The 223,519-nt window shown below is 45.0% G+C and overlaps 4 protein-coding genes and 1 long non-coding RNA gene across 11 annotated transcripts; 4 read left to right on the top strand and 1 right to left on the bottom strand.

Annotated features, from left to right (window-relative positions):
* Positions 1-5,732: 5,732 nt before the first annotated feature.
* Positions 5,733-168,620, bottom strand: CCDC9B (coiled-coil domain containing 9B). Of its 3 annotated transcripts, none has more exons than XM_037900487.2 (13): positions 168,531-168,620; positions 90,444-90,557; positions 86,700-86,804; positions 85,131-85,292; positions 74,259-74,411; positions 57,219-57,293; positions 44,186-44,370; positions 41,569-41,630; positions 40,906-40,959; positions 40,166-40,271; positions 24,243-24,300; positions 23,101-23,909; positions 5,733-8,380 (listed from the first exon to the last, which is right to left on the bottom strand). In XM_037900487.2, exons 3-12 carry the CDS (start codon positions 86,763-86,765, stop codon positions 23,103-23,105), a joined length of 1,728 nt encoding a protein of 575 aa, XP_037756415.1. In that variant the 5' UTR covers positions 86,766-86,804; positions 90,444-90,557; positions 168,531-168,620; the 3' UTR covers positions 5,733-8,380; positions 23,101-23,102. The 3 variants fall into 3 exon arrangements, with proteins under 3 accessions (XP_037756415.1, XP_037756414.1, XP_027687334.1); XM_037900486.2 differs by lacking the exon at positions 168,531-168,620 and adding an exon at positions 114,840-114,940; XM_027831533.3 differs by lacking the exon at positions 168,531-168,620 and adding an exon at positions 109,560-109,794.
* DISP2 (dispatched RND transporter family member 2) lies at positions 145,349-181,896 on the top strand. Its single transcript, XM_037901441.2, has 8 exons — positions 145,349-145,412; positions 161,881-162,333; positions 165,489-165,518; positions 169,013-169,136; positions 171,293-171,408; positions 172,300-172,418; positions 173,579-173,676; positions 177,464-181,896. Exons 2-8 carry the CDS (start codon positions 162,050-162,052, stop codon positions 180,887-180,889), a joined length of 4,197 nt encoding a protein of 1,398 aa, XP_037757369.2. The 5' UTR covers positions 145,349-145,412; positions 161,881-162,049; the 3' UTR covers positions 180,890-181,896.
* Positions 181,897-185,497: 3,601 nt separating this feature from the next.
* On the top strand, positions 185,498-194,465 carry KNSTRN (kinetochore localized astrin (SPAG5) binding protein). Its single transcript, XM_037900485.1, has 9 exons — positions 185,498-185,621; positions 186,057-186,182; positions 188,840-188,972; positions 189,153-189,215; positions 189,536-189,635; positions 191,688-191,802; positions 192,210-192,268; positions 192,393-192,464; positions 193,895-194,465. Exons 1-9 carry the CDS (start codon positions 185,513-185,515, stop codon positions 194,024-194,026), a joined length of 909 nt encoding a protein of 302 aa, XP_037756413.1. The 5' UTR covers positions 185,498-185,512; the 3' UTR covers positions 194,027-194,465.
* A 282-nt stretch (positions 194,466-194,747) lies between these two features.
* IVD (isovaleryl-CoA dehydrogenase) lies at positions 194,748-221,704 on the top strand. Of its 5 annotated transcripts, none has more exons than XM_037900483.2 (12): positions 194,748-195,026; positions 200,027-200,116; positions 201,406-201,457; positions 204,634-204,803; positions 207,388-207,481; positions 208,760-208,896; positions 210,012-210,108; positions 213,485-213,578; positions 216,212-216,293; positions 217,164-217,268; positions 218,419-218,491; positions 218,740-221,704. In XM_037900483.2, exons 1-12 carry the CDS (start codon positions 194,892-194,894, stop codon positions 218,871-218,873), a joined length of 1,263 nt encoding a protein of 420 aa, XP_037756411.1. In that variant the 5' UTR covers positions 194,748-194,891; the 3' UTR covers positions 218,874-221,704. The 5 variants fall into 5 exon arrangements, 4 of the variants coding, with proteins under 4 accessions (XP_037756411.1, XP_043404468.1, XP_043404470.1 ...); XR_006291498.1 differs by having other exon boundaries at positions 194,788-195,026; positions 218,205-218,491; positions 218,740-218,816; XM_043548533.1 differs by having other exon boundaries at positions 194,784-195,026; positions 218,419-221,704.
* LOC122466178 lies at positions 210,115-212,913 on the top strand. Its single transcript, XR_006291499.1, has 2 exons — positions 210,115-210,256; positions 211,744-212,913. It is a non-coding gene; the product is annotated as an uncharacterized LOC122466178 (long non-coding RNA).
* Positions 221,705-223,519: the final 1,815 nt, after the last annotated feature.

The raw sequence follows: 223,519 nt of genomic DNA, 5'->3' as shown, positions 1-223,519 counted from the left end.
GAACCACTTGACCCATACCTGGACATGAAGTTTGTGTTCTCCATTTCCTGCAGGCAAACCCAGAGATGTAAGCTCCAAATCCTGGGGAGGGAGACGCTTGTAATTCTTCCCAGTTATAGTTTTCATTAACCAGGGGCCTCTGTTAGAGATTACAGCTCTGCATGGGGTTGGAGAAGGATGATTATTTGAAATGCTGCCTGTGTGCTGGTTTGATCTGGGATTTGCCTTCAGTATTCTAAGGGAGATGGGTGTGGAAGAGAAAAAACAGACTCTTTCCATGGTGCCAGTAGAGTTTAGACTGTTCCTGGGATTTGGCACTAAAAGTGGGCCAGTAGGGCAAGGTTGGTGTAAGGGAATTTGCTTTTTTAATTAAAAACCAACCCCCTCCCCCCAAAAAACAAAACAATCTTTCAGAGACAAAAAACAAGGACTAGATGGAAATCTACATAGATCAGAACTTCACTAATAGGAAGTGTCTGGCTGCTGCTCTGATCAGAAATTGCGGGGGCAGTCTCAAGTGAAACAAGGAATATATTTTGGAGATACATACTTAGTATTTTCCTCTTTAAAAACCATTGCTCTCTGAAGATTAATAAAGCGCTGTTCAGTAAAGCAGACAGCCCATTTAATTCAATTCACTTCCCCTCCTTTGTGGCCACTTTCCAACTTGTCCTGTTACTGTGGAGAGATGCCCTGTACTCAGTGTTGACAACTTAAAGCTCTTCATCTGTTCAGAGGCATTTACAGAAAAGTGTCTAGAGTATAGTACAATAGTAATTTGCTCTATGAAATCAACCCATTGCTGACAATTGAGCTCCCCTGAACTGGTACTAAATATGGTTGAATTGCTATCGTACTAAACAGGACAAAACCATCTTCAGCGTCCTTGCATGAAGCGTGAATGAAATTTGTTCTTGTACAAAGAGTTTGTTCCAGTGATGTCCTGCTTGCTGATGGAATAAGGCTGAGGCAAAGCAGAGACATTTATCTCTGAAGCTGTTACAAATGGTTATTAGAGCATTCCATTAACTTTACTGCTATGCTACCAAATGTACAAAGAGAAAATGTGGCGTTTAAAGCTTCCAAAGCAGCTTCTCAGTTTCAGCCTTGTCATAGATGATTTCCAAGACACTGGTCGTGATTGTCAGAGCAATTTTAGTAGCTTTAATACATTCATTTGGCTTTTTGAAAAGCCTTATAGATGTTTGAAAAACCTTCAGACAGGAGCAAGGAATCCGGATACCAGATTTAGAAGTTATCAGGTGGTACCCAGGATGCAATGGTTTCTTCATCTGGGAATGCAATGCAGGAATGAGCAAGTTCATAAGTCTGTTTGTCCTCTTACTGCTTTTGGTCTCTTGAGAGTTAAGAAATAAGACACTTTTCTGACTAGGTACCCTTAAGAATACTTAATTACTGAAATGACTAGTCAGAATTGGTTTCTATGTGCAAGCTAACATTTTCATCCAGAATTTTATGGATTTCTTAAGAAATGGGCTTACTGCACAAGGTGTAATAGCTGGATTGCTAATATATTGGGTCATGAATCTGGATTTACAGCTGTGCTGTGCTGTCTTTGGGCTGAAGCTGAGACATCTGTGTCTAGAATTTCCTATTTTAATTCCTTAACTACATAGCATATGCACTAGCTTGTTCAATTTGACAGTTTTTTTTTTAAATCCATGCTACATTGTGAAATGATCTGCACAGTACTGACTCTGGCCCGTTATAATGCATTTCAACCTTTCCCATGCCACTATAAAGGGGGAAAAAAAAATTAGTTGCGCAAATTAGAAAAGAACCGTGCTGGTTAAGAGAACACTAGCAGGTCAGATTTGGCCTCAGACTTGTTTACATCTGAGGGGGAAAATATTACAAATTCTAAATTCCTGAGAAATTGTTCCTTGAAAATTTTTTTTAGAAATTTCAGTGGAATCAGTTTCTTTAGACAGCCATTTCTCTGCACTATTCCTAGCCCAAACACTGAAGTGGTATTATAGTAAAGGTTAAGGCCAGCTTTCTGTTTAAATTCTAATGAATGCAAACCCAAGAGTGGAAGTAAGTAGTCTTATCTTCATTGCCCAAACTGAATTCCAGAGAGTAAACATTTCACCCATTCTGCTAAGTTAAATCTTTAAATGCTTTGTTTTAATAATCAAATGTGGTGTAGCTAACACTAATCTTCCAAATTAGCCTTTTACCTTGCAGTGTTCCTTTTAAAAAATGTGGTGGTTATAAGAATGGGACTGCTGTTATCTCCTGACAAATCCTGTTGTGACTTTTAATTTACTGAGTGTTGGTTACTGACACATTCAACATGGTAGTGTGAAAAACAGCTCGGGAGGAAACTAAACAGTTTTGTGTCCAAAGTTACAGCGTGTTCTTATCATACGTTGGCTTGATTTTTTGATCTCAAATTAGGAGATGCTTAGATAATCCCACAGAGTCTGTCTTCCCCCAGTTGAGAACAAGATGACTGCAGTGGTGGTGTCATGTCCAGTGTGCAGAAGAAGGTATGCTTATTCAGAAGGTAGACAGAGCTGAGGTTGAAGAAAATAGAGCATGAGGTCAACTATGAATGAGGTTGAAAGATGCAATTTTGAGGCATTTAAAAAGCCTAAATCCATCCATATTGACACTTGCTGCAGGAAGAAGACTTGCAAGGAACCATTCAAGATGAAAGTCCATTCTGTGCACTACCACAGCTACAGCATAGCCATCTGACTTTGCTGATGCTGTTGGTTACTGACAGTCCTGCAATACTAATACAGCTATAGAGATTAAAGCTTTATTTTAGTCCTCCTCTTGTTTTAAGAACCTGTCAACTTTGTTCTGATCAAAGAATGTTTTATTATTGTATGGAACAGAAAACAGATTTTTTTATTATATCAAGTCTAGCTTGGTGCTGAAAGATGCATTTATAAACAGTAAATTTGATATGGTGACTGCTAGGGAGAATAAACAAATACCACGTTGCCTCTAAATTGCTCTTCTAGACCATATTAACACTTTTTTTTCTTTTCAGGGACAACATCAGGCCACGTTGCTTTAGCCCCTAATTCTGAATGTATTGTGTTTTGTGGACTAGAGCCTTGATCCTTTTCTATTGAGAAAATTCTGAAAGAGCAGTCACTTATTACTACTGTCATGGTTCTCTTCCAGGGAAAGAAATGGAGCCACCAGGACACAACTCTGTCAATGCCTGACATAGCCTACAGCATGGTCAGCTGTATGAAAAGCAGCTGGCAAAACTAAAATAATCAATATGGTCACTAGGTGAAATTCACAGGCAAATACAAGCCTTCACTGCAGAGGTGGAGGGAGTTCCACATCAGAATATCCCATAACCTGGTGGCTAGAGCACTCACCTGAGAGGTGGCAGACCCTAGTTCAAATCCCTTCTTCCCCTCAGGTGGAGCGGGGACACTCAAATGGGGTGTCTCCCACATCGCTGGGGGGTAGCCTAAGCAGTGGGCTAAAAGTTACGAGCTGTGGTGGTTGCTGCGCCTCACTTATAGGGGCCAGATTTAGTGGGTAAGGTTTGGACACGCTTAGTAGATTGGGTCCTGCAGGTGAGTTAGGCACATACTGCAGTTGGGGGCAGCAGAGTGGAGGTCAGGGTTGTGAATCCCAGTAGGGGCTGATTCTGGGATTTAGGTGCCAAAAGTGTCAGGCATCTGAATCCTCTTGTGAATCTAACCTCACCTGCTTGTTACAGTAACCTAGTGTAACAGCTGTAGAAATCCCTATTTGAAGTCGATGATGGGTTTGTATGCAGCAACTGCGTGAGAGGAGTTATCTCCATAGGTGAATTGTTTAAACCATCATTGGTGTGCAGAGTCTGTTAAAGAAGACTATTGGCAGTTTTTTAAACAGTACAGTATTTCCATAATCAACACTAGCGCTGTGCCTGCGATTAGCTGTACATAGCTCCCCTACTGTATAACTAAATAAAACATTGTTAGTGCTTACATTTTGTACTTTAAATATAAAAATGTTTTTCACTGAAAGGCATTTTAGGTTCAGCCTCATAAACCACTTGCAGCCAACTTGTCCAGGGCAGAGAACTGGTGTGGAAAATCAGTAATGCTCCTTTTTACTATATGAAATAACTTCTCCTTTTAAATAATACTCAGCATGTGTCTGGGGCATTGTTCTAACTAATCTGTGCAGTATCCCTCTGAAATGGGTATTAACATCGTCATAGCTGGGGCTACTGAGCTTGAGCTGAGGTCTAGCATTCTCATTTGCTTCCCCTGAACTAACAGACCCGCAGAGGTTTATAGAATGACCGCCTGACCATTCCAGGTGAGCTGTGTAGGGGGGTGTCTCTCTGTGGACTGTTTTCTTTGTCAGCAGATCTCGGAGGCAAGACTTCAGTACGTCGAAGCCTGAGAGATAGTTTTCAGTACTGGTTTTAACTGCAGTGCTTAGCTCACCAGGCTGGTGCTGAATCTTTCAAACTGTGGAAGTAACTATCCACGAACAAGCTGTTCTCTTGGTAGCAAGACTGTACTCCATCTGAAAGAGTCCCTGCTGCTTTCCCTCTAACTGGAAGTCCCAAAGTACACTGTGAAAGAATCACAGGGCTGTCAGCCAGTGGTGAGAGAAAACAAATACCTCTGTAAGCAGATGACTTAGAGCAGTGGTTCCCAAACTTTAACAGACCCTGAATCCCTTTCACTAAATTGTGAAATCTCATGAACCCCCTCCTAAAAATGAATATTTCTAGGGATTTAAGTTTAAATTTCCTCCACGCTCCGTAGGGCTCCTGCTGCTGGACTCCGTTGACTGCCCTGGTCAACTGAGCTCCGGCTGCAGGTCCCGCTGACTGCTGGGGCTCGGGCTGCCAGTCCCAACTGCCCAGCCCTGCTCTCCTTGGGGCTTGGGCTGCTAGCCCTGTGCGGAGCGCTGGGGTTCAGGCGGCTGGCTCCCCCACTCACGGGGGCAGGACTCGGGCTGCCAGCTGCAACTGCCCTGCCCCGCTCTCCCTGGGGCTTGGGCTGTCTGCGTTGCAACCGGGTCCCACCTGCTGCCTCCAATGCCCAGGGTCCCGTGGCTGCCATTAGTGAAATTTTTCTGGCGAACCCCCTGTAACGTTCTGCGAACTCCCAGCGGTTTGCAAACCCCAGTTTGGGAACCACTGACTTAGAGTGACTGACTGCCCTTCACTGGCTTCTATAATATTTGTGTTACTATTCTTGCAAGCAGAAATGAATGGCCTTTGTCATCAGCATGAAGGGATCCAACCTCGGTTTACTAAGTAGGTATTAGGCTATGTAATCCCTGCAAACTTCCCATGAGCCTAGTTAGCCAAGTCAGAGCACAGAGGAGTGTGGTGGCTCATATATTTCCTTAAAATAATATGTAAGTTTTTTGTTGTTAAATAGTCTTGACTTGCAAGGCAAGGTACAGGATAGAACTTGTGGACATGGGTCAAATTCTTAATAGTGATTCACAGTGAGGTTGATGAGTCTGTTAAATGAGCTAGTGTTAACATTCCTACCAAGAGTAGGATGGATTTGGGAAGACTAATGTGGAGGGCAAGAAATAAAATTCCTACCCAGCTCCGCTGCTGCTCTTGGTAGAGAAGCCAAAGATTACTACTCCCTTTCAAAGACCTTTCCAGCCATCCTCAAGAGAGAGAAATGGTAACAAATTGGAACTTTCTTTTCCTCCTTACAACTTTTATTTAACAAAAATAATCCTTACACTTCAATTTTTCAATCACCTCCACCTTCCCCTATATATATAACCCTTGTACAGAAGAAATAAATAGTAGTCATGATTCTCCAACAGTTGGAACAAATTGGTTTCAGACAGAATGAACATCCTGTACTTAATTAAGGAAACTTAATGTTAATAGCATGGACCATCGGACAGTACCTTCCATGAAGCCCATTATCATGTTCCTCTGTATGCACTACTTATTACATGCTAAATTATGTGAGCTTGGGGGAAAGAGAGGAAGAGGGGGAATTAAACAGCAGTTTTTCCTGATGCTGAATTTAGCCTAGCACAAGATGCTAAGTGTACCACAACTGAAAGTGAACTCCTCTCTTTAGCTGTAGAAGTGGGGTCACGAGGCTGTGAAACTTTTGCATACTACCCCACCCATGGTGCCTTAATTCTGACTTGGAGGAACAAGCTCCAGGAAGAAGGGAATATTTTGGTTGTGAACCTTCTGGGAATTGGACTGAGATTACCATCTCCTTTTTACATAGGCTACCAAGCTATATACTGCTAATTACTTTAAAATTCCAATCTGCTTCAGAGTGAGGTCAGGGTGCTAGATATAAATGAGTTTATAACCAATTACTGGTCCCCTGATCCAGCTGCTCCTCCAACCCAGTATCTCATGGGATGTGGAAATTCACCCTTTAATGAGCTAGAAGAACTTCCAGGAATTGAAGCAGTTTTATAACCCACTTTATCTGTAACTTTAGCTCTAAACTGCAGGAAAATTGTTTCTAATAAAACATGATTATAGCATGCGATCTTCTGCTCCTTCTCTAGCTAACAGCCTCAGGATGGGTCAGTGAACTATCACAAATTTGGCACACAGAAGAGATTGCCTAACTCTGTCTTCTTGAGTGAAAGCCAGCTGAATGCATTGGCTCTGAATTTCGGGGAAAACCAGAACATCTCTCTGTGAAAATATTAGTTTATTAAAACAGCATTCCAGTGCACTCATGCCAACCTCATCAGTAAAGCAGTCTGTCATTTGGGTTAGCAACACTTCTTGCGGGGAAACCAAATAAATCTCCATGCACACATCCACACACACATTCACATCTCCCTTCAATGGAAAGGATGAAACTGCTTCACGTCTCAGGGCCAGGTTTGAAAATGAGGACAGTCCCCCTTCTCTGTAAGTCATCAGCCTGAAAGTATGTAATGTAATCTCTCAAGCCCACGTCCCATCTTTTCTTTAATTGGATGACATTTTTGAGCCAGGCCCTTAATGTAAATTAGAATGTTTCTGTTGAAATCAATGAAGCTATTCTGATTTACCCTAGTAGAGGATTAGTCAACTTCTTATGAAAGGTGTCTTGTCTTAAGGCTAAAACAAAAGAACCTAATGTGGCAGATTCCTGGGAAGTCACTACTGTACCTTCTTATGCAAGCAGAAGGCTTTGGAAGGTTAAGAGAACAGAGGGCGTTGTTCGGAAAGTGAAAGGATCTCAGAGGAAACCTGGATGTTCAACCCTAACTAGCCCAGAAGTCTTTACACAAATGTCCTCACATGTGCTAGCAAATTCTTGGTGGGTTAGGTAGACGAGGACGATTACCATGTTTGAATGCCCCTCCTAACCTTGCCTGGTGCATGTGATTTTAGGTGCCATTAGCTCACTTGACCAAGTAGGTGCCAGTTGCTACTGGGTCTTAAGAAGCAGACCTGGCACTTTGCCAGAATCCCTTCAAGTGGCACTCATATCCATTCAATCCAGTATCTTACTCGGGAAAGCCGAATCTCCACAGAGTTAACTTGCTGCCTGCCACTTGTGCCTGCTAAATCCAAAAGGAGGAAATGGTGACCTCCTTAATAACACAGTGGCACCAATGAGTCATTCTGAGCCTTTCAAAATTATCCATGAACCACAGCGTAACTCCTTAACACTCTACCTCCTCAATGCCCCATTGTCTACCAGATGACAGTACGACAGTATGTCCTTGCATCCTTGCCAACTCTTCAGCCATTTTGAGGCTCTAGGATAATCCACCTTACCCAACACCCTTCAATTTCTCAGCCACCTACAAAACTACACTTTAACACCACCCCATAAAACCTCTCTCTTCCATCACCCTTTCTCATGAGGAGACAGGAACCCCCTCCCTAATACCTTCTAATTTGGCAGTTGCCCATATTAACTACAAAGCTACAAGATAAGCACTCCCCATAAACCCTTAAACACTTCTATCATGCTTTCCTGGAGGGTGCAGAATCCTGTCAGCCCTTAAGCAGGAGCGGGGTGCTGAAAACCAAACCTCAGTTTTAAATAGAACTGGTTATTAAATAAAATAAAGTGCATACAGTATATAAGTCATGGCTTGCCACACACTCACAATGTAAGAAAAACAAATACAAAATAAAAGTGACAGTGTTTCATCTTCTCTTCCCTCTGGCAACTTGATTTGTAGATTTCTCTGTCATTTGGCACAGAGACAGGTACTGAGAGGTGATGCCAAAATTGTGAACAGTCAGTTTCAGGGAGGTGAATGGCTACTGACCAGTGAGATCTAGTTTGTGGTGAATGTTGATACTGGATGATGAAAGGTGAAGGCCTGGTGCCCAAAGTTGATTTCATACAAGCTCTGAGAGTGAGGAGAAGATTGTGCTCAGCTTCCTTTCTCATCAGCCACCCCTTAGCACTTTGTCCTGGAAAATCAAAACAAAAAAAGCCAGAATTATCAGCCTGCAGAGAACTGCTGAGCAGCAAATTAAAGTGTCTACCTAGTGCTAATGTGATCTTCCTGCATAGATAGGATGTCCACAGGATTCCAGCATAATTAGGCTGGGAAGGATTAGAGTTTATTGGGAAATGTCAGGAAATGTCAATTTCACTGTACATACACAAACCAATGAAAAAATATTTCCATCAATAATAAAAATTTACAAATAGGCAAAGTATGAAAAATGCTGCTTGAGAACTTATCAGAGTCTGATTTAAGGATGTTTACTTTGTATATTTTGGCATTTGATGTTGACAGTTTGTGTTTTAATGGTTATAAAGTTTTAACTTTTTGAATCTGTTTATTATCATTAAATAGTTATTGTCTGACCTCTGCATAATTTCCCACAACTGTGAAAACTGAAATAGAAAAAAATAGAAAAAATGCTTATAAATAAATGTCAAAAAATTATGTGTCAAAATTATATATATATAAAAATATGTAATCCTGTCAAGCCTAAGCCTCATCTACCTGGAGGCTTAGCTTCCAGATCTAATGGCAGCAGCAGACACCAGGGGGATAAATGTGGTGTAAATATCTAGCTAAAACAAAGAGACTGAATCCTCCTTTTTCCGATAAGAATACTCCACCTTTCTGTCTTGATCAGCAAGAGCTAAATATCTTCACTACAGGGACTATGTCTTTGTATGTACTTGTACAGTACCTAGTAGAATGGGGATTGGAGCCTCTGGGCACTACTGTAATATAAATAGTAGATAATAATAAAAAAATCAATCCCATGAGGTTCATGTGGTTTGGTGTTGAAGCAACAAGTGTAGATGAGGAGGGGTATATCAGCTCTTTTCTTTACTGAACTTAGAATTGTGTATCCCATGTGCTGGACCCCTTGGCCTCTAGCAGCCTCCAGACCTAGATACACTGATTTTAACAAGGAAAGACAATTTTTCTTTTCCTTCGCTGGCTGCTCCAGTGCCTATCAGAGTTACTGAATTAGCATTTTCAGGCAACTGTGTTTAAATCCACGGACCTGCATTTTTCTGACGCAGATTTCAACATCCAATGTGCACAGGAAAGAGTGGGGATGACAGAAGGAGGGATATAAAAGGAGACAGGCATGTGAACTCCCATAAAAGGAGAGAAATAGTAACCTTTGGACAAAAAAAGGAAAGACACTGAGAAGCATTTAAGAACATAGTAATGCACATTGGATAAGAGGCTACACATCAGTGATTTGTAATGATACCTTAGATACTGAAATAAACAGTTACTAAATCTAATCAGAATTTTCAAAACAGTTCTTGCAAACACTTGTCACTGTTCCCGTATCTACATTCAGTGAGTTGTGTTGGTCTCTCTCTCTCTCTTTCTCACAATGGGGATGCCACTTTAAATGATGCAGCAGTGTGCTTCCCAGCAGGGGCCAGACATAAGGGTGGAAAACTTGGATCCTATTGGAAAGGGTTGGAAATTGGAGATTTTCATAGTTGTGTTTGTGATACTGTAAGTGCTAGCTCTCTCTTTCTTTTGACAATTTTTAGTAATTTAATAGATGATTGTATCCAATTAGTCAGTTACAAACAAACAAAACCCAGCCATTTTGAAAGCCCCTTGATTTCCAGTGCTTTCAAGTAGGATCTGAATTCTCTCTTCTGTTCTGCATCAGCCTTTCAAAATGGCCACGTTCCTACCATTTGTTAACTATTCTTTTTTACTAAAACACTGACTTTTTAAAAGTTAGTTATTCATCTTTGTAATTCAACATAGTAATTAGTAGAGACATGCAAATCTGCTGTTATCCGTGGATATCCACGGACCATGTTTGCAGATCGGATGCACAGACAAATTTTGTATTTGCACAGGGCTCTAGTGATTAGGGTGAAATGAGGGAGTGATTAAAATCACTCAGTTTCCCAATCTGTAAAATGGGGAACATGTTATTGGCTTCCTTTGTAAAGTGCTTTGAGATATAGGGATAAAAAGCACTACATAAGAGTTGGGCATTATTACATTACAGTGCATCTTATCTTGCTTGCATAACTCAACACCTGGCTGGTAGATGCAGCAGGTCCTGTACTGGCACAACATGCTCCCGACAGGTTCTCTCTTTGGCATGAGCAGAGGCTCAGGAAGGAGATATGGCTGTGAGCTGTCTCTTTCTTTTTTCTAGGGATGCAAGTGTCAGAGGTGCTAAATATGACAAATTTGTGTGCATCAGCCTCAGGTGAGTCTTGGTATTGGATTATATTTGGATTTATGGCTGTGTATAGCATTCATGCACTTCAGATTTTCCAACCCAGTTGAGTTTGGTTTTGTGTTGAGAGTCACTGAGGCTTTTGGTCGCGGGAGACTTTGACAGCCATGCCAATAAGAGATTGACTCAGAACCTCATGGTTGACTACGATAAAAATTCTAATGCTATCACAGGTAGTTTCTGGCTAAGCACACAAAGGTGCCTGGCTTCTTTTGAACTGGGACTGAAAATAGACAATGTGGTGATATTACCCTTGTCACAGTTAGGCCATTACCTCCTTTGGGCTGAGATCAGGGCGTATCCTTTATTTGATCAGGTTAGAGGACTTATTTTATTGACACATCCTTGGCGATAGTTGGACCTACAAGGTTCCTGAATCCCTAGGTGAAAATTCTGTTCTGACAGTGAACCACTCAGCTGATTGGTTTTGTGAAACATCATACAGTAAAACTCAGAAGTAATGTCTAAGAAGTGTAAGTTGGATACTCAGATTTCCTCCCTTAGATATACGCATTTTAACAGTAGGTAAAAGTGTCTAAGGTAGTGTAACTTACACACCAGGGAGTCAGAAGACGGTGTAAGTTAATGTATGATAGTGGCTTTTTATACCTTCTGGCTCCTTGGCATCTAAATCACACTTAAGACACTTATCCATCAGTAAGTAGATCTAAGGATACCAAAGAGGGTGTAAGGTGGTCCAGTTTACATATCCTTATCATCTGAATGTAACCCTATGTCTGTCACTAATAATTCAGTAGCTCCTAGATGTTTCTTCTCTATACTCTGCCTTCATAAGTTATCATGATGTATCAAAGAAGCAATAGGGGCAGATTTTCAAAAGTGCTGAAGATATGTAGGAGCACAAGTCCCACTGAAAGACCTGTGCTCCTAAATCTCTTAAGCACTTTTGAAAACCTTCTCTTAAATGACTTGTCTGCTCTGTATTTGATTGCTGCACTACCTAATTCTGCTGCAGTACTAAATCCTCCCACTCTGCTGTGCAGCACACTGTGCAGGGTGTGTTCTGGAATCTGCAGTACTCCATAATACACTGCATGCGAGTGCAGGTGAATTATCAGGGCCCAGCCCTGAAGCCAGCATTACAGCAGGCAGGGAGGAGAGCTTCATGCAGGTTGTCTGGAACATGGGTAGATGGCAAGGGCTACAAAGCCCAGGAGAGTTCTGCAATGGGCACTGCTCAAGCCAGTTACTTAGGCACCCCCAATTTATCACACCTCTGAAGGCTAATGGCAGTTGGTCTCCTTTATTTCCTATGGGTCCACAGAAAACCAAAGCCCTCTCTCTGCTAATGTTTCTCTGAATTTATTGGGAAGAAGTGTCAGTTTCTGCATACATTGCTTGAGGCTGTAACTTTTAGCATTGATTTGCATCAGAAAAGTGACCACCTATGTCCTTTTCAATCCTGCAGCATACAGGGCTTTGGCTGCACAGCTCCCGTTTACGTCAATGAGAGCTGCGAGGTCAGATCCCTGTCGCTGCTTTGGAAACTCACCCCCAGCTGCATTTACTCTAAAAGGCTAAGCTTAATTTTCTCAAGAGAATTGAAGGAAAGTTTCTGTGAGCGTTTTTTGCATCATTTATTTCTCTGGGACTTTTCAGGGGATTCCAGGCCTGCACTTTGGGTAAATATTTATTTCTTGTTCCTTGATGCAGAGGACGAAAGGGCGCTCTGTACAGCCTCTCCCCCTGAGCCGGGGTTATGGTTTGAAGGTGGGGGATATTTTTTGTACTATGCAGGAAATTAAACAGACATTAACAGCTGACACTGTGAGATCCCAGTGGCTAGCCTTGTGCCTGAAGGTGAGTGCTGCATGGAGCTGGTGTTCTGTCAGGATGTACAGATTGTTTATGCTATGGGAAGTTGTATGTTGGTGTTAAAGTTAATGCCACTCCAACAAAGGGTGTGTTAAGGGACAGATGGAAGCCCCCTCCAGAGTATCTAGTGTCACTCATACTGCTAATGTCTAAAGGATGGTGGGTGGAATGGGGCCTCCATTCAATGGCCTAGAGTTTTTCAGAAAGAAGTTTATCCTTCAGGGAATCTTCCTTGGAGTTTTAGATCCCCGATGATCTCATTTATGCCAACTCTGCATTCTTCCTCTGGCCTAAGCTCCACACAACAGCCACCATCCTTCTGCTGAATGGGACCAGCTGGGGCTCCTTTCAGAGTCATCAATCAGTGTCATTCCTTTAGCCATGGAAGGGGTCACTAAGAGCTCACAGGACTAGTTCTGGGTGGGAACCAGATTTTCTATTTTGCTGGGAATTCAGTGAGTTTAACATTTTTTCCATTCCAAAATGGAACAGAAACAGAACATATGAAATTAAATTCTGAAGAAGAGTTCACTTTGGGTCAATTGGAATGTTTCATTTCAATGCAGTCAAAATATTATGTTCTGATTTTGACTTTTAAAAATTTTTATATCAGATTATATTAAAAACATTGAAATGAAAAGTCATTTCGAAGTAGAAAATCAAAATGTTCCACTCTGAAGAGGTTGAACTGTTCTATTTTGACCTGATATGGAATGGAGCATTCCATTTTTTTTCCTAAATGAAATTCTCTCAAAATAAATGTTTTACTTTTGATGAATCAGCATTCTGACAGAAAAGATATTCCACTGGAAAATTTCTGACCAAGTCTAAGCAGGACCTTGCCTCTTCAACTTCTGAGCACAATACCTCTGCAGTGTTCCCAGTCAGAGGGGTGAGAGACTGGTAACAAAAAGAATTTGAGTCTGCAGTATAGCAGTTTAGAGAATTATCATTAGTCCACAGGATTTCGCCCTATACAGATTGCCCTCTTTAATGAAGATCATACCCCATACAGCCTTCCCTGTTACACTGGTTACCTCCCACTTCACTACTGCACTCCTCCTCTTCTGCTACATTCTAGGATCCCCCCCATCCCTTGCTCATACCCCCTTTAGTATCCTGAGTATTGCAGCACTCAGAATTTCTGACAGTTTTTCTAATAGCACATTCCTTTTCCAGTGTTGCCTTATGCTTATAATCTAGTCCCCCTCAGCACAGTATTCAAACCCATGTGTGACTCTGGGTGCATTATCAAATCAACCTGACTAAATTCCCTAGTGCCAGCACCTGTGTTTCCTGGTGCTAAACACTGATGTAGAACATAATAGAAGCTTCCTGCTGGGCCATGTTGGAGTCACCGAGACCGTCTGACTGCCTTCCCAAGGAGACAGTTACTTGTAGAATTGCAGCCCATTTAGCCCATTATAGGAATAAAATCTTTTGTGTTAAAAAGTACTCACTCTACTGCTGTTGTTATACCAGACGGTGAAAAACACCCCATCTCCCTGTGATAAAGGGATAATCTTGTAATTGTGTTGGCCTGATGTAGGATCAATAAAATTATGTATTGATCTCAGCAAGTCAATGTAAACATAAACTGTTCAAAACTATTCACAAGGCACCAGCCTTCAGCCCCTGGAAAGCGTTAGGGCTGCCAATTCTTCAAATAGTAAGAGGAAGCAAATAACCAAGGCAGTTTTGGCATCAGGATTTATGGTCTACAAACTGGAGAAATAACTGGATGTCACGGGATATATAGACCACAGCTTAGCTATCTCCTCAGCTGCTGCTAATTGCTGGCTCAGTAACAACTGGGGCATTAGAAGTCTGCAGATGAGGAGAGAGGGGCAGCTGCTCCAGAGACTACCACGAGGAGAGTCTTTCAATAGCAGACTGGTAGGAAGCCTCCCAGGACTTCCAGAGAAAGAGACTCAGTGAGGGTGAGTCTAGGAAAAGGGCTGCTAGAGAGGCAAGGGAGAAGTTGTAGGGAAGCAGCCAGGGATTGGGACAAACCAGTTCTAGCTGCTTCACACAGGGTCCCTGGGCTGGAACCCAGAAGAGTGGGTGGGTGGGCCTGGGATTGTTGCCTTTTTGCTAGGGTCGTAGGAATCCTGGTCTAATGGACCCTTTATTGCCCTGGAAAGAGAGAGGCTCTTAACAACCTGGCTGGAGTCCTAAGAAGCAACAGCAGCCATCTCACAGATAGACAAAAGACTGTTGGGGGGAACTGAGGCAGAGTTACCACAACACCATGTGTGGCCATGAGAAAGCAGTGGCTGGTAAAGGTGCTCCTGGATGCTGGACCTTTATTTTTACATCCTAATAAATGAATGGGAAATGCCACTCTTTGTTTGATGTAACAGCTGAGGTGATTATCACTCTTTTGGTTGCTTGAACAATTCTCTGATCCTGGCTCTTGCAGAAACCCATGTCTGAGAGGTAATGCTGGATCTTTTAGTAGAGTAATAGTGAGAGAGGCAAATTCACTAGTAATCCACACCTGGCTCGTTTCGTTATAGATTATGTAGTGTTTTTTTTTTTTGGTGGGAGGGTGTTGGGGGAGAAAAGGGGAGGGGGGGTTGCCTTTCTCTGAACTAGCTACTGCTAGAGGCAGGATATCAGCCTTTCCAGGACAAGCTCTGAGTCAATAGGGCAGATTCTTTGGCCTAAATTTTCAAAATCAGCTATTGAGTTTTGGTGCCCTACCAGAGACAACCTTAAAGAGGGCTGATTGTTTTTCAGAGGGTGGCTCCTTAGCACTTTCAGAAAATCAGTCCCCTTTAAAGGTGTGTCAAACTGAGCATCCAGAATCACTAGTCAGTCTTGAAAATCTTGGTCCATGCTCCTGTGTAAAAGCAGCCACATTATCTTGGCATCTCTGTTCAATAGCATTTTAAACATCACTGACCAAGGTACCAATGATATGAAGTCCCTAGAAGGGAGGGAAGTCACAGAAACTGAAGGTTTTATTGCTGAGTACCCATGGTAATAACATTTTGTAATTGCCTGTGTATGTGAAATGATAAAATGCAAAAATCCTTGGGGTTTTTGCATTTGGTTACAAATTGGAAATGGGCCCACTTCTGCAGGAAATTTGGATGAGGCGTGTGATTGTTGGAGCAAAAGCAGGCCCATTTTCCAACAAAAAAAGGGTCTGTTTTCAAGCAAAACTGGGCCAGCTTCTGAGCAAAACCTGACCAGTTTGTTCACTGCACAAGGCTTTCTACTGAAAACATGCAAAATGTCTCCCCCCCCCGCCGGCCCCACCGAGGCAAAAATAATCCTGTTGTGCCACCTGCTAATCAGTGAAAGCCTGGAGCATGGTGCTTGTGTGAAACAACAGAACTTTGCCCAAACTCCGGTGGAAATAAAATTGACTTTTGCAGAGCTTTGTGCATTGTGGTCTAGCAAATAATTTGTGTGCAGGCCACAGGAAAACTGTGACTGGGGGGAGGAGTGAAACTACAGCAACCAGCCCATGATTGTTCTAGGGATGCCAGCCAGGGCTGTCGTTCCTCTGCACACCATGTTGATATAGGGACTTCAAAGCAACAAGAGGCATAGACCCGAAACCACCTTGCTCCAAATGCACTGACGGCTGACCATTTGCGTTAAGACTTGTTTTTAAACTCCTAGCAGCATCTGTAGCATGATATGCCAAGAAGCAATTCTGATTCTGCTGAGTTAGACGGTAGAAATACACACTGGCTGGTTCGTTACATCTCTCTCCCTGCAAGATTTGTTACTCGTAATTCAGAGCTGGGGAACAGAGTTAAAGCAGAACTCTCTCTTTCTCTGGCTTCTGTGCTTTCCCCACCCTAAATAAACCAGGGCAAAACATTACGCTGCCTGAAAATGGGATATCTATCACTGACAGGGGAACTACATTCATGGATGCTGGGGCAAAGACAGAGCGATGTGTGCTGAGTCTTACTGGTGACACGTGACTAGTCTGAAGTGTCACGATCACAGGTCTCCTACTAAGTTGCTAAAAAAGTACAGTCAAACAATTGTCAATTACAAGCAATTAAAAATCATGTTGTTAGTTAAACACTATTTTAATTTAAAAGATAAAAACAAATAACCGGTGCTAAGGAACATTGGGATTTCCATACTGGCTCAGACCTGTGCCCCCTCCAGTCAGGCATCCTGTCTCTGACCGCACCCAGTGCTGGATGCTCTGGGATAGGGGAAAGAAACTCCATACTGGACAACTATTGAATAATTTGCAAAGAGGAGAAGTTTCTTCATGACTCTGCAGTGAGTTAGTGATAGGCTCATGCCCTGAAATGTGAGGGGTTTTGCTCCTGATTTTAAGACATTGTATTTCCATCTTGTCGGAGGTGACTGCGGGTGTTCCTGTTATGCATATAAATGTCTGATCCTTTTCTGAGCCCTACTTGGCTCTTGCCGTCGAGAGTTCCAGAGCTAATTATGTACTGCATAAAAATGTCCCTTTACCCCTTTTAAATATGCAGGGTGAAATCCTGGCCCTCCTGAAGTCTGTGGCAGGTTTGCGATTGACTTCAGTGGAGCCAAGATTTCATCTGTTGCCTTTTGAAAGTCCCCTTGTTCTCTCTACTATCCAGGCTCTTCATTCCTAGTACTGGGCATTCCCTCTATTCTGCAGTTGAGGAGGTGGGACTAGACCTCTCAGTCACCAAACAAGGGGTTTAATTCCCCATCAGGAAAACCAGCCCCGTTCTTCCTGCCCACTGAAGTTGCACAGTTTCCACACCTGCTACTTCCTCCTCTACAGAGCACAGGAAAAGCCTATTTAAAACGCTTGTGCTGGCTGTCCACAGAGCTGTTGAGATCTATCCAGTGAGAATTCAAGCATGTAGAAAGTCAGATGCTCAGCTTGTCCTGCATCATTCAGCAGGAATTGGTTAAAATATTGTGTTTTAAAGAAGCAAAAGAGACAAAAGATTAAACTCCTGCAGGACAAATAAACTCATCCAACTAAGACTAGATTGACCTCTCAGGCTGAGAAATTGTCTGGGTCCTATAAGGAAGTGCGCAATGTCCCACTTACACGTTAGCCAGTCATTACAAGCTACGTGAATGGACCCTGGTGGAGTCGGCGTTTGGGAGGAGAGAACTGCGTGCTGTGAAACCTCAACAAGCCATTAAACAAAATGGCCTTCCAAAATCTAAACAGTTATGTAAGGCCAACCCCTTGGGGTATCACTGATGTTCAAGTCCCAATAGTAGAAATGGCAAGCCTGGATGAGAGAAAGATATATTGTAACTTGACACATGATCTCTCTTCTTAGGGTGTCCAAGCTCACCATTCCAATCTGGCAATTAATTAGATTTATGGAGCTCAATGACAAATTGTCTTTATACTTGTCAGGTGGCTCTGATTCAGAGGAAGTGAGTTTAGTATTCTCGATTAAAGTCACACCTCTGATTTGTATAATGGCAATATGTTGTTTTCAGTGTTGTTTTCTGTCACGTTCATTATCATCCAAATGTTTTGCTTGCTTTTCTGGCTGCATTGAAGAGAGGTTTTTATAGAGCTACATGCAATGGTACTTGGGTTTTTTTCCTGAATGGTCACAGTTAGCTTAGAACCTAGCAATGGGCAGTTGTACTTCAAATTGTTACTTCAAATGTGCATTACCTTGAATTTGTCAACACTGAATGTCTCCTGCCATTGTGCTGCCCAGTCTCCTATCTTTGTTAGGCCCTTCTGAAATTACGTAGTCTGCCTAAGCCTTGAATAACCAAAATAACTTTGGGTCATGTACAAATATTGCCACATCACTACGTTTGCATGAGCTCTAGCTCACGAAAGCTCATGCTCAAATAAACTTGTTCGTCTCTAAGGTGCCACAAGTCCTCCTTTTCTTTTTGCGAATACAGACTAACATGGCCGCTACTCTGAAACCATAAACATATTATGTATATCAAACAATACTTTTCTTATGTCCCAGTTCAGCAAAGCATGTAAGTATGTGATTAAATATTTGCATAAGTCCCAATGACTTCCCATTGACTTCAGTGGGACTTAATGAGGTGCTTAACTTTAAACATGTGCTTAAGTACTTTGCAGAGGAGGGATGGCATCAAGGATGTGTTTAAGTGAATCTATTGCTAACCAGTTGCCTTGAAAAAAATAGCTATTTCCCACTCTTTGTTTCTTCTTTGCCAGTGTCTAATCCATGAATGTACTTTTTCTCATCCCATGGCAACTTAGTTTCCTTAATAACCTCTTGTGTGGGACTTTGTGCAAGGCTTCTGAAAGGCTAAATGAAGTATGTCAGCTGCTTCCCCTTTATCTACTAAGCCATGCTGGTTTATGTTTCTCATGTCATGTACATTTAGATGTTGTCTATTTTTAATGATTTGTGTCAACCAATTTGCCTTTCATATGGATTCATGGATTCCAAAGCCAGAAGGGACCATTGTGATCATCTACTCTGACTTTGTGTATAACACAGACTGCAGAACTAAATATTTCCTTTTGAACTAGCGCATATCTGTTTTAAAAAAAAAATCTAATCTTGACTTAAAATTTGCCAGTGATGGAGAATCCACCATGACCCTGGGTAAATTGTTCCAAAGGTTAATTACCCTCACTGTTTGAAAATAAGCTATATATTTTGTATAAACTGAATTTGTCTAACTTCAACATCCAGCCATTGGAAGTTGTTTATACACCTCTACCCCGATATAATGCTGTCCTCGGGAGCCAAAAAATCTTACCGTGTTATAGGTGAAACCGCGTTATATCCAAGTTGCTTTGATCCACCGGACCGTGCAGCCCCACCCCCCCAGAGCGCTGCTTTACTGCGTTATATCCGAATTCGTGTTATATCGGGTTTCGTTATATTGGGGTAGAAGTGTACTTCTGTCTGCTAGCCCATTATCAAATATTTGTTCCCCATGTAGGTGCTCAGAGGCTGACCAATTCACCCCTTAACCTTCACTTTGTCAAGCTAAATAGATTGAGCAACTTGTGTCTATGACTATAAGTAAGGCTATGTTTTTGTCATGGATATTTTTAGTAAAAGTGATGGACAGGTCACAGGCAATAATGAAAAATTAATGGAAGCATGTGACCTGTCCTTGACTTTTACTAAAAATACCCATGACAAAATGGGGGTAGCCTGGGCAGCCTGGTGCTCCAGGGTCCCCCCCACACTGCAGCTGGGAGCTGCTGGGGGTCTCCCCTGCTGCCTGCAGCAGCCAGGAGCTCCAGGGCTCCCTCTTGCTGCTCAGGGCATCAAAGATCCAAGTGTCGGGGGTCTCTCTTGCCATCCGCAGCGGTCAGGAGCTTGTTGGATCCCCCTGCCACCTGCGGTGCATGGGAGCAACGGGGATTCCCCGTGCTACTGGGTCCTCCTGCTGCCCACCACTGTGGGGAGCGGCATGCGTCCCCCCTGCCTCCTGGGGCAGCAGTAAGCAGCGTGGATTCCCCCCGCCAGCGGGTCCCCCCTGCCACCTGAGGTGGCAGGGACCAGTGCAGGTCGCCCCTGCTGTCCGCAGTGGCCATGAGCAACGAGGATTCCCCCTGGTGCCTGCGGTTGGGAGCGGCTGATTTCCCCCCCTGCCATCCCTGGTGGCCAGGAGCAGCGGGGGAGCTGCAGGGGTCCCCCCGCCACCTGTGGTGGCCAGGAGCTTCGGGGCTCCCCCACAGCTCCCTGCCTCCGCAGTCAGCAGGGGATCCTGCAGCTCCCAGCCAGTGCTGTCTGAAGTCACGGCGGTCTTTGGAAGTCATAGATTCCGTGACCTCTGTGACTAAATCACAGCCTTAACTATAAGGCATGTTTTCCAATCCTTTGATCAGTCTTGTGGCCTTCTCTCAGCCCTCTCCAATTTATTGACATCCATCTTAAATTGTGGACACAAGAACTGGACATAATATTCAAGCAGTGGTTGCCTAACTTCAGTAAGTTTCAATTACAATTACTGTGTAATTTCCAGGACCCCCTGCCTGGAAGTGGGGGACTTGAAGTGGGGGGTCTCCCACATGCCAAGTGAATACCCTAACCAATAGGCTAAAACAGGGGTGGGCAAACTTTTTGGCCTGAGGGCCACATCTGGGAATAGAAATTGTATCATGGGCCAGGAATGCTCACAAAATTGGGGTTGGGGTGTGGGAGGGGGTGAGGGCTTTGGTTGGGGGTGCAGGCTTCGGGGTGAGGCCAGAAATCAGGAGTTCAGGGTGTGGGAGGGGCCTCTGGGCTGGGGCAGGGGGTTGGGATGCAGGAAGAGATGCAGGCTCCAGCTGGGGGTATGGGCTCTGCGGTGGAGCTGGGAATGAGGGGTTGGGGTTCAGCGGTATGTCCCTTCTCCGGCTCCTATGCGGAGGCATGGCCAGATGGCTCAGCACACTGCCCCGTCCACGGGCACCGCCCCTGCAGCTCCCATTGGAGCATGGGAGGGGGCTATTGGAGTGTGTAGGAGCCGGAGTGGGGCCATGCCGTGGCTTCCGGGAGCTGCATGGAGCGGCCTCCAACCCTGTGCCCCAGCTGGAACAAGGCAAGCCCCAGATCCTGCACCCCAGTGGGAGCTTGCAGGCCGGATCTGGCCCACGGGCCGTAGTTTGCCCACCCCTGGGCTAAAAGTTATAAGGTAAGTCCTCTTCCTCCCACCCCCAGAGGTTTTGTGTGGCATTAGGCACCCTCTAAGCATGACTACCGATCAAGCCCTAACGTGACTTAGGTGGCCCCAGTTCGTAAATGACAAGTAGAGATAGGCACCTCCCTGAAGTCTGGAGTTAGGTGCAGAATGCTGAGAGCGGGATGGGACTTGGTATGCACCCCCGTCATCCACAGGCCCCAACTTTTGTTGGTGCCGGTGGGTGCTCGTAGCCACCCCTCCCAACTCCGCCCCTCCCTGCCCCATTGGATCCCTCCCCAAATTCCCACCCCGGCCCCGCCTCCTCCCCCAAGTGTGCTGCATTCCCCGCCCGCCCTCCCTCCCAGGCTTGCCGTGCGAAACAGCTGGGAGGGAGGGGGGAGAAGTAGGACACAGTGGTGTGCTCAGGGGAGGAGCGGAGGCAGAGGTGAGCTAGGGTCGGGGGGGCGGGCGGGGAGCTGCCGGTGGGTGCAGAGCACCCACCAATTTTTCCCTGTGGGTGCTCCAGCCCCGGAGCACCCACGAAGTCGGCGCTTATGCCCTCATCTGCATCGTCTGTTGGCTAGCTTAGGCGTCCCCCTGTCTAACATGCTGGCTTTGTGGGTCTCACTGTAAGGCATCTATCTCTCCCCAGGCATTATATAGGGAGCCTAAGTGCTTAACTCAAGCTTTGTGGGTCGCACTGTTGTTCAAAAAAACAACAACGAGGAGTCCTTGTGGCATCTTAGAGACTAACAAATGTATTTGGGCATAAGCTTTCGTGGGATATAACCCACTTCATCAGATGCATTCCAGTGACTTTCCAGACACATAAAAGTTGGGTGTTGTGGATGGGGCTTTAGGATCAGGCCCTAATTTATCAGTTTGTTCTAGCACCTTCTCTGTTGACACACCAATCTATGATAATGCCTCATCCTTATTATCTGAAAAGAGCAGATCTCCCCTGACGGCCTCAGTGGTGAACACTGATGCAAAGAAATAATTTTGCTTCTATGCAACGTCCTTATCTTCTCTATCTGCTCTCTTCACTCCCTGGTAGTCCTGGGGACCCACCAAATCTCTCACAGGCTTCCTGCTTCTGAGCTACTGAAGGAATTTCTTCTTATTTTGTTTTATGTCTTTAGCCATTTGCTCTTCAAATTCCCTCTAAGCCCTTCCTCCTAATTTCCATCTTGTTTTTGCCTGCCATAGTTTATATTCTTTTCTACTGTCGTCACTTGGGTGGGATTTCAATTTTTTTGGGAAGATGCATAGTTGGCTTGAATAATATCTTGAGCTTTGCAATTTAACCAGAGTTGATTTTTTCTGCCTTCTGCTTTGATTAAAAGGTCTCTGGAGAAGGAACCTTGTCATCCTTTATGTTTGTAAAGTGCCATATACATTAGTGTTGCCAAATAAATATTACCCTTTTGTTTGCATTTCATGCACTGGGGAGAGAATCATGTGATCCTCATGATCTTCTAGCTTGATGTTCAAACTATTGCAGACGAGAGGGGCCTATAATACGAAGAAAGATGTTGTTGGAATGGCACTCAATAGGCCACTAATTATTCTACCTGTGATCACTGCACAGTCCAAAGGAAAGGTCCATGCAACAGGTTGCTACTTCTTCCTGGAATTTCAGAGACTATCTGAAACAAGTATCCAATTTCAAAGTCTGAGCCCCCTGGATTGTTGAGTACTACGAATGTCACCAGCAGGATACAACCATGGGGAAGCCTTCTAAGGTTTCTCTCTTTACTATATTCCAGGGGAAGGTAATTGTGATGTGGAGATTTAGATTTTCACAGTTGATTCATGTAATTTGGAACCATGGGGATGGAACAAGTTGGGTGCAGTTACTGTCTACTCAGTGTTAAAATTCATGAGCATATTTGGGCAAATATTTAGTAAATTGCCCTGCTGACCCCAAAAAAGCTGAGCTGTGGACCTGTCTCACGTCTACGCTCAATTAAGTGCACCTGGGATTATTAAAATACCTCCAAGTGAGCTATGGACCATGTACTCACCTTCAATCTCTTGCAATCCAGTGTATTCTCCTTGAGTTCTGACTGTCCCCACTGTTCTTGTAACTGCACTTCTCAGGGTGGTCACCTTTCCTGTTCTGTGCTTTTGCCCCATCCTGCTGAGAGACCCCAATCTTGTCTGAGATGTCTTTCCTTGGGGATGCAGGATCCCCTCTATGTTCAAGGCATGTGGCTACCTCGCCTCCTTTTATTGTGATGTTTTGCCCCTCAGAACCAGTGTATTGGGTCACCTCATCCACTCTCCTCAGTGACAGTCCTTTGGCTCCATCACATCTACCACGTGCTGCCTCTTCCACCTTTCCGCTGAGGCTTTCTGAAGAGTCCTCAATGGGCTCTCTTTCTGACAGAGCATTTTTCTCTAAGCCATTTCCCAGGGGTGTTGACGTGCTTCCTTTTCTGCCAGGGCCAGCAGCTTGCATAGTGCTTGTAGTGATGCTTTGGGAAATGCTGCTGTTCATGCAGCTGCCCTGCTGGGAGAGATTGATTGTGCTAGGCTTCCCAGTGTTAGCTTCCAGAATTCCTTCCTGACTTAGCTTGGATTCTGGCTCGGAGTCACCCACACTGGACACTGCCATTTCCTTGCTGAGGCACTTCCCTGCCTGCTGTTTCTCCCTCTGATTGTCCTGAGCAGGCAGAACCTTCCCACCTCTCTCCTCTTGTGATGAGAAGAAACCAGGGTCTTGGGGCCTTTGCTGCTCCATGTTCTCTTCCTGGTCTGCTGTGCAATTCTGTTCCATCACCTCCCTGCCCGCTGGAACTTTGCTCTTCAGCGTGTCAGCACTGGTGGATCTCTGGAATGAGAAAAGAGAGAACGAGAACCATTTAGTTCAGTTTATTTAAAATATCAATATGCAATTATATCGTACTTTTCCTCTGAAGACATACGTTTCCCAAAGCTAAATAAGTATTATCCTGATTTTCAGAGCGGGAAATTGAACCATAGAGAAGTCTAAGGACTTATCCTAGGTCAAAGGGTGGGAGGGTCTGTGACTGAGTCAGATGTACGTCCCAGGTCTCCTGTCTCTCAAGTCTGTGCTCTAACCAATAGATCCCAAATTACCTGAGATTGCAAGTTTTTATTCAGGACTAACTGCAAGAATTGAGCAGATTTTCTTTAAACTCACCTGGTTATCAGGGTCATCCTTTAGAAAGGGCATGTCTTCACCTTCCTTTGCATCCCATCTGTCAAAATAAAACATAGAACTTGGGCTGTCAGCTCTTCAAGTGACAAAGCACCTCTTCCATCCTGAGGCATAGACAGGAATCCCTACAGAGGCAATAAGTGGACAAAGGGGAACTGCTGGGTGATACAAAGTGCTCCTGAGCCAGGGAATAAGACACACAAACTGGAAGCTGAATGAACTTAGCTCTATGGCAGGGCAGAGCAATAGCCACTCATCCAGTGGATTTGTTTACTAATAAAATACCACAAAGTATAACTTTACAGTGCTTCCTGGTTACCTTTGCTGAGTCAATACGGGAGGTGTTTCAGAACCTTTCTAGGGGATTGAGATGCTGACTTCCTTCTGTTTGATGGCTCACCTCTAGATTCATAGCACAGGAGACAACTGACTCACAAGACTTTGCTTCCAAGGAAATAGTAGGGGTGGGCCTTGACTATCTACAGTTCCTGTCGATCTTTAGTCCTCATAATTCCTGATCACACACCAAGTATGTGATACGTGACCAGGCAGCTCTTCAACCCCTACTGCTCGCACACACAAGTGGTTTTGTTTTTTTTTGTTATGGCAAGGGAAGGAGGACATTCCTCCCCTTCCTTTCTATCATGGAGGCCCCACCACACACACACACACACACACACACTTTCTGTCTGTGTTCCCCCTCCCAAACGCTTCTTGCTATACTGGTGCTTTGGCAGGCTTGGACAAAGATCCAAGGCCCATTAGGTCTTGGAGTTTATTATGCTGATTGGTGCACACACTTTTTCCTGCCTTAACATTCCTACCTGCCACCCATCCAGTCCCTCCGTCTTGATAAGACTATGTAGATACTCCATCAGGTGTGATCCCAGTCCTCCCAGGAGTCATTGCGCCATCCTATTGCACCTGGTCTATCATGTCTCCTTACCCTGCTTCTACTCCTTCAACAGCAATGGTTCAAATCGCTAATCTGGATTTGTGTGATGGGGCATACAGGCTCCAAGCTGGCAAGGAGAAGGTTAATTGAGGGCCTTTGGACCAAATTGACCCCATCCTGCTCACATACAACAGATGTCAGAAGGGGAGAGGGGAGCCTGAGGCTAGCCAGGAAGGAGAGCGGAGCTCTGCTTCTCCCTCAGTGAGGGAAGCCTGGTTTCAGCCGGGAGTGGACAAGTCTCCCAGTGGTGGGATCACTGGGCCCAAGGAGACTGACAAAAAGCACTAGCTGCATGAAGACAGGCCCTGAGTAGGCAGGTGGGGTCTTGACTGAAGATTCATTGGATGACCTTGTTTTGAGCTTGTAGCATTCCTTTATTTTTGGACTTTAATACCCCTGAAGCCTGGGACTCAAGTGTGTCTTAGCCAGGGGACTAAAGCACCATTGCACTAGACCTGTGAGAGACGGCAACCGACCGAGACTCCATTACAGGGTGAGTAGTGCCCTGTTGGGCGACAAGAGGGCACCATGGAGGTGAACCTTGTCACAACCTGCAAATCTTATGTCTACACAATACCTGAGTCCAGCTGGCCTGAGGAACAGAACACTGCATTTGGGACTCAGACTCTCATTCCATCCAAACACCGCATCCCCACCCCAGATATACTAAGTAACTCAGAGGTCTGGTCCAGGCCACTAGGCCATACCCTTGAGAATAACTAGTAGGAAAGGAAGATGTGACTGGTCATCTGGCAAGGATGCAGACTGGCTATGGTACAAATCACTGTGGGAAAGCATCTTGATAAAGGAGATGATGATGAATGGTGCGATGGTGAAATACTGATTTGGGGGGTGGGGAACCTGCCATCTTCTGAAGTCACTAGCCCTTCTAGCAATTTTTCTTCTAAATATGCTCAGATTCACCTGACTTGCTCCCATACTTGCTTTTATACTGATGACCCCTACAAAGCACTTCTCCTGATAAGGTGGAACTCTTCTGAGGCCACTAAATCTAAACATTCTAATCTAATGAAATCATACAATCCAGTTTCTAGTACAGACACCTGTCATTAGACTAGGCTAATCACATTACCAGTTGTTTCTTCTGATGTCTGCCACTGTCTCCGCTTAACTGTACTAGTACTGATAGGGCCCATAAGTTTAAGAACTCTGCCAGCTACTACATATATGCAAGGAGAAGGTGAAAGCCTGGATTACTCAGGGCTAGACCAACGAATAAGGAGATATGCTTATGAAATAAGTGACATTGACCTCTAGCATTCAAAAATAGGTAACATTAGTGAGTGGTGAAAAGTCGAATTCTGTATTTCTAGAGAGCAAGTACGTACCCCCTTAATGAATCATTTCAGACTAGACTGTGTGAAGCCCTACATATATATCAGAGGGAATTTATAGAGTAATTATCCTGCATCAGTTGGGGATGGACTAGAAGACCTACCATGTGGCCTTGGCTTTTATTTTCTAAGGTTTTCTGCTAGAGAGTAGCACAGCTTGGTATTTGGATAGTCTAGGCTTTCGATAACTGCAGACATTAGTAATTATTGCTGGAATTATTTGTTAATTTAGTTTCAATTTTTAATAGAAATGCAGGGTCTGCTGCCCCCTCCCCCATTTAGAAAAAAGAGGGGAAGTATGTACACTGGCTTCATTCATCCCTGATGTAACTCTACTGGGGTCAATAAAGCCTCTAGCTGCTTGGTCTCTCTTGATAAATTTAGGCCAAACTTTGAAAACTTAAAAGGCATTTTTTGAGGACATGCAGAGTCCCAAATTTTCAAAAGTGTGTGTGCACAATTATAGTGACTGTGTGTGCAGTCATGATAATTGTGTGAACAAATAATGCTCAGGGATCCTGACCCTACAGTTAAACTAAAGCCACTTTACAGTATTCTGGCAGTGTGAAGCAGTAAAAAAAACAGCATGGGATATTTGGGTGGGCCCTGACTTTGGATGGGCTGGCAATTAAGGTGGGTGGGGGGCAGCTGGAGGGCAGGAGGGATGTGGGCCCGCCTCCCCCACCCCCTGCAGTTGGCCTTGCAGGGGGTGATGGATGGACCCTCTGGTCAGGGGCTCCCCGAGGCCCCGCATGTGCACCCAGCTCTGGGAGGAGATGCTGCTCTCCTGCGCTCCTGGCTCCCTTCCAGGTCCCACCGCCCCACACCAGGCCTGGCTCCCCCAGGCAGTGGGTCTGTCTTTTTTGAAGATCTCCTCTACGACTGCCTGTTTGCTCGCCCTCCTCCCAGTTGCGGATTTGGTGGGAGCGTGGGGGCTTGCTCCACTTTGCCCACCTGCCTGGCGCTCTATCTTGGGAATGGGATCTGGACACAGGGGCTTGTACCACTCCGCCCGCCCGGTTCTCCAGCTGGGGCGTGGGATCGGGGCAAGCCCCTGCACCTTGACCCCGCTCCCTGGCTGGAGCACCAGGCAGGCAGAGCGGGGCAAGCCCCCGTGCCCCAACCCCACTCCCCAGCAGGAGTGCTGGGCAGTTGTGGCATTGGAACACTTTTAATAGTGGGGGTGCTGAAAGCCAGCCCTCTTTCCCCTTCCCCCCCAGAGCTGGGGCTGGGAGCAGGGCTGTGTCTCCAGGAGGGGGGACCTGGACAGGGGTAAGGGGGCAGATGCTGGGGCCACAGCTGGAGGCAGGTGCAGGGCTGGGAGTAGAGCTCCGTGTAAAACCTGGGGGTGCTGCAGCACCCCCCACACCCTTAGTTCCCGTGCCTATGCCGCGCAGGTGGGTGGAGTGGGGCAAGTGCTGGGGCCAGAGCAGAGCCAGGGCTGGGGGGTGGGCTTGGATGCTAAGTGGGTGGGCCATGGTGTGAAGAGGCCTTAAAGTGGAAGTCAATTGTATTTATACCCACTTTAAGGCATTCTTACAGAACTAGAGTAGTATTAAGTGGCCTTAATGTAAACGAGGACCAGAACTAAGCAGTCTCACAAGTTTGAGCCTAAAATGGTAGTTAAATTTCTCTCTTAGGGAGACCACAGCAGTAAAAACAATGACAAATAAAATTTGTATCAGTTATGTGAACCATGCCTGTCGCTGGATGTAAGCTTTCACTGACTACTTTTCTCTCATGTGTTTGCTATGCATAGCACCTACTTGTCATAATATTAGTGAAATGGTGATAAAGTTACCTTGATACAACCATAAAGGGTGGTGTCTCAGCAGCAACTGAGTTACTGTCCCACTGTGGATTTCACTGAGATTAAGGCCTTGTCTACAATGCCACTTTACAACGCTGCAACTCTCTCCTTTAAATACTTGATTGTAAATTGAATCATCCAGTACAACAATGAGAGACCATCTGATCTGGTATTTAGCACGCAGGCCAGGGAATGCTAAGTACTGGATTCTAGTACTAGCTCTTCCACTGGCTTGCTGTGTGGCCACACATAAGTCCCTAAGGCCCACATTTTAAAAAACGACCTCTAATTTGGAAGCAGCTGTGTAGGTAGCTGTTATCCCCATTTTATATATGGGGAAATTGAGGCAGTGAGGTTAAAGACCAAATTTTCAAGTGTGACCTCTAGTTTTTGGTGGCCATCTTTGGACACCTGTGATCTGATTGTCAGAGGTAAACCCACAGTGTCCTCAGCATCTCTGAAAATCTGGCTTTAAGTTCTAAAGATGGCCACCAAAAACTGTAGGTAACCCTTGGAAACTTTGGTCTGTAACCTCTCTGCCTCAGTTTCCTGATCTATCAAACAGGGATAACAGCTCCTTACATAGCTGCCTCAAAGGGGTATTTGTGCAGATTCGGCCCTGTTTGTAAGCACTCCGTGCATTTAAAGCATGATGTAGACATTCTATTTTTTCAGGCAAGCTGTAGCCCCCAACACTTCACAGAATAAGATAAGTTACAAGGGCTAATGCTGCTCTTAGTTGCACCCATGCAACCGTTGTGGCTTCATCAGGATGCTATGGGCATAATAGAGACTAGAGTTTGCCCCTGCTCGCTAGTGGTAAATACTGAAAAATAGCAGCAAAATAAATAAATAAAATAAAAAAGAAAGAAAAACAGAGAGGACTAGTCAAAGGAAAAAAGGCGTTTTTCAGCTGTGTTTTGGAATGAGATGAGACACTCAGGAACAGCTGGCTGGTCCTGAAGAAAGGCAATGCAGAGGAGAAGGCTCGTGCACCACCAGAGCCATGAGTGTTTGGAGAGACAGAGAACAGGTCACTATGAGGTGAACAGAGAGCTGCAGGAGCAGTGAAGAGAGGATTGGAACTAGACAAGGTCCATGAGGTAGGATGAAGGGCTAAAAACAAGGAGCACAATTCTGAACTGCTCCTGAAATGAATAGAGAGCCAGCGGAGCTAGCTGGGGTTGTGGGATTGTGATGATGTTTCAACAGACAAATCCTTTCATTCCACATCTTTAACGTTCCCAGCTGGCAGGGCCAGACTGAGGTTACGAGGGGCCTAAGGCTAATGGGAGGGAAGGGCCTAAGTATGAATTACAGATTGCAAAAAAAATGATGAAATCATCAAACATTTCGCTACATACATATTTACTTATTATTTATTTATGTAAAATTCACAAGTTTATTCTACTCTCAGGACACTCAATTCTTCAAACAGATACTTCTGAGTCAGAGGTAGCCCGAGGGATGCTATGCTGTCCTTCTCTTAGGCCTCCTTTCTCCTAGGTAGTGGAGTGATCATCTGTATGAGGATGAACACTGCAACATTCTCCATCCTGCTCACCTCTTCCAACCTTGTGCTTCTACCCTCAGCTCTCCACATGGCACAGTGCAAAGCCAAGCCCTGCGTGTGTTTTCCCCAAGCTATGGACTCTACACCACATACCCTATCTCACTCTGGCTGCAGTCTAGGAGACAGCCAGCTTTTATTATGGAAAAGAAAACCACTCAGGTGTAAAATCCACTGAAGTAGAGGAAGTAGTAGTGGGAAAATTACATTGGGTGGCATCGTATTTAGGCTGTCTTGCTCTGAAAGCTGCCTCCCAGTGTTGCACTGGCTGAGGATAATGAGTGAGTGTTTTCACATTGAACCCAAATATTATTTGTGAGATGATACTCAGTTTGTGTACTTAATCTCCAGTGATTCACCACATCAGGCCAGTCTGTCACCAAGCTCTTCCACAATTAGAATAATAAAATAGAATCATTGGACTGGAAGGGACCCTGAGAGGTCATCTAGTCCAGTCCCCTGCACTCATGGCAGGACTATTATCTTTTCTAGAATCTGTAATCAGCAGCTCTGACATGATGTTTTTTAAGCATGAGTTCTGTGTGCACCAGCCCCCTACGGTTTGCATTTGTTTGCTTTACGCTTTCTGTAAGAAAAAGGTAACAGCTAGAAGTGACGCAGACCTTTAGACCATTGTCCAGTCATCTTATTTAGCACTTCTGTACTATGTTAGCTCTTCAAAATCACTGTCCAAACATTAAATAAACTTTATCTAAAGCCTTTCAGCTTTTGAATGACTAGGAGTTGACAAAACAGAGCTATTCCCTGTTGTGTTCTCCCCCCCGCCCCCCCCAAAAGACTTCATGAAAATCAGCATCTTAAAAGAATCATTAAGAATCTTTCAAAAGAACAGGCCAACCAAGGCTGCTGTAGTGACACCCTTGTTACATCGGGTCTGGTGTTTGTTTAAAGCCTAATGCAGAACGAAAGGAGAGCTTCCTGTTTCATTTGCATGTGTAAATCAAGCAGACCTTGCTTATTTTTTTTTCCCTTAAAGTGCTCAGAGTTTAGGGGAGGAAAGTGAATGAGATTCTGCTTATACCAGGTGTGAAAAAACAGAAGGGACCAAAATCTACTCTTATGCAAAAATCTGTTCTCCTTGAAGTCAATAAGGCTAGGTTTCAGAGGAGCAGCCGTGTTAGTCTGTATCCGCAAAAAGAACAGGAGGACTTGTGGCACCTTAGAGACTTACGCTCTAATAAATTTGTTAGTCTTTAAGGTGCCACAAGTACTCCTGTTCTTTTTTCAATAAGGCTACCCAGGTGTAACTGTCAGCAGGAATTGGCCTGTGTTCTCATTCCCTTCTCGCATTGTATTCTATGCTTACCCAACGTTTTCCACTTGGGAAGGAAGTTAGTTTGAGTTGGGGCAGAAAAATGAGGACTAACTTCAGGTTTATTAAGCTTTAAGTTTTTTGAATGAAACGCAAAAGAAATCAAATGTGAGGTACTTTTATGACAGATTGAACTGCCAGAGAACCAGCAAATGGATGGAACTTGCCTTTCCCCTATTCAGTAAGTCTTTCTATCATAGCCTGCTAAGAAGTGAATTTAAAATCCTTGAGGGAGCGGGGAGGGAGAAACCTACAACATTGTGTGTTGAGCTTCCTCCAGTGCTTTTGCAACCCCTTAAAAGTACAAATCTGTGTTGGCCTGTGGAACTAGGCTGAGCAAAAGGTAAGAACTTGGTTGCCTCTGCATTCCAGTACAGAAAAATACATCAAAGAAAAAAATGGGATTTTTTTTATTTTTAGTACAGTTCAATACAGTATTGAACACTGTGCATCATAAATCTGAAGCCCCTCGATGGAAGGTACTGTAAAAGTTAAAGTACTGGCATCCAGAATAGGATGTTTTGTTTTGTTTTTTGTTTTTCCTACAAATGTGTGGGAATTTGTTCTTTATACATGGGAGGGGCAATGGATAGAGTGTCTGCAGGTTCTGTGCAAGTTTCCCACCCTACCACTCTGGTACTGCCTCTTCCCCCCATGTCCCCTTGCCCTACCCTCCCACAGGCACTCACCAGTTGTCCAGAAATGAGACCCAGCACACATAGAAGATGAAAAGGATGGGCACTAGGGCCCAGGAGGTAGTGTCCTGAAGCTGCCTGTCAGCCTCAGCGAAGGAGAGGGACAGAGGGAGCCTCTTCCCTCCCTGACAGCTAAGCAAAGCTCTGGAGAAATAGGGGATGCAGGGCGCTGGGGCGGGGAGAGACAATGCCTGCTCAAACTACACCCACAGCTGGCATGGGTTCCCCTGGTAACTGGATTTTTAGTGTCCGGTCACCAGTGTTAACAGGATACCTGCCAGTGTGTTCCTGCAGCGTGGGGAGATGCAGATGGGAGGGAGTGGAAGCAGCAGGCTGCCAGCTGAGCTCCTTCCAACCCACAGGGGGCTGCTTTGCCTTTCCTGCTGGCAGGAGCGCCCCAGCAGGACAGTGTGAGCAAGCTCGCTCCCCGCCACCGCCCCGCCCGCGCCCCCTGCCTGACTAGTAGGGCCTAAAAAATAGGAAGGCCTAAGGCTATAGCCTTATTAGCCTAATGGTTAATCCGGCCCTGCCAGCCGGAGCATAGGGAATTGGTATCTACACTACACGCTCCTGCTAGGTGTTGCAGTGGTCCCGTTTTTTAGCTTAAAACAAACCTCATTTTCTCTCCCTTGTAGCTGATAAGCAAGATGAGGAGTCCAGATTTATTGGAGCATTAAGTGAAAATGAAGAGATGGCGGGGAGGGAGAAGAGCTGCAATGGGACAATAAGGATGGGGGGAAAAAAAGGAAAAACAAACATAGTGATGTATTTGTGGGGATAATATCATGTAGGATCCAAATGCCTTAAATGGCCTGGAATGAGATCCTGATATACCTACAGGAGCCCTAAGTTCCTCTCTGAGATGCACTAGAATGCCTGAGTCAGAAAAATGCACTGAGAAACGTACTTCTCCTCAGACTTGTTGTGAGAACAGGAACGAGCTGTTAGAGGCTATGAAGCTTTTTGGGACAGGGACTGTCACTACGTTCTATGTCTGGATGGCACCTACCACAATGGTGTCCTGCCCCATGACTAGGGGTCCTAGCTTCTCTGGTAACACAAAAAAGGAATAATAATGACAGGCCAAATATACCTTGTTGAAGCATCTGCTTTGAACCCTTCATCAGAGGGTTCTCAAACCTGTGCTGCATAAGCTGATTAGCTGAGGGTTGGAGGCCCAAAAAGGAGGGTGGGTCAGAGAAACGAAGAAGGGCTTATGGGGAATACTGTCTCCACAGGGAAGATCTTTTTGCTTTAAAACCTTCCCACAGAACAGGCTTGTTTTGACTCTGCCACTGATTGAGCTGAGTCTGTGTGAATGTGCAAGCTGGTTGCAGCCCAAAGCTCAGGAACGACAAACTGCCATTTCAATGCTCAGAGGGCCTGGGCTGCCGCGAAAGCAAGGCCCAGCAGGGTGCAGGCGTTACACACCCACCAGTGACGGCGTTGGGTATAGCAGGTTGCATCCCATAAGGCTTTATGGGAATATGCTTATGAATATATATATGACATAACTGGAATATGTTTTAGGCTACAGATGCCATGTAACATATCTCTGTAAAGGTTCTGATCTGCTGAATCTATTCATCCTATTTGTATGCATGTATCATTTTTGTATTCGAAGTTATGAATATTGGCTGTGTACTGGTTTGATTTTAAGTAGCCTTAGTAAGGCATTTGGGCAGCTTCTTTAGAAGGGAATTTGCAAGTTAAGTGCCCAATCAAGAAACACTTAACAAAAAATGGATCTTGGAAGGCTCCAATCCACATATGAAGTCTACTTGAGAACGTTCAAGGTAGCATGTGAACCATGGCTGCTACCTGTAAATTCTGAGTCGTGCATGGACATGTGACTTGCCCATGTGACTCCAAAACTCCATCTTGTAGCTGGAATTCTACCCAGGGGGAGGGAGGGGTGTCCACCCACAAGAGAGAGTCTATTTAAACCCCTGGGAGACCCCTCCATTTTGTCTTCAGCTGGCTCAAGAGATAGCCTCTCCACCCCCAAAGGATACCTGAAAAAAACTGGAACAAAGGACAGTAACCACGAGGGTGTGAGTGATTGCTGGACCCAGACTAGAAGGAGCCTAGTCTGTAAAAGAAGCTTAATGGAACATCTCTGAGGGTGAGGTTTCATCTGTAATCACTTTCTTACTGTATTAGGCATAGACTTGCATGTTTTATTTAATTTTGTTTGGTAATTTACTTTGTTCTGTCTGTCATTACTTGGAACCACTTAAATCCTACTTTTTGTATTTAATAAAATCACTTTTTACTTATTAATTAACACAGAGTATGTATTAATACCGGGGGGAAGGGGAACAGCTGTGCATATCTCTCTATCAGTGCTATAGAGGGCGAACAATTTATGAGTTTACCCTGAATAAGCTTTAAACAGGGTAAAAAGGATTTATTTGGGGTTTGGATCCCATTGGGAGTTGTGTTCCTTTCTCTAACACTCAGATGCCCTCTTAAGCTGCTTTCAATTAAGCTTGCAGTTTGTGGGACGTGGTTCAGACCTGGGTCTGTGTTTGTGGCCGGCAAGCATGTCTGGCACAACCAGGCAGGGCTCTGGAGTCCCAAGCTGGCAGGGAAAGCAGGGGCAGAAGTAGTCTTAGCACATCAGTTGGCAGCCCCAAGGGGGTTTCTGTGATCCAACCCATCATTGCAGGAATAATTATTTCCTTAAGACCAAAACAGTGGTGGTCGACTTCTTAAAAGCACAGCCAGACCATCATAGGAGATGTCCAAGCTTGTTTGGACCGTTGTTCATAAGTGGGGCTCTTGTAAAAAGATAACCTTAACTTGTGCTACCAGTCTTTATAAGGTCCTTGTCACCTGGTACAACTTTACATAGTTAAGAATGGTACCACTCATCATGTCCCCAAAGCACAGAGCATGTTCTCTGCAAAAACTGACCCACCTTCCTTGGGAGCATCAGAAGAGGCAAAAAACCAGCTCTGGTATGAGGAGATTCCTAGGCCTGCTGTTGGTGGCAAGCCAGAACAAAGATGTTCGGCAGCTCACTCTAGAACTGGCCAGTTTCAGGCTCAGCTGTATATGCACCAGGATAAGATTCCAGAGATAAGGACCTGACACTGGGAACACCCTTGCTTCTGTGAACTTTAGCCTTGTGACAGATAGAAGGAATGCTGTGGCTGAGCACAGTCCTGATTGTATGGCAAGCAAAAGACACTCTCTCTAAACTAAATGGTCCAGGAACCAGTTAAAGCTTTATGGTTACTAACCAGCAGCTTGAATTTCAAACCTCATGCTTTAGGGCTAAAGCCAGTATCCTCCAACTATCAGAGGTCAAGAGGAGATCTACAGCGGGGTGGGGGGCAGATTATCCCACCTGTGCCTACTGAAGTATGGCAATTGCTATGTTCCAGTCAGCACGGAGCATTGTGTAACATGCTGTTGTCAGTCTGCCCTATCTTGAAGGGAAACAAACAACTCTCCTTGTTAATTCCAATAAGCAGCTCAAGAACTTGGACTGCTTTTTAGTGCATAGCATTTTAATGATAATTACACACAAAACTAATTATACAGAGCCTAATTTTATAGCTAAAATATCTATAAGCCAAGAATACATCAACTACTTAGCTCACTGCCTAGGAACCAACCAGAATTAGGCTTTATTAAAGATGAAACATCTGGAGGGGATGAGGCCTAATGTGGTTAGGTTTTTCTAACATCGTCATTCTTCCTAAACCAGCTCCTTACATCCTACTGATTAGGAGTAGGGAGAGAGCACAGAGAGGGCATGGACCAGAATCAGAGCAGTCAACTCTTGGCAGATAGACCACTTGCTGATGAATTTACTTCATGGTTCCCATCATCTTGGCTGCATTTGCCTTTCCCAGAATGGCCCAGAGGCATGTCCTTGCCTTCTCTCCAGGGGAAAAGAGGTGCATAGCCAAAGATGTGAGAGCGAGCGTTGACCAAAATAACCCACCCTTCCCTGTGTATGAAGCTGTGTAGGAAGCCATTCTGCCCCTCTGTATCTCCAGGCCCGTAGGAGCAGCAGCAATACAGCTGTCAGTCACCACACAGCATTTTATTCATGAGGAATTAGACAGTTTCAAAAGCCAAAGTGCACCTGAAATTGAGCCCTCCCGGCCAAGCATCCAGAATCTGAGCTCCAGAGCAGTTATCAGGGGTCTTTTATGTGACTCTCTGAGGCACTTATCCCAAGCAGATGTGATTCCTAAGCAAGAACCCCAAGCCCACTCCCCTCCCAGCACCTCTTAGTGGACATCATTCGAGGGAATAGGGTGGGTGGCCCAGGCTGAAGGAGAATTCACAGCTACTGCAGGCTCGGCAACCTTAACCTACCCACCTCCAACCCCGTCCTCCCCAAAAGTCATGAAAACTAGCAGACTCCAAAGGGAAGGACGAATACAAGAAGACAGAAGAAAGAAAATCATCTTTATAATGATTCAGCTCGCATTCCCAGGGCAGCCTGGCTATGGAAAACACAATTTGTTTGTTCTGTTCGGTTTCCTAGAGTAGCTGCTCTTGGGGGATTTATGTGCATCTCCCTTAGCAAGACACAGCTTGTTCTTGGAACAAGTTGTCCAGCAAACTCTCCAGAGGTGGGCACTGTTAGTGTGTTTATTTTCAAGGAATAGATCACGGTCCATTATAAAACAAGTCTTGGACTCTGAGTTCCTCAGCTTGGTGCGCAGAGATACTAACTCAACTGCTGGAGGAACCAGTGATGGTGATTCTGGAGGTGGTAGTCTTTTCTCTGATTAAGGGCTGAACCAACAACCCAGTTAGGGTGACCACCTTTTCAAAATGCAAAAGCAGGACACATACAGGAGCCCTATCCCCTCCATGGCCCTGCCCCTGCCACTCCTCTCCTCGTCCCCTGAGGCCCCCACCCCTTGGCCAGACTGGAAGCCGGAGCCAGAGCTGGGCCGTGGTAAAAGCCACCCAGGGAGCCCAGGCTGCTGTGAGGAGCACCAGCCCCTCCACCTGCCCTGGGCAGGGAGTCAGGGGGCCTGAAAGCCCCCCCAGGGCATGCTGCCCAGGACAGGTGGAGAGTCCAGGGCTCCCCACAGCAGCCTAGGCTCCCTGGGCACCTCTTACCATGACCCAGCTCCGGCTTCCGACCTGGCCAGGGGACATGGTTGGGGGGGGGGAAGGAGGAGCAGGGGTGGGGCTTCATGGTGAGGGGGGAAAATGCCCACCTCACCCCCCCACAAACACTGGGAAGAGGCTGGTGCCGTCCCTGAGCCTCAGGCAGGTGCGGAGCGCACCCCAGGGAATCCAGGACACATGCTGTCCTGGAGTCATACAATCCGGGACCGGGACTTTGAACTCTGCATTTCTAGACTGTCCCACCCATCAGGATGGGTGGTCACCCTAACCCCAGTAGGGTGTTGGGGACACTGTGCTGTGAAAGTGCTGTCTTTCAGAAGAGATGGAAAACTAAGGTCCTGATCACCTGTGTTTATAAGTCCATAGTACTTTCATTCTCACAACAGCAGGGGCGCTAGCCCCAGTGCCCTTGTCAGTTGGGTAACTACATTTGACCTCTCTAAATTTCCCCAGTAGTTTCAGATGGATACAGTATTCGCCTTTGCTTCCTGTTATACAGTGTTGGGTAGTCCACCCCAGAGGTGGCTGCAGTTCACTGGTTGAAGTAATTGCTGTGTGTATATTACAGATGGTCCTAAATCACAAACTTCAAGTTTGGAGTTGTTCAGATCTGGGAATCTGGTTTGCGCCTGTGGGGGCTAGAGTATTAGCAACTGGGGTGACCTTTTGTAGTTACTTTACCTTTTGAGGTCAAGAACTGTCTGTGTGGCAGAATTACGTGGCATCTTTTCTTTTGGAAACAGCTGCTACTGTGGCTGACCGGAGGTGGAACCTCAGAATGAAGTGGGACTTAATGTAGCTTATAAACAAAGACTGTGATAACTTGATTATTTTTTGCTGTTGATGATATTCTTACCCAATTAATGTTTTGTAATTAACTTAAGATTGGATTTGAGGAGACATAATAGGTCCCATCTCTCTGTTCTAAATGTATTCCAACGCAAAACGTAATTAACTTAGAGTTAAGGTTGCTCAAATGTCTTTCCTCACAATGCAGAGACTAAAAAGCAAGGAAATTGTAAGTTAAAACAGCCATATACAAGACAGTGCCAGTCCCACTACCATCATGACATGTCACCATACTTCACATGATCACCCTGTCTAACGAATTCAATTTCAATTCAAGAGTGCTATCATCTTCAGTGCACATATCAAGAAATTAATACTACACAGCAAAGTACCAGCTTACCAGTGTTCTGTAACATATTATAGCTGTACATAGGAAACATATCTGTTTATACATCAGTGTAGCTGTGTTTGTTTCATAACTGACCTGATTATTTTAAAAACACACTGTAAACATATAGTAGAATTTTGTTTGTGGTCTTGATGTGTTAAATTTTGGGTATATAATCCACTTAGACTTCTCTTGTTGGCTGGTACACAGTATGATTGTAGTTTGAAGATTAGAATTGTTATTAAGCCGTTAGGTAGCGTAGCACGGGAAGGCTGGAGTTTGCCCTGAAGTGTGCCAAATTTGGAAGCTAAACTGAATCATTAAAGTATAAAACAGAAGTGGCTAGCTGGATTCTCCTCTCCCTTACACCAGTCTAATCAACAGATGTTTCACTGAAGTCAGTGGAATTAGACCAGAGTAAAACTATTGTCATAGGAAAATAAGGCCCAGGGATTTTAGTTCTGTTTATCTCAATGCGATCTTAGCTCTGCGGTTACTAGCAATGCCTTCTTAATGGGTATCATTTTGTGCTGTACCTCTAAGAAGCTCAGGACAAAACTTGCAACCCAGTGGAAGTAGGGGCTAAGATAGCTGTAAGCACCTTCATGCCCTTTTTGATTCTGAGGATTTCTGGGGCGTTGGGAAGTGCCCTGTGAGGTGTTTATGGGTAGCAGCACTACCTGAAATCTTTACAGTGCTACGTAGTATGGCCCTGCCTCTTCCCAACATGCCTTTCACACAGCTGGGCTCCCTGACCTTAGAACACCCTGGCTGGTTTTACTGACAGGTTGTTTCAAACAGCAGTCTGTCAAAGCACACTATGGAACCTGTAGTGCACTGTAGCAGGGCCCCAGGGCAACATAGTATGAGGCATGCTAGTGCACTGTAGATTTACACCCTGCTGGCTGTGCACTAAGTCTCCTTGTAGACAAGCCTACTGTGCCTGTGCTGGAGAATTCTGCCCTGGCTCAATCAGGGCTTGTATGGTTCCTTTACACCAGTGGTTCTCAAAGCCGGTCCGCCGCTTGTTCAAGGAAAGCCCCTGGCAGGCCGGACCGGTTTCTTTACCTTCCGCATCCACAGGTTCGGCCGATCGCGGCTCCCACTGGCTGCGGTTTGCCACTCCAGGCCAATGGGGGCTGCGGGAAGGGCGGCCAGCATGTCCCTTGGCCTGCACTGCTTCCCGCAGCCCCCATTGGCCTAGAGCGGCGAACCGCAGCCACTGGAAGCCGCGATCGGCCAAACCTGAGGACGCGGCAGGTAAACAAACCAGTCCGGCCCTCCAGGGGCTTTTCTTGAACAAGCGGCGGACCAGCTTTGAGAACCACTGCTTTACACCACTCCAGTCACATACAGGGGGTGGGGCTGAGCTGAGGGGAGAGGCCCTCTCAATATTTTTACGTACGATATGTATATATATATACACACGTTCATAAAAGTTGCTGAGTGCTAGAGGGAAGGTCTCTTGAAGGAGTCAGTGATTCTAATTACTAGCTACCCTTGTGAACAATCTCAGGAGGCCTGCTCCCTGGGCCAGCAAAGCCTGAAAACAGAAGAAGACATGCTCAGCAGGCTGGGGGTTGGGAGTGGGCAAGTATCGCCCAGTCTGTCAGGACTCGTTTGTCTGATCCATCAGTTATTTGTGCCCCATCAATGAAGATTGTGCAGTTGGCATGTGAGGGGTTCACAATCCTTCCATAGGATTGTCTCTGACTGGATGTCCCACCAGGCTCTGTCATAAAAATGGGGATACAATTCTAATGATGTAATCCCTGGCCTGAAGCACTCCCCATGGATCATAGCAGCTCAGTCATTCCAAATGAAGCAAGGAACTGCACAGCAAGACCTCTAGCCGTGGTTACAAAATGGTTTCCATAATGTCCTGCTTACTGTCCTCCTACCTTCTGGCTCTGCCAGTCAGTCTATCCTTTCCTCTGGCTTTACTGCTCACAGCTGGTACTGTTTTGGAAGCAGGCTCACTTGTGTTCGTAGTGCTTTGTCCTCCACCTGAAAGACAGGATGTACAAGGAGCTTGGAGCTAGTATATCCAGCAGTTGGCTAGTGCTGGAAACTGGTGCTGTCATAGCGCCTCTCCTACAGCTCTGCCACATGGCATTGAGCTAAGAGACGTCAGAAAGTCATAGCAATAAGGTCTGTCTGGTGGTTTTATGCTTTGTACTCATGCAGGTGGGGGCCAGACTCATTTTATCGCTAGAGTTTGTGAATGTATTTCCTACAGAAGGGGGCTGTGTGGGAGGGGAGGAAAATATAAAGCTGCAAAGCCAAAACTCCCCCTGACCACAACCCCCCATTATCTCTGTTTCAGTTCAGTGTCATTTAGCTACCACGCTGCCCCCCAGGATCCTTCTGCAGGTGTCAGTCCCATTCTTGAGAGGGGTAGGGAACATGGCTAAAGGAGGCAGCCACTAGGAAAATGCAACCTGAAGCATGCATGGACCTTATATTCCCAGGTCTCCCTATATCCAACGTGTCCACTATTGAGACGGTACTCCAGCCCCAACTCCCACCTGCATAGAACTCCCTCACTGGTCAGTGTATGTGAGACCCCAGACCGCAGCATGGTGTAATGAGAGCGAATGCCCAGTAGTTCAATTTAAGGCCATTCACAGGCACTACTCACCTCTCCCTTCAAAAGGAAAGGACCTGTGCTGGAATTTCCTGGCGTTTCTTCCCCCTGAATGGGCACAGAATGCACAAAAAAGCAGTAGGGTTATATAGTGAAAGCACAATGGAGAACATGTTGTTCATGTGATGTGTTCTAGCAGCAAAGCCTCACTACCTCGGTACATCTCCTGAGAATGGGAACTGTGGTGGATTTATCCTAATTAAGAACCTGGCATGTGCCCCTGGGAGCACAGATGATGAGCTGCAGGAGAGTTTTGCAATCTGACTCCTTGTGAAACCAGCGCTTGGGAAAGGAGCCAGTTCTAAGCTTCTCTAAATACTATAACATCATAAAGAGCAGAGAGTTCAAGGCTTAGATCCTCAAAGGCATTTCGGTGCTCAACTCCCATTGAGGATCTGGGCCCAAGTTATTGAATTAGTCACGGCTGCACTCTGGGAATGGAGAGTAGTGACACTACACACACAATTCAGATCCACTGAGCACTCTGCAAAACAGAGAGTGCTGAGATCTATATGCTGATTTTAGAGCCATTTCTGTGCAGGCCTGATGGAAAGCAAAGTATCCCACGACTGGATCTTTCACACCTGACATGGACCAGTGAGCCACATGTTCATGGCTAACAAATGTCAAAATAGGACCGGTGTGTCCCTTCCTCACCTTTCTTACTGCTGAGATTATCCAAGACTGGCTCCCCATCCTTATTAAAGTCCTCCTCAAACCTGCAAGAAAAAACAGGGCATTGTCAGATACAAACCCACTCACTTCAATAAGCAGCAGGCAGGTCTACGCTCAAAAGTGAAGTCAACCCAGCTGTGTTGCTCAGAGGTATGAAAAATCCACACCTGAGTGGCATAATTAAGATGACCTCTCCCCCTAATTCTTCTGTTGACCTAGCTTCCCTCTCTTGCGAAGGTAGATTAACTATGCTGACAGACCTTAAAGTCTATGAGCCTCTGAGAACCCTGCCCATCACTGTAGTGAGTGGCTACACTGAAGTACTGAAATGCTTCAGCAGCTCAGCTGCAAGTGTAGAGTAGCTCCTAGGGAAGCCATATCCACCAGTCACATATACTTTCACCACAAAGGAGACCTTCTAAAGGCACATTTTACTGCGCACGTTACTTACGCCAAAGGAGACTTTCTAAAGCTTTTATACCAGAACAGACCATCTTGTATTCTGTATATGCCACAGGGAAACTATTTTAGGAATCTTTTGAATTTTTTAATCAGGATTATTTTTTGTATCCACCTGTAAAGCCAGGTGCCCTTGTTACCATGAGTCCAATTATGCAAGGTGCAGGGGGGAGCCACGCAAACTACTAAAAATGACCTAAAATTGTTTTTCTCTAGGAACACAGGATTTGTCATACTAGAGAAGTGGCCCATCTAGTTCAATAGTCTGTCTCTGACAATAAACTTAAAAGGTCACAATATCGTGGACTCCTCTTGGTGGTGCCTCCAGTTAGGAAGTTGGGAATTTCCCCTTTCCATTGGTATAAAGTACCCAATTCTATGCCCATATAGCTGCGAGATACTGGACATTAAAGCTGTGATATCTTTATGTATAAAAAAACTATTATTGACCTGTCTGAATATTAATTGGGCCCAAGCCAGGGTAATTTTTGGGGTGGAAGTTCCACATCTGGGGGGAGACAGAGGAAACAAATCTATGGCAGATTGAGGGGTTTGTTTTTAATTGTTTCATTTTAAAGACCTCCATCTTACCTAGGCAAGTATTGCACCATGACTCCAATAACATGACAGTGTCACAAGACAACTGAAATAATATAACGACTTAAATCTTAGAGGTAAAAAGAGCCCTCCAACTCATCCAGGGGTTAAAATGTAACACATGTACTACCCATCTCTTTAATCCTGGCAGGGAGACTTTTATTTTAAAAAAGTGGGAGCCTACTGGAAGCTGTTTGGTGATTTGGAACATTACAGCAAGTCCCAGGGAGATGGATCAGTGAGCAGAGTACAGGTGAAATTGTCACAGGTGCATGATAAATTAATTTATCATATGGTTTTCTACAGCGTATATAGGGCAACTGCTGAAATAGTGAATGGTAAAAATTTATCAAAACTTCTCTGTGGGAGCTTTCTTGCCAAAAGCTTTCTGCCCTGTGCACACAGTTCCACCCCCAGAAGCTCTCCACCTACTACATATAATAAATAAAGTAATAAGTATTAACTTTATGCACTTTCATAGCACCTTCTGTTTGAGAATCTCTAAGTACTTTACCAATGTTAATAAATGGAGCCTCACCAACCAGCTGTGAGCTAGGTGAGTATTATCCCTGTTTTACAAATGGGTAAACTGAGGTACAGAAAGGTTAAGAGCCATAATTTCAGAGGTGCTATAAACCCACAACTCCCAATGCCTCTCTAAAAAAGCAGGCTTTAAGTGACTTTCTCAAGATCACATGGGAAGTTTGTGGTAGAGCTGGGCACAGAACTGAGATCTTCCAGCTGACAGTTCTAGCATGTAACCAAAGGACCATCCCGCATACCTGTCTCGTAAAAGCGCTCTGTACAGTACACGATATGAGTCTGGTACCAGCAAACCCCTCTGTCTAGAACATATAATGATACGAACCTTCAATCCAGTGCATGTAACGAGCCCTATTCCAAAGCCCTTGGGTCAGTGTGTGCAGTGTGTTCCACTCCCAAAAGCCACCTGGCCAGTGCATTTCAGCTGGGTTGCTAAAGAGGCAGAATGTAAATGAAGGGAAGCTACCTCATTACTCTGCAATACCATGATGAGAGTCATCCCACAGTACTGTACACCGTGCTAGTCATTGAACTGACACAGGATGGCCCTCCCCTTAACAGAGAGCACGCTAGAATGTCTGAAGGAGGTTACTTTATAAGGTACGGGTGATGTAGCTGGGCTGGCTTTTTATGGAAATGAAAAGGAGAAATCATGACGACTGGATGACAAGGTTTGAAATATCAAAGCGGATTTGCCCAACTATCCCTTCTGGAACAGCCCCAGCTTCTTCCTGCCTCCATCAGTCCCATATGCCTGAAGTTGTGGAGGACCAGTGGAATTAGCTGGGGGTCAACCCCTCTATAGAGGTAGTGAGAATGGGATGTGATTCAACTCCCTCTTCAGCTCTCAGAGTCCCTGTAGAACCCATGCTGATCAGCCCCTGGGATTTAGTGTTTCACAGTTTACCAGCTCACAATGTCCCATCAGAATATAGAACTTATCATTCACCGTAATAGGGCCTGTAGCATGCTAGGCACCACAGGGGTGTAGATGACCTACATGTGCTCTGACTTTTCTACATCCCAAGCCCGTCGCCATTCGCCCTTTGCGTTCTTGTGGCGCGCTAGCCTCTCAAGGTCGATCTGATCTCGTTCTTTTTTCCATCGCACGTATTCTGAGCGTTCCCGTCCAGTCATGGTGAAACCCATGTCTCCTGGACTCTTCTGGAGAGGTTTCCCTCCCTCCTAGTGGAAGCAAATGAGCAACTCATTAATACAACGCCATCAACCAGAAACTATGTCCAATAAGGTTTCCGGACTAGGCTGGTGGGAATTCTATTAGAAACCTTGTAAACAGCTTGCTTTTAGAAACTGGTAACAGCTGCTCTGAAATGTGACTTTTCTGTCTAAATATTCCCTGTCTAGATATATGCCTTGAGTTGTAACCCTTTTGAAAACATGTTACTATGCTTGTGTGTGCAAATGGCCAACGTTACCTGATTCCCATTTTCAATTTACCTGATTTCTGTATTCAGTCCTAGTAATTAGATGCATAAATTAGGCAGCAGTCATTCATGCACCATGTCTCGGCAACTTCACACTTCGCTTAATAGGTTAAAAAAATCACATCCATGTTGTTATTCCTGAAAAAGGCACTCACCCAAAGCAGCCCAGTGTTGTCTAGTGTATTTAGCTAGTCCTAGAAGTGCTTGGAACAGAGCTCTCCCATGGTTTTTCTGTAGAGAACAATTTCTGAGTAACTAAATTCTTATGTGAATTCAGAAGGCCAGGGAATAAGAATTCCAAAAGACCCTGGAACTCTTTACTGATCCAAGGTAACAGGCACAATCTCTTCCCCCAACCCTTTCACCCTCCAACATTGGGGCGTAGGGAAGAGAGTCACTTTGCAACCATTGGTGAGTGCTCTGTAGCTCAAGATGCACTGGCTGATGCTGACTCCTGGTTCAGAGTGCACTGTATAATGAGCATCACATGCATAAGTCAGAACAATATCCTTTGAGCAGGGGATTGTTTACTTTCACCACTTGTGCCCTCTCTCTCCCTCATGTTGTAAGAGCTGAGAGCTGTTGCTGTTCCAAGTATTTAAAATCTCAACAAAGAGACAGTGCAAAACAAAGCTGAGTGTATCAGAGGGAGATGTGTGTAACACAGTGACAGATTAATAGACTCCACTGAAGGAGGAGGCTGAAGTTGGTTCCTTTTCCCAGTTCCTTATTTGTGGTACCAGCTCTTTACTCAGAGTTCCCTGTTCCTTATTCAAAGGATTTATTCAAATTATATTTTTTTAAATCAATGAAATTTCTAAAAATTGAATCTTACAGTAAGTTAATGTGATAAAAATTAAATGGCTAATTCCTTAATTACTTATTAACTAAATAATCAGATGAGGAGCTGGGATCTGAGTGGCTGTATGTGATTAAATAAGTCTCGGTCTCCTCAAATGACACATCCCTGCGCACATCAGACTGCTCTGAAGGACTGCGTCATGCCACTTATTGACCAAAGCTTTGTTTATGAGCAATATGCTGTCACCTGTTATGCCACCACCCGACTTCCATATTGTAAATGGTGACTGAACTGGGTTTTGACTGGCTGTATGTGATAAATTAAGTCTCAGGTCAGCACAACCATTGAACTGTTCTGCTGTAGCTGAGACATTGGAACTCCCTTATTTGGAACTTCTTTGCAAAAAATTGTGGCCCATGTCACCAGCCCTCCTCCCCCTAACCTCAAACACATACACACCCGTTAGCTAGGCAACAGGCACAGTAAACAGGGGAGTCGGAGGATGAAGCTGTGGCTCCTAGGCTTGCAGGTAGAGGGACTTGGTGCATGTTGTATTTGTTCCATCCGTTGGTTGGTTGTTCTTTGGGAGGGTGGTGTGGCTGGGCTAGGGGTACTGAACTGGCCTAGTGAGATGGGTCTGTTTGTGTCTCAGTGAGGGCCTTGTTGCTGTGATTTGTGGGGCTTTGAACAGAACCAGTTTTTGAAATTTGAGTGGTTATTCCCTCCCTGTTTGTGAGGGAAGGAGCTGAGAAGTGAGGTTTGGTATATGTAAGTTGCCAGGCGAATGGGTATGGTATCCTGGATGAGTTTTGGTGGAAGCGTAGAGAGGAGTGGGATTCCTGTTTTAGGTTTGGCTCTACACCAGAGAGCAGATATGGCTTAGAAGAGAGCAACTGCTGTGATCCACCTTGGATGTGCTATGTTTTACTTTCCGTAAGAAGACGGAAGAGATTTCTGGTGTTTGAAATGCAAGCTGGTGGCTGTAGTGGAGGAGAAAATACGTCGTCTGGAAGCATAATTTGAAATATTGTACAGCATCTGAGACAGTGAAGACTTCTTGGACAATCAGATTGGGAAATCACTGTCAGATGCCACAAGGGGATGGCTCAGCAATAAGGCAACTGGAGAGAGCAGAAACCAAAGTGGACAAGTGATTTGTAACAAGAGAGAAAGAGAGCCAAGAGTCATTTCAACTTCTCTAGAAGTATCAAAGCTCAGCAGTCAGCTACAGAAGAACCTGTCTCTAGAGGAATGGAAAAAGCTACCAGGGACATACCTGATGGGTGTTCTTGTGGTATGAAATGAGCAGCAACCAAGTGAGGTTCATCAACCATCATAAGAATACAAACAATCATCATTGATAACTCAATATTAAGAAGAAAGGACAGAATTCAGCAAGGGACACAGGGACAATAAGACAGTGTGCTGTATCCCTGGCATGAAAATATGAGAGGTAACTGAAGGACTAGACAAGATCATGAAGTTGTCTGTCCACTTATGATGATACACATTGGAGCCAATGACACAGCATCACATGGAACTGTTCAAATTAGAGAAGACCTCAGGCACCTTGGAAGGGAGTGGAAGAAAAGGAAAGTCCAAGTGATCTCATCAGAGATCCTTCCAATCCAATGAGCAAGAGAAGGCAGAAAATACAGGAGGTAAACTGTTGGCTGCACAGCTGGCGTGAGGCTGAAGGTGTAGGTTTTGTGGAACATTGGGCCACATTCCAGTGGGAGTGGGGGCTGTACATATGGGATGGCTGGCATCTCACAGATTGGGGGCTAACCTTCTGTGTAGGAGACTAGTTGGAGCAGCTAGGAGGGCATTGAGCTACCAACACAAGAGGAGGTGCTAGGGAGACAAATGCTGTACAAAACTAAAACTCAAGACATCACAAACAAATTGAACTGATGTGACAAAACATGTGAGGAGAAGACATTTTTCAGTTGCTTATATACCAACGCTAGGAGTCTGGTTAACAACTAAGAGGAATAAGAAATTCTCATTGATGAGAAAAATATATACAATTGGCAATACTGAAACCTGGTGGGACATTTCACATGATAGGTTATCACCTCTTCAGGAGGAATAGAGTGGGTAAAAGGTGTGTGTGTCGGGGGGGGGGCACTCTACATTAGTCATTGTTGCTTGTTTTACAATTATTGATAATCAGGGATCCTAGAAATCCGTTTGCCCTGGAAAAACACAGAATTTGCATTTTTTAAGAGAATCTTTAGTTTTTGCATTTTGTGAAAAAATAAAAACAGGTACAATAGAACCCTATTGTCCGAGCTTCTGACCTGTATAGCAGAACAGGTAATATTTAGATTTGATAGATCCTGAAATTTGTCTCAGCACAAAGATGTTTTTGTGTCCATAAGTGAAACACAGACTTCATGAAGGAGGCAGAGAGACCGATTTGTTGAAGAATGTCTGGTTTGCTGAGACCTCCACTGGCTCTGGCTAATCTAACCTAGGATGTGAGATTTTGTCACACACATTCCCCCTCCCCCATGTGTCCTTTTCCTTCCCCACCTTTTCTTTCCTATCCTTCTCCTTTTCCCTTCTGTCTAATAAGAGCCTGGCTTAGTTGGCCAAGGCTGCTTATTTTGCAACACTGCTGTAAATTCATGACCAGAGAGTCAGATAAAAGCAATTCCCTAAACAACGCAGTGCTGGTACAAGTTTCCCAGGTTTTGGAGTGGCTAATAAGACTGTGTGCCAAGTCTGTATTTCTCTAACAGTGAGGTTGCAAGTGAGAATCAACACCAGAGACAGAAGCTGCATACTTTATCTTTGCTGTTCTTTTCTTTCCCCTTTTGTGTGTGTTTTGTCTGAGCTTTTAGAAAATGAGGTCAGGCTACAGAAATAACGACAGCTCTAGTCCATTTCAACTAACTTATTCCCTGTTTCCCAAAAACGACAATTATCACCATCGTTAATCCCATCCAAGAGACTGTCAAATGCTTTAACTGGTTTTCCTTCTTTTTCTTTAAATAAAGGAAAAAAAGGTTTTAATGGTGTGTTTCAGAGTAGCAGCCATGTTAGTCTGTATTCGCAAAAAGAAAAGGAGGACTTGTGGCACCTTAGAGACTAACCAATTTAGCTTTCGTGAGCTACAGAATGCATCCGATGAAGTGAGTTGTAGCTCACGAAAGCTTATGCTCAAATAAATTTGTTAGTCTCTAAGGTGCCACAAGTACTCCTTTTTTTTAATGGTGTGTTTCTCATGGCACTAAGCTGACTGAGGTCTCTGTGTACCAACCCTCAACCTTGTTTATAACTGCTTAATGTTGGATAGAGAGAGGGACACGTTAACACTTTGACTCTCTGGGCCCATATATTCCATCTAAATTAATACAACAGGATTGTATTCCTTGCTGATGCTAAGCTCTCACATAGCAGAAGCCAAGAGTAATGCTTCCTGCTATCTCTGGTTGGCTATGATACTTTCTCCTACCCTGATGGACGATAACCTGGCCTAAATTATTCACACCTTCGTTACCTCTCGGTCGGCTGAAAGCACTGTGCTGCACCTGGGCATGAAACCATCAGCATTTAGTAAACTTCATCTAGTACAGACTGCTAGAGCACATCTCCTCAGCAACATAGGTTGCCACGAACACGTCACACCTGTCCTCTGCTCTCTATACTGGCTTCACACAGAATTTCAAATAAAGTTCAAAGTATCATCCTTATCTTCAAAGCATGGAATGGCCCGAGCCCAGGCTCTTGTAAAGGTTTCTTAAATTCCGGAACAAAGACGTGGTCGACAACTCCACTCCTCAGGCACAGTGGCACTCTCTACAATAAAGGTAAAGTTTGTCTGGGCAGTAGACAGAGCTTTCTGGGGGGCTGGTCCCATACTGTGCAATAAACTCCCCCAGGAAGTAAGGACAATCACAAACCTCACCACCTTCTGCTCCAAGTGCAAGGCTCACTTCTTTGACCGTGCCTTCTCTAACACACACACAGCAATATGCATATTTAAATAGTTAAGATAAAGCTAAAACCCTGCCAAAACAAGATACTCCACTACACATGCTTCTATCCCTGGGTAGAGGATGAGAGAACAAGCACCATATAACAGCTGTGTAGTCACACTGCTTAATGCACTACTGGAAGGTGCATTAATGCTCAGAAGGTGCTCAGATACGGATAAGCTCAGCATAAGAACCTCTACAGAATAGATATAAAATACTTAGGGTTTTGTAAGGCATTTGACTTAATACCACATGACATTCTGGTTTAAAAAGTTAGAACAGTATAATATCAACAAAGCACATGTTAAATGGATTAAGAAATGGGTAAGTGAGAGGTCTCAAAAAGCAGTTGCCAGTGGGGAGTTATCATTGAGCATATGTGTTTCTAGTGGGGTCTGAAAGAATCAATACTAGGCCCAATGTTATTCAACATTTTCACCAACAACCAGGAAATAAATATAAAATCACTGCTGATCAAATCTGTGGCTGGCACAAGGATTGGAGGAGTGGTAAATAATGATGAGGACAAAGCAGTCCTTCAAAGTGATCTGCATTCAAATAAAGTATGTTTTAACACATCTGGGAACAAGGAATGCAGGCCATACCGGCCGAAGGAGGGACTGTCCTGAGAAGCACTGACTCTGAAAAGGATTTAGCATCACAGCAATGTAGGCCTGGAAGGGACCTCCAGAGTCGTCTTCTCCATCTCCCTGAGCTGAGGCAGCACCAAGTATACCTAGACAAGTGTTTGTCTACCTGGTTTTAAAAACCTCCAATGATGGGGATTCCACACCCTCTCTTGTTAGTCTCTTCAAGAGCTTAACTACCTTATACTAAGGAAGTTATTCCCTAATATCTAACCGAAACCTCCTTTGCTTCAGATTATGCCCATTACTACTACTCCTACGTTTGGTGGACATGGAGAACAACAGATCAAGCATCTTAAAGATTATAATGAAGATGGTGAAGTCTTTATCAAGTCCCCCCCAATCTTCTTTTCACAAGACTAAACATGCCTGTTTTTTAAAACCTTTCCTCTTAGGTCAGGCTTTCTCAACCTTATATCATTTTTATTGCTTTCCTCTAAATTCTCTCCAATTTGTCCACATCTTCTTAAAATGTGGTGCCCAAAACCGGACACAGTACTCCAGTTGAGATCACGCCAGTGCCGAGCAGAGCAGAACAATTATGTCTTGCATACGACATTACTTGTTAATATCTCTCAGAAAGATTCTAGTCTTTTTTGCAACTGCATCACATTGACTCATATTCAGTCTGTGATCCACTGTAACCCTGAGATTGTTTTCTGTAGTACTACTGCCTACCCAGTTATTCCCCATTTGTGGGTCTGATTTTTCCTTCCCAAGCATAGTATGTTTCTCTTTTCTTTACTGAATTTCATCTTGCTGATTTCAAACCAATTCTCCACTTTGTCAAGGTCATTTTGAATTCTAATCCTGGCCTCCAAAGTGTTTGCAAACCCTTCCAGCTCGGTGTCATCTGCAAATTTTATAAGCATACACTCCATTCCATTATCCAAATCATTAATGAAGGAGACAAGCAACTGAACAAGAGCTCTCAGCGCAAAACTGTGGCAAAAAGGGCGAATGTGATCCTTGGATGTATAAATGGAAGTAAGGAGTAGGAGCAGGATGTGATTTTTACCTCTGTTTATAGCCTTGGTGAGATCGACACTAGACTATTGCATCCAGTTCTGGCATCCATATCTTAAAAGGGTGTTGAAAAATTGTAAAGGGCAAAGAAAAGAGCCACAAAAATGATGTGAGGGCTGCAGAAAAGGCCTTGCATGAGAGAGTGAAAGAGCTCAATCTGCTTAGCTTTTCCAAAAAAAAAAAAAAGTTGAGACATGACTTGATTACAGCGTATAGTAGTTTTCAGTGGACAAAATATTGGGTACTGAAAGGCTCATAAATCTAGCAGAGAATGGCTGTGTCAAGGCTGTCGCTCCAAGTGCAGAAGTGGGGCCTGCAAGGATTTTAAAAATTAATACTGGCCACTCCAGGCTTGTATTAAACTCCCAAGGATACAGCTTTTCTCTGACCTTGGCTTGGTAAACGCTGCCACCACCCAAATACAAAAAAAAAAACCCTTGGACCCAGGAAGGAGCACTTGGGAATTCCTCCCTGTGGGGTACCCTCAAGTCCTTTCACCTCCCCTCCAGGGAAGAGGTGAGAAAGGAAACAAGCTGTGGCTACCAGCTAATCAAACAACATGCACAAACCTCTTAGGACACCAAAAATCCAATCCTGTTCTTAAGAAAGGTAAATTTTATTAAAAACAAAAAGAAAGGAAATATATCTGGAACTTAGGCTTTTGCTAGATTTTAAAAGAGCAATTCCAAAAATCAAGCACCCAAAATAGCTTTCTTGGGAGTTCAGCTTAAAGGTTGCAAGCAAACAAAAGCATCTGGGTTTAGCACAGAGCGGTCCACAAGCCAATAAGAAATAACTCTAATCGCGTCTAGCTAAACATTCTGATCTACTTGCACATTTGCAGTTCAGCTAAGTAGTTCTAGGCATGATCTGATGATTTATGATCATGTCTGGCTCAAACTTTACACAGCATTCCTGCTGCCCTGTCTCTTCAGTCCAGGGAGCAACAGATAAAGGGAAAGTTTCTTTCCCAGTTTTAAAAAGTTCTACCTTCCCATTGGCTCTTTCGTTCAGGTGCCCATTTTTTTTTCTTTACCTTGGGGACTTTTTAACCCTTTACAGGTAAAGCAAGTAAAGAACAGCTACCGAGAGGGATTTTACAGTAACTGGCTGGCTGGGTGTCCATCAAAGGGAGCTACCCCCCTTTATTTATCACAGGCTGGAAGCTGAAGCCAGACAAATTGACATTAGAATTAGGCACAAAATTTTAACAGTGTGGGTGATCAACCAATGGAACAAATGATCACAGGAAGTGACGGATTTTCCAGCTTTTGATGTTTCCAAATCAAGCGTGGATGCCATTCCAGAAAACATCATTTTAGTCCAACACAAATTGTTACTTGGCTCAATACCAGGGTAGCTGGATGAAATTCCGTGGTGATATACAGGAGATCAGACTAGATGACCTAATGGCCCCTCTGGCTTGAAAATCTCTGAATCTATGAAACGCTGCTACTGGCCCTTTGGCACATGCACCTTTATCAAAGTTTCCCCTCCAGGTGGATGTTGGATGCAGTAGTTAGTTGTGTCAGGATTACAGACCATAAAAACCCCTTAAGGAGAGGCATAATTTGGTGATGGCTGCAGCAATTTTATGCAGAAATTAATGAAGAAACTTCCTATCTGTGCAAAACAGGGCCTTAGCATACAGATCCTTAGGAATGCTTAAATGCAGGGGTCACCAGTGATCAGCACTAGCAGCAGCACCAATTGCTCAAGTAAAGTATTTTTATTATAATACATTGCAATTTCTTTACTCATTTTACAGTTTTAGCATCAAAGCGAGCAAGTACTATGTCAACTGAGTACACATCATTTCTTTAATGGTGAACCATGCATCTTATTATTTACATTTGCGATTAAGTCTAATCGCAGAAATAATCAAAAATTTGACACTCGTCTATTTCCACCAGAGATTTCTGCGTCTGATAGTAAATAAGTTGAAAAAAAACAAGATGTATTTTTGTGGCTCCATCTCAAAATAGTGACTCATGTCTTCTCTAATACCATTCGCAGCAAAAAAGGAAATGTCCCTACCACAGAAAAATCCTTCATCGGCTTCTCTATAGTACTTTTCCATGTAACTTGAATATAACAATATTTAAAACAACGTTCAAATATTGATCAGTTCAACAGAAGTCAGCAACATTATTTGCATAACCAATAGAGTTTATTTAAACAAAGGTGTTACCATTATAGGTACGAAGTTGCTGTTATACAACATTTTATATGTTTCCACAAACTTGGACAGAGGTCTGGCATTTCTAGTCTGGAATTTTGGAATTAAAAAGGAAAGGAAGTGTGGATATTCTAGCCACAGATAGAGTTCTCCAAATTCTTCTAAAGTGTACCAAGCCACATTACTCTTGTAGTACAAGTCCCATAGCAACACTTAAGACTGGATCAGCTAATTGTAGTGTATAGGAATAGGGCAGTATTCCTTTAAGTCATTTGTGAGCACTCTAATGGTTTTCACAGTTTTCTATATTTTAAAAGCTATCAGAAACCGCTCAGAACAGCAGTATGCATTAAGCTAGGCCTTGCATGTTTGCATGTAGTTAATAAACAAGATTATTTGGGAGCTCACTGAGCTCAAGCCTTGTGTTCATTTTATATTTGTTTTGTAATGAGCAAAACAATAACAAATGCTTTTATATCTGTAACACAGTTAAACAAATGTTGATAAATTTAGCCATTTTTCCTCCTCTTAATTAATCTAACAACAAACCAATGTTCCTATACACGTCTTCATTTTTAACTATCGTATAATTTCTGTGAAAACATTATAGCTGGATTTGCAACAAACTGGTTGCATATGGCTTTTTGTTGATTTGTACATGCATTTCCTATGTTAACTAACAAAATAAAAACTGGGGTAATATATTTATCAGACAAGAAAGGAAATGGCATAACATCTCTTCATGAAATAATGGTCACAGGGGATGGGATGGCACATGGGGTGACCTGAGATGCGTTATGTCATGTACAGTCTGTCAAAACCCTCTTCCTTATTTAAGCTCTATGTACAATATGGAAATGGGACAGGACCTAACAGATGGCAGCATGTGCAGGAACAAAGCTTCAGATCGGCAAGTAGTATGTCCCAGATCCTTCAGAACAGTCTGTTGGCTGTGGGGATGTGTCATCTGGGGTGACCCAAGACCTATTTTCTCATGTACAGACACTCAAATCCGAGCTCCTTATCTGATTATTTAATTAATAAATAATTAAGTAATTAGTATTTTAATTCTTTATAACATTCAAACACATTAATTTGATGACATTTCTAAAAAATGAGTCTTACATGAATATATTTTGAATAGATTTGGCCTTTGAATAAGGAACTGGGACCCATGAAAAAGAAGCTGGTACCACACCTAAGGAACTGGGAATAAGGAACCAAATTCAGCCTTGTACTGGAAGTGAGAACCAACTCACCATGGCCTGCTATCAAGTAGAGTCGTATAATAGCTGAATAGCTAATAGAGTGAATAGCTTAGCACAAAACGAGTCCTGGGATGTTAATTTTTGGTGGATAATTCACTACTCCACATTTCCCACCTTCAAAGCCCACCCTCTCCTTCCACCCTTCTCCAAAACAGGAATTAATCTCCCTAGCATTTCACTGCAGATCAAAATAGACTGGAGGGAAAGGAGTGACTGAAAAACCTGTTGCCAAGGAGACCCACCTGTGTGTGCAAGGAGACTGGGGGGAGGGAGCAAGCAACAGCTCATTAGTTCTTTACCAAAGGGAGTCAGGGACTCGGCAAGCCCGTGCAGGAGCAAGAGGGGAGGAAAGATGCTCAGCCCTCCATTCTTGGGCAAAGGAATGCCAGGCTGTGGTCCTAGAAGCCCTGTTCTTAGACTGACAAGAAGGTCATTCTGAAACACTCCCTGCAGCTTCCAGCCCCTCCCCTAACTGCTTAATGCACATCCCGAGGGGCATGCCATGGCCGGTGAGTGGGTTTAGTGCTCAGGAGAGCAGGGAACAGCAGCAGCAGTGTGAGGCATACATGGTGCAGGCGGGCTCTGTGCAAGCTTCCCCAGCTGCCAATGCACCTCTCAGACCTGACCTATGATGACCCCGACACCTCTCCTGAGCAGAGACTGACAGCCCTGCCACCTGACACACACACAGATGAAGATTAGGCAAGATCTGGGAAATTAATTTCTATGGGAGACCTAAGATAAGACTTGATCCCGGCTGTGCACAGGTGAAAGGCCAGAGCCTTCATCCATCTTCTCACCGGATCCCCTAGCAAAATTGCTGGCGGCTCCAAACCAGTGAATGACAGAGGTGTTGCAGCTGTCAGATGGCGTGTTTCTCACCGAGTATCTGTGCTGTTTATCGGGTAAATAAAGAGAAGATGTACATCTGCTGCCTGTCAAGTGCAAGGGTGAGGAGCTGTTTACCAGACTAGGGCTCTGCTCAGCTTGGACGCAGCTGTGTCTGCTGGACCTAGTGGGAGTCCAATCAGGCAGCCCTCTGCCCCTCTGCTGGGTGCAATTGGGATTGATGCTTCGGAGCCCATCTGTGTTCTCCTAATGAATCGCATGGGAACGGGAGCTATTCAATTTGTGCTCCATTAATTAAGAGTGTCTGATATCAGGGGAGCCAGTGCTTCCTCCAGGGTTTGCATTAAACAGCCAGCAGGAAGGCACAAACTTTAATTTACTGCAACCCTGGCCAGCTCCTGCTAAAGCAACGGACTGTGGCTAATGCAGCCTGAATCTTTCAACCCACAAGCAAATGATAGCCACAGAGAAAACAGCTAATGCAATGGCACTCGTCCTGTGGCTGGGCAAGCATTCTGGCAGCAGCGTTGGCATGCTGGCCTGGACAGCCACCTCTGCCTTTTGTTCCCTGCCTCTGTGAAAAGATGCTGTTCACCTGTTTATGCTCATGCTGTTCTTAGAGTACCCTCTGCTGGCCCTTCTATTGAACAGCACCGAGATAGGATTCAACCCTCACTGGATTTCCATTTCACACAGTCTGAGGTGAGTGCGAATGTGATCACAAAGAAAAGACCATGGGGAGAAGGGGGAGGGCCAGAGGCATCCCAGAATGAAGACGTGGCAAAAGGACCTTCCAACTCACCAGAAGGAAAATTAGGAAATGTTGCTTTATTTCCAGGTACAACTCTCTTCGGAGGAATCTCGGGTCATAGAGCTGAAGTCAAACTGGCTGATACAGTAAAAATGCGTGGTCTGGCTTATCACTAAGGAAAAGAACTTCCGCACGATTTGGAGATTCTTTGTAGAAATCCACCTTATGTCACTCTGGAGCCAATCTCTACTGGGGCAGCCATCACAAAGCTGCGTGCTTCAGGACCTTTCTATCAGTCTACAGGTTTCAGGCATTTATACTTTGCCCATCGTCACAGAGAACTCAGCACAGCAGAGGGACAAAGGCAAGGGAAACCTTTGGTGACTGGAGAGAAGGTACACTGGGCCCTGCATAGCAGGCTAACACTGCTCCAGCACTAATGCTCCCAAACAACCCATACAGTTAAAAGGCATGTTAGTTCTTCAGTAGTTCGCATTTTCCTCATGATCACATAATTTAAAGCCAGCTGGGACAAAGCTCTGGATAATACTCTGGAGCACAATCCTGCATCAATGGGGGGATGGGCCAGGTGACTCAATCCATCTTTTCCATCTCTAATTTTTGAACAAGCTTGTCCATTCCTTTGGCATGGGGCTGTTCCCATTGTTTCATGTTCTCTATGTATATAAATCTCCCCACTGTATTTTCCACTGAATGCATCCGATGAAGTGAGCTGTAGCTCACGAAAGCTTATGCTGAAATAAATTTGTTAGTCTCTAAGGTGCCACAAGTCCTCCTTTTCTTTTTACAATGGGGTGGGTGGTGAAAGAGGCAGTCAAGGAGAGGACTCCCTGTTCCACTCCGTACTCAAGGCAACCTGAGCAGTCACTACTGCGATGAAGACAGGCACTACCAAGAATGCCATGAGGGCTGATTGCCAGCTAGGCTGAGCACTCAAAGCTCCCATTAACTTCAAGGGCAGCTGTGGATGGTCAGTCCCTCTGACAATCAGGACCTACAGTTCACTACATCACCACCCCCTTCGCATGAACACCAGTCAGAACCAAGGACCCCTCTCACCTTTATGTTGTGCTCACTCTCTGGATACTTGTCAGTGTCTGATCGCCTCCTCTCCACTGTTCTTCTTTCATCTACCTATAGGGATACAGAAGAGACACGATTCACGATTGTGCATGGACTCTAGAGTGAGGAATTAGTGCCAGGCCTTTGAGCAACTGTGCAAAACCAAAAGGGATTTCTCAGGAGACAAAAGGCGAACAGAAGAGACAAAGTTGGCTCCTGCTGCACTGAGTCAAACCGGCACCAGCAAGGGAAAATGGGGCACCAAGACGCAAGAAGGACAGCAGCAAAAGGGGACACATTCCCGTTGATCTCTCTACTCCACCATGCTGCCAAAGAGGAAAGCTGATCTAGAGAAAGCTTAAAGCACCAAAAACCAGTTCCTCAAAGGTATTTCAGTCGGGGTTAGGTGCCTAAATAGCCTTGAGGCTCTGTAGTGGAGTCAGGGTACCAATTGCAATCTGGTTAAATGTTGCTATGGTAAAGTTGGGATGTGTTGGAGGGCTTTTCCTTTACTCTTTCCCCTGGTTCTTGTTAGGCAGACAGAAAGCAGAAGACCAGAAGTTCTAAGTGCAGGCAATGTGATGTTTATTGGGATTAGTTTTCAGCAAACGTGTCCCATAACTTTGATGCCGCAGAGCCTTATTTTCCAGTGTTTCCTACTTCCCTCTTCTTAGCAGCCAAAATTATACTTGTAATGCACACCCACAGTTCCACCCCTTACAACTTATGGTCATGTTCTGTTTTGTGGGGTCGTAGGTCTAGGGTCTTTATTCCACCCCTTTTGTACCCCACGGGAGGGGTAAGGAGTGAGGTTGTGCTACAGTCAGGGGCAGGCATTTTTTTGGTCTTTTAGCGTTTTACCTTTCCCCCCAACCCTCCCTTGCCCCTTCTGACTGGTTGCTTGACCTTGCCTTGAGATAAGGAGTTGAGGCAGTTTTTAAGTGTGCGTTTATATATTACACTTCCACCATGCCCAGTAGCACTTTCACTGCTTTTATTTGTTCCCATTATACTAACAAACCCATTTGGCTTAGGCAAAAGCAAGATATACAGTGTCTGTCTCTGTCCTTAGTAAGGATCCCTTTGTTCACACATATTAGTAAGAATGTATGTATATTAAAAATCAAACAGGCAAGCCAAACTTAAAATACTATTTTAGGCAAAACTACAGGTCTGGATCCTACATTGGCACTAGCACTCCTAACAGGATGTGCCCATGTCCCTGTATCCAGGCTAAAGTCTTGACAGTCCAGCTCTCTAACACGCTTAGAGGGACACAATTAGGTCCCATCTCACTACCTTGAATTGTATTGTAACAGATCCCCAGATCGTTGCAGCAGAGATGGTGCCTTGGAGTTACCCTCCCGACTCTTAGTGAACCATGGACAAAACATTAAGCAAATGAAACAGACAGTTTTCTGGCCCACTGCAAGTACGTGTTCTGACAAATACAGTCAGCTATGGACAAGGCTGGCAAAGATCACAGGGGATCCCCCATGAACACTGATACAGGAGCCCTGGCACCCCTCCTTCGATCATGAAAACTCCACCCAGTTTAAGCCCTTCTTCCATGAAGGACCTGAAGTCAGCTCAACCCGTGGGATCCCTTTGGTGTTAAACTGATTTACTGCAACGAGCGCTATTCTCTGCTGCATTGCTTCCACTGCCTGTTACCCTTTTGTTGCCATCTTGGGTGATTACAGATCACATCTATAGGGCCTTCAATGACAGGGTGTCAAAGTGCTTTGTGGGTAAATAAGACTAGCTTTGCAGTCTCCCTGTGAGATCACTGATCATTGTCATCAGAAACCAGGGGTCTGAAGCAGGGATAGGTTAAATGACTTGCCAAAGGGCACAAAGGAAGTCTGTGGCAGAGCTAGAATTGAATTCATGGCTCCTGACTCTCAGACTGTCCTTCTGAGGAGGCAGTTCCTGCTGGTTCCTTTCAGTGTGACATTTTGTTTTTGTGGTGCCCTTCCACCCCCACCCTTTTCTCTTTGATCACTGGTTGTTACTTGCTCCATCTAGCCCCAGCGCAGTCCTGAAGCTCCTCTGCCTCTTTCCTTCCCTGTACACTCTTCCCTCTCACTTGTGGACTGCAGTACTTGTGCTTTATTTTTAACTAGGAAGGCAGAAACGTGCCCTTCTCCAAGGCAAATTGCAGTGTCACTTGGTGCAGTGTTACTTGCAAGAGACACCAATGGAGCAGCTGGTAACCTCCGATAGGAGCGCAAGCTTTTCCACATTGCTCCTTCACAACTCTAGTTTGCAAGTGAGACCCAGTGCTGTTTCCTGAAACCTACTCCAGGGACAATCAGAGCCTGGAAACGTCATGAAGTAGTACCACTTAGAGAGTACATTCGGTGGGGAGGCAGTAGGGTAGGGAATTGCATGACTTTCTTAATGCCTCCAGGCAGCAGCAGGGACATACAGGATGGGGCGGGGGAGGGGGGAAGACTTTAAGAAAAAACTCAGGTCACAGAATCATAGAGTGTACAGCTGTGCGTGTGTGTCATGCTCACGGAAGCTCATGACGGGAGCACAGTATACAGCAGAGGGAGGCTAGCACCCACTTGCAAGAGTAGCAGCAAGTGTGAAAACCATTAGCCCTCCTGTGTCAATTTCTTTCAATGTTAATCTCTTGCGCCTGTCAAATAAAACAGGAAGGGCAGGCAGGAAAGAGAGGGCGCTTGTTGGATGCGCCTCTCCTATTCTCCCTACCCTTCAACTCCTCAGACTCCACTATTATAAACAGCAATCACGTGAATGGCTGGGACAGGTTTAGGGCTTGTCTACACAGGGGGTTATTCCAGAATAAGTTAAGGTGTGAATTTAAAGCACTGGAGCTATTCCAGAGCAAGAGTGGCCACATGGGGAGCTACTCTGGAACAGCTCTACTGCCTTAAATCCACCCCTTGCCTTATTCCAGAATAACTTCCCCATGTAGACAAGCCCTGAACCTCTCTGTCTCAGGAAGGTAAAGGTTCCTCACTTGTATCTGTTCTTTGCTATGAGACCCTGCTGCCTAACTGGGAATGATCCTGCATCTCCTCACTGGAGAATCACACAAACTGTGGGATCCCTGGATCACTGCCTCATTCTTACCAACCAGCATTTGGAATCGAGATCTGCCAGTGAGAAGAAAAAACAGCTCCAGTAGGTGAACCACCAGCTGAAGAAACTTCAGCAAACCCCACTGGCCTGATGACGATGACACAGCCGTAACATCCTGCTCTGTGTACTGCCCCCAGCTGCATCCCTACTCGAGCTGCCTCGGCTGCCCACTGCTTGCTGCTGCATCACATGATCTTTGGCACATTTTGCTGCCAAATGACACAGCATTTATCACTGCGGTCACCCCCAGTTTTGGCCGCATAGGGGCTGACTGCACAAATTCCATGTGGATCTAGCAACTTGTTATTTTGCAGCAGGGAGACCAACAACCCCCTCGGGAGTGGCACGGCATCGGAAAGGCAAAATCATAGCCAAGGGATTTCCAAAATTGCACCCAATCCTCTATGGGAGTGTTACTGGAAAGTCATGTGTGGCCCCAAGGCCATCAGCTCGCCTGAGTTTTGCACATGAAAGGAAAACAAAAATATAAAGAGCAAATTCACAGCACAAACAGCTTGGAAATGATAACTCTGTGAAGTCATGTCTGAGCTGAAAACAGGAATCCTATTCTGGCTAGTTGCTTAGTGCGATTTTTAGACAACAAACAAAACTCTTAGATGCCATAAAGGATATTACTGAAACAAGGCAAAGGGTGATGAGGAATTAATTAAAATGCTGAAACTATAGGGCCTGATTCTGCTTTCATTATGCTGATGAAAATCAAGTGGCATTCCAGTGAAACTTTCCAGACAAGTTTCTATAGCACATAGCATTCGGAGCACCTTAACTGAAATTGCTTGGAGTTACACAGCACAATCAGGGCGAGTGGATCAGAATTGGCTAATAGAGTTTGAAAGGACGCTCAGAAATAAAATTAGGAAGGTGTTGCGTGTGCTGTTGTGGAAAAGACTCTGCTCCCAGAGGAGCCATCCCAGGGGGCAGTACAGTGAGAGAGGACATTAGCTAGTTAGAGAACTGTGTGAATACTCACTCAGTGCTGACATGATCAATAAAGCTCAGAGTTATTTCAGTATCTGGGCTCTGATTCAAGAAGCCCTGAGCATCTGGGGACACATCAGTGATCTGCAGTCTACATTTCAGGTGTTGCACAGAATCCACCACCTATGGCCAGATTAAGGCATAGGCACCCCATTGGCCTTACACTTAGCACACCAGTTCCCAAACTTACATGACGAGATCAGAATCTCCACTTTCAAGTTTTTAAAATGATGTTTCTATCTCTCAGGGGTGCAAGGAGAAGCTTGAAAATGTGCCCCAAGTGTAACTGATGCCTGCCTGAGTCTGCAGACAGCTTGAACCTATTGCTCCAAGAGATGTGAACGGCCCCACTAATCTTAACTGAACCTGCTGCCAACCCAAGGAGGGGCAGCGCTACAACACTGTGGGGGAGGGGCATGAGGGGCCCATATGGGTTGTGCCTAAAGCCCCAGACTGCCTTAATTCAACCCTGCCACCATCACCATCACAGCCTCTGTCTGACCACTCTAGCATGAAAGCTTCCCACGCTGCCAAGCCTCTCCCTTTGACTTAGCGCCAGACATGATCATGCAAGTCCAGCCACAGAGAGGGCATTTTCATGTTCCTTGGACGCAATAAAAACTCCGGCCAGCATCTTCTGTGTGCTACCGACACTCACTGCTGTCGCAGCACTTTATTTGAAAAGCACTGTACGAACCTTAACTCCCTGTTCCACACAATGCCCATGTGCGGTGAATAATGTTATTGCCCTTCTACACATGGGGAAACTGAGGCACAGAAAGGTTAACACCCAACTGTGAGACAGTCACTGCACCAGGATCAAGAACCCTGAGCTCAAGCCGCCATCTGTGCTCCCAGCCCTTTGCTCCGGTCACCAGATCATGCTGCCTCTCAAGCCTATGCCCCAAGTAGGAATTGTCACATAGATGTTGATGGCAGCATTGGTGTTTCTGAGGGTGGGCTTTCAGAAGAAATGCTGTTCTCTGGAGGAAGGGAGAGGAGAGAGGGTCATGTGTCTGCTCCTTTCTAGGAGCCCAGTTCTGCCAAAAGATCTGCATGCTTGAACTTCACTCCTTCACAGAGTCCAATTGACTTCAGTGGGACCCCTCTTGCAGGAGGAAGAGGATGGGCAGCTGAAGGACCACACCTTAGGTTTGTTTGGGATCTTTCAAGCTAGTGTTACTCTAGAAGGCTTGTTTTTAAATGCTGCCACTGACACAGTACATGCAAATCCCGCCCTTGGTAAGATCCCCACAGGTAGGAAAGATTAAATGAGTTCATTTTGGGGTCTAGACCATCTCATTGAATTTTTATTTTCAAAATGAAGATGATAAATCATATGACTCAATCAAGCAGATGCCATCTGCAGATCCTGGTCGGAGGAGATACATTAGTATGGTTTCTTAAGCTCTTTAGGGTCAGATTTGCTACCCTTACTCCATGGGTAGTCCCACTGAAATGGAGTAACTGCAGAGGAAGGTGCTAGTCCATGTGAGCAAAAGCAGCAGATCCTAGTTATGTGGGGCTAGATTTTCAAAGCAGCTCGGAGCCAGATTTCCAAGTGCTCAGAACCCACAACTGGGCCAGATTTTCAAAAAAGCTCAGCACATTGGGTGGATTATTTTTTCTGACCACCTATTGTGATGCCCATGTGGGAGCTGAGTTCTTTGGAAAACCACATCCGCAGTGTCAAATGGAACACTTTCTCTCTTTCGCTTTTTGGCAGTGGGTTTCTCTCTGTTGTGGGGAGGGGTGACATATTCTGACATGTATAGCTGAGCCGGTGAGGGCGATTCGTCCATCTCCAGACTGGAAATGGCTTCACTTGTGATGTATCACCTAGGGAAATGCTGTTAATAAAAAGGCAATGTAAAATACCCAGAAGCCACATACCTATCTGTCTATTTGCAAGATGTAACGTGTTAATTAACAGGTATGCTCCAGTGGTGCGGGTGTGCCGGCTCACAGCTCTAATGCATAAAGTGATTCTCCTGAAATGTAGCCATGAAAAATGCTAGAGCGTGGAGGGCCCTCTTAGGAAAACTGCTACCAAACACACAGCCAGTGAGACTTGCCTTAAGCCCTACTGACAAAAATCAGAATCCTGCAACCAGGGGAAAGTTGTGGATACAGACAGCAAGGGGAGGGGAGAACACGGTTGCTCTTTACAAAACTTGGGGGAATTGATTTTATCAGTTTCTGTGGGAGTGGAAGCCATGTTTGATGTCAGTTCTGTCTCTGCACACAGGGTGAAGCACAGTTGGATTCTCAGAGTTTCCAGGGACAAAGGGATCCACTCCCCCAAACAGGCCAGATCATGTCCCATTGTGGAAACACCTGCACAGGGGCCAGGAACTCTGATGTCCACACTGAGCTCAGGCATATGCTTGATGCACAGGGCCAGCTGCATGGAGTCCCTGTGCTTCTTCATGGGCTCCCCAGTGCTCCAGCTCAGAGGAACAGAGAATGTTCTGTAGGAACAGGACTATGGCTTCTGGCTCTAATTTTTTTCTGTTTCTGCTGGATGCAGGAAATGAAGGTGTGGGAAATGTGGGTCCTCCACAGCCAGTTCTCAAGCCCTCACCACTTGTATATTCCCAGACACCATAGAGAGCTTTCTGTGAGGGCTAATGGAACATAGGACTGCTGCTATGGAGGCAGCTGATTTCTCCTTCTGTATGGTGGGGAGAATTGCATGCAGCATCCGTTCCATGCACAGATCCTGAGGGTGGGATCCAGCCCTATACATTTTCTAAGCTGTGGGCTCTTAGGCAGTTGCTATGGTAAAGCCACTTAACCCACCACCAGAAATATTGCACTTCAGCTCCAGATTACATTTGATGAAAAATCGTGGGAGCCATGTCCAACTCCAGACAACAGCTGGGCACTGGCATGCTCAGCCTTCCCATGCTGCTGCCCCATTCTCAAGCTGACAGGCACAGTACCACCTCACTCATCACCCATGAGGGAAGAGCATATTAGTGTCCAATTGGCTTTTGGTGGGTTCCCTGGCTGCAAAGCAATCGGCAAGGAGTTTTGTGGGGAGGTCAACCTGTCAGTGAGAGCAGCAGCATGGGGAGTCCAAGATGGAGAGCCTGTGGTCTGTCATGGCAACAGTGAGTGGGAGTGAAAGGTTTATGAATGTGGCTTCTCAATTTTATGCCATCGCTTCTGAGTTGGAGCCTGTGGTCTAGTTTGCTCTGTAAGTGTTCTGCCTTTGCTTTATGTGTGCTGCACCTTTAAATCTCTAAGAACTCGACTGTCTGCAGAGCCAGGCAGACATTTTGAGTGGCAGAGTTGGTGCAGCCTACTAGGGAGGAGACATGGTCACACCGTGCTCTCTCATGGAGACTTGACTTTAGCAAACCACAAAAGTACAATTCTAAAAGACAACATGATTCTGCCTGAAAGGTGCTGTTTGGTCTTTGTTTAAGGGAAAGCTTACAAGAGATGAAGATTTCTGCTGTGCTATATGTGGCCCAGAGGGGTTGTTGGTTGACAACCCCACGGCTCTCTGGGAGGAGAGACAAGGTAAGCACTTTACCCATTTTGATTCTTAAAATGTAGGATACACCCCTGTGGTAGGTTGGGTAAGCTTCTAGTCACTTGCTCAATCCAGCAAAATGTCAACAGGCTCCATGCAAACTCATTTCTAAAAGAGAGCCTGGAGATCTGAAAGCAACTTCCACACCACAGCCACCAGAGAGAGGAAAAGGACCAAGTGTCTGGATAGCCCAAGACTGGGTGTCAGAGCTGTTGAGCCATCCGCAGGGCATTCTAGACAATCCAAGCCACCCCACACAGTGCTGCATCTGTCTGAGGGAGGGAGACTCTGGGTGTTAAAGAGTCAGCAAGGAATGGATTGATCTGAGAGTGTGCAAGAGAGTGAAGGAGGAGAGCATGTGTAGCTGGGGCTGAGTGAATGTGGGCATTGTTAGCCTGGACAGACTGGATGTCTCAGGACAAGGGGATATGGAAGAGAAGGGAAGGGCCTTTTGCTTATAGGTCATCACTCTCAATCTAGATGAGGCTGGTAACTGCTGGCAGTAATCACCATCTGTTCAGCTGCCTGTATATTGAGACTGAGACTCAGTTCAGTTCCTTGTGGACAGGCATTCATACCACAAAAACCACCATCACAATTGGTGTGGATTAGCACCCTTGCTAGTAATCTCAGTAAAAAGCCCTGGACTGAATGGGAATAGAGAATTACCCTCTTGTCACTTGGGGTGGTCCATCCCCAGGTTGAGACACAGTGGTAGGAAGGTTTCAGAGTAGCCGCCGTGTTAGTCTGTATTCGCAAAAAGAAAAGGAGGACTTGTGGCACCTTAGAGACTAACAAATTTATTTGAGCATAAGCTTTCGTGAGCTACAGCTCACTTCATCAGAATGCATCCGATGAAGGGAGCTGTAGCTCACGAAAGCTTATGCTCTAATAAATTTGTTAGTCTCTAAGGTGCCACAAGTCCTCCTTTTCTTAGTGGTAGGAAGCTTCCTGTGAAGAGACTGAGCATCTGCAGAAGCATCTGGAAATGAAATGGAAGAGCCAACTTAGTTGCCTCCACTGCTGATTGCTTCTGCATAGGAGAAAAAGGGGCAAAGGAAACAGTCTACTCCTCAAGGACTAGAGCCAGCAACGGGTGTGGTGGTACCAGCCTCCCCCCAGAAGCTGCCAGTGGAACAGAAGAGAAGGGAACCAAGGACAAGACTGTCCTACAGGATGTGCCAGGGAGCAGGGAGACCACATGGCAGGCCAACATGGGCAAGAACATAGAAGCAAGGGACCAGGGCTGTGGCAGCCGGTGCAGGGGAATAGGAAGACCAGGCAGAAGGGAAGCATGTACAAGGGAAGAAGAGGAGAGACAGGAATATAATAGGTGGGAGGGGGTGATGGCATGTATGATATTTTTCAAAAAGCACAAATCACATAATCATAGGCTCTTAGAAATGTAGGGAATGCACGGCAGACAGTTACAAATACCTACATGCACTGGTGGTACAGAGTTCAATGAGATCGCCACTGCAGCACGAGCCACAGAGATGGCGTGCATTCATGAGTGGGATTCAAACTGGCAAGTCTGGCATGGAGGTGGGTGCGTGTGATTGCCAGTAAGCAGGCAGGTAGTTCTGCCTTATTGCCAGTCGCGGGAAGATGGGTCCAGGGGACGTAAATGGGACAGAAGAGGGGGTCCACGTGATTGTGAGTGGAAGAGAAGGTGCGCCTCACCATGGGGCAGAAGGTTGTCTAGATGGGACAAGAGGTGTCTGTAAAACAATCTCTCTGTTAATGTGTGACAGATCGAGTACACCTGCCGCATCAGAAATTGTGCGGCTTTGGGCTAAGAAGTCTTTTATAGATTCATAGATATTAAGGTCAGAAGGGACCATTATGATCATCTAGTCCGACCCGACCCCCCCCCCCCCCCCCCCCGCACAACACAGGCCACAGAATCTCACCTACCCACTCCTGCGAAAAACCTCTCACTTATGTCTGAGCTATTGAAGTCCTCAGATCGTGGTTTATTTGAAGTCAATGTGAAAAAGCAACCACTCCCTAGATGGGAATAAGATCAGACCACTGACTCCATCTGATCTGGTATCTGACCACCAGCAATGGCCAAAACTGGTTTCTTCAAGACAAGGCCCCTTAAATGCACCCCAATCAATTGTGCTATGCTGTGCATTTTATAGAGTGTTTCGTATCAAAGAATCCTCTCAGTAATTCAGTTTAACATATTTCTTTCCCACTTTTGCTAGGGCAATACTATCCAGGGACAGAAATGCTGCCCAAAGTGAGCTTAGGAATGCCAGAAGCTCCCAGATATCATCTCAGTGCAAACCTTGCATTGACGTCAGTAGGAGCGGGATTAGGCCCTAAATAGAAAGGGCCCCTCCTTCTTTACCACCCTCTAGCTCTGGCCATCCCCCTCTTTTAATGTGAACAATTCTCCCTTGTGTGAGGAGCAGGGAAAGTTGGGAGCTCTGTCACACTCAAACAAAAACAAAAGGCTCTTTACAGCAAAAAGCATTGTTTAAAAAGCTTCAGCAATCCCAATATCTATTTCATGCTGTGAGGCGGAGCGGCTCCTGGGCTCGAGGACAAATGGCATGATGTTATGGAAACTCAAAGGCAGGCACTGCCCGTGAGAGCCAAGCGATTCTGCCAGCCGTGCTTACCAACTCTCCCAGCGTGATTTACAATCTCCATTTCATTGTCTCTTTGTGCTCCCTGCTGTCCTGTCAACCATTCTACACTTCGAGCTGTGCAGGCAAAAAGGAACAGACCTGCCCATCTTACCATGTAAAACCCTCCCATGCCCCCACTCATGGCATGCACCATAGTGTTGACAGCACAGAGACAAGTTTTCTTCCTGCGGATACCATGCTGAGAAGAGGGCAGAGTGCAAGAGCAGCTGCTGAATCAGTGCCTCCTGAAAAGGCGGATTGAATTGTGCTGTGCTTGAATTAATTGCCCCCCTGCATCAGCAGAATGTAGCCAAGACTCTGTCAATCTCAGTCTGCTAGAGCTCAGCTCAAAGGTACATTTAATCTCCACTGGAGAACACAAATAATGCAGCTGCCCCTTCAAGCACAGAGCCAGCCCTGTGCCTCCCGCCTGGGCTGTGTGGTACAGGAGGAAGCAGTGTTTCTAAAGGCTAGAAACAGGGACTGCCAATCAGGATTCTCTTCTCTTCTCTCTCTCTCTGAGGTAGTTAAACCATCCCCATTAGTATAGGATCTGAGCACCTCACAGTCTGTGATGTATTTATCATCACAATGCTCCTGTGAGGAAGGGAAGTGCTATTATCCCCAACTTACTGACAGAGACTAGGACAGGGAGAGAAAATAACTTGCCTGGGATCACCCAGGAAGTCTGTGGGGGAGCAGGGAATTGAAGGCAAATCTCCTGAGTCCCAGACTAGCACCCTAGTCATCGGACCCTGATTTCCTTCCTCTGTGGCTTTGGACAAGTCACTGAACCTTTCTGTGCTTCAGTTTCCCCATCTGTAAAATGGGTTAATGTACTTATTCACTGCTCTGAGATTGTCAAACCAAAACATATGAATGAATCTATTCCTATGTTCTTACTATTAGTTAGCCTGATGCCCACCAGCTCTCAGGAGGGAGATTAATCGGCGGCAGAGTGGGAGAGACAGATGTATCTGTCTTCGGCTTTTCGGAGTCCTGCCAGCACCAGTAAATGGATGCATTGCTGACAATGCTCCCTCCCAAATCTGTATCGGAAATGACTGAAGTGGCAGTGTAGGCTGGACAAAGCCATTTCAGAAAATGTTTCTAGGTGCAACGGGTGCAAGCTGAACTGAAGGCGGACAAGGGGCAGCTGTCGTTTTAGGCTCCATCTGCACTGCATCGCTAACTGATTCTAGTTACCACATGTTTAAAATCTGTAGCATAGTGAGGAACCTATGCATATGCCACAGATTGGGCTTGGTGAGGTCCCATCGACGCTATACACTTTAATCATGCTGACAGGTTTCAGAGTAGCAGCCGTGTTAGTCTGTATTCGCAAAAAGAAAAGGAGTACTTGTGGCATCTTAGAGACTAACCAATTTATTTGAGCATAAGCTTTTGTGAGTCTCTAAGGTGCCACAAGTCCTCCTTTTCTTTTTAATCATGCTGTATCCAAGTCCCGTGACTCACTGGTTGTAGGCTGCTTGTGGCTGAGTACTGCTTATCATGCAGTTGTCTCAGTAGTAACTTGTGTTCCCTCTGGGTATGTCTACACTGCAATTAGACACCCATAGCTGGCCTGTGCCAGCTGACTTGTGGTCTGTGGGGCTGTTTAACTGTAGTGTAGACCTCTGGGCTTGGACTCGAGCCTGGGCTCTAGGACCCTGCGAAGCGGGAGAGTCCCAGAACTCTACACTGCAATTAAACAGCCCTGCAGCCCGAGTCAACTGGCACGGGCCAGCTGCGGGTTTTTAATTGCAGCGTAGACACACCCTCTGTCCATTTGTCATACCAATCCGTTGTCTCTCATCTCATACTTAGGGTTTGTCTACATGGCCCTGCAATTTGGACTACTACAGGGATTAGAATTGCTGCACCTAAAAGGTTTCAGAGTAGCAACCTTGCTGTAACCGCCCCGGGGGGATGCTGCTGGTGTGAACTAATAGGTACTCAGTTCATGTTAACACAGTCTGGTTTGAAGAGGACTACATTAATGCAAACTAGGTACCTTTTAGTTCATACTAGCGGCATCCATACAGGGCAGTTGCAGCACAACACTTTGGTGCGTGCTGCAAGTCACACGCCCATAGTCTACACACCATGCTGCAGTACACGCATAGCCTTAGATTCTAAGCTCTCTGCGACAGGACCCATCTCTTTGTGATATGTCAGTATAGCACCCAGCACACTGGGGCTTGGCCTCCAGGTGCTACCACGTTCAAATCAAATAACAATAATTAACAAGGTAGGGGAGACAGCGTTGTATTTCCCAATAGGTGGGCGAATCTCATGAGGCTGATTGGAACGTAGAATATTGAGGTATAACGAATAAGTGTTGGAAATTAGGGTTTCAGAGATCAGCTCAATCACCTTTTTTATATTATGGCTGATTTAAAAAACTAGTTAATCTACAAAAAACATTTTAAAAAACCTACTTAACTAAAATGAGCACAAGGGGGCTGAGAATCTAGTGTCCAGTGGTTTCTGTTAGGACCTTCGTTTTCTCAGTTCCACTCTGCCTTCTCTGAGGGTCAGAATGGTAGCTCCTTGTTTGCTTGCTGGCTGAGGTGTTTTTTAGCACATCCACAGACATCTCCTAAAGAGCATGGCTCTTTGTACAGGGGCAGGGTGTCTGTCTCAGGAAGTAGCTGCCTCTGTACTCTCTGCCAATACTAAATAGAGGTGGCTCTGTTGTTAAAGTGAGCTCATACCAGTGTCATTAGTCCAGGACTCAGCCTGGCTGCACTAACCCACCAATAAGGAGACAGTGAAATCATACAACAGTCTTAATTCTTTCTTTTCATTGCCTTCAGACCCTTAAACGCAGCTTAGTAATCTACTTCTTGCTTCTGTACACTAGGGTGCAGTATTTAGACTCTTTTATTTTAAGCTCCAGTTTGGTTTTTCCTGCACCCATCCTATGCATTTGACACTTTGCTGCTGCACAGCGAAGCTGTGAATGCGACCAAATGACTTTGTGGAATTCTTCTCAGAGTGGATAATGGCACCCACTTTGTCATTTCTCATGGCCACCCCTTCGCGCGCACGTGTCCTCCAGAATGCAGGAATGAAAGTTCTCTCTCCTTCCCTACCCAGACCACTTGCTTCAATTTCAAAATCCAAACATGAACACTGGTGTCGGAGGAGGACAGCACAGCCTGAGGGTTTGCAGAGAAGCATTAATTGGGGGTTATCTGGATTAAATTTTGACAAAGTCCAATGAGTACACTGTGGCCATTTGCAAATGCGTAATAGGAGGCAGTGACAGGGAAATGTTGGCTCCTCTCCCTGGGATACCCAGTTAGCTAAATTAATTGGGAACATTGTCTTTAAAGTGTGGTAGAACAGTGTGATCAGAAAGTTATTTGAGGGGAGGGAAAGCCAAGCCTTTTGGACTGTTATGGACTTCCTACTGAGTCTTCCTGAAAACTGAGTTGCAGCATATATTTACATTTTGGAGGAGGCGAATTTGATAGGCAAGCTCCCTTTCTAAAGCAGCAATGATCCCTAATGAGCATGCCCCAAAACATTTCCTATTAATTTTCTAAGTGTCCTCTGTTTAGCTTTAACTATGGCAAAGTGTAGCTTGGAGGTAGGGCACTGAATGGGGAGGAGATAGGGTGTTGTGAATGCAGCTCCCTTTTCTCACACTTTAGGGCTCTGATTATTAGATCTGCAGGAGATACAATTCGGGCAGGAATGGGGGGAGAGGAAAGATAGCTTTTATCAATCCCGTGCCACAAGACAGAGCAACCTCAAGGCTGCTCTAATATATACATTGGGTTTTCAATGACTCCAAGGGCTGTTTGAGCAGGCAAGAATAGCCACAGCACACCGGTGCACAGACTACATCCTCTATCCCCCAAACATGCCCTGACAATTCCCCTTCGGCAGTGGCTGTGTTGTAGAACGATTACACTAGGTCTGTGCTACCATGGAAACCCCCTGCGCTGCTGAGTATTCAATGGTAGCTCAATCTGCTGACTTATCTGCTTCTTTATGACGCTCAGTGTAAAGCAACCAGAGAGAAACAGATAGTAGGGTCCCATATCTCTAGTCAAACTCTCAGTGGGGAGAAGAAAAAGCAGGAAAATAACTGAGGCAATTAGCAGCACACTTTGGCTGCAGTCCCATTGAGGGAAATTGCATTAGTCCTTTGATCTTTATGTACAACCTTGTTTTGTGTATTTAGCTTTATGTTTTCTCTTGTTATCTTTCATGATCCTGAGCACTGGGTGTCAGAGGCACACTCTTGCTTGGCTGTGGATTCTCTTGTATTGAAATACATCATTTTTGCGAGGAAGGAGTTTGCAATAGAGTATTTGGTCCGCGTTTCCAAAATCTAAAAAGTTCAACAAAATTGTCAAATGGGCTGCCCCATGGGTGACATCAGTTTGTTTTGGACATGGATATTGCCCACCCCAATTAACTTTTAAGTTGTACTGACTGTTTGTTTGGGATAGGGCTCTTTGACTACATTCTGCTCCTTGGCCCTGAGTGGAAAGCTGGCTTTAGGTGTCCATAAGGCCTAAATGATGGTAACTTTTGCATTCTTTCCTCCTTAAATGCAAGGCAAGTACATGGCAATGCCTGCCCTTCCCCTTGTTCCCCTCAAAGAAGCATCATATGAGATTCCTTTGGGGAGCATGTTGAAGAATCTGCTGAAGTCAGAACTGAACAAGTCTGGAGATAGCTAGAGCTAGGATCGCAGATAAGGGAACGTGGATCAAGGCCTATGGCCTTGTCTTCTTCTGAGCTAGGATAGCCAGACAGCTTTAGCCCTGATAACTCCCACGCTACTAAAAAACACGACTGACTTCCTAAGGAAACTACAATCCATCTGTGATCTTCCTGAAGATACTATCCTGGCCACTATGGATGTAGAAGCCCTCTACACCAACATTCCACACAAAGATGTACTACAAGCCATCAGGAACACTATCCCTGATAATGTCACGGCAAACCTGGTGGCTGAACTTTGTGACTTTGACCTAACCCATAACTATTTCACATTTGGAGACAATGTATACCTTCAAATCAGCGGCACTGCTATGGGTACCCGCATGGCCCCACAGTATGCCAACATTTTTATGGCTGACTTAGAACAACGCTTCCTCAGCTCTCGTCCCCTAATACCCCTACTCTACTTGCGCTATATTGATGACATCTTCATCATCTGGACCCACGGAAAAGAAGCCCTTGAGGAATTCCACCATGATTTCAACAATTTCCATCCCACCATCAACCTCAGCCTGGACCAGTCCACACAAGAGATCCACTTCCTGGACACTACGGTGCTAATAAGTGATGGTCACATAAACACCACCCTATACCGGAAACCTACTGACCGCTATTCCTACCTACATGCCTCCAGCTTTCACCCAGACCACACCACACGGTCCATTGTCTACAGCCAAGCTCTGAGATACAACCACATTTGCTCCAACCCCTCAGACAGAGACAAACACCTACAAGATCTCTATCAAGCGTTCTTACAACTACAATACCCACCTGCTGAAGTGAAGAAACAGATTGACAGAGCCAGAAGAGTACCCAGAAGTCACCTACTACAGGACAGGCCTAACAAAGAAAATAACAGAACGCCACTAGCCTTCACCTTCAGCCCTCAACTAAAACCTCTCCAACGCATTATCAAGGATCTACAACCTATCCTGAAGGACGACCCATCATTCTCACAAATCTTGGGAGACAGCCCAGTCCTTGCTTACAGACAGCCCCCTGAAGCAAATACTCACCAGCAACTACATACCACACAACAGAACCACTAACCCAGGAACCTATCCTTGCAACAAAGCCCGTTGCCAACTGTGCCCACATATCTATTCAAGGGACACCATCACAGGGCCTAATAACGGCCACACTATCAGAGGCTCGTTCACCTGCACATCTACCAATGTGATATATGCCATCATGTGCAAGCAATGCCCCTCTGCCATGTACATTGGTCAAACTGGACAGTCTCTACGTAAAAGAATAAATGGACACAAATCAGATGTCAAGAATTATAACGTTCATAAACCAGTCGGAGAACACTTCAATCTCTCTGGTCACGCGATTACAGACATGAAAGTTGCAATATTACAACAGAAAAACTTCAAAACCAGACTCCAGCGAGAGACTGCTGAATTGGAATTCATTTGCAAATTGGATACAATTAACTTAGCCACTCCCGGTCTCTATTCAAGCCTAAGTCATTATTGCAAGGTAACCTATTTCCCCTTGTTTTTTCCTACAACCCTTCCCCCTCCCCCGTTCCTCAGACGTTCTTGTTAAACCCTGAATTTGTGCTGGAAATGGCCCACCTTGATTATCATACACATTGTAAGAAGAGTGATCACTTTAGATAAGCTATTACCAGCAGGAGAGTGGGGTGGGGGGAGAGAAAACTTTTTGAAGTGATAAACACCCATTTTTTCATGATCTGTGTGTATAAAAACATCCTCACTGCATTTTCCACTTTTATGCATCCGATGAAGTGAGCTGTAGCTCACGAAAACTTATGCTCAAATAAATTGGTTAGTCTCTAAGGTGCCACAAGTACTCCTTTTCTTTTTGCGAATACAGACTAACATGGCTGCTACTCTGAAACCTACTAAAAAACACTATCTCCAACTGACTGGCTGCCAGAACCTTTCCCCCTCTGCTCCTCCAGCCCAATAGCAATTGGTGGAGTACCGGTCCTTATGACACAGACTTTTGGAATGCACTCACTTTTTCCTTGTTGTCCATGGTGATGGCGATCTGCATCCGTCTCCCTCTGCGGAAAGCTACCAGGTGGTCCACCTCTTCCTCACTCAGGTCTGGGTCCCCTCCTTGGCTCAGGAGGCCATCTGAACTCCGTTTCTCACTGACAATCCGCTTCCCCTGGAAACAACAGAGCAAGTGCAACATACACATATAGTGACACAAAATTTATACGCATCCCCCTCCTTGTACCAGCCTCTCACTATGATGATAAACACAGAGGGGCTGGTGGTGAATTTAGGAATTGGCATAACAGAATAGATCAAAGGTCCATCCAGTCCAGTCCAGCCTCCAAGCTCTGAAAGCGGCAAATACTGGGAACTTCAGAGGAAAATGTAAAGTTCACATAAATCCACTTGGCTTATTGTGTACAACTATCCAATGAGGAACATTTCTTCTTGTCTTCATTTCTCCAAAACTTGAGTATTGATTGACAGCCTTTATCATTTTTATTTTATAGTGAATTATAGTCAGGTGTTGCTATTTGTATTCTCTTTTTACTCTTACTAAGATATTTGCCTCCATAAAATCCAAGGGTTAAAATGGGGGAGGCGGAGTAGTGATACTCCCCTAAGTACCATGCACAAACCATGTCCTTGTCACCTGAGACTCTGTGATCTTCATAATATCATTGTCCCTCTCCTTTCTTGAATGATTTGATCAACAGTAGAACAATTGAACTACTGATCAAATCGTGAAATAGTTGAGTGTTGACATTTTAACTCTTGTCATGAGCTTGAGATGACATGGGCATCGTACTGATAAGCTAACGAGCATTCCTGTACTCCAGCAGTGCCAGTTAGGTGCACCTGCAGAACGTGCTCCGCCTGGAGAAGTGGAGTTTAAAAGGGTAAGACTGGCCACAAGACTAGAGGGTTGGGTTTGTTTTCCTCCTAGGAGCAGAGAGGCTGCCAGGGACTGCTAGCGAGCTCTGCTAGCAAGGGGCGCTCAGTCTGAGGCAGTTGCTAGCCCATCCTTCTCCCCCTCCTTGTTTGGGGCAGACTGGCACTATGAGCCTGATATGGATAAAGGATGCTGGAGGGATCTTTGCATCCAGTGAACTGTGGTGTGACCTGGGGAGTGCTGCCAGGGACAAGAGGCAAGTGAACATAACTAGACTCAAGAGTCAGAAAGGACCCTGAGAGTGAGCTGAACTCCTGCTGGAAACAGTCAGATTGCCCAGCAGTGGGTGTATGTAGGGGACCCAAGGGTAACAGATTCAGAGAGACTACAGCTGAACCCAGGTTAAGAGTCAGCTGACTACAGCTATTACAATTGGAAAGTAAGGACATTCTTCTTTAGTTAAAGGGCAAGAAGCCTGTGTGTTTGAAGCAGAAGGAACAGGGGCCTAGGCCTAGCACTGTGCGTGCGATTAATAATTTTGCCAGTTGTCTACAGCACATGGGTTTTTTACAGTAGTGACCAGCCAGGTAGTGCAGATCAGGATCCAGATTCATAGATTTCAAGGCCAGAAGGGACCATTGTGATCATCTAGTCTGACCTCCTGTATAGCACAGACCAGATAACTTCCCTCAAAATAATTCCTACAGCAAAGCTTTTAGAAAAACATCCAATCTTGATTTTAAAATTGTCAGTGATGGAGAATCCACCACAACCCATGGTAATTTGTTCCAATGGTTAATTACTATCACTGTAAAAACTTATGCCTTATTTCCATTCTGAATTTGTCTAGCTTCAACTTCCAGCCATTGGATTGTGTTATACCTTTCTCTGCTAGACTGAGAGCCCATTATCAAATATTTGTTCCCCATGTAGGTACTTATAGACTGTGATCAAGCCTCCCTTTAACTGTCTCTTTGTTAAACCAAATAGATGGAGCTCCTTGAGTCTGACTGTTTTCATCATTCTTATGGCTCTTCTCTGAACTCCAATTTATCAGCATCCTTCTTGGATTGTGGACACCAGAACTGGGCACAGTATTCTGGCAGTGGCTGCACCACAGTATAGAGGTAAAATAACTTCTCTAATCCAATTTGAGATTTCCTCTGTTTACGCATCCAAGAATTGCATTAACCCTTTTGGACACAGCATTGCACTGGGAACTCATGTTCCGCTGATTATTCACCATGACCCCAAATCTTTTTTAGAGTCAACCATTCAAACATCTACAAAGTTAAGGGGTTATTAGATTCTGGCTTTGATTAACACCCCATTTCTCATTTATTGAATCATGTCATGAGTAATATCAATAACCCTCCATGAACACACACAACTGGCAGTCAAAATACAGGATGTGTGAATGGGATGTTATGAATTGTACCCAACTGAATGATTTTAAGGGATACTATCAAGATAAAAACATGTATTTATTTTTAGTTCCTTTTTTCTACTCTCCTCTAATCATGTTCTTATAATGTGATATATACTTGTAATACTTTGGATTTTATAACTAAACAAATCTTTGAAATCTGGCTTACTTTTCACCATTTATGTGTTTACTTTCTCAATTTTACTCAAATTGTAGAGTGCAATTAGAGTCTACATTTGTTGAGTGACGTGAGCTTTCCTGTTTATAGTCAGTGGGACTGATTCTTCTCTCACTTAAGCAACGAGGAGTCCAGTAGCACCTTAAAGACTAACAGATTTATTTGGGCATAGGCTTTCGTGGGTAAAAAAACCCAGTTCAGATGCATGGAGTGAAAATTACAGATACAGGCATAAATATATTGGCACATGAAGAGAAGGGAGTTACCTTACAAGTGGAGAACCAGTGTTGACAAGGCCAATTCAATCAGGGTGGATGTGGTCCTCTCCCAATAATTGATGAGGAGCTGTCAATACCCAGAGAGGGAAAATTGCTTTTGTAGTGAGCCAGCAACTCCCAGTCCCTATTCAAGCCCAAATTAATGGTGTTAAGTTTGCAAATGAATTGTAGCTCTGCAGTTTCTCTCTGAAGTCTGTTTTTGAAGGTTTTTTGTTTAAGAATGGCTACTTTAAAATCTGTTATTGAATGTCCAGGGAGATTGAAGTGTTCTCCTACTGGCTTTTGTATGTTAACGTTCCTGATGTCTGATTTGTGTCCATTTATTCTTTTGCGTAGAGACTGTTCAGTTTTGCCAATGTACATGGCAGAGGGGCATTGCTGGCACAGGATGGCATATCACATTAGTAGATGTGCAGGTGAATGAGCCCCTGATGGTGTGGCTGATGTTGTTGGGTCCTCTGATGGTGTCGCTAGAGTAGATATGGGGGCAGAGTAGGCAGCGGGGTTTGTTACAGACATCAGGAATGGTAACATACAAAAGCCAGTAGGAGAACACTTCAATCTCCCTGGATTTGCAGCAGATACAGCACATCTAGACAATTTATCATTAGAATTAAATGTACCATTAGGAGGGTATAGAGCAAAAGTGAGGCAATTAGGCACAGCACAGATTATCTGGGGTGGGGGGTAGTGATGCTTTTATTAAGGAAGAACGCAGGAGACAGATCTACTTAGTAGGATTATGACTAGTTTGAAAAAAAGTCAGATGTGGAGATTACAGAAAATTGACTGGATTTTATGGAAATTTTTCCCACCCAGCATCCTTTCCAGCAAACTAATTCACAATATCCTCCTTCCAGCCACTTGATTTAATGTTCATGTGTTTTCTTTAATTCCTTTTGCTGGCATAATAATATCGGTTACTTCATTAGTCTCTTGTTTCTAATCTCGAGTGTCTAGAGGCGTCCTTTAATCACAATAAGAGAGTGCCCAGTGGGGCATACTGACACTTCCCAGGGGTTTCTGCTCTCCGTCTCTGGCTGAACAATACACCCAGGCCATGATATGCACTCTGGCATGACATACCCCCAGTTGTCTTTTCCTGCTTAAATATAGCAGTGCCCCTGCAGAGCTGCAGCTCGCTCAGAAAATCTCTGCAGGCTGTGGAGAGCCAGTTGGGGTCTGCTGTGTTTCAACTGCTTTGAGCCTCGCAGGAGTTAGCCACCAATACTTTCACTTATTCACAAATGTTGTTGATACAGGGCCTGATCCAAAGCCCGTTGAAGTCAATGGAAGGGCACCTGTTGACTTCAATGGGTGGTGAATCAAGTGTTGTTGTAAATTTAGCATTTGCAGTGACAAATCACTAAACAAATGAGCATGAATTGGGGTATTATCTACTTGGCCATATCTGATACTCTTGAATGTCTGTGGTCGAAGGCCTCATACCTGCAAGCCCTCCATGTGCAGAGTTCTCATTGACTTCAATGGAAATCTCCCCCACAGCTGACCCTGCATGGACTCTCACAGTGAAGAGGTTTCAGAGTGGTAGCCGTCTTAGTCTATATCCGCAAAAACAATGAGAAGTCCTTGTGGCACCTCTAAGGTGCCACAAGGACTCCTCATGTTTTTACAGTGAAGAGGCTGTCACAGCAAGAAGAAAGGCAGCTGAAGCTCCAACTGGAATTATGAACCAATAATAAATGCCAGTTATGCCTTTGCAGAGTTCTTCTACTGGCCCTATCTGCCCTTTTTTTGGCTTCACATCTTTCTCTGTGGCTAAAACTGACAACGTTAAGTATCCTCACACCTTCTGGTCAACTGTCTAAATGGGCCATCTTGATTATCACTACAAAAGTTTTTTTCTCCTGCTGATAATAGCTCATCTTAATTAATTAGCCTCTTACAGTTTGTACGGCAACTTCCACCTTTTCTGTATGTGTGTATATATATATATATATATATATATATATATCTTCTTACTATATGTTCCATTCTATGCATCCGATGAAGTGGGCTGTAGCCCACGAAAGCTTATGCTCCAATACGTCTGTTAATCTATAAGGTGCCACAGGACTCTTTGCCGCTTTCACAGATCCAGACTAACACAGCTACCCTTCTGATACTTGACAACATGTGATTAGAGGCTCTGACGTTAGATGTTTAGATGTAGTCAGAGAAGCTGCAGTCGCATCATTTATACTGATTAACTGCTATAGTGTAACTTGTGATGTACACACTACACGGCAACCTGTGTATTGTAATATGTCAACAAAAATCCAAGGTTAAAAACTGTCGGTTTAGGAGGAAGTTTCATAGTGAAGTAAGCTTGGAGAAACACAAACAGAACTGAGCATTGTATAGTTTATGTACTTTGCTCAGTCAGTCTTTCCTTGTGCTCTCTCTTTATAAAAAGAAAAGGCGTACTTGTGGCACCTTAGAGACGAACAAATTTATCTGAGCATAAGATTTCGTGAGCTACAGCTCACTCACGAAAGCTTATGCTCAAATAAATTTGTTCGTCTCTAAGGTGCCACAAGTACTCCTTTTCTTTTTGCGGATACAGACTAACACGGCTGCTACTCTGAAATCTCTCTTTATAGTTACTTTAGATATTTATGTTTGAATGAAAATATTCTCCCTTGCAAGGACCCTGGCATTTGCCATGGGAAGGAAGGTGATTTAATAAAGTGATTTAATTTAATAACTGGTTTATATTTCAGTGCCACTGTCCAAGACACAATAGGGTTTTCCAGTCCACATTTGATTCCTAGGCAGTGGAGCCTAATTGCCACCTGGCAACTTCTCGGGCCTTCTGCTGTCCTGTCAAGATATTTATTGGAACTCTGAAGTAGATAAGTCAACAGCCGATCTGAAATAATATACAACTTAGCCCAAGATTCTACACAATTGCTTTCTCCTCCTCCACTACACGTGCTCCCTCACTTACACACATGCTCCTCCAATTCCCATTTTAATAATTACACTGAATGTAACTAAATGAGGGTTCTGCAGTGACAGCATTGAAATACATAAAACAAACTGATTTTCCTCCGGCACCAATCCAGGCTAACGGTCACTGCTTTACACTAACATGTGGGAGACCGGGATGAAAACTTGGATTTTATGCTGTAGGTCATGTTCTGAGCTCCAAGGGTTAGAGCCTATGTGGGAGAGCCATATACAAAGAAAATGTTATTAATCCACATCTAAGACAACAGGCAGAAGTATGTAGCCAAAAGAGGCATCAATGGAGGATTAAATATTTCATTTGTAATGTTCAGTAAATAATGGATGTAGAGATTTAGATATAGATACTGCATAGTCCAAGACCAGAAGCATCTCTTTTTTTCATCTCATGAGGGGCTTTGGTTGTAGTGGAATGTGATTTCATTTGAAGGGGAGAAACATATTTAATGCAACTGTCAATCTATTTGGAAAGAATGAAATGAGGGGCCTGAATCCTTTCCAATGCATCTGAAAAATAATTTTGAAAGCAATCTTATTTCCTAAATGATTTGGTTCCTTTAGGGTAACATTTAATGGCTCTACAATCGCATAGTGATTGCAGCCACATCTCCTTCGTGGAGAAGGGCAAACAAAACAGGGAGAGATGGAATTCAAAGAGCACCAGAGGCACAAAACCAGGAGAGCTTTTCCAAACCACCTCATAAAGGAGAAGTGACTCTATGTGCATTTAGGCTACCCGCAAGGTTTTCTTCATCTCTGTGTAGTGGGAGTTGTGGGGTATTAGCTTCATATACTTGGAAAATGTTTTTGGCTTTAAGCTAAGTCATGTAAATGCACCCAGATACTATGAGCCAAATTCATCCCTGAACCTGAGCTTGGGGCCAGGCACCAGGAAGTTCCAATGAGGCAAAACTTTGTCACCTGTGTGCCTCCATCATGCTGGGTTGTCTGGCACAGGCTGGAACAGCCAGATGGGCTGCCCTAACTTGCACTTGGCTGCCCATAGCCCTGATGGGCCACTCCCTCAGCCAGTAATAGCTGAGGTGTAGCCTGGCCATGGCTCCTTTGTTCTGGCATGCCCCCCTACACTACAAGGTCTCAGCAGGAGCCTCGCACAGGGTCAGCTTTGCCAATTCCATGCCATCCTGGGACTCCTCATATGCTCGGGGCACTTCTTGGGGTCCATTAGTGCAGCTTTGACTCTGCCAGCATGGAAGAGTCCTAATGTAAAGGCTGTGTCATTCACTGGTGAGTCAAGCTTTATGTGCTAGTTGTCTAATAAATGTTTCATTATTATTAATAATCAATACTATGACACTCACATTCTGAGTGAATTAAGTGCCCATCTTCACTGGAAAAACATACCTCTCTGTTCTAAAGCTTTTAAAGGTGAAAAGGTAGCTTTTTAAGAACTCAATTCAAGTTATTATTTAGTGAGTCCCTTCAGGGGGTTTACTCTTGCTCTCACTGAAGTCAATGGCAAAATCACTGACTTCAATTAGAACAGGATCAGACCCACAGGGTACATCAGACCCTCACGTAACTGAGCACCGAGGCTTGTATCCTTACAATACTAACTGCCAGATCTTTATCAAGCCCTTCTTGGCAAATAACTTCTGACAGAGCAGAAGATGCAGCTGGGATTCTTTTTATCTTTGCACATGGAGACACAGACTTCACAAGTGTTTAGAAGTGAAGAGGTAACTTTTTGGATGACTTCTGCCTTTTCTAACAGTCTCTGATCAAGCTTGTAGACATAATACTTTTCACGGTGGATGTCTCAGAGACAGCATTTGGGGACCAGGGCCGTCTCTAGGTTTTTTGCCACCCCAAGCAAAAAATCTGCCGCCCCAAGTTCCAAGCGCAACTGCCCAAACAAAACAAAACAAAAAAAGGGTGGCCGGAACGCCGTCCCTGGCATTGTGCCGCCCCAAGCATGTGCTTGCTTTGCTGGTGCCTAGAGCCGGTCCTGTTGGGGACGAAGAGGGCATTTCAGAGCCCTGCATCTGGGGTTAGCCAATTAGTTCTGTATACCCTGCTCTTCAGGGCCAGTTGGGAGCCACCAGGATGGCCCAGCATCATATTTTTGTTACCAGTTTTAGTTCTTTACACGAAGGAGAGTTTGTCAGGAATGCTTAGGCTATTTGAAATGTCCATCTGTTATGAATTTACTGCTCTGGAAGTTGGCTACTGATACAAACAAGCAGACGAATGGAAATCTCCATCTGCTTACAATCATCTGGTGAGCTTGTTGGTGAGGAGACTAATTCCCAAGAAGAATTCTAGTTCTGCTTAACTTACCATCTTTAACAATATGTATCCCTGGGACACAAAACACCAGTATAGCATTCTTGCTGCCCACATGACTAGACTTAGCATCTCCTTCATTCCTGGAAAGCATCTTGATCCCTGATATAGATGGTATTCTAGAGCAGCTGTATTGTCCATCTATATCATCCTATGAACATCTAGTTTTGTTTTGTTTTGAGAGCTACCAAAATAAACCAGTTAATTCCAGAATAAAGTGCCAGAACCTGAGGTCCTTGCTCTGTTTTTATTCAGTCTTTGCTCAGGCAGACGCCCACTGATTTCAGTGGCAACTGTAGCCACTTTAATGTTTTACTTCCGTGCGAGCTTGCTTGAGTAAGAAACTAGTACAATCTGAGTAAGGACATAGGGATTTCTGCCCAGAAACAGGATCCCTTCTCTCACAATAATATCATTTACTCCCAGGTAGGGTGTAAAAATTTCCTCTAAAGTCTCATCACCCTAAAGGTTTGGCATCTGCCCTCAGGTTTACCCTTCCAGAGTCCCAAAGCATTGTGCCTGCTTCATTGGTCTCCTCTTTCGGCCGCCATGATAAAATGAACTCAGCATTCATTGGAGGAAGACATTTCTGGCCTAGAGTACTTTTTTGTGAGTCCAGTGTCAGTCCATAAACAGGTCTTGTGTGGTTATTGTCCCAAGGAATCAGTGGCATGTAGGATATGACCAGCCCATCAGTTGATCCCTTTCGCTGTGATTGCATATCTATAGCCCTTCACTGAGGTTTAGTTCATTTTCGGCTGAAGAAAAGCCATTTACTGCCTTTGTGGTCAGTAGTACACCCAAATGATTAATGATCTGAGTTTGCCATGGTTATGCGTGATTGATGATCGGGGGTTTGTAGAGAAACCCCATCTCAACCTTAACTCTAATGTCACAATAGCAATGCTGTAATATGGAGAAAGTTGTGGAAAAGATGAGGGTCCCACTTCGTCAACTTTGACATTGGGTGACCGTCACACTTTCAAGTGCTCGGTATGCAATGGACATCCAGGTATCTACTTTTCTCTTTATGTTTAGAACTTTGTGGAACTGAATAAGGGTCTGCTTTCCCTCTAAGCTGTGCACGTGCACACAGATCTTAAACCCCGCGCACACGGCGAAACACCGCACGCACTCCGGCTTTGGCACGCAGGCTTTTTTTTTTTTTGCTTCAGCAGCGGCACAGAAGAAATTTTTTGCACACATGGCCTGTTAAAAATTAGAGGGAACATTGAATGAGAAGTGTTACCACTTTCATCTATTGGATATAACTATCTGCCTGGAGAGCACAGAATAGTTTCATCACAGCTGGTGGACTGGTGTCCTCATTTTATTTACAGTGTTTCTTTTTCATTTCCATAGCAAATGTATTGAATTTAGCAACTCTGGTTTTGACTCTTCTCAGCAGAAGGGGCACTGCTGTGACTGATCGGTTCAGAGGCAGAGGAAAGGGACTGACTCTATGCAGCTGGAGGCAGCTGTTGGACCTCCTGAGGGCACAGAAAGTTCAGGATTGGTGACTTCTGCCTGTTAATCAGACATGGAAAGGAAAACCCATAGTGCCTGGCTTGGCGGCAACCTGAAACATAGAATAAGCATTCACTGCAGGATCAAATAACAAGAGAAGGTGGATTGGGAAGGGGCAATTCTTTTAAAAACACAAATATCTTCAATAATTAGCAAAGGTAGGAAGACGTACTGTGAAAAACACATTAATGGTGAATGTGATTCAAATTTAATGTAAATTGTTTCTCTTGCTTTTAGTTATATTTTAGTGCTGAGAGAAAGTGTTGAATTGACAGCCATAGGCACAGAAAGGGCTGTGAAGGTGTAACAACCCTCCTCATGTGTCTCAACCATGATTTGGAGGGACTATACCTAAAATTGAAACAAATGATCAGTCTCCATGCCCGGTCAATCTGCAGAGATTGCTAGCAAGGGTGCCAGCTGTGATGGTGACTAGTGATGTGGACACCTGTCCATTGGGAACTGGATTGAGATTGCCAGCTGTTGTTGTTATGGTTTGAATGTATGTCTAGAGGATGCAATGAGTGCATTTTATAAACAAAATATATATAGCCGAAAACCCAGTCATCAGATGCAAAAATTTCTGGTTCCACCTGGGTTGGATTCTAACTAGAAATGGGCCCAAGCTGTGAATTTCAGATCCACAATCAAATTGGAACTTCCCTAAAGTGTGAGGTTCAGGTCCATTTCTAGTTCAAGCCGGTGACCTAAAAGCAAAAGTCTAAGTCTGACACACTTTAAAAGTTTCCCTTTTTAAGGCACCAACCTGTGCTTCAAGTTAGCATCTGAATGTTTTTCAAGTCCAGTTTAACTCGCATCTGTAACTGACTACTGATGACAGATTTCAGAGTAGCAGCCGTGTTAGTCTGTATCCGCAAAAAGAAAAGGAGTACTTGTGGCACCTTAGAGACTAACCAATTTATTTGAGCATAAGTACTCCTTTTCTTTAAGTGACTACTGAAGGTATCTCATCTCTGAGAGTAAGCCACAAGTGTAAAATGGGGAAAGGTACAGAAATTACTGTCAGCTTTACTAGGCTTGGAAATGGGATGCCTTTGGCAGGAGGAATCCAGAGTATCACCATGTACGCACAGATCACAGGAGTGTATTTAAATAGGGAGTCCTTTTGTATTAATCCTGGACTTGGCAGCAATACAAACATCAAGGAAGTAATTGCAAGCATCAGCGCAGTAAGGAACAGGAAGACATTGAACAAATCTCCAAGCTGAGAGAATGAGAACTGGGACCCCTTACAGCTCGAAGAAAGCAATGTGTTAAGTCTCGAGTGATGCATCATTTTAAAGACTCACCTTGGCTTTGTTGTCCATAGTAACAGCCAGCTGCATCCTCTTCCCCATCCTGAATGTAAACATATGATCTGCTTCCTCCTCATCTTCCTCCTCGCTGCCGACTCCAAACCCTGGGCTGGTGGGGCAGCTGCTTCCCCATTTTTCACTCACCACCCTTTTCTCCTGAAAAGCCAATTGGTCTGGTTAGAAAACAGGTCCTTTTGGGGTTACCAGTGTGTTTCCATTTTAGGAACAGCTCTGCCTCAACAGCTGGGAGAGGGCAGCTGTGGAAATGTTAGGACTTGCTCCATGAGATGCTTTTCGCTCCCATGACAATACCATAACATTCTTCCAAAGACTGAAACAACAGGCACTTTGTCCGATTAGAAGTGAAACCCACAAATCTAAGTGGGTCTGGAAAACCCATTGCACTTACAAATCTGACATTTGAGACTAAAATGTCAAAGATTTAGGAAACAGATGTCGTCACTTTCTTGTTAACGCTTACAGCTAGATTGTGCAACCCTAACTCCTGGTGCTGATCACTTATTGTTGACACCAGCAGACTGCTGGTGTGAGTAAGTGCTCACCATTATAAGGGTTGGACAATCTAGTCCACAAAATGTTCAGTTTCTGGTTAATAACATCTTTCATCTCCTGTATGAAAGGGAAAAAATGGTGCAACAGTGCAAGCCTACAGTAAAGCAAGGGCCAGTGGGTTGCTGGAAAGAGGGGAAGGCAGTCTACAAAGAACCTAATAAAGTAATTGTGTGAACAATCCAACATCAGAGAAAAGAGACCAGGGTATGTTTGGGCTACTTACTCCATGAGCTCTGCTGTCATTGCGTTCACTTTAACACAGGGCTGCATGCTTGTGATGTGTTGGGCCTAAAGTGCTGGGAGGGGTGGCTCAGGCCATGAATTGCCTCCTCTCTAATCCTGCTGCTAGTGAATGGGAGGACTGTCTTTTGGTGATTTGTTTAATCCCCCTCTAGACCCAGAGATATAAAAAAAGACTGAGACAGCCCATGAGTTGCAGAGTTTGCATGGGAAACCCTATCAGAAACCATGCATGGCAATCCTTAAGGGCCACTTTATTTGCTTGTTCTTAAGGCTGACCCTTGTTTAAGGGAAGGAGGGAGAATGCCCTGACCTATGATATTTTCTTCTTGTGTGTGTTCTGCAGGTAAATCCATACCTTGATGCACATTTGGAACTCCTGATTTTCACCCTACAGCAGAGATAAAGCATGTTTATTTTGGATATATGTCTGTGACTATGTTTGCATTAATGTCTGGGAGTTCATATACATGTGAGTGTGCATATGTACAGGTACACATATCTGCTTGCTTGTATTTGTGTACATGCTTGCATCTGTGGGAACAGGTTTATGTATGCAGGCTAATGTAGATCTGTGCATGAATCTATTCGGAACACTTAAGCCTTTTGGGGAGTGGTTAGGTTCTGATTCCTGATACTCTGAATGCCTGTTGTACATGCTGCCTATTCCAGAGATAGTAGCTCTGAGTTCATAAGGAAGGGATTCTTTAGTGAGACGTTCACTGGTACTAAAAGGGAAGCAAGACTTACATTATGGGCCTTGGTGATAGTAATAGTCAGACCATCCTGCTTGGGTCTCCTGGAAGTGACAGCCATCCCCTCTTGCTCTGCTCGCTTTCTGTCCTCTTCTATTTCCTGAAACAGTCAAGTCCACATCCAACATCAGATCTTCCAAAGGCCTGTGACAAATCAAACCCACTCAGGCAGGGAGAGGAAAGGGCCATGAGCTTTGCATGTACAACAGCAGGGGGCCAGAGCCATCATAATGAACCACAGAAGCAAAGGCCAGGTGATTTCTGTGCTCACTGGGACCTCAGGCTAGGTACAGTCATGGCCCATTTTCCTAATTTGCATTCCTCCTGGGGAATACAGGGCCTAACACAACATTTTGAAAGAAAGTCAACTTGCTGTGCGTCTCTTGTCAATGCACTCTCAGCACAGCTTGTTCTCCAAGAAAGCTGTACCAGAGTGCTGTTCCTTGAGTGCACGTGCTCCCTGGTCATCTGTTATCAGCCCCAGGCCTTTAGAACTGGGAACTGTAGTCCCAGGGTATATGACAAGTAACAAGCATGTGATCTATAGGATACAAGGCTTCCTGCCTCTCCGCATCATAGGTGCTGGAACTAAGAGTTCAGGGGATGCTACCGCATCCCCTGGCTTGAAGTGTTTTCCATTATATACATGGTTTACAGCAGGGGTCTCAAAGTCCCTGCCCGCAGGCCATCTGCGACCCGAGAACCTCCCGCAGGCCATCTGTGGCCGGTGGAGGAGAGACGCATGCAGATGTGCTGCCGGCAGTGTCTGCTGCAGGTACCGCCCCCCGCAGCTCCCTCTGGCTGCGGGAGAGGGACAGAGATACCATCACTAGTCGCCGGGCAGAGTCAGTCATGGAGGCAGTGTCACTTTTTTCCACAGTGAATAGAAACAAGTCAAAATACCGAACACAACTATCTGATGCACCCCTTGCTGCAATCCTGAAGGTTTCAACTGCTCAGTCACTGAGGCCAAACATCAACAAACTGACAGGACTGAAGTGTTGCCAGGTGTCTGGCGAACACTAAAATCTCTCTGGCAGGCGAAGAATTGTATAAAGTTGTATGACAGTTTTATTATGTCTAAGAAATTCAAAATAAAAACTGCAATATAAACGTTTTCTTTTCTGAACACCCTCTTCAGTGACATTATTGGCCCGCTGGGAGGATTTGAGGACTGGCACTGGCCCTAAGGTAAATTGAGTTTGCGACCCCTGGTTTACAGTTTGGTTCAATGGCTCTCAGCACCCCCACTATAAAAATTGTTCCAGCACCCCTGCTCCCGATACATCTACACTGCAGCTGGGAGCATGCTTCCCAGCTCAGGTAGACAGATGAGTCAGCTCACTAAAAATAGCAGTGTAGCAGGGCGGTTTAGGCTAGCTGCCTGCCAGGGTATATACACAGAGGGTCCAGGCAGTTTCGTACTCAGGCAGCTAGCCCAATCTGCCACCTGTGCTACCCCTGACTACACGGTTATTTTTAGTGCACTAGCTTGAGCACAGCTAGCGTGTGTCTGTTCACCCAAGCTGGGAAGCATGCTCCCAGCTCTAGCGTAGAGGAACCCTCAGGCAGGAACAGCAGAGAGGAAAGTTCCAGAGTTGGGCAATGACCTGGGAGGGGGCTTACCACAAGGACCAGGTGGATAGCCTGGGAGAGAGACCTGGGCCTGTGGAAGTATAGGGCTCTCCATAGCAGCCAGGCAGAGAGGCTTATGGATTAGAAAACTGAGAGGGGGCTGAGCTGCAGAGCACCCCGCACTAGAGAATGAGGCTATGAGCCAAGCAGAGAGCGGATTGCTTATGGAGCCTGGAGGAGGCTCTGAGACCTGGCTCCAGGGGAAGAGAAAGGGAACTGTTTATGTTTAATGGGTTGCACTATCTCCAAGGCCAAGGGGGCAGAAAGGACTATGCCCAGTTTGTGAACTCCTGCTGCGCAGGGGAGGAACTACTTTTACTAATGGCATTGTGTCTATGAACCAGGTCCCAAGGGTGGGAATGTTACTTGAACCACATGGCGAATAGGAGGGGGCATTTTCTGTGAGCCTAGAGAGGAAAACTGAGGCCTGGATTCCTATTCCACAAGCCAAGTGATGGAGGTTAGGGAGTTGATTGACAAAGGGCTGTCAATTCCTTTCCCCGACCACGTGTGACATTTAAGCCTTCCTATAACCTTTTGTTATGCCCATTTTCCTTGCAATCTGCAGGAAGGGGGAATCCATGCAGGCTTTATATGGAAAGGAGGTAAAGTGTGGATGTCTGCTGAGGAAAGGCATGGCATTTAATCAGTCTTAATTATTCAAATCTGGATCCAAATTTCAAACATTCCAACATTTAATCTTGGGTTTTGGTTCAGCCGATTGCTGAACCAGAGGCTACTTGCCAAATTTGGATTTGGGTCCAGGTTAAATTTGAAATACTCCCAAGCTCTAAGGTATTTGGACCTTGGTTGCTGACCATCTCTAGTGCTGGGAGAACATCTTTAGCCAAGAAGAGGAGGCTCCTGCCACGTGAGCAATACTCCTTTTTCAGACTTTCTCAGCACACAAGATATTTATCCAGGGAGAAAAATAAGACATGGCTGGAAGTTCTTTCTCCTACCCTAGGTGACTAGGGCTGAAATAACCAACGGGCTAGTGAAGCCTATGTTTAGTATATGGCCTGGCATAGCGCCCCAGCCAGTCCGCAGTAATCTTAGCAGATGTTGACTGCACCACAAACGGAGCTGATTTTTAAAGATCTATCCCAGTACAGGAACCAGCACACAGAGACTGCCCCATCCCAGTTGTGCTCTTTGACAAAGCCAACACCTCTTTCCTACCTTGCCTCCTGGCACTTCCGCTTAATGTGTCAGTGCTCTGCATGAATACTTGGATCATTTAATGCAGGGCATGGTAATGGAGAGCAAGAATGCAAGGAGAGAGACAACAAAATATGGAGTTAGCCTGTTGGCCCATCCAGCAGCAATGGAAAGGATAAGGGATCCCCTGTGATCAAGGGCAGGGGAGATTGCAAAAGATTTGTTTTGGAGGGTGATGGAGGGTTCAAAAGAGTCTAGAACCTCCTAGATACACAAGAAAATGAGATTGGGGCAATAGGAAAGATAGGGGGCAAAAAGGGAGAAGCCAAGATAGATGGGAGAAGGAGGGGGAATAGAAAGCCAGAGAGAAACCCCAAGTGGGGGTGAATGGAGAAAGCAAGTTATGTAGGTGGACATGGTATAAGAAAGGGTAAAGCCAGAAAGGGGCAGAGAAGGATAGGAAAGAAATAAAAGGAGATGGCAAGAAAGATGTGAGGGTGAAGGCGAGAGAGAGAGATGGGGGATTGAGGAAGAAAAGGTCTGCCTGGTAATGTAAACCCAACTCCAATAAACAGACGGAGCTTAAACTGCTGTACATTGGCAAAGCTCTTCTGCAGTCAATGGAGCTAGGTTCATTCATGGCAACTGAGGATCTGATCCAATGAGCTCATACATATTTCTAAATGTTGTCTTCCTAAACTCATGCCCTTGGATGGTCATGCATAACTCCTTCTGAAGTCAATTGCCATTAAGCAGCCATACCCAAGGGCAGAACCTGAACACTTTTCTATGTGATGGATCTTATCTAGCTAGGTTCCACATCCCTGCCAGGATTTATTAAAATGAGCAACATTCAGCAGACACATTGGTTAGTGTTAGTGGAGATGGCTCTGACATGGGGCTGAAGAAGATAAAATTCAGGCAGGCAGTGGGGCAGACTTACCTGGTACCTTCGTATGAGAGCTTCATTCTTTTTCCGCAAAGCCAGGATTTTCTTATCCAGTTCAACATCTTTCTGCTCTTTTTTCCTCAGCACGGCATCATCCACCGAGGCAGCCTGATGGTACAAGGACAGTTTCTCTGACTCCACCTACAGCCCACAATGCACATGCCCCTACACTCTGTTTGTTTCAACGAGAGGTAGGGGGCCACACTGGGCAGAAAAAAGGAGTGGTCCTGTACCAAGTTCTGCCCACAACCAAGCTCTGTCTACTTGAAACACCAAAACGAGAAACTACTCAGAGTAGGCTGAATTCATCATAACAGAGTCGTCTCTCTCTTTTCTTATATGCTTTGATCAGCAATGAAGTAGTTAACTATGTTGATATTTAAATCATCATTGTTAGGTTTCAGCGCCAACACCCTATTCAGTAGTTCACAATTCTTTGAATTATTATGTCAGTCTTTCTCAGGCATGCTCCCCATCCAGTTTGCATTTTGATGGGTATCTTGGCAACCACAGGGCTTACAGATGTACATTTCAAAAATTCTGGAGTACCAGATAGCAACCTCTGGAACAAAGTGCTGACTTTCAGTGAGCCAGCAACAGCTAGTCCAATTTGACTGTTATGGGTACATATCAGTATAACATATTGGCCCATTTTTCTAGACTCTGCTCTAGCCTGTGTCTGAGTGAAGCAGCCAGATGAAATTGCTTAGATTTCTGAAGTGCTACATCTGTGTTTGCTTTTTTAAAAGGTGTTTTTATAATGCTTATCAGTCACTGGAGTATCTGAATGCTTCAGAGATCATGGCGAATTCACTGTTCTGCTCTGTTCACACACACAACCAAGTAACAAGGGCTGGGGGCAAAGGGGAGGGAAGTGAATGCTGGATTTGTGGGTACAGCAAGTTGACTGTGTTGGGTTTGTGGGCACTGCAAGCTTGAGAGTCCAGTGCCACCACTTTACTGCCTTGGTATCAACCTGCTTTTTAAGGCTGGACTCTATTCCCTTTGATCATATTCTGTAGATCTGCCTTGTAAGTCATCAGATATGTTATCTGCATTCTGTTATGTGTAACAGTAATAAATAACCGATAGAATAAGAAAAGATTCAAGGGACTTAGAAATGCATTTAATGAAACTATCACCAACCTCTCAATAAGAAGGGGTTAGCTTAGGGCAATATTTCACAGCTGCTGTTCTATAATAAAAGAAAGCCAGGTTGTAGCAAGACCAACACTCATCATTCCTTATGCCTTGAGCTGATGAAGGTTTCACATTTAACACATTCACTGCAGAGAAGGCGTAGAACTAAACTCCTACTTCCTGTGGTCACAACCTCTCCGTTCCCTACCCCGGGTCATAGAAAGGGTCCTCGGAACTGCAGACCACAATGTGGTTGGTTTTCCCAGCCCATAAGCTGCAAATCACTGCCTTGGCTCACTATCAGCCCTCAGTGTAGAGTGCCCTATAGGACGATAACAGTCATCCCCAGGCTGACAGCACCTCCTGCACTAACACTAGAGCATTTTGTGTTAGTTCTGGCAATGCTGCCCCTCAGAATCACACTAGTTTAGATAAGTGTTGAAAGTGCTTTCTGTGAGCCATGTCTGTGCACGTCCCCTTGAGGAGACCCTCCAAAAGCTCGAGGCATGAGGCATCAGCACAAAATCTCTCAGCAGAAAAAGTAAAATTTAAGGATCTGATCTAAAGCTGGTTTGCTTTATAGCTACAGGAATATAATTACACTAGTGGCACCTATCTGACTAATGGCCACAGAAACAGTCTAAGGCTTGGGTTTGAAATACCCAGGCCCTTTGGAAAAACAGATTCACCTCTCAGCTGGGTAGACTCAGCCCTGTATCCTTCAGAAGTAAATAAGATGAGTTCTCTATATTTTACTGTGCAGGAGTCTTTCAAAAAAGGCCTTCAAACCTCAGGTCCTGTCTGTTCTAAATAGACATTACCAGTCCCGTGACAGTTTTTGCAAGAGTCAGGGTTTATCTCAGTGTTCTTAGCCAAAAATGGCCTCTTCCTTCACCCATCAGTGTTGTGCAATAGCGAGTGCACCAGTTAGCTGCTGCCCTCCGAAGCACACAAAATTTGAACATAAGGGCAGCTGGGCCCAATTCAGAATCTGCCACAACTACAGGGCCCTGCAGTAGCATCTTGTAGATGCTAGATTCTGCCCTGATGTACACTGTCCAACTCCACTGATTTCAAGGTCTGGACAGAATTTTACACAACCAAAGGAGGTGCCATAGGGACCCGGGACCTGCTGGAACAGGTTACAAAGAGGGATAGAACCAGATGATTGTTGGAACGGTGTGGGAAAGGTGCTACGGGCCACACTGGGAGTCAGGAAAGGAAAAGCAGTGGGAGGAGGCAGAGGGGATGAGAGACCTGTAACATACTGAACTGATCTCAGACAGAAAAAAGATTTGGATTCAGATCTGGGACTAGATAAAGCTCAGGTTGGTTTTTAAATCTTTTGTGATATCCATGGCTGTGTGTGAGCAATTATTGAGAGCATATTGGCTGCTATGGGTCCTGCCTACACAGTCACTGACTGCCAGTTTCTAACTGACATTGATGTGTGAAGTGCTCTGAGAGACTGGTAGTATGCAAGGCCCTATATAAATATAAAACGACATTCTCCTCTAAGCGATCTCTTAGATTTCTATAGCACCTTGCGTCCCAAAGCATTTTTATAAACGGCTACATGAACAGTAAACAGGAATCTCTTTGCCGGGTCTTTAGCTACCCAGACAAAAGCTGGAGGCTGAGGGCAGCTGTAATGAAAAAATACAAATACAATGGGAGGGTCCAAGTCCTCTCTCCACAACTTGTGACATAGCAGATGCAGTCTCCAACACCTTATAAAATTTTAGACAAAGATTTAGTCCCAAACAAGCAAACTAAAAAAGACAAAACCAGAGGCCCCTACAGCATTTACTGAAAATTCTGAAATAACTTGTCAGTAGCTAATTCTAGGCTAGTAAAACACAAAGATATGTGCAGCAAAACCCTGGGGTCAAAAATCCCTCATGTCATTCTCATTATGCACATACGCACAGACATTAACACTTTGTTGTTAAACGTCAGCACTGGTTGATTTCAAGTGAGGCCACGTTGTCTATACACATACTGCAGGAACGTTAGACTATCACACCCACCTCCCTACCACTGTCAGGCCTGTCAAAGCCCCATACAGAAAGGCACCAGACACACAAATATGTGATTTTATATAATAATTTGTCACCCAACCTGCTGTTGAACAATGTAAGCATTTCACACTGATTGTGTCTCCCTTAGTTTTTGTCCTTTCTCTATTTGACTTTCTTTCCTTCTAGGTCTCGCTTCTCTTTTCTGTTTTTCCTAAGAACAGGCTCCCCCACACCCAATGTTTCTAAACTTTTCCTTTACCAGTTTTCCTTTCCCCTGCTTTTATCTTTCAATCTCACTCATTCTCAACCTCATCTCCTCCCAGATCTCTCTCCTCATGCCTTTCAGCTTAGATTTCCTCTAGTCCCTGGCTCCCCTCTTCCGTTCACCCCAGACTCCGTCTGTCGTCCATGTTCTATCTTCCTGCTCACAACGCACTAGAGCTAGAAACTTACTTTTTAAATGAAAGCTGAGATTCTCCTGCAGCCTCTTGATTCCTACAGATGCGATTTTAAGAAGAACATCAAATATCACAAGACTCATGATAAAATCATGACGGTGATACTGTCCATGATCTGCTGCCCACCCATCTTCTGCCCTCCCTTCTGCCCATAATGTGCTTTGCCTCAGGCCCATCAGTCTATCTTTCCCAAGGGCAGTCCACCCTCTGCCAACCAGCAACCCCCAATCCACACGTTGGCCCCCCCACCTTATCAATGCATCTGCCATCCCTAATCATTCAATTCACTTCTCGCCTCAGTTCCCTCAATCAAATCTGGCTCCCCACAACCACTGCCATTCTCCCCTCAGACTCTCTAATCAATTATCGGCCTCCAGACCATCCCTTGCCCCATTAGTCCATCCTCTGCACCTCAGCTCAGTCCATCCCAGGCAACAAGATCCTGCCAGCTGAGCCCACCATCCAGCACCCCCCCCCACAAGCCTATTGACTCTGCTGGCATCCCTCAGCCAAGCTCATCCCATTCCCCCTCCAATTTACCCACAGAGCTCGTTTCTCTCTGCCCCACAGGTGGGTTTTGGGCTCTGCCAGTGCCTCCTTCCTCCTGATAACTGGACTCTTAGCTGTATGTTGGGAGAGGGCCAATGATGGGCTCTTCCCTGCCTAGGCCCTGGCAGAGTCAATGGAGAGCCTATTCTGCTCCCCTGTGTTTCATTTGAAAAAAATGAAGCAGAAAGCAGGTTAAGTTGAACAAGTGGAACTTTATTAAACCCTGAGCAGTGCTCTATCCATATGGCTGCACTGCTTCCAGCCTAAGTCCTGGTGATCGCTGTTTCCACTGGTGACCCATCAATAACAGTCCCTTCAGGAACATGGACCCTCTGACTCTAGTTCCATTGATCATGATACATCTTCCCTGTTCTACAAACATTTTAATATAAAATTTAAAAGCAAATAATTGACATCCAGAACCCCACTCCGTATCTGTTCTGTTTCGGCCAGTGATGGCTAGCACATAGTTAAGTTGGAGTCTTGTCCTTGCCACAGACTCAGCTGGTTACATAGTCTGAGATAGTTTGGTCTCCTCAACAGATAACCACACCAGGAGTGACCTATCTCTGCCTCTGTCACCTGTCTCAAACTCTACCAAACTATCTTTCTGTGGAGTCTCCTCCTTCCCTGTGGTGTTGGCCTCCAGATGGTACCATTTCTCCATTCTACGATGATCTCTGTATCTCTGTGGGCTCCTCTGGGTATTGTGTCTGCTGGCTCATAAGTGCCTCCTGTTCTTTTGGATCACTTGTCCTTCTTGCATAGTCACCATGTATGACCTGGCTGCCAATGCATCCCTCACGACATTTTTAGTCCACTCCTTCTGGTGTCTCCCTAACGGCTGGATCCTTACAGGAGTGTCTGTCTCCAAAGCTGGTAGGTCCTTGGCTAACCTACCATATGGCCTGCTTTCTCTGATTGTTGGCCAATCTCCTCTCGGCAGTGTCTCCAGCCTTCTGTCTGCAACAGGTCTCCTCTCCCTGGTAGCAGAGTCCTTCATCCCATCAGTGTCTGTTCTGGACTGTTTTGGCATCCCGTGATAGGGTATTCCTGTGTGCCAAAAATGCTAACAAGGGACGGATCTGAAGAAGCAGCTTTGTGTAACAGTCTCTTGGCTGTTTTCACAGCTGATTCCACCCTACCATTACTCTGTGTGTATGCTGGAGAGGAGATGTGGTGGTCACACTCCCATTTGCATGCAAATTCCTTGAATTCTTCCAAGGCAAATTGAGGTTCATTGTCAGTGAATACATTGTCTGAAATGCCATATCTCACAAAGTTTGTCAGTCACTAACTTGCTTCTTGCATCAGAAAGGGCACTGACCTCCCACAAATTTGAATAGTAGTCCGCTGTAATAAGTGCTGCTTTTCCTTGAAGGTAATTCCACTCCCATCTTTTCCCAGGTTGCGTGGGCAGCTCACATAGTAATGGCCTCTTTCTGCTAGTGATTATTATATGACCAGCAGGTGTCACACTCCTCTAGCAAGGAGCAGAATTGTGTGCTCATCTCCAGTCAGTAAATACACTCTCAAGCCCATGTAAGGGAGCTGTCAATGACCAAGTGTGAAGCATGTATTTTTTTTGCATGACATCCTTACGTAACGAGGTGGGACAACAGGTCTCTGTCCTTGAAATATGATTCTGTCCTACAAACTCAGATAATCTTTCATTTGAAAGTATGCTTCTGCTCCTATTGGTAGTTGGCTTTTGTATTCTGGTCATCCTGCTTTCTCCTGACTGCCGGTTGTGACGTTGCACTCCATATGTTTTATGGAAATATGTTTATAAGTGTGAATATGATGTAACTGGAATATGCTCCGTGCAAAAGGTCTCTTGTAAAGTATCATTACAAAGCTTATGATCTACTCCATGTCTGGAGTTAGGAGAATAAGATATAAATGTGTATTACTGATGTAAACATGTTAAATGGAAGCCATTAAGATGGCTTCAGAATTAATGAACTGTGAATGGGTTTGTTTACCTGCAAGCCTTCCTGTGTACGTGTCTTCCAGCTACTAGGTAATGAAGAAGGAGGTCTTACAGTGATATGTGATCATGTCACCTGAACTGGAATCCATCTTAAACCTGGTGCTTTTCCATTTAGAAGGAGGGGTGGGGATCCAGAGAGACAAAAGATTCCTGCCTTGTGCCAAAGCTAAAAAAGGGGGTGGAACAGAACAAAGGGGGGCCAGTCATGAGAAATCCCCTAGTTACCACCTGAGCTGGAACTAACAAGAACTGCACCGGGAAAAGGATTGGGCCCAGACTAGGAAGGAGTCTAGTCTGTGAAAGAAGCTTATTGGAACATCTCTGAGGGTGAGATTTACCTGTATTCAGTTTCTTAATGTATTGGGCTTAGACTTGCATGTTTTGTTTTATTTTGCTTGGTAACTTACATTGTTCTGTCTGTTATTACTTGAAACCACTTAAATCCTACCTTTTATTCTTAATAAAATCACTTTTGTTTATTAGTAAACCCAGAGTAAGTGATTAATACCCGGGGGAGAAAACAGCTGTGCATATCTCTTTAACAGTGTTATAGAGGGCAGACAATTTATGAGTTTACCCTGTATAAGATTTATACAGAATAAAACAGATTTATTTGGGTTTGGATCCCATTGGGAGCTGGGTGTCTAAGTGCTGGAGACAGGAGTACTTGCTAAGCTGTTTTCAATTAAGTCTGCAGCTTTGGGTGCATGGTTCAGACCCTGGGTCTGTGTTGCCACAGGCTAGCGTGTCTGGCTCAACAAGACAGGGTTCTGGAGTCCCAAGCTGACAAAGAAAACGGGCTTAGAGGTAGTTTCAGCACATCAGGTGACAGTCCCAAGGGGGTCTCTGTGACCGAACCCGTCACACTGGTAGCTGGATGTTCTTTTATGTAGCCTCTTTATTTCCATCAGCGTCACTGTTAAAACTGGGAGATAGTGCAGCATGTTTATGGATTTAGTGTCCTGATCCCTTTCCCCCAACTTCTATCTACGCCTTGCTCAGGGTGTCGGCTAACACCGGTAATCATCTTGGACAATATCTGGGCTTTACCTGGTAGTCCTGGAGGTGCAGCAACATGTTTTACAATCTTTTCTGGAGTATTAAGAAGAGGCTTTGTTATAGAATTATAGAAGTGTAAAGCTGGAAGAGACCTCAAGATTTGAGACCTCAGTCCCCTGTTCTGAGTCAGGACCAAAAATACACCCAGATCATCCCTGACAGGTGTTTGTCTCTAGGGGTTTGTGGTCTAATTGCACTATTACTGGGTGGTAATTACTGGGACAGAAAATTTATCATTCCCATGAAGCACTGTCCACATCCACTGGAGCTGGGATGTCTCTGACTGCCTTGATCTTGTTGGGATCTGCTTTCAGTCCCATTGCTGTAAGCAGATGTCCAAGGTATGTCATCTCACGCTGTTTGAGTCACATGTTTTTGGGTTTAAGTTGTATGTTCTTGTCCCTATATTGCTGTAGAAAAGCTTGTAGTTTTCTGTCAGGATCTTGTCCAGCTTCTGTATCATTGCTCACTTCACCACAATGAGGATATCATCTGCAATCATTTTCACCACAGGCAGTCCTTCCAGTCCAGGAGGAGTCTTCACTGGAACATGCCCGGGGCTGGGTTTTCACTCATCATCACGTGCAGCCATCTGTAGAAACCAAATGGTGTTGCGAAGGCTGTCAGCATACTGGACACTCTGGCCAAGGGTATATGCCAAAACCCGTTCCTCACATCACAGACCCTGATTCTGTGACAAAGATTCTGGCTTTGGAAAGTTCTGACAAGATGTCATCAACTGTGGGCAGTGGCATCTTTTCAATGCCTTGTTGAGTGGCTTTGGATCTGTGGAGATGTTTGATTTACCTGGTGGCTTTTTTGCCACACCATACTGCTTACCCAGGCTATACTGGCCTCTGATACCCCTGTTCTGCAGACTTTTGAACTCCTTGCACACTGGATTACATAGTGTCACTGGAACTTTCCTCTGTTGTAAGCACACAGGTTCCACTGTGGGGTCTGCTTCCAGTCACAGCTTTCCTTCCAGGCATCTGTTGCCTTTGAAAACATTCCCATATGCTTTTGAAACTGTCTCCATGGTCCATGGGACTCCTCCGTTTACTTTTTGCACTGCAGCTATTAAATTCTGCTGCTGCGTCCATGGCTCTATTCCCCAAGAGAAGTTTGTGGCACTTACCATCCATCACCACAAACTTCAGTTGGTACCGTCTGTTACTTTTCAGGTTAGTTACCGTGAGGTCACTATGACACTTTGGCAGCTCACCCAGACCAGTAACGGGTTGTGTAACTGCCTGCCTTGTAACCTTGGGAGCCTTTAGGCTATGCAGCTTTGGTTCAGAGCCCTGACACCAGCAGCCTACCCACAGCACAAAGGTCTCTCCCTCAGCTTCCACCAGCCCAGTTATTCCTTGCAGGGGGATCCCAAGAACACTTCCAATCCCGAGTCTCCCCATAACCATCTCCCCTGCAGTTTCCAGTTCCTCTTATTGGACACTCATGGAGGTAATACCAAGTTCACTGGCTTCAGAGAGCCGGTACTCACAACAGCTTGTTAGCTCAGCTGGGGTGATACATTCCACCTTACTACACAAGACTGAGATAGTTTGCAATAAACCTATAAGTTTATTAACAGATTTAAGCGCTTTCAAGCAAGAATGGAAGAGATATGAAAGAGTTGCAAACAAACAAAACAGAAATAACCCACTTTCTAGTGTCTACAACTTAATTCCAGCAAGATACAGCTTTGCCTAAGCTAGTTTCCTACTCACACCGACTTCTGCAGCCTGTTTTAGTGGGAGGACACATCTTTCGTAGATACAAAGTGCTGGCTTCTTTGTTCTCTCAGGCAATGGATCCCCAAATTTTTCCAGCATTTTACATATATCCCCCAAATTTATTTTTGCCATCAAAATCAGAAAGCTCAGCTTTCTGTGTTCACCATGGAGCCCACGCCATGTTAATTTTGCAGTCTTCTGTGATTTACAAGGTAAATTATTTTCCCGCAATATCTGATGCAAATGAATAGCACACTGTCCCTGCCTCTGGTTACACCTGGCTTGATTTGGAACTGAACCAAAGAGGTGTTTGGCTTCCTCCTTTGTCTGGAAAAAACCCTGTTTTTTCTCCTTTGTCTGTCTCCAAAACACAATATCAGAGAGAATCCACAATTTCACATACAGTGTTGTTACATATATTTCACAGCGATATTAACAACCAGCATGTTGTTAGTTTTCAAATAATATATTACATGACACTTCTTATGTGGATATCATGACAACAATGTGTGAAGTGTATTGAGCTACTTAGAGCAGCTGAGTTTTGTTGTTACATACCAGGAAGCTTCTTGCCATCTGGCAGTGTGGTTCTCTTAGGGTCACAGTCACATTTTCCTATAGGCTTCATTATGATCTCATTGTACATTATTAGATTCTGCTTGCTCTTTTTAATGTGTGTGTTCGGGTCCAATTCACCCCAAGGAATCACATTGCAGGAGGCCCCGCTATCCAGCTGAACTCACACAGGGCACTTCCCTGTTAACATTGTTGCTTGCACTGAGGTTGGTGGTGTCCCTTGTTGATTTCCTTCCCAAAAGTCTGAACCTGATATGTTCTCGGACTCAACGACAGAGTCAAGAGGTCAACACTGTCTGAGGTGCCATCCCCCTCATGGGCGGCGGGTGAACCATGGGCTTGGGGAGGCTCACCCCTGGCCACCCTGCCCCTTCTGCCCAGGGCCCCACCCCACTCTGCCCCTTTCTCCCGCTGGAGCCCAGAAGGCAGGCGGGCAGGCGGGCGGGCGGGCAGCGCGGTCCCCAGCCCGAGCCCCAGAGTGGTGGGCACGCAGGCAGCTGAGCATGGCCCACACTCCCACCCAGCATCGCCGGTGGGCAGGCAGCACGAGCACTGGCTCCAGCCGCCCAGAGTCCCTAGCTGCAGGCCAGCCCCCACTAGCCCCAGCCAGGGGCAAGGGCACCGGAGCCCTCCCAAAAGTGTGTGGGGGGCCTCCGCCCAAGGTGGAGATGAAGGCAGCCGCCTGCCCGTGTCCCAGGCCCCCCGCCCAGGGCAGGTGGAGGGACCCAGTCTCCCCACAGCTGCCCGCGCAGCTCTCCCCAACCCAGCTCCGGCCAGGAGTGGGCTTCGGAGCCACAGCCCAGATACGGTAAGAGCCATGGACCCTCCACCTGCCTGCTGTGCGGGGTCCCGAGCAGCCCCTGGCCCATGTCCCTGCCCCCCGGGCTCTCCACCTGCCTGGGGCAATGCCTGCACGGCTCTTACCATGGCCGGGCTGCAGCTCCAAGGCCCTCCCCCACAGGCAGTTGTGGGGAGCCAGCATGGAATCACGGACCCTCCTCCTGCCCTGGGTGGCTGGGGAGCCCGGGGAGTGGGGACATGGGCCAGGGGCTGGTCTCAGCCCATCCCCACCCCAGGCAGGTGGAGGTTCTGCCGCAGCTCCCCACAGCTGCCCGGGCTCCTGTGAAAGGAGGGGGAAGAGGTCTGCCCTGGTGAAAAGTGGATGGGCCAGACCTGTCCACTTTCAAAAAGTGGGAGGGCTATGGCCCCCTGGCCCCCCTGGTTCCAGCACCACTGGTCCCGGGGCCCAGGGCCCCGTCCAAGAGCCTCAGCAGACCACGGCAGGAAGCAGAAGGGGACCTGTGGGGGGGAGTATGGGTGGGGCCACATAGGCAGTTTGGGTAGGCTGAACCTTCCCCTGCCTTTGATACCTGCCACCCATGATCCCCCTCTTGGACAAGTCTGACTGAATCTTTCTGGGACCTTCCTCTGCTTGTGCGCACACGGCTAAAATGGTTCAACTTGCCACATTCCTTGCAGTGCTGTCATTGTGCGGGGCACATGTCCTTTACCTTCTCCTGCTGTCTCACACAGTAAATTCATCTCACTATGGGTACGGACCACTGGCCACCTGATCTCCTTTGCTGTTGTCTCCCTGCATGTGCTTCTGGGGATGTTTGTGTCTCCTGGGCTTTCATCCTTTCTCTTGATGTTTCCGCTGCAGCCCATGTCTAAGCATTTGTCTAATGTGAGATTGCCTTCCTGAAGCAGCCACTCCCACAGGCGGTGATCCCAAGTGCCACAGACTATCCTGTTTTGAATTAGGGAGACTGTCAAGTCCCCAGAATTGCATGTAGAAGCCAGTGTGTGTAAGGCAGTAACATAAGGGGTCTTTCCCCTTCCCTTTGGACTGGTCTTTAGTGAAAAGCTTGTGTCAGGCCACAGTTTCATTCTGTTTTGGGGAGCAATACACCCCCAGGGCTCCTAGAACGGTACTACTGTGAGGCTTGAGGCAGCGGTGAATTTCAGAGTGCTACAGATTTCTCTGCCTTGTTCCCCAGTGAGGTCAAATAACAGTTTTACTTTCTGCTGTGTCATCCTGCATGGCCAGGCCTGTGAACAGCTCGAACTCCTCCTTCCACCAGGTCCATCATTGGGCTAGGTTTGTGTCACAGGCCCTGGTATCAACAAGGAGAAGGTGCTGGAGGAGGAGGATGAGGGACATGCAACAGGGGGGGTCAAGCTATGCTTCAAGCCAGAAGCTGTTTGAGACTCCACCGCAGGCAGTCCTGGCAGTCGAGCATGGGCGAGCCCAATGCAGGGGAAGTACCCTTGGATAAGTGTGTAAATTTATTTCCAGTTACAATGATGTACTGATGGCACCCCCAAATTAACAGGACACATCTAGTGACTTTTCATTAATTTACTCATACTAGAAGAGGTATAAGTACAACAGAGGGAGAGTTGTTATCTGCTTGTCATTCCCCTGTAGAGTTGGGGGGGGGGGAATGGGATGCAGAGCAGTTTGTTTATGTACACAGGGACATCCCTTGAATCCTCCTGTCTGAACTCAATGAAACTTCCATGGAGGTACTTTGCAATCCTCTGCTGAAGGTTTCTAGGGGGGGCAGCCTTATTTCTCCCTCTGCGGTAGGATGCTTTCCCACGCCAGTCATTGATAACTTCAGCAGGCACCATTGCAGTAAACAGGCTAGCTGTCTTTGGGCCCGGGTGCTTTCAGGACAGCAGCAGCAGCTGTGCTGTCTGTGCTTTTGTTAGACTCAGGAGTGAGATCTCAGCTAAAATCCGCATCACCTTTGGAAAATAGTGCAGCATTCAGTGCCATTGCCCTATCATATTTCATGCAACTGAGTAATTCCATCCTCAATTCTCTCACCCCTGGTGAACCATACTTATGGCTGGTGCATAAGCATTCCAAAGCAGAAGTTTCAATAAGTATGTTGTGTTTAAAACTTTAGGGGAGCAAGGGAAGGGACTTCTGAATCTTAACTTTCACTTTCCATTGTGACTATGCTGACAATCACTCTCTGTATTTTATCTGTAGGCTACTGCTGTTGTGGCCTTGAGGTTCCCCCTCTACATGAAAATCTTGAGCCAGATAGGGAGAAAGAAGAGGACTCAGACTGACATGTTCAGTAAGTTCCTGCAAGCCAGCGCTGCATCAGACTGAACAGAGGGCCTGAGGGGTGAGCATTGCACACTGTGTGGAGAAGGAAAGAGTGGAAAGGAGAAAAGCCGAGAAGTCGGAGTTGGAGATGGGTCTTCTCTGGTAGCAAACACAGATGCTGCAGACTCATGGAAAACTCCACTGCAGCACCTCCCTACATCCCTCTCAACATTCCACATGGCATTGGGGGCCACATCCGTACCCCACCACTTCACCCCGGGGGACATTGACAACCACAACTTCTCATACACTGGCCAGTGAGAGCCACGGTTGATGTATATGTAGCTAAAATGGACATGAATGTTCCTTCCCCTTCTTTAAATTCTGTTTCATAAATTTGTTAAGGTTTTAATGTATTTGCTTTTAACTTGCACAAAATTATTTGAAATGTTTTTGTTACTCAATAAAATTAAAATAATTCATCTTTATTGGTTCCTAACATATTCTGCTGTATGGCTAGTGGTACTGAAAGCACCCATTCACCTGGGATTGTAAACTTTGACACAACTCACAGGATCTGTGACAAACAGTGTAATAGTTATAAATGTACAGCAAGGTTCATACAATTCCTAACAGGCCCCCAAACTGCAGGGCCAGGTAGAGCACAGTACACCATAACCCATTACTGCGGTTCGCTGTTAAAGCGCTCTTTCAAAGCCTCCCTGAGCCATATAGCTCCATATTGAGCTCTTCTGATAGACCTTGTATCTGGTTATTCAAGCTCAGCAGACAGCTGCTCCACCTCCACTCTAGTGGCAACTTTTCCCCCTCACAGATATTATGCAGGACACATCAGGCAGCTATAACCATTGGGATAGTTTTCTCACTGAGACCAAATCTTGTGAGTAAACAGCGCCAGCATCCCTTCAGTCTACCATAAGCGCATTCAACTGTCATTCCGCATTTGCTGAGTTGGTAGCTGAATCTTTCCTTGGTGCTGTCAAGGTGACTGGTGTACAGCTTCATGAGCCAGGGGAGTAAGGGGTAGGCTGGGTTCTCCAAGATCACTATTGGCATTTCAACATTGCCAATGATAATTTGCCAGTTGGGCAAGAAATTCCCTGCTTGTAGCTTTCTGAACAGTCCTGTGTTCTTAAAGATGGGAGAATCATGCACCTTCTCTGACCAGCCCACATTGATGTCAGTGAAGTGTCCCTCGTGATCCACCAATGCTTGCATAACCATAGAAAAGCAGCCCTTTCTGTTTGATGTACTCTGTGGCAAGGTGGTCTGGTGCCATAATAAGGACGTGCTCCATGTCTATTGCTCCACCACAGTTCAGGAACCCCATAGCTGCAGATCTATCCACTATGTCCTGCACATTGCCAAGAGTCACAATCCTGCATAGCAGGAGATGATTAATGGCCCTACACACTTACATGACAATGGCCCCCACAGTGGATTTTCCAACTCCAAAATAATTTTTCCCACTGATTTGTAGCAATCCAGTGTTGCACGTTTCCACAGTGTGATCGCCACTCATTTCTCCACTGCCAGTGCAGCTTCCATTTCTATGTCCCTGAGCTGGAGTCCTGGGGCAAACTCAGCACACAGATCCAGGAATGGGGTCTTGAGCATCCTAAAGTTCTGCAGCCATTGCTTGTCATCCCACGCCTGCATTACGATGCAGTCCCATCAGTCAGTGCTCATTTCTGAGGCCCAGAAGCACTGCTCCACCATCTGCAGCTGCTCTGTGAATGCCAACAACAACGTTGAATTGGTTCTCGCGATGTCCCACAGCAACCTGACCTACAGGAAATCATTGTGTTCCCTGCAGCTCTTCTGGCTCTGCAAATACCGGAGGGGGGTGTGTCCTGTGCCTGCAGTGCTCATGAGAGTAGTGCAGAGCTGTGTGGGCTCCTGTCAGAGATGACAGACAGCAACAAGTCCCACATGAGTTTGTGGAATTTTCAAAATAGGTGCAAAAATTCTGGGACAGCGATGGCATTATAGGGGGAAGAAAACTGCATGATGGGAATTTGACCCCGCAATCCCAGTCACCCCTGCACGACTCATTTCTGCCCCACCATGCATTGCCAGAACTTCTCAACAGACAGTGCACTGGACTGTGGTGAGTTGCACACTGGGATACCGACCCATGGTGACTGAAACAAACACTCCTGCATCCGATGAAGTGAGCTGTAGCTCACGAAAGCTCATGCTCAAATAAATTGGTTAGTCTCTAAGGTGCCACAAGTACTCCTTTTCTTTTTGCGAATACAGACTAACACGGATGCTACTCTGACTCCTGGGGAGTACGTGCAGCGCTGATACAAGGAACCAATTATGCATGCACACAAGCGATACACAAACTGCAGCAGCTTTATGCTAACATAAGTTGAGTCAAAAAAAGTTTGTAGTGCAGACATGCCCTTAGACTTAGGGTTGTGAATTTCCTCTTTTTACCTTGCTAGCCATGGACCAATGGGATACATCATCAGTAAACAAAGCAATCAGCTTGCAGGCAGTGGGGAAGACTTCATCTGCACTGTAAAATTGCAGCAGGAAACATCACATGGGAACTCACCATGAGGGGACACTTTGATGAAGATGGCAGGACACTGAATCCCCCAGGAGACCTTCCTGGCTCTTGATACCAGGACAATGAACTTTGGGGGAATATATAGACCTGGAAAAGGACTTTGGGTTATCTTTCACCCGAGGAGACAAAAAAGCTGAGTGCCGTGGGCTCTGTGTTGGATTTCAGCCAAAGACTGGCCACCATGCTGGAAAAGACTCTAGTTTGTAAGGGCGGCAAGTATCATAGGCCCGGGGAGGCTAAGCCTCCCCAAACATCCTAGCATGCCCCCATTCATGCTTTGCCCCCAGGTCCCCTCCGGCTTCCCGCTCTTCTCCCCGCCTGGGGCTAGGGCAGCCTGTGGCTGGGACTTGGGGCAGCTGGAGCCAGTGCTTGCGGCACCCGGCACTCCAGGTCTGGGGGTGCTGGGGCTGTGCAGCCTGCCCGGCGCTCTGGGGCTGGGGGCGCCAGGGCCGTGCTGCCTACCTGGCACACTGGGACTTGGGACGCTGGGGCCTTGCTACCTGGCACTGGGGCTGCAGGTACCGGGTCCGCGCTGCCTTACGCCTGACACTCTGGGGCTGAGGGCACTGGGCCAGGGGTGAGGGGGCTGGGGTTGGGCCTCCCACCTGGGGCTTCAGGGCTGGGAGTGCTGAGGTTGGGGCCACACCACCCACCCAGTGATCTGGCGTTGGGGGTGCTCGGGCAGCCCGGGGCTGGAGTGGAAAGGCCAGCAGCCGCGGTGGGGGGGCTCTCGGATCTGGTAGGCAAGGGGAAGGGCCTCTGGCAGAAGGGGTGAAGCCAGGGGCTAGCCTTCCCCAAGGGGCGATTCACGCGCTGCTCATTCTAGTTTGTTAAGTTAAACTGTAATCTTAGAAGCATATTTTAACTCTTGTTTGTTTGTAACCATTTCTGTCCTGATTCCGTGTACCTGTTGTCACTTAAGCCTATGTCCTTTCACTAATAAATCTGTTTCACGTTTACTATAAACCAACTCAGTGCTGTGCATTAAAGTGGAGGGAGTGTAAACCCCAGTGAAGCTAATAGCCTGCTGTGTATTTTCTCTTTCCGGGAGCAGCAAACTTGATCATTTCTGTGAGGGTGCAGTGAGAGGGACTGGACACTCCAGGGGAGTTTTGGGGAGCCTGAGGACTGGAGGGGCAGGGTAACTAGGCTGGTGGGAGTCAGGGTCAGGCCATTGTGCTGGGAGGAGGCTGCTGGTGTCAGGACTCTGAGCCAAAGCAGCACAGCACAGAAGCACTCAGGGCTATAGGGCAGGTGGTGAGACAACCCCTTACTGGTCTGGGTGAGCCCCTAAAGCATCACAAAAGTGAAGAGGAACATCAGGCCCATTTGAAAGTGCAGGGAGAACCTTAGGTAAGCAGAGAGAATTAAATCATTATATGTACAGATAATTAGAAGAGGTATTCAGATACCAAGGAGAAGGGCACCATATGAGCATTGCGACAGATCAGATCAAATAGACTATTTGGGTTGTGAGCTTTCTGGGGCAGCGACTGTCTTTCTGTTTTGTGTTGGTGCACAAATAGCACTACGGAGCCCAAATACTGTGGTAATACAAAACAACAAGTAATAATAATTATCAAACTTGAATTTGGTCAGAATTTAATATCACTGCTCTTAAAAAAGTGCCATGAGATCTTTAGGAACTAGTGGTTGCCAGGACCACAATTTTTTTTAATATCACACTGGGGAAGGATGCCAACTAGGTAACCAGTACCACTTCTTGCAGCGTGTAAGTGTTCCTTGGGGATCTCCCATCCTAGTACTGACCGAGTCATGCTTAGGCCCTGATCCTGCAATGAGCTCCATGCAGGCAGACCCCCTGACCCCAAACAGAGCCTCATTGACATTAATGGGCTCCCCTGTGGGCACAGAGATCTGACTGCATAGAGCTCACTGCATGATCAGGACCTAGGCTGTAAGATGCGATGGGATCAAAAGGAACAGGAGAGAAACTAGTGAGGGAAAAGATAGCTAAACTCGTTCGCTAAAAGGTACCTCCCATTCTGTTTCAACATATTTTCATTCATGTCAAGATTGAACATGAAGTCCATCAGTAACAGTCATACTTTGTCAATGATGCTGTAACAGTCCTTCATAAAGACCCACAATTTGCAAGCCAATCCTGCAAAATTTTCCGAATGGGCCGTTTTTTATTGTTTTTATTTTTGCAGGTGAATGAAATATTCTTTCTTCATTATCATCAATCATCCAGTGGCAGGTGAGCAGATTTTGCACCGAGGAAGGTACATTTTATAGCAATTTTGCAAGACTGGTTAATCTGAATTCAGTGTCGCCCTCAACAGACTCTCTGTTCTGAGTGTACTGGGTGGGTAGGCTATGTGTTTGCAGAGTGGCGGGCATGTTGCCTTTTTCAGGGTGGGATCAGTGTTTTGTGTGCCTTGAAATATACACCTTTAACTTTTAAATTCACGTAAATGGATAACAGCAGAGCCGCATTCCAGGAAAGCCATTGCGAACTCAGATTTTTTTAGAAGGCAAATCAGAACTGCAAAAGACCTGTTAGGTCATCTAGTTCTTCCCATGGTTGTGCAAGATTGTTCCCTATTGTATATTTGTCAGCGTTTTGTCCAGTTTGAAATGAATCTAGCAATGGGGCTTCCACCATTTCCCTAGGGAGATTATTCCAGTCTGATAGATGTTTCTGCCAGAAAAGTTTTGCTGCTATTCATCCTATTTTTGGGTGATGGGGAAGGGTGCTCAGTTTCATCAAAATACTTGGGGGAAGTAAATGGAAATCCACACCCGCCCCACTCAGAAAAAACATAGCAACCGAACAAAAACAACTTGTCCACAGAAATGCAGAGCAGCATTTTGAGCCCTGACACTGATTCTCTGGGGAGCACTAATTGTACGTCCAAGCGTGGTCAGCATTTTCTTACTAGCTGCTGGTCTGAGCCAGTCGATAACAAGGGTATGTGCCCATTCCTGAGCTGCTGGAAAGAATGCTGGCTGCGCTGCCACTTAGGATGAAAAGTGGCTACACTTCACCCTACCCGGAATAAAGCTCTTCCGGAGAACCAAGGCACCCGTATGTCACAGTGTCTAGAGCAGGGAGTTGTACATGGGTTTGGCAGAACAAGTGTGCAGTGTGCTACGAATCAGAAAGCAGAGCCTGATGCCTCAGAAACAGAGAGCGAGCACTGTAAAGAAAGACCTCTTTCTATTAAAAATGAAAATGTAACAAAAGGCGGCAAGGGAAGCAAGAGGCAATGTGCTTCAGTTACATGGCAATGTCTCATTCTGTCCCCCCCACTCCTAACACACACCCCCATTATGCAACTCATCAGTGCTTGAGAGCACCTCTTGTCTCAGGAATCATCTTTCTGTGCACATCTTTCCCTGCAGACTTTCACAATCAGCTGTTTCTGAAGTGAGAGAGCTCAGAAGGGAGTGATGGTGAGAGAGAGAGAGAGAGAGAGAGAGAGAAGGTGGGGGAAGGGAAAAGGAAGAGGGACAGGCCCCTAAACTAGCATTTTTCTATGAAATCCAGTGCACAAGCTCTCTAAGAAATATTCTCTGCCTCTGATCTGACAGCTGTAGCTGAAAGCCCCCCGACTCCCAGTACCAGGATGAGTAATATCCAGCATTACCTGGCTTTATGGGTTTTTTCCTCCCAATGCTCCCACCCTTCTAGATAAGAACAACATCCTAAGCCAGCGACGGCAAACTGCCCCAGTGATCGGTACATGAAATCCGGCATATGAAATCCACTCCCCTCCCTCCCACGCGTCTCAGATCATTTTAGATACACAGCTGTTGGCAACAAACAACCCCCCAAAACAACAACAACAACATGAGAGTGAGCGCAAGTCACTTCTTGGCTTTTTTTTAAAGAGAAATGAATCCCCCCACTCCCCTCCCAGTAACAACAAAGGCAGCACTCACAGATCGCTGCATTTTGGACCTCGGCGGTGAAGCCTGGTGGATTCCAAAGCAGAGCTAAAAGAGGAGAGTCATCAGACGGCCTTTCTCAGCACTGGTTGCACAGCATACAAGATCATGTTTTGATTACAAAAGCCTTGTCTGGGCTCCCAGCCAAGAGCACGGGCTGCCTAATATACCAAGCACAGTCAGGGTATTTGAGTGCCTGTGTCCTCCTCTCAATCTCACTCTCTTTTTTAAAAGAAACACTCCCCTTCCCCCCCATGACTTCCTTTAACTCACTGATGCCAGAACCCCAAATGGGAAAGTGTAAACCGTGGCGAACAGTGAAAAATGGATTTGCAAACAGCCTGACTTCACTCCGCGGCTGTTCACAGTGGTCATGTTATTTGGTTTGCGTGGCTATTTGGATGACTGGCATCCTGGCAGGTATTCATGAAAATGTTCTTGGATCCTGAGTGTTTCATCAATTCTAGCATGAATGACCCTTCATCTGAAAACTTGTATCAAAGGCACCTTATTCTGTATTTGCTTTTTGATATTTTCCTGTTTAAATGTTTCATTCATCTAATCAGGTAGCAGAGACAATACCATGTGGCGTATGTGGCCAAGCATACAGCACGAATAATGAATAGGAAACAGCTAAGATGAATGGTTCTCGAGCAAACCACAGGGTGAAAACTGTTCATCCAAACAATCCAGGGAATAGTCATAAATAACTAATACATTTGCTGAAATCAGGATTGGTTCCTAAATGATTTGTAAGCAGCAAAAGGCCTACATTTGCTAGGCATATTCTTAGCAATGAACAATTTGACTACCTCTTAAGATAAGCTACTAAGAAGATAGAAGAGATAGGGGAGAGCAAAGGCACGAATCTTTCCTGATCACATTTTCTCTTGATGGGAATAGTTGTTTTAGTTTATTAGCATCCTCAAAGTGACCTCCCTGGGAAACACGGAGAAAAGGTCAGAGGCATTGTGATAATGATGGAAAAGGTTTGCCACTTCCCAGCTCACATATTGGCAGTAGCAGGTGGATGGATACAGTGCATTTGTGCTCTGACCCAACTCTTCCATTACAGACACCCTCATGTCGATACTTAGGAGGTCTCCCCCCATCCCCATTCTTGTTTGTCTATGCTGAAAACATTATTTCAGCTTCTTGTCCTGGTCCTGCTCTGCTCTCCTTTAGCATAGCCAGCCTGTCCTCTCTCTCACCCTCTGAATGATCTTGCCCTGGCTGAAGTCCTTGCAGGCTAACAAGAGAAAGAAACACAGGCATTGTTTTGGTGTCCACAATATCTCCACATGACAGGTCATAGCCAAAAGGTGCTTGTGTCCTTTGATGGAGAGGCCCCAGCACTAACATCCTATTCGTCTCCAACAACTTCCTCACACACATGTTGTTGAGTGGTTCACTGCATCACAAAGACACAGACATGATTAGGTCACAGTGTGTTATTGTCTTATGCTCACCTGGAGAATGGTCCAAAACCCATTGAAGTCAATGGAAAGACTACCATTGATTTCAATGGGCTTTGGATCAGGCTCATAGTCTGTGCAGAGTCATCATAACTATCTTGGATCAGAGCCCAGGCCAGAGTGGAGCTGGCAGAGTGACTTAGTGACAGTGCTTTGGGGGAAGGATTGCTTCATATTGCCCAGTGGCAAACCTTATGGATGAGAAAGGGAATCCCCTGCAGTCCGCAGCAGGGAGGATGGTGCCTTTGAAATGAGGCTTCATGAAGCAGGAGAGCAAATGGAGGGATCTGCAGGGGTTGCACAAGACACTGTTGGGGGAAAGGAGGCAGGAAGCCATGGGTGCCCTGCGAGCCATCTGGCTGAAGACACTGAGATGACTGAATGAGAGAAACTGAAGATGACTCAAATGCTTGTGTTTACGCAGAGAACTACCTTAATAACTGCAGACATTTTGATAGAAGCTTTCATCCCAAAGGATCCCCAGAACAGTTTGCAAACTGTTCACAGGGACCTTCACCTCACCAAGGGCTGAAATGCAGCCACCTCTAAAGCAAAATGTGGCAGCTGTTTAACAGCACACAACAACTCTACATAGCTGTTTAAGTCTGGAAGTGAATCTTATGTCTTTGTGAAACAGCAACAATGTTTTCAGAAGGCAGAATCTAATTCTCCAAGGGGGATTTGGCCGAGACACCTGAGTTAACACGCCTGCTCTTATCAAAAGTGTCAGGAGAGCTTTAATGAACATGAATGGACAAGAGGTCAGTTTTATGTCTTTGGTCTGATTCTGGGCTCTGCTGAGGCCCCTCTCTGGTGGCTGAGGTGCTTAACCAGCTCTTGAGGAACACCCCAGTGAAGGGGCAGTGAGTGGCTGGCATAGATGGCTGTAGGTTGGTCACACAGCCGCTGGTGCACAGGCATGCTGGGAAGTGACTGAGGGTGGAAAAGGAAGTGACTGCCGAGCAGTGTCTGTGGGCTGCTACTGAAAGTTAAAGCAGTCCCTGGAGCTGCTCTGACTTTTTCCAGAGGCTGGGCCAGCTCTCAGAACAGCCCTGAATCCTACAGGTGCCAATGGGGCATTAAACTATTTTTGCCCCTCTCCCAGGCTGTGCCATTTGTGCTGCACCTCCAGGGATACACAGCACAAAGTCTGACCCAGCATCCCTAAGTCTGCACCTTCAGCAGTCAGGTCCCCCCATAGTTCCATGCAGGAGTACTGGTCCACAGCAAAGCACTCTGCCTGCTGAATCATCAACGCTGCTTCCAACAGCTCCTGTGTCAGCTGGAGCTCTCAGTTGCTGGGTGGCACTGAGATACACATGGGGGAAGACGAGAGCTGAGTGTGAGAGTCTGGGACTGCACTGGCTAGGGAAGGAAGTTAGGGTTGTGGCACTACCATACTGCAACTGCTAGTGCCAAATAGTACCTTTCTCTAACCATGCAATGTATTTTCCTTGCTAACATTTTGACCCAGACAGCAATAGGCTCTAGCAGGTGCATAAGGCTGATTTACTAATTGAAAAAAAATTGTGTTCAGCCCTTTTGGAGAAACACTAAGGGTTTGTCTACATGGGGGATTTAAGCTGAAGCTTTTTGCTGCGCATCAGGTAACATGCAGTGTGGAAGCCACACCAAGAGTGTACACACACAGCGCCTGGTTCCATCTTTCAATTCAAATTCAGTGTCCACAGTGTCAGCTTGCTGTGTGCTATGGGCATGGCATTCTTGAAGGGTATCCCAGACTCCTTTGCTTCGGTGCTGAGCAGTGTGCATCCTGGGAGTTTTCCATTATGAATTTTGGGAAGCCAGGCAGATTCAAATTTTTTTTAAAATTCCATGCTTGCACTGTCACCACCCTGTACTTCCCTTTTGGGCAGGCTAGCGCCATTTTTGCTTTGCTTTTGGCCGGCATGGATCCAACAATGGTCTGGGTTGCTATGCTGGCAACCGCAAATACACAGAGACTGCCTGAATTCGGCTTTGGTCTTCACCCATCGCACCACCAAACAGACAGGCGTAGTTTGACTTCTATATTTGGAGGGGGCGGCTCCAGTCAGCCCAATGGGGCCGCACATGGGGGAGGGGGGGCAAATTCCACACCTGCCCGAGGCTTTCAGTTTGTGGGGGCAATGCCCTCCTGCCCCTCCAAACTACACCCATGCAAGCAGATGACGTGGTGGCGGCAGAGGGAAAGGCAGTATTGTCGGATGGAGAGGGAAAAAGACAGGAAGCTCTCCCAAGAGAACGTGGCATGGCCAAGGAGAGCATGGCGGTTGCCAGGGAAAGCATCACCATGACCAAAGAGAGCATGGAAAGAGACAGGCAGATGTAGAGGCAACTCATGGGTGCAATACTAAGCCAAAACGCTCTGCTGCAAAGCATGCTGTTGATAGGGCAGCAGGCACTGCCGTCCTGTCAGCCAGGACCCAGCCAGTTCTTCAGACCTTGGGCAATAAAGGCTACTGAAAATACCAGCAACTCCTCCCTGCTGTACCCCCACAGCAATACTCCCAGGTGCCACTCCCTTCACAGAGCCAACCTCTGGGCACAGGGAACAGTTGCACCTGGGAGCCCAGCTCTTTTGAGCCTTCCAACACCGCATGTAACTTCAAGCCACACGACTCAACCCCAGAAGTACCCACAAACAAGAAGGGGCAGAGTCCCCCTACACTTTTGTTCTGCACTGTTGCACTTTCAGTCGTGGCTTCACTGTTGTTTTAATTAAAGGTTTCTTTACCATTGTTAGTTAATAGATTCTTTTTAAAATGTATTGTTTCATGCTAAAAATTGTTTTGTTATTCGTTCAGTTGAAACTCTTTTTTGTTTGTTACATAATTGCTGTTTAATAACAAAATGATAAAAATTCATTCCTAATGAGTCAGCACTGCATTAAACACAGAAAACCTTTAAAAGTGAAATAAATCATAGGGTTTCACAAAAATATGTCGGCAGAGACACACGGTAAATGAAACATTACCACAATGTTCCACTTCCACCACCCAGAAACCAGAGTGCCCAGTTCACATTCCATCCCAGCCTCATCCCCCGCCCTAGGTTAACACTGGATGGACAGCTGCACATTTTCAGGCCTGAGACTCCAAATCAGAACAATAGGCATCCCTGGCAATATTGTCCTGGCTGTTTCCATTTTCTGTGGGATGCGATGCTGGCTGCTTGAACATCTGAGCATGTGTCTGCCCCTCAGCCTCCCACCCAGCAATTTGGGCTTTCTCCCTTACTCTCACAAATATTGTGCAGAAGGCAGCTATAATAGTTGGAATGAGGTTTTTTTTCTGCTGTTTGCAACCTATTCCATAAACAGCATCACCTTCCTTTCTAACAGCCAAATGCACACTCCACTATCATTGTGCAATTGCTGAGTTGGTAGCTAAAAATGGCCTTCCTTCTGTCCAACCAGCCTGTGAATGGCTTCATTAACCAGGGAAGCAGAAGATAAGCCAGGTCTCCCAGGATAATCGGAGCAACCTCCACACCTTTAATGTCTGGAGTGATCATTGGGGCAAACAGTCCTTTCTCCATGAATGTAACCAGAACTGAGTCCCAAACGATCCTAGCATTGTGGACCCTTCCAGGCTACCCTGAATTTATGTCCATAAACTTGCCATAGTTGTCAACCAGCCCTTGGAGCACCGTGGAGAAATACCCCTTTCTGTTTATAAATTCTGTGACTTAGGGAAGGGGCAAATTATAGACACATGCCCAGTACAGTTTGAAAACCCCATGCTTGCAAAACCATCAATAATCTCCTGTTAAGCTTTTTAACCCAGTATCACAGTACCTTTTCGATGTCATGACACACCTGCATGACAATAGCTCCAACAGTTGATCTCCCTACACCAGATTGGCTGGCTACAACCAATAGCATGCAAGGGTGGCCAACTTCCAGATGACAATGGCGACCCACTTGTCCATGGACATGGAGTGCTGCATGTTGGTACACTGCTGCTGCAGCTCCAGGGTCAGTTCAGCACAGATCTCAGAAAAGGTTGCCTTCCTCAGTCTGAAATTCTCTCGCCACTGCTGGTCATCCGAGGTCTGCAGAACAATCCTTTCCCACCGATCCATGCTGCTTTTCTGAGCCCAGAAATGGTCCTGCACAGTGTGTAGCTTATCCAGGAGTCGGTCCCTAGCATCTACCACACGGTAAACTCCTCTTTTTCATTTTCCTCATCCCGCTTCCTCCACTGCTGAATCTCCTCTTGTTGATAGAGGCCCTGTCCTTGAGGGCCTGGCTGTTGCGGCTGTGGGAGTATGAAAAAACACAGTCAGTTATTGTTCATATTTCAGATAGGCTATGATAGCATTTTTATATGCATTTGTGATTCTACTTCCCTGAAATTCTTCCCAGTCTTGGGGGAATCTCAGAATTAGTAAGTGGTGTGCACACTGGGGTTTTTGTCTGTGCAGTACATGCTGTTGGTTTTGCCATGGTGCCTTGGAGACTGGGCGGGGGGGGGGGGGGGGGGGTCAAAGGGGCACACATAGGGGAGAGCTGGGTAGTAACCCCCTCTAGGCTGTCCTAACTCTTGATGATGTTACACTGAGGTGGGTGACTAGGAAGCAGAGCATGGCTTTATTCAAAAAGGCAAAGGGCAGACCAGCAAGATACGCTGTGAAGTTATTCACCAAGATGGTCCCTCCAGGAGTGCTGCAGGAATGGAAGGGAGCTGCGAGCTATACAGGGGGGCATCACCATGTGTCTATATGCCATAATATCCAGACAAAAATGGAGAAATGTCTGTGTCTTAGATTCTGCTTTATCTCCCCTGCAGACGTGGAGAAAGCGCAGAGCAAAACAGATAGGTTTTGGCAATGACTGTCATGTCTTTTCCTGTCAGAATGCTTGTTACAGGGCAGTAACGGGGAGCAGTACTTTTTGTACCTTTATAGGCCTGTAATGTCCATGTGTCCTCATGTCCACTGAGAATACTAACTCAACGTCTTTTCCTGTAACCGCTATCTCCATAAACTGTTGAATTTTGCACAAATGAATGTTTTCATTATTTGAATCTGCTGCAGGAGGGGGGCGAGGTGGGATGGAGGCAGTGGCTCTACCATGTTGCCAGGTGCCTTTTTGAGATGGCCAACAGGGGCTGCGGAGAGGGAAGGGGTTTGTTAGGCAGGAGAGATGAGGGGAGGAGAAAGGTAGATGGGCATTTGCCCTCTGTGGCATGGGCCTGCAAACAGTCCATGGTAAGGGCTCTAGCATGTGACAGAGGCCTATCACTCAGGCGGAGCAGTTGCCAGCTTGGAAATGTGTATGGGGGTGGCGGGCGTGAGTAGATAGCATGGGCCAAAGGAGGTGGGGGCTGGAGACTCAGAAAGGCTCCTAGCTCTTATCTGCCTAAAATGGATGTGGCCGTAACAGAAGCTAGCATGGCAGTACAGCACAATAATAATTAATTGTAAAGATAGGCACTTACCTGCCAAAGTTCCCTCCAGAGAATCTGCCTCTTGGATCCTGGCCTGGGTTTCTGGCGGGGGCTCGCGCTCCGTTGTTGACGGGCAGAAATTATGTTGGCTTTCTACCTGGCCAGTGTCAGGGGCCTGAGTCCCAAAGAGATCTTGGCTCTCAGGGGACAGCTTTTTGCTGGTTTCCTCATGCTCATCCTCCAATGAGCCTTGGGAGGAGGTGGGGAGCAGGCAGGTGGTTCCACAGTCTTTCAGGGCTGGGTGGTTGTGTAGTGGTGCAAAATCCAGTTCAGTTCCTCAAAAAATGGACAGGTTACTTGTCCCCTGCTGAATTTTTCCTCTCATCCCTGGTTTTAATATAGGTCCTCCTGAGCTGCTTGCTTTTTATCCAGCATTATTTGGTGTCCTGGTCATGACATCCTCTTGGATGTTTGCAATGTTCATAAAGAGATCTTTATTCCCATGGCTGGCTACAAGAGCTTCTTGCACCAGTGCTTCACCCAGATGGTGATGCACAGCTTCACGTGGCTGCACGAGACATGTTGTGGGGCTTCTGGAGTACTATCGCAGCAGTGCCGACACACTGAAATCCCTGAACACATGGGCAAAATCTGTTCCCACACCAGTTTTTAAATAGAGGAGGGGATGTCCTGGCAACTTGATACCATGGTGAGAGAGGGCACACAGGTAAACAGACAGGTCAGTAATTATTGTCTTCAAAGCAGCATGGGATGGCCATTGGAGGCATACCAAAGTGATGCACAGCAACATTGTGTGCACACAAACAATAAACCAAACTAATTTGATTCACGGCAAACTTAGTCCACTTTGCAAGAGGACTCCAGAGTTTGCGATAAATGCAGTTAGTGTGCTGTAATGGATTGCCTTGTGTGTATGCAAGCTTTTTCAAAACAGATTAATTTGACTTAACGCAGATTAAATCCCTTGTGTAAACAAGCCCTGACCCTGTTCCAAATTTGACAGCAAGTTACATAGCCTCCCACAAATTCCCCTCTCTCTAGCTCATGCAAAGAAGACTAACTGAAGGGAGCGTAAATCTTTACTATATTGACTTCAAACTATATAACCCTTTCTATTTCCCACATACAGATGCATTATTAGTTCTCCTTTATCAACTCTTCCCTATACTAACACAGTGTCACAATTCACAGGCTGTTGAGGGGCACCTCCTACTGGATGGGCACTGAAAAGTCCTCAGGGCATCCCCCATCTGCCTAAGTTAGAGTCTTTGTGACACAAATTATGTTAGATAGTCTTTTTGGGGGTTGATGGGATGGAGCTTTTGGCTCCCACTCCCCTAGTCCCTTAGGCCTGTCCTCAGATTGTCTAACCCTGAAAGGGTAGAGGGAAGCAGCATCAACCACTTAAACAGCTTGCCTCAGGGTTTGCCAAACTTGTCCTACCCAGCTACCATAGCAGAGTCATTGTCTAATTGTAAGCACAGGGACGGATGGTAAATAGCCTTCCTGAGGGCAGCTCCCCTGAAGCGGAATCTTCTTTGGGAGCTGTAGAGCCACTATCTGCTCTCTCCCAGAGCTGATCACGAACTGCTGGAAACTGCGTGTTTTTATGTCCTTATTCCACCCTTGACGTGATTGACAAGTGTGGAGGGATGGGGCCAACCTTGCCCACAGCAGCTCTTTAAGCCCTTCTTCACCAGTGCAGGGTCTATACACACAGCTTTAGCTTGAAATTCTCCATCCTTTTTCTGTTCCATTCTGTGAAGCTCCTTAAAAGCTTCTTACTTTAACATCTCCTCTTTTCCTGACTCCAATCCCCCACCATGCCTGGCTTCCACTTCCTGAATGACCACTTTTTAATCATCAGCTGGTAACAAGCATTCCATAGCGAATCTAAACTAGGGACTAGACTCTCTGTTCCGACTCAGCTACACTTGGCCCAGAAATGGAAGTAGTGAATGAAGGTGGCATTAAGCTGTCTTTGTGCTTCCCCTTTTCCCAGCCCTGCGGGGCCTGCCTGACTCTGCGCTGTCTGGGGAAGCGTCTGATGCTGGGAGGAGTCACTGGTGACCAGTTCTGCCATTCCCAGTGGCTCACAAGAGCAGCAATGTGATGAAGAATTGGGCCCTGGTGGTATTGATAATGCGTTCCTCAGAGTGATTTTCTTGTGTATACCCATGAGCCAGAAAATCTTCAAAGGATTTTTACAGAAAATCCAGAACACCTTGCCCCCGTTATCCATTGACTCATGGAATCGTAGGAATTAGAGTTGGAAAAGACCTGCTCCTTCAAGAGGAGGCCTACTTTTGTTCAAAAATATTTTCATTAATCTAAATTCTGCCCTGTTTAGAATATTTTCCAGAGGAAGCTCTCTGCTGTTTTACTGTATCACACACACCCAGACTGGAACATCCAAAACTGAGACTGCACTAAACTCCACCCAATATTCCACTCAAGTGCAACCTCCAGCACACCTCTTAAAATGACAGCTCCCCCTTTGATATACTTTTATCAATGGACAATGCTCAATTGCACCATTTACTGGTAGAAATGCCAACTAGAGATTTACAACAATAACCAATTATGACACACCATCTACATTCACTTCTGGGTCTAAAATAAAGGTATTTTTACAGTCTGGAAGCCATTTAAGCAATTAGCAACTAATTCCACAATGCTCACATTCTCCAGTAGTTGAAATGAGTACTGTCACCTCATTCAACAATTATCAGCTCAGCTATTATAATAATGACAGCAATCCAGCTCCTCAGTGCACAGCAGTAACATGCTTACATGTGTGGGTGGGTGTTTTCTAGTTTTTTAAACACAGTCCTTAGACCTGGGGTTTGTCCATTTCTGCCAGGGCTCCAGATAAAACAGGCAAAGGGAATAAATGTTCAAAAAGAAAAGGCATGCAAAGGAAATAAAGAAAATAGATTTGAACCCAGAAGGGCTGAAAGATTGTCTGGTTTTGTTCATTTCAGTGGGTTTCATTTTTACTTGTATTTTACATTAGAAATTTAGGTCTTGCCTGGGAAACTCTATGGTTTCTGGAGAACTGATAAGATTGTGACATCGGCAATAACCATGCCAGTGAAGCCTAGTTAACTAAGAGGGGAAGTATTTATGTGGACTATTTAAACTCTGTGTTCCTTGTTTCGGTTCATACTTATTCAATTCAAAAACTTGAGAGAAAAAATATCTTTGTTACAGATTCAACATTCCGGGCCCTTCAGGTCAAGGCTGAGAAAGCTCACATCTCTCTGATCTCCAATGAGTCTTCTGGTACAACTAGGGAAGGCCAGACTTAACATGCTTGATATTTCTGCAAAACACAAACATTCTCTCCCCCCACCCCCCACCTCATGAACAATAAAGACAAAACAACCAGCCTTTCCTGCTTTCTTTACACATTAAGGAGAACAAAAGAAAAATGTGATGGGGTGTAGAAATCCCACACTGGGTTAATGACAGGCTGTGGGTGCAATCAGCCCTGCCCTGTTGCCTGCAGTAGGTGTCAAGGCTGGAGGGAGGAGCTAAAAGGACTGAATCTGGCTTAGGTGAGGACTGGCTGGGGAAGGACAGTAGATTTCTGGCTCTCACTCTGAGAACGAAGGCTGGCTGGAGCCAGGGAGCTGAGTTGGGCTGCTGGGGGACAGAACCTCCCTGAAGGAAGGTACTGTTTCATTAGCACAGAGCGCAGATGAACGCAGATTAAGCTGAACAAGTGGAACTGTATTCAACCCTGAGCGCTGCCTACTCCTCACATTCTCTTTTTCCACTGGTGTCCTATCAATAACAGTCCATCCAGGGCATATGGGTCCTTGACTCCAATTCCAATTCTCATGTTATTGGTACATCTGTAACTGGGAGCCTCAGGAAGTGGGGAAGGAAAGCTGGAGGAATTGAATTGGCCCAGGATTCTCCATGCTGGTGGAGAGGCCTGTGGGGATCAGGGAGGCTCCTGCTGGGCCAGGGACTGCCCTGTGAGGGCAGTAGAGAAAACTCTCCTGTAGCAGAACCAGCTGGGCAGTGGAGAGAGCTAAGACGCTCTGCAGTGAGCCTGGGAGAGAGGCTTAGAGACTGTGATGCTGATATACAAGCTGGGCAAGAGGCTGTGGGAAAGGCTAAAACCAGTGAAAGTAGGCAGTGGTCCAGGAAGGCAGCAAGGGGTCTGCATTTACTGGTCTGGGTTGCCTATTAAAGGGGTCCTGGACTGGAACTCAGAGGAGAGGGAAGGCCTGGGCTCCCCCCTGGCCTGGCGAGGAAGATGGCTTGGAAATCCCCTGATCCAAGGAGTAAGGACTGTTGAGACCCCCTGACCCAAGGGGTAGGGACTAGCATGTCTGGAGTGAGGCTGGAGTTCCAATGTGAAATTGTCAGACTATTGTTTGTTGGTCTGTTGACTTATGCCGGAAGGGCCGAGTCACAAGAACAGGTGGACAATCAGCAGGCCTACATGGCTGTTTGGAGGTACTGAGGGGAAGGCTTTGCAATACCTTGCCCAGCCATAGAGGTGCATTCTGGTAGTGAGTCATGCTCTTACAAAAACAAACTCAAACAGGGCACAAAACTCCTTTTCCCCCTCACAGAATGCCTTTTTGTGACACTGTCACTAAACCTACTCTGCAATTTATAAACATAGGTCATTAAGCCCTGGGCTGTTTAAGTTTCCATTACAGTCCACCCACACTCTAGAAGAGAGGAGGCTGATCCCTTATGGGCTCAGTCAGCACTAACCAGACATACCTGTAAGGCTTGCTCTGCCTGGAAGGAGGAAGTTTGAAAAGGAAAAAGCCAGAAAGGTGTGGTGGTTAGGGGGAAGGCTGCTGTACCTCGGAGACTGCTGGCTACAGGGACAATTCAACAAAGTGGAAGACAGTTGCAGACCTGCTGCCCCTGAGACTGTATGGACCAGGTGGCCAAAAGGGAGGGGTGGAGGCAGAACCTAAACCAGATCAAATACACTAGAACCTGCAGACAAGCTGAACCCCATTAAGGTTACCAAAAAACTGCCTAAGAGACTGACCATGTTTGTCTTTTACATTTGTTCTTCCTCTGCCTGGGAGGGAAAAGAACCTTTTTGTTTCTGTTTTTGTTTGGAGAATCCCTGGTGTGCCACAAATGGGGGGAGGACTCTGTAAGTGTAACCCACATACCTAGCAGCCCCAATCATCACCTGGTGGGCACTTGTGCCCACTCATCACAAGTCCACATAGCTCAGGATATGGGAACCCTACCATCTTAGCAGTTTTTAGTTTACTTCATACTAATATTTTAATATATATATGGGGATGCCAGTCTCTGACAATATTCTGCAAAATACTCTAGGGAGCATCACATGCAATGTTACGAATGACGAGCTATTTCCCCATCACGTGTATTGCCATTATGATCAGCTTGCCATAACATCAGTCTGCCACGTAGTCTTTGACCCAGAGTGAACTTTATTTTATCTCACTAAACAATTTAATATTGACTTAATCATACCACTACTGAGCTTGGCTCTCTGATGGATAATACTGAGACAAATTATAAAATAATTAAAAAGTGCATTTCACCATTCTTGTCCATCTATTTGTAGTGGCTCCTAGGTAGTGTGACAAAATGAAAGGGAATTGCTTCTCATAGAACAGAAGCTGTCCATGGCAGAGTCTCCAGGGATACTGGGGTGGGGCTAGAAGGAGCACACTGGCAGCAATGAAGGCTGTCACAGGCATTGTGTTAAACTAGGTTAGGTCTTGCCTATGCTGGGGTTTGCAGCCATCAGTGGCTAGCCATAGTGTAGCTGCATTAGTGGTGCAAACCCCTAGTGCAAAGAGGCAAAGCAGGGTTTTGTACCAGAGCAGCTCACCCCTGTCTGAAAACACTGAAGATCACAGCTTATTACGGTGTTGCCTGTTTACAGTAGGCACTTGCATGGGTGCAGCTACACCAGTCCACACCAGGAGCAAATCCCTAGTGTAGACAAGGCCTTAGTCTCTGCACAGAAGCTGTGTGCCCGTTTGGGAGGATTCTACCTCCTACCCTTCACTTCCCTGTGAATCCCCCCAGTGTCCAGCTTCTTGGGGACTGGATTTGCCCCCATGTTTGATTGAGTGCACTAACTCTTGCATCTGCTCTTTTGCATCTCAGCTGATCCCTGTGCTGACGTGTCTCATGTCTATTGAAATGTGTGATTGTGGTAACATGTTGCAATGGAGCGTTTATCAAGAATTGCTAATAGCACAGATCTCTTGACTTGTCAGACTTCCAGATGTGCGCAGCAGGGCCAAATGCATATGGAGCAATCTCATGCAATAGCCAAGCCCTCATATAAAGCACATAGCTCAATACCCAGCTGTCAGAAGGACTCCGCACTGATAAGTTCGTCTGGACTCACCAGATGGGGCACCTGCCAAGGGAGGTTCTTTCTCTCTTTTGTGTAAATAGCACTCGGGTTGACAGCCTGCGTGACTGACCTCTGCACACAGGCAATGTACAGCGCAGGTAGCAGCAACGGAAGCTTCCCACCTACCGAATGCCCTGAGCCCTGACATAGGAGGGAGAAAATAGCTCACACACCATTGCCTACAACTCAGCATTTCTGCCTCGATTGCCTATTAGTGCCAGTCATGGTAGTGGTTTTGTGCCATGGTTACTTGTCCACAGGAAACTGGAAAGAGACCAGCTCATTTCACACAAGCCACCACAGGGCTGTTCAGATGGGAACAACTATCAGTTGTTATTACTGCCTGGTCTAGGTTCAAAAAAAGGATCTAGAGGTGACAAGCTCTGTATCTTTTTTCCTGCCCCCTGAGCCATCCATCTCCCCAAGCAGCCTCACTTGAACAATTTATCTTCACCCTTGTAATTTGGAATTATTCCCTCATGGCATTGCAGCAAATCTAAGGGAGCAGATTCTGATCTCAGTTACATTGGCATAAATCTGGAATGAAGACACTCCATTAACTTCAGTGGTGTCACTCTGGATTTACACTGGATTGATTCAGTTTGCACTCAGATATCTCATACCTGGCTGTGCCCTTCAGGAGGGATTTGGGTGAGCTGAGGGAGCTGGCTTGGGGAATAGGTACAGAAAAGGCCTTCCAAGCACAGCAACTGGCCTAGAAGAAAGCATGGAGATGCTTGTGAAAGAAGGAGATGAAAGGGATATTGAGACTGGTGATTATTGCTGAATTGGTTCGTTCTTTAATATTTAATTAATTCTTGGGGCAGGGCAGGAAGGTTGGATGGATGTTCAGCTTGAAATGCTACAGAAATCTGTTGCCCAGCTGGCCTGAAGACTATGTTCAACTGGCAGAGACCTCATGAAAGTGCAGATTACTTGCAAAGCAGCAGAATGGAAATCATGAATCATGGGGCTTATTTAAAAATCCTGCTCTCTGTCACTGGTGAAAACACCCCTCTCCCTCCCTTTCCCAGTGAACATTAGGATTTCAGACACACTGAGCTGGATTCTCCTCTCATTTATACTGGTCATTGCAGTTACCTTAGCATGAGGCAAGAATCAGGCTCATTCTTTTCAAGTGAGATATTATTTCTAGATATTCTAAACAGAAGTTGGTGCAATTATCACACACAAATGCAGATCTAAGGCTCTGTGCCCCCCAAAGGCCCAGTCCAGCAAATTCTTAGGAATGTGGGTAACGACTCACGAGAGGGAGTGTCCCAGCGAGAGTGCTGCAGGTTTGTGCCTAGAGAAGCACAATCCCTCCCTCAGCCCCCCCCACCCCCCCCAGTGCTCAATGGGATGTAAATACTGTGCCATCCCAAAGGAGGGTGAAACCTTCTGTCCCCAGCGGCCTGGCCAGCTCTGTGGACCAGTCAATATGGAGAGGAAGTGAGGCCATGTCTCTGTCTCCACTTCAAGCCAACTAGGATGGTTTGCATCCCAGGGGCACAGAGTGGGAGCATTCCTTGTGTTCCCTCCACCTGTGCTCCAGCAAGGAACAGTCTGGCCTACAGGAAGGTAACACCTAGTGTGTGAAGGCTGTAGCTGTGAAGCGCTGCTTGCCTGCAACTGAGGGACCCCCACCACCACTAGTACCTTTATAGGTAGCTATCTAGATTGACAGATATCTGTCTCAGAAGACACACAAATCACTAGTTCCACAATGGTTGGAGGGACTGCAGGCATGGACACGCTGGACTGGTTTACACAATGCAAGCTGCTCAGTGTGGACACAGTGAACCAGGAACAAACACTTCTCATAGTAATAATATTTAGTTGGAACATTTCACCTTGAAACAAGACAGCTCTTCAGTCCAGATGGGTATATTGTGTCCTCTCAAGACACAGTGCAAAATCCACTATTCACTGATGACACCGATAGGGGTGCCAGTTAACAGATGATATCACAGAGAAGGTCAATTCAACTCTGCCCATAAGAGCCAGGCCTCACAAGCACACAACCTGGCATTACCTACTGCAACTAGATTGCAAATATATATACACACTCAGCGGAACCCATTTGAACTCTGCTGTAGCAAAACTCTGTTCATAAAGGATTTGAATGAAGGTTCCAATGCATTGCAGTCTGCAAGCTTCAGTTCCAGGAATACTGAACCTCTGCTTAGAGTGAAGTCATTCTGTGAGAGAAATAACTTTGCTACATGTGTATGGATCCCATGTAAGTCACTTGATGGGATTAAAATATGTGTTCTCATCCTCATATGACAAGGCAGCAATATCCATGTTTTATCCAGGTACAAACGCTATTGGTAACACTTCAATCTGGATCCCCCTTTTGGAACAGGTCTTATGGGTCTACATTTTGCCACATTTGAAGAGAATTAGATGACATGGTAGTAAAAATGCCTGTGCCTTATCTGTGCTAAAGCTTCCTCAATTTGTTCCACTGCTGGAACGTGAATTACTATGATTTTTTACCTAATGTAGACAAGGTCGTGGAGATAGAGCTTCCAATTATTTTCCAGAATAGCTCACCAACACTGACATACTCTAACCACCAGAGGGAGGTAAAGGAATAGGAAATGTCTGACAGCAATACAGCTCCTAAAAGGCCACTGACTAATCTGCATACCTGTTTACTCTGCAGTTTAGAGGGTGCAGGGGAGCCCCTCCAGGGTTGGCCTTAGGGAAAATGGTGCCCAGGGCACACTTGTATTTTGGCGTCCCAGCCCCCATTGCCCATGCCCCACCCCCAGCTCTCCATCACCCCTGGCCCCCACGTGCTCCCCAGGCTTCCCACCCACTCAGGGCCCCACTGCCTCCCCCCAGTGCTTAGTTTTATTGAACAAGATGTTGGGGCTCAGCTCCGGCAAGCCCCGGCGCAAATTAAGCACTGGCAGAGTGGTGGGTGCTGGCTGCGTGCCTAGCTCTGAAGGCAGTGCTGCCGCCAGCAGCAGCGAAGTAAGGGTGGCATGGTATATCGTGTATTGCCACACTTACTTTGTGCTGCACTGTGTCCCCTTCACCCCTAACCCTTGCACCTCCCTCCTGTGCCCCTAACTCCTGCACTCCTCATCAGCGCCTACGTAGGAAAACTGACCTGGGTGCACGGAGCAGCTGACACTGCTGCTCGCTCCCCCCACCTAGTCTATGTAAGGGGAGGGCAGGAGCTCAGCAGCTCCTGATGCTCGCTTCACAGCACAGGCCAGGTGGGGAAAGTGACCTAGATGCATGGAGCACTTGGTGTTGCTCCTCGCTCCCCCACTCACAGCCTCTTAGGCGGGAGTGCAGAGGAACGTTGGGGAGCGAGAAGTATCTGTGGGTCACAGTTTCCCCCCCATTCCTCTGCTGGAAGGAAGCAGGGAGAAAGCTGGGTGCCCCTCCATGCATCAGCTCTGTGAGTTTGCTGCACTCCCCTGTCAGCCAGCAGTGTGCATCTCTGCGCTGCTGCACAGTGCCCTGGGCAGTCACCCGGGTGGCCTACCCCTAAAGCCGACTGCGAGCCTCTCCTTAGTGTAATGATATCTGATGTTGTCTATAAAGGTGACGGCGGGAGGAAGACAGACTACAAAACACTTGTTGCAGACCAGTTCCCTGTAACAACACCTAGGTCTGGGCTCTAGTCCTATCTGTCAGAGCCATTCTTTACCCCAGTGGCTACAGAGTTGAGTTTGGTTTTTCAAGGAGCTATCCTCCTGGGGAAGGGAAGAGATGATTTATAAGCCTTCTGTCATGCAAGAAACATATACCGCACAGCTGCGTGACCTCTTTGTAACACGCCCCCAAACCAGTAGTTCCATTATGAAAGAGAGATGGGCTTGAGTAGTTGGGCTTTATCTTTCTGACAGTCTAAATCTGAGTCTGTGATAATATGTGTGCTGGGTTTTTTTAAATTTGTACCAGGAAGCCGGGCTGGATGGGGGCTGGGGAAGATTCTAGGTAGAAGCTCCGCAATGAGCCAAGAGAGACAGGATGATAGTGGTGCACCAGCGCTACTCGAGTTAAGATTGCATCATGACATCCATTTCAAGGTGAACCTTGACAGATTTCTAAGTCCTCTGAAAGCGACGCACTTAGTCCTGTTTCTTTACAATTTGGTGTCTCAGGCAGAAGCAGGGTAGAGTTTGTGACCCAAATAGGGGTTATTGGAGCCAGGGGTTCCAGAGATATGATCTCTGAAAAAAATTGCCATTTTAGAAAAAGTTTCTAGGTGCTTTTTGTGGCAGTGGTGTGTTTTGGTTTGGTTTGGTTTTTTTGCCCAGAGCTAGAGATCAGACTGTTGACGTAATGTGAGTCAAAATGGTCTCACTCACAGAAAAACAACTAGAGGGTTTCTATTCCCACCATTTTATATGCTTTAAAGCTCAACTCGTGTAAATGTTCTAGAATCTGAATGGTTACCCTGATTGCTTGACATTTGGTGTGCCTCATGGGGGTGCAAAGAAGCATTAGTGATCCAAATTTGGGATTCTTTGACTGAGATGTTCCTGAATTACACTACCCCTCCCCCTCCAAAAAAAACCACCCAGTTTCCTTTAGTTGCCTTGTACTGTAAAACTGAGAGGTTCTAATGACTGGATGAATCACAGGCCCTGTTCTCACCCTTTAATTAACAGAACTAAGGACAAATTAATCACAAGCCCCCACCTAAGACAAAAGGAGTTTGGGACTGAGCGGATGGAGGTTGCTGCAATTTGTGAATCACGGGTGACAGTTTCATTTTGGGGGGACTGTAATCAAAGTATTTTGGGGGAAACACTAGAGATGTGAAAGCTTCATGAGAGGGGAGGAGCGTTAGGGGATGGAGTAGTGGGTGGGTGGGGGGCAGGCTACTGTGAGGGAGATAACTGGGGATGGGTGGCAGGGGAGACAAGTGAGGTTGGGGGCTCAGGTGAGGGACACATAGCACCCCCAGCTCTGCCACTGCACCTCAACTACCCTGTACCTCAAACTTCCTGCATCCCCCAGCTCTACAAGTGCACCCCAAGCACCCTGCACCCTAATCTTTCTGCACCCCTGTAACACAGGAACCTCTTGGTGCCAACTGGCAGAGGGCCCCGGAGGTGCATGGGGGTCTACAGGAATCCTTTGGGTCAGATGTATGCATACTAAGTGTATCGAAGGGTGGTGTTTGAGATCTCTACCAAGAACCAACAGCCTACTGGTTATTATAATCACTGTGAAGCATATGCACAGATGATATTTAAGAAATTATGCCTCTGTACTTAAAATTATGTTCTTAAGGTATGTGAGTTAAGGTAGGTCACCAGAAGGTGATAAATATGCTCCTATCAGATAGGAGGAAGAGACGCTTATTTCTCTCTGGCTGGTCATATGTGTATTGTCTGCTTCATGACAGAGGCCTATCTGCAAACTGCGAAATCCACAAGAAAGAGGCACGTAGGAAAAAAATAATCAGCCAGGGGCCATTCTGTTTCTGAGTAAATACAGTGGTTTTGGGGGAGTATAACTGGGGGCGTAAGGAGATACCGTGGATCTTTTCCATTGAGGGAGCAAGCTAAAGTGGCTTGTCTCGTGAACGGAAGGTCACAGCCAAGCCTGGCTGTAATACGTTGGAAGGATTTTGGGTGAGCTTTACCCTATAAGACTTGGCAGTAACTAGTAACTTGGCAAATTCACATGCAACCAAGAAAAAATATTTCTTACCCAGTTCTAGATAATACTAATATTTAGCTCTTTTCTTCTTCAACATGCTTTACAAAATGAAAGAATAAATCTCACAACACCCCCATAAAGCAGGCAAGGCCATTGGTCCTAATGTGCTGCATTGAAAACAAGTATGTGGCCCTGACCCTGGAATTATGCAGCATTGGTCCTACAAACTCTCTCCCCCTCACTGCTCCCACTCCAATCAGTATGGCATCCCTTGTGTTACTTATTTTTATAATAAATTCCAATTATTTTACTCCTCCCCATTTTCAGCTTTCAGGATGCTGCAGAGACTTCTGTTGACACCTCAGATACAACCACAGGAGGTGGAATACCCTTATCCATGGAGACTGACATAGAAGAGCTTATGCAACCAATAACTGAGGTGAGTGAGGAGGAGGGGGTTGTGGATAGGACTGGACAGCCAACTGCATCCAACCTTCAACCAGCCAGAGACAGGCAGCTAGACAATCATTTGGGAGGTGAGTTGTGAGTGAGAAGTGAGTAATGGACAATAGCCATACAGACACTAGGGATCAGGTGAGCAATGTGACATTTATTAGATTATGGGGCCTTTGCATCAATCAGTGTTAGCAGACTAGAAAGTGACATCACCATGTGCTTAGTAGGACATGGGGGCAGCGAGGAGTGGCTGCTTTTTTGGATAGTTGCCACCGTGTTAAGACATATTGACAGTGGCAGATGCAGAACAGTCAGGCTGTTCCTCCTCTTTACAGAAGGCAGGACATCTTGCTAGCCTACGGGTAACAGTAGAAAATGATTTAGATTTAGGGGAGTGAGTTTTCTGAGCAGACTTAAGAGGAGCAGGGGCAGGCAGGCAGGGTGTTGATGGAAAGGCATCTCCTGTTTCCTTTTGTGGGAATATCATGACTGAGTTTGGTTTAGGTTTTGCCCACCGACTACATAGCCACACGTCTCCCGGCCGTTGCATGCTATCCCCAGCCTCTGTGGTTACTCCCTGTTCATGACACTGACTGCAGAACAGATGAGGTGGGTGAAGTAATATATATTATTGGGCCAACTTCTACTGGTGAAAGAGACAAGCTTTCGAGCTTACTCAGAGCTCTTCTTCACAGAAATGGGCCCCACAAAGTTACCTCACACACCTTGTCTCTCTAATATCCTGGGACCACCGCGACTACACCACCACTGCAGATAACCTCAGAACTGACAGCTGTTTAGACACAAAAAAACTTATGCTCTAATAAAATGGTTATGGACTGTTTCTTTAGCTGCCTTTTTCAAAGAAAGCCATTTTGAATACATTATCCCCATAGTACCCATAATGGGGGTGTACTGGCCCTTTAAGATTAAAGAGAGCCAGAAGACCCCATTCCAGGTGTTGGAATAAACAAAGTCCCAGAAAATGGCCTGGTAACTGAAGAGAGGACACAGTCCTGGGGAATCAGGAATTGGTTTGGGGATGGGGGGAGGGGGCGGTGGCAAGACACTATTCCTTTAAGGATCTGGGATCAGGAGCCCCATAGTGTAAGGTAAGGCAGGGCTCCCCTCTCTTCCAGGCAGTTGGGAGGAGCTCTCTGGAGGAGGGCAATATATAGAATGCCTTCTGTCTCAGAAGAAGGGAAGGATATCAATTCTTCTGGGTTAAGCCATATATCCCAGCCTCTGAGAGATACTATAAACGTCAAAGTTTTGGGCATTTGGTGGCTGTCTGTAAGGGGAAAATAAGGTGAGGTAAACATGGAGGAGAACTCTCCTATGGAAAGAATGGAACTAAAATGCAGCAATTGTGGGGAAAAACACAGTGTGGCATACAAAGGCTGTGTGGCACTAGAATGAGCTAGAGAGATACAGAAAATTAAAACTATCCCTCAAATATCCTATGAAGAAGATACCAAAAGACATTCACAGTAGAAAGTGGAGAAGGAGGAAAACACCAGTAAGGGAAAATAGCTACTGGTACAACAAAACACAGTTCAGGGCAGGGAAGATAATATAAGGGGAATAGAAGACAATGTACTGCTTATAGGCAAAGAAATTTATAGCATTTATGATAGAAGTGATTAATTGCATTTTATAGACACAGAAGAAGGCTAAAAGGATAAAAATTACAATGTGGCAGAAAAGTATTTGCATACAGACAATCTCTTGCTAGACCACATTCATGCAATTTTAAATGAAGGTACTATGTAGTTTAAACAACGTGGTTCTAACAATTTTTTGCTGGAATACACATAGTTTAATAACACATGGCCAGAAATTAAAGAAAACTGTTTTTGAAATGGAAAACAAACCTGATGCGATATGTGCATAAGACACATGGTTAGTGAGAAGACTTATTTCCGGAATACGATGTAATCAGATGTGACAGAGACATAATATGAGGAGGAGGTGTCTGTATATTTATAAAGAAAGGTCTTCGTTACATTGAAATAGTCGTACAGAACTTACATTTTGAGTACAACTGTTGAGATTCCTTTGCAGAATAATAATAGCTTGAAATGAATCTATAATATTTACAACCCATGTAAAAAAACTAGACAATCTACAACTGGAAGTGTTAGTTAAGGGTTTCAAAAACCCATGTAGTATTTGTTGAGACCTTAATAGCTATAATTGTAACCCTTCTGCCAGGTGGAGCGAGCAGCAGCCAGGGCCGAGTTCAATATCTTGGGCTTCCTTTTCAACAATACAACACAAAACCAGCCCAAGCTCCCACCCCATAACCTGGGAAAATGACACACCACCCCTGGGTGCCTCTGAGAGGCAATACTTCCCCTCTCGCAAGCACAGAGTCTGAGTGTAGAAAATAAACTTTTAATGAAAGGAGAGAAGCCATCCGACATTAATTAGGGAAAATGCTGCAAGCAGGATTCATAAACATAAAACTGTGAGCAGGATGTCCACCCCAGAGCGCATGGGGCAGAGTCTTCTACCTCATGATCCTGAGTTCTACAACCAAAAGTTCCTGTATTGTGCCCCACCTCTGCTCCCTCACTGTACCCCACTCACAGTGGTTGTCCTTGGTCAGTGAGGACCCAGGATTCAGAGGTGCATCTGTGTGAGTTCACCTCCCACCCAAGGAAGGAGGCTCCTGGCTTGCTCCACCATCTGAGCACTTGCTCTCGCTGGCCACCCCGCCAGGCACTGTTCCTCACTGCCCCGCCAGCTCACCGCCTCCTGCTGGCTGACTGCTCACCACTTTCGCCAGCCGCTTCCACCAGTCACCTTCTGGAAAGTAATGGAGAATTGTCCAGTTTTCCTGGCAGCGTGTTCTAATTGTGTGTTCCTTCTGTTCTACAGCACCCCTTTGGTTCTAGAAATCTGCTTTCTCTCTCCTAAATCATAGTAATGCATCTGTGTGTCTTTCCACCTTTCATCAATATCTTCTTCTGGTAAGCTCACCTTTTGCAAAAACACCTTTAATGGGTGTGGTGGGCTGTGCAGAACTGTGCATGTATATAAATGTATGTAAATACATACATAAATACATCTTGCCCTCTGCTTGTTCAGGTAAGTAATCATCTTTAAGTAATCATCTGTGTGTAAATCATGCGTATATGCATGTGTGTATATTTATAACATAGAAATCTAAGAGAAAATACCAAGAAATCTGAATCTTTCTATGTTTATATGACTGAGTGTGAATTATCAATACAGCACATGCTCCTACAAACCAGAAAAACAAATCTAAAAAACAGCAATATTGCTTTAAACCATGCTATAAGTATACAGCGTGAGCCTCTGATAAGAATGTGCATCTGTGCATATCGAAGCAATTGAATATGCTGTGCACCCATCAATGAGAGCTGAAGATACTCAGCAATTTGAAAAACAGAACACTTCTATTTAGGAGATTAAACAATAAGATCTAGGCTCTTCAGACACCCAGCTCTGAAATGTTTGGCATGTGTGCACCTTTATGAAGGTGGCTCTTTGCGTGAATGAGTCTGATTCAGCTCCTGGTGTTCAAGCTTTGACTGCAATGCATTACCATGTGTATATTCAACACTTCTGAAGTTGCAAAGGGTGAATGGTACTGACTGTGTTGCTGCGGTAAAATGAGCCTCGTGCAGAGGAGGTGAAGCGTAGATTATGTAATGAGCTCACACATCTGCAGCCATGCAGGGACTGTTCCTCAGGTCAGGTAGCCAAATATGAATAGTGTCACTTCAGATCTACATTGGGAAAGGTTGCCAGTTTAGTTATGCTGGTAGAGTTGTACCATCAAACCCTCCAAGTGTAGATGCAGCTTATACCAACAAAGAAGTGCTTTTATGAGTGTAGCTTATACCAGTCCCTTAAGCAAAAATAAGCTATGCCAGTATAACTGCATCTACACTAGGGCTTTTGCTGGTATAGATATGTCATTTAAAAAAATCACACCCCTAACCAACATTACTGTATCAGTAATATTTTCTAGTACAGACCTGGACTGAGTGGGCTGGGGCAAGAAAGAGTTTATTAAGGCAAAGGATACATGATTGTAACACTGGTAGAACTTGGCAAATAATGGATTTTTTTTGGTTGTCTGGCAATTCTGAAAAATCCAAAATTAAATTCATTTTGGATGAACCCCTCCACAATTTTTACAAAGTCCTTGGCATATCGAAAAGTTAAAACCAAAATGATTTGTTCAGCCTGAAGCAAAATATTTTTTATTTCAAGCATTTTTAAAATGTTTTGATTGCTTTTTATTAAAGGAAATCTTTTAATAAAAGTTGTTTGGAACAAAAAAATTTCAACATTTCATTTTGAAAATGTCAAAATGAAACACTGACTTTTTTTCAGAATCTTTTTGTCTGAAACAATTTGACAAAACTGACATGAATTTGTGAAACATTTCACTGACGCCAAAAAAAGTTTGGCGCTAAAGACTTTTGCCCACCTCTAGTCACTGGCTCCATCCTGGCAGCTGGCATTGAGCTTTTTGTGTCTGCATATATAGCTCTGTTTGATTTTGTGTGTCAGCATGGCTTTGTCTGTCTTTGCATGTCATGCATGCCTGTGTGTGGGGATTTGTACTCCAGTTTTCCTCCGTATTAGGATAGGCATTTCTCTGTGTACATTTGTCTATCAGTGCCAGTTACTGGACTTGATGAAATTACTGGGTGAAATACAATGCTCAGGGTTATGCAGAGGGTCAGATGAGATTATCATAATGGTTCCTTCGGACTTTAAAATATGTGAATCTATATCCATATACAGCTTTGTGGGTATTTATCCAAATTGGTGTGTCTCTGTGTGTATGTGCCTGTCTGGTCATATATCATTTGGGGGGGGGGTGTGCACGTGCCCGGGGTAGGGGTGTTGTTTTTGTTTTTTAATGGTTTTTTTTTAAGTTGAATTTTTATTTATTAGGCAGACAATACAAAGAGTTTCACTTAGATTTCTGACTCTGTGCTTGTGCCTTTAACACTTTCACAACAATCTTCTGCTCCTCAATAAGGAAAGCTCGTTTGATTCTGTCACGGACACATTTAGCACACATGGAACCGCCATAGGCTCTGCTAACATGCTTCTTTGTTTTTGACAACCTCATAAGGACCTTAGGGCACACAGCATGAACACCGCGAGGTCTTCCTGGACACACACCACATACAGACTTTGGTGCCTTGCCAACTTTCTTAAACAATCCTGTTACCTGGTGTCAGGGACAGCCTGGTCTTGTTAGAGGCTGTTGCTAGGTTTTGTCCAAAGCCTGGATTTCTTTTCTGGCTCTGTTCAGATTTTCTTCTCAAATGCCTGACACTTAATGTAAGGGGACTGTTGCCCCGTTACTAGCATTCAGTGGGGGTGTTTTAGTTGCTAGCTCCCAATACTAAAAGGGGAAAGGGTCGATGGGGAATCAGGACCCTGAGACTGCCAGTCCCAAGGAGCAGTGGGGAGAGGCCAATGCTCCAGGTCAGCCTGAATGACAGGGTGGACAGGCTAATCAGGGAGTCAGGAGGCCAGGGAGCTGGAATTGCCTGGGTCAGACAGAATGGGGCTGAGCTAAGGAGAAAGCAGGGGCCCAAGCTGAGCTGGGGAGCAGAGCTGGAACAGATCCAGAGGGACCAGAAAAGCAGCCCAGAGAGAGCAGACCCTGTCCTGGGAGCAGAGCTGCAGCCCCAAAGCCAGAGGCACAGCCCAGAGAGAGCAGACTTGCCCTGGGAGCAGAGCTGCAGCAACCAGAGCCAGAGGGGCCAGAAGAGCAGCCCACGAAGCAGGTCAGTGCTGGGAGCAGAATCACAGAAGCAGCCTGAAGAGCAGACCTGTCCTGGGAGGAGAGCTGAAGCAACCAGAGCCAGAGGGGCCAAAGAAGGAGCCCAGGGAGTTGGAGGCAGAGCAACAGCCATGCTAAGGCAGAGTGGAGCTGGAGCTAAGACAAAGTGGAGCTGGAGCTGGGGCTGGATCAGTCCAGAGCTGGGTGTCGTGAGCAGCTGGGGAGAGCGAGGAGGGACCCTCGGCAGTGGGCCCAGCACAGGGAGACGCCTCAGCCAGGAGGCTCTGCAGTCCAGATTCAGAGGGGGATTGATAATCCTGACAGGGCGGGGGCAACGCTGGGAAGAAGGGCCCTGCCACCTACAGCCTGAGAGCGTGTGGCCACCACCAGAGCGAGTGTCCAACCCACAGCATCCCTGCAGCACAGCCAGGGCCTGAGAAGGAGACCTGGGACTTACAAGGAACAGACTGTGAACTGCCCTGACATTCCAGAGACATTGTTTGTGATGTTCCCTGCCACAGAGTGGGGTGATGTGTTTCCTTTAACCTTTCCCATTTTCCCTTATTCTTTTAAAAATTAATTGTTGATTAAATAACTTGCATTCTTCAAATTGTATGTAATGATCAGTGGGTCAGAGAAGTGCCCAGTGCAGAGAGAGTACCCTGGAGTGGGGACACCCTAGCCCCTGTCCTCGGTGACCACAGCAGGGTTGGGTGTCGAGCCCCCCAGGAATCCTGGGCCCAGCCTTGTTGGGGTTACGAGGACTCTGCCAGACAGGAGAGTGGAAGGGGGGTCCTCAAGGGCAGGGACACTGGGGTAAAGGAAGTGGGAGCGAGGACTCAGATCCTTTTGCTAGCCCACTTCACCGGGGTAGTGCAGAAGCCAGGAAAGTTCCCCACAATAGCGGGACTATTCCCCTGCTTACATTAAGGATAAATTTTCAGTGCAAAGTGCAGCAATTTAATTAGGTAACTCCCAGGAGTCACCCAGCCAAATCCCCACACACCAAGCAGAAAATGTGTCTTTCTTTTCTTACTCTCCAAACCAGGCAAAGAAGAATTGAGCTGAGAAATCATGAGCCAGATTAAATATATATTATAGAAGAACGGAAAATATATGATCCAAAATGGCATGTGCAGAGCTACAGAGATGAATTAGGAAAGTGCTAAACTGAACCAGTCTGAGCTTTGATGAGCCAGGCTGGAGTATGTATCCTGCTCTCGTGTTGAATGTGTTTTGCTGAGCCAATTTTAACTGGAATATACTTTGCTGAGTTGCGCTAATCTGAGCCAGGACATTATGAATTGAGCTATCCTGGGTTGGGCAGGAGATCAGTGGATTTGAAGTGAACTAAAATAAACTGTGCTGAATGTAGACACAAACTAAGATGGGACGTTCTGAGATGACTCATACTGAAAAGTGCAGAGCTGCATTGAAGTGAACTAGATATGTTAAGAAAACATGAGAAGAGCTTTCCTTCACTCGACCTGATCCACCATACAGATGCCAAGGAAAACACTAGAGAGGCAAGGTGGATTTTATTGGACCAACTTCTGTTGGTGAAAGAGACAAGCTTTCGAGCTACATAGAGCTCTTCTTCAGGCCACCAACAGAAGTTGGTCCAATAAAAGATACTACCTCATCTACCTTGTCTCTCTAAAATCCTAGGACCAACACGGCTACAACACTGCAAACAAAAAAGGAAAACAGTGTTCCTTATACCTCCCTAAAGAATCAGCAAACATTCGGAGCTTGATCCTGTACCACTGAGGACAATGGAAACTTTGAAACTCACTTCAGTAGGAGCAGAATGGAGCCCTTGATGCTTCAGGACTTTCTAACCAGGAATCTTAGAGATTCTTTTCATGAAGAGAAATGAGCATGGAATGTAGTGTTTACTTCTCTCACAGTAAACTCTAGCTCTTGAGGTAGGAAAAGGAGACCTGCCAGGTTGCTTATTTGTAAAAGGCACCTGCATGTGGTGATGGTGGTAGCGGAGGCGAGAAAGGAGGTAGGAAAATATGGAAAGACTTGGAAAGAATATTATATGTCCACATCAAATATTGTTTCAAAGCTCAAATGCAAAGTTATTTTCCTTTTCTTTTTCACAGTCAAAATGCCACAAGTAAGAAAACTCATTATTTGGCAGTAAATAAGCACATTCCTAATGACTGGGCTTTGTAATGCAATTCACCCAGCATTCCCTAGGTCCTGCCCCTGCCAGCCAGGCCATGTGGATCCAAAGGAGAAGGGGGAAGTATTGTGCAATCGGACTCCTCCTGGAGGATAAAAAGCCTTTTTTCCAGTTACAGGATATCCAAGGACAACGGGTATAACAGGACAGGGGCGGCGCTGCCACGGCCGCCAAACCCCCAGTTGCGGCGGCAAAGTTTTTGCTTTTATTATGTGCCATGCAGGTTCCGTGGCGGCTAACGCAGCACATACGGCCCTCCTCAGCCACCCCGGAACCTGCATGGGGCATATCAAAAGCCTCTTCTACAGACGCTTTTCCCCTGGGCTGTGGGCAGGTTGGGTCAGGGGAGAGGAGGCACGGTGCGGCTTTGGCCAACCTGTCCAGGGCTCCTCCAGGCGGGAGGAGGCTCGGCTCGTGGCTTCGGCCAGCCCAGGCGGGGCTCCTCCGGGCCGGGGGTGGAGAGGCTTGAGGCTTCGACCAGCCCGGCTGGAGCTCCTCCGGGTGTGGGGGGGACGTTCCGGGCTGCGGCTGGCCCGGGATTCCTCCGGGCAGGTGGCGTGGAGGCCTCAGGGCTTCGGCCAGCCTGGGGCTCTTCTGGGTGGGGGTGGGAGGGCGGCTTGTGGCTCTGGCCACAGGGGGGGGGAAAGGCGCAAGGAGTCTCAGGGCTCCAGCCCTGGGGAGGGTGTGGACAGAAGGGGCGGAGCTGGGAGCCAGCCTCCCCAGAGGGGGGTTCCACCCACCACCCATGAGTGTATTTAAATCCCGCCCTTACATCTCAGCCTCTTTCATCTCCCTTATCCCCTCTTCATCACATACACCCCTTTTATTTCTCTTCTCTCCTTTCTCATCTGTATTTTTCCCTTACTGTTCCTTACTCTCTCTTGCCCTTTCCACTTCTCCATGTGTCTCTCTTCTCTTTCCTTGCCTTACCTCCTATCTCTATTTTAGCTATCTTTCCCTTCACTTTTATTCTTTTTCTTCCTTTCTCTTTCCACCCTCAGTGCTTAACACCTTCATTCAGGTCAGAAGGACAATAGAGAACAGCTGGACCTGTCTAATTTACTGACAAACCTTGGATGTGTGGTTTGGCTGTGATCCCATGGCACACAGCCAACTACCTCAAAGGCAAAGAGCAAAGGAAGGACAATGTGTAACTTCACACAGAACTGTTCCAGCATTGGGTGTGTCATAACGGCTGTAAAAGGGACTTTGATATACATATGAAATAGGTAGTAGTAGTAGTAATATGGTAATGCCTATATGCCCCAACTGAGATCAGGGCCCCCTTGTGCTAGGTCGTGTACAAACAAACACCCCTGGTCAAAGAGCTTACAGTCTAAGGGCACATCTACATTGGCATAGTTACAGTGCCGGCAGTTACAGCACTGCTCAGAGGGCGCAGAAGGAAAACCACTGTTGTGTGTTTACACTGCCTGCGGAATAGCGTGTTCACATTTGCAGCGCTATTTGGAGCAGTGCACTCTGGGCAGCTATCCCACAGAGCAGCTCTTTCTCTTTTGCCACTAAGACTTGTGGGAATGCAGAGGGGTCACGGGGGATCCTGGATCCAGTCCCCATGTATTGCTTCGCATCCCAGCAAACCCTGTGCTTCCATCTGCATTTGGTGCCATCTTTCAATGGTTTGTGGTTTGTGTACTGTGCACCCTGCTCTGCCTCTTTCTGGCTACAGGAATGGATCCCGAACTGCTGACCAGTATGCTGCTCGTTCTGACCAACATGTGGAGTTAGTCCTTAAACTACAAAGTCAAGAGGAGTGCAACGTTGATCTCGCCACGCATGGTAGATACGACACGAGATTGCTTGTGGCTTTCACGGAGGTGCTGACTACAGTGCAACGCCACTTTTGGGCTCGGCAAACAAGCACTGAGTGGTGGCATCACATCATGATACACGTCTGGGATGATGAGCAGTGGCTGCAGAACTTTCGGATGAGGAAAGCCACATTCATGGGACTGTGTGATGAGCTTGCCGCAGCCCTGCGGTGCAAGGACACAAGAATGAGAGCTGCCCTGTCATTGGAGAAGCGTGTGGCAATTTCACTGTGGAAGCTGGCTACTCCAGACTGCTACCGATCGGTTGCTAACCAGTTCGGAGTGGGAAAGTTGACCGTTGGACTCGTGTTGATGGAAGTGTGCAGGGCCATTAATCGCATCCTGCTCCGAAAGACTGCGACTCTGGGCAACGTGCATGACACTGTGGATGGCTTTGCACAAATGGGCTTCCCCAACTGCGGAGGGGCAAGAGATGGATGTACTCACATTTCAATTCTGGCACCAGACCACCTAACCACCAAGTGCATTAATTACAAGGAGTATTTCTCAATGGTTCTCCAGGCACTTGTGGATCACCGTGGATGTTTCACGGACGCTAAAGCAGGCTGGTCCGGAAAGGTGCATGATGCACGTGTCTTTCGGAACACTGGTCTGTTCAAGAAGCTGCAAGCAGGGACTTTCTGCCCGGACCAGAAGATGACTGTAGGGGAAGTTGAAATGCCCATTGTGATCCTGAAAGACCCCGCCTATGCCTTAATGCAGTGGCTTATGAAGCCATACATGGGGCAACTTGACAGCAGCAAGGAGTGGTTCAACAACAGGCTGAGCAAGTGCAGAATGACTGTTGAGTGTGCATTTGGCCATTTAAAAGCCCGCTGGCGATTGCCTGTATGGGAAGCTGGACTTTGCTGATGACAATATTCCTATGCTTATAGCTGCGTGCTGTACACTCCATAATATTTGTGAAGGGAAGGGTGAAAGCTTCACTCAGGGCTGGATGGCAGAGGCTCAGTGCCTGGAGGCTGAGTTTGAACAGCCAGATACCAGGGCTACTAAAGGGGCACAGTGTGGGACCATAAGGATCAGGGATGCCTTAAGGCAGCAATTTGAGGCTGAAAGTCACTAATATTTGTTGCTATGCTCAGGATTGCAGTGCTTGTAACGCTAGGAGGTGATTGGTGCACATGCTATAAGAAGGGGCCTTAACATAATTGTATGTTGCTTTGCAGTGCTCTTTTTGCTTTCATTTAATAGAATAAAGACTGCTTTCAAACCAACACAATTCTTTTATTAAAAGACAACCACCAGAGGAGAGAGTCAAACGAAAAAAAATCATCAGCAGGAAGGGGGAAGGGAAGGTCTCAAGAGGAGGAGGGGTCCCAGGATAGCTACAGATTTGTGTAGGGCCAGGGATCATACCCAACCTTCTCCTTTGGAGTACAATGCAATGGGTGCTGTACTTCAGCAGGGCCAAACTGCAGAGGGATGGGTGTTGAGTGCAGTGGGTAGTGGGAGTCCACAGTGCTGGACTATGAAGAGAGAGGAGTGGAATGCTGCGGGTAGAGAGTGGAGCCAGGAGGTTGATAAGAGTGTGTTGGTGTGTGTGGAGCACATGGGAAAGAGTTTTGTGACAGCGGCTGCAGGGGAGGGGGGCATGGAGCTGCTTGGTTTGAAGAGCTAGTATTGCCTGGAGCGTGCCCACTTGGCGCTCCATAACGTTTAAGAGCCACTCCGTGGCTTCTTTCTGGTGTGCCACATTCTCCTTTTGGTCCCTTTTCTCGCTATCACGTCACTCCTTCAGTTCCTGCTTCTCAGCAACAGAATGCATCATAACCTCACGGAGAAAGTCCTCCTTAGTTCTTCATGGCCGCTTTCTAATTCTGTGCAGCCGTTCTGCCGCCAATAAGGGAGGCTGGCCTCCCAATGTCATCTCTGAAGTTTAAATGCAACATTATACAGAAGCAGTATTCTTTGCAACACAGACAACACTCATTCAGTGCTTTAAAACACAGCCAGTACTCTCACACCTGTCACTGACTGGCTGACCCCAGGCAAGCACACATGAGCCACAAGACCCCCAAAATGGCGAGTAGCCACAGGAGCAGGGTGAATCACTCTTCCCGGACCCTGCTGTATACTGGGCACGTGGCTCAGCCAGCATTGTATGGGGGGCTTGATAATCATGCCTGTCCCCACACTTTCCACAGGATGTGATCATTATGGAAGATATCTCGCTGCTGAGGGTGAGCAGGGAATCAAGGGAGGGTCTTCTCCAAGCCTGCAGCTTCCACTCTGGCCCCTATGCGGCTTGCCTGTGTGATGGCACAGTCGCGCAGGAAAGTTACCGTTAATGGGGCAAGGAACAAAGCAGGTCTGCCGAGGAATCTGTGGCAGCGAATTGCCCAGTATCTCCATGAAAGTTTCCTGGAGATCTCTGAGGGAGATTCCTGTGAAGTGAGGGAGTCTATCAACAGTCTGTTTCGCCGCTCAGAATAGGCATGAGGTGGGAGACAAGCCTGATTTCTGCACCCTCCTGCCCCCAACAAATCGCTTCAGCAATTTCCAAAATCAGATTCTCTTACCAGGAGCCTCCTCTCCTGTTTGCACTTCGCCAAGATCCGACTGCTGTGACTGGCTAGGCTCTTCCAGGGTAGAAAAGAGCTCCTGACTGCATGCATCTCCGGCCTCTGACTCATCCTCTGCCTCTGGTTCCCCCTCCCCCTCTTCATCCAAGATTGCCTCCTCCTGGTTTGGTCCACTCTCAACTGGCACGTGAGCCAATGAAGTATCCACAGGGGACTTCGCAGTGGAGGTGGGGACGCCACCGAGTATCGCGTCCAGCTCTTTGTAGAACCGGCAGCTCATGGGCGCAGCACCGGAGCGGCGGTTTGCCTCCCATGCCTTGGGGCAGGCGTTCCGCAGCTCCTTCACTTTGACCCTGCACTGCAGTGTGACCCAGTCATGGCCCCTTTCTGTCATGCCTTGTGAAATCTGTCCGTAGGTATCATAATTCCAATGGCCGGAGTTCAGCTGTGACTGCACAGCTTCCTCTCCCCAAATGCCGATGAGGTCCAGCAGCTCGGCATTGCTCCAAGCGGGGGATCGCCTGGTGCATGGAGCAGGCGTGGCCACCTGGAAAGATGCACTGAGACCACTGCACGCATCACCGAGCAAACAGGAAGGGGACTTTCAAATTTGCAAAGGAATGTATGGGGCGGGGATGATGGTTGGTAACCTGAGGGCAGGGAAGTAGAGTTCAAACTGATGACCAGAGAGGCGAGAACAGGCATTGTGGGACACGTCCCGGAGGCCAGTCGCAGCACTGTAACCGCGACGTTGTCTATGCTGACACCACAGCGCTGTAGCCCTGGCGCAGAAAGCTGTACGCCTCTCGTCAAGGTGGTTTTTTTTAGAGCACTACAACTGCGCAGTGTCTACACAAAGTGGCTTGGCAGTGTGCACACCTCGAGAGTTACAGCGCAGAAAGCTGCTTTACTGCACAGAAACTTGCCAGTGTAGATAGGGCCTAAATAGACAAGACTGCCAAAGGATGGGAGGAAGGGGGAGATGTGCGCGGGGATGGGAGGCAAGGGTCGCATGCCCCTCCCCAATTGCCTAGATGGGGGCAAGGGCCCAGCTGCTGCTAGCAACTTCTGCCTTTGGGGCAGGGAGTTTGTTTATAAACAGAGGCAGGGTGATTAAGATAACAAAAGGTTTGTCATTAAATTAAGGATCATTAGATGATCTTGAAAGCATTCCCAGGTACTCCAGTTAAGACAGGAAACAAAGAATAGGAATTCAATAAATGGTCCAGGAGAGAAGTAAGTAGAGGTGTCCCCAGGGGTCTGTACTGGTCTGGGATCAGTGCTGTTCAACATGTTCATAAATGATCTGCAAAAAGGGGTAAACAGTGAGGTGGCAAAGTTTGCAGATGATACAAAATTACTCAAGATAGTTTAGTCCAAAACAGACTGCAAAATATAATCCCAACAATACATACAAAATGATGGTGCTGTTACCCATCAAGAAAGAGATCTTGGAGTTATTTGCAGTACTCTGGAAGCAATATGTTTCCAGAGTACTGTAAATGTATAAGAATCCTTCTCACTGTACCTATATCATCCTGAACTCATTCTCCAGCTTCAGAAGACTTAAAAATTATCTCCAGTCATGAATGGGACAGATGTAACTAAATAATGTAGCTGTTCTTAACGTGCAGGTCACGTGGAAGGTCACTTTTTAGCTTTTAAACACCTTCAGCTGGTGCCCCTCTTTGTGTCCCTCCAACATGTCACCTAATCAGATTGTGCCTCAGTTCCCCGAGAGACTAAGGGCTAGTCTACACTGGGTGTAGTCGCGGCAGAGCGCTGGGAGAGAGCTCTCCCAAGCACTCTTAAAAAACCCACCTCTACGAGGGGTGCAGCTACCAGCCCTGGTAGCTGTGCCCCTCGTGGAGGTGTTTTTTCACACCCCTGAGTGAGAAAGTTGCAGCGCTGTAAAGTGCCAGTATAGACAAGCCCTCAGTGACTAAGTGACAGGCGGTCTGTGGTATCGCTGGGAATTGAGCCCAGATCTTCTGAATCCCAATCTACTGCTTAACCACAAGACCTTACTTCTTCTCAAATAGGTACTACATATGAGATTGTATTGCCCAAGCTACATTGCACAAATCAAGAGCAAAGAATAAGGAGTAGATGAAACTTTTCTAGTTACAATGTCACTAACCTTACCGATAAAAGTAAAGCCACAGTAATAGATTATATCCTATATGAAATTGCTAGCTATAAAAGTAGCAGCATATTTATAATAGGGTCTGAGGATTCCATCTCCCAATCTTTCTTTAATATTCTATTGCTTGTTTTATTTTATAGTACCAAGAGGCAGGGAAAAGGAAAGGAAACGGTAAGCGGAGACTTTACCATCAAATAAATCCTGTCCAATCTATTCAGTAGACATTAAGTTTTATTTTTTTCTAGGTAGGCCACATAAGCTATTCTAGAGCTAATAATTGCAATTTATTCAATCCTAATGAGCAAGCCCCTTGCTTAACTGTAGCAGAGAAACATTTTCGTAGCTGATACTCAGTAAAGGGGACTCCTTCCCCACTGTGCAGTCAATACATCTCAACCTGGTCAGGAAATATTAGAGACATTGGTAGTCTCCATATCCTATCCTTGGGACTCCACTACCACTGGATTATAAAAGCACTTCATCTCCCATCAAGGAAAGATGTATGCTTTTTACACCTTCTAAAAAATCTAGAGCATTAAAGCAGGAAGGGCTTACTCTAAGCAGCTTGAGGATTAGTGGGAGTTGCCAGGATACTTAGCACAGTAATACTCATCCTTTTTGCTTTGGCTTTTTCATAGAAAGTAAAGCCAGGAGGATGCTGTAGTCATGGCTGTGCTCACTGTCACAAAAAAGGTCAAGGTCACTGCCATGGTGAAAATCACAAGCAGGGCCATGGCCATTATCAAGAAAAAAGTTCTGGAGTGAGCTGCTGCAAAATAATCTTCTATTGTTACCCAGTGAAGTTTTCCTGTTCTCTGCCCAAACTGTAGTCAGTGGCACCCATCTGACACCATGCAATACAAATGTAATTAAGTCTTTTCTACCCATAACTAAGCATACTTAGCAATGCACTTTTGGAAAAGAAAAACAGTCCGGTTGTTCATATTCTTTGTAATACAAGTTATGCTTGTGAATCCAGTTCAGTAATTGTTTAAAAAGTTGCATCTATTTTCAGCAAACTCGTTTACTGAAATTGTGCAGGTTAAGGGGGACCCTTCAAACTTAAAAGTTAAGTAACACTTCCGTGGACTTGATTCCCAATCCCAGCACCCCTCTCCTGCTCTCAAAACCAGGAGCACACCCCTGTTATGCTGAACGAGCCATAGAGTCACACTGGTCCCAGGTGACCTCTCCCTTAAGTGTCCTGGCCATCTACCTCCCAAACACCTCATCTCCCAGAGCTGGGCAGTTTATGCACACCCCCTTGCTAAAATCCCTGTAACACCCAGGCCCGCTGTCTTTAGGAACCGGGTAGCGCTCATACCAGCGTGGCAGCAGCAGGCCGTGTCCGAGGGCCGGGGCCAGCTGCATTCAGACGGGAGGAAGCAGCGATGCTCCACTTGGGCTAACGTGTGTGCGCGGGGGAGCAGCGCGGCTCCGGGGAAGGTCAGGCTCTCCCCGGGGGGGGTGTTGCCCGTCCCTGGAGCAGGCCCACTTACCAGCTGGGGCAAGGGAAGGTCTCCATGCCAGGGCCCGCTCCCCCGCCCCTGTGCTGCCAGGACACCTGGTACCAGCCGCTGGTGCTTGCCAGGGCTCCCTCCCCCGCCCCTCGGGGCCAGCGTCAGCGGCGGGTTCCCAGCCCCGAGACTGGTCGTGGCCCCGCCCCGCTCTCAGCCCGGCGCCGCTATTGGGCCACGCACCCGGCTCGCCCCCCCCGCCCCGCCCCGCGCCCTCTGCGCTTGCGCAGGCACCCCGCCCGCGGGGGGCGGGCGTTCAGCACCGCCGAGCGCCGGACAGCTCCTTTCCCTCGGCTGCCGGAGCCTGCAGCGAGCTCGGGCGAGCCGCCGCCGCGGGGCGCTGAGGCGAGGCCATGGAGGGAGCGCCGGCCTCGCAGGCGCAGGAGGAGCCGGCGGCCGCCGAGGAGCGGGCGGAGGGGAGGCGCCGGGAGCAGGGGACCTGCTCGCTCAGGTATGACCCGCAGCGCGTCCCTGCACAGCCACCCGGCCCCGCTCGCCTGGGCCTCCCCGCACCGCCCACTGGTCCCCTCCCTCGGCCCGGCGCCAGCCCCCTGCCCCGCGCCGCTGCCTCCAGAGGCTCCTTTCCCAGCCTGTCCGCGGCGCCCGGGGACCCGCTGCCTCCCGCCCCCTGCGCCGGCCCCGCCTGGCCCCCGCGGCTGGGATGCCCCTGCCATCCCCCCAGCGCGGGGCCGGGCGGCCGGACTGCTGCCGGCCCTTCCGAGCCCAGGCAGTCGGGGGTGGGTGAGGGAGCTCCCCAGGGGGGCTGCCAGCCTTCACGCCCCCAGCTCGCCTCCTCCTGCCCCCTCCAGGCCTCGCTAAGGTGCAGCACGGTGCGAGTCGCCAAAAGGGTGCGCAGCAGCTGGTGGCGAGAGTACCCGCCAGCCTCCAGCTGCGATTGGCTTTGATCATCCAGTATCACCTGCAGAAGAGACTCGCTGCTAAACACAGGGCTTTCCAGTTCAGTGGGGATGGGACTAACGCCTGAGCATGTTTCACTGATGTTATCAGACAAGCCCCTCTGCACATCTGTCTCCAGATTGGTTTGGCGTTTATCCTCGAATTAAAACGACACACGCTGCCCTAGATCCCCGAAGAGAACTGCCTGTCGCATCAGCCAGGATTTTCTCAAACAGGGGAGAATACCTAATTCACTTGCCTCATGATTGCACAAACAAGGGAAATATATGCAGATTTTGCACCTATTTCCAGTTCCAATGTAACATTGAGCAGGGCAATTAACGTGGGCTGTGGATGGTGTCCTACAGAATAGCAGCCGCACTCAGCATGATTCTGGGGATGACCTATGCCTCAGTAACCGCCACATTTATAACAAGCAAGAGGGAAGCCATTCATGACAGCTACAGATCTGTGAATGGCATTTTTCCCTGCAGGGCACAACAGAATAAAATTCTAACCAGATAATACCAAAGTAAGGAGGCTGAAAGATAGTCATAAGAGAAGACAAGGATGTGGCATTAGGATGTAAGACCTGAAAGCATTGGGAATACCTACCTGTTTTATTAGACTGCTTCTGCCTTTAAATAAGGAGACATACACACACTACAAACCTCTGTGGGTGTGGATATGGAGATAATTCTATGCCAGAGTGACAGAGAGCTAATCAGATAGTTAGCTGTCAAATGCTATTTGCACACACACATTCTGATTTCTCTGTTTCCAAATGATTTGGCATGCAAAACTGTGAGCCCCCTATATCATTATGATCTGCATTTGCCTGGGCATGTGATTTAGCCTTATGAATTATAATTTCTGTAACAAAATATGATATATTGTTAAAGAAGTTATTCTTAGTATTTATTATGTGCTTCTCTTAGCATCCATAATGTGCTAGTTGCTGTACAAACACAAAAGAGGGCACATTCCTTGCCCCCAAAAACTTTAATCACAGTCTAAACAAAACTCTGCAGGCTTGGTCATGTCCTTTATGCTATATGTCCCAATGCATAGCTTACAAAATCAGTTACTATGCATATATGCACCATTACAGTAATTTTCCTATGAAGCCCAATAGTCATGCTGTTATATTGTAAAGGCAGCCCTAAATATTTAAACAGATTTTCATCTGTTATTCAGGAGGCATAGGTCTTCCAAATTATCTAGATTTTCTAGTTGATCAGCGCATAGCAGAAGATCAGACTAAACTAAATATATTTATAAAGGCAAAGAGTTTCACTTTTGCCTAATACAAATAATAAACTTTACATTAGTGCTGAGATTATTCCAACCTGTCCAAGGAAAGTGGGCAGTCACATCTCCTTAGATAGCTTTGAAAATCTCAGGCAAGAAGTCTGTGTGTTTTGGTTAATAAAATACTCATGTACTATTCTAAAAATAAACCCTTCCTGTAACCATTTCACAACAAATTTTTGGGAATCTGGTGACATAGAAATGACCAGTCAAATCCTGCAACATTTGCTTACTTGAATAATCCTTGCTCAGGTGAGCAGCTCCACTGAAATCAATAGGACTATATGCATGAGTTACAATTACATGTGTGAGTAAAGATGGCTGGCAGAATCAGACTCCACTTTGAGCTTTATCTTGTGGTTTATAGTCTCATGCTCAGTTACAATATAATTTATTGTAATAATGTATAATTAGGCAGTGCCTCCTCCCACACATTATATATATATATATATATATACATAGACATTTGTATGTAGCTTTCTATACAGATCTTGTGTGTGTGTGTATGTGTGTTTGTAAACTAAACATTTAACTTCACATTTCCTGTCTATTGTGAACATTCTACTGAATTTACCATCAGATAGCTGTTGATGCCTCAAAAGAATAAGTTTCCTTGGACCTTTTCTAGACTAGGATATAAAGGTGTTGTTTTGGGTGTTTGTTTGTTTAAGTGTATTAGTTGACATTTTAACTAACCCATTTTGTACACAGGGCAAATTGTACTTCGAAATTGTAGAATCATAGGGTTAAAAAGGACCACAGGGGTCATCTAGTCTAACCCCGTGCCAAGATGTGGATTTGTTGTGTTGTGTCTAAACCATACAAGACAGATCACTATCCAGTCTCCTTTTGAAAACCTCCAGTGAAGGAGCTTCCACAACCTGTCTAGGCAGTCTGTTCCATTGTCCTACTGTTCTTATAGTTAGGAAGTTTTTCCTGAGATTTAACTGAAATCTACTATGCTGCAGTTTGAACCCATTGCCTCTTGTCCTGCCCTCTGTGGCAAGAGAGAACATCTTTTTATGGCAGCCTTTCAAGTATTTGAAGATTGCTATCATGTCCCCCCTTAACCTCCTTTTTTCCAAACTAAATATACCCAGTTCCTGCAGCCTTTGCTCATATGGCTTGCATTCCATCCCTTTGATCATATTTGTCACTTGCTTCTGGATCCTTTCCAGTTTCTCTACATCCTTTCCATACACTGGTGACCAAAATTGGACACAGTACTCCAGTTGAGGCCTTACCAGCACCGAGTAGAGAGGTACTATCACCTCCCATGACTTGCATGCTTTGCCTCTGTTAATGCAACCTAAAATTACATTTGCCTTTTTTGCAACAGCATTGCATTGCTGACTCATGTTGACATTGTGATCCACCACAACTCTCAGATCCTTCTCTACAGTGCTGCAGCCAAGCCAGTTATCCCTTATTTTGTAGTTATGCATTTGGTTTTTCTTCTCTAAGCATAGTATTTTACATTTGTCTTTGTTGAATTTCATTTTGTTGTCTATAGCCCAGTTCTCCAATTTATCAAGATCCCTCTGAATTTTAGCTCCATCTTCCAAAGTGTTGGCAACCCTCCCTTGCTTTGTGTCATCTGCAAATTTGATCAGTGTGCTCTCTATTCCTACATCCAGGTCATTAATGATATTAAACAACATCAGACCCAGAACAGACCCCTGTGGAACCCACTTGAGACTTCCTTCCAATCTGACATCATTCCATTAATAGGTTTCAGAGTAGCAGCCGTGTTAGTCTGTATTCACAAAAAGAAAAGGAGTACTTGTGGCACATTAGAGACAGTCAAGGTTCCTTCCCCACTCTGAACGCTAGGGTACAGATGTGGGGACCTGCATGAAAACCTCCTAAGTTTACGTTTACCAGCTTAGGTTAAAACTTCGCCAACGTACAAACTATTTTACCCTTTGCCCTTGGACTTTTGCTGCCACCACCAAACATCTAACACCGGTATTATTATTATTAAGAAAGAGTTTGTTTGGAAACGTCTTTCCCCCCAAAATCCTCCCAAATCTTACCCCCTTTTTTCTGGGGAAGGTTTGATAAAAATCCTCACCAATTTGCATAAGTGACCACAGACCCAAACCCTTGGATCTTAAGAACAATGAAAAAAGCATTCAGTTTCTTAAAAGAAGAATTTTAATAGAAGAAAAAGTAAAAAAGAATCACCTCTGTAAAATCAGGATGGTGAATACCTTACAGGGTAATTAGACTCAAAACATAGAGAATCCCTCTAGGCAACACCTTAAGTTACAAAAAGACACAAAAACAGGAATATCCATTCCATTCAGCACAGCTTATTTTCTCAGCCATTTAAACAAACAGAATCTAACACATATCTAGCTAGATTACTTACTAAGTTCTAAGACTCCATTTCTGTTCTGTCCCCGGCAAAAGCATCACACAGACAGACCCAGACCCTTTGTTTCTCCCCCCCTCCAGCTTTGAAAGTATCTTGTCTCCTCATTGGTCATTGTGGTCAGGTGCCAGCGAGGTTATCCTAGCTTCTTAACCCTTTACAGATGAAAGGGTTTTTCCTCTGGCCAGGAGGGATTTTAAAGGTGTTTACCCTTCCCTTTATATTTATGACAGAAACTAACAAATTTATTTGAGCATAAGCTTTCGTGAGCTACAGCTCACTTCATCGGATGCATCCGATGAAGTGAGCTGTAGCTCTCTAAAGCTTATGCTCAAATAAATTTGTTAGTCTCTGAGGTGCCACAAGCATTCCATTAATAGTTACTCTCTGTTTGTGGTTGTTTAATCAAATATGTATCCACTTAATGGTAGTTCTGCCAAGCCCACATTTCTCCAGCTTACTTATCATAATGTCATGCAGGACTGTGTCAAAAGTCTTGCTGAAGTCCAGGAATATTATGTCCACTGTATTCCCCTTGTCCAACAAACCAGTTACCCTGTGAAAGAAGGAAATGAAACTGGTTTGGCTTGATGTGTCCTTGGTAAATCCATGCTGGCTGCTAGTGATTACCCCTTCATCCTCCAGATATTTGCAAATTGTATGTTTTATACTTTACTTTCCCAGGTATTGTAGTCAGGCTGACTGGTGTATAGTTCTCCAGCTCCTCCTTCCCCCACTTTTTAAAGATGGGCATTATGTTAGCTCTTCTCCAGTCTTCCAGGATATCTCCTGTTATCCATGAGTTTATAAATATTATTGCCAGTGACTCCAAGATTTCTTCAGCTAATTCCTTCAGTATTCACCTTCTTGGGTGAATAACATCCAGTTCTGGATATCATGTCTTTTGTTTATTATGTGTATATGCATATATGTGTGTTTGAATACAAGTGCATCAATAGCTATTTGGTAGTAAATTCAATATTATGTTTAGTAGCATCAAAGGATAAGAACGGTAAAGCTAAACTTTTCTTGTCAGTGGAAAGTACAAATGTGGGAGGCAGCCTTTTGCCATCTCATTAATTCTTCATACTGATTTAACATACTCAAGAGTCCCATTAAAAAGATTGCAGGTCTCCTCAAGAATAGATTCTGCTGCTATAATGAAAAAAACCTGTGGAATTTTTTTCAGTGTATAAGATATTGAGTATACAAAATATTGGCCAATGGAAAGAGTGAAAGTAATTGGGCCCCCCTCTAAAATTATTGTTATACAAATTTTTAGTCAGTTAAATAACAAAAATCTTAGATCTTCTCTCTCCCACAACTTGCAAATTTAGGGCTCAATCCAGAAAGGTGCTGATCACCCTCTACTTCTATTGACTTCAGTGTTATTCTTGGGATGAATTTGGTCCATTTTCTGTGCATAAGAGGAAGGGGGAATTGGGCCTAATACTGCTGTGACTGAAGTCAATGGGAATTGAGGGTGCTCAGTGTCTCACAAGAGATCCTCAGAATCATGCAGGATTGGCACCATAAATGTGCCTGATATGTAGGACTTCTGGTTTTTGGGGATTGTTAATTTTATTTGGGGGAGAGGGGGTAATTTTTTTCAGTAATTATTGAGTTTTATGTAGATATCCAAAAATCAAGTGTTGGGGGGGGGGGTTCTCTTTGTATATATTATAATGGATAATCTTTCTTATGTTCCCTATTGCAATTACTATATTAAAGTTCATTAGGGAATTTTTAGTGTGCACCAGCAGGGTCTACATAGACTAATCAATTAACAACACGTTCATGTGCTTTAGAAATCACACCCCTGTAACCCACATAACTGCTCTGTGTAGATAAGCCCTTAGATACAAGTAACTATTTCCAGTGTTTTTCTGGTGTTTATTGGATAATCCCTGATTTCTTTCTTTCTTTCTTTCTTTCTTTCTTTCTTTCTTTCTTTCTTTCTTTCTTTCTTTCTTTCTTTCTTTCTCTTATAATTGTTTATTGGTTAAAACCTAAAATCAGAAGGCTTAATAATATGGTATGTACACATTATCAAAGATGCCATCCCAAGAGCCTGGACTGACACAGTCACAAAATTCTTATTGACTTAAGCAGGAGCAGAAATGGGCTCCAGATTGTTTGCTTTTCTATTATCCCAACCACGTGACGTACACAAATTGGGTCAAATTCATCCTGGTGTGATGCTACAGAAGCCAATGACATCTCACTAGTGATGACTTTGGGCTATTGTACTTATCTTTCTCAGGATATTATCAGATTCCACCAATAATTAAGGCCATGTCTACACTAAACTACAAAATTATGTTGACCTAACTTATGTCGGCATGCAGCCATTGCAATTATTAAATCGCTTGTGTGTGCGCACACTTGACTCCTTGTGTTGGCGGTGCGCATCCTCACCAGGAGCGCTTGTATTGATTGTATTGTCAGTGTGGGGCATTGTGGGATGGCTCCTGAAAGCCAGTAACATCCAATGTAAGCAACACTGTGTCTACACTGACACTGCATCAGTGTAATTACATTGACAGTGGCTCTATGCCACTGGGAGAAGTGGGTACTAAATTGCCGTAGAAAGGCACTTACTTCGGCGGGAGACAAATTTAAGTGAAAACATTTCCACAGCTAGTTCAACACAAGACAGCCTACATCAACTTACCCATTTAGTGTAGACCAGGTCTAAGAGCCTAATCTAAAGGCCATTAAAGGCAGGCCCTCATTTAATAAGATGCAATACTAACATTAAAAAATTAAACATCTTTAAACATGCTAGCAACATATGAACAAACCATAATTGTTGAACAATATTTGATCCTCTCATATTTATGAGTCATCTCTTCTTCCTGTTTTGTTTTATTTTCTTTAATTTTGTATCCTATAACTATTTTTAATTGCTTGTTATGCAGAACAGTAGATGACAGTTTTAGTTTGAGTGCTTGATGCATTCTGATAGCGTTGTGCTGCTTTTCTGTTATCTCTGCCTTGTCTCTGAATGCTTGCAGCTGTGAGCTCCCTGTTGTCTAAAATATGGTCCTTTTATCACCTTAAAAAAGTTAAATCAGAGAAGAACTCATTCCCTCTCAACTATTGTGTCACATTTTCATGTTGCTGGTGTCATATTCCTAGTGCTTGAGAAAAGAATCTGTCAGTGCATCTATTATAAACCTTTCTTTAAATTCTATTATAGTGCCCCTTCTAAAAACTTCTATTGTAAGTCTCAGTAAAAATTATATCAAGTCTAGACAGAAACTTGGCACACAGTAGTAGGTCTTAGCACAGGAGGGTTTTTTTTTATTTGAAGAAAATTGGTAGAATCCATATTCTAGGTGAGGAAAAACCCACTTGGGACTGTAATTCTTCCATTTTTAAGAGTATGTGAATGGTGATTACTGCTACTTATTGGCTAGAGTTGTCCACAGAGCTAGTCTGTTATATTTGTTACCTCCCCTCTCCCCTTGTCCCACACCTGCTTTTTTCTTTCATTTGCCTAGTACATCTTGTCTTTTAGGCTGTAAGTTCTTTGAAGCAGGGATTGTCATTTACGATCTGCTTGTACAGGGTCTAGAACAAAAAGGCTCCAACTTCTAGGTGTACCACAATATAAATTATTAGTACATAATAAACAAAGACATTTAAATTACTTGGGAAAACAGTGAGTGATGGCATCCTGCTAAGTTACAGATTCGTATAACATCTTCAGAGGAATATTACATCATTGAGACAGTATCAAAATAAGAAATACACAATGGGGAAAATGCAGCAGATCAGGGAGGTAGTGAAGCCCATATATTTTTCAGAATGGGTCTCATAGACCCACATTACAGCTCTCCTTAAAAATGCTGGATTTGTTCCCCCTTCCTTTCTCAGTTTGAGTCACATGCCCTCTCCCACTGCATGGCTCAGAGAGAACCAAAATTACAGAAATGCTGGAGAAATGGGGTTACTGTGCAGAGGGGGATGGTGGTTATATGGTATCGTTTCCCTTCCATATGAAGCTGCTTCTGCCACAGTGCCTGAGCTCAGTTCCATGTGACTGGGTGTAGTCAGCCAATGAGAAGGAATTGGGGACCAGCCAATTTACACGGCATGTTTCCAGCACTAACTCTTCCTCTACAGCTTTTACGCTGTGTGCATGGGAGGCTGGGGGCGGACCACGCAGCACCTGAGCCATGTATTTAGCCAGTGCTGAAGCTTGACAGCATGGCACAGATCCAGACTCTAGGTGCATACATGGGCCAAGATCTGTGGACTTGGCCTCTGCTAATCCCATGTTTTATGGATCAGTGGTCCTGGCTCCTTGCATAAGCCACACCCTCTGCTTAGTCTGCATCATTGTTGCTCTACCTTCCAGTGGGGTAAAGAAGTAGAAAGGAGTCTAGTTAGGAGTCATTAATTGTTTAAGCTTTCCTGCACATTTTCACAGGGGAAGAGGAAGATACCGTCTTTGTTCTTTTGGTGTTTCTGATTCCTCAGGTGGTGAAAAATTTTGTTGTCTGTGCTGTGGTATCATCTCAGGAAAGCAATGTAACAAGGTGACTAGTACAGTTTCATAAATTTGATTTTCAAATTGTCTGAATATCTTAGTGAAAGAGGAAACTTCCAGTGGAGACCAAATTTTCATAAAGTTACTGCTTCCCAGAGGACGGTCATTTAATCCAATCGAGCAGTTGGGCCATAAGTAAGGGTAAGATTATGTCATGGAGATCATGGATTCCGTGACTTCCAGAGACTTCTGTGACATTTTTTGCTTCATCCCCAGGGCAGCAGGACTGGAGTTGTCAGCTGTCAGGGGCCCCAGAGCTCCGAGCTGCCATGGCTGGCAGGGGCCCCGCAGCTCTGAGCCACCGTGGTTGGTGGGTGGGACCCATAGTTCCAAGCTGCCGCGCACAGTGGGGGGACCTGGAGCTCTAAGCTGCCAGTAAGGTTGCCAACTTTCTGATTGCCAAAAACTGAATACCCTTGTCTGCACTCTGCCCAGCCACTTCCCAAGGCCCCACCCCTACCCCGCCTCTTCTCCAAGGCCACGCCACCCACTCACTCCATCCCCTCTCCCCCACCCTCGCTCACTCACTCATTTTCACTGGGCTGGGATGGGGGTTAGGGCACAGGAGGGGGTGAGGGCTCCGGCTGGGGGTGTAGGCTCCTGGCTGGGGCCAGAAATGAGGGGTTTGGAGTGTGGGAGGGGGCTCCGTAATGGGGCAGAGGGTTGGAGTGCGGGAGGAGGTGAGGGCTCTGGCTGGGGGTGAGGGCTCCGGGGTGGGGCAGAAATGAGGGGTTTGGATTGCAGGCGGGGGCTCTGGGCTGGGGCCAAGGGGTTCAGAGTGCGGGAGGGGGCTCAGGGCTGGGGCAGGGGCTTGGGATGCAGAAGGTAAGGGGTGCAGGCTCCATACAACACTTACCTCAGGCAGCTCCCGGAAGCGGTCGGCATGTCCCTGTGGCCCCTAGGCGATTCCTGGCCAATGGGAGCTGCAGGGGCAGTGCCTGTGGGCAGGGGCAGCATGCGGAGCCGCCTGGCCACCCTTGTGCCTAGGGGCCGTAGGGACATGTTGCTGCTTCTGGGAGCCACACAGAGCCAGGGCAGGCAAGGAGCCTGACTTAGCCCCACTGCGCTGCCGACTGGACTTTTAGTGGCTTGGTCAGTGGTGCTGACCGGAGCTGCCAGGGTCCCTTTTCGACTGGGCATTTCGGTTAAAAACCGGATGCATGGTAACCCTAGCTGCCAGCCCTGGAGCTCTGAGCCAGCTTCTGAGGGAGGCAAACATTGTAAGGAACACAACCAGCAATGGTAGATAACAGGAGCAGTTAATTTCAGTCTGGTCCTTGCTCTCTGCCTCCCTCTCCTCTCTTTGTTCATCTCTTGGATTGCATCCAGCTGGGTTTGACAAAATGAGGCTGTGAGGTCACCACTGTAGGCTGCTACTTTTCTGTGCCCGAGGGAACATTTCTGCCCCCACAGCCCAAAAATTGTTGAATATATCACATCACCCTGATTGGAAATTATCTTCCAGATGTTCTTCTTTCAGTGTTGTTAGCTTCTTGTTCAGTTCCAGTATCATTAAAGCATGTGTGCAAATGATTCATAAATGCACTGATCTAGCCAGTCCTCTCCTTTCCTCCTCCCCCCCCACCTCCCAACAGTAAACAAACACCACAAACTCCTTCATCCTCTCTTCTCTAATATGATTAGAGGGTCCTGTCTATGCAGCAAAATAATAGTGTTATGACCTGGTACAAACAAACAAACATGAGCCGGTCTACGACTCTGGCAAGAACTGCAGCACATAAAATGTTGAGGCTGCCAGATCCACAGCTAATTGGGATTGTAGCTTCTGCAGACTTTGATATCTTCAAAGCTTACATAGGTGATTACCAACCCACAATTATCCAAAAGCTTCAGGTTTCCTGTAAGACCTTTGGATAACCACGGTGACACTATAATGAAGTTGGAGAGAGTACCGCATAGGACAGCTAAGATGATGAATGGAAATTCAGTGCTTACATATGATAAATGATTGACAGAACTGGAATTAGTTAGTCATGAGCGATGATTAACAAGTGACTTAAGTGAAAGATTTAAACTAGCTCAAGTTATTATAAACTATGAAGTTCTTGGACAGGCCAGGGTCAAGTGTATCAGCTGGGAGGGAACATCTGGAGGAAGAATTTAAAGTGGCATTATTTTACAGGCATAGTGGTGAATAGGGGGAACAGACTTCCACTAGGAGTGTTAGAGTCAAGAATATTCATGTATTTAAGCAACAATTGGATGCAATTGAATAAATTAAAGGGTTATCTGTCCATTTTTATGATCAGTCATTTTTGTAGCAGGCTGCTTTTTTGAGTGTGTCAGGAGGAATTTTTCACTGCTCATGTTTCCCCCATCTCCCTAGTTGGCTTCACAGTGTTGTACATGAGAATGTTTTTCTCCTCCAGTAATAAAGACAGACACTCTAGATATGAAAAATCAATGAACAGTTTCTGGTCCCACTCCACTATCTAGCACCAGCTCTTTAAAGGAAGAAAATTTGTATTTTCACTGGATGTATAATTTTTTTAAAAATCCAAATATCTTATAGGAGTTAGATCACCAAAATGTATTGAGGACAACTTCTACTTTCAGAAGTTCAGCCATTTTAGACTTGATTCTGAATTCCGGCAAGGAATTAGTTGCCAATCTTAAGGTAGAAAGCAGTTGACAGTGATCATGAAATGATAGATTTCATGGTTGTATGGAAAGGAAGAAATAAAAGCAGCAGAATAAGGACAATGGACTTACAGGCTCAGAGAACAGGTAGCTACTCTCCCATTGGAAGAAAGTCTAAGGGAAAAAGGAGTTCAGGACACCTGGCAGTTTCTAAAAGAGAAAATATTATAGACACAACAGCAAAGTATCCTAATGTGAAGGAAAGATAGGAAGACTAAAAAGAGGCAATATGGCTCCATCAATAGCTCTTTAATGACACAAAATTCAAAAGCAAATTATACAAAGTATGGAAACATGGACAAATTGCTAAGGATACATACAAAATAATATCAGAAGTATGTAGGGACAAAATCAGAAAGGTTAAGGCACAAAATGCGTTACATCGCGAGACATAATAGGCAATAAGGAGAGGTTCTATAAATACATTAGAAGCACCAGAAAGATAAAGGAAAGTGTAGGTCCACTATTTAGCAGGGAATAAGAGCTAATAACGGATGACATCAAGAAGGCTGAGGTGTTTAATGCATATTTTGCTTCAGTCTCCACTAAAAAAGTTAATTGTGACCAGATGCTCAACACAATTAATATTAACAAAAAGGGTGAAGAAATACAAGCCAAAATAGGGAAAGAACAAGTTAAAGAAGACTTGAATACAGCTAACTTATCTAAGTAAGCAGTGCCTGACAAAATTCATTGTAAAGTACTTCGGGAATTCGTTGAAGCAATCTAAGAACCATTAGCAATTATCTTTGAAAATTCATGGAGGACAGGAGAGGTTCTAGAGGATTGAAGAAGGGAACATAGTACCTGTCTTTAAAAAGGAGGAACAAAGAGGACCCTGGAGAATTAAAGACTAGTCAGTCTAACTTCAATATCCCAAAAGATACTGGAACAAATTATTAAGCAAGTTGTAAGTAGCTAGAGGATAAGAGGGTGATAAGTAATGGTCAACATAGATTTGGCAAGAACAAATCATACCAACCTATGTAATTTCCTTCTTTGACAGGGTTACTGGACGAGTGGATGTGGGGAAGCAGTAGACGTGCTATATCTTGATTTTAGTAAGGCTTCTGACACAGTCCCACATGACATTTTCATAAGCTAATTAGAAAAAAGAGGTGTAGATGAAATAACTATAAATGGATGTATAACTGGTTGAAGGACCTACTCAGAGAATATTTATTAATGGGAGGAGGTGTCTAGTGGAGTCCTGCAGGGGTCTGTCCTGAGTCCAGTACTATTCACTATTTTCATTAATGACTTGCATAATGGAGTGGAGAGTACACTGATAAAATGTGTGCATGACACCAAGTTCAGAGGAGTTGCAAACACTTTGGAGGACAGAATTAGAATTCAAAATGACCTGGAAAAATATGAGATTTGGTATGAAATCAACAAGATGAAATTGATTAAAGATGAGTGCAAAGTATTTCCCTTCAGAAGGAAAAATCAAATACAAAATGAGGCGTAACTGGCTGGGCAGTAGTACTGCAGAAAAGGATCTCAGGGTTATAGTGGATCACAAACTGAATATAAGCCAACAATGTGATGCAGTTGTGAAAAAGGTTAATATCATTCTGGGGTGTATTAACAGGAATGCCATATGTAAGACACAGAAAGTCATTGTTACTCAGCACTGGTGAGGCCTCTGCTGGAGTATTGTGTCTAGTTTTGGTCACCACACTTTAAGAAAGATGTGGATAAATGGGAGAGAGTCCAGAGCAGAGCGTAGATATGATAAAAGATTTAGAAAACATGACCTATGCGGAAAGGTTAAAAGACTGGATATGTTTAGTCTTGGGAAAAGAAGACTTGGGGGGACGAGACCTGATAACAATCCTCATATATGCTAAGGGCTCTTATAAAGAGCACTGTGATCAATTGTTCACCATGTCCACTGATGGTAGGACAAGATGTAAACAGCTTAATCTTCAGCAAGGGAGATTTAGGTTAGGTATTAGGAAAATCTTTCTATCTCTAAGGATAGTGGAGTACTGGAATAGGCTTCCAAGGGAGGTTGTGGAATTCCCATCATAGGAAGTTTTTAAAAATAGATTAGGAAAACACCTGTCAGGGATGGTCCAAGTTTACTTGGTCCTGCCCCAGCACAGGGAGAAGGACTAGATGACCTCTTTGGGTCCCTTCCAACCCTACATTTTTATGATTCTATTATTCTAAAAGTGTAATTTGTCAGTGTGGCAACATATCTGTGAATTATTGTTTATTTTAGTAAATCATTGCTTGTTTAAATTGTACATAATGAATATCAAGAAAAAATACGGTCAAGGGTACAGGAAATAACAATGACATATCATCTTAGAACATAAAAATGAAATGAAAAAAGATCTTGAATTGGCCATCGTATAGTGTGGACCACAATTCCAGAACTCTAACTAAAATTCAGTGCCCAAAAACTTTAACATAGAGTTAAAATTGACTGGCAGTGCCTTGGACTCTTCCAGGTCAAGTACACCTATACTTAAACCACTGAAAACCAGGAAATAAATAGTTAACGTAAAACAAACTTAAACTTCTAAAAACCAGAAAATACAGAGTTATGGTACACACCAGCCCTGCTTTGGATCCTTAACTCTGCCCCCTGGAGCTGGCAAAAGTCATTGGGGTATACAATAAGTGTGTTTCAGCCAAGGTGCTGTATAATAAGTAGACATGAGGAAAGATTAAGTAAATGTTTTTCATGTGTTCTGTCCCACAGGATTGTATTCTCTCCTTCATCTGCATGCACTCCAACTGCCCTTCACTGTGTTAGGGACAACTGTATTGACTGCCACAGGCATGACTTTAACAAGCCTTCAACAAGTCCAAGCAAGATCTTAAATTACATCCCATAAACAATATCACTGGCATCTGATTTGTAGTGGCATGTTTTGCATTCCTATAGGCCAGTAGAAAAATCCGTACTCTTATGTTGTAAACTACCTTTATCTGGAGTTATAGCACAAATCAATTGCTTTAATGTCTGGATAAATCTTCCCACTAATCCCTTTGTGGCAGGATGGTAAGGAGCTGATGTGACATGTTTGATACCATTTTTTCTGACAAACAACTGAAACTCTGCAGATGTGAATTGAGTTATTTTGTCACTGACAATCTCTTTAGACACTCCTGATCTTGGAAACAAGAGTCTTAACCCTTCTACCATCTGCAGTGATTTAGTTGAATTAATATAGCATAGTTCAGGCCATTTAGAGTGGTCACCTAGTGCAATCAAAAACATATGTCCCATAAATGGGTTAACATAGTCTATGTAGATTTACTGCCACAGGGTTTGGCCACACCCAAAGATGCAAAGGAGCATGTTTAGGCATGTGTTGTGTTTTCTTGACAAGCTGGACATTGTTTTGCCATTTCCTCTATTTGTGTATCATTGCCTGGGTACCACACAAAACTTTGGACAAGGACTTTTGTTTTTACAATTCCCAAATGGCCGGCCATGTAATTTCTGGAGTACGTGTGACCTGAACTTCATAGCAGTCTGCATATGCTTGACAAACAATCTGCATTTGCATGTTCGTTGGTACTTTTGAACTCAATATTATAACAGTGAGTGCCCGAGAATATTGCTCACCTCTGTAATTGTGCTGCAGAAGCCACTACTAATACTCTTTGGGTTAAAAATTGAGACTAGAAGTTGATTATCCATAACTAGAGTAAATTGTTTCCTATAGTGATATTGATTAAACTTTTTCCCCAGGCTAACCTCAGAGCTTCTCTATCAATTTGAGTTACATTCTGCTGAGGTAAGAGATCTAGAAACAAAGGCAATGGGCCTTTCAGTATGAAAACAGGCAAACTTTAGAGGCAAAGATCCACTATAGCGTGCAAGGATCTTTTCAGATGCTGTAAGACTCTTGCCCTCATCAAAAGCTTTGGTGCACTGTATGGACCAACACCATTTCTTTCCATTGTGTAACAGTTCATTTGGGAGAGATAACACTGTTGCTGTCTTAAGCAAGAATCTATAGCAATAACTGACCATCCCCCCAAAAGAAAGTAATTGTGACATGTTTTTTGGTTGGGATGCTTTAGGGATAGCTTCAGCTGTCTCTTGTAATTTACGCAATCCATCTTTGTCAATGGTATGGCTACAATACATAACTGAGTCTTTGAAAAATTCACATTTTCCTTGTTTGCTCTAAGCCCAGACTATGACAGCCTCACATGTGCCTTTTGGAGGTTTTCCAGGTGCTCTTCATAACTAGCTCCCATAAAATGTATATTGTCCAAATAACACTAAGTGCCAGGAATACCCTCTAATTCCTTGTCTATGGCTTGCTGCCAAGTAGCAGGTGCAGGTGCTATTCCAAATACTAGCCCATCTCTCATCAGTTATGCCAGTAGTGATTATATGTGGTTCCAGTCTCTTGATGTAGGTGGCCAGTTCTTTACTGAGCTATCAAAAAGTTTGTTTTCCCCAAACTTCCAGACATTTTAACTCCTTTTCCCCTTTTTAAATGAATAGTTCACTCATAGTCTCAGTGGTGGTAGGTTAGTTTCCTTTAGTTTCTGTTTCATTAGGCCATTTGGTTACTCTCTGTTTCACTGTATTCCTGGATTATGATCATTAATTGTTGTGTCTTTTGCCCTTTACACAACAATAAGAACATGAAGAAACCACAAAGGAACTGTGGGGTCCAAATAACCATGGCACAACATGGAAAACTTAGCTACATATTCACAATGCTACTCTGCCAGGTTTCTAAAACACAAAACACAGTAAGCACTCCTATAAGGCTCACTAACTATTTAAAAGACTACTACCCAGTTCCCATACACTACATTAACCATTGGAACAAATTACCTAGGGATGCGGGGGAGTCTCCATCACCTGAAGTCTTTAAATCCAGCTCATATATCTTTCTTAAAAAAATGTAGACTCACTAGCTCAACCACAAAATATGGCTTGATGCAGGACTTACTGGGTGCAGTTCTATGGGCTATGTTTTGTGGGATTTGGCCTCGATGATCATAATGGTCCCCTCTGACTTTAAAATATATTAATCTATCAAAACCTTTAGACTGGGAGATGTGATCCCATACAAGGCCTTTCCACCACTCTCGTACATGATAAAATTGTTCCATGTTTTCTCACAGAGAGAAAGTAAACCCAGAACATTGCCAAACCTGTCTTAATGTGCCAGAGATCAGGAAGACTGAACCAAGCCATGGTGGAGCTCCCTGGGAAAGAGTCTGTCCAGTCCATCGGTGCCCTATCACTGCATCTCCCAGCTTGGTGAGAGGTCGTCTGCCTTCCTCCAGCCGCATGCTTGGACCAATGTCTGTTCAATCCAATGGTCAGGTGCCATCCAGCTCCCAGGACTCACATCAACATCACCTATATTACCATTGCAACCAGCAAGAACCTAGAGACAGCTATGCCTTGCCCCCACTGCCAGGGCATGGAGAGAGGGCCACTTTGTGCTCCCACCATTCCAGTGGGAATTCTTTACCAGCTTCCCACCACGAGACCTCTGAAAGTCAATGGAAACAGTGGTCACATGACCAGCAGCAGTCACGACCAGTGCAGCACCACATTGTAACAGTCAGGTAAGCCAAAGTCTGTACAGGTCACAGGGTTATTCACAATTGCAGCTGGGCAAAATTTTTCTACTAAAACTTTTTGGCAAAAATAGCAAATTTGGTGACCAAAATATTTCACAAATTTATGTCAATCTCACTGAATTCTTTCAACTGAGGAAAAATCCCCTAAAAATTCTGAAAAATCAAAAATGCTTTGTTTGACATTTTCTAAACAAAGCATTTCAATTTTTTTATTTGAACTGACTTTTCATTTTGAAATTTCCTTTAATTCTATTTTTAAAGAATTAAAAATGTTAAAAATTGATTGAAATCTAACCAAACATTTCATTTCAGGTCAAATGAAACATTCAGTTAGACCCCAAACAACGTTTTTCTTACTTTTGATTTCAAAATTTGAAAAACGTATAATTTTCTCATCAACCTGAAACAATTGGTTTCCTAATTTTTCAAGATTGCCAGTTAAACAAAATATCCATTATTCACACTGCTCTGCTCTCAGTCTCTCTTAGAGCTTTGGGGTGTGCCGGGAAGGGAAAGTGCTGTGCTGGAGAGGTGGTGAGGATGGAGATGGGGAGCAAGGCTCTGCCAGCTCCTCTTCTGCTTTGGGGCAATAGGCACCCCCAAGGCACATGGAGTGAGCAGTGCTACTTGTGTCGGGCATACAAGCAGTTCCTAGTTCCTTCCCACTGTGCACCCCACGCTTTGATCCTAATAGGACTCATTAGATAATGCCAGTGCTCCTCAAACTGGGGTCAAGACATCTAATCTAGCCATGATCAGGCCCATATTTTGCAGTTCTCATATTTTCTTCTGGTATATTGTAAGAAGTACCCCAAAACCCTTTGGTTCTTAAGTATTTCAATGAGCCGAAGAGTGCATTTCATCCTGTGAGGCTATCAAAATGCTGGAGAATCCCAAATAGCTGCCAGGGTTTCTTTTCTGTGGAAGGAACATTCCATTTGAACCGGGGTGTTCTATCTTAAAGTATGGTGATGGTCAGAAAAATGACTGTAAAAATGATCTTCTCACTCAACATAGTAGCCCTCTGAGAACTAAACTGGGACTTAAAGCCACTGCCTGGGTTGGTTGTAAGTGGAGGCTAAGGAAAAGCCGCACACTAGCAGGCATGCATGTCTCTGGAAGAGCTGTAAGAGTACAGAGAGGAGTGGCATCTACTACACCCCTCTCCTTATTTTTAGGACCACTATTGGCACTAAAGTTCCCAAGCCCTTTAATATCACACTGACAGGTACCTTAGAAGATCCTAACAGAGGTAGATTAGATAATGTTGAATCTATCCCTGCACTCTGGTACAAGGTTAAGCACATTCTATCCCTTTATTTTCTTGAGCTATATCTAGCAGCAGAAAAAAACCTATGTTTTCCTCTGTTTACACTGTAGAGCCTCACAGCCACAGCTATCAGAGAGTGACTAGGATCCTATTTTAGCTCATATACCTTCAACAAAATTATCAGTTAAATTCTTTATAATAGATGATTTAAGCTACAGACTCAGCTGGTTTTGCAAAGCGCTTGCAGAGTTTGCAGTGTTGGCAGTTAGAAAAGTCATAATCACCATCACCACAATACTGTTATGATTTGTAATCTGAGCAAATTTGCTATAGATTTATTGAAAGAGGATTACTATATAGATCCACAGTGCATCTTCTGACTGTAATCTCCGTTTAAAAAAGAATATAAACAACACTCCAAAATCCAGAGAGAGCTAATGCTGCATGAAAAAACTGTGAGTGATTTATAACAAATGAACATGTGCCATTGAGTACCTTGGAGAGTACAATGTTTGGGCTCTCGTCATTTGCTTTACAAATACCAGAACTGTTCTGTTTTGCAATTCTCCCATCCATGTCACTCATGAAAAGCTGCCACCATACAACTGAAAGTCTCTTAAGCAGCATGCACTTTTACATGAGATACGCAGGGTTCTCAAACTTCACTGCAGTGCGACCCCTTTCAGACAACAAAAATTACTAAATGACCCCAGGAGAGGGGACTGAAGCCTGAGCCTGCCCAAGCCCCATCACCCCAGGGGGTGGGGGGGAGGAGGAGAGAGGGGGCAAAACCAAAGCCTTGTTGTCCCAGGGAGCCAAAGGTGCAGCCCAAGGTCTTCAGCCCCGGGCAGGGGTCTGTAACCTGAGCCCTGCCACCCAGGGCCAAACCCAAAGCCTGAGCCCTGCCACCCAGCCCTGGGCGGTGATGCTCAAGCTTCGGCTTCAGCCCCAGGTCCCAGCAGGTCTAACGCCAGCCATTAAAACAGGGTCGCAACCCACCTTGGAGTCCTGACCCAGTTTGAGAACCACTGAGATAGAGAATTTTTATGCTGGGCAATCCTGAGCCTTCCCTGAATGAGGAGGTGGTAAGACTATACAGTTAAAGGGGATGAGAGGAAAAAAGGTTCTTCAGATCTGAAATGGAGCTTTTGTTAATTGTGCAAGTGGAAAGCTCAGGCTCAAAGGTTTGTTAACAAGAGTGACCTTTGAATCCCTCAGAGAAGATTTGTTTGCTGAACTCCTTAGAACAGTGCAGCTAGGCATAACAAATGTTCATCTATGGGGGCATTTGTTTTGTGGCAAATTGTCATGAGCAGTTCCATATCGCTCAACCCACCATTAGCATTGACTGCAGAAAATAGAGCCCAATGCACAAATGTTTACCCTGATGGAAAAGCCCTGTTGGGTTTAATAGAAAATTATACTCTATTTTGAACCATCCTATAGAATTTAATGGAGAATTATACCCTTGCTATGGAATGGTTAAAAAATCTGTAGAAAATATATAATTTTCTATTAAAATCTATAGGTTTTAGTGTATAGAGTAATTTCCATAGAACTAAATTGTTTATGTTCTAATTAAATTTCTATAGGATTTTCCCATAAGGCAAAAAATCAGGAGTGGGATTCAAACCTACGTCTCTTTCTGTTGTGTTTCTTTAAAAGACCAGTGGGAGAAGAGATTGTCCTATTCATTAGACTGCCTCCTCATGATGTACTTAGACTAGTGTCAGATAGCTTTCATCAGCTGGAACTGCACTGTACAGCTTTCTTGTTTTACAGTTCCTGAAAGGGTTAACTTGCTCATTAACAGCACAGCACACTGCTTCAAGTTAAAATAATAAACCAACCAATCTCTTTCTTTCTGCAGACATGACAAAGCTTTCAGGATGCCAAAAAGGTATGTTAAATATCAAATGCTTCCTTTCCTGCTATCCTATTATCATTGCTCTCCTACCCTGCTATTAGGAAACACAGTGTATTATTCCTGGTGACGTTCCAGACAGGCGCAGCTTCAGAGGCAAGAGCAGAGCTCCTCATTAAAGGCTTCCCATCTGTCTGAAAAATCTGTTTCTGTTTGTGTAATAAATTTAACCTGCATTCATGAAGAGCTTCATTGTCTAGATAGCTTTCCTCCAAGCGTGCGCTTTCTCTGGCCCAGCCAACAGCTTTATTTGTTTTTCTTGATTGGTCTAAACCAAGCCTAGAGGAGCAGCCGGGTCCACTGGCTTGGGAGTCAGGAAATCTGGATTCTGTTCCCCACTCTGTCACTGACTTTCTATGCCACCTTAACCAACTCATTACACCTCTTTGTGCCTCAGTTTCCTTATTTGGAAAATAGGGATAATAATGTTTACCTACGTTGGTGAAATGCTTTGAGATCCAGGGATGAAAAGCACAACACAAGTATTGTAGATATTAAATGACTGCAGTGGATTCTCCTGGGTTCTGCATCTCAGAATTAAAGCAAACTGGAAGATCTTCAGACACAAGATTGCTCAATGTGAGGGTAACAGCAGTAATAGTCTCAGAGTTTTGCATTTTCCCACAGTATCTAGTGATGGAGATGTGTTTGTCAAGGTTATGTGTAGTGCTTCCTAGTTCTTCATGTATTAATGCACCAGAAGCTCTACAATTAAATTTAGATGACTAAAATGTTTAAAAGAGGTTGGGGTGTATAAAGTGCAACTCGATGCTGCAGCAACATGGAATCGTATATGACGGAAAGGTGATTATGGACAATCTAGACACACTTCAGGAAAGAAATGTTATATGAAAAAAGATAAATAAAATAATTACTTGTTGCCCTAATCTCCTGCCCTATGTTTCTCATATTTAAATCCAAAGGAATGAGAAAAGGAGTACTTGTAGCACCTTAGAGACTAACAAATTTATTTGAGCATAAGCTTTCGTGGACTACAGCCTACTTCATCGGATGCCTAGAATGGAACATATAGTAAGAAGATATATATATATACACGCATACATACAGAGAACATGAAAAGGTGGAGTAAGAGGCTAATTAATTAAAATGAGCTATTATCAGCAGGAGAAAAAAAACTTTTGTAGTGATAATCAAGATGGCCCATTTAGACAGTTGACAAGAAGGTGTGAGGATACTTAACATGGGGAAATAGATTCAATATGTGTACAACTTACAGCTAATTTACGGTATTTTTCACCTTCTATTCTTCCTCTTAATATCATGCTTGGAGAACACTTAACTTAGAGAATGAAAACAAATGCAGGAGGCACCCTTTCTGGCTGCTACAGGGCTGTTGCATTTGGGTTACCAGCACAGCAGTGGAATGTAACAATTTTAAAAATTGGTTTTGTAGAAATGCATAAATAAAAAAATCATGAAAACATTTTTGTAATTCCTTTCACAACACTCCATGTAAAAATGTAATTTTGAGGCCTAAAACTAATTAACAACATCCATTTAAGCTAACATCAGCAAGATACAAACTGTTTTAACAGGTGGTTCTCTACCTCTTAGTGCTTCCAGTTTTTGGCTTACAAACTGTGTTTATCAGATAGGTTCTCCAGTGGATTTGTGTAAGAATCTTTCACCTCTGGAGGTTGAGGGCCTGATGTTTAAAAAGTTAGGCATCAAATTACCACAGTCCCACACATAAATAGATAATTTAATGTGCAAGTGGCCATTTCTGATCTTTTGCATGCACAAATAGCTGATTTGCGCATGCAAGCTTAATAACTATGTCTAAATTTAAAAAAAACAGGTCATAGGTTCAATTCCAGATTCAGTCACAAGTGAAAACGCATTTCATGGGCTCATTCTTGTCCCTGGTTATGAAGAAGCTACATTACTTGACACAATTAACAGTCTCTGGCTCACGAGACGCATGGGACTGGGCTAGCTAGAGTATTACAGTTCAGGATTGAAGTGCAGCGGCACAGCTTCTGAGGCTTGTAAACAGTAAATTCATCCATGAATCTGAAATACACCAGGAACTGTTTGCTAACAAATAGTCCTTAGACCTTACAAAGACATAAATATTTAGAAATATACCAGATCAGACCAATAGCCCTTGTGGTCCAATATCCTGTCTCCAACAGTAGCTAGTGCCAATGCTTCTGAGAAAGGTACAAGAAACCCCAGGCAATTAGGTGAGGTCTACATTAGAAAAAACTTGCCAACAGACGTGCCAAACCCATGAAAAAAATGCAGAAATTGGGCTTCAAGTTAAAATAATAAACCATTTTGGCTTAATTGGCTTGTGAGTTGCTTGTTGGCTAGTTTTTGGCTTGTAGCTTGTTGCTTGTTTAGCTTGTAGCTTGTTGCAGCTTGTTGCTTCTTTTTTTTTGATTGGCTCCTGGCAAGCAGAGGCAAGGGGGGAGAGAATTAGAGGTGCACAGCAGGCCCACCACAGTCCCAGACTGCACGCCGGGGGAATCTAGTCACATAAAATGTTGGGGTTCTTAGGGATTGGCTTGTTTTGAAATGGGATTAGCTTGATTTTTGGCTTATTGTGAAAGTCGGGGTGCTTATTTACCGCATGAAAGTTGGCAACTGTGCTTGCCAATATAGCTAAACCAGGAAAACCTCCTGGTGCAGCTACAGTTTATACTGGCAAAAGAGTGCTTTTGTCGGCATAACTTATTCTTTGTCAGTTTATGCCAGGTCTCTCTCTCACACACACAAACACACACACACCCTTAACCAACATTACTGTGCCAGCAAAAGTTTCTCATATAGACCTGGCCTGAGAGTTTGCCGTATGTTTTGAAGCATGAGGGTTTATATCCCTTATAAAAATAATTCTATCTAATATAACTTTGAATGATCTTATTATCTGCATACATTTATAATTTTCTTTTGAATCCTAGTAAGCTCTTAGCCATGATAATATCTTGTGGCAGCAGATTCACAAGCTGATTATCTACTTACCTGTGTATTCTGTTGAGATCCCAAACTTCATGCTGCTTCTTGTCAGTTACACACTGACTAGACTGTCTGGCAGTGGATAGTTTGGATTGTGCAATGTGTGGGAGGAGGAGAACAAAATAATAAGGGGGGAAAAACAACCTTCCCAAATGGATTTTTGCAGTTAAATATTAAAAGCCACATTTTGCCCAGGGAGGCAAGTGCCTAGTTTTTACTGTTTCCAATTGAAAAGGCAGGGAAGTGTAGGGATGCAGAATGTAATTACCCAAGTTAATGAGAACTGCATGCAAGCATCCAATTGCAGACAGAATGTGTTCAGTAGAACTCCTACCCCCTGAGCTTTTTAACAAATAAATGCCCAAACTAGGAAGCCCTCATTCTATTAAATATTCTTCTTCTAACATTGTGCTGGTACCACAGCATGTTTCATGTTAATATTAGAAATCAGGTTAACAGCAGCATTTGTTTTCTCCTGTTCATTCCAGTTATTCCCAGGTGATTGCTGAGTGGCCAGTAGTTGTCCTTGTGCTCTGTTCGGTGACCGTTCTGGTTTGTACTTTAGCTGGCCTGCTAGTTGGAAATCTGCCAGATTTTTCAGAACCCTTGATGGTAAGTCCCTGCAGATGATATGGGGCAGGCATGTCATCCATGAATGCAAGGAAAATCAGTGGAACAATCAATTATGTTTTCTTCCTGCAGTGTAAAATTACCACATTCCCTACTCCTCTGGAAATGGATGGAGAAGAGAACCGACCTGTAAATACATGAGGACATTAAAGACACTATCACTCTCATATTCCCCCAGAATGCTTAATAGTTTATAATATCTACCACCAGATGACAATCTGCTACCCCCTCATTCTCAGAAATATCAGAAAGCACATTAGGATAAAAGGGAATCTGCATTCCCTGCTCTTCTTTTGCTACGAGAATCACAGAAATTGAAAATGAAAAGAAACCTGTTAGGTAAACTAGTCCATCCCTCTCATTCAGTACAGGAGTGTTCTCTGCACTGAATTTGCCTGTGCATTGGCCTGTCATAGTTTTAAAGGATTTTAGTGAAATTACTTCCTTTTGGAGACTATTTCACTGTTCATGAAAACATTTTTCTTGTTATTTAGTCTTAATGTTCCTTTGCTCGTTTTCAACATATTGCTCCTAGTAGTACCCTTTTACTATTTCCTAAATCAGGGGTCTCAAACTCAAATGACCACGACGGCCAGATGAGGACTAGTGCATTGGCCCGAGGGCTGCATCACTGACACCCCCCCTTGCTGCCCCCACTCCACCCCTTCCATGAGGCCCCGCCCCCGCCTCTTCCCACCCCTTCCTCGCCCCCATTCCAACCCCTTCCCCGAAGTCCCCACCCCAACTCTGCCCCCTCCCTGCCCCCAGGGGGTGCAGGAGGGGTACGGGGTGTGGCAGGGGCTCAGGGCAGGGAGTTGAGGTGCAGGGTGCGGCAGGGAGCTCAAGGCAGAGAGTTGGGGTGCGGGGTGCAGGAGGGAGTGTGCAGTGTGGCAGAGGGTTGGGGTGCAGGCAGGGGGCTCAGAGCAGGGGGTTGGGGTGCAGGAGGGGTGTGGGATGCAGCAAGGGGCTCAGGGCAGGGATTTGGGGTGCAGCAGGGGGTTGGGGTGCGGGCAGGGGGTTGGGGTGCAGGAGGGGTGCGGCAGGGTGCTTAGGGCCGGGAGTTGGGGGGCAGGGTGCAGGAGGGGTTCGGGCTCCAGCCTAGTGCCACTTACCTAGAGTGGCTTCGGGGTGGCAGTGGGGCGCACTGGAGCCAGGGCACGTTCCCTGCCTGTCCCGGCCCCACTCCCGCTCCACTCTGGGAAGCAGCCGGAACCATGTCCCTGCGGCCCAGGGGAGGGAGGGGTGTGGGCGAGGGCACAGGGCTCCATGCGCTGCTTTTGCCGCTCTCCAGGTAACTCCCCCAAAGCTCCCATTGGCCGCGGTTCCCCGTTACCAGCCAATGGGAGCTGCAGGGGGCGGTGCCTGGAAGCCAGGGCAATGCACGGAGCCCTCTGCCCCTCCCCCCCGGGCCACAGGGATGTTGTGCCGGCTGCTTCAGGGAGTGGCGCGGGGCCACGGGGGGCAATCCCGGGGGCCGGATCCGGCCTGGGGGCTGTAGTTTGCCCACCCCTGGCCTGGAGGTAGGCCGGGGGTGGGGGCGCGCGGGCCACTTGGCGGGTCGCAGGAAATAGCCCCATGGGCCGCATGTTTGAGACCCCTGTCCTAAATAGTTCCTCTCCCTCCTGCGTGTTTACCCTTTTCCTCTATCTAAGAAAAAATGTTCTTGAAAAACATGGAAAAATACCATCCTACTCAGACAGGCTCTAGGATGAGATGAAGGACACCTTTCCAGGAGAGATTGAGAAAGAGAAGAAAATCATTCTGGTCAAGGTTCCAGTGTGGACTAAAGACAGTGTTGAGAGGGAAGAAAATAAATCCTACTTCTGCAGCTGTTGATTTTGGTTGACATCCCTAATCTAGAGAGGAAGAGAGAAATCCTGCTTGGCCTGTTCAGGATGAACTATCTAACTACTGGCCAAAAAGGAAAGGATAAATTATATTTCTGTAGGTTCACATATGGACTATGCCCCCCTTTCTAAGAGAAATTCAATTTGTGTGTGCCTCAAAAAATGTGATTAGATTTTAATAATCACAGACATGTGCTGTGTCTGACATAAGGTGTGGAGGAGGTGGGCTAAGGAAGGTTAAGCCAAAGCACAAGTCTGACAAGTTAATAAAACCCTTTTGCTTGGCTATAGGGATTTGCGCCTCGAGATACTGACATTGGCAGAAAACTCATTGTCTGGAAGAATGTACAAACCCATACGGGCTATCAGAAGACCCTTTTGCTTTCTCCCTACACTGAAAAGAACAGGTATCTGAATTTAGTTCTTTGGGTTTCAGTGCTTGCAATGCCACAGTGAGACTGCTTTACTAATGATGTGACATCTTAGTTTGGTTGCAACTGAGTTGTAAAATCAATAAGTAACATTTTCAAACATCCCAAAGTGAATTAGGAGCCTAAATCCCCATTTTCAAAATTGATTTATGTACTTAAGAGCGTAAATCCATTGGCTGTCAATGAGACTTAGGCTCCTAAAATCACTTTTCAAAATAGGATTAGGCTCCTAGGGGTATGTCTACACTGCAGTAAAAAAGCTGCAGCAACGAGTCTCAAGTGCCTAGGTCAGCTGACTCAGCCGTGTAGTGCTTGGGCTGTAGATCTAAAAATTTGCAATGTAGACATTCAGGCTGAGGCTGGAGCCTGGACTCTGGGACCCTCCCTCTCATGGGGTCTCAGAGCCTGGGCTTCAGCCTGAGCCTGAATGTCTACACTACAATTGAATAGCCCCACAGCCCAAGACCTGCGAGACTGAGGCAGCTGACCCAGGCCACCCATGGCCATGCAACGGGTCATTCATTGCAGTGCAGTCACTTAAGTCACCAAGGCACTTTTGAAAATTTCACCCAACAGCTTTAAGCATCTGCAGCAATAATTCAGTGACTACCAACAGGAGTGATGTGGGATCTAACTTAATCACTCATGGCTGCAAACTGATGCAGTCAAACCTGTACAACAGTCCAATACTGAACCCCTGGACCCAAACCATGTTCTCATTTTAGGCCAGTGGCCGCTCCAATTGCATTATGTCTCATCAAAGCACATTTTCATGGTGTGACAACCCATGGCTAGTCAACCACATGACTGGTAGAAAGATGTTGAATCCAGCTGTTCCATAGAAGGATAATTGTGATCTCTTGATAGCTATGGTGACGTTGGTATTAACAGAGGGCAGAGGTTTATCCATGGCGAACAAGAAGCAAGAACAAGACGGATGGTAGAACAAGACTATGGAAAGGACAGTTTCTTTTGTGGCCCCCCAGGTGAGTGAAGTCTTAACATACACCTTCAAAATGTAATGACCAAGAAAGAGGGGACAGTGGGAAACTGCAGTAGCACAAAGAGATGTAACATCCAGTACATGTGGAAGTGTTCAGAAAATGCCCAATAAAGCAGTCAGGCATAATACAATTCTGTGCACTCTAATGTGTCTTTCGTCTAGTGATCTTGCAGCATTTTGCAAACATTAATTTATTAAGCCTCCCCGGTTATCGGTGAGCAGAGCTGACTGAAATTTTGTACGGGTTTTATTGGATTTCATGAAAAATGAATTCTTCCCCTAGCCCCCCAAAAAATCATTGTTGAAGGGTGTGTTCTTAAAAAATATTAAAAATTAAAAATTTTCTTCCAAAATTGAAAATTTCCAAAAATGTTCATTTTGGAATAATGAGAAAGTACCCATTTTATCTCTCAGTTTCTTACTTTCTCTCCTTCTTTTTTCCCAACTGGAACAGTATGTAAAAAGTAAAAAAATGAAAATAACACTTTGCCTCAAATAAATTTTTTTTCATACTTTTCCATTGGAAAAAAGTAAATAATAAGAGGGGGGTGGGGGTTTCTCTCTTCCACAGTATTCCATTTTACAGATGCGTGGGGAAATTGAGCACAGAGAGGTTAAGTGACTTGCCAGAAATAACACAAGTGAGTGGACTTATGGGAATAGCACCTAGATATTCTGATTCCCAATCCCCTGCTTTAAGTCATCCTCTTAAGTACTGGAGTACAGAACTTACAGTTTCTCAGGGCCTCAGCCTCTCCCTCCCTCCCCCACAACCAACTGTACAGATTTTTGTCAGGAGGTAACAGTGGGTACAGAAATGGCCTGAATCAGATCCACAATAGTTTCGCTGTAGAGAAATGAACTTCACAGGTGAAAATTATAATGAGAGAACCCCATATGTCCCTCCTTTCCTGACCCTGACACATATGGAAAGCGTGATGAGGCAGAGGTCCCATGAGGCAATTTGCACACTTTATAGCCCTATCATTCATCAAGATCCATAAGCTCTGTTGCTCCATTTCAACTGATAGAATTATCTAGTGTTGGACTTACACATGGCATTATGGTTTTTAAGTAGACTAACTATTTCAAACAGTATGGCTGATTCCTCCTCGGTTACCTCATTACATTTCTGATTTTTAGGAAAGAGTTACTCTCAGCTGGTGTTTATGTCCACAACTGCTGGGAGTTTGTGGAACTTGCAAGCGATTCAGTCCATGTGTCAAATTGAACAGGACAAGGTTAGTATTACCATGGGGAATGTATACATATGCAATCTCATTTCAATGTACTGGTTTAATCATTAATTAAAACCTAGCAAGAAAAAAATCATATGAGAGATATAGTATCTTTCATCCTGGAGAATGTCAATGGATTTTACAGGTTTATAAATAAAAGAATAACTTTACCTACCACTGAAATGCAGCTGCCTCTGGGCTGAAGAGCCATATCTGTTTTGTAGTACACACACAACATCTTGGGCAAGAAACTGATGATAGTATATCGAACTGAAACTATAGAATTTAGGGTGGTTAATGTAATTACCAAAAGAGGAATTTGCCCATATACTGAGCCTAACACCCCACACACTACAGTGAGGAGGACCACATAAACAGAAAGATTAGATTAGATTATGATAGTTTTGTGAAGAGCACCATGGGATCTTTAATAAATATAAGTGATCAGATTCATTGGACATTGGCACTTCCAACAGCACAACATCCTCTCTAAATTAGAGGTGCCAGATAAGATGGTGATAGATAAGCAATATGGCCTTCTATCCAGAGAGGACTGCACTGGATGTGACTAGACCTAGTCTTCTAAATTGCCAATAATATTTTAATCCAAGACTGGTAAGAATGGCTCCATGGTCTCTTAGTTGTAAACTGACAAACCTTTAATTCTCTGGATTGATTAGAAGAGCTGAGAGGCGGTGGGTTGCTCCGTGCCGCTGTCCAAGCTTTCTGGAGGCTTTCATCTGCTTCCGGTTCGGTCTGGAACTGTTCCCTTGATGCTGGAGACATCAGTTCCTCATTGGATTGTGGACCTAGGCTTGGTCCCTCTGGAAGCAATGCAGGTGATGGGGCTGTTTCCGTTGATGGTGAACCACTCTCCGCTGGTGCACTTTGGGGTATTTCAGGCTCTGGCTGAACCTCTTGTGTAGGGTCATCTGCTGCTGCTGCCAGTGCAGGCTCGGTGGTGCCCTCTGGTGTTGGAGCTGTAGACGGGGTTGCAAGCGCTGAACTCAGTGCTGGCAATGGTTCTGGTGCTGGTTGCTTTGCCAGTTTCAGTTCGGGGACTGGCTTGGGCTGGGTCTGTGGGACTGGATCCACTACTGCCATTGCAGTTGTTGGCAGTGGATCCAGTTCCACCACCTCCATCTGGGTTTCTGGTAACACAGACAGGGCCCTGGTGGAAGGCTCAGGAACAGGGATAGGTGTGGAAGCTTGCTTAGTCTGGCTGCGGGTGACCATTCCAACCCTCTTGGCCAGCTTTACCTGGTTGGCCAAGTCTTCCCGCAGCAGCATGGGAATGGCGTAATCATCATAGACTGCAAAAGTCCACATTCCTGACCAGCCCTTGTACTGGACAGGTAACTTGGCTGTAGGGAAATCGAAAGATTTGGACTTGAAGGGTTGAATCGTCACTTGGACCTTTGGGTTGATTAAGTTGGGGTCCACTAAGGAAGCACGGATAGCCGACACTTGTGCTCCGGTGTCCCTCCACGCGGTGACCTTCTTCCCGCCCACACTCACAGTTTCCCTTGACTCTGAGGCTGTCTGGGCCTGAGGACCCCTGGTGTGATTCTGGTGCAATGAACTGTAATCTGTTGGGGTTCTTGGGGCAGTTGGTCTTTACATGCCCCGGCTCGTTACATTTAAAACATCGTCCAGCTGACAGGTCACTGGGCCGAGGTGGTTGCTGGAGAATGGTGTGGTGGGACGATAAGATGTCTGGAGTGTTCCTTGGGGTGTAGTTGGGGCCTTGGGCTGCCCCTGATAGTAGGGTGGGGTCTGAGGCTGTCCCTTCTGGTATCCGCTCCAACTGTGACCAGGGTTGTTTCTCTCTCCGTTTTGTTCTGGTTTGCCCCGCCTCGCTGGCGGTCTGGGACTGCTTGTATTGATCAGCATAAGAAGCAACACTTTCTGCTGAGTCCATTTTCTTATCCCATAAACACTGTTTTGTATCCTCCTTGGACATATTCAGGAATTGCTCCTGAGTCATCAAATCACACATTCCTACAGAGCTAGTAACACCCCTTCCTTTGACCCATTTATCTAACAGAGCCTTCATCTGGTTTATATAAGCCACATTACTTAGTGCAGGTCCTCTCATAAGGGCTCTAAATTTTACTCTGTAAGTTTCAGGTGTAACTTGAAATTGCTTTAAAACCAAATCCTTAAATTTATTATAGTTAGAAGCCTCATCAATAGGTATCTTATTGAATATGTCCAGAGCCCTTCCAGTCAATTTTGCAACCAATGTGGTCATCTTGTGAGCTTCAGGAATTTTATGGAGTGTGCACAGTCTCTCAAAGGTGAGAAAATATTCAGCAATATCACTGGATTCATCATACTGTGGACATAGTCGCTCCCATTTGTGGATTGTTGGGTAAGGATTGTTAGGGGTATCCGGTATATTCTGCTGAGCCTTTGCCTTCTCCATCTCCAGTGCATGCTTCCTCTCTCTTTCCTTCTCCTCCAGTTCTTTTTTCCTTGCCTCCATAGCTCTCCTGTGGGCAGCCTCTTGGGCTTTTTCTCCCTCTTTCACTGCCTCCAGTCTGGTTAACTCCAGTTTGTGTTGTGCCTTGGTTTCTGTCATCCTAGCCTCTCTGTTTTTAACTAACTTTACACCTCAGAGTTAGAAAGAAAACCACAAAACAAAACCAAAAAACCTGGCTTGTAAAATTTTGCTGTGTGGTAACATGATACCTATGTTCTCTGATAGCTATTCTCAGCCTACAGAAAAATCCTTCAAAAAAAAAAAACTAACACCTCTGTCTCCAGGCAAATAGACAAAAAACCCTCTAGCTGCTCTTAGCTTAAAAAAAAAAAACCTCTTCAAGTCTGTGAAAAACCAGTTTATATAGTGAAACTTCAGTCTTGCTTAGCTATACCTTAACCAATCATTTTATTAACCTATCCTAACATATTGTAACAAAATTCTCTAACCAATCATATCCCACCACATTAATTAATTTTGCAAGGTGTAAATCAGTTATGTAACAGACAGAAACAATCAAAGAACCAGACAGAGATCATACATACACACAATAGAGAAAGGGGGACCATAAAAAGAAAACAATAAAGAAATGGGGATTTCTCAACCACAACTATGGATAAGTGATTTCTTGCCAGACAGAATGCTATCAAACTAAGTTTTCTTTAACCATCATAAGATCTGGTTTTTTATCTAGTGATGTTGGGTGCTATGAGGACAGGATCGTCTTCTTAATAGCCTGATATTACTTTGTTTTAATGTAATTTAGATGGAATGTTAGGATGTGATTTCCTGCTTCTTAGCTAATGGCTGCTGCAGACAAAGGCTTTAGGCCTTATAGCTGCAGGAAAAGGCCTTATCCTTACAGCACCATACCTTCTGCTTATGTCCTTCACAGAACGTCACTGCGGTGCAGAAAAAAGAAGCTTAAAAGAAAAAGGATAAAGATTTAAAAATTCTCATCTTAGTCATCCTAATCCAGAGAATGAATGTAAAATGAGGGAAGCTGCTGTCACTAGTAGTAGGACAATGGATTGAGGAAGGATCCCAATTCTTAAATCAGTGCAAGAAATATATAACAGAGGCTATTAATTTAGTTTTGGAAAAAGTGCTGTCCAAACATCTTGTTTCAATGGCTACAATATATTGTATTTTGTCAACAAAAGGTTGGGGAGCCAGGGTTTATAAACATGAGGAGGACAGGATAATTCTAGTGAGAATTTAAACACTCTGCTGTATAAAGGCAGTAGAGTAAAAAGTTTTATAGGGAGAGTCTAATCTGATGTTCTCCTATTGGCTGTTTTTCAGATCCGCTCACATGCTCATTTTGGGAATCTCTGTCAACGTACTGAAGGCAATGAATGCTGCCCAAGCTGGTCTCTGGGTAACTATATTGCTGTCCTTCACAACAGATCTTCTTGTTTGGAGATAACTCAAGCAGATGTCTCCCACACCCTGGCACTCCTCCGTTCCTGTGCCCCAGACTACCACAAAGGTATCCTTATTCCTTCTTGCATAGGTCCCAGGACTGGAAGAGAGAAACACTCTCAGTGTGCCAAAGTACCAGAAAAATGTACCCGGTTCAGTGGTATTTACCAGCTTCTTCACTTCTTGGTTGACAGAGACTTTCTCAGTCTTCAGACAATGGAATATCAAGTGCCATCACTGAAATACAGCCTGCTGTTTTTGCCTACAAAGAAAGGAGCATCTATGATGGAAATCTACCTGGACAACCTGGAGTCATGGGACCTGTTTGATAATTACACATCAATCACTGGAATGGACCTGGGTCTTAAACAGAAACTATTCCAGCACTATCTTCTACTGGATACCATGTATCCAGTCCTGGCAATATTAGCCATTTTTCTAAGTATGACTTTTTATTTACGCTCAATCTTTATTACTTTTATGGTCCTTATGATTGTTGTCAGTTCTTTGATGATCTCCTTCTTCTTGTATAAGGTGGCCTTCAGATTCACCTACTTCCCTTTTGTAAACCTGACAGCAGTTGTCATTCTCAGTAGCATTTGCGCAAATCACACCTTTGTGTTTTTTGATCTCTGGAGCCTCAGCAAGAGCCAGAATCCTTCTGCAGGCCTCCTGCAGTGGATGAGCCAAACCATGCACCACTTTGGGTATCTCATGCTGGCGTCTTCCTTTACAACAGGTGCTGCTTTCTATGCCAGCTATATGAGCAATATAATTGCCATCTGCTGTTTTGCCATCTATATGGGCACCTGTGTATTGGTGAATTTAGTATTCATGGTAACTTGGCTTCCATCTTCTGTTGTGTTGTATGAACGCTACATAGCAACAAACTGCATTTATAAACCAGAAGACTATTGGAACTATAGTGGGCATAAAAGAGTTATTTTCTCTCTCCATCATATACTCAGGGGTCTCCAGAATACCTTGTGTGAAACCTCCAAGCTGTTATTTGAGAAGATTCTTCCATGTGGTGTTATAAAGTTTCGTTACATTTGGATCTGCTGGTTCACAGCCTTGGCAATAGGGGGTGCCTACATTTCCTGTTTTAATCCTAAACTAAAACTCCCCAGTTTAGAGATGCCATCTGTCCAGATGTTTAGGTTAAGCCATCCCTTTGAGAGATATGATGCAGAATACTGTCACCAGTTCATGTTTGAGAGGCTGGAGCATGGAGAAGGACAACACATGCCCATCACTATAGTCTGGGGCATACTGCCTGTGGACAACGGGGATCATTTCAATCCTAAGAGCAATGGCACGCTGGTGAAAGATACCACATTTACAATCCAAAATCCTGAAGCTCAAAACTGGCTCTTGGAGTTCTGCCAAAAAGTGAAGAATCAAACTTTCTACTATTCTGATCTGGAGCAGAAATCTACAGTTTGTTTCATGGAGGAGTTTCACACGTGGATGGACAGTCGCCAGTGCTCCCAGCAAGATCACAGCTTCAATCTCTGCTGTAACCACTTCCCCTTCCCCTATGGAAGCGAAGTCTTCCTGCACTGCATCAAAATGATGATCATGGAACAAGGCAGAGATGGGGCTGAAACCTATGATTTGGGTCTTAGATTTGATGGAGAGGGAAACCTAATTGCCTTGGTGCTACAGTTTCAAACTATTTATCACTACAGCTTCAACTACAGCAAAGCCAAACAATTCTACAATGAAATTGGCCACTGGATAACAGAGGAAATGAAAACTGCCCCCATGGGGCTTCAGAATGGATGGTACACCAGTAAACTAGAGCTATATAATCTCCAGCACAGTCTTAGCACAGAGACAATGGTGGTCATAGGACTATCCATAACCATCTCTTTTGTGGTGCTGCTGCTCACCACCTGGAATGTTATTCTTAGCATATTCTCTGTTACAGCTATCACAGGCACTGTCCTGGTAACTGTTGGACTTTTGGTGCTGTTGGAATGGCAGCTCAATGCAGTGGAGTCTCTCTTCATTTCAGCAGCAGTAGGCCTCTCCACTGACTTTACAGTGAACTACTGTATTTCCTACCACTTGTGCCCACATTCTGATCGCCTGAGCCGAGTGGCCTTCTCTCTGAAGCAGATGAGCTGTGCCACTGCTATGGTGGCATCTGCTCTGTTTTCTGCAGGTATCATCATGCTGCCTGCCACAGTGCTGGCATACCGGAAGCTGGGGATATTCATAATGATGATCAAGTGTATCAGCTGTGGATTTGCCAGCTTCTTTTTTCAGTCTCTATGCTGCTTCTTTGGCCCAGAGAAGAACTGTGGTCAGATCCTTTGGCCTTGCACCTATGCCTTGAAGGACTATTCTGATGACTCCAGGCCAAACGGAAGCTTTAACTGTGGGGGAGAAGAGAAGCAGAACAGATTACGGAAGGTGCAAGAGTCTAACACTGCAAATGAACAGTATGAGCTCCAGCCCTTGGCCAGAAAACTTAGTGACAGTTTTGACAACAGCACTTCCACAAGCAAACTGTCTAATCGTCCTTCTGTCCTGTCTGAAGACATACAGCTCCAAGACAGCAGGTGTCCCAGAATAGGAATCCATCCTTCTCTTGAAACAGACAGACAGAATCTGCAGGAGACTCTAATGGACCACCGTGTAGATCTTTGTCAGTGCCCTGCCTTGCAAACATCTTCTCCTTACAAACATAGCAGCTCGGGAGCAGAAGCAGAAATTCATGGAGAGAGGCTCTGCAGGGATTGTAGATGTCAAAAATATGGTCCAAAAGCCTGGGATGGATACATGCTGGATTATCTTTATTCAGCCAGCATGAAAGATGAAGGACAGTTAAATAAATCTCAGTGTTCTAGAGACACTGCTCAACAACAGTCAGATTATACCTCAGAAAATACTAATATCCCTGAAGCTGAAATTTACAAATTTCACAGAGGCCTTTGTTCTCATAGCAGTTCTTTCAATGTGCTCAACGTCTCAAGTGAGATCTCTCTCAGTGATTTTGAGCAGAGCATAAAACTTGCTGAGTCAGCCAGTTCTTGTCCCAATGTCTTAGATGTGTCTGATTCCTGCTGTGCAGCAGAGAGAGGTCACCTGAATGGGAAGAGAGAGACCCTGAGGTTGGACCTGAGAGAGACCGTCTTTGACGTATCTCTACCAGCATCCCAGCAAAACAGCTCTTCTTGGAAAAACCGATTGGGATTAGGGAGTGAAGGTCCCGTTGTTTTACCAAACAGCCAACCAGACATGCCTGATGTTTGGATCAAACGATCCAGTGCACAAAATTCTGGTTACAGCAGCTGAAATCTCCAAGAAAGTAAAACTCAATTACAGAAGAAAACAGGAAATAAACCTCCTATTTACACTGTAAATATAAAATCTTTCCTCCCTTCCCTCTTTGAGCTAGGTATTTCAGCTGTAGAGATGCCTACATTTTCACTGAGTCAGCAAATCTGATATTAGAAAAAAATGAGGATTAGAGGTGAATTTTAATGCAGTAAAAAAATGTTGACCATCCAGCAGCCCGTGCCATATTCACATTTGTACTTTTTGACATTCCCTATAGTGATTAGATTTTGTTTTCCTGCCAAGTACAAGAAAGAAGGGGATAATGATTAAAGAATTGACTCTCTCTAGATATTTAAAGAAATAAATCCCATGTAGAAAAATATCTATAATTGTTAATCATTGGAATCTGGCTAATGGCTGGAAAGAGAACTGTTTCCTGTTGAAGCAGATCTCTGTTTTTATTAGCAGTCCAGGTTTACAAATTTCCCCAAAGGAATTGTATTCAGATATTTGTTTAAATCTGTCCAGTGAGTGTTTTTCAACTGGTGTGGTCTGTTACTCTTCAATGAGAAGACTATATATAGTCCAGCCCCAAATATCTTTCAGATCAAGATTTCAGCTGGTTTCACTGGAGGGAACTCCTTCTGACACTGCTTCAACGTGGGGTTTTCCTTGACAGAAAGCCATCTCCTTGTCCTCTGTGACTTGGGCAGCTAGTGTTTCATGTTCACAGCTAGTTTCTATCCCAGTCAAAAATGTAAAAATATTTTTAAAGTTGGCATATTTGCTGAATCTTGAATTTTACTTTTTTCTTTACCAGAACCACAAAAGACAAAGAACCACGTCTTTATTTGTTACAATAAGAAAAAGCTTTCTCTCTAAAAGTCAGCATAAAAATAAATATTTATGACAAACTCTCCTGAACACTGTCATACCTTGTGCCTTTGCTATGAATATTGTGATTCATTTTCTGTATGTTGTACATGCCTAATGTGTTTTCCTATGGCATCAGCAAGAGAAAATTTGCACCTCTGAGCTTCCATCCATCAACATGCACACTGTAGCTATCTATTCATTCATATTAGCTATCTGGGAAACTCACCAAGGTTGGTTGGTGCAGGTTAGCAAGAGCTAAGAAATTCAAGTAGGAACACTGGACCTTCTGGTTTGTATTTAATATGGTTCAATTTTCCAACTTGATTTTATCTTATGGTTGCCTAGATCCCATACGGATGGCACCTACAACTTGCATTTCAGCTCTACAGTAATAAATACAAAGAGTGACTTGAGAATACACGGTGACTTCGTTCTTCTATAAATTGGGACCTCATATTCATTGCAATGATTTGTAGCCCACATCTGAAAATGATGTCAGCAAATATGATATAAGTATTCCAGAAAGTCAATGACAGATTTTATAAATATCTCTTTATTGTGTGATCCCATATCATTGTGCAAGTGGGACAAGTGTGTGCAGGCGTGGGGGAGGAGGAGAGGGGAGAATCATCTGATTGAAATATAAAACTAAGGCCTAGTTCTGCAAGCTGATCTAAACTCGAGGATTTACACCTGCACAGATCAGCTTGCACAATAGGGGTCTAAGGGGAGAGCTGATTATGCAAAAACGTATCCTTTAGCAGTATCTACTAGTGCAAAATTACATAGCAATAAAGTTAATAACTAAATATAATATTTCAAATGACCCAGCAACAGTTCTATGAGACCTCCCTGTGAGAGATATCTCTTATAATTGTAACAAAAGCCTGATAAAACTAGTAGCAGCAAGACTGGTCTTGGCTCAGGGGTGGGAAAATCAGTATCTCTGTGTTCTATCTCAGGCACGTATCCTGCAAAGACTTACATACTTGCTTACCTTTAAAAACATAGCTCATTCTAATGGTATGCCAGAGTGTGTGATATCCTTGAATAGAAAAGCTTATCTATCAGATTTGAGTAAAAGAAGGAAGACACAAACAAGATAAATATTTAGACATATGGCTATGCCTTGTATTATATATTCAGAAAAATAAATAGCAGCAAAACCTAAAACTATCTATCCACCCTTCTTCAAATATTGAGGACAAGCTCTGAGTTCCAAAGGGCTTGTAGCTCTCTTAAAAGGCAAATAAGCTAAAGGTTATTTGGGAAAAAAAGATTGGCTTACTTGTTAAAAGAGAGAGAGAGAGAGAGAGAGAAAATATGAAATGTGTCTGAAAAATCTGATCAAGTTCTCATTTTTAAGTAGGGAGTTTTCAAAAATACAGTTATATGTCTGTTCTGTGACCTCTAAGCACACTTTTTTAGGGGCAACCAACAGCCACAATGCAATTTTGTGTGTGTTGAGTTTCCATTACAAACTATATAATTTAGGATTTTAGAAGTTTTAGAGTCCATAAAATGTGCTTCAGTCTTAATTGGTCAAATTCATGCCTTTATATTCATACCTATGATTAGTGTACCATTATTGCACAGTATTTGGGGACTCTGTATATCACTGTATCTGTTGAAATAATTTTAAAATAAATAGTTAAAAAACAGATGGCCACTGTTGTCACATATGGTAAACACTTGCGGCACTGGTACCCTTTAAGGGTCTTTCCCCCACATCAGTCCCTGTGACTAAAGCTTATCAGAAAATTTTCATCAGATTTTTGCTGGGAAAAGCTGTTTCTGACAAAGCATTTTTCCCAAAAAATTGTATATTTTTTTATGAAATTTCCCATAAAAAATTTCAGTATGAAAAATTTCATTTTGGAAACATTTCTAAATTTTGCTTCAAATTTTATTTTTTCATTTCTATATTATTTGTATGTTATTTCCTAACATGTCAGCAGTAGTAGTTCACAATGTATTAATGTATATACCATATAGTAGTGCATATACATATTATGCACTACAGCTGACATGGCATAATACATTAATTGAAATATTCTCTTGTGAAATCATTAAGGGCCGCTGTTTAATACTGATCAAAGTGTTTCCTGCTTGTGTTAGAGTGATAAGGCAGGTGAGGTAATATCTTTTATTGCAGGGTTCTCAACCTTTCCAGACTATTGTACCCCTTTCAGGAGTGTGAGTTGTCTTGTGTATCCAAAGTTTCACCAAACTTAAAAACTACTTGCTTACAAAATCAGACATAAAAAGACAAAAGCTTCACAGCGCACTATTACTGAAAAATTGCTTACTTTCTCATTTTTATCATATAATTATAAAATAAATCAATTGGAATACAAATATTGTACTTATATTTCAGTGTACATTATAGAGCAGTATAAATAATTGTCTGTATGGAATTTTAGTTTATACTGACTTTGCTAGTGATTTTTATGTAGCCTGTTGTAAAACTAGGCAAAGAGCTAGATGAATTACTGAGTGCCCTGGAAGACCTCTGTGTACCCCCACCAGTACGGCTACCCCTGATTGAGAACCAGTTTTATTGGACCAACTTCTGTGGTGAAAAAGTCAAGCCTTTGAGCTACACAAAGCTCTTCTTCAGGTCCTGCTTGTGTTGTAAGGAAAGGCTGGCATTCAAGTTATGCACGAGTTACTATGCACACCTCTTAACACAGAATGAACTAATGTATACATAATGCAAAATAATACACAATTGAAAACATTACAGATGAAATTCGAAATGTTGTGAAACTAACGTTTTCCACAAGGAACGTTTTGAGAATATCCGTTGTGAAGGAAATTGCAAAAACAGTAGCTTTTCTTCCGATTTGGAATGAAACCAAATTTCAAAATGCTCATTTTCCTGTGAAATGGAAACCCCAAGTTCGCAGCAGCTCTGCTCCTACCTCCGTGCTGCGACCCTTCCGAGCTGGTGGTGCACCGATACTAAGCAGGTTTCAGAGTAGCAGCTGTGTTAGTCTCTATTCGCAAAAAGAAAAGGAGGACTTGTGGCACCTTAAAGACTAACCAATTTATTTGAGCATAAGCTTTCGTGAGCTACAGCTCACTTCATTGGATGCATTCAGTGGAAATAGTCTCTAAGGTGCCACAAGTACTCCTTTTCTTTTTGCGATACTAACCAGTGACAGCGCTGCTAGCTCATTAGGAGCCTTACCAGGAATATTTCCGCCCATCCCCTACAAGTTACTAATTGCACTTTCCCACAAACCAAACACGAGGGGGCCCTTGCCTTGCTCCGCCTCTGAACAACCGGTTAGTCTGCCTATGCCTAGCTCCACCGCTGGGTCAAGACAACCCCCCCCCCCCCGTAGCACCAGCCCCGCAGCACCGGCCACACGAGGGCTGGGGGGCGAGACAGGCTTCCACGCTGCCAGCGCTCACGGGGACGGGGAGGGGAGGTACTGCAAGTCTGGGCGGTCTGCAGCTGGGCGAGAGGCCAGGCAGAGCTGGGGGAGGGGGGCACCCCGCTGTGCCCGAGGCTCCCTCGCAGCCGCAGGGCAGCCGCCGCCGCCCCCCCAAGCCATAACGCAGCATCGCGGCGCCCCTCTCACCGCCGCCGCGCAGCCCCCTGGAAGGTAGGAGGCTCCGCGCCGCCCATTCTCCCCGCCCGAGGGAGACTCCCCAAGGGGGCACGTGCGCGCGGACACGTTCCCCGCGCCTCCGACTTGGCCGCCCCAGCTCAGGGCGGTGAATTCGGTGGGAGCTTCACTTTCCCCACTGCGCATGTGCACACGCCACCCGCGGGCTTTGCGCCTGCGCGGCCTCTTCGCCCCGCCCTTTCGTCGCCGTTCCCACTTTCAAACGGCAGCGGGAACAGCGCCCACCCAGATAGGTGCCTGTCGCCTTCACCTCTCGCTGTCCCGCGAGCCGGCACCCGGTCCGGGGCGCCCCCGTTCCGGCTCTGTGCAGCGCGCGGGACGGGTCCGGCCCGGCTGTCGGGCGGGGGTGGGGAGGCGCTTTCCTAGGGTCCGACACGCGCGGGCTGGTGGGCGTGTCCGTGGAACCGACTTCGGTTCCAAAGCGAAACGGTCGGAGCGGTCGCGCTGTTCCCGCGGGCCTGGCCGAGCCCTGCGCGCCGTCCCTTGGGTCTTTCAAACGCCGCTCGCTGGGCCGCTGTGCGTCCCGGGGAGGGCGAGACTCCCCACCTGCCGGGGCCCTGCTAAGTGTGTGTGTCCCGCCGGGGGACCGGCGCGCGGGGACACCTCTCCCGTCCTCGCCCCGCCGGAAGAGCCTCCGGGGCGTTGATCGGCGCTTCCTTCCTGTGTAGCCCTTGGCGTCCAGGCGCGCGGCGGCTCGCGCCGCGGGGACCGGCAGGCCATGGAGAGCGAACATTCCAGGATCCCGGTCTACAGCTTCCATCCGCCCACAGCCCTCTCCCGCAGCGTCCCCGCAGGTCAGTCACCCTGCGGGCGTGTTGCAGCTTCCGGCTGGTCACAGCACTGCGGCCAATCGTCCTCTGTCTCCCTTCCTTCCTTCGAGCAAGGCTGGGAGACCAGCACCTTTTGAGCAGCAGCGAAGTATTATTGCCTACTTCGAAATACATGTGGACTCTTATATTGTGAAACATTAATACGTTACACTTTTCAAGACCCCTCTTTTTCATTAGCTGAGCACCTGTTTGTGTCTCAAAACCAGTTGAATTTTTGCAAAACAGGGAGAGGGTGTGCTAGAAGAGTCAATTTTTATTTTATTATTAATTATCATTATTATCACTGCGAAGTCCGTTGGTGGGAAAGAATACAACCCCTTGCATTTTTAGGAGTAAAGGGGCCCAGGGATACTTGACTTTTAGAAGGCTGATGAGAGATGGCTTTGCGGAGTTTTTGGATTCAGGTGACCTAGGTCTTAACTTTCTAGAGTATTAACTTTGCTCTCTAAAGAATCCGGGATAAATGCTCATCAATATCTTTTAGTACAAAGGTTCTCAAACTGTGGTCCGCGAGCTGCGGATAGTTCCCCCTAAGGTGTGTGCCTGGGTGGTCACACGCAAGAGAATGAATGGCCACCCACCTAATTAGTGGTTTCAGAGTAGCAGCTGTGTTAGTCTGTATTCGCAAAAAGAAAAGGAGTACTTGTGGCACCTTAGAGACTAACAAATTTATTTGAGCATAAGCTTTCGTGAGCTACAGCTCACTTCATTGATGTAGCTGTAGCTCACGAAAGCTTATGCTCAAATAAATTTGTTAGTCTCTAAGGTGCCACAAGTACTCCTTTTCTTTTTGCCACCTAATTAGTGGAGCCGCTCAGGCGTGGCTCCTCTAATTAGATGCCTGGACCCTGGAGAAGACACATGTAAGGTGAGGTGGTGGCCCTGGGGGAAGGAGGGGGGCAGTGGGGTGAGAAGAGGGGGTAGGGGGAATTGGGGATGTCCAGGGCTGCGGTGGCCAGAGAAAGGCAACTTTCCCTTCCCATCCTCAACTCTGTGGCAGCTGCCTCGGCCGGGGAGAGAGGGAGAGACACCCCACGCCCCCCAGCCCTAGCCTGGGGGCTGCCATGGCGGGGGAGAGAGGGCACATCCATCGTATTAGAAAGGTAGGACTATTGATATTAAAATATGAGTTGTGTGCTCTTATTTTTAGAACAAAAATGTTTACTATTAAGGTGTTTCTTTTATTTATTTTTATATATATATATATATATATATGTATATATAACACTTTTATCCAAAGCGCTTTACAATAGTTAGCTAATGGTACAAACAACATTTGGAAAGATCATTAAGTGGTCCACCAAGACCTTCAGCAACTTTCAAGTGGTCCACGGGGAAAAAAAGTTTGAGAACCGCTGTTTTAGTAAAACCATGAGTATCACTGTTTTAATTTGCAGAATGGTTTTAATCTTACTAATAACTACGATAGTTCATCCAATATTAAACCCTGTAATTATTTACAACCTTAACTATAACAGTGATAAATAGAAAACTCTTAGCATGCCATCCTCATGTGTTCATAACCTCTTGAAACTTGTATTTTGGGCAGAAACACTCCATGCTTGGCCTCCTAGGCTTGTCTTCATTCCCTGTGTTTTTAATGTGTTTGTGAGATAACAAATGTGTGTTAACTATCTCTGTAAAAACATAGTGGAGCCAAGACATGATAGTTTTGCTACTGGATTAACTAGGTGAGATCAGTCCCAGGAGGACATATAGTGCTGACCTCACACATCTGCTTTGGATTTTACAGCAAGATAGCTATCGCACATTTGTTATCTCACTGTTCTTTTTTTTAAAATCGGTTTGCATCATTGCTGAGCTTTTTCAAAAATTATCCTACTGTTGGTCTAGTAGTGGTGCAACTCCACCAGTGTGGAGCCAGGTAAAGTCATCTTAACCGCAGTTTTGCCTAACTTTGCTCAGAGGATGTCAAAACAATACGATGGCCAAAACCCATGTGGCTACTCTACACTAATGCTTCTATTGCTAGCCTGTCGCTGAACTTCCAAAACTGCTTGGTGTGAACAAGGCCCTACATAATTAGTGGAAATATCAGATGTTAGAGTGGCCAGATCATCATGACATACAGTCAGTCTGTATATTCAGAGAACAAGCTTTCTCATGACTTTGTGTGACTTTCATCTCAATGTTAGAAGTCTGTACTTGCTTAAGCAATGTCAAATTAAATCTTCTAACCCTAAAATTTTTAAATCGCTCTGTTCTTCATTCAACACTGAACAACTTTGGCTATCAAAGCAGTGTTCATATATCTGTCTGATGTTGAAATGACTGTCTATGTCATTAAACCTGGGTGTCAAGCCATCCCATCCACTGCTGGAATGGTAAACAACATTCTAAAACTGCTTACTGTAGCCCATCCAGGGCTTAAGTAACATAATTTTTTTCATTCAGAGCCTGTATTCTGTTCAGGATTTGGAGACTGTAGGGATGGGGTGAGGCGTGCTACTTAGTCATTGTTACTTCACATCTTGTTAGAGTGACATGTTAACATGCAAGTGATTCCTCTGAAGTTCAAGATTTCCTAATGTGAAATTTGGAGGACTTTTTGCTCTTGTTAATTCCTCGCATTGTTCGGTGACACTTGTATCTTGTTGCAGATATACAGACGCCATTTCCATCGAAGAAACAGCGTATCAACAAAACAGTTGAGCCAGAATTCAGCAAAGATCCCAATTTCACTTTTAGCTCAAATGTTCCAGAGGATGGTGTCTTCAAAGCCAAAAACCAAGGGTAAATGGAAAGTACATGCACTGACAAACTTCAGGTTTTTAGTAATCTAAAAATTCCAAAAGGTACTCCAGTCAGTAGCAAAAAATACGCCTAGAAAATCAGGCTTTTGTTAAAGTGATAGTTGTTTTGGCAAAATTACTACACGCTTTGATGATAATAATGATACTTCTACCATTTTAGTCTCTGTAGGTCTACCAAGAAAGCAGAGCCTCTTTCTAAAAAGACAGCAACAATTGCACGAGGGTAAGTTGGTGCAAAAAAACTTCTCTCAAATAGTACTATTAGCTGCTCTGATGAGGCCCAGTCTTGTATGGCAATGAACAGTATGGTCTAATTCATGTGCTGATGGCCAATCATCAACTCTGGCTACATGGAGCCCAAAACACTCTAGTATTAGTTCAGTGCACACTCCATCTTTCAAGAGAGAAAGCTACACTACTGCAGGTGCACTGAACACTGGCTGACACTTCCCTGGCTGAAGCATGTCTTAACCATATGCTTAGCTGAATACTAACCATAAATTGGCATCTGTTAAATCCTCGGTGATGTGTCACTCTCTACAGACCTCTGAGCCGATACAGATTGGAGACAGAGCTAAAGACGAAGAACCAGTTGTTGGAAATAGCCAAACAACAACTGCACTCAAAGCTGGCAGGAGCACAGGTAAAAAGCAGTGCTTGGCTGATCATCTTGTTAAAAGATTATCTGGTAATACTTTTATGAGCTGTGTGGGGAATAGTGCTGTGGCTCATTGAGTCCAAATAAGATCTCTTCTGTTCCCATGTACCACACTCCCAATTTACTTGTTTAAAGCTGTGACTGAAGACTGCTATTAGGTCTAGTATGTGGAATAGAAGGCAACGAGTTTGTCAAGATTCAGGGTTAGCTGCACCTCTGTCTCCTCTTGATCTTTCTAGCTTTTAGGCCTTGACCCTTCACATCTCAGGCAAAATCATGTGATTCTTCCATTCTTAGACCAGGCCCTAGACTACAGTACCAAGTGTGACTGCTTAACAGATCCAAGTGGATTTGGGTACCTGCAGTTCTTCCCTTCAGGAGCTGTGACCAGTGGTGAACACAGTGACACAAAACAGCCTTCTTTAAAAGTGTTCTTGAATCTGAACAGTGGGAACACAGCATAAGAATACTCCTGGGGGCATTCTGTGCCAAAAAAGTAAAAATTCCACACATGATATTTTAAAATTCTGCAAATTTTATTTGTCAAAATAACACTACCTAATCACGCCAGTTTCAATTATTTTGGTAATTTATTTCAAAATACCTGTCGGCAAGTACGTTTGTAACAATACAACATACATACATACACACAAATTCCCCCAGGAGTAGAGTTAAGGAAACCTCTGTGACAACCCAGTGTCCTGTTTCTCTGCCCCCTTCACATCCCAGAGCGCAGCTGGAGGGCCAGACACCCACAATCCCTCCCCTCCCAGACCCCAGCTGCAGGGCCCCCCCCTTGTTCAGATACCCCCCCCCCCTTATCTGCCCCTCTCCCCTCCAGAGCCCAGGGATCTAGTGGGAGAAACAGCATGACGCTAGGCCCCAGGCTTGTGCAGAATTTCCTGCGTGCCACTGTCTCCTTCCCTCAGGGCATGTGGGGAACTGCAGCTCCCTCCCCTGCCCCCCAGCCGTTTCTTCTATGTGCAAACTGGGCTCTGCTGGGTCCAGTGGCCCCTACTGGCAGCCAGCAGCACTGCAGCCCATTTCGGGGGGGGGGGGGGGGGGGGGGGGGCGGAATTCTGCGCACAAAACGTTTCTGCGAAATCCTGCATGACGCAGAATTCCCCCAGGAGTAAAATAACATTTTAATTATTAAATTATTAAAACAAAAGTCTATCTTTTTACCTAAAAGCTCAAGTAGGCCTATATTACCCTAGACTCCTTCAGGAACAGTCTGTTGCCTACATTCAATAGTTTCTGCTTCAGTCTCTTCCTCTTACCCCTTAACATTCTGACTTCCTCCACAGCATGGCCAGGTCTACACTTTAAACTCTTGTCAGCAAAGCTATGTCAGAGTTATGAAGAGCTATGCCAGCAACAACCCGTAGTGCAGATGCAGTTGTACCAGCAAAACTGGGCTTTTGCTGGTATAGCTTATTTCTCTGCGGGGCAGAGGGCAGTGCTTGAATAAGTTATACCAGCAAAAGTGTGGTTTTACGGGTATAAGCTGTGTCTATACTAGGAATGCTTTGCTAGTAAAATATGCTGGTATAGCTATACTAGCCAAGCGCTCCTACTGTATACCTGGTCTGTGTCTCTAAACCCTTCTGAGGTTTTGCTCTCTCCTCACTGGACTGAGACATTCCTGGATAAACCTATTTTAGCAAGTCAATAGGGGGTCTAGCCAGCACTCCAGGACAAATAACTCCAGTACTGTCCATCAAGAGCGGCTGTTCAAGATTTACTGTTCTCTCCCTCCCCTTCCCCCCCGCATTTGGAGTGCATTTCATTAGCAACATTGTTAGGAATTAACAAAACATATGCCTACATTAATTGAGTCCAGAGATAGTATTAAGTTATTACAGGCAGCTCCAAATCTGTCAGTATTAAAAAGTGGTGAGAACTAAATCAGTGTCCAAGAACTTATCTCCAATGCATTGGGAGCAGGTATGGCTGCGAATTAGGAAGAAGTTGGGAGGAAACAGGAAGAATCTTTTTAGGGGCTCTATTGACTTCTAACTTGTGTGGTACTGACAGGGCACTATAAAAGACTTGAGAGAAAAGAATGAAGTCCTGGAAGAAGAAGTTCAAAAGCTGAAGAAATTTCAAGAAAACTGCATGGTGATTTTAGAAAGCAGAAATATTGATCCAGGTAAGGACTAACTATTTCAGTTCTAAGCATAAGATGGGGAGTTAGTCCCCATCTCCTCCCATTATGATAATTGGTACCCTGATTCTTCAGGTGTGACCTTTTTGTTGTAACCAAGGAGCTCATGTGACATTCATTCTTGACTTCAGTGTAGCAGAGGTTTTGGCAAACAGCAACAGCACTAATCACTCTGCACTGAAAGGGAGAAGTTATTCTATCTGGCTCTCTGCTTACTACAGAAGAACCAGACTCATAACTCCCCAGAATACTTGATTTGCTCTTAATGTAGATTTAGAGGCTGATTCTGCAGTGAAGTGACTTAATACTGTGGGTGAAGGTGAGGTCTAACAGCTAGTGGGGAATCGTTTGGGTAACTACTAAAGAAGCTTATGAAAGTATTTATAAACCAGTTACAGGCAATGAAATCTTGGAGGAAGAAGATACGAAGGAGTGTCAGAAGCAGACAATGGTGAGAACTTTTGAGTGGAATTGGGTTAAACAGACTTGTTTACTAGAAGTTTAAATTGATAATAGAGGCAATTGCTGTGTGGTGCAGAACCTGGATAAACTAAATGCTTTGGGCTTTTCTTCAGTTGCTGACAGAGAAGCTTAAAGAAGAACTGAGACTATTCAGCCAAATGGCTGCAAAACAGGAAGAGCTTCTGGTAAGACAACCTTTTCCTTCATCCCAAACCAGGCAACTGAATGTCTGCGGTTTTCTGAAGTTCTGGTTTCCTGGGTTCTCTTCAAGCAGACCAATGTATTGTAGCAGGCTTACTACCTTGCCTCCTGTCTTCTGTTGTAAATATGCATGTAATAAGGACATTCTAGGTGGTATTAAGTTCCCAAAGAGATGGGAAGGGATTACAGCTAAAATCGGTCACGTCACTGAAATTAACAGCCAGCTTAACTTGGAAGATCCAGTATAATCAAAGATAATCAGGATTAAGTATAGTCAGAACTGGAATGAGAGGCCTCCAAAAGAGAATGAAGGGCGCACCAGGAAGCTAGTGATTCTGAAAATAGCAATGAGCCAATGTTGCAGAATTGTTGGAAAGGGTGGCGGCAATGTTCTGGAAGTGCAAATTTACATATCTACTGAGAAGTTCCTGCTACTTAGGGTCACTAAAGATCTCAAGACCCTATTCACAACAGATGAAGCATTATCCTTCATGGGAGGAAGGATGGTCCAGTAGTTAGGGCACCAGCCTGGAACTCAGACTTAGGTCCAACTCTCTGCTGTGCCACAGACTTCTTATGTGACCTTGGGCATGTCATCTGGTCTTTACCTTACTTTCCAATCTCTACAACAGGGGTGGTCAACCTGTGGCTTCGGAGCCGCATGCAGCTCTTCAGAGGTTAATATGCGGCTCCTTGCATAGGCGCTGACTCCGAGGCTAGAGCTACAGATGCTAACTTTCCAATATAGCTGATTGGCAGGGCTGCCAGTGGGTCGGAGGTGCTGGGAGCTGGAGGGGGTAGCGGATGGGGGGCTGCTGACCTATTACTGTGGCTCTTTGGCAATGTTCACTGGTAAATTCTGGTTCCTTCTCAGGCTCAGGTTGGCCACCCCTGCTCTACAACAAGGAGTACAGTACTTACCTACCTCATGGAGGTCTTAAAAATAAATTTGGTTGCTAAGTGCTCAGATGCTACAATAATGCCCATATAACTACCACAGGTAGCTGAAATGTGACTAGGATGCTATCTATGTATCAGTGTTTCAGAAGTGGCTCTTCAGGATGAGAACTCCTACTATGCCAGCTAGCATGGTAAATTCAGAATACCCAAGATTCCTTAAACTGTGGTCTTTACTGAATTAACTTTGATTCAGCTGGATGAAGCCAAAAAACAATACTTAATTGTACTCTCACTTGATCAGCAGGAGTTTTGAAGTTACCAAGGGCTGGTCTTGAACAGGATGTCTTAGTAAGAAATTGGTGTTTTGGGGTAAGGGGCTGAAGCAAAGTGGTCTTCCTGGTGTGGCTTGATTTACAAAAAGGCCATGTGCTTTTAGCTCTGCTGCCTCTGTGGAGTCATACATACTGTATTTGTAACAGTCCCTACTGTGCACTAACTTGCTCTTTCCATATAGACAGCAACAGCTATGTGGAAACTGGCAGAGAATGATAGAAACAATTTCCTGGAGAAGCAGCTATCCTTTCAGAGAGAAACAGAAGAGTATGCTGCCACTGTTGATCAGGTGGAGCTCCTCTTGGACACATGAGGAGTAAGGACTAATCCTTGTGTCATGTTTGTGCCCTTATCAACTTCTCATGACATATATGTGACTCTGATCCAGGAGCATCGTTTACTGTCAACAACGGAATTAAAGGTTACTGATGGGTCACAGAGTACACCAAAGCCCCTTTTTAAGAGGACTAATAAACCTAAAAGAGATGTATTAAAGTCATTCCACCATAGAGGTTCCCCTTCATAGCATAAATATATATAACTTTTTTTTTTACTCTTTTGTAAATTTTTTTACAGACAAACCTTTCCAGCTTTGTGACTTTACCTGTATTGCTTAATCAATTTTAGTTTCAAATATGTCTATCTCTATGGGGAAAATAACCCTGCTTTTTAGGCTTGTTTTAATGCCTGCCTTCTGTTGTTCAACTGTACTTTCATATTTCCAGTAAATGACTTATTACTTCCAACTCTGATGATGGATTAAGTGGAGTAAACTACCACTGCTTTTCCCAAACTGCTGTTCTTGCTCTTCTAGCTGAGTTCCAGCCCTTCCCCTTCCGTATCCCTGGCTGCACATGCCAGCAGCAGCTTTCCCCTAAGCAGCTGCAGGAAGTATAAGTTGATGCGGGCGGATGGCTGAAGATTCCCGCGCGGCTCAGGGTCTGGCTGGGCACTGCCTGCCCGTCTCATCCCAGAGCAAGCTGCGCTTCAATTGCAAGGGGGCAGGGCGTGGGGCGGGACACGCCCCCCAGGTGCTGTCTAGTCAGGTCGCTGCGAGGCTGGGTTCCCCGGGGTCCGACCGCCCGCCGGCTGCAGCTAGGCTGGGCCTTGCCGCCTGATTGGCCAACCGGTGGGGGCGCGGGGCAACGAGGCCGGCCTTAGCGGAGGCCTGAGCAGAGATGGCAGCGGTGCTGGGGAAGGCGGCAGCAGTAGGCAGAGCCCGGCACCCCCTGCAGCTGGGGCTGCTGCGGCGGGGCTGCGCTGGGGTCGCAGTGGATGACACGGTCAATGGGCTGAGCGAGGAGCAGCGGCAGGTACAGCGGCGCCGTCCCTGAGAGGCTTGGGCGCGTCCGGCCAGCGGGCTGCCCCTGCTCCGGGGCCTGGCTCGCGGACTCCCGCCCTTTCCCCTGCAGCGGGGCTCGCAGGGCGGTGTGCCGCCTGCTGCGCTCCGGCCCGCCTGGGCCCCGCTGTGCCAGCCTCCGTCGCGCCCTGCCCGGCTTGGAGACGCCGGCCCCCGGCTGCCTGTGTGTCGCGTGCAGCTTCACTGGCATGTCCAGCTGCCCGGGGGCTTGTCCGCACCGCTTGTGTCCCCCGATCTGCACAGCGTCGGTGTCCGGCCGGGCTTTGGTAACGGGGGACTGAGCCGCTGGACCTGATCTGTGCCCTCCCCTGCACGCCTAGAAAGTTGCTCCGCGGCGACAGGGGTCCTGGCAGAGGGAGAGAGATCTAAGGGAGACCGCTCTGGCCGAGCAAAGCGCCCTCCACGAGGAATCCGGGTTACTTCGGGCGAGAGCTCCAGACCTTTACCCTTGAAACAGAACTAAACTACTGGTCTTAGGCCTTTCTTGGCTCTTAGTGCTGGGGAGGAGGGAGTGTTCAAACCTTGCACTTTGATTGGTTGCTGGTGTCAGTGATGAGTGTCGTCTTCCCCCACCCCCGAATTAAATTACAAAACAACAGATTGGTGGATTTGATTTAAATCATGATTTAAATCACTAGTCAGGAAGACTTCATTTAATCATAGAAATCTACATAAAAATGCATTCTTGTTGGTTATAACCTTAATGCATATTCTGCACAACTCAGAGATAGATGTAGGTTTCATTTTTAGAAGGTACACTCTATACATTTTTTTTAAAGTGATTTATTTTGAAAACTTTTTAGATTAGTTTTACAGCTATATCAGAAAATGAATGATTGGTTATTTCATTTACCAAAGGTAATTGAAGCAGATAGTTCACTTCCCCATGACTTCATAACTATCTCCAATTCAAAAGGTAAATCATTAATATTTGGAGGATTTTCTTGCCATGCTCTATTAGGAGGAGAACATCACCAGACTGATATTTAAATTGTTTTGTTTAACTAAAGCAACAGTGTTATGTATTCTGGATTTTTTCTTCAACAGCAAACATATAATATTTTAACAAAACAAGCATATGAATTTTTGAAGTTAAACATTCAAGTTTTTTTAAAATCAGGTTTGTTTTTATTAAAATGGTTGTTAACTAAAATAGTTAAGTGAAATATTTAAAAAACAAAAAAATAACCCCCAAAATTAAATCTACTATGTCAGCCAGGTCAACATGAGAAACTTAAAAATATTGGCTTCTGCAGCTAACTCAGATGTCTTCACCTTCATTTTTCTGTTTGTTCATAATCTGGAAAAGAAAAACAAGCTTTCCTGCTTTTTCAGGTCCCAAATGATTTCTCATTTTGGAATGAATTAGGCCAAAGGAAGAAAATATTCTTTCTACACTGGCAGAAGAAGCTACTGCTATTAAAAGTGAGATTATCACTTCAACAGTCTCTGAATCCAAGTACTTAAGTGACTTCCACCAGTTCACTGGTGTGACTTTCTTTAGAACATCATCAGCAAATATATTTCTTGAATAGTTCACCCTTAGCTCTGAAGTTTATTATAGTTATGGAGGGATGATTGCTGGATGTCCATGTCATAGCCAGCTCTTCTTCTTCTGCAGTTAAGGTTTGACCCTGGTACAGAGTATTGAGAATATTGCAAGAAAATGAGCGGGAGATAGTGCTTGTCCCATTTGTTTTTTTTAATGGTTGTAATTTAACTCTGTCGTATATTTCTCTTTTTAAGATCGCACTCAGTTCCTTCCAGATTTCAACAGTGTTAGCAATAAAACAGCTATTTCCCTTCATTTTGTTCAAGGCTACAGAAATAGGCTTTAGGGTACTCAGCATGTGTTCAACATTTCTCTTAAACCCAGTGTTGGGAACTTTGGCTGTGACAGTGTTATCTGTGAACAAAATCGTGAAAAAATAAATTGTCATCAGATTAGGCCAGTTTTTGATATAGTGCTCAAAACAGTCCATTACTGAGTTCCATCGCACGTCTTGTGGGAGAGTTAGCTTGGTTCCTCCTACTTTTTTCAGAGCAGCTGCTGCAAAGTGGTTGTTACGAAAGTATTTTGCAATATCAACAACATTCACCTTTATTTCTGGAACACTGAAGTCTTTGGCTAGGAGGTGCATCAAATGAGCACTGCAACCGTATGTTATTAGCTTGGGACTCTCTTCTAAATTTCTTCTAATCTTGGATACATTTGCAGCATTGTCTGTGACCAAGCTGCGTACTAGACATTTTGAATTTTTTTTCAGTTTGTTATAGCTTTTATTGCTGCTACTTGTAAGTATTCTGCTGTGTGTGCATTTCCTGATGTATCAATTGTTTCTGTAAGGAAGACATTCCCTTCTTCTGTTGTCACACAAGCACCTACAACAGAATCATTGTGGATAATGCTCCACCCATCAAGACTCCAGGTTAAAAATTTCACCCTCTAAACCTTTTGCACACTGCTCATTTTCTCTTTCATACATTTTGTTCAGCAATTTGCCTGTGACATCTGCTCTGTTGGGTGGACTGTATCCTGGTCTTAATGACTGAACCATGTTAATGAAGTGTGGGGTTCTCAATCATACAGAAAGGAGAGTTTGTTGCATAAACAAACTGGGGAATTTTTTCATCAATTACCTCCTTTTTTTTTTTTTTTTTTTTTTTGTAATCTCCTGGTTCTTATCACAAACTTATCTATGGTTGTTTCTGGATGATGGAGATTTTTTTTTTCTTTTTGCTGCAGGTGATATACTGTAGTTATGTGATATGCATGATGGAACTGAAACACTATCACTGGCAGATAACTCTGAAACTATAAAAAATGATAGTGATCTTGAAGGTGGATAGTCTTCAGAATCCTGTATGTTGAGGATGGATTCTCCTAAACAAAATAAATCAATACAGTTATTTAATTATTATTACCATATTGCTCATTTAGTGTTACTCATTGCATTCACTGACACTCAGTACTACTTTAAAGGTGAAATTGTAAAAAGAAGATCTGCCTATTTCAGCTATTTATTTTTTTATCACAACTGCATCTAAAATGATAGTACCATAAAGTAACAACTATATTTTTTGCTCAAACGTGAGAATTCAAGAATAGCCCAGAAGGAAGACAGGCAGTCCTTAAGAAAGAAGTATGAAATAAAAAGGTTTACCAACCTGAAGATCCTGCATGTTCAGACATGTTCCTTTCATTATCTTCAATGCAGCTTTCTCCTGAGAGGGAACACTCCTCATGATGTTGTTTCATTCGGGCAACCAGACCTTGCATTTCTTTGTTGCACTGTTTGCATTTTGCATGCATGCCTGTGTTACCCACAGGTAGAGGAACTTCATTAAAATATTCCCAAACTGGGTCTCTTTTACAGCCTGCTGCCATTACAGGTTTTCCCTTCTAGTGAGAGAATGGTATGGTAGATCTTAAATCAACGAAGGCGGCACTCGGAAAGACCTCAAGACTTCTGGAATATGCTGCTCAAACAGTTCCACTTTTGTTTCTACTGCCTGTCCCTCCCCTCTCACATTTATCTCCAGACTTCTCCTTGTCCCGATCTATTCTGCCCCCAACAATCTTTTATTCACTAAACTTTTTGAAACTTTGCACTTTTAGAAAGAGGTAAGGGATTGACTCTGTGTACACAAATTTGCAGAGGGACAGTAGGGTTGAGGTCTGTTATTTCTCAGCTCTATATATTTATTTATTTAAAATTTGTTTTGCTGTTAACAAACATGTTATCTCTGGAGACACAAATCCACAGTTTGAGAACTGCAAAACTAAGCATCTCTGATGGTATCTTCTAGACTGAGCACTGAGTCCATTGGGTAGATAGAAAGATTAGCCTAAATAATCTATACAGAAGCCCCTGGAACCCCATAAGATTGGGTCCCTAATCCATGAACTATTGGAACTCATTTACAAAACTTTTCTTAAACATTACATGAGTATATTGTCTCATACTATAGAATTAGAATTAATCCCTATTCCATGATGCGATATCTTTTAGCTATAATGTATCTTTATCTTTAGATAGGTTTTTTCCTCAAAAAGCATTTTATCAAAAAATCCGATTTTAAATTTAAAAAATCCATTTTTTAAATTTTTTTTAAATCCCTGATTTTTATCCACCCTGAATAAAAGTCATTACCCTTGCCAGTTTCCATCTGTCCCAAAGTCATTTAGTGATCACAAATCATTGTCATTCTAGTTGCCTCAGCATTGAGTTTGCTGTTCTCAGCCTGTCTCTAAGTAGACGAGGAGCACACTAGCCTAGGGCTTGGGTGACTCAGGTTCAATTCCTTGCTCTGCTACAAACTTCCTGTGTGGCCCTGGGCAAGTCTCTTACCTCCCTGTGCCTCAGTTCCCATCTGTAAAAAATGGGGATTATTGTAATACTTCCTTACTTCACAGGGATACTGTGAGGATAAATACAGTAAAGGTTGTGAATCACTCTCCTGTGGTGTCACTACTGGCTTTATAAGAATGGAAATATGTTGTTTGTATGCATGCTTATTACAGGCTTCTGTGCATTATAAAAATGTATCTAGGAGACTGCCTGGTTGGCACTACTTTCCCACAGTCTCTGCGCATCAGCTGTCAAACTTTCTTGACAAAAGGTGGGGAAGGAACTGGTTTGTTGGAAAGAGTCCAGCTACAAACCCCTCCAGATAGTGTCCCCATTTCCATTTTAGTATAAGACTGTCACCTGCAGGTTAAAGATTCAAATCCAACATTATTATTAACTTATCTTAAAAGGCCTTTGGGGTTCTCTTCCAGTCCCATCACCTGAAACTCAGAGCTGCTTGATTTCACTCTGCTCTCTTGGAACTTGGGGGGCGTAGGAAACATCCTGTTAGGCATGCTGGAGACATGGCAGGGAAGATAATGAACAATATACTGTTATGGTTTCATGTGTATATTTTTCTCCTTCCTTACCTCATTTACAGCTTAGACAGACAATGGTCAAGTTCTGTCAGGAGTATTTGGCTCCAAAGGCCCAAGAAATCGACCAGAAGAATGAGTTTAAGGGCATGCAGGTAAGTCCTTGCTGTGTGCTCTGGGAGCGAGATGACAGTCAAGGCCCCTCTCTGCCATGTGCTGTGTCTAGAGGAGAAAGTGCAATCCATGTCATATGAACATATTTATTATTTTACATTTATTCTCGAACCTTAAAAAAGAGTTACGGTAGGAAATATATAGGGCTTGAAAAGTTATTAAGCTCCAACCAGCCTGAGGAATAAACCTCACCAGAGGCCATTAAAAAAAAATTGGCAGAGAGCCTAGTGATGAGGCCTCTTCCTTGCTTTGCTGGGATTGTCATCAGGATGCTGCCTCTAGGCCCTGCCCAGCGACTCCCTCTTTTGTACTGGCCTTGTCTAGTTGGTGTCTCATAACTTTGGAGCACTGCACTCTTCTGCCTCCTTGCTAAAAGGGGCATGGAACTGCTCTCTGATGCATAATGCTTTCTTTGCAGTCTCTCTGATGTTAGAGTTCTCTGTGAAATTTGTTATATAAAATATTCTGTGCAGACACTGTCCAAACAGATGTTTGACTTCCAGTGTGAAACTTCACATACAAACAGAATTTGTAAATTCTGCGAACAAGAGCTTTTTGATTTATGGAGCATTCAGGTCCCGTCATTGGAGATCATAAGTTCCACAAGACTTAAGAAGCTTGTAATATCTGCTGAGACCTCACAAATCTCTGGTATTTACGTTTTCATAATGAAGAATGCCAAAGCTTTGCACGTAGCCTTTATAAATATAGTCCAGTGCATCAGATATCATCCAGGGCTGTTGCGTAAAACTGAACTGCAGTGTCTAGTGCAGGCCATTTTGGGGGATCCAACTTCCATAACATGGCAACTTCTCAAAAATGAGAACTGCACAGTTTTTCAATGTCCTGTATCTGAAAAATGCCTTAGCCAATAAACCTGAAACTTTTCACACAAAAAGATCAGGGGACGGGGGAGGAAGATGGGAAATCATCTTTGGCAAGAGACAACATTTAAAAATCTAGGCAGAAAAGCAGTTTTCAGAGGAAGTGCGGGTTGAATTATGTCAAAATTGGGTTTAGACTGGGAAATGAGTTACAGCCTTAGGCCCTGATCCTGCAATGACTTAAGCATGTATATAAATCAATTAGTTTCATTGAAGTAAAATGGGACTACTTGCATGTATAATGTTATGCACAGGCAGGAGTTAATGTTCAGAATCTTTATGCAGCGAATGCAAATTAATATGTTCATGGAGATTGTTGTGAGGAGTCCTGCTCTTGCTTCATGGTTGGGCAAGGCTGTATTAACCGCTTTATTTTGCGTTCATAGGAGTTCTGGAAGAGGCTCGGGGAGCTGGGAGTTCTGGGAATTACAACTCCTGGTGAGTAAGTTCTCATCTTTTACACTTATTGAATGATTCCCTCCATGAAATGCTACTTAGGCTCAACTGTCTCAGCCCTTAACAAGCTAGTCCACATTAATTCATACCTCACAATCTTGTAAGCAGACTCTGTCCCCTCAATTCGGGATACAATTTATTATACACACCTTTTGTGGTAGGATCAGGTTTTTCTAATTATAATAAAGAACATCATGGAAGATGCACCACTTTCAGTCAAAACTCCTATGTCAGTGTGATTTAAACCTCTTTTTGAGGAGATGCAGAGAAATCCATCTTTGTGCAGAAATTTTTCAAGGTGCCTCTCTTTGTTGAAACTTTGAAGAACTTCTCTTTATCCCTTTTTGAGTTATCAGAGCACTTCAAAATGGCTTTTACAGTTTAAGGACATTGTTCAGGTATTACCACTTTGCAGTTTGACAACTCCCAAATGTCTTGTTATCCTTCATCATAAGCAATGCAGTTGTGAGGTTTGAAGAAAGAAGGTTATAAATAGAAATTTCTGAGGATAAGTATCTGGCTACATTACAAAATGTTAGCGTGTTCAAGCAGCATGGTGAAGAGTTGAGTTAGCTGACGCAGCACTGACCATAACTGACCAATTATTGTAAACGAGGACAGATTGTGTTCAGCATTGTGCCACTGTGTCTACACTGCAATCAGAGAGGTGACTGCAGCATGTGTAGACCTATTTAGTTAACTAGATCAAAGCTAGCTCAGATAACAATAGTGAAGCTGCAGCAGCACAGGCTGGACTGCCCTGCCCAGGACTCTGGTTATGCACTGGTGACTAACCTGTGCAGAGCCCTTCTGTGTAGCTCTACATTGAAATAATGCACCTGCATTTATTTCAGTGGTCAGACCTGAGTTTGCTTGAGTGAGTCTCTCTTGCTCTCGCTTCCCTTGCTCTTCCCAACTTCTTATAGTTCCTTTCAGCTTTCTCTCATACGTGCCTTTTTGTCTTCTTTAATGCTGTGCCCCAGGCTGCATCAGTTTCCCACTTTGCCCAAGCTCCATCTATGCCTCTCCTCCAAATCCCTCCTCAAAGCATGCTTCTTCCATGAATTGTTCCTATTCTGATCTCCTCAAGGATTTTCCCACAAACACCTTTCTGTGCCTGAGCTTTTGCCCTGTGATTTTTGGTGGTGTCCCAGTGGAAGTTTTCTGGGAGATGTGGCTTTGTCTGTAAATTTATTTTATGAAGGGCACAAACTTTGGGGGTATAATGTTGATAATATGAGATCCTGTGGAAATGTGTGGTCATTTGAACCACATGTTTAGGTACCAATGGATCATGGTTCTTCGATAGTGCATTAAATGACAGCTCTTTTCAATGTCTAGACCTAAAAATAAATTCAGTTATGTTAATGCAACAGCATATCAGAGTTAGGAAATGCAAATATATGGTTCTGCAGTAACCATAATGCAGCCATGTGGCATATAAAAATTCTAAAGGGACACCATCATCTTGAATCACACTTTTGTCTAAAAGACTTACCTACTGTTGTTACAAATAACACCTTTCTATAACAACTCTGATGGATATTAGGGGGGAAATATTTTTCATATTTTCCTTTCATTTGTTTTCTCTCTGCATTTGATAACACTTAGAGTGAAATCCTGGCTGCACTGAAGGCAGTATTTTTAAATGTCTGCCTGATTTCACCTGGTAGCTTTTGGAATGCAAAAATGTCTATAACTGTAATGTTCAACATGGTGGTTTCCGCTCCGTGGCGTTGTGAGTGTCCCACCCAGCATTCTTACTGTTCCCACAAATCCGCTTCATGTTTTCCTCATCTCTTAGCATGCTGGGAGTAAGAACATAGGCTCTGACTTGGGGTGAGGAGGATGAGAATCCAGAGCACAAATTGATCAGCTACCACCAAAATGAGTGCTGGTGTGGAAGGGGCTGCACTTGGAATCAGAGGCCACCCCTTTAGTTTTAGGAGTTACAGGCAGTAGCACGCACTTCCAGGCTATGCACTCACTCTACTCTTCATTCACTTTCCTCAGCATGGCAAGCAGCCTCTATTCTCTTCTTGGCTGCTGCTCCCATAGGGCAGCATTCAGTGTTGTTGACCATTCAGACCTGGATTCCCTCCCTAGCTAGGCAAGTATCTCTGCCTCCCTCCTGTTGTAGATCTGTTGCTACCTATAAAATCACTCTCTGCCTGCAAGCCAATATATATATATACACTCCTGGGTGTATATATATTCCTCAGTCTTTGCTCTTTTTCCTCTATCTTCTCTTTCTTTCTGTTATTTTTTCTCCAGCTTTAATCTTCTACCACTTCAGTTTGAGACTCTTCTGTTTGTATCTTTAGCCACCCTTTAGTTAAATAAAAATATTTTTAATCATCAATTTTTCTCCATCCTGCTTCTGAAAAGTTTGACCGTATGACCCCCCACCCTAAAGCAATTCCACTAGCTCCCCATTCATTTCAGGATCCTGTTGAAAACTGCCATTCTTGTTTTGAAAACCATGCATGGAATTTGCCCCAGTTGATTTCACCCACTATGTTTCTCTTTATTCTACTAAGCCCTCATCTGTTCTACTATGCCCTCATCTGTCATTGGCTTCTGCTTCTCCAGTTGGCCATATATGAAAGTCTTCTCTTTTGCAGCTCCTGCTATTAGTCAGGAGCATCCTTTTTGTTCCCCTCTGCCCTACTGATTCTCCATCTTATATCAATTATCCCCTGGGAAAGTCTTTTCTCCTTTTTCTGTACCTTTTTGTTTTTTCTCTGTTTAATTTTTGTGATATTAAATTAATGCAAACTTTTGGGATACAGTTAGTATGAGAGATGCAGAATTGTGCAGTTGTCTGTGTGATGCTTGGATGTTGGATCAATGTTCTATTCATGTATAAGTGTATATGTGGTAACTATGCTTTATATGCACAAAGTGTTACTAATTGTTCTGAGTAAGTAATGTACTGTGCCTTTAAGATAGGAGAGTTGGGATTCAGGAAGGATGGGGAACCCAGAAGTAACCAGCTCAGTGAGAGTCAGTCTAAAGCAGAAGTCCAAATGTAAGTTTCTGAGACATCCAGTGAAGTTTAAGTCCAGCATTGGACTCAGTTTGCAGGAGATTGTATAAGTTTTATTTACCGTGGGGTTATTAATCTAAGATGATGTTGAATTTTTTTCTCCTGCTAGTGGAATATGGTGGATCTGGAATGGGGTATCTGGATCACGTGTTAGTGATGGAGGAAATCTCTCGAGTTTCGGCAGCTGTTGGACTCAGTTATGGTGCCCACTCAAACCTTTGTATTAACCAGTTAGTACGGAATGGCAATGAAGCACAGAAAGAGAAATACCTACCCAAGGTATGTAATTGGTGGAGGCAGAGCACCTGAGAGAATATCTGTTTACATGGTGCCTGTGGTATCTGGTGTGAAGTAAGAAATGTGAAGTGATAGATCTAGTTAGAGCATAAAACTACATGTGTTATGACATTTAAAGTAGCAACAAAGTTCACAACATTTCACAGGTGTTCCATGGCTGAACTGAGCTCTAGCACTTTGTCTCCCCTTGTGTGCCTAACAACTGCATGCACTGAATGGGACAGTACTGAACTTCTAGCATTGGTATCTCTTCCCAGTGGGTGTTTGGTTCAGTCCGTTTCAGTCTTACACCCAGGGCAGAAACTGCCACAGCAAGCTGCTCCTGCTGCAGGGATGCCTATATTCTTTAAACAAATAAGGAAGCCAGTGGGGACAGGATCAGGCCCTGTAGTAAGAAAAAAATTTAAAGGTTAAAATGAAAAACCTTTTTCAAAATGTAAGCCAGCAAACACATCTGTTTTTTCTAACCAACGTGTGGTGCTTACACACATTGTGCCGGAGTAACTGCTGACCCTTTTAAAACGAGTGGTCACAGTGTGGGATATGCACTTCTCAGGTGCCGAAAGCATTTTGCCCTGCATGGCTCATGAGGCACCAGAGCCATGTATTACAACTGCATGTCTGGACATGTTTGTCTTTCACAGAGCTTAATCTTCCAATATATCCGGTGAGCTTACTGCAGCAAGCTTTGAAAAGGATTGTACCTTTCAAATTTGCCCTTCTCCAGCTTGTGAATGATCCTATTTTGTCCTAACTAATCCATCTTGATGAAGGTTCCTGCAGAATTTAGAACTGGTACAGGTGTCTTGTTTGAGCCTTTTTCAGGGTCATTTCTGGAGGCAGCATGGTCCAGTGGATAGGACAGTAAATTAAGGGTACGTCTACACTTGGAGCTGGAGGTGTAAATTCCAGTTGGAGACATACCCACACTAGCTCTGATCAAGCTAGCACACTCAAAAATAGTGTAGCCATGGTGATGTGAACAGCAGGAGTATGTGCCTAGCATGTCAGATGGGTGTGTATTTGGACTAGCTAGACCCTCCTGATGCTTGCACAGCCACAGCTACGCTCTGTTTGTAGTATGCTAGCTCGATCAGAGCAAACTCGGGTATGTCTTCTCAAGCTGAGTATTACACCTCTAGCTCAAAGTGTAGACATACCATGAGAGGCAGGAACCTTGCTCTGTATATGTGCATTTACCACTGACTTGCTGGGTGACCTTGGGCAAGTCACTTAATCTCTCTGCACCTCAGTTCCTGTGTGTGGCTGTGGAGTAAATTTTGGGGGGGGGAGGGGTTCCCCGAAAAAGACTTTGCAGAGAATATTATTCTACCTTCATAAAGCTCTTTGATGTTTCTGGATGAAAAGTGCTGTATGCTTTCTTATTCCGTTGTCTGGTTGCTTGGTTTGTTTGTTAATCAATTGATTGTAAGTCTTCTCTGGCACTCAAGTGATCTATGTATTTTAAACCCCCAGCCTCTGTTAAACAGATTTCAATATCTAAACGTATTGGATGTATTTCTCCATAAGTTGAATCATAGTTATCTAAAATTGTCAACATGAGGGACTTAAATTCAGCAGCAAGTAAAGTGTTCAATTACTTAACAAAAGAAATCTCTTTCAGTCTGTTAGTACATAAATTCTATGTATCCCTGTCATTTCTCAGGTGTATTTTAAGATTGTTGTCATTCACTGATTTGCAATATGTCAAACCACCTTATTTTTCATTATTCCTGAATTTTATCTGAATCTTTAATGATGTGCCGGAAACCACTTTGGTCATTTTATATAGTTTATAAACTAAACTAGTTTCCAGCACATCATTAAGAATACAGTTGGAATATACAGATTTAAATGTCATATATATTTTTGTATACTAAATCTCTCGCCACAAAACAAGGGAACAAACAAAAATACCCAGAGGGAAAAAGCATACAAAAAATACCCAGAGAAGGTAAAGGGCAAGAAGGAGAAAAGGACAGGAGAACATTGACAGAGAAGAGACAGCAGCAGCTGTGTCAGAACATGGCATGAGGGGACACAGAAGGAGGGTGTCCATCTGCCATTCCATCACAAGTGTGTGGGGAATCATGGTATTAGTCTAGTGCTGAACACTGCAATCTCTCTATCCCCCTCATTGACCTTTTTGTTTTCTACAAGTTTAGTTTTATACAAGCTGAGCCTTCTTTTGCATATGCATAAAATATGTGCCTCTGCCAACCAGCCATTTTAAAAGGCAATCGGGGAACATGGAGTTTGGAAAAGGCATATGGCTGTCAGCATGGTTCTGTTGGCACCTTCTTGGACATAGATGGATAAAACTCTGCTTTTAAAATAGTAACTGACATGTGCATTGACTCATCTTGTGGTTTGATTCTGTGCTGTGCCCTCAGCACAAGTGAGTTGCTTGTTGGAATTCTTCCAGGGACAAAGTTTCCTACTTATAGTTTATATGGAACACAGTGAACTTCGAGATTCAGTGCAACCCCTTCCCTTCCCACCCAAAAATGCAATAAAAACATTTCCTCCTCCTCTTCCACTTTTTTGTCTTGTTTTTTTTCCCTAGCTAATCAATGGGGAGCACATTGGAGCCCTGGCAATGAGCGAACCCAACGCTGGTTCTGATGTTGTCTCTATGAAGCTCAAGGCAGATAGAAAAGGTAAAATATTTCACGTGCCAGCTGGGGAAATTGCCCATGTGCTTCTCCTGGCCAGCCTAAGCATGTTTCCTTTAAAATCTAGATTTAACCTTCTCAACATGTTCACCTGTGCTCAGTCCATGGCACAGCAAGCTGGGTATCCAAATTGCTGGTTTTGCCACTTCCTAGTAGGCAAGCAGAAGGGTATGACAGAAAAGTTGTAGAGTGGGATGGGCCAGGTCCATTATTGATGATGGAAGAGATTGAGTGAGTGATTCCAGACCCAGAAAATCTATATATGGAATATTGGTTGGGAGGAGGGTTAAAAAATGAACCATCATATCACACACCTGTGACACCTCTAGTCTGTTGTTTCACAGAGAATTGGTTATGGTGGGAAGAATAGCTTGTGTGAGAGGGCTGTATAAAGGCCTTATTAAGAGGCCTTGGGTGGGCTCTACAATGGCTTATCCTTTGGACTCCGGAATTTAAGGAAACTAAGTACCCAGAGCAGGGGTGGGCAAACTACAGCCCGGGGACCGCATCTGGTCCTCCAGACATTTTAATCTGGCCCTTGAGTTCCAGCCGGGGAGCGGGGTCCAGGGCTTGCCCCGCTTCGTGTGGCTCCCGGAAGCAGCGGCATGTCCCCTCTCCGGCTCCTACGCATAGGGGCAGCCAGGGGCTTCCACACGCTGCCCCTGACTCAAGCGCCACCCCTGCAGCTCCCATTGGCTGGGAACCGTGGCCAGTGGGAGCTGTAGGGGTGGCGCCTGTGGACGGAGCAGCGCGCAGAGGCGCCTGGCTACGCCTCCGTGTAGGAGCAGGAGGGGAAGAGGTGCCACTGCTTCTGGGAGCTGCTTGAGGTAAGCACCCCCCAGAGCCTGCACTCCTGACTCCCTCCCATACCCCAACCCCCTGCCCCAGCCCTGATTCCACTCCCACCCTCCGAACCCCTCAGTCCCATCCGGAGCACCCTCCTGCACTCCCAACCCCTCACCCAGGCCCACCCCAGAGCCCGCACACCCAGCCAGAGCCCTCATCCCCCCCCTCAATTTTGTGAGCATTCATGGCCGCCATACAATTTCCATAGCCAGATGTGGCTCTCGGGCCAAAAAGTTTGCCCACCCCTGAGCCAGAGTCTGGGGAGGTATTTTACCCAAGGCTGCTTTGTGGACTTCTGAGAGTGCCTTAGGGAGCCTGGCTTATAGTTTATTGGGTCATGAGGCAGAAGAGAGGTATTGTTTCTGAATTCCTCACTGAGACTGTTGTGAACTAAGAGTCCATCTCTTATGTTTCCAGGGGATTACTTTGTTTTGAACGGGAACAAGTTTTGGATCACTAACGGGCCAGATGCTGATGTTGTAATAGTTTATGCTAAAACAGATCTCAGTGCTGTTCCAGCCTCCCAGGGTATAACAGCATTCATCGTGGAGAAGGTAGGCCTTACGTCACTGGAGAGTAAGTCACCCTGCCTTATTTTATCCTATTTTCAGGCTACAATCCTTTCCCAAATTGACTACTTTAGAAGGTCAAATAGTTCTATCTTGACAATTAGCAGCCCCTGGCTCAGAGGAGCATTGTGTTATGGTAGTGATAACCGGACAAGTAATGCTTTCACCCCACTCATCCACGTGCACAGTGGGTCTAGAGTGCCCTCCCTAAGTCTGTGCACTATGCTGCCTCACTTCCTCTGCCGACCTGCACTGCTGCCTTAATGCCTGTTTTTGTTCCCTCAAATTTTTCAGTAGATCACCATTAAAACAATCCTCATTATTAATCCTCTGCTACCTCCCCCCACTGCCTTCAGGACGCTGGAACCTACAAAACATGTACATAAAGCACCTCTAGTGATCTTCTGCTGTAATCTCAGTGCTCCCCATTCTCTGTTTGTCATACCTTGCAGACCTTGGTCCAAAGGCCCAATCCTGTTCTATTGACTTCAGTGGATGAAGAATCAGGCTGCTAGATTGTGAGCCACTTGGGGTCAGGAACCTGTCTCTCCCCTTTTAATTTGGCTGTAGAGAGCCTATCGCATGGTAGAAAAAATAACAAGGCATCGTCATGAAGGCAGAAAGCTATGACAAAGGGCTAAACATAATGGTCATTTGATAAGAATGGTTCAGACCAGTTAACCTCTTGAAAGACTTTCCAGTGTCAGTGGCTGGAACCACACAACCACTGGGCCCACACAGCTATCCTTACCATGTATTGATTTAAATATTTAACATCTGGTTCTGTGTTCTGACTAAATCATTGTTACTCATTCCAGATTCATGTGCGTTAGAAAACAAATTCCACTCCCACAGTTCATGTCGTCTCAGGCACTGCTTGCTGGTACACATGTTTGCTTCCCCCACACTAATGTTCACACTTGTGTTTGCTCCAACAGCAGACATTTGACACTGGCGGTCCTCCAGCACGCCTCACTTGTTGCAATTCCCCCTGCTCATTTATTAGGTTGGGGAGGTTTAACTTTAATTCCTCTGTCGTGGTCTGTCTCAACTTCCAGAAGAGAAAAACTTGTAACCTGCTTCTCTTTTTTGATTTGCAGGGTATGCCTGGTTTCAGCACTGCTCAGAAGCTTGATAAGCTGGGAATGAGGGGGTCCAATACCTGTGAATTGATCTTTGAGGACTGTAAGATTCCTGGTGAGTGACTTCTGAGAGCTGAGCAGAGCCCCTTACCATATCCACATATTGGCTTCTACTCTCCTCATTCATATAGACTGAAACATCACGTTCAAATTCTGAGTTGAAGGTTTTCCAGACACTTTTCTCCTCAGTGACTATCTTGCAGGTGAGATATTGAGGCTAGGAGAGGTTGCTATCTTGTGCATTAAAGTGATTCAATCTGCCTATGATAGGTCACTTCTGTTCCACCCTCTGGGTTGAGCTACATTGGACATGACATTTAGCCACTGGCTTTGCAAAGCTTGGATGAAGCTTTAGGAGAAACTGCTGATTACGCTGTTTATCTTGGAGCCTCCAGTATGGATACTACGAATGGGGTTTTAGAGAAACTCTGAATGAGTCCCTGAGCGCCTCTTTTTCCAGAACCCCTGGTGGTAGGTTGTGGCCACTGGCCAACATGCTTTATTTGGTTCAATTCCTGTGACCATTTTTTCACAGAAGGAAATTTAAAAACCTGTGTACGGTACATGGAAGATATCCATTTTCTTGACTCCTAAAATCTCATCTGTGAGGGCAAGATTTGGTATCACTTCAGAGGCGTTTCAGGGGCTGATTCAGACCCCTAACTGCCAACATTTCTAATTTTCCCAGATCCCCAACCTGGGGTCAGAAAGGTCAGTGAACCTAGACTGGGTCTTTCAGCCATTCCATGTATGCTCTGATCCATACAGAACAGTGTTCTCATGACAACAGGATTCCTGTTTTCTGATCACTTACTGAAACAAATCAGGATAGTGCTGAAACTGTACACTCTTTGCATGAGCCACAACTGCTGCTTCTGATCTCCAGTCTTGGAGGCTGAGCCAATTCGATACCTTCCCATATGTCTTCAGGACATCTTTCTCTTAGGGTACGTCTACATAGGGATAAAAGCCCTCTGGCTTGGCTACGGCTGGCCTCGGTCAGCTGACTCAGGCTCATGGGGCTTAGTCTGTAGGGCTAAAAATTGCTGTGTAGATGTTTGGGCTCAGGCTCCAGTCCCATTTCTGAGACCTTCCACCCTTGCAGGGTCCCAGAGCTTGGGCTCCAGCCTGAGCCTGAATGTCTACACTGCAGTTTTTCAACCTTGGAGCCTGAGCCCAAGTCAGCTGACCTGGGCGAGCCATGGGCTTTTTATTCCTGTGTAGACAAACCCTTATAGATCAAGGGGTCCTCTAGCACTACAGTCCCATCCACTCTAAGGTACATGGTTTCACTGTCAGCAGTGCTTCGCTGAGTGGATTTTATGGGGTTTTTTTGCCATAATAGATACCATCTGTGGATCCACATTCTTGGGACACGTGGTATGACTAAGAGGCCAATTCAGAGCACTTTTAGGTTTTTGCTCTGAGACACAACTATTAGCCCTGCACCACTTGTGCAGTGAGTGCATATATATTTCAACTTGTTGCATAATCCTTGGTTCCTTTTCTTCATTTGCAAAGGGGGCATTTGTGTCTGTTCAGTCTCTCCTTTGGCTGTGACACTCCATTATTTGTGAGTAGTTTTGTCTTGTTAGCTTCTTGTGACTGGCGAGGATATTTCTCTTTTTACAAAATGTTTAAGATGTTTGTTGTTAGTATTTTTCCTTTCTCTTCTCCTGCATTTTTTCAGCTCATTCTCAAAGTCCCATGCCATGATGACTGACCTTCTGGTGGAGGAGGATTGGTGCAGTTCCCCATAGAGCCCATCAACACAATTCCTGAATGAGCTAGATGTCTGGCAGGTCTTCAGTTTCTATCCGTGATGAACAGAAGTCACATGGGGTATGTCTACCTGGCAGTTAAACACCTACGGTTGACCTGTGTCATCTGGCTCAGGCTGCAGGCTGTAAAAATGCGATATAGATGCTCAGGCTGGGGCCCAAACTCTGAGACCCCACAAGTGGGGAGGAGCCCAGGCTGCAGCCCGAGGCCAAATGTCTACCCTGCAATTTTACAGCCCCACAGCCTGAGCTCTGCAAGCCCGAGACAGATGACATGGGCCAGCCACTGGTGTTTAATTGCTGTGTAGACATACCTTAAAGTCCAGAGTCTTAGCTTCAAGTGATCCCAACCTATCCGCCTGTATCCAAAAATTCCATTCATATCTGGTTTTCAGCTTGCATCTCGCACAGTTATATTCTCTTGGGATTGAAGCCTGAGGGGCACATTAGGGCTTACTTATTTCGGACTACAGCAGCATCAATGAACAATCTCTTTCCATCCTACCAGGCGTGGTTTGCAAGGCATTCACTTCTCCCATTCTTATCACAGTACAGCATCACTAAGGGGTTAAGCTTTCTTTTCCTGTTTCTCCCTCTTCACTGGCACACTTTCGTACATGCTCTTCACATCCTCCTAAGCTAACATATGGGGGTTTTAATCCTTTTTTTCTTTAACCTGCTATCTAGTGTGTCAGCTCTGTTTCATCTTCATAGAGCTAATGCTAGCTCTTTTAAAAAAAAAAAAAATGAATGATTGCAGTGCTTGTGCAAATTGCTAGATCGACAGCTATACACTGAGCACATGGATAATGGCAGTGCAAATTTTCCAACACCATCTTGCAAGTGTCCCCCAACCCTGACCTGCAGGTTCAGAGGAGAGTTCTGGCTCACTGTACATTTAATCCTTGGCCTCTGTGTTAGAGATGCTCATTGTGATATGGAGACATACATGTATCAGACAGCAGGAATCACACTGCTTTCATAGAGGTCACCTAATAGCCAGCTGACAATAACACATTTCGGTCACTATCAGCTTCAGCTAGATTTGAACTAGCAACTAAGGCCTTGTCTTCATTGCTCGGGGTAACTAATGTGCATGAGGTAAAAACACAGTGAAGACCAGGTACTTCAGTTCTACTGCAAGATAAACTTGCCAAGCCTCACCAGTGAGGTGGGAGAGGCTCAGATCCTAGGTTCCAGGCTGAGCCTGAATGTCTACACCACTATTGCTAGCCCTGCAGTCCCTGCTCCACAAGCCCAGGTCGGTTGACCCAGGCTGTGAGACGTGCTGTTGTGGGGTTTTTTATTGTTGTGTAGGCATACCCTCACTTCCCCATTGTTGTAATGATTTTAATCTTTAGCCTTGTGGCTCTATAGACAATACTTACTCAGTTCCCCATTTTCTAAAAGGTAATACTGGCTGTAAAGGCACCTTAGGTCCCTCTATTGCTTTGTTTATAGCTTTGGTTGGAAAGAAAAGTTGTTGTGGGGGCAAGGAAAGTATGTTGCCTTAATGGTTGTGCCCCAAGGCAAAAAGAGAATACTGCTAGAGGTTTGAATCCTCTCCCCATAAAATGTAGATCCATAGGCAACAACTTGCCTTCTGAGAGGTCTACTTACACGTAAGTAACTTTTCTTTGCTGATTGCAGCTGAGAATATCTTGGGGCAGCTGAGTAAAGGAGTCTACGTTCTGATGAGTGGCTTGGATCTGGAGAGACTCGTACTGTCTGGTGGACCACTGGGGTAAATGGTCATTTAATTTTCTACTAATCATGTATCGCTTCTGTTTATATCGCTTCACCTGGTTTAACCAGTGGTCCCAATTTGTGGCCTTGATTTCTTTACAGCATAACCACTTAAGTCCCCCTCACAAGAGAGGTGCTTCTGCTTGAGAAAGGGGTAAATTCTTCTTATTCATGCCGTCCTTAGGTTCCATACTGATCCCTCATCTTAAATCTTTGTGTCCCCATCTAGTGGGCTCAGTGGTAACCTTTATTTAGAAAGACTACCCTCTTCCAATAGGAAGATGGAGTTCCTCCTCTCTTACTCAGTTCTGGGCTTCTTTATGCTGCTCAATTAATGAATGAGATACACAGCAGTGCAGAGTAATCCTAGCTAAGGTTGTAAAGGAGCTGTTGGATCCTCTAGTTCAGGGGTTCTCAAACTTCATTGCACCGCGACCCTCTTCTGATAACTTCGGATCCTCCTCATGCTCACATTCTCTTTGCGGTGTGTTCTAAATTTAACAGTTTCTATTACTGTGTTCTCTCCCACAATAACACCTGCTTTTTAAATCCCCCAATTTTATAATATGCTCATAATAAATAAGGTAATCACGAACATCAGAAACTAAAAGCATTTTACAAAAGGCAAATTTAAATAAAGAGACCTCTCTCTGTGCAAGGGACCAGAATATGGACTTTTTCTAAATTTTAAACAAGTGACGCAGTGTGGGGGACTTGTCTCCTAGTCTTCAGTTGTCCTATGCAGGCTCCCTAGTGGCAGTTCGGCATTGACATGCAGGAGAAAACTGCCCAAAAAGAATGCCTCCTTCAGGTTGGAGGCTTGGCCCAAGACTTGTCTTTCCCTACAGTCTGTTCAGAGAAGGAGCAGTTCAACTCCTTGCATCAAGCAAGACACTAGGAAATGTCCCTGACAGGCAGTGTTGTCTAGTACGTAAAGTATATGAGAGGGAGCCGGGAGACTCCTGAGTTTTATTCCTGGCTCTGCTTCTGTTTTAGGTGTAACCTTGGAAAGATGCTTAAGTTCTCAATGCCCCTTTTTACCTATCTGTAAACTAGAATTCTCACTGAACCTCTGTGGCGATATTGATTCTGTGAGGCCCTGGAAGGAGCTAGAGAAGAGTAGAGCACTTATTAATCCAGCCATAAACTTAATGTAATGATGTCTTGAATGCCCCTAATAATGGTGCCATAAGTATCTCACTAAACCAAGCCTTATCTTTAACAGATGTTTCTCTCTGTCATTAAAGCATCCTGTTTTCTGAACACTGAATTGTTCTCTAAGGAACAGTCCAGCACACACTGATGTGAAATGTTATTTAAAACCAAGCCCTAGTTTTCTCTGTAACACATTAGCCTTAAAGTGTGTGGCAAGGACTCCTGAACTGGCAGTTTCTCCCCAACTCTTTCACATCCCACCAATACAGTACAAATAACTCTAGTACAAATACATTAAAAAGAAAAGGAGTACTTGTGGCACCTTAGAGACTAACCAATTTATTTGAGCATAAGCTTTCGTGAGCTACAGCTCACTTCATCGGATGCATACTGTGGAAACTGCAGAAGACATTATATACACAGAGACCATGAAACAATACCTCCTCCCACCCCACTCTCCTGCTGGGGTGGGAGGAGGTATTGTTTCATGGTCTCTGTGTATATAATGTCTTCTGCAGTTTCCACAGTATGCATCCGATGAAGTGAGCTGTAGCTCACGAAAGCTTATGCTCAAATAAATTGGTTAGTCTCTAAGGTGCCACAAGTACTCCCTTTCTTTTTGCGCATACAGACTAACACGGCTGTTACTCTAAAACCTACAAATACATTGACTTTCATAGCAAAATAAATAATGAATCTTATGCTGCCCCAAGATTTTAAGTTTTCAACATGCTGCAGACTACTGAGTTGAAAATCCAGAACTGCAGTATAGAAGTTGGGAAGTGGGGGAATATGGGAACTTCAGGCACCCAGGAAGTAGTGGAAGTTGGTTTAGGTTTTTGGCAATCCAGGAGACAATTGAGGCTTTTGGATAAGGGAGGAAATGCAGCTTCCCTTTTGGCTAAGGTAAGAGGTGACTGGAAATTTGGAGGAGAGGGGAGCTGAATGCTTCATTTTGTCCCCCAGCAAACATTTACAGTCTCATTGTACACTGCACACTTCCCCAGTATCAGCTACTACAGCCAGTCTCATTGACGCTGATTAAAGTACAGTAGCTTGACTTTGCTCAAATGATCAGCAGTTAACAATGTGGCCATTTAACGTGTCCCCATTTCGCTTCACAGTCAGTGGGCCATTGGGATGGATAAGGAAGTACATGCCTCTCAGAGCTGTCGTTTCAGGCTATCTACAGACTCAGCCAGACACTGTTGCATTGGTTACACTCCACGATTTGGAAGGTTTTCTTTGTGACTATAAGGGTTGAAACTTTTTTTAACAAGAGCTTACATTCTGGAATACAATTATATAGTAAATTCTTGAAGGGTAATTTCATGACTGCATAATTGCATTGTATGCCAGGCACTGCCTTAGACTGAGATACAGAGTTTGGATTATTGTTTGTTTGTTAATTACTCTGTTTTCCTCCTTTTTCGGTTTCCTTCCACTCCCTCACCCCTGTGTCTGTGTTTCTCTCAGAATCATGCAGGCTGTTCTTGACCATGCTTTTCCATACTTACACGTGAGAGAAGCATTTGGACAGAAAATTGGCCACTTCCAGGTGAGAATGAGGGGAAAGAACTGTTACTGATACCCATAGAACAGGTTGCTTTCATCTTCGGTCAGATCCTGAACTCTTATCTCAGTGTACCTGACAGAAAGGATTTTGAGACTGTCTTTATTATAGAGTGGGGTTGTCCCATTATGATGATCACACTACATATTTCTGTACCAGTATGCAAAATTGTAACCTAGAATTACCCAAAATCTGGTGAGACCATTTAACTCTGAAGTAGTTTTTATCTGGTGGTTTGTTAAGAAATTGGAGAACATGGTCTCATGCTGACGGATTTTTGTAGCTTAGGGTGATGAAATCTATCCTGGATTTTTCCTGAAGTTGCACTTCTTAGTCAGGACTGGATTTACTCCTTATGCACCCCTAGGCACAGCATCTTCAGTGCCCCTCTCCCCCGCCTACAGCTGACTTTTGTGTTGCACATTGTTTTAGAGAGGGAGGGCATGCCTAGAATGCTGATGCCCCTAAGCACGTGCCTACTGTGCCTAATTGGAAGTCTGGCCCTGTTCTTAGTGACACTGCTGCTCATACTGAATGTGAAAGGCACTGGCTTAGTCAGCATGGTAACCCAAGGCTGGCATTGGGGTGAGCTAGGATTTGAAGTCCCAGGTCTCTTCTGTTCTAACTTTTATGAACTTATGATCCAACAGTAACCCAGGCTCAGTCATGTGACTTGTGAATCCAGCTTCACTGGTTTGTCCAGTCTTCAGTAGGTAGCATAAGAAGACTAGCTAAAACAATGTCATTTCCATGGCTTTGCACCCAGAGTGTTGTCATTTCTGCCCTCTTCCCCTTTATTTCTTGTTAAGTGTTAAGATTTTGTTGAATTTAAGAATATTGTTTTGTCTTGTGTAGCTCATGCAGGGTAAAATGGCAGATATGTACACACGGCTGATGGCATGTCGGCAGTATGTGTACAATGTAGCAAAGGCTTGCGACCGAGGACACTTCAATGCAAAGGTGAGCTCAGTTCCTGATGGGCTGGTCAGGCCACAGCATGTATCTTTTACCCTCGTTCACGTGAGAGGGCGGAGGTTCTAGATCGTAGGTGTCTGTGAATCAGTTACAGAAAATCTTATACCTTGTACCCCTCAAGTAAAAGAAAACTTATTTGTGCATGTCAGCAGATTTACCCGTATTCAGAGCTGCACCATAGTAAGTCCAAACAAAATGTTCAGGCTCCTGAAAGTAGCTATCGCAGTCACTATAGGGTGTTATCACTTCCACCACTGATACCATAAACATGCTTGGTTCAAAGAAGGCAACTAAAAGAGACTAACTGTTGGAGAAGAGTTTTACATCCTAAGTCAGATAGCATATAACCTCCATGGGCATAATTTGTAAATTCATGAAGGAGGGTGTAGTTTCCCTGCTGCATTCTTTTTTTGTCCTCACATGGTCCTTATGGAACTGATACGGTGAGATCTGATGGAGAGCTTGTCTCTGCGTTAGAGAGAAACTGTTCTGTTTTTCTGCTGTGACCCTTGTTTGGCTCAGTATCTCAGAGTCGTATCTAGGCATTTTTAGCACCAGGGCTGAGCAAGCATATTTGCGCCCCCTACCAGAGGTGATGGGGGGAGAGTGGCATGCAGGGTCACATTCCCCTCCCTGATTTTTTGGTGACACCGCCCGCCCCCTGCAACCCAGACAGGCTGGGTGGCCCACTGAGGTGAGTCGGGGGTGGAAGTGACACTCCCTCCCCAAACTCGAGCCCCACTGAGCCCCAGCCCTGCTGCATGGGGCTGGCCCCACTGAGACACCTGGCATTGCTGCTCGCCCCCCGAACATTGCTCTGCACCCCCCTCAGTTTGAAATCCTCTGTGGGGCAGGCATGGGCCCCACCCCACTATCACCAGTTACATGCCACCTTTGCCCCCTACTGGTTTTTTTCCGTAGTTTCTCTACCCCCATGGCTTTGTTCTCTGGGCAGCTGCCCCGCTCATCCTGCTCTGGTTACAGCCCTGCAAAATCTTGTGTGCTTGAGAGGGACCAGCTTAGGCATGTTTGCAGGTATACAAAATTGGTGAAAAGTAGGCACGATTGGAACAGTGCAGATGAAACTTTGCTGATTCTGTTGCTGTAAATATAAATTATCTTGTCCCTCCATTAGGATTGTGCAGGAGTGATCCTGTATTCAGCAGAATGTGCTACACAAGTAGCTCTGGATGGAATTCAGTGTCTAGGTAAGAATGTTGCTTCCTCCATCATGAGAAAGGGTGACCTGTGGTGGATTGAAACATGCAGGAATACAGGCTCTCTGTTGTCCCTCTCCTTGTTGTTGAGTTCAGTAGGCAAGAAATGCCTTTTGCAGTATGTCTTAACTATTTACCTCTGTTCTTCAACTGGGAAGCTTTCTGTAAATGTGTCTGTACAGAATCAGCCCATACCCTGTTCTTTCTTGGTTTTCATCTCTTCTCTTTGTGATTTGTAGGTGGTAATGGTTACATCAATGATTATCCTATGGGTCGCTTCCTGCGTGATGCCAAGCTATATGAGATAGGGGCAGGAACCAGCGAGGTGCGGAGACTTGTCATTGGCCGGGCATTTAATGCTACTTTTAATTAACACCTACCATTCAACGAGAAACATTCTCAACACCAAGAAGCCTTTGATCATAGTGGTGGTGCACAAAAAAATTTTTTTTGCATATCACAGTCACTGCTGGTTGATTATTATCCGTTTGATGAACAAATGCTACTAGGTTTAACTGGGCTCTGCTGACCGAATGAATTGGGCAGGAGAACAGAAGTAAACGTGTGTTCATGTGATCAGCCTGAATTGTTCCTTCATCATACTCAGCAGCCATTTTGATCCTTAAATCTAAGGAGTTGAGGATGAAGTTTTTGCCAGGGGTATATGACAGTCAAAGCAGGATGTTTCTTGCATGATGAACTGTTGACTAGGAAAAATCAGTTAATGAGCATTATAGGTTTCAGAGTAGCAGCCGTGTTAGTCTGTATTCGCAAAAAGAAAAGGAGGACTTGTGGCATCTTAGAGACTAACCAATTTATGTGAGCATAAGCTTTCGTGAGCTACAGCTCACGATCAATCTAGAGGGAATGGACATTGGATCAATCCAGAAAGAATGGACAATGGAAATGGAATTTTTATCATCTTTAAAAATTTAGAGTGCTGTGAATAAGTAGCATTTTTAACATGCTGCTGCTGGAAGATGGTAATTTTCCAGTGTGACACTCCACCAGTATGTTAACCTCCTGGTGCCAGCCAGTTAACAATTTCAGCTTTGCGAATCCAAATGCCAGCTGACTTTGGGGTAGATACTTCTACTGTTAACATCAAAGGATTTCAGCTACACATGCAGTACTGTAAAAAATGTTGCCTAAAACCCTGCTAAGAAGTCGTGTATTTTTCTCTGCCCATTCCCTTTCCTATCCTTGCTGCTTAGCAAGATATTTGAATGTAATCTGAAGTCTTCACTCTTCTGATTGGCTGCCTTCTGCTGTCTGATTCATTTGTTGATGTCACTATCCGTCATTCTGGAAGCTTTTAAAATGTCAAACCCTATATTGTGGCATCCGTCAATGAATCAGGCAAGAGGAGGTTTACTTATTTTAAAGGGTTCTCTGTTGGCGAGTGTTCTGCACTTGTACTCCTAAATTTAATTGGCCATAAGGAAAAAGAAAGAAAGCCTAGCGAGAAAATTTGGGGCAGTTTTAAGGGGGGGTTAGGGAAACATTATATGGAGTAGTTTAAATCTTGTGTGGTCTATTTTTAATAAGGGGAATACAGCAGTGTGTAATAAAACTTCAAAGAGTGAATTACAGGAAAAAATTAAATCTCTTGATATAATAGACCAGCGAATTAAACAGCTGCCATCTTGACAGTCTCATGTAGGTTAAAAACAATACAGCTTGTAGTTTTATTTCTTTTTCTCTGTATATTTGGTGTTTGTCTAGATGGTGACTCTAAGCCAGCACACAATACAGTATTTTGAAACATCCATTTAATAATCTAAACCAACAGTATAAAAAGACACTATAAGAAATGCCTAGACCCAACTAAAATCCACCTTACTCAGTTTCCTCTGGGGAAAAAAAAACCTGATAGCTACATAGGTCATGTGGTATGCACAGTAGGTCTTCTGGCCCAAGGGGAGAGGCAGCTCCCAGAGCCATGGGTCTGCCCTTGGAATGCCCAACCCTCAGACTGGGGACTGTCATCTCAAGCATCCCAACTGAGTTTTACTACTCTGGAAAAGCACACAGAGAGTTGATCTCTGAGATACCCTGGGCCCAAAGCACAAAGGGCTTTATTAATTGAGGCTGACACCTTGGCTTGCACCTGAATATCATCTGGAAGCCAGGGCAGACTTTGAAGCACAGGTGAAATAGGCTTCACTTGTGAAACACCAAGTACATTTATGTGCTGAATATATGAGAATGGAAATGTTAAATGTTCTCATTTATTTAGATGAGTGAACTACTTAAGCTTTACCTCAGAATAATTATGAATGTCCTCCCCTCTCCTACATTCAAACTGCATTCACTGCATTGCCGCCAGTGCCTCAAGAAAGATCTAAGGTGGGATTTTTCAACACTGCCTAACAGATTTGGATGTCCAGTTCCCATTACAGTTTGTGGGGGGAATTGGGTATCCAACTCCTGTAGCCAGCTTTGAAAATCTCAGCCCCAGTCCCATGATGCATCAGTGAAATGGCAGCTCCTTTAGAGAGAGAGCCAGTAGCAGCACGGGTGGCAATGAAGGGGCTGAGACCATGCATGATACTTTTTAAAGTAATTGAAAATTCATTTTTTACAGATATGTTCTTTAGTTCTTTGATATGAGAATGAATTTCCTTGAGTTTTCCTTGAAGTTGTTTAAAAGACAAAAACAAAACCTCACATTGGCACTGAATCATAGCTTTGTAATCTGTCTTGGTCCAAAGGAACCCCACTGAAATGAATGTCAAAACAATCTCAGGATCTTTCAAGCACCTAGAATTGTTAAGAATCCATGTTCTGAGTCAGAATGGAACCTGTATACCATGACTTTTAAACCTGCCTCTAGCCCTGGCATTGCTTGTTTTAATACAAATAATAAATAACATCCCACTTTCTGGGCTGATCAGCACCTCAAGGTCAAGGCAAAATGAATCTGTGTCTAATGCACTATCGGATAGGACGGGAGGAGAGAGCCATAAATCTTAGGAAAGGTTACGTTAATCAAACTGCATACACTTCCCATACATCACTGTGGTGAATATCGAGTGATCTGTCTTGCGAAAAGCATTGGTCAAGGGGCTCTTTCCACATACTGAGCAGTTCTCCCTGTGGTGAATGACAGGGAATCTCCTGGCTAAGTGGGGGAGGGTCTGTGATTAGGGTTTTGTTTTTTAACATGTACAATGCCAATAAAGATATCTACTCTTAAACACATGCCGACTGAGCTTCTTGGATTTTGCCCAGCAGGGGGCAGATATAGACTTTGTTTAGTTCTTAACTACAACCCAAGTAGAGAACTGGACTCCTCCCAAAGTGCACATCCTGTGTGATTCGAGCTTGTGGTGTGCATGGGAACGGATGTTGCCTTTTATTCTCCTCCCTCCCTCTTCTCCACCAACCACTTTTTTTCCTCTAATTGTTTTTTAAAAGGCTTGTGGTAGATCTGGCAGGTGCGGAAGTCTCTGGCTGCCTCCGGAGAGCACAGCTAATAGGAGAAATTCTAGAAGGGCACTGTGCCCCTGCATATGTTGTTTCTGGTATCTGTTGCATTTAATTTGTAATAGAAATCATTCTAGCCCAATCAGGGACATTCAGCTGATCACAGAGCTGGATTAGTCAAATATCCTGTCATAGAAAAAGTAGATCTGCAATAAAGATTAAGAATTGGTGAGATAACAGTGCAACAGCACCTGCAATCTAGATGGTTTTCAAGACACTTCAGTAATTATTAGTGTCTGTGTCTATCTAAGGCATCCATCCATGTAGTACCTGGGTATGGTTTTACACGTTTAGAAGTATAGTGATTTCCTCAAGGAAGAGAAACCAAGCTCTCACCCCTTTCCCCTCACTGAAGCTGCTTGCTTGTGAGGAACGCAACGCAGGTGACTTATTTTTGTGTGTGTGAGATGATGAGTGTTCAGCAACTTTTACCCGTAGGTAAAAGAACTATGAAAGAGAAGAGTCCTGGCATCACGTTCTAAAGGTAGCAAGGCTCGGCTCAGTTTGATCTGGTGAATTTTGTAGCTGAGGACCCTCTGCTGGGACTGCACTGTTTCCACCCTTGGCAAATTTGGACCTGGGATGTGCTATCCTCAGTGTTTCAATCAAATGCTGCAGTTGTGATGTAGTGAGAGTTCATCTTTGACACAACCCACTTACGGCTTTGAAAATAAGGACCAGAATCTTGAAATGTCCAGGTACTTGGACATGCAGCCAGTCCAATGTCATGCACTCCCAGCTGTCTGCCCTACCCCAAACCACACTGAAGCCTCACAGACTCTTGCAATTACAGCTGTGAAATGTCGTACCTGGGTTCTGATAAACACTTAAGGTACCTTGTCTATAGGAGGGACCTTGTTCCCTATATCCCTGATTGTTCCTCCTTTGTTCTGAGAGCCCTTGCGTCTCCACTGGGTCCTCCATGGACTTAACATAACCAGCTTCTGTTCTACAGGGTAATAGCCATATGTGCAGGGTTTAAATAGCTGTAATTAGGAGACCGTGGCACAGCTCCATATCCTCACCCTGTTGTGTTTGCTTTTTTCTATGGTATCACCAGAAGAGAACATGCAGAGATGTATTTGGTGCAGAAGACCTTGATGGAGAGAAAGTGGAAAGGTGTGAGAGAATAAGCCTCCAGTCAGTGGGAGGGAGAGTAAGAAGGTGAATGAGATGTAAGTGGATCAGACAGGGTGTCAAGGCCCCCTGCTGTAGTTACCATGATAAGCTGCCTCATGCTGCTCCTGATAGAGGGAGAATTTAATAGGACCTCGGCCCCTCCCATGTTCCTCAGACAAAACTGAAGCTTTAAACAAAATCAAGCACTCTGCTTTAGGAAATGGCTAGTGGAAGGTAATGTTTCTTTTGCAAACAGCACAAAAGATGTTTGGTTTAGATCTCATCTATGGGATAAAGCTAGTGTTGAGGGATGTGACTAGAACACAGATCAATTGTGCACTGCCGCTCTGCGGGGAGGAGACAGGCAAAAGATAGTGCTCCATTCCCCACCCAGGTCCCCCTTCCATCAAG

The sequence above is a fragment of the Chelonia mydas genome, chromosome 6 (genome assembly GCF_015237465.2).
Source record: "Chelonia mydas isolate rCheMyd1 chromosome 6, rCheMyd1.pri.v2, whole genome shotgun sequence".
Lineage (NCBI taxonomy): Eukaryota > Metazoa > Chordata > Testudines > Cheloniidae > Chelonia > Chelonia mydas.
The sequence above is the reverse complement of the archived record's forward strand: the minus strand, read 5'-3'. Positions and strand labels throughout refer to the sequence as shown.

What these genes read in the sequence shown, in the direction of transcription:
- IVD (XM_043548533.1), top strand. Translation starts at nt 194,892, where the DNA reads ATGGCAGCGGTGCTGGGGAAGGCGGCAGCAGTAGGCAGAGCCCGGCAC. An exon ending in TCTGGGAATTACAACTCCTG is followed by an intron (nt 201,458 to 204,633) that starts GTGAGTAAGTTC and finishes TTCTCCTGCTAG; the next exon opens with TGGAATATGGTGGATCTGGA. An exon ending in CTGTCTGGTGGACCACTGGG is followed by an intron (nt 213,579 to 216,211) that starts GTAAATGGTCAT and finishes TGTTTCTCTCAG; the next exon opens with AATCATGCAGGCTGTTCTTG.
- KNSTRN (XM_037900485.1), top strand. Translation starts at nt 185,513, where the DNA reads ATGTGCACACGCCACCCGCGGGCTTTGCGCCTGCGCGGCCTCTTCGCC. An exon ending in CAAAGCTGGCAGGAGCACAG is followed by an intron (nt 189,636 to 191,687) that starts GTAAAAAGCAGT and finishes TGGTACTGACAG; the next exon opens with GGCACTATAAAAGACTTGAG. An exon ending in AAGCAGAAATATTGATCCAG is followed by an intron (nt 191,803 to 192,209) that starts GTAAGGACTAAC and finishes TTTATAAACCAG; the next exon opens with TTACAGGCAATGAAATCTTG.
- DISP2 (XM_037901441.2), top strand. Translation starts at nt 162,050, where the DNA reads ATGCTTGGACCAATGTCTGTTCAATCCAATGGTCAGGTGCCATCCAGC. An exon ending in ATTTTTCAGAACCCTTGATG is followed by an intron (nt 169,137 to 171,292) that starts GTAAGTCCCTGC and finishes GCTTGGCTATAG; the next exon opens with GGATTTGCGCCTCGAGATAC. An exon ending in TTTCTTTTGTGGCCCCCCAG is followed by an intron (nt 172,419 to 173,578) that starts GTGAGTGAAGTC and finishes TCTGATTTTTAG; the next exon opens with GAAAGAGTTACTCTCAGCTG.
- CCDC9B (XM_037900486.2), bottom strand. Translation starts at nt 114,926, where the DNA reads ATGCTATTGGTTGTAGCCAGCCAATCTGGTGTAGGGAGATCAACTGTT. An exon ending in TAATCTCAGCAGTAAGAAAG is followed by an intron (nt 40,960 to 41,568) that starts GTGAGGAAGGGA and finishes GTGCCCATTCAG; the next exon opens with GGGGAAGAAACGCCAGGAAA. An exon ending in AGGATGACCCTGATAACCAG is followed by an intron (nt 23,910 to 24,242) that starts GTGAGTTTAAAG and finishes TTCTCATTCCAG; the next exon opens with AGATCCACCAGTGCTGACAC.